Consider the following 242,792-nt stretch of genomic DNA (forward strand, 5'->3'; position numbering starts at 1 on the left):
GCATTGCATTGCACTGTATTGAATGGGACAGCATTGGATTGCCTTGGTCTGGATTCTATGCCATTGGATTCCATTGGATTCCATTGGATTGCATTGCATTGGATTCCATAGGACCGCGTTGGACCGGATTGGATTCCATGGGTCTCCATTGCACTGGGTCCTGTTCCGTAGGACCGCGTTGGACCGGATTGGATTCCCTGGCTCTCCATTGCACTGGGTCCTGTTCCGTAGGACCGCGTTGGACCGGATTGGATTCCCTGGGTCTCCATTGCACTGGGTCCTGTTCCGTAGGACCGCGTTGGACCGGATTGGATTCCCTGGGTCTCCATTGCACTGGGTCCTGTTCAGTAGGACCGCGTTGGACCGGATTGGATTCCCTGGGTCTCCATTGCACTGGGTCCTGTTCCGTAGGACCGCGTTGGACCGGATTGGATTCCCTGGGTCTCCATTGCACTGGGTCCTGTTCCGTAGGACCGCGTTGGACCGGATTGGATTCCCTGGGTCTCCATTGCACTGGGTCCTGTTCCGTAGGACCGCGTTGGACCGGATTGGATTCCATGGCTTTCCCTTGGATCTCACTGCACAGCTAGCGCGCATGCGCATCCAGATAAACAGACCCCACCCCCTCGGGCTATAGCCCCGCCCCGTCGGCTCCAAGCCCCGCCCCTGTATCGAGACCCTCCCTCACTCAGGGCCCGCCCCCTCGCGCCTGGCCCCGCCCCCTGTGCCCATAAAGGGGCGCGGGCGGAGCGCGCCGCGCCCTGAGGGGGGCGAGCCAAGATGGCGGCGGCGGCAGTGCGGGCCGGGCGGGCGGCGGGTGCGGGCGGCGGCGGCCGCGGGGGAGCCGTGACGGCCTGAGCGGCTGCGCCCCGGCGCTTCTCCCGGCGACATGGAGGCGGCGGCGGCAGGCGAGGACGGCGAGGAGCCCCCGCGGGAGGCCCGAGTCCTGGGCTCTGAGCTGGTGGAGACATACACGGTGCGGAGCGGGGAGACCGTGCGGGACGTGCGGGCAGCGGGGATGGGGGCAGCGGGCCCGCCGCCTCGGCGGTGCCGGGGGAGCGGGTGAGGCCGGGCTCGGTGCCGGGCTGCCTCCGGCAGCTGTGCCCGGCCGGAGCTGTGCCCACGCTGAGGACGGAGCGAGACATTTGGCACAAGTTTCCGAGGGGCTTCGGGGAAAGGAGCCGCGTGGGAGCGGGGCTCCGCCGGGAAAAGCGGCCCCGAGCTCCGCGTAGCCTTGGTCCTTTGGGAGAGGCGGAGGCTCCGTGTCATGTTCTTGCCCGTATACATCTATGTGTATGTGCGTGTGTTTATGGAAGATTGCTATCGAGTAAACATAGCTTTCAAAGCTGGACTAAACAAAGCAGAGAATCCTTCCTTCGCGTGGAAGTATCATAAAAAACCCGTCTGATCTTATTTCCAGAGGAAATCAGATGATTTAGGATAGACAGTTTTTCTTTTATCCCACCAAAAAAAAATTGCCAGCAGTGTTTTAATTGCGGGAAGGAATGAAGCTTTTGATATATAACTTGTTTTTCATCTGATCACATTCTACCAAGAGTTAATTGGTCTGTTTTTCAGGAAGAAGCTCATCCTAAAACAAACCTCAGTATAATTGCAGATAGAAAAATGCCTCGAGCATGCCACCCTTTAGTTATATAACTAAAAATGTTTTCTCCTTCTGTCTTATTTTAGTGTGATTTGAAAGACCTTTTTTCCAGCAGAATGCTCATGGATGACAGGCTTCCTGCTGTGGGAAAGAAAAGGGAAAGGGGGGGCAATGGTTTAGAAAGACAGTATTTGGAAAGTTGTGTGATGGATAGAAGTAATACTTCATGCTCCTGCCTCTGTAAAGGTATCCAGGGAAAACTGAGCAACAGGAGAATGGTTTCTGAGTGTTAATAGGACAGAGCTTTACACAGGTGTGGCACATGAAGAGCCTAACTCCTTCCCAGGTGATGACTATTGGAACACGATTGTGGGAATGACTTTCAAGTGGTGAGTTGCCATATTTACAGGCAAAACATGTGGAGCCTTTAGTGAAGGAGTTTGAAGCAAGCTTGAAATGAATTTTTGAGAAGTGCCTGAGCTCATTCTGTTAGTTGCATGGTGTGTATTCTCAGAAATGGTATCACTGCTTTGAGGTGTTGCTGGGGGTGTGTTCGGATGTGGTTCAGCCCTCAGTCAGCTGAGAGGCACAGTGAGACCTGTGGCTTGGGGACTAGAAACTTGCATGCCAGGTGTGAACCCAGACTCGGCAGTGCTGGTGCTGGTGTTGAGAATTTCGATCAGTATTATGCAATACCAGTGAATGAGAACATCAAGTGCATTCAGTTGACAAAATGCCGGTGTCATCTGCCCCCTTATCCCTCTGGAAGTTATGGTGCAGGAGGTGAAAGGAGCTTCTTTGCTGCTTCAGCCTGCAAACAAGTGCTGTGGTAGGGCCACCCTTGGGTAGCACCATTAATGTTCTAGATTGAGCTGGAGCTCAGGTGTGTAACTGCAGGTGGTGTTCATCTGATCAGCTGATAACTGAGGATAACGTTTTAAGCTGCTGCAGCTAAACCCAAAGAAGTTTATTTTTTGAAGACCAGATTTCTTTCTTTAGTGGTTATGGAAATACCATGCTACTTTAATGCCATTTTTCTTGTGAGCTTTAAAAGTACAGTGTATGAAAGACAGGATTTACCAGTATTTGGTCCTACTTTGATTCTCTTGCTGCATTTTTGAAGTCACATTGGCACTAAGCTTGCCTGTGTAAACCTCCTGAAGCTGTTAGCCCTCCAATGCTGCTTGTCAATTTTTATGAGATAGGCCCAAGCCATTAGAAATGTGGGAATAGATCTTTAAATGAAAGCAGAAATTTTACAAAATTCATCACAGGCTGAAAAGTTTTTTAAAAAAATACCATGTATTTAGTGTTCATAATTAGTTGAGTGACACTTAAGGACATGGCAAAGACCTGCACCAGGACAGAGATTGTTAAATGGTGTAAAAGTCAGCTAAATTTGAGAAAGGAAATACAAGTGTAGCAACCTGCATCTTCATCTATTACCATGTGGGCAGGTGGCAGTGATCCTATCTACATCCTTGTTTTTAAAAGATTTGTTTTTCTTGTGGCATATGAACTTCCTATTGCACTCTGTATTTCAGAGCTCAGTCCCTCAGAAAGGGGCTGTCATGACATCCATTTGACAGTTGTGCTATCAGATCCTGTAGAGTATATCAGGGAGGCCCACAGTTCTGTGTAGTGTTGAAGGCACTTTCAAAAACATGATTCTTGTTGGAGTGTTTAGTATGAAAGGCAAGGTATGGGTAAATCCAGCAGGAAAAAATTGCTGTGCTGGTTGATGTGTTTTCTGTTGGGTTAGTAAGGTGTCAGCGTTTCTACAGGGTGTTTCTCCTGGGTGTGCTGGTCCAGCTGATGCTGACTGAAGACTGGTTTTATGTAGAAGGCCTCAAGGCTGTCAGTGCTTCATTTGTTTCCTGCTGTGCATTTGTTTAGCCTAAAATTGCCTTCCTGCTTTTCCTGGTTTTTGCAGCTGTTTTTAACATAAATACTAACTTTGATATTTAAGGAAATACTGTTGCTTCCTTGAATGGGTGTAAACTGACTACTTGATGAGGCAGGAGGAGGAGATGTGGCTGCATCACTGCTCTGGAATTTGGAACCTACTGGCTGTAGTCACACCTGTGTCCCAGGCTTCCTGTGGAGAGCTCTGTCATTTAAGTGTTGAGTTGTTATTTGGTTTTTTACAGTACTGAAGCATGTGCAGTGGGATGAAACACAATGTAGAAATGCCAGTTCTCCATGTAAAGCAAGGTAGGCAGGTTTTTGTACTGTGTATAGGAAGCGAACAAAAAGGAGTCTGGAATCACTGTTGTTTATTTAATATCTGGTTTAAAAATGTTCAGTAGGTCTTTCACCCCTCAGTATTTAGGAAGATGAAGGGATGCTGTTTGGTGATGTGGGCTCTTAACTGCAAAGAACTTGTAGTGGCTTGCTAGAAAATAAAAATATATAACACTGCAAATATGCCAAACACTTTACAAAGTAGAACGTAACCAAAAGAACTGATCTATAGAAAGATGGACAAAACTTTTTATACAGAAGAGTTTGTTAGAGACAGGTGGAGGAGGAAATCCTGTGAATGTGAAGGGTTTTGTGTTTTAGCTCAATAGAAGTGCACTTTGTGGCATAAGGATGGGTGGGGATTTCACATTGTGTATTTATTTATGTCTGCAAGAAAGTGCAGAGTGAGGATGTCATCGTCTATCCGTGTATTCCTTTAGCACTTGGTGTGACAGGCAGCCCTTGGAGAACCTTAACTTCAGCTGTCAGCCTTGTCATATTAGTGCACTCAAAATTTGTTGGTGATGAACTTAAGCTCCTAAAACAGTAAAATATCTAAGGGGATTTTTTTATTTAAAATTATTTATTTCTACATTAAGACAGGTCTTAATATGCACATCAGCATATTGCATTTATATAGTTATTCTTCAAGATAATTGCAGCTTGTGGATTGATGTGAAATCAGTTGCTGTCTCTGCATACTGATGCTGTTTGGGGGGTGAATATGTACTGCCTGCTCTGACTGCCTTCTAAATGAGAAATGCTACAGCTTTTTAAAGACTTAAGGAATTGTATCAGTGCATGCAAACACTCACTTTAACAGGTACTTTCCCAACTAAACTGTCCATTTCACTAAGTGCTGTGTTTCTAGAAGTGGTCAGTACTTGCCATTTCAGCAAAAGGATATTAAACCTTTGTTACAAATTTACTCTGTGTTTTATACAGGGAGGAGGGGTTTCCTTGCTCACCTGGTGAGTTGTCAGTTGGGACATGTGAAGTTCCAGTGTCTAATCTTAGGTTTCATGCCTTGTGTACTCATTGTAAATTGCATTTAGATGTGCTGCTTGCTCTGCCATAGTTTAGCACAGTCAGCTTTTCAAAAGAATTGATATTTTTATTATGGCTTATAAATGTAGTACTTCTTTACTTCTAAGTTTTGTTTCTTTGAGTCTCTTCTTGCTTTATTCAGGGTTATGACGTGCTTTTGAATGCTGGTGTTATTTCGGTTCTGGTTTGTCACCAGCACAGTGATTAATCCTGATCTGCTGTTTCCCAACACAACATGACAGGAAAACAGGCACAGGCCTTAATTGAGTCCATAATTCTGTGTGGGCATTCTTCTGTGCTTTCAGTGCTCATCCCAGCACTGATGTGTCACTCACTGCCTGCACTAGTCAGACATCTTGGTTTAGTTCTCTGTAGGGCTTGGGTTTTGTTCAGTGAGCTGGTGTCAGATGCTTACAAAAATAAAACTGGCATGAACTGTAGTTCATCTTCTAAATGCAGGTGGTATTCTATTTAATGTTTGACATTGTGCTGCTCTGTACTTGCAGTAAGTGAAAACTGGTCTTTTATGTAACAGATTGAAACTGTTGATGCTTTTTGTTTTCTCAAGTGGGTTTAGCAACTAGATGTGTATCATCCTCATAGCAGCTATGAGTCAGCTCTGGGTGATCTGTGGTAGTAAGCAAGTTCTCAACTGTATTAAATGGTTTCAAGATTTGATTACAAGTTGGTGTTTTCCCCAAAGAGTATAGTTGGACTGGATAATATAGTTTATTTAATTTGTTGTATTCAAGTAGCTGTGGAACTGGTTTTGCAGAGCCTTGTTTGTTTTCTGCTTGTGTTTTAGCTTGTACCTTTAAAATGTCTTTGGGATGGCTTGTTTCTGGCATATCTAAAGGTAGGCTGAGTTTCCTGCAAAACTATTGAGTCCAGAAAGTAACCTAGAATGAAAATCTTTGTTTGGTACATGCATAGCTAAAAATACTTATTTTTGTATTAGGAGATGTTGGGTTGCTTTAGATAATTGTAGTGATTCTTTGGGCACAGTAACTCTTCAGGAAGATGTCTTGTGTGCTTTACACCAAAAGGAATAAAATAGCATCCACCCAGCCAAAGGATTTGTTCAGTTTTCTCAAGGGTTAAGCTCCAGATTTCTGCTTAACTGAAGTGACAGCAGGATGCTTGCCAAGTTCCTCTGCCCATTGTGGAACTTGGTAGAAGGAAGAAGGGATGCTGCTGTCTCAGGCTTGTGGGTAGCTATAAGTACCAACTTCAGTTAGCAGAAACTTTCAGAAAAAGAAGTAGCTTAGAGCCCTTGGTCATTAACCTTTGGGCTGCAAAAAAAAAAACCATTGCTTTACACTGAGGCATGTGCATGTTCTTGTTGTGGAGCACCCTTGTGAGATCAGGCATCCCCCATCAGCAAAGCCACCTCAGAGCTGGGATTAGCATTTCCTTAGCTCTGGTTCTTGCAGAATACAGACCCACCTCAGAGTGCTCCATCAATCAGCAGGCCTCACAGTCAGCTTCTCTTTAAATGTTTTGCAGTGTCCTTACTTGAATTTCATCCTTTCAGGTGTACATTATTCAGGTCAGTGTTGGCAATCATCAGTGGACAGTCAAACATCGTTACAGTGATTTCCATGACCTGCATGAAAAGGTAAGAATGTTAAAACTGTGACCTTGGTATCTTAAAAAACTTTGTACAGTCTTGTAGTTCTGTTTTACAGAATGGTTTACATAATTTCTTTCTTCAATAAAGAGAGAGAATAGCTGCCAGATGCCATCTGAACTGCAGACTAAGTCCTTTTTGTAAGAACATTGCTACTTGCCCCTGTTACACTCCCCTCTTGAACTGGGGGAGGTTGACGGGGACAGCTTCAGCCTTGGGTGGAAGCTGTGTCAGAGAGGGGAGTTCAGGCTGGAGTCACTGAACTTGCTAAGAAGGATGTTTATGATCAGCTGGTTTGGTGACCAAAGTCTCATCTCAGTGGATGATAAATAGGTCCTTAAAGTAGCATGGGATAGTTACCAACCAGTGCTGATAAAAAACAAAAATGAGGAAAAGTCTACTTTATTCAAGAGTGTTCTGCTTTCTCAGAAATGCACTGATTATTTTGTTGTTTTATCACATTTGTTGCATTCTGCCCTGGTACTGAGAGTGATTCTTTGAGCAGACACTGTTACTACTCTGATCGTTCCATGACAAAATGTTCTTTCTGAAAATACCTAATACTTTGTAGGCAGTAGCTGAATTTACTGAAGTAATTTTATTTTTGGATCTTCCCAAGATGAGGCAACATGCGCTTAATGTGTTCCATTGCATCTTTTGTGCAAGTTCAGACAGTGTGCCAGGTATTAGCTCTGGTCTTTGTCTTTCAGCTTGTTTCAGAGAAGAAAATAGATAAAAACCTGTTACCTCCAAAGAAGATCATTGGAAAAAATTCCAAAAGCCTTGTGGAGAAAAGACAAAAGGAACTGGAGATCTACCTGCAAACTCTGCTGCTCAAGTTCCCTGTTACTGCGCCAAAAGTTTTGTCACACTTCCTACACTTTCATTTATATGTAAGTTATGTTTTTAGTGTCTGAATAGAGGCCTGAGTCTCTTTCCCTAGTTCTCTGACTTGGGGAGAATTCTGTGGAATCTTCATGAGTGTGTCAAAATGGTTCTTTTTCAACCTTTTGCACAATATAACAAAGCATATTTTTAAAATTTTTGACACCACTTTTTATTGCGGTAGACCCTGTGCTGGGAAGTAGTGTGGGCAGGGACTCTAAGAAGAGAAAATAAATGCTGGCAGGAGAGTTGGAAGCTGTGAACAAATGTGAGGCTGAATCGGTTAGGCTGAAGTCAAAAGTGCTGGCTCTCAAATGAGCATTGCATAATGGATCCACACCCCCCTACTTAGTGGCTAATGGTTGGAGCTGTGGTTCACACTGAAACAGCTTGCAGTAGCCCAAATGAAGAAAAATGATGCTTCTCTGTGGAAGCACAATGATGGAGTGGCCTTTGGAGAAATAGCTCCAGCAGACAGAATGTTACGGTAAAGGATACTTGAAGCAAGAAGCAATTACTTGATTTCATGTTCAGATTGCAATTTGTTCATCTCTTGTGTATAGTTAGGTTTTTTTTGCAATATGGCATCATGTTGTAAGGGGGAGAAGGAGTTTCATCAAGAGGAAATGCACTGAATAGAACTGAATAGAAAGAAGGAGCAGTAACTGCTTTGGGGTAGGATGTTTTGAGAAGGCCCTTCAGGGTTCCATAGAAAAGCTTCAGAAATTAGTCACAAGTGATCCATTAGGTGTTAATTAAGTTTTAGCAATAAAAGTTTTAGCCTGGTTTAGTTATGTTACATGAATATAATTATCCTGGTGAGACTTCAGAGTTTCTTAGATAAAAACAGTAGAAGGTTTATTCCATGGTGTTGCTATTGCCTTGCAGACTTGAGAGAGAAGCACAGATTTGTAACTGGCAAGCCCTCTGTAATGGATTTGAGGTTTTAAATTTATTCAAAATGTCAGACAGTGTAGGGAGAATTCTGTTCAAATAGACCAAAATTCCAGTGATCGCCAGCAAATTGCATAATTTTTCTGTTCTGTGCTCTGTCTTGTTTAAAGTTTCAGCATTGTAACTTCCACATGCATGGTTTTTATGCAAGCAAAAGTTCTTCCTAGCCCCTGACCTCAGAAGGACTATTTTTTTCCTCTTGTAATGTAATCTTTTTTTGCTTTTCCAAAGAGCTAGCAGTATTTGGATATGACTGCTTCCCTGTTTCTAAACTGCTCTTGGATATTAAGAGCAAAGATGTTGCTTAATCTGCAGTTCTTTGCTTTAGGGGGATCTGACTTAGTTGTGAACTCTATTGTTTTTTGCTTGGAACTTTAGAATACTTTTAAATATTTACCAAAAAAAGTGTTATTCATTCAGGAGAAAAGCTAAATATTTACCACAGTAATTCCACTAGAAAAAAATTACCTTTCTGCAGAACTTTGATCTTTTAAAATATCTTCATTATCAGACAACCCATGTACATACTGGAGCCATTATAATCCCTGATATTGCCTCATTAATTTCTGTAGGAAGGCTACAATATTTTTGTCTATTCTTTTTGCAGTATTTCCAGTAAGGATTATTTTATTTCATTTCCCAGGTTAGTAGAACTAAATGGAGTAGAAATACCAGCCATCGATACATTAAACTCACTTTGAAGCCTTTAGTTGTTCTTGGGTACAGCCTAGCAAAGAGAAACAGTTGCATGTGACAGCAATGTAGAACTTTTTTGTTACTTTGACATTGAAAAGGATTTCTTAAGTGATATGGGGATGCTTATTTTGTTGCCTGGTCTTTGTCATCTTAGAAGATTGGGTTTGTTAACTTACATATAGAAGGTTTTGCAGGAAAAGCATTGAGTACCCACAAACTGCTGTTCAGGGACACCTGCAAACAATGGACTTCTGTGGGTGTGATGCATTTAAGTAGTTACAGCTATGACAGAAGTCTCTTGTAGATCTGACAGAGGAATAGAGTTCCTTTTTTTTTGCCCACTAGTCACTGAACAGTCTAAGTCATAATCTTGTTCCAATTATAAATATAGAAAAAAGATTTTTGGCTCTGTGTCCCAGATGACAAAAGAGATACAGAATAGAGTTTTCAATTTAGTCTGTGCTTGCCAGATGAGCGTAACTGGCTTATTCAAATGCGAATCAGAATTGTTTAATTTTGTTTGGAATACAGCTTTGAGCTTGTTGTTCTCAAAACTATGGCGTGGAAGCTTTGTTCCTCCTCAGTGAATGGGGTTTCAGTTGCACTAAGAATGTGATGTTCTAAAACCCTTGCCTCATCAAATGAACTGAGCTGTCTGCTGCAGATGTCCTGTTAGATGTATTCCCTTGTTATGAATCATGAGGTATTTGTCAGCAAAGTAAACTCATGAAATATTAATGTGGCAATGATCCATAATATCTGTTTATACTTTGCAGCTACCTTAAAATGAGATGTTTGTCTAGGGGAAGCTTCACCCTCACAAACAGTTTTATTTTGTTCTTTTTGTGGGCCTTTGAAAGGAAGCTGTTGGAAGTACTCAGAACTATTTCTGGAATTACACAGAGCATTTACTTTTTGTGGAGAGAGGTGTGCCCAGGTGGGAAATACTTGTGCTGATCTTTGTGCACCTGCAGATTTAGAAAGTACAAATCCCTGCACTGAGAGTTTTCAGCCTTTCCTGCTGGAGCCATCAGTGCCAGGAATGGAGGTTGAGCACCTGGGAGGGTTTGGGAGGGGGAAGAGGGATGATCAGAAGAGGAGAGGTTTGCATTACTTTGCAGCAAACATAGTGGAGTTGAAGTCCAAAAGACTACTTATTTTTTATATCTCTTTTTCAGTAGATCTGTTAATCTAAAGCATTCTCTGTGTTAGTGATATTCTGAGGAAATGTTGAGTGCTTGAGGCATTAGAATAGTCTTAATATTCAAATTTGAAGAACACTACACTTGTAATATTTTTTCAAAACGGAGCTGTCTTCCAAGTTGGGCTAATGATGGCTAGTAATAACTTGCTCAAGTTGCTGCTGCCCTTTTATTATGGTGTGCAAAATGGAATTGTTTAAATGTACTTCACTGTTTTTCATCTTGGAAGTGAAAATCACATGAAATAAAACAATGTCAAGTAATTTTTATGAAGCATTTTCAAGTTACAAACTAATCTATAAAAAAGTCACCCCTGATTTCAGTTAAAAAGAAAAAACAACAATCCTCTACCACAGAAAAAAAAAGGATACTTCACTAAAGGTCCAAATTAAAAAATTGGAGCCATAAGTATGCAAATAACACTTATTGCAATGGTTTATTGTTTGCAGGAGATCAATGGGATCACTGCTGCACTGGCTGAAGAGCTCTTTCACAAAGGTAAGGAACTTACAGTATTTATCCAGGAATTTTTTCCTCTATATTCATGCATTCACATATCTTGCATATTTTACCTCCAGACTGAGAGATCTGATCTTCCATATCCAACTGATACTTTTTCTCCCCCTTCTTTCTTTTTGCCTTTTTTTGCTGCTTGCACTTTAATTCAAGCTGCATTTTGTGAGGAGCTGCAACAGTCTTAGAACTACTGTTGGAAACAAGAAATTGGTGAATCTGTGTTTTGAAAAGGGCCTCCTAGTCTGTGTCCTTAAGAGATAGGATGTGGCAGTGGTGATCAGAAGCTTTTGCTAAGCTCTCTGTCTCAGCGTGTTTTAGTGTAACCCGTAAGGAAGTTTGGTCTGTGTCAGTGAGTCCTGACAGTCTGTATTAAATGCAAGAGATCACTTAACATATCTAAATATTATTCTTCCAGAATTCAGGAAACAGGAGACCTTCTGGTCAGTTAATTCTGGTGTGCTTTTCTGAGGCTGGCAGATAAAAATTAAATGCTCTTACTGTAACTACAACAGCTCCAGCTGCTCCATTAACAGCAGGAGGCATGTGAAAGGATTAATCCCTGCTATTTTTGTTTTGAAGGACATGCAAGATGCTACTTTATAATTACAGTTGGCTGAGGTATGGTAAGCATGATAGGTGAAGCATGTTTCAGCAATGCCATTTTAGACTTTCTGGCAAAAAGTTACCTTTAGGTGAAGCCACCTCAGAGAGTCCATTCAGTGAATTTTGGAATATCTTAAGGAAGCTTGTGAAGAAATCTTTGCTGGCTTACTAGTGCCTGCAGTCTCACTGATACGAGAATTGTTGATGTGTCACTGACTGCTCTGTATTAGTGTAACCTTCCAGTAATGTATGTGCAGCTGGACTCTTGGACTTGCTCCCACTGAAGCTGAAGGGAATTTTACTCCTCAGAGCATTTCTGAGAACTCTGCTTATCAAAAAAGTTGATGCTTTCTTGTCCATTAAGTCAAACTGGTGTCCCTAAAAGGAAGATATTGATTCCATGTGTGTGTTCCAGCTGCTGTAGCCTACATCGAGCTTATGGTGTCTTCAGAGAGGCTTTTATATGCTGCTTCCTGCTGTTCCTACTGTTAAATTGGATTGTAAAATTATAATTAGATAAGGCATTTTCTGTTCTGGCTGTTTGCTTTGGTACTAGCATGCAGAAAATCCCCATACTTTCCAAAAAACACGTTTAGTACAATTCTGCATTTAGGTAGCAAAAGATCTGAGATCTGTATTTTAGATAGGTGCTGTGTTTTCTTAATAGAAAAAACCTAACTGCTATAAACTTAGAGATATCTCAGAGTTTCATAACTCTTACATTATGTAAAGGAACTTTGATTCCAGTCCTGTTAAGACTGAGGGAAGTTTGCCATTAGTTGCATTAGGAGCTTTGGGCCTGTATCATGAGTGCCCACTTGAACACCTGAATTATTTTGGTGTTAAAAAAATTATTTTGCTACCTCAATTTTCATCTTAGAGTATAAATGACAAACATGTATTACTACAGTTTCCTTGTACCATTTATTCCTGTGTAAACCCCAGCATTGTGTTTGATCCTAAGCTACTGTGTTTTTCAGGAGAGCAGCTCTTAATGGCTGGAGAAGTTTTCACCATCAGGCCCTTGCAGTTGTACGCTGTCACTCAGCAGCTGCTGCAGGGCAAACCTACCTGTGCTAATGGAGATGCCAAAACAGACCTAGGGCATATTCTGGATTTCACTTGTAGACTCAAGTATCTAAAGGTGAGGTCAATGTTAAATAGGTGTTTATGCTGCCAACCTTCAATCCATGCTGTCCTCCAGCCAAGGTGTTTGCTGTGTAATGTGGTCTTTTCAGCAGTGCCCTCTATATAGATGCAGCCACAGAATCTTGCTGTGTGCCAGTAGGGATGCGTAAAGAAATAAATATTGACCTCTTCAACCTTGCTTTCTTTGCAGGCACTATGGGTAGGCCACTGTATATGAATACATGTGCATATGTGCATCTATATAAATCTTGCACCTTTCTCACTGTCTGACTGTATCTGAAAGTTAAAAATAAATCCCTAAAAAGCACCTCAGTTTCATAGATGGCTCTGAATTTTTAGCTAAAATGCCATTTCAGAATAAATGTAAAATGGCCTCAGAACAGATGGTTTTTGTCAGGAGACAATTTGACTTTTTTCCTACCAAATAAGTGAATCAGACTTTCCCTGAGTAATTTTTTAACACTGCTTGCTATGACTGAATAATTCATTTTAGCCCCTTTATTGCATGAGAAGCTGTCTTTTAACTGTGTTCAAAGCTGAAATCAAATGGTGGATCAGGAAAGCAAAACCACAGCTGCGCTGGTGTTCCTGGGGCTCCTCAGTTGCCTTTGTCATCCTCTGTCTGTATAGAATCTTATAAACGGAGGATTTTCTGGCTGCAGAAGAGCTTATTGTGTAGAAAAATCAGCATCTGCAGAATTGCTAGCCCTTCTTGAATGCTTGTGAGTAGGCACATTCAGAACTTGTAAGCTACATAAAACCAGAGAAAACCCTTAGAGTTATCTCTCAAAATTCTATTCACAGCAAACATAAATAAAACCACCTGTTTTTTATGCTGCTGACCTGCTCTGAGGACAGAATCCTATGACCATATGGAAATACTACATTAATTTTTATTGATATATCAGTTTTCTTCAAACCCATCTTGTCAGTGCCTTGAACTTCATCCCTTGTAGTGGAATTAAAGACAGTGCTGACTTGGAGGGTTCACAGGTTTCAAAGAAGTTGTTTTCAGTGAATGTAACTCTGATTTTCAGCTGAGAGTGAAGCCTTGGTCAGCTTTACCTATGATATTGCTTTTTGCATGCCCCATGTGCTACAGAATGCAAGCACAAGGTGGCACTTCAAGTTCAGTGCACTTACTGGAGCAACTAGCATTTGTTTTCCTGAAGAGTTAACCTGCAAGTGTCATGAATCATTTCATATTTGAAAAATTGTTTGGAACTTTGGCTGTCTTTCCAAGCCACTGCCCTTGGACCAATGCCTGTGTGAGACTGGAATGTGAACAAGTTGGATTGTGTACACTAACTCAGTTCTTTAATGTCTTAAATGCCAGGTCACTGGAACAGGGGGACCTTTTGGAACCAGTAACATTCAGGAGCATCTCTTGCCTTTTGATCTGTCTATTTTCAAATCACTTCATCAAATAGAGGTAGGGCTGAGATACTACTCATAAATGCATAGGTGCTCTGTAAATGCCAGGGCTGTTGCTCATATCTCAGAATTGGTGATTCTCTGCTTTGATTTGCTGCTGGAATTGGGGAATGCAGAGTTTAGGAGGACTGTTTCATTTGTGAAACAGTGTTTTTTCACAAGTTTTGGAAATAAGGACACAACGTTTAAATTAGAAGACTAATTGCACTGTGTGTGTTTCCAAAAAAAAACCAGTTTCCAGTATTCACACAAAACCTATACCTGAGTGCCTTTCCACTGCTGTAAAGAGCTAACAAGTTGTTATGGTAGGATCCCCTATTACAAAGTGCTTTTTAATTGGAAAAAACAAAAGTACGTCAAGTATTTGTGAAAATGTCCTGACATTAAATTTGTTTGGGAAAGTGCACTTTTGGGTGTAGTGCTGCTTGCTTGATAATTTGCAGATTTTTTTCATTGCTGTGCTTGCAAGATAAATACCAGGGTTTCTAGCAGTTTTCAATGGGTATTTTTTTGAAATACCTTCTTTACCACTTCAGGTCTTTGCAGAGAGAGAGAGAGAATGTCCAATTTTGTCATGCAGTCTGTGCACTTTTGGTGGATGCTGTACTTTTTCTAGTACATGAATGCTATTGTCTCATTGATATGAGACAGTTTTTGATTGAGAACTGAAGTGTATTTCTGAAGTCCGTGATTTATTGTCATTCTCATATGGGAAAGAAACTACAATGGGCTGTAGAGTGAGAGAGTCTAACACAGCAGAGAGGATATTGCAGAATTGTATCAATTTACCCCTTTTCTGTGAGCATGAATGTGAGGAAAAAAGATTTTAGATCTTAAAGAGTTTTGAAACTGTATGTTCATTAAAGGTTTTGGATTGACTGACACTAGATGAGCACGTTCATCTCGAAGTAAGCACTGTCCAAAAGGTAACAGTGGTAATCTGAGAAGAATTTTTTCAAGAATTACAGATTTTTCAATCTCTGTCAGTTCACTGTGGTTTCCCTGATAAACCAGCAAATGTGCCAGCTTTCATGGTTGCACAATGTACAGGACTGTTTTCAGAGAAGGACCTGGACAGATGCTGTAGCAGATTTTCAGTAATGTTGTTTCAAACCGAGCTACGGAAAAAGAGACTTTGTAATCTTGAACTTAGTCTGTGTAATTAGCTGACTACAGGTTATTAGATTAGTACCCTCGCTTTCTAGGCATTTCTTTTTTCTTATGATAAAAAGGACATCTGATACCCAAATGAATATGTCTGCAGGTAGAGTCATAGCTTGAAATAGATCTCTTCTTGTAACAGTAAAAGTGCTATGACCTGTTAAATCACCTGGGTAGTTTCACCTTGAATATGTGGGGCAGGTGGAAAGTCAGTGGAGAAGCTTTGGTTGAATATAAGTTTGAATTTCACTTTTCTGTAGTTGCATCTCTAATTTCTTACTTTAGCTTTGCCAAGTGTCAGTGTTTCTGACCTGATAATCTCAGGAGATTTTAAGGAAGTGCTGTAACTACTTTGCAGATTGCTGTAGAATTAGCTGTTGAAGCTTTCAGTGACCTCTTTTGTATCTCATTTGTCTGTCCTAGTACTTCTGACTTTGTAATGTGAATTTTTTAAATAGATCAGTCATTGTGGGGGAAAGCTTATCAAAGGGCTGACTTCATCAAAACATGCTCTGGCCACACTGAGTGTTCGATTTTCAGCAACATCAATGAAGGTAAGAGCAAGTTCCTACTTCTGGTGAGTGTTCAAAGCATGTGCAAAACCAACATGCACAATGGGGAAATATCCATTTGGAGTTCATGGAGTTTTCTGTACTGCCTATTGCAGGTTCTGCTTTTAAAACCATGGAACTCTAAGGGTTTTCTAACCTTACAGAATCTCAAGTTTCAGTGAAGGAAGTGTTTGGATGTGTCCCTTCACAGGAACACTTTTGATGCTTGCTTATATGGGATTGTTGGCATAGTTTCCAAAACCATTAGCTTTCCCTGAAGATGTAAACCAAATGTTGGTGTCCCTCTCTTAAACAGGAAATCCTGGTGCCTGAGGCTTCTGAGTTTGATCATTGGGAGCCAGAGGACGCACTGGATTCAAATTGTCCAGTGACAGCAATTATCCCAACTTGGAGAACTTTAACAACTTTGGATATGAGTCACAACAGCATCTCCGAAATTGATGACTCAGTGGTAAGAAGTATTTTTAATTTTTGGAAAAAAGTATTACTTATCTGCGTCACATTATACACAGAAAGGATTTTGGATTTGCTCTATTGCTTTTTCTGGAGAATTTTCAGTTGCACTTTATGTTGGTTATCTACCCAAGTTAATGCTTAGGAGATTTATTCTATAAGAACTTCATTTCCTTTGCTAAAGGAGAATAGATTTATCATCTTGTGTTCTGTAGTCATTTCCATGAATTCTTACTTTTTGAAATATGCTTTTACTGTTTGCCTTGGCTGTAGGAGCCAACTAGAATTTATTTTTAAATTTTTTTTTTAAAAGAAAAAACACCTCATGGCTCAGCTTTGGAGTAGTTATCAAGGCTGAAGCTTCCTACATATTTAAAAACCTACGACTTGCTGGCAGCTTTCTTGACATCAAAACAATATGAAAAGCATGAAAACAAAATTTGGAGTATTTTGCCAGTACTTTAAATTTTGTTTTGTAAATCAGATATTAAGAAAAAAATTAACATTCATCACAAGAGCATGGTAAAATATGAACGTTGCTTTTTGCTTGAGCTACTCTTGTGAAGCAGGTAATAGTTATATGTGTAGCTCAACCAGACATCATAGACTTGGAGCATAATTACCTTGTTCATGATTTTTTGTGATGTAGATTTAAGATGCTTCAAGTCTGTGTGTAGGTCTTAACTGGCCTGTCAAGGCAAATCCATTCTGAGATTACAACCAAAATAAAGCAGATGCAAAACACTGATGTCAGAATTCAGCATCAAGTTTGAGGTTTGAGACCTTACTGAAAAGTAAAAGGATTTCTGAGTTAAAATGCATTTTCTACAAGTTTGTGTGACCTTGTAATTCTTGGCTGGTGTAATCAGTAATTGACTTATTCTGCGTTTTGGTACTACTGTCTTTATCCAGATTTGTGTGTAGCACAAATCCCCTGGTTTATCTGTTTGATAAGACCAAAGCAGCATTACTGAGTTTGATCTATAGTTAGTGGGGATAAACTAGGAGAAATTATTTGTCTTCAGTAAGAAACCAGGTTTCAGATTAAAACTGAACGGTGCCCCTCAGAGTAACCTGGTTTTTTTAAGAGCAAGAGTCAGCTCTTTTATGCCCCCAGTGACACCAAATGTTTTCTTAATGCCAGAAGCTGGGAAGAGAGACTGCATTGGATAACACCCTTCCATTGCTTTTGTTGGTCAGAAGATACTGAAGGAAGCGTGGCCTGACTTAAAACTAAAGTACATTTAACACATGTACTTTTTTTCCCCTTCCAGAAATTAATTCCAAAGATTGAGTTCCTGGATTTGAGTCACAATGGGGTGTCTCTGGTGGAAAATTTACAGGTAAGTGATGCATTTGAAGATGAATTTTTTACCCAGTTGCCTGGGACCTTAAAACACAGATTTTCATGCTTCGAATTTTGTTACTCATCTTCATGAAGAGTAGCTTCAGCCCAAATAGCTGCTTCTTTGTAACATAAAGTACTCTTTTAGTGATGCATTTCTTAATTGCTCCTGGATATTTTAACTTCTTTGCCAATATTGACATATACATTTAGTTCTTAACTAATTCATTCACTGCCAGCTGTATGTGTGGGTTGGTAAGAATGCTGTGGAGGAAATTCCATTTCTACAGTCTTTAACCTTTGTAATGAACAGTTTCAGGTCATGTCTTTCATGCTGTGTAGTGTCCAGCATGAAAACAGTGTTGCACAATAAAATGAGCCAGCCATAAGATAGCAGCTTAGTTCAGTTTTAATTGGTGTTTGACATGAATTTCCTGTGCTGTTGTAGCATCTGTACAACCTTGTTCACCTGGACTTATCCTACAACAAACTTACATCACTAGAAGGTGTTCACACAAAACTGGGAAACATCAAAACTCTGAATTTAGCAGGAAATCAGCTGGAAAGGCTGTGTGGTCTTAACAAACTGTACTCATTAGTCAACTTGGATCTGAGCAACAACAAAATAGAACAGGTAACTGTTGACTTTTGGTGTCAAAATGTGTGTTCAATCAGAAGCCATTTCTCATAGTGGATCAAACCACAAATAAATAAAAGCGGCTGTAGTGATTTTTCCTGGTTCTTGTACCTATGTAATCTATGGAAGCAATGCTGAGTCTGTGTGCTCATTTTCATTTTGCCAGTCTGTATTCATGCTTTTATTCTGACACTTTCAGATTGATGAAGTAAAAAATATTGGCAACCTGCCATGCTTAGAGAAGGTGATGTTATCCAGCAACCCGCTGAGCATCATCCCTGACTACCGGACCAAAGTCCTCGCTCAGTTTGGAGACAGGGCCTCAGAGGTGAGCCCCAGTGCTGCTCTTCTACCTCTGTTCAGCCTGGTGAGGAAAGTGCTGCAAATGCTCTGAAAACCTGAGGAGTTTTCAGTGTGCTTTGGAGAAGGTGTTTAGAGAGTGTAACCTTATTAGTGTTTCTCAGCTGTGCTCCCGGACCTAAATGAGCTTTTACCCTGCCCTCATTGGGTAACAGTCTGTTAATATTGAAACAATGTTGTGCTGGAATGGGGTTACACTTACCAAATGTTGCCGAGTTTACATTAAAGTGATGTTAGCTCAAGGTCTAATGTGGTGATTGTTTCTGTGTATTGGTTACAAAGATGCACATGGTTTGCACTGAGCTATGGTAATTTTTGATTATTCCATTAATAAAAATTGGAGAATGCCTCGTTTTCAATACTTTAAATATTTTAACTTTTTTTTTTTTTTTTAGGTTTGTTTGGATAACATTGTTACTACAGAAAAGGAACTAGACACAGTGGAAGTGCTAAAAGCTATTCAAAAAGCAAAGGAGGTGAAATACAAACTCAGCAACTCTGATAAAAAGGTGAGTCTGGTGCTGTGAGAGAAGTAGAATGTGCAGCTTAGAAAAGCTTACAAAATTACTTCTACAAGTTAGATGTAAGCAGAATGCACTAAATTCTCCTTAGCATTAACATATTTATGCTTTTTGTTTTAATGTGGTACGAACTTTTAATGTTGTCTCTTTTTCCTATTTAGTTTTCAATGCATTTTTGGTAGTTATCTGACCTTCTATTTGTGGGCTGGCGAGAGAGAGGAAGTGGGAGGAAAAGATAAAATTACTTAATGGTGTACACAGTGAATTCACAGTTGACTTTAACAGCCATATTTTGTAACTTACACAAGTATTGCAGAGCTGTGATTTTACTGCCTGTGTTAGAGAGTACTGAAATTACTTCCCCAAACTTTTTTCCTGTGGGTATTCAGCAGTGGGAGAGAATCAGAAATCTGAATCTTCCTTGCCTTCCCTCATACCTGGTTGTGTGTTGTGTAGTTGGTTAGTCTTGGTTTGAAAATCAACATAGGGACAGAAGAGATTCTGTCCCTACAATGTAGAAATCCTGTTTTCATTCTTTTGACTTGTGACACTGCCAATTCTGTCAATACAGTGATTAGTCAGTGATCAGAATTACTTATCTAAAAGAATTCTTAGTGGAATTCCTCCTAGTGTGAAAATTGAGATTTAGAGGAGGTGACTACCCCCACCACCCCCCACCAAAAAAAAAAAAAAAAGAAAAAGAAAAAAGCTGGCTTAACTTTTCTTTTACTAAAATTGAGAAAGCTTGTGTGGACTTATTTTAGTTCAGGATCTCATGTGTCCTGTGTATTTAGTTTTTTTTCTTTAATTGCTGCGTACTTTCTTTATTAGATCAGTGAGGACTCCAGGCTCACTGCTGCCAGCTCCAAATCAAACTGTTCTTCTCTTACTGTTCGTCCTTCCTCTCCCTCTCTGCCTCGTCCTGTCAGCTCCAGCCAAGGTAATCATGTATGTATCGTGCTGCTGGGCTGAGCCTCTTGGTTCTGCTTTTCTAAGCTGCATTGATATACATGAATATTATGTGCATGGATTTAGGGCTTTAAAGACAAGCACAAAGACATGGTAGAATTGGCTTTGAAAGTTGTATGGAATGTGACTCAGCAAAACCTACTGTAGTTCCCAGTAGTGGTGAAATACCTGGAGTGAGAGTTTGGGTACAGGACTTTTTACTGCATCATACTGCAGAGGACTAGATGCCATTTCCAGGTTTATAGTCATGCCTTAATGGAAAACTCTGGCATAGAGAGAAATATTTTAAAATTCCTTCACTACCCATTCTTGGTCTGCAAAATGTGAGCTCAGGCAGCATATGTTCCATTAGTGCTTTTTGCAAGAGCTGTATTTCTGTCACACCAGGGGGAAGATAGAGAAAGGAGATGAGTAGAAGACACCTGTGGGATTAGTGTTCTGGCTGAGCTGGTGATTTCAGCACATCTGTTGTGCTCTATAGTACCTGCTGACCTCACCTCGATTTTTTACTCTGTGTTTCAAATGAATGTGCCTGCTGCCTTAGGAACTTAGAAGAATGACTTAACTTTCCTCTTTAGCCCATAGGACTGACTTATCTGAATATTCACTTGTGACTGAAAAAAAGAAATAAAAATACTTTCTGGTTTTGAGTTTTGTCTGATTGAAAAGTGCGGTAGAATGTGCATAGTGAGAGAATACTTCGTACCCATCTAAGAGAGCAGGGATTATCTTCTCAATTTCTTGGGGTGGCATAGCTTCCTCTTACCATTAATCAGTGGATTGGTGGATAAGGGAGAGAAGCATCCCTGAGGAGCTTGATCTTTGGAAAAAGTCCATGTGACTTCTGCAGAATCAGCAGAGGTTTCTTAGTTCATTCTAGAAAAATGAAACTGTTCTGACAGCATTTGATTAAGGGGCAGACACCTTGATACAAATTTAGTTGCTATTTATGTATTTTGCCTTTGTAGCCCTTCTAGATCCTTTTTCATCTGCAGAAAGAATGCTAGTTTTTCCAAAATCAAGTAAATGCTTGTTTTAAAATATTAAGCATGTCACAAGCTATCTCAGTCCTGTAACTATGTAACAACCTGCAGTTTTATACAGGACTTGATGTAAAAATATATGTCAGCAACCCCTGGGACTGTTTAAATTATTTATCAATACTTTTTTTTCTACTACAGTAAAGGTTTAGGAGCAAACAAATCTTGGGAGAAAAGAAAGTATAGATCTGTCTAAAGGACTTAAGAGTTTTATAGAATGGTATAAAAGTCAAGGTTTATTTACTGTAGTCCTTTTCCATAAGATTCCTTCTGTAGAATTTTGGGTAAGGCTTTTATGAATAATGGGAAAATGAGGCCTGTGCAGGCTGTTTCTCAGCTTCAACAATAAAAATTTATTATTTGCTACATATCTAACTATGATGGGTTGTTTTCAAAATACCAGTTTTGAGAAATGTATTTTAAAGAAAATGGAAATATACGAAGCAATTAGTTTTACTGTTAGACCTTAAGTCATGAATAATGGAATTAATTTCCTGATATGCTGTTTCTATGAATTGTTTTCTCTGCATTTTCTAGACACCATCTGTTTCCGTAACATATTATTCATACTTAATGTCATTGGGAAATGGCTTATGGAAGAAGATAAAATATTTATATAGGAAACAGAAAATCAAAAATAATGCTGTCATGTTCGGTTTTCCTGTCAATTTGATTTTCCTTCTTGCTAACACAGTATTTTGTTCTAGTAATAAATACCTTTTGTGTTTCCTCTGACCATGAGATGTCTTGGTGTAATCTGCTGACCTTTACCATAAATCCAGAAAGATACATACACGTTTTTTATGCTCAAGCCAGAAACATGTCCACACTGTAATTTTTTTTTTTATTATTTTCATATTTAAATACTTGAGCTGGCTGGCTCAGTGGCAATACTAAAAATTGATTTGCTCTGTTGTGTCAGTTCAATGCTGTGAATATCAAACTGGCAAAAAGTCAAACGTCCCTGAGAATGTTGCCTTGTATTCATTCATGATAAGTTTTTACTGATGATTCAGCTTTGAACCCTTGAAAAAGGCTCCAAATAAGGTGAGATAATATCTTAAGTGGCATTTGAGAGATCAGAGCTTCTAAGTCTGGTTGAAGGTTGTACACAGATATTACAGGTATTGTTCAATAGAAGCTTGTAGAAATTTGGGAGTGTGCTACAAACTTCATGAAGAGTGCTCTACCAGCCTAGCAGCTGACTACTTCTGTTAAAACTCAACTGTGTCAAGATTTCTTACAGCAGAATTTGACATTCAAATTGATTGTTAGTTTGAGAAAGAAGCTGTAGCAGTCTTTTTTTAATTAAACTAAAACTCTACTTGCTTTTTTTCTCCTGGCTATTGTGTGAAGATATCCTTTAGTTTTAATGATTTATGATTAGATCTTGATTATACAGTTTTAATTCCACTTGATTGGCAGATGCTAGTAGACATTTACTTTTGTTTTACTTACAAAGATCTGTTTATATTTGTTCTAGAAATAATTTGTGAAGAAACAGTCCTAGCCAGTAGTTTTTTGCAATCCAGTGATTCGACTCCTACAGACCATACAGTTCCCCAGAGATGCTTTGAAATACCAGACTCCAGATGTAAAATTCAGGTAATTGCTACACTTCTGTTTATATTATAGTATTTTAATAAGCTTTGGCAAACTTATTTCTGATGTTAAACTTAGATTATCATAGTAGTCCATAGCAAAGGGATTTTTTCTTCTCAGAGTTGTTTTAGTGGAAAAGGAGGCAGCCCCAAATTTGATTCAAGGGTGTTTGGTCCAGCTTATAAATTAAATGCAGAATCCAAGTTTACCAGAGTTGCAGAGAACTGTTGCCACTATGGCTTTGAGATGTTTACCCAGTTCTAGTATAGCATCATTTAATAGCCATTTAGATGCTGAGCATAAGAATTGTGTCTTATCATATTACAGTATCAGTTTTTGAAAGGCGATTCACTTGCTGGTAGAGCAGAAGAACCTTCTCCCTGTCAATAGGCAATGGCCTTAATTTGTATTCTTCAATCTCCTCCTGTCTGATAACTTCTGGTTTGTGATTTCATTTGTGGTATTGGAAGCACTCTTCATATGCATGGCTTCAAGGAATAAGACAGGAAGCCTTGGTGTCTCTTCCTCTGCTACCAGTGTAGTTGGTCTTTGTCAGGTTCCCTTAGTGTTTGGCTTCATGTTACACTAATTCAGTAAAAGTTTGTAGAGTGCTGAAATGCCTGGGTCACAGGTTGGATCTGTTCTCAGGTCAGCAGCAGAGTTCATTCTTCTTCTGCCTTAGCTGAATGCCCAACCTAAAGCAAACAGTATTTTTGGGTCCTCAAAGGATGGCTGTTAAGCTCCCTGTGAAAACAGCAGGACTTGGCCAATTTTAAAAAGCACGAGCCAGCATTAACTTTGCTTCTCATGTGTGCTGAACTCTTAAGTCTTTTACAGCTTCCTGATGTTACTTTCTTCCCCTTAGGCACCTGCCTCTTTATTGGCTTCATGCAAAGAGTATGGTGGTGGTCATCATGTGTGGTAAGATACATAAATAAGTTCTGGTTTAAATCCTTGTTAGATTTTGGGTGATAACAGTGGATACTGTTTTCTTAAACACAGCCTTTACAGCAAAACAATCTCTTCCATTGTATTCTGCCTCTGGTTTTTTGAACCAAAATATGGTGTGATTTTAACCTTTGAACCCTGGTATGCAGCTGGTGGTTTCAAAATCAGCAATGGCTGTATTGTCTAGTCCTTTAGCTTGTGAGGTTGTGCTTACTGGGGATGGGAAAGGAAAGAGGAGTTAAACATTTTAGTTTTTACTTTCTATAGAATTACACACTACCAGCTTTTAAAATCAATGGCTGTGCAGAACAAAAATGTTCTACAAAATGACACTGATTTAATTGTATTAACAAGAGCAAATATCAAAGTTCTGAGAAGCAGCACCGTGAACTGTAGGTAGCCATAACTGTTTTTAAATTCAAGTTTGTACTTACTGTGGCTTCTTCTCTCTTTTGAAGTTTGGAGAGAGAACACTGTGCAGTGCCTGACCCATGCAACACCATCATCTTGCCTTTTAATTGTATGTCCTACACTGCCACCAACCAAGACTTTATCCAGCACCTTTCTGCATCAATAGTGCAGGCTGTGCAGAAATCTGCCCCCTCCCTCACAGAGAATAAAGGAAGCCCTGTGGGTAATTCCACAACCACAGACAAAGCAGATGGATATTTTGAAATGGGACTTCATGAAGGAGATCAGACTTTTGAATTCAGCACTACTTCAGATGCTCAATCATCTGACAACATACCAATGGAGAGTGTTGACATAGTCAAAATTCTCTGGAGCTTTTCAATTCACATTCATAAAGGACTCAGACAGTTTGCTTCCTGTTTGGTTTTGACCGATGAGATGCTAGCTGTGTTTGAGATTCCTCATCAGGAATTGAGAGGAAATTGCCAGCACATCCCTTCTGCCTTGAAATTAACGCTGTGTTTTCCCTACACTGATCTGATAGAATTTGGCTTTCTCCTGCCAGAAATCTGTTTAACTCTGAAGCTGAAAAACAGTGACCACTGTTTGTTTATTGTCTCAGACTCCCAGAATCTTCAAGACTTTTATTCCTGTTTACAAACCTGTTGCTCTCAACACTACACATCAGTGTTACCAAGCTCCACATGGTACTGTAGAAAAGCAAATCTCCAAGAATTTCTCTGTCAGCTTATGGAATTGAATTGCATTTCAGCTGAAGATGTTGAAATAAAAGGTTGTTTCCCAACATATCTTGTTTATGGGAATAACACCAATGTTCAGAAAGTCTTGCATCAACCAGAGTCAGCTGGCAATAACAAGGAATGGTCAAAGAATGTTTTGTGTTCTGCACTTTATTCTTCAGTATATAAATCTTCTGACCAGAGTCCCTGTGTGGTCCATCCGTGTTGGATATTTCTAACACCCCAGCATTTGTACATAGTAAAGGTGGATTTCAGTTTACTGCCAGGTAAATGGGTAGGCACAGAAGAGTTGGGAAGTGTATTTAAGCTGAATAGAATTCCACTGGCATCACTCGTGCTGCATCCAGCTCATGGTGCCACACAGCAGAAGGGTTCATTTTTGGATGGACACGTGCTGGAGTTGCTTGTTGGATACAGATTGGTTACAGCAGTGTTTGTTCTACCTCATGAGAAATTCCACTTTCTAAGAATCTACAGCCTTCTAAGGACACTGCTCCAGGATGTTAAGACTATTGTTATTTTCAAAGCTTCAAGCAAATCAGATGCTGTAAGAAATCATGCTGTGGAGGCAAACAGACACAGTCAGGCAGCCAGGTAATGATTCCTGTGAAAGGTCTCTTGCACAGTGCTTGATGTGGTCTGAGCCCTGTGTTTGCTGCTGTCATTGTGGTTGGGTTTGGACTGTAGTAGTATTGATGAAATACTTCTGCATTGTGCTAGTCTGGTGTAAGTGTGAATGGTTATCCTGGACTGTACCAGTCCACCTTTTTTTTCTGTTTTGTTGCTGCAATGTAAAATGTAATTTCTGATGGAAGGAAACTTCTTATTTCATGTGCCTGCAGGCTGAGGTCATGGCAGGTTGACAGCTGTGGTCAAGATATAAATAATTTAAATTATTAAAAATGGAAGTTACCTGGTTTGAATTTTTTAATGAAATACAAATATTGTTGTAGGGAAAAAGCTGTGTAGATCTTTGCATTTTGATTATTTGTGTTCTGGATCTTTTCTAGTTTTTGCAAGCCTCATCTGACATTGTCATCCTTATACCCATCTGAGCTTCTTATGCAGAAGATAACAGAAGACAACCAGATTCCTGTTCACCTGCATGTTTCTGTGTCTCTGCAGTATGTGGCTGGGCTGAAGGGAACAGCCCTGGTTGAATTTTTCCATAGCAACATTGCAGAGGTATCATGTCTACACCAAATGTACAAAAACATGCTTTGTGTCCTTTCTGTACTACACAGTATCTATAAACACTTTCCTGATCAAATTTAGCCACAAGAATTAGGCTCTGGGAAACCTGAAAGCATTTTGATCAAGAATCTGTGTGTTACTCCATTTTGGGTTCTCTGCTACAGCAATTGGGATCCTGCAAGGCATATTTTGCCTTCAGGATCTGTGGTGCTGAACAGGAGAGTACACTAGTTATATCTTGAAGATGTGATTGCTCCAAGAATGTTCCTCAATTTTCTTTAAAGTGGCAAAAGGAAAGAAAATAACAGGAATGAAATTATTTTGGGATGGTTCTTAGCTACGTCAATAAATAAGTGTTCTGACTTACTTTTGTCATATTGTGCATGACTGCAACACATGTTCATGGCTGCAGGTACTCCAGAAACATGAACAGATAAACCTGTTTTCTGAAAAGCATTTAAGTGTATCTGGAAAACATCAGATTGAAAAGTAAAAATATTACCCAAAATTTATGATGTGGCTTTTTGAGTGATAAATCTGAGTACAAATTGAAAAGCTTGAGAAAAAGATACATTTTGCTTATTCCCTTACCTCTCTTCCAAATGTTTTAAGTAAGCACAGTTACAAGCTGTGCTTCTCTTTTTATATCAGGAGAAGCTGATAAAAAAAGCAGGTGACTCATTTAAAGGTTCACAGTAAGCCCATCAAGTTAGAAGCTGGGAAGATGCTGAGTTGGAACAGCAGCTGCAGTGGCAAGCTGTGCTCCTGTCCTCTCTCCAGGGTCTTTGAATCCAACCCTCAGAAGCACCTAAAGGCTCAGCAGACTTGAGGTTTGGGAGGCCACTGCTCAGCTCGTGATTAAAGTTTTGCCTACATTGTCTGCCCTAAAAAGTCTTTCTTATAAATGAGATGTTTTTCTGTATTTTTTTTCTAATTTTGATCAGAAAACAAGGAATAATTTGCTTATAACAGAAAAATAATTTTCTTCTCTAAACACAAGATATTTTCAGTGGCTGCCATTGTGGCCTCATTCAGCAGCTTTGAGGTGAACCACCTGTCTTTGACTAGAGCATGTTCAGGTGCTTAAGATTTTGAAGTTGTTTCTCTGGGGTCTAAAGTTGCCTCTAAGGTGATGAAACTGTCTGAAATATCAAAATTTATGTGCTTATGAAATAAAATTAACATCTTAGGTGGAAAATGAAGAGTTGAGACACCTCATGTGGTCTTCAGTTCTGTTTTACAAGACTCCCAGTGTGGAAGTGATGGCTTGTGTGCTTCTCTCAACAAAAGCTATTTACTTTCTGTTGGATGATTCTTTCATTCATGCAGATGAGCACCAGTCAGGTAAAATAGTTACTTTGATCCTTTAATCATGTTACCAACTTAATCCCTCTCTCTGTGTTTCTCCTCAGTCTAAGTACTAATGTTGGTCAATATTCTTAATTAGACCTCCTAGTTGAAGGGGTCAATATTTGCATAAGGCTTTTATGTTCAAAAAACCAGGGTCTTGAGTCATGTCTGCTTCTCAGACAGACCCTTTTAGATGCCATGGGATCCATAGTTTTCTCTGATGTTATTTCATAGTCCCACTCATAATGAAAATGGAAAGTGAAGGGTAATGAACCTCATGGTGGGCATTCAGTTAAAGCGTGTGCTGATTTAAATCTGGTGTGTGACAAATGTTTGTAAAAATGCTCCTAATAAAATTTGCTTGTATTTTGCTCAAGAAATTTTTAGCCACTGTACCCAGTTTTTTCTTAATTTATTTCTTCAATATAGAAATTATGCTTATGGACAGAACAATCTTTTTCTTTCAACCTTTTTATCATGTATACTTCTTTAACAGATTTTTGGAACAAAGAAAACTCAGACTGTGAAAACAGTTCTTTCCATCTCTCTTGCTGCTTTGTGCTAAAACTTAATGACCTGCAGTCAGTCAATGTTGGCCTGTTTGACCAATACTTCCGAATTACTGGTGAGTACATCTTGTGCTTTAAGCTTTTCCAATTCTGTTTTGTTCCAGTCTTTTTTAGATGGATCTGTGTCTGTATTAGTGAGATAGAAGAGAGGTTTTCTGTGGCTTCTTTTTCTTGAATCCCTAGAGCAATATTTGAATCATAAGTATACATTGTCTTTTAAATGAAGAGAAATGATGTATTTTTTGAGGGATTTCTAAGGATTCCATTGTTGTTTTCAAGAATTAGAAAGAATTCTGAATAATGATGCATGTTTTCAGGAGAAATAATCCTTAAAAAAAATCTTTTCTGATGGCAGTTGCATGTTGGTTCAAGAAATGGTAATGCCACAGTGAGTGAATTATGTTCTGTATTCTCCTCAGGGCACTCTGCAGATCACATTGTCACCTGCCTGACAAGAGACAGTTACAACACTCACACCTTCATACAGCAGCTTATGGCAGTCCTGTCACTGCTTGCACGCACTCCTTCACCTGAACCAGTAGATAAGGACTTCTACTCTGAATTTGGGAGTAAAAACACAGGTGAGTGGTCTTTTCTACATTTCATGACTTATTTAGGCATCATACTTAAGGCTTCACCTAAACTGTACTGATTAAAAACTCTTTTGAGGGACATTTATGAGCAGTCATTTCCTATTTGATGCTTCAACTAAACTCCCTGACTTTAATTATCTTAGATGTGCCTTATGTGAGTAGGATTGTTAAATGTATGTAAGGGTCTTGCACAAGTGAAGTTAGTGATGGCTTCTTGTGTTCACCCTGGACTTACATGGTTAGAAATTTGTAGAAAAGTATATTGGTAATGCAAGAAGAACTCTGGCAGAGACCTGCAATCCAAATAAAATTATTCCAATATTGTTTATAAGCAAAAGCAAGTATCAGTAGATACAAAACTTAAATTCTTCCAGCTGCAGACAGCTGTCAAGGGTTGTTGTTTATCCTAGTACATGAAGGAAGTGTTGTATAGCACTAAATAGAGATATAACAATGTATGTTTCTTGCAGGAAAAATGGAGAATTATGAACTGATTCACTCTAGCAGAGTAAAATTTATTTATCCAAATGAAGAGGAAATTGGGGACCTTGCTTTTCTAGTGGCAGAGAAGATGGATGGTTTGACCAATCTTCCATCCCTCAACATCCTTCTGTATGTGTTGGCATTTCAAGTAAATCACTTTGAAGGATCTGCTCAGAACACTAGTTCACTTCAACCTAAAACACTGATATTGACCAGCTCTGATTTGTTCCTCTTTGATGAAGATTATATCAGTTACCCACTACCTGAATTTGCTAAGGAGCCGCCAAAGAGAGACAAGTATCAGCTTGCAGATGGAAGACGAATCCGGGATTTAGATAGAGTACTCATGGGGTATCAGACATATCCACAGGCCCTTACCTTTGTGTTTGATGATGTTCAGAATCAGGACCTGATGCAGAATTTAACACTGGATCACTTTGGAGAAACTGATAGTGTCCCAAAAGGAAATTTCAAACAGGAGGGCAGCAGGAGCAGAGAGATCCAGTGGTACATTTTTATCCCAAGTGCAGAAAGCAGGGAGAAATTAATTTCATTGCTTGCAAGACAGTGGGAGATCCTGTGTGGTAGGGAATTGCCTTTGGAACTCACTGGGTAGTTACTGCACAGCCAAGTGACTTCAGTGTGTATTACAAGGTAAAGCACAGTGGGTAAGTAGATAGCACCTGTCAAGTTCTCTTTGTTTTGATGAGGAGCTGACCTGGACTCCTTTGCTCCCTGGTGCAGTGAACGTGGAGTAGAAATACATAGAAATATTCTGAAGTGTTAACTGGGGACTGACCTTCTTGTACAGGCTATTTTTATGCAATAGTATATAGTGAAAAAAAACCACATCCTGGGAAACTGTATGGAACATTTAAGGAGTCAACACTAGATATTCTGTCGTCTGGGGCTGTTAAGGTTTCCACTATTTTTCTGTATATATCAGTCTTGCTGTTCTATACAAATTCTCATGTGTAAATAAGGGTAAATGCTTGTGTATGTTCAAGTGCAATGTTCTTTGTACAAGAAGTATTTTGGGTATGCTGCTAATGCTTATTATTTAATGATCTTACAGTTTTACATCTGTTTTTCTTTGAGGCCAAGTGTAATTATTTGCTGCCAATCATTAACTTAACAGTAAACTTTGAGCCACAAGCAGGTAACAAATTTTCATATGAAACTATTTTCACAGGCATTTATTTTCCTTATCCAAGGATAAAAGAATTGCTTGGTGAAGATCCCCTCAGTATTGTCTTGAAAGTGGAAATACCCAGTATGGGTATATCAGCATTTTGTCAGCAAATAATGGATTTGTATCTCTGAACACAAAGTCTTTCTTTTGCCTATCTTGTCAATACAAATAAAGTGTAATTTGACAGTTTTCTTTTGGCCTTGTCTTTATTCAAGTTTATATCTTGTGTTTCCAGGATACCATTTGGCAGTTCAGCAGCACACATTCTGTTCCTAGAGTGCATTGTAAAGTATGAAATGTGCAGCAAGATGAAAGAAGAAAATAGTTCATTCTACTACCATAAGATTGTTAGTCCAGAAATACATCTGAATCATGGAAACTGAGGATCTGCAGCCTCTAAACACAATTTGAGGATTTATTTCAAGTACTTTTGCTTATCTATTAGATATGAGGGATTTTCTTTCTAAGCTGTCGTGTTTAACTTGACGGTTACTGTGCCCAACAAGTTTTAGCATGCCCCATGACAGTAAAATCCCTACTTGCTATTATGAAGACAGATATTGACACTGAAAAAGAAGGTTCTATATCCAATGGGATTAAGAAGGGAAGAAGAGTTTTGATACTTATGTGGCAGCTGATGCTGCTTAAAACTGGTGCCCCTTAAACCCATAGAGAAATCTGGGTTGGAAGAGACCTTGGGACATCCAGCAGTCAAGCTTTAAACAGGGCAATCTTCAAACAGGTTGCTCAGGGCCTGGTCCAAACAAGTTATGAGTTTTCTCCAAGAATGGCGAGTCCATGGTGCTGTTAGGAATTTGGTGGTTTCACTGAGTATTTTTCCATGCTGTTGCAGAGCTTTTCCTATGCTTTTTGGATTTCAGAAGCCAGGAATGTTGCAGTCAGTGCAAGGATGACAAATGACAAAGGCAGCCAAAGTCAAATTGTATTGCAGGATGCAGTGGAGTTCCCAAAGCAAGCAGAGATGAGGAGCATAACTGGGGTGCAGCTCTGCTCTCAGTTTGACAGAGGAAGCCTAACTCCTTAAGCTTAGACTGAACTGAGCAGTTAAGGTAGGTACTGCAGGCTCTTGGAGAAAACTTAATTTTCCTGTACTTTAGAGCTCTTCTATTCTCTGAAATCTCAATGTTGCTGATCTTCATTTAATCTTAACTGGGTAGGAAAAGCTAATTTCTAAATTAAACATCCTAGGAATAAAGTAATTAAAAGAAATCTTAGGTCTTCACTAGTTCTTGCTGATGGAGCTCTGTTAATCACTTATTAATAATTGTCCAAGGTAACACTTGAGGAGCCTGTGGCAGCTTTAAACAGTCTGATTTTCAAAAGCATTTGAGAACTTACCAGATGAATGGGTAATTTGTAAGAGAATTTATAAGTGACTACAAAGAGAATCTGTAAGAAGTCCTCTGGAACTGCCTGGGGTTTGAGCCAGCATGGACAGATCTGTCTCTCATATGAGGATTATACTTGTCATTGCTTCTGGATAAGTCAGCCCTGCTTCTTCTTGTAAATAAGGGCTGTTCTGGGAGGTGCCCTGTGCTTGAGACAGACATGAGTTCTGTTTTAAGCATCTTCTGTAAAATCCAACTGTTTAAAGGTATTTTAATACAGTAGTGGGTATCAGAGAATCTTAGAGTAAGCAGGGATAAACTCCTGCTTGTTACATACTTTGAGCAGATAAGGCCTCTTTTTTGTATTTTATCACAGAAAAAACATCTCTGGTTAAACTTAAAATTCTTTTTAGTTCACACCTGTTTAAAACATAGAATCTGTCCCTTTGGATCAGATTATTAATCCAGGAAATAGCTGCAATTCCTCCTTGATATCATGGTAAGCATTGATCACATTTCAAGATTAATTAAATGTTCAGTACATACTGCAGTGTATTTTGATTCTTCCATTAACTATCTTACCTGTGGTGCTATCAGAATTTTTTATTTTCAGGGCATTTTTCAATAAATCATCTTTTATTCTCTGCTAAGTAGAGCATGGGCTATATTAAGCTTTTTCCTCTGATACATCACCTCTTTTTCCATTTTTACCTGGAAAAATATTAGAAATGACAGCTCAACCACACCCCAAACAAGAAATCTGCCTCTCTCCTGCTACCAGATATCTGATTCCTTGCTGCTTTCATAGAATCACAGAATGGTTTCTGTTGCAATGGACTTTCAAGATCATCTCATTCCAACCCCCCTTCCATGGGCAGGGATGCCACCCACTTGATCTATTTTCCATGGGCCCCATCCAGCCTGGCCTTGGACACTTCCAGGGATGGAGCATCCACAGCATCTCTGGGCCACCTGTGCCATGGCCTCTGAGTAAAGAATTTTTTCCTTACATCTAATCTAAATATCTTTTTTTTTTAATTAAAAAACATTCCCCATGGTTGTATCACTGTCTGCCATGGTAAAAAGTCCCTCAGTAAAGAAACCCTTTAAATACTGATATGGACCCTGGACCTGCTTTTTTCCAGCCTGAACAGCTGAAACTCTCCCAGCCAGTTTCCAGAGGAGAGATGCTCTGTGTTAGAACCTGCTGGAGTCAGTGCTTCGTGGGTGTACATTTCTGTTCATTTAAGTGCAATATTAACCTGAAAATTTTCATAAACTGTCATTTTTCAGTGCCAGCTTGTTGTCTTTATTGTCAAATTTTAAAGTAGCCTTTTGTTCTTAAATACAGGAATTTAAGTGAGGTTTTCTTGAAAATGTACAGTCATTTATCTTGAAACTAAACTGATTGCTTCAGTTCATAAAGATTTCCCAGAACTTTGCACATTTAGTTTCTACAGAAAGCTCTGCAGAATGAAGTCACTGTCAACAGCTGAGGTCACGTAGGAAGTCTTGATTTCTGCCTTTCTTTTTGCAAGAGCACTACAAAGCCCTGCAGGCATATTCCTCTTGAGTAACCCTTTGTCCTCAAATTCTTTCCAGCTTCCAACCCTTGTTCAACATTAAGACAATGTCTGAGTAGCTGAAGTTATGACCAGAAACACACAGAGACAGGTGGAGGGACCTTTGTCAGGAAAGTATCTCCTGAACTCTCAAACGTCTGTGTTCTGGCTTTGCAGCTGATGTCAATTTTTGCTACCCTAGGACGACCCAGACAATTATTTTTTTTCAGTGTCATCTGCCAAGGATCTGCCCAAAGGTTTTAAAACTTCCCTTGTATTACAATTAAAAATTTGTAAATGAGCCTCATTAGGAAGGCAAGTGAATGAGGTGCTGACCTGGGCTACACTGTTTTTTCTGCAAGAAGAAATGACAGTGTGACCTGCATCCTGTCTGTCCTGTGTCCATTCCTGTGCTGCTTTACAGAGCTCTGCTCTGCCTGGCTGTGGATGTACTGCACAGTCAGGTATTTCCATCAGCCCCTCTGGCTCACCTTCTTATTCTTATCAGCCCTGATAATGAGGTGGGGTCTTTTAATTGGTGTAACACAGAGTGCTGCTGCATCTTGCATTCTGATCAGAAAGTTTCCTTCTGCAGTACTAATCTTCAAGAATACCAAATCTTAGGCAGAAAGCAGCCACGTGAGGAAAAATAGGAAGTTGTGGCTCAGAGCAGACTACAAGCTTCTGTTGCTTGATGTCCACCTGATAATTAAGGGCATTTAGTAACTTGGAAAGCTAAAATTTGATGTGAAAAAGGGAGGATGGGAAATTCATTAGATCCAGAAAGCAGTAAAAAAAGACTGGCCAACACTGGAAAAATCTACCTGAATAAGTGCATGAAGAGCAGTAGCCAGAGTAGATGAGGTGGGCACCAAACCCTTGTGCTTCAGTTTTCAGGGTCTCTGAGAGGGGATGACAAGAACCCCTAGCATGTCTGAAGTTGCTGAAAATGCAGAGCTAGCAGGATTCTGACTCCCATCTTCATCTGTTCTCAGGCAGACATTCAGTGCTATCCTTGGCAAACTGTTGGGTCAAGCACATTGTAGGCCCTTTCTATCCCACAGAGACAACAGGACCTGAAGAATCAGCAGCACTTCATGGGAGAGCTCAGTGCCTCTGCTATCGTGCTCCTGTCAGCAGGTACTGAGTTTCAATAGTTCAGCTCTTGAAACTAACAGTTCTACCCAGAATTCTAATTAATATTGGATATCAGTGGGGAATTTAGAGTCTGACTTTCCAAGTACAACCCCAGAGTGCTGCTTAATAAATGGGAAAGGTACAAAACTAAAACCAAGAGATGGGAAAATGTTGCTGGTTTTCACTGCAGCAGAGCGTGTAAAGGAACTCAGAGTCAAGAGAAAGTGATAGTCCAGACTTAAAGCACTTATCTACTGACATTGGGACTGCTGCCCATAGAGGTTTTGGAGTAAGAGGCTGTGAGCAACCAGGACAATTTCTTTCTGAATTGTGCCACAACATTGTGCTCAGGCAGTCCTTGGAATTAGACTACTGTGTCTGTGTGAGAAAGAGAAGGATAAACAGACTCCTCTGTGCAATCCTTGCAGGTTTTTTTTCTTTTATGAGCAAACCTTAAAATTCCTGTTCCTTCCAACTTGCCAAGAGGAAAGGAAAATTAGGATTGTGTCCTTGCATCTTCACCAGGACCCTGAGGGTATGTTGGGTAAGTTATGGCTGGCCCCCTTCCTACACACAAGCACTATTGGCTTGGCCTGTTTAATCCTTTTCAGACTCACAGCCTTCTTACACCCCTACAATTCAGAGCAAAGGGACTTCATGTCCTTTCCCAGCTTTGCCAGAACTGCAGAACAGGAGTCCTTTTCTCTCTGTGGATGTAACCAAATGGTCAGTTTCCACAGAGGCTGTGTGGCAAGGTGGACTGGATGGCAAATCATTTGCCTTGGCTCTGTAGTTTCTAAACAAAAGATTTCAATAGCAGGAAATTGCCCAATCTAGTCAGAGCTGCACACACTTCACAGAGCAGAGCTGGTGACCCAGCATTTTAAAACACAGTGTGTGGCACAGGCAGGAAGGGAGTCTGGGAGGGTTTGTAGCCTTATCCTTTGCCTCTATCCAGATGGGGATTTAGTTTCTTTTCCTGTGAAACAGGTTGAGTAATTTTTGCCAGCAAATTCTCCACTTTAAATGTTAATATGTACACAATAAAAATTCAAGGTCTTACAAAAGTTGCTTTAGATGAGCCAGCTTGTCATAGATGCATAAATAAAAAGAGAGGGAATTTTTCTCTGAGAGAGAAAAATCCTGACCGTTCCTGCTGCCAACAGTCTGCTGATGATGGGGGAGACTGAGCCCACCAGGTAAATTTTAAGTGTTTTGTAGCAGTAATCTTGAAGAAGTCAGGGCCAGAATTTGAAGATGTTTCTGAGACCCACATCTGTGACTTCTGCTAAACCAGCCACCTTCTGTTATGTGGGCAAGAGACACTTGACAGATAAGTCAATCTCTATGCTTTCCAAAATAAATAAATGTTCATGTGTGAAACCTCACAGATAAACACACTGGCAGACAGTTGACAACTCCTACTATATGTTTTAAAATTGGATTTGCACAATCCTATTTCAATCAAACAGTGACTATGATGTGAACAAAATCCTCCTACCCTGCCTGCACAGGACCGTTTGTGTATTCTGCCAGAATCAAATCAGATCTTTACAAGTTTTGCCTACATTTTCTCTTTTGATCTCTGGCAGATATCAGGATCTTACTTTACAAGATTTTGGGGTTTGAAATACTTTGTAGAGATGCCTCTGTGCATGAGCAGGTCTAATTGAAATGAGTGAGGGAACTGGGGTTTCTATTTGTTGACAGTTTTGAAGAGCATTAGACTAAACAGTGGAATCAAAAAATTGATCCAATGCATTTTGCTACTAATACAGTTTTTATAGATGTCATCCATGAGAAAATACATTTATCTGCCTAAGAGGAGTCCATTTATGAAAGAGAACAGAAGCTGTGAGTGGAGCAGTAATTTGGATTTGTTTGGCTCATTTTGCTTCCATTGCTGTTTCTCTGTTGGTGTTGCCATCTTTGATGAGACTGCCAGCTGGAACTGCTGCTGAGAGCACCTTGGCTTCTGTGCACTGAACATGGCTCTTGGCCACCTGTTAATTTAGAGGTGGTCAGTTCACCTTCTTACCAATTTCCAGAATCATGAAGATCCAAAGTTGTTGCAGATTTTGGTGTTCCAGCTCCAGCAGCAGTGGACAGCAAAGTTTCCATTCTCTCAGAGCAGCTCATAGGCAGTGGCTGAAACACTCACTGCTTAGGCTGCTTGGTCAGGAAAGCAGGGTCTAATGACAGATGACCTTTTGATTTTTCAGTTTATGCTCTGCTGCTGTACAATGGCACTACTCACTGTTTGCATTTTTAGCCTGTGTATTGCTGTTGTATTGCCAGTCTTTATTTGAGGTGAGGTCAGATAAGGAAGCTGGCTGTGAACCTTTTGATGTTGCTGTGAATCTGATTTATTTAATTCAGACAGGAATTTCACCAAGCATTTCTCTCCCTTCCTGGTTTTCCTGCAGTAGGTCAGATACAGTGATGATAAGCAGCAGTGGAAAGCCCTGGAATCAGTCTTTGTGTGTCTTTTCTTGCCCTGTACCATCTTCAGTGCTGAGTCATTTAGAAAACTGTCTGAAGACCCATTAAAGAAGCCAATGCACCTTCAAGTGCCCCAGGGTGAGCTATTTTCGCCTTAAAAATTTATCAGCTATGTGAGGATGCTGGCAACTTAATCCCTGTGTCATACAGCTAGCTCTTGGAAAACCCAACAATCTTCCCCATCCTCCTGGGGCTGCATGGAGCAGAGGAGCAGCCTCATTCTTGTGTTTCCATGGCCAGCTCAGGGCCATGACTGCAGGCCAAGAAGACACTGTACAATTTCCATTCTCTACAAGAGTGTCCCCACTGCCCGTTTGTGACTTTCCCATCCCACCAGAGCTGGCTGAGCCATGATGCCTCTGCCTCATTTTGAAGACCTTCAGGGTACCAAATGGTTTCCAGAGCAGTGTGAGCCCCCTGACCTTGACAGGGTGGCACCGGTTGGGCAGTGATGGTCCCAGGGCTGCAGTTGTCCTGTGGCAGGACAAGTGGGCTGAGCTGTGGGCTGGCACTTCTCACATGGGTTGCAGTGGATGGCTGTGTGCCTTATCTGCTTCCTGTTAGTGCAGGATATATAGCAGGGCTGGCTGTTCATCATGCTGCCTTTCCCTGTAGGATGAAGGCAGAAGTAAAGCACAGCTAACGGCACCAGTAAGTACAGCGGTTCCTCTACACCTCGTATGTTACAGCATGTGTGTCTTTGTGGGGATGCAGGGGCAAAAAAGTATTAATGTTCTCATTATTTATGTAAGCACAAGAGTGGCTCCCTGTCCTGGTTTCATTTAGCACCTCCATGTGCTATCAATGGCTTGAAAATATGAAGGTGCCTCATTGCTTAGTGAGATTTGTTGCTAACAGAAGCAGTCCTTAGACTGCTCAGGATATTGGGCTCTCTTGGCAGTGCAGGGAGACAAAGAACATGGAAAATCTGTCAATAATCAATTCTTTGTAAAATTCAAAAGGAGAATATAAATTGCAGACTGTACCTCAGGTTAGTGTGTATTTTTTTTAATCCTGTTTTGGGACTTTACTTTTCTGAGTGCTATGAAAGTGCTCCTTGGATTCATCAAGCTGTCAGCAGAGTGTTTGGAAATTATAAATTTTGCCATTGCTGCCATAGCATCAGCTTTTCTTGCTGAGAAAGTCAACTATTTAAAATAAAAATATCTAAGCCTGCCCAAAGTGCTTGATTGATTGATTGATTGATTGATTGATGCAATGTGCTCCATTCCTGCTCTGAAGCACAGCCTGTCACTTGCATTGTTTTGTTCTTGCAATACTTTGGGATAGGCAGTGCTCATCTCTACCTTCATTTTGAGGTGTTATGGACATATTCACACCAGTGGCAAAAGGAAATTAACTTACTCTTCATGAATTTATAGTATTTAAGTTTGTCCATTGGATTTGCCTTCTGTTAAGCATACAGTTAACCTCTTTTCATTCCAATTAGCTGAAAACTAAGGATTTCCTTCCTTCTGTTTTGAACTGATATGTAAAAGGAAATCCGTAGATGTTCCTGTTTTGAGTAAACCTTTTACTAAGGAGCTCTGCCTGTGCATTTAAAAAAAGAATGGAAAGAAAAAGGCTATGTTGATTCAGAACTAACGCTAGAAGTAGCAGATCCATTTCTGAAGGCTTTGCAGCCAAAAAGCACAGTGCAAAAATGCTCTCTCCCTGTTTACTTTTAACCTCTGGTTTGTCTTGGATCTGATTCTTAGTAGGCGGTGTTATCTTACAGAAATTGCAGCCTCTCTCGCCACCCCTTTTGTGTAAAGGGTCCTGCCTGTAAAAGCATGAAAATGCATCCTCCTGGATTGCTGTTTCTCTTCTTAGCAGCATGCTTCACTCCCACAGCTGACTGCCAGAGTCAGAAGGTAAGTCTGCGGGTCTTTGTTTAAATGTTCATTGAACAGTTCTTCATATTTGGATGGTAGCATGTTAGGAAATAGTCCTCTCCACAACTCATTTTTTTCATTTACATTTAGTTAGGTGCAGAATAAAATCAGTAAAAACTGTAGGGCTGTAAGGTATCTTCTGTAGTCCAAACTGAGGAACTAAATAATAAGGTTGAAGGGAGCTGTTTGAGTTTTAAATCAGATTAAATTCATGTCTATGTTTGGCATTGAACTTGAAAGAAGCACCATCAGAGGGAAACATTCAGCATCTGTGTCTTCTGCTAGTTTCAGTATGTAGGACAGGAACTTTGTATCCATCAGGACAGATCTATAAGTTTCCCAGGACAAATTTACTTTAAAAATTTTTTTACAGTCTCATCAATTTGTCCCTTTGCAACAGTTTGTTTCAAGTATATTTCCCAAAAGCTCCTCAGTAAGGATTGTTGAATACTTTCCATTTTATTTCAATCTTCTTTTGGTTCCTTCATCTCTGTTCTTGTGTTTAGCAGCAGTACCTAGGAGAATGTGTGATACCTTTGTAGATCTGTTCTCTATACTCCATGGTGAGGCAGCCCAGTTCCTGTGGGCTGGAATTCACACTAATTCACATTATACTGTCTCCTGCCATCCCTTTCCTTGTGTCCTGCTGTTGGGGGAGTGAGCTGGCCTGCTAAGCCTGGAGTTGTGGGGGGCATTTGGAAATTCCCTGGGGAAGGGAAACACCCTGTATAGGGTTGTCTTGTCTTGAAGGACACAGTAAGGCCTTTGTGGGGAGTGGACAGACCTGTGAGTCTTAAGGACTTGATTTAGAAAAAGCCAGAGGACTGGAACCATGCTTCAGTGTCAGACCTTTGGGTAGAAGCTTCTGTATAGACTCTTTTGTGAAAGGGCTATAAATGAATGCTAGGAAGGGTTGTGGGATCATTACAGTGACTTGAGCACAAACATGAAGTTTTTCTAGGGGTGGATTTCATCTGTCTGGAGATGTGGGTTCCAGGCAGATGGGTTTCAGATTGTGTTCAGAGGCATGGGCTTGTGTCTTCAGCTGCTGTAAGTGAAAATGTAGGTCTCTGTACTCTGTTGATCTCTGTAATCACTGAGGAGTCTGGCTTGGCATGAAACAGTTACATTATAAGGTAGTGAGTACCCACTTACAGTGAAGTTAAATGTTTTGAATCACCTCTGGAGCAGTTGATTTAATCCAGGAATAACTCCCTTTTAGAGTTTTTCCCTCTTTATGGAGAAAGCGAAGAACCATTTGCAAGGTTATAATGGGAGATAAGGAAAAATAAGGATCTAAATGAAGCTTTCTCTGGCAGTTTAGAAAACCCATTGGATCTGATTGGAATAAAAGTGCTATGATTCCACAGGAGGCTTTCCTTGGTTCACAGAGGCCATTGAGAGAGAAGAGAGTGGACTACCTGTTTTTCAGTGATGTTACCTCAGGGCTCAGCTTTAATGGCTCAAACATGACAGTGACTTCGTTAGTCTGATTTGGGTTTTTATACTTCTTGCTATGGGCTGGGGAAGATGCAGCACATGTGAGAACCACGGAAGTTTTTCTGCTGAGAGGAGGCCAGTCCCAGGCTGTGCTGGAGGAGGAATGGAGGAAGGTGGGAAAAGAGGAGAGTGGTCTCAGCATCCCCGTGTTTCCAGTGCTCTGCAGCAGAGATGCTGGGAAACCCAAGGCAACAGTAAATCTCATGTTTTGTGATCTCTGTTCATCCTCATGCTACAGTGTCTTCCTTGAACAAGTGTGAAGAGTTTGTGTGTCCAGGAGCTGCTGCTCTGTTCAGCTTAAATGTTATTGAGAACTGCTTGGGGAGGTACATGACTATAATGACTCAAGCATGTGTCTACAGCTCTGTTTTATAAAGGACAAATGCACTGGAAACTTGGTGATTCATTAGATAATGGCTATTTCCAGAACTGGCTCCCAGGATTGTTGGAGCTGAACACTGACGTCCAAATATGTTTTTCTTTCTTCCTTGAGATTTTTGCCATGCAGAAGAATTTGTGTTATGGTTTGGGAGGAAAAGATAAAGAGTGAAAATGAGGGGAATGAAACTAGCCCTTACAAAATACTTCCCAGCTTATTCTCTTGAGGTGGAATACAAGAAATGAGCACTTGAAAAGTCAGGGACATCTGTTCAGAGAGGAGGGAAGGAAACATTGCAGCATCCAGAAGCTTTTATGTGTCTCAGCTGAATGCAGAGAGCAGTGGTTGCTCTTGCACAAGCATCTTTAAAAACTTTTCATTTTGGAGATATTTGAGAGCATCTGTCCTCCTTTCCTGTTCCTTTGTACACAAACTGTGACCCAGTCCAGGCTCACAACATCACCTGATCAGAACAGTGACTGTCACCAGGCAGCCCTGCTGCATCACAGGCACAGATATTCCCTCTTGCTTCTTCCTTTCCAGTTGCTTTGTGCTTAGAAACAGCAGTCAAAGATGAGCCCAAGGGAGCAGTGCATCATTGTTTTCCATGAGACTGTGTCCCAGGAGCCACTTCTGACTCCAACTTCTGTCTGTCTTTCATCCTTTCCAGAATTTGAGTATCCAAATTGTTGCATTTATGTCCCTTGATTCCCTCTTCTGCTTTCCTAAGAAGCAAAAGTCTCCAGAAAATGACTGCTTCATCAGTTCTGTCACTCAAATTAGAAGGGAAATATTTTTTTTAATACTTTTCCACTCAGCTGTTTTCTTCCTCTTTCTTCCTGCCTGTTGCTGCTGACACAAGCATTTTTCCTTATAAAAAGGGGAAGGTCTTACTGGAAAGCTGCCTAAAGCTTATCAAGTGTCCCAGTAGGATAGGGGGGATTCCACAGTAAGTGTCTTGTCTTAGAGGTCTGCAAGGAATTAAACATGCCAACAGGGAGGAATGGCAGACATCCATCCACCTCTCCCACTCTTCATTTCCATTGAGAAGTGGAGCCACATTGATGAAGGAAAGAGAAGGGAAATAGAATAATGTATGAATAATGGTGTCTTCCTCCACCACCATGACATTTAATGGCCCGACAGTGTCTGATGCCTGAAAATACAGATGAAATAGAAGGTTGGAGAATTTCAATTTAGTGGCTTGTGCTCTACTGCCTATTGGTCTTTTTGATACAGTTAGAGTGGCTCAGATACGTGGTAGAGGTTTGTGGCATAATTATAACTCACAGGAAGGAGTCCACATTTGTATTTCTTGCTCAGGCATCTTCCCATTCCATTTTCTGAGGCTGTGTCTCAGGGAAGGCTAACCGTGGGATTTAGTGGAACCAAAAGGCAGGAGCTGTCTGTTCTGTGAGACCCATGTGCCTGGCTTCAACTGGCTCCTTTCAAAAGCCCAGCTTTCATCTGGAGTCCCCATTTAAGATCCAGTCAGATGGCTGACCCCATCAATGGCACTGCTGATCTTTAGAGGCAGAGTACTCTAGAGTCAGCACCTTGTTTGTTCATCCATATTGTTTGTCTTCTCTGTTTTGCTCCATGAAAAACGGGAAATCTCCTGTCTGCTCTGTGTGAATGGAAGCATAAGGAACAGCAAAGCTGATCTCTGTTCTGCTGGATAATATCAGTAAAGCTGGTGCTCACAGGAGAGATGGAGTTGGATCTCAGATTGGTTTTGAGCTCTTCATACTGCAAGGGAGTTCTTGACATAAGAGGTTCCTAGGGACTCTGCTGCCAGGGGAACTGGAGATTGCTGTATGGTAGGAAAGCCTCAGAAGCACAACTAGAAGTTAATATCCATGGGAAGGGCAACCACAGAAATAATTCCCTTCATTGGGCAGCATTCTGGCATGTATGGCTGCAGAAGGTGGATCCATAAACATGAGAAAAAGCTCAATGATTCCAGTCAGAGGGAAGGAGTCGGGAAATATTCCAGGAACATGTCTCTGTGGACTTGAGACTTGAGGGTTATCTCTCAGGAGGTTTTCCTGACAGGATCTGCTGCCTATCATCTGGGAGGGCCTTCCTGAGCTCTTGATAACTGATGGGAAGCCACAGGCTTCCTCCCTTGCCTTGAGGCAAATGTATGTATTTGGGCTTAAGTTCAGAGGAAGCAAAGCTGAGATTGCTGATGGGAATCCAAAACAAGGAGTTCTGGGGACAGGAGGGCTGCTGCATTAGCAGCATTGTTCAGGATTTGCTTTAAAATTCCAGATCAAGGCCTCCTCCCAAAATTTGATCTAATGTTTTTATTTTTAGAAAATACAGAACCTGTAGAGGCACAGTTGAGATGAGCTCTGGGCTTTTTCCAGTCAGTGACCTTCTGGGGCATACACAGCTCATGCCTGCTAGCTTTTCTCTGTCATCAGCAGTGACAAATACTGTCTTGTTTCAAAATTACCAATGAGGTTTCCATGCAGTTGCTTGCTTCCAGAAGTTTAGAAATTCAAGGAAATGCTTTTGGAGCAAAATCACAAGGTTTGATGACAGACTGGCATGTGATGATGATCATTCACTCTTGAGGCTGTACTTTGCCATCTGTGTTTCACTTGGAAAAGCAAGGTTGTGCAGGGGTGCAGGAAAGCCCTGTGAGGAAAACCAAACCCCTAAAGTCATTCTGGTTGGGTGGAAGGACATACACACATGAGAAATATTTCTGTGAGCAGCTCCTGGCTCTGGGAAATAGACTGAACTAACACAGTCAGCTCTGCAGACCCATGGAACAGCAATGAACTGGATTTTATCAGTGGCATGGAAAAGATAAATGCTGTGTTGCCTTTTAATTCAGTGTCTTCTGGCAAGGGTTATTAACTTAGGGCTTGTCCTCACATACCACTACCACATATTTGTAAAAGATCAGCTGAAATTAGCAGTGCAGAGTTGTGGTTATTTTAAAAATGGTTAGACATTTTGCTGTGGGTCATAGGGGAAGGATAGGATAGCTGTGATCTGCCCTGTTGCTTCTAGCTGATCCAGTGGATCAGTGATCCAGTGGATCCAAGCATGCAGCACCATGGCAGGGGGCTTTAGTCCATGGGAGAGTGGGGCACCTCCCAGCAGCTGCACTGGCCACTGCCCTCCCCAGTGATATCTAACAAATGGTGCAACTTGATAGAGATATCACAAGATTTGCAAGTGCCTAGGATAACAATTTAATCTGGGACTATTTCTGTTCTGTTTTTTCTTTTTAAGTTAAAATCCATGCGATGCAATGTCAAGACGATGTTCACCTTGAATACAGCATGTACTTCTTGTGCTGCAGTGCCTAAAATGTTGTGTCCAAGAGGCTGGTTAAAGACCACCCAAAGATCAGGGGTGAGGGACTGCAGGTAAGGCCTGTTTCCTAACTGTGTTATGCTTTTGGTGCAGCCCTTCTATGCAGGGAGTAGTGTGCTCTTCAGGAGAACACACATGTGGGCTTGAGCTGTAAAGGTCCACGGAGTTCTGTTTTCAGATGAGTTTATGGCCCCTATTATTGTTGCTTTTGTCTCCTTGCAAATCCCACAGAGTTTTTGCTGGGCAGGTTCTATATACACAGAACAAATTAAATTACAATAACCTCTTAACTTGCCCTAAATAACCTGAGTTTGTTAATCCTGCCGTAGCAATTTAACAGAGGTCTGTCTAGCATAAAAACCTGTTTCAGACCCAAAATTCCTTAGTGGCTTATTAGGAAAAAAATATAATGATAGTTCCCCTTGTATACCCTCCCAGCTTCCAGCAATAATCCTCTGAACTTTTAACCTTCCTAGTTCACTTTATGACAATTGCTTGTTCATGTGTTCCTTGCTCATACTCTGTTGAGCTTGGCAGGTAGGAAAAAGATGAAGGAAAACTGAATTTACTAGGAGGCTTTTGTAAAATGAAACACTATAGATTATTGTTTGTGTATGTATTCAGCAGTGAATGTTAACTGTTAATATATAGCCCCATTGTCTGCTCTTTCTCCAATTCCCTCAAAGTACTTTAAAAATAGTGATGGCAGTTTTGCAGTTTATAGCAGTTTTTGCACACACAGGAGTCAGATGGAAGGCAAAGCAGCAATGCTATTGAGACAATTTCCAAGTTCCTTTTGGGAAGGATGTGGTGCCAAAAATAAAATGAAGTGTAAGAATAATGTGAGTCTATGCAGCTTTTCTGAGTGTTATCTACTCTTGTGGTGGCTGTTGGACAGACCCAAGAATAGTTTTGTACTGTGTACGTGCCGAACAAGAGGCACTGCCACCAAGGACTCACCCTGTGTGTAGAGGGGAGGGATGATGGGTTGAAAAGAAGATGCTTCCTTGAGGGATTTAAGGCATTTGTCCAAGATTTAATAGGGAATCTGCGAATAATATGCTATTAAATCCAAATTTATAGCATCTTGATCTGGAGTCTTTAGTAAAAGACAGAAAGGAATGATTCCTAAAAGGAGATTTTGTTTTTTCAAACTTATTTTAGATGTGAAGTTGAATGCTGAGTCACCCTGGAAATCCTACCTTTTTTTCTGTGCTGTTTAAGCCTTCAGCACCCAAGGTTTCCATCCTGATGCAAGATCATGTCTCATGCCCAGTCTCTGACAGGTTTCTTCTAACTAGTCTTTGAGGCTCAAATCAATGGGCCTCTTTAGAGAAGACATAACTGGAGTGAAACCTCTTGTCTCTGTGCGTGGAACAGGGGATGAGGGCCCTTCCTTCCCTTCAGAGCTCAGGGCACTGCAGTGTGATTGCCTAGAAACCCTCCAGCAGGCCTGTGCTGGGTTTGTGGTACAATCATAATCTTGGATTATTCTTTTTAAGATACTCTGTCAAGTTAGGAGAAAATACCCTTTCCCTGCCAGGGTGCCATCACATGTGTAAGAAGGAAATTGAGGAGAAAAAGTGCTGTCCAGGATTCTGGGGTACAGAGTGCTATGGTAAGTTTTGGGGTTTTTTACAACAACCTCCAGCTGTTGAACCAGGTCAAACCTGTTTTAATAGGAGACATTAAATATATATTGTGGTGAATAATTTTCATTATTCCTTGAACACTCACAAGGTCTCTATTATCTGTCTGGGAGCATATCTGTCTGTTCAGCACATAATCTCTTTGCTCCAGATGAGTTGAATCCCCAGGATTTAACACATAACATAACCTCCTGTGGTGGAACTTCCTTTTGTCTCTTCTATAAAAATAAACTTTTGGAAAGGGATGTTTTTGTTCCTCTTTACAAAAGTTTCCAAAGGAAGAGGAAGATCTTTCTGATATCCCTCTTGTCTGCACTGCGTGTGCCACGTGTGCTGCTCTATAGTCTGGAGTTAGCCAGCTGCTCAGCCACAGAAAATACTAAGCAATTCCAACCCAAGGTGAAAATAACCAGCCCAGAACTCCCACTCAGATTTATGCCAAGTAATGAGAATTTGTTTTGTCTTGTCTCAAAAATCCAAAAGCAAGGCCTACTAAGCTGAACATTTCTCACACGTTAGGCTGACGGAATATGGAAAGATCCCCTCCAGTTATACAGAAAATGGGAGACTGTTTGAGTGCTTGAGCCTGTTCTCGTACTAGCTTTGAATAAGCAACTAGCTTCATCAGAGAAATCACAGATTTCAGAATTATCAGAAATAGTCCTCAGAATTTGGAGGTACCCCACTCTAAAGATGTGGGGACCCTGTTTTTCTGGGCACGCTTCCAGCTCCCCATGAAGTCAAGGAGAGATGAAAATGCTCAGTGTCTTTGCAAAGCAGGCTCCTGTCTGTTCCTAGTTCCAGAATTGCCCTCACCTCTCAGTGCTGCTGGCAGCAGTGGCCCAACCTCAAAAAATGCCTTTCAGTGCCTTTGCTGAAATTCAGTTATGGCTTGTTGGGACTTTTCCTTAGACCTTTCACCTCTGGGCCAGTGTTAGGCACGCTGGATAATTTGCTGGTGAATTGGCCTTTGTTTTGTACAGCTGGAACAGCTGGGGCAGGAGGAGATGGAAAGGTGCTGGTTGTTCAATTTAATTTCATCTCTCCTTTCTCTTACCTGCTAGAGTGTCCAGGTGGCTCTGAAAATCCCTGCAACGGCCATGGGACATGTTTGGATGGTATACAGCAAAATGGGACCTGCATCTGCAAGGTGAGTGCATGATTTACTCTGAGGGTGATGTGCTTTGTCAGAGGGAGTTGTTTGTGTGGTGTCTGTGCAGGTGCTCTGGGTGGAGGCTGCCCTTCTGCCTGGAAGGCCATTTGCAGCTCCTTTCATCCCAGCATCAGTGTCTGTGGTTTTCCTGCAGCATTGCTGTTGTCAGCAATAGCACTAAAACACTGCTGGTGATGGTGCAGAGTTGGGTGAAATAAGGAAAGAATTGCATTAATTTAACCCCTGATCAGTTAAAATAATCGTGTCTGTCTGTGGCTGCAAGAAGCCCTGAGACACTTTGCTATTAATGAGCTATACCCAGGTAGGCAGAGGCTCCCTCTCTCAGGAAAAACAGGAGAAATGAGAAAGAGAATTTAGGACAGATATTTTTTTTCTTTTTTCTTTACTACTCCAGACTTAGTACAGCCAAACTATAGAGAATTGAATTGAATTGAATTGAATTGAATTGAATTGAATTGAATTGAATTGAATTGAATTGAATTGAATTGAATTGAGTGGTGCTTCTAAAATGCATAGGGTAATGAATCAGTGTTAGACTTGAAATTTTCCCTCATGAACTGTTATATTTTTACAGCATCCTTAATTAACAGCTCAAATTCTACCTCTTTTCTCATCTTTGAGGATAGTTGATTTTGGATTTAACTCAAAGACACCTTATATCAACTAAAATGTATGCTGAAGGTCCCTGAGCCCTGTAAAATCAATGTAAAAAATCCCACTGGTATTAATGAATTCCAGATTCCTTTTTCAGAGAGCTATCAGGAGCCAGCTGGAATGTTCCTTCTGTCTCTAATTAGGACATTGTTTCCTCAGTGCCCAGCAGAGTTTCCTGGCATTTGCATGCTCTCTGTGTGTCAGCTTACACTGGGATCCCCTTTGCCACAGGGGCTGGTTAGTGCTGGAGCAATGAACAGATCAGTTTTCTTCACTGTGTTGCTTCAGATGTCACAGAAAATCAGAAATGGGGAGAGACTTTAAACTATAATGATGTGTGAAACAACAGAGTGATATAGAAAAATAATATTTGGCACATTTTGGGGCCCTTCTAGGAGCAATACAGTGGGTATGGCTGCCAGAACTGCCGGGATGAAAATCATTTTGGCCCAGACTGTCAGTCAGGTAAGAAGAAGTCATTCAAGTGAAATTTCCACAAAAATAACTGAAAACAAGGAAGGAGGAGGAAGAGGTTGAGTGAAGAAGGTGCTGGAGAGGGGGAAAGTGGCAGAGAGATGGCAGTGTTCAATAGCAGTTGTCTGGGCATTTTGTCTTTGTGGCCTTTGGCACTGTCCCATTAAATAAATTATTCTGAGCTTCTCACTCCAGCAGTCCATTTTTCCTATTGTAAATCTCTCTCCCCTCCCACCCCCTCTTACCCAGGCTATCCCACTTTCCTCTCTCTTTCTAGCCAGGCCATTACCTACACCCCTGAAACAACTCACACTCACTTCCCAACTGTTTTTCAGACTTCTATAACAGCTCCACTTGTCTCCCAGCTTCTTCCTTGCTGCCCTATGTAAAAAAAAATGATTACACACTGTGCTGCCTCTCATGTATGGCATTTTTGGGAAGTGAATTATAGGCAGTGCAGCCTCACTCTTACAGGAGCCCTTTTTGTCTAGCTCCTGCTTCCACACAGGTGAGATAGGTGTGATCTTGGTGGTTGTGCTCATGTGTTAAAACACACACCTGAAAAACTGGTCTAGGTCTTGCATTCAGGGCTACTCTTACCTTGTCTTCTTGAGCCCAGGACAAGCAATTTACCCTCTCAAAGCTCTGACTGGCATCCTATTTTAAAAGGAGCTAGTGGATTATTGGTGGGAAATCAGGATGCCAAGTGCCAGGGCAGCTGGCCAGTGTGTTCCTGGAGCCCTGTGCATTGCCTGGCTGAAGCTTTGTCTGGACTTCCCTTGCAGAGTGTGACTGTGTGCACGGGGAATGCAACAGCGGCGTCGCTGGGAATGGGAGCTGCACATGCTATGGAGGCTACACAGGCCCCAGGTGTGACCAAGGTAAACACACTGGTAGCTGCAGAGAGGTTGGGAGAGCAGTCCTATGATATGGGCTTGGAGGGAGGCACTGAATAGGTTGGGAATGTAGAGGAAAGATGATTTGAGCATTGGAGATCGAGATAGAGGGAAGAGCTGGGGTCTACCCCCCACTTTGTGATAGGGGTTAAGATGTACCACCTCTATATGCCTCTCTTCTTTCTCTGGACACCAGCTAGATCTCTTCTCTCAGCCTTGGGGGACCTGACTACCTAGGCTGCCAGGAACTTAGAGCTGCCTGCACTGCTCATATCCTCTGGCTTCTGAGCCAGTTTGGGGTCCTCGGAAACCACATTTGCCTTTATTTCCAGAAATCCTGTAAGGTGAATTATATCTTCTACCAGTGCCCTACATGCTCAAAGGGAAACTCTCTTTGCTGTGTGACTGCAGAGCTCCCCCTTTGCAAAGGTGTGACGTGCGAGGCCAACAGCGAGTGTGTGGTGAGGGATGGGACAGCCCTGTGTGACTGCAAGCTGGGCTACAGAAAACAGGGCAGCACTTGCCAAGGTGAGAAACTTCTCTGTGACCCTAAATGGTCCTGTTTGGAAGAAATCCTATCACACTGGTATCTACAGAGGAGTTGGATTACTGTGAACGCAATGCCTACTTCACTGCAGAGGTTTAAAACCCTTTTTTTTCAGGAATGCCCATAAGATAAAGGACTAAGCTTTTGGCTGTCCTTTCATTTGGTCATAAAAGCAAGAAGTGAATTAAAGTTGCAAGTTCCATCCAGCACTCACTTATAATTATGCACTAAATAATGACAGCAGGATATTGGTGAGTCTGAACCACTTAAATAATGTGTGGAGTCCAAGGAGTTCTTCACTGATTTAAAATTTAAGTTTTTGAATTGGTTTCCTTAAAAGAATACTGATAAGATGCATGTGATGAGCTAACTATGGATAGATGTTTTCAGTGGCTCTTTACAGGTTTTGCTGACCAAACTGCAGTTTCATGTATCCTCAGATATGATGCAAATTCAGAATCAATCCAAGCATCTTCTGTCACTCACACTTCTGTTACTGAAATAACATGGAAAATGTGTCATCCAAATTCCTCAGAATAAAGCCCCCAAATGTCTGCTGTCTGGAATGATTTCATTTCCCTGTGAAATTTTAGAAGTTTAACAGTACAAATTCCTTATGCTCCATTCTTTCCATTCCTTAGAGTGTGCTGTGCTGCATTAAGTGCTGTTTTGAAAGCAGAAGTTTGGTTCTGCTCACCTCTAATCTCTTTAATTGCAGCTGAGGATCCTTGTAGTCCTTCTCCATGCTCCCCCTTTGCTGTATGTAAAGTTCTTGGATCACGTACATATGAATGTACCTGCAAAGAAGGATTTCAAGGAGATGGAAAGATTTGCCAGCCCATCAACCCTTGTGTTGACAGCAATGGAGGCTGCCCAGAAAACTCTACAATTTGTGTTTACAGACGTCCAGGAGAGGTAAGGCAGTAACAGCCAAAACTGGCCAGGGGAGAAGATCTGCACATGAACTGATGAATGTGTTCATCCAATCTGCTCTCCTCACCTCAGATTATGCAAAGGGAAACCAGACAGCTCTTTTGTAGGATAACACACACAGTAAAAGATGGTGAATGCAGCTCTATGATCACTGTGTTTCCTTCCTCTAGGCAACTTGTGTTTGCAAGTCTGGGATGAGTAGGAGAACTCCTTCATCCGAGTGTTCAGCGTATCCCAGCGACTGCCGGCAGTACCTTTGCGACGTGACTGCCACGTGTGAAATTAACTCTCAGGGGACTCCTAGGTAAGCCAGTTTGAAAACTGCAAATGAAGAAGCTTATTCTGCAGCTAGAATGGAAACTTGGTTTGGATGAGCTGAATTTTGAAGAAGCAGAAGGTGATCTCAGAGTACGGGCCAGAGTTGCCCTTTGAGAAGAACCTGTATGTAACAAACCAATTGAAAGTAGTTTTACATCAGTCATTGTAAATTACTGCATGTGGATCACAAAATGCTTTAAATCTGGGGTGGCAGAGTCTTCTTTGATGTGAGCTGGAGGTGTAGCTCCCCAGGCTAGTGGTGGTAGAAGTTAATAATCAATCATTAAAAGGGGCATGTGTGGCTTGTTTGCTCACATTTGCACATATTTGTTTCTGAGGAATAAGACTTTGTCTCTTCTCCCAGTCAAGTCTGTAAGCAATAAATAAATTTGAGTTGCAGAGTGACAGAGAAGGGCTAAGTTGAGTGAAGAAACACCAGACCTCACGTAGTCCTTTGGAGCAAAACACCTACAAGTTTGTACCCCTTAGACGAGAAATATGGCTGGATAGAGGACAATTTTTGCATAATGGCTTCTCCAACACCAGAGAAAGATTCCCTGAGAATTTTATGTGTTTTCAAGAAAAGGTAGAGCTTCTCTGAGACACTGAAGAGGGAAAGAGCAATCCCATCTCCTTGATCCTTCTCCAATGCTGTTAAAACTATTAGCATCCACTGGCTCATTGTATGCTCTAGGCCAAGACTGAAACACAGTGGCTTCCTTTTCTGAAGATCTGCTAGCACAGTGCAGGACACAGTGTTCAATGCAGCCCCTGCCTTACAGATCTGTTCCCCAGCAGCTGGCACTGAGCCCTCTGAGGCTGGAGTGGAATCAAATTCCTCCCCTGTGTCACATGTCTTTGCATGGCTGAAACAGAAAGAGCAGAGCTGATACTTGGACAAAGCCCAAACGGGAAAAAACATCTTTGGTAGTCTCTGAGTGATGACTACAAACCCGTGTGAACCAGGACAGAGATTTTCACATGTAGATAAGCTTTTCTGGAAAAGTCATTAACCTGTCTGGGCCCCTCTGTGAGTTCCAGATTAACTGTAGCTACCTGGTGTGCTTGGGCTGGCTTCTCACTGCAGCCAAGAGGTCACATAGGAGCTGTTTGATAGATTGTCACTTATCCTGTGGGTTTTATGCAGCACCTCAGATTTTCAGATGCTGAAATTACTACAACTGACTAAATATCTAATTAGAAAGTTGTCAATAATTATATTGTGGCAATCTGTACTCTGAACTTTAGAGCAGACAATCCTTATGTTGTTTGTATCTGAGAAAGATACATCTCCATTCTCTTTGGGTAGATACAAATTGGTTTTCCTGGCAGAAATGTGCATCTTTTTTCCTGTCACTCAGTTCAGGCAGAAGTTACTCAGCCCTCACCTGCATCCCTGGAAGAGCTCAAGGCCAGGTTGGGTGGGGCCCTGAGCAACCTGGTCTAGTGGAAGGTCCACTTCCTGGTCTAGTGGAAGGTGGAGGTTTGGAGGTTTGAACTAAGTGATCTTCAAGGTTCCTTCCAACCCAAACCATTCTATGATTCTAAGATCTTAGAGCTGGGATTGATCTTTCAAGTGTAGATACTGGCATGTTGTTCTACTTGGCAATTGTTGAATGTGTTGCAAACTGGTTTACAATGGTTTGTTATGTTTCATCCTTGCCTCATAGCTGTGTGTGTAAAGAAGGGGAGATTGGAGATGGGAGAAGCTGCTATAAAGATCTCTTGGGTGAGATAAATCAGCATAATTTGCGAGGAAGGTTTATAAGGAAGCTAAACGTCGCCAAGAAAATGTTTGGTAAATGCTTTTTAATTTTGCTTGGGGGATGGAGCAAGCTGGGGACAGGGTAGCAGTGCCAAACTCCCTCTGCTTCCTTGTAAGCGAATACTTGTTGCTTGCACCAGGCTGATACTGTGTAGATTGAACTGTGCTGTTAACAAGAGGAATATTTATTGCTGTGATTAAACCACCACTGCCTAACTACTTCACACTGCCCCTCTTTCTACAGCTTCTGGGTGCTCAACATTGCTGACTAAATATGGGCCCTTCACAGTCTTTGTACCATCCCTTCTTCCCATTCTTGATAGAATGGAATTCAACGTAAGTTTTCTTGGTTTCAGCAAATTTTTGTCTTAAGGTTCTTTCCTGCTTCAGTTCTGCAGCCTGTAAAAGCTGGTTGACAAGAGAGGAACTTTGGTGTGCACTGTTTACAGAAACATCTCTTGGGAATACGTTTCATTGTCTGGTTAAGTTGTAGCCTTATAGAGGATGTTACATTTCTCACATTATTTAAAAAAACTCTATTTCTTTCTTCAGTACTGACAGAGTTTGTTTGTTTTAAATGTTATAAGTGTAAAACTTTCTGGCCATTCTTCTTTCAAAGCTCAATCCTCTTATGTATGACTATAAAACTTTACGTGGCTTTTTACTACCCGAGGGTGTGATTTTCAAAAAGGGTCAAGTATTACATCAAAGTATTGGAATTTCAAACTATGGTCAAAAATACTAACTTCTGGATCCATAGAAAATTTATCAGGAGAGACCCCCAAGTTACCTAGTTGACCTGTTCCCCCAAGGATCAGTTTCACCTAAATCAGTATTGATAGAAGATTGTTCTAAAAAACAGCAATAATGATAAGCCCAGAGAAGAAAGGAAGAAACTAAATGTAATTTCAGTGGATTAGACTCCCTGCATGGTCCAGCATAGGCAAAGATTGCACTTGGGGAGCTTCAGCAAATTTTACGATCTGGAGCATGCAAGAATAATTTTTAGTTTGTCCAAGTCCAATAGGTTTCTGTGCAGGGGATTCTTCTAAAGTCACTTGCAGGTTAACCAGTCTCCCTCTTGGATGTGTACACAAACAGAAGAGTTTTCCAGAGTGCTACTCCAGTGAATCAAAACAAAGAGGAAAGTTCAGTCTTGTCTGCTAAGAATTTCTCTCTGTGTGTTAGTTGGGAGAAAGGTGCTGTTGTGGTAAATGAAGTTTTTGAAAGAACATGCCATTTTTCTTTTTTATATGGGCTTTCCTCCCCAAAGGACACAGCTGCTGAGCAGTTGTGCAGAATGCACATTGTTCCTGGTCTGCACTTGATAGAAGACATGATAAAAGCCAAGACTATGTGGACCTTGTCAGGACATCAGCTGACATTCACTAGCCTGGTAAGGAATCTCTTGAAGGCCTGGGGCACTGTTTTCACATAGGAGAGGCTGGAGCTTGACCGTGGTTTCATTGATGGGCTTTCTTCACCAGAAAACCTTTTTCTGTGATCAAAACAAGATGCTCCTTTGTGTAGTCTAAAGCAAAGTGATTTAAGACCAGACACCCCAAGCAACCACATCTCCTGTCTCACAGACAATCAAGAATCTGACGTGTGAATGGTCTTTCCAAATGCTCTCTACATGCACAGTGTTGTGGAGAAGAGACCTTTTCCCGATACTGTCAGCAACTATAATATCCATGTGGCTGACATGGAAGAGGCAACAAAGTCTCCCTTCAGACTGAATGTTTCCTTGGAGTTTGTGTGCTTGGACACAGCCACATACTGAATATTTCCTCTTCTGGTTTCTCTTTTCCTCTCTATTATATTTTCCTCAGTCCTCCTAGCAATGAAGTTTTCATTGTTGTGTTCTGACGTGGAAGGCTCTTTTTTTCCTTTTCCATTTGACTCACATTTTCCAGTATCCACTGCTCTCTCTCTCTCCATCCTGGACCTTTCCTGCATGCAAGCCCACAGGTGGCCAAGGGGGAGAGCCCTGTATTTCCTCTCTGAGGATCCAGCCTTGGCCTTGAGGTCTAGGTCGTAATACATCAAAAGGACAAAGCATTATTAGGAGCAGGGGAATCCGAACTGAGTGTGTCAATGCTCCTTTTAAAATTCTTTCCTGTTTGTTTACTTAGGAGCTTTTTGACCTGGGAAGTCTGCACTCCCCTTCCTTTGTTTCAGACTGAGTCCTTGGTGATGTGAACTGAAGTTTAGGGCAGGGAGGAGCAATTCAAAATGCACATGGTCAAATGAAGAGCACAGGAAAGCTGTGCTTCCCTGAACTTGAATCACAGCTGCAGCACCAAGGCTTGGATGCTTACTTTTTAGGTTAAGCTTGGCACACCCTCACACACTAGGCTGCAGGGCATGGATCCATATAAAGTGGAAGGACCAGACACTGCCTTGTAATTCAGTGAGCCTGACTGCTCTGGTTTGTTATGAAGACTCCTTGTAGGCACAATGAGTCAATAAAAGCTGCAGTCAAAGCTGCAGTTCCAGGATTGCCTCCAAATCAGCTATGTGATGGTCAGGGCATCCTTTTGTGATACAGAGCTGTGACCAAGCATTGCTCACACTCAGTTCTGGAGCAGGGTGTCCCAGATGAGGTCTTTTTGTTTTCTGTATTTTAAGACTTTAAAGTACACTCAGGATCAAAATATCACCCAAACTCAAGTAGGGTGGGGTGCTTGTCTTACACCCAGGCCATCCCTTACATTTACTTTTTCAATAGTGACTCTGGCTGTGCCTTCCCCTTGCTGACCCATAAGGACAGATTTACAGTTGTATCATGGTAACACAGATGTACCACAAGGAAATAATTAATTAATGAATTATTATTATTATTATCCAGACATACATCAAATCTTTCCGGTATCAAGACCTGCCAGGGGAGCTGTACAACATCTTGCAATCAAATCTCCCAGCAGCCAATGGCATCATACATATTGTCAACAGCCTCAGGAAAAAAACCAGCACTGACAACCTCAGAAACCCACAGGTACAGAAGCAGTCATATTTCTTCTCTTTTAGGGGGTAGCATAATGAACACTTTTTAAAAAGCTATTTTCATCATTAATCTTCCAAATCAGTGAGGCTTGTTTTAAAGGGAAAAGGCTATTTATTTTGTTTTCAGCTCTGATTAGGCCTGTTAGGTATTATTAAAATACCTTTAAAAGTAGCTAATAGTAGTGCATAAGCCAGATAAAAATCTCACAATGATGCTTTTACAGTGCTTGGATGAGAAGAGGACTCTACTTTCATGAATAAAATCATAGCAAATGAGCTCTTCTTCTGCTGTATCTTACAGAATATCTATCTTGCAGGAGTAGTATTGAAAAGCATTTCTCACATAAAAATCAAACTAAGATTTTCTTTAATTGGTCTGTAGTGCATTTTGAAATTATAATCAAAAAGTTGTCTGTGTGTTAAATGAGAACAAATAATCACTAGACTGTGCTCATCTCTTTGAGGATGATGGTCTCCTGTAGATCTTTACACACAAACCACAAGCTTGGCATTCCAGTATGTGCTCAGACCTGGCTTCAGTCCCAGCCATGTTTTTCCTCTTTGTATCTTCTTGCAGAAAACCATTGGTGAGATCCTTGCCTCAATGGAGATTTTCAGTAGATTTGAAACTATACTGGAGGTAAGCAATTTTGTGTCTGCCCAGGAAGCTGTGGTATTGCTGCTGTACAAAGCCTGCTGCTGATCTGGGGGGAATTTTGAACAGCATTTAAATGCATCTCAGTGGTTTGGCTTTCTTTCTGGATGTTTTATTCTATGCCATTTTTGGTTTTTATTTTCTTATTTTACCTAAGCAAATGTAATGGAAAAGATTGGAGTTTTCAAGTCTATAGGGGATCTGGCACAAGCAGCAAGGGTACATGCCTCTTTCCCATCTTCCCTTGTTCCTGCAGAGTTGTTCTCCAAAGCATGTTTAGTTCTTGACTGCAGTTGAGTCTCTGTGTGTCTAAATCATGCAGGGAACATCAGCCCGGGACTCTCTTGTTCATATTTGCTGCATTCCCACCAGTGGCTTCTTGTCCCAGCTATGGTTTTGGGGCACTTCTGTTATATCACACACTTGTCCCTGGTGTACAGTTGCCTCTTGCACATTTTGGTTTACAACAGCTCTGCCTTTAGTGAGCTGTTTAATATTTCCTCTCACTTCCTGCTGGACCCCCCTCATTAACCCATGTTAGATTCATGATGAAGTCTTCTGGTTTTTTTGCAGAACTGTGGCCTGCCTGCAATACTGGATGGACCAGGCCCCTTCACTGTGTTTGTTCCCAGCAATGATGGTGTGGATAGGCTGAGAGATGGAAGGCTCATTTATCTTTTCACAGAGGTGGGAACTCATAGTACTGTAAGACATCCTGAGCTGGCTGAGTTACACTGGGCTGTGCTGGAATGACTTTGTGCAATGGATCTGGCCATTGCCAAAAGTTGTTCTTCCTGGGGGTGGCTAAACCATGTCCTTGTTTCTGTAAGGCTGAGAGAAGTGGATGCTGATGGAACTTGCAGTGAGAAATACGGTCAGCCAGATTGCTTAAATCTGGTGTTTGACTTTCATTCCTCACCCCAGCTTTGGGCAGGGGAAAATGAAGGAACTTATTCACCAAATGAATTCACTGTTATAGGCATTGGCATTGTCAGTCTCTGATTAGAAGAAAATGTAGTTGCCTCCTCTTACTCCTGAGCATTGAAGGGGTATCTAATTCTCATGTTCTTTCCTTAGGGCATAAATAAGCTTCAGGAACTGGTGAAACATCACATCTACACTTCAGCAGCGGTAAGGCAGGCAGTTCTAACCCCAGACCTCCCTCAGACCAACACCTTAGCAGCTCTTTTGTCTGGCATAGAGGTCACAGTGTTGATGACTTCAGTTGCTGCTTCTTGGACTTCCCCTGGAGGAGCAGAAATGTAACTCAAGATCTGATGGGGCAAAATGTTTGCCCAGAAAGGAGTTGCCAAAAGGGACAGCTGTGCTTTCTTTCCATCATGGAACTCTGAGTTTTCTGGAGTGTTGGTGCTCCTTAGTTGGATGGCCTTTAGAATGAAAATATTGTCCAGCAGAGTTTGCTGCGGGACACAAAAATAACAATTATCCTGGTTCTCAGAATTCTCTACTCAAATCATTACATTTCTGAGTACAGAAGCTGCAGTTTACATATTTTTCTGCTTTTAAGCTTATTTTTTTCAATCAAAATATGTTCTCTATTATGCTTCTGGCTGAACTCTTATTGCTTATTGAATATGTCCTAGAAAAAACTATTATTAGTCTGACCCTACTTGCAACTGTATTAGTAAGAGACACTGTTAGTGACACTTGATTTCAGCTGTGCTGGACAGTTACCTAAACAAGGAATGAAAACCAAGGCAGCTGCCACCAGCACTGCTGTGTTTGTGGTTCTGCGAACAGTTCACACAAAGTCCTGGATTACCCTCTGACCCATTGCTTGTTTTTAAGGTATTTCATGAAATGTAAATGTTAAGTCCCCTTGAGAACTTTTTCAAGTGGCAGGAATCGTGGAAGGATTCTGTAAGCTACACTGAAATGACCCTGCTTTTTCACGGTACCACCACTCCCTTGTGTTTTATTTCAGATGACTGTAGAGCAACTGATAATGATGCCACACATCGTTACAATGGCTAACCAGATACTTACCATCAACATTAGTGCAGATGTAAGTGTGAATCAAAACCCTTTGGGGCACACCCTTCTGTGCCAGGAGAAAGTCTGCATGTGGTTCTGAACAATGTGGTTTCAGCCAATCTCTGCTTCCTCCTCTGCTTAAAAAGCTAGGCTTAAATAAGAGCATTGAATTAGTTTGCTTCTTATCCAATCTGTGACTCCACTAAGAGGCTTGACCATTTGTGTGGTTGCCCTTGATGCTGTGAACCATCTGTTTCCCACATTGGCTTTATGGAGTTGATCCTGTCTAATGGGCTAAAATTGTGTTTCTGCATCAGGGAAGAATTCTGATGGATGAATCAGGGATCCCCTTAAAAATGCGAAACATTGTGGCTTCAAATGGTATTATTCATACTTTGGATGGCATCTTCATCCCTCCTTCAATTGTTCCCATTTTGCCTCACAGATGCAATGAAGAGCAACATAAGATTGTGATGGTAAGTCAGCTTCTCCCATTCTCATGCTCAAGCACAGCTGGTGCTTGCTGTGCACCCCACACTCACCTGGAGGGCCAAAAGCAGGCTGTGTAAACTGCATTTGGGAAAGGTGGTCTGTCTGAGAGTTCCCCTGCTGCGAACTTTGGCAGCACTGTCAACATTTCTTCTGCTTGCACTTGGCACTGCTTTCCTGCTAATCAGCAAATATTCCTTGTAGGTTATTGTTCTTTCCGTGCACCCATCCTACCTTTGATTCTAAAGTACATTTGCCTTTTCATTTATATGATCTTCTTCCCCTAGCGGTGCTAACTCGGCTGACAGTGCTTTGTTCCCACCTCTGTCAGAAGTGGTCTCCTGTAGCCTGGACAGGAAGCAGGCATTCAGTAGCAGGACCTATAAATGCTGTGCAGTATTCTCACATGAACTGTTTCATACACCTTATTTGAGATTCTTGCTCCCCAGTTGATCACTGGTAGGTTACTGAGGAAAGAAGATGAGGCTCTGAATAGCAAGAGGTTTGGAGAAACACAGTGAGTCCCAAGGGGCCAGAGTGTCCACATAACTTGCTGATTCAGTGAGTTTTAGTGCTTGGATGCCCAAAGTGCTTTCCAGCCTAGCAGCATGTCTAGTGGCAGAGAAACTCAGAGAGTGCAGACACCCCAGCTTCAGGGAGGTGCAAACATCTCCTTGAGACACATGAGAGATTTCATTTAAGTGATAAATGTGGCTCATTTCAGAGCGTGGAGACTAATAGCAGTTAAATATTTCAGATACATGTTGTGAGGTTTTGGATATATGTACTGGGAACAGTAGCTCTGTAGCATTCTTGGCATGGGGAAGGCGTTCCTTTGAGAAGATTATATTTTTGCCTCTTCTTTTCTTAACAGGGCTCTTGTGTGGAATGTGAGGCCTTCAACAACAGCATTTGCCCACCTGGCAGCAAGGAAATGGTAAATATTTGTAGTTATTTCTGTAATTTCTTTGCATAATGACAAACAGGCACACTGACAGTTTCTAACTCAAGCCACTTTCAAATAAATAGGGAGCAGAAAAGGCAGCCAGTAGAGAGGCTTGTTAGAGGGTATGTATCCAAGCCTTGTGGTCCCAGGCTGTTGCCCACTAACTGCTCTGTGCAGTCTCTTATTCTGGAGTCTGCTTGCTGAATCAATGTGGAGCACAGTGAGAAATTCTGGTCTAAATGAAATTGTAGACATGCAGCTTTTAGCACTTCTGTTCTGCCTCAGGCAGAGCTTTCCTGCCCACATGCAGGGTTTGCCAGCTCCTCCAGGGTCTCAGAAGCAAACCTGATTCCACAAATACCACCCAGTTCTGCCTCTGCCTATATCACAGCCAGAGAATCACAACAATCTTTCTGCTTTGCAGAGGGTGAGAAACGGTTTGTTACTGGCCTGTGCTCCCTGTTGATTCAGAGATGAGCAGAGCTAGCTGAAGGTGGAGGAAGGACAAGTGCTGCTGTTTGAGTAATCCCATGCTGAGGTTAGCAGAACACCAAGTTCCAGGAAATTGCAATGTGAAGGCCAGACCCAAGATGTTGTTTGTGAAAGCCAGAGAGGTGCTCACTACCCTTAAACTCTTGGGTGTCCTCTGAGAGGTCTGACTTTCAGAAAAACTTGCTAATGCTCTCTCAGCATGGATGTCTGAAGTAGAGATCTGCAAAATCACCAGTTGCTCATTTTCCTGCCTGACTGAGGCTGGCAAAATCAGAATCACCTGGGGCCCAGTTCTACCTGTGTCCAGCTCTTAGACAGGTCACTGAGCATTCTTCCAATGTTATTTGCAACCCTTTCTCTTATGTCTTCTTCTCTTCATCTCACCTTTGTCTTTTTCCTTCCCTCTCTCACTCTCTAATTCTCTCCTTATACTCCTTCTATTTCTTACTCTCCATCCCTCCTCCCCTCTCCCCTCTCCCATCTCTTTCCTCTCCTCTTTCTTGCCCTCTATTTCTCCTCCCTGCCACCCTTATCTCCTCCTTGTCTCCTCTCCCTCCCTTCCTTCCCCTGTGCTTGCTCTCTCCCTTATCACAGATACTATTATTAGAACTAAAGGGCAGCACCTTGGCTCAGGCTTGGGGACTCTTGGGAGCAGGAGGAGGCCACTGTGTGCCTTGGTCCATCCTGGGCCTGCCACAACTGTGTGCTGTTCACCTTGGCTCCTCGGTGAACTTCCCCAGCTCAGAGATAGGCACAGTTGCTCTCTGCAGCAAAAAGAGCCAAGGGGAAGGTTACAGTGCTAATGGCTTGTTTTGTTTGTGCAGGAACCAACGCTCTCCCCAAAGGAATGTGTTTACATCCATGATCCACAAGGCCTGAACGTCCTGAAGAAGGGGTGTGCCAGGTACTGCAATCAAACCATCACGGTGAGTGTGATGGAGGGACACATTCCCTCTGGGAGAGCTCAGCTCTGCCCTTCCTCATTCACCAGGAATTATGCTCTTCCTCATTCACCAGGAACAGCTCTGACTCTGAGTCCAGGGGGCTGCATGGGAGCAAAAGGAAAGCTGTCCCCATCACATAAACAAGCTACCTGCTTTTCCTTTGTCCAGGAAAACACAGGGTACCAATCTACTGCAGATGTTAGAAGGCAGCTCAGTCAAACCTGAGTGCAATAAATAAATAAAATAAGACATTCCTGTTGTGACCTGCCAAGCTGTAGGAAGCCACGATTGTGCAGTGTTAACTGGAGTGTCCCAGCTTTAGCATTTCTCCCAAAGGAAGCTGGGCACAGGGAGAGTGCTGTGAGCTGTGAAGTGATTGCATCCTGTTTATGAACCACTGTCAGGTGGTTTGGGAAAGTCTCTCTAGTGAATTTATGGACCTCATGTTTGTCTGCAGCTCCTGAGCTTTCACAGTGCCAACTGTATGTAATGATTTGTGGGCGTTTCATTAAATACTGCTGATTGTTTGTATTATCATTGTTCTTCCTTTGGTCAGTCATGACAAGGCCTGCAATCCAGGACTGCTACATCCCTCCACAGGAATGCAGTTCTGGGCAAGGATAAAGTAAAAGTGACTGGACCAGCACTATTAAAGAATTAAAAGTTCATAAAAAACATGCATCCTGTGTGTCAAAGTCACAGAGCAAGCAGAAAATAATGGTTTGTTCTAAGAAGAATTGGCTGTGAGCAAGAAGAGGGTCATTGTTGAAAAATAATTTAGGTTCAGGAGCTCCTAAGAAACACAGATGCTAAATACAACATTCTGTTTCCCTCCATGGCAGAGACAAGAACCAGAATTTGAGAATTATGAGCACAGGAGTACTCCAGGAATTTCTCATTCAGTCATGTCATTCCTTACCAATTTTGCTTTTTTTTTCAGAAACCTGGATGCTGCAAAGGGTTCTTTGGTCCAGACTGCATGCCATGCCCAGGGGGATTTTCCAGTCCATGCTATGGCCGGGGAAATGTAAGTGTGGAGGAACCTTCTGTATTGCAATGAGCAGGTGCACCAGTGTGGTTGGAGAATGTAGTTTGAGATAAGTACAATTCAGAGTCTGTGCTCCAGGGATAAACCCACAGAGGTGGTAGAGAAGATCCAGGGAGAATGGCACATATTTAGTGAGAATTTGGTCATGGCTGTTGGGCACAGCTCTGGCTGTGTGGGATCTTGTATTACTACCACCACTCTTCAAAGTCCTGTTTGTTACTGTGAATATCAAGGGATCTTTGATGGATATCATGCCTTGGCATTTCTCTGAGTTTCAATCACTTTGGTTTTTTTTTCTTTTCCTTCCAGTGCAGCGATGGCATTCAAGGGAATGGCAACTGTCACTGCTTTGAAGGTTTCAAAGGCACAGCCTGCCACATCTGTGCAAACCCAAACAAGCATGGCGAGAACTGTGATGAAGGTTAGTAACTCTGATGGAGAGACTAAAGGAAAATTTAGAACAAAGATAATGGTGCAAATTCATGTATATTGGATTCCATTCTGGCAAGACCAGCATCATGAAAGAAGTGACAAAAATGTCATCATGTGTATCCTTTCAAACAACAGTGGAAAAATATGTTTGATATGACAGTGGTGATGTTTTGGAAACATCAACCTAATTTAGATCTCTCCTGTTAGGAAACAAGACAATTGACAATGACCTTGAGCTTGATAGCCTAAATCTGAGTCTGTTCTTACAGCCTGTAGAAAACATGGACCCAGGCAGTCACAGGATCTGTTCCCTGGCCAGGCTTGATTTGTGATGGATGTCTCTCAGCAGACATCCCCTCTGTCAAAAACAATAATGGAATGATTATTTGGTGCCACCAGAGGTTGTGAAGGAAAGTTGGAAATCTACAACTGTGATGGATCCTGGACTTTTTGTACTTACTGATCCTACTGCATGTCCTTGACAGATTGTGGCTGTGTCCATGGTGTCTGTGACAACAGGCCTGGCAGTGGGGGGATATGTCAGTCCTGGTCCTGCAAGGAAGGCTACACTGGGAAATTCTGTGACAAGACATCCAAGAATTGTGGCCCCAGTGGGCTGTCCCAGTACTGCCACCAGCACGCTGTCTGCAGCCTCAATGACACAGCAAGGTCAGTCTCTGTGGCACGTTCAGGGGCACAGTTGCCTCTGTACAGGCACATGGCTGCCACCCCTGTGGCTGTGTGTGTCTTTGTACTTGGTGCACAGGATGGTTTCAGTAACTCAGCCAGCCTGCTAGTAATAAATCTTGCTTGCTTGAGGGACTGCTCTACCTGTGTCCCTTTTGTGCTTATACTTTTAAGGTGCATCTGCATGGACGGATACGAAGGGGATGGGTTTTCCTGCCAGCCCATTGACCTGTGCAGTCAGCCAGAACGGGGAGGTTGCTCACAGAACGTAAGTGGGGTCAGATTGTGAAGAGTGGAGAGGCAGCTCCTCTCAATCACAAGAGGGATCCAGGACTCCTGGCACTGTTACAGATTTTGTGTGATAATGTTTCCTGTCTGTCAGATGAGGTAGAGTAACAAGTGCCTTGGCACAGTCACTGTAAAGATGTCGATAATTTGGGTTGGTGCCAAAATGTGACACTCAAGGACAGTTTGGCTGGTTCACACCAGACATTTTATCAGCCACATAGTTTAGCTGTACAGATAATTTTTGGTTTGCAATGATATTCCCCTCAAGCTCTTCTAACATGTGTTACTCCCTCTGTAGCTTAACTGTGAGATCCAACACATATTCCCAGTAACCATCAACACTATATTTGTATCCATGGTTAAAGACTGTGGTGCTTCATGTTTGAAATTACTGCCAAATAATTAGACCTCATCATAAATTGGACCCGTCAGTCAGAGGAAGACATTGGGCCATATACAAGAGAATAGGATGGCACTGGGTACAAAGTAGGTCTTTTCCTGAGAGAGATCTGCCATCTATCATTGATTCCATCCCAGACATCCAAGCAGGAGATTGTGGTCCTCTTCAGGGAATACTTATTGTGTAATGGAAGAGCTTTACACAATGATAATGAATGCCCTGCGAGTTCTGAGCCACCTTAGACATAAGTGTCTATCTCTCTGAAAACACAAAATGTCTCCAGAATCACTTTTTATGAAATTTTCTATGACTTTTCTGGAGAAGATGCTTCCACCCCCTGTCCCCAGTGCTGGAATCAGAGTCAGTCAGTCAGAAATTCTCCACAGTGTGAGGAAGATTTGTTGCTGTATTTTCATTGCACTCTCTCCTTTTTGCTGGGTGTAATTCCTTCTCTGTCCCTTCTCCTGAAGGCCCTGTGCACCAGTACAGGCCCTGGCACTGCCACGTGCCAGTGCAACGTGGGCTGGACTGGGGATGGCAAGGCCTGTGTGCCCATAGACAACTGCATGCTGGAGAGCAGAGGGAGCTGCCACCTCAACGCTGACTGCGTGTACATCGGGCCTGGACAGGTATGAGCAAAGCTAAGCAGCCTGGTGGTAGAACTAACACTCCCTCAGCTGCTCTCAGGTGGCCTTGGATTGCCAGAGATAAAAATTGGGCTGGCCAGCAGCCAAGCTTGCTTGTCCACTGCCAGAAACACCAGCTGCAGCTTGCATGTGAAGTGCACTGGTGTGTTCAGGACTGCTGCTTGACTCTAGGACTTGTGCAGCAAAGGGACAGGACTGCACTCTGTAATACAGCTTGACCTAAGGCATCAGTTGCTGCATCCCCCTGTCCCCTGACCACAGCACTGAAGAGCATGTGCAGCTGTTCAGACAGTCTGTGGAGGGAGCTGGGCCAAGAGCAATGCATGTTGAGCTAGGAGGAAGGTGCACATGAGAGGAGACTTCTCGGGGTACTGCTTCTCCCCACTGAGCATGGGGAGCATTGCACAATGTGCTGAAAAAAGGTACAAAAGCTGTAGCACATTTTAGTGAGGTGAAATGTGGAAGTGCTCTCCTAGATACCTTGAAAGCAGGAAGCTTTGAAATTAGCTCCTCTTTCTGCTATTCACAAAATCTGTGTCATTCCCTAAAAACCTGGAAATAAACAGAGGAACCCATCATCTGCAAGTGACCCCCACAGCCAAGCAATGCAGGGGATCAATGTGCTTGAGTAACCAGGCAGCTTGTGTGCTGTGATAGAGGATGATGCTCTGCTAAGGAAAAAGCTCCACATTTCCAGGTCTTGATTGACCAGGAAGAATACTTGGGAAAATAAATTAAGGATAAATTCTGCTGCCTTAGACATTTTTTGGATAGTAAATGGGGATGCTCTGGTAAGTCTATAAAACTGAAATGTCTTTTTTGCAGAGCAAGTGTGTCTGCAAGAGGGGTTATGCTGGCGATGGCCACAGCTGTGATGCCATCAACCCATGCCTCATGGACAATGGTGGCTGCCATGACCTGGTGAGTAGTTAAAGAGCTCTCCTCAGGCTGGCATGGCAGGGCAGGCTCACCTGCTCACTGACAGGTTTTGCAGCAGCCATGGCATTGAGAGAATTGCAAAGGTTTATGTTATGTCATGTCATCTTACTGGCCTGCACTGATGTGCTCCAAAGATGATTTTTGTGGGTTCACACAACCAAAGCTGAGCTGCACGAGGGGAGCACTCAGTGCCACCATAAAGGCAGCAAGGGGAAGGTGTTTGTGTGTGCTACTCTAGCCCAGCCTGGAAGGCCAGAATTCAGTTCTGAGACAGGTGTAATACTACATAACCTGTGTTTGCTCTCTAATTTCTTCTTCCTTTCCTTGTATTTGCAGGCTACGTGCGTACCCCTTGGTGGAGGAGAGAGATCCTGTGTTTGCTCTGAAGGCTACGTTGGGGATGGCATGACGTGCTATGGGGACATTCTAAAAGTTAGTGAAGAGCAAATGTCTGAGGCCTTTTTGAGACTGGAGAGAAGTGGCTCTGCTCTCTCTTTACTTTTCCCTGTTACCTGAGTTGACTCCTACCAACATCAGCGTGAAGCCCATGTGTATTCCAAGGCCACAGGGACAGAAGAGATGCCAGGACTAATTACTGCCAGTGAAAGCATAAGCTGCTTCATCCCTGTGCAGGGAGCACCTGTCCTGTGCAATAAGTCATCTTTCCTTCGTTGTTAGGAAAGTTTTTCAGGTCAGAGCTGTCAGGCCCATTTTCTGTCATTAGAAATATTAAAGGCCATGGTGGATTCAATCTTTTGTCCCTGATACACATGAACTCATTGCAGATGAGTTGAAAAGAGTTTGTTTATTTGGAAATATATATATTTACTGGCTGAAGTTTGCTTTTAGAAGTGCCCATCTCTCCTCACAATACATGGTGCCTGTAATGGCTGTGAAGTGAGAAGAATGTCAAAGTCATTGTTGCCAGATTTGATATTGCAAAGGGCTCCTTTCCCCCACCCCGAGTCCCCCAGCCCTGTACCTTGTGCTCAGCAGAGGTAACTCTTCTGTTGTTTTTATTTGAAAGGAGCTGGCCAGGAATTCCCACTTTGTAGGTTTCTACAACTGGGTTAAGGTAAGAGAAACAATGGGACACCCATATGGGTAAGTTCTGTAGAAGTGAAGTCTGTGAATGAGTCTGTTAGAGGACAAGCAACTCCATTTACCTTTTTCTTTGAAGAAAACAAAGCAAAGGAAATGAGAAATGGTTACAGAGCAGGCATGTAGAAAAGCTGTGGAGTTTGTGGTAGAATAGGGTCATGAGTGTGTCTTGGGGACTTTGTTTCTCTCACAAGAGGAAGCTGGGGCTGTGTTACACCTAATTTTCATGGTTGTGTCATCTGTAATTCCTGGCCATCAAAAAACAGCACAGAAGGGAAAGAAGGTGTAGCATTATAAGACTGTCTTTCAGAAGAGCATCCTTTGGGACATTAGCCTGTATATTTGCTCCTTTTCTCATAGCTGCTTCCCTCTCTCTAGAGTGGGAATAAGAGAGATCCTCCACAGACTGCACTAAGTCTGTGGAAACACACTATGAAGGACAGCCTCTAATTTGAGCTTTAGCTCACCCCTCCTGCTGCATACAAAATTGCTTTTGCCAGCAGTTATCTTGGGCCCTCCCCCAGGACTGATGTTGGGGATTCAAAAAGGATTTATGGATATGATTGAATGTGTTTGAAAGAAAACTGAATTGGGAAGGTGGAGCTTAAAGCAGCAGGTTTTCCCTTGGCAATAAGGTGTCAGCTGTTTTGGCCAAACCACCTGTGGCATTCATTGCTTGCCATGCCCAGGAGAGGCAGGAGATCTGCTGTGCTGCTGAGCACCTGCCCTGTTCCTTCACATCCCTTTCACATGGCTGCAAGAGCAGGATGGCTGTTGGGTGTATTTTGCACTATAGTTGTGGCAGTGGCATGTCTTATTTGTTCATTTTTGTGCTTTGGACAACAGAAATCTCTCTTCAGCATCCCAGCAGGAGCCAACGTCACTGTCCTGGTGCCATCAGAGGCAGCTATCAAGAACTTGAGCAATGCTGACAAAGATTTCTGGTTGAGCCCTTACACGCTGCCGTTTTTAGTCAGGTACAAGGAGCCTCCTGCCTTTCCTTTGCTGGGCCAAACAACAGTAACAGACCCATAAAATGGATTTTTTCTTGTGCATGACCAATGAGGAGATATCTTGAGATAAATATAGAAGCAAATTTAAATATCTAGCAGGCAAAAAATTAAGTAGGCATTTAAAACATAACAGACCACAGACCAAGGGAAGTGGGTTTATTTTTCATGTATTTGCAGAGAGATTTTCCCAGTCAGACAGCATCAGAACAATTCTCTCCATTGTTCCCTCCACATGCTAAATTACTTCCTGTGAGAGATGTGAATGTGGGGTGGTATGGTCTTATCTCCCTGTCATTACCAACACTTCCCTAATCTTTTCTTTATCTGATTTTGTTCTCCACAGAGCCCACTTCCTTGAAGGTGTCTTCACTGCTGAAAAGCTCAAAAAATACGATGGGCCAGAATTACCCACTCTCAACCCACAGACCAGATGGCAGATAAACACCACAAGTGGTGTAAGGCTTTCTTACATAAGGCACATGTACCAAGCTCAAATTTAACTGCTGAGGGGCTGCTCTATCCAGTGGGGAGCCTGGGTGGGACACTGGTGCCCTCAAATGCAGGCGTCTTTCAAAAACTGTACCCAGATTAACCATGTGCAGCCTTGAATGAACACCGTATTTGTTTTGAACTTGCTTGGCACTTCCTGATCCTTTTGCTTCTCCCTCTGGTTCTTGTGCAGGTATTGACCATCCAGAATGCAAGTGTAGTTGTCAGTGACATCCCTGCCAGCAATGGCATCATCCACATCCTCAGTAAGGTATGTCAGTACATGTGGCACTGGGAAATGCTGCAGTTGTAGCAGCAGGGTTGTGTCGCAGCCTCTGGGCCAAGGAGGAACACATGTCTGGGTGGCTAGGAAGGCAAAATATATGAGGTTATCAAAAGGTCCTGCCAGATGTTTCCTGTGCAGCAGTGTTCAGTGTTTAAAACATTTGTCTCCAGGACCAGTGGGTGGAGAGCTCCCTTTCTCTTGGCTGATAGAAAAGTTCAGGCTATTGCAGGACTGTGTTGAATGAGGCTTTTTAATTGCCTTTCTTGCAAGCAGGGCAGGAGTCCAGTGAGATTCCCCTCAGCCCCTTGCTCAGCCTCGCTCTTTTGCAGGTTTTGTTGCCACCCCCAGGAGATATCCCACCAAGCCCTCCTGGTCTGCAGGAGCAGCTCAGCACAGTGGCCTCCTTCAGCACATTCCAGGAGTTGCTAGAGGTAAGCAGTCGAGGTGAGCACAGCTGTCACTGTCACAACAGTCTTTGGAGCAAATGCCACCTCATCCTCTACTGGGGGACCTAAATTTGGGCTGCCTGGAAAGAAAGAGAGATCATGTGTGTCCTACATGAGGGATCTTCTAGGAAAGCTTTTGAGCAGCCAGAGAGTTACATAACTGCAGTTAGATCTCTAGATCACTGGTATGTGTTACAGTGGAAGATGACCTGTCTACTGCAGATGCTGTGATACAAAGCAGAGAAAATCAGAAGAAAGGAAAGGCTTTTTCATAGCTGGGAAGCTGCTCTTATGTTAGCTAGGACAAGGAGCAAGCAATCAGATGTGTATAGCTGAGTAGAAGTTGTTTATCCCATTTTCAAGCTTTTCCTCTTGTCTTTGTAATTGATCTCACCATGGTTTGGGTTTTAGTGAGTATAAGGGTAATTGCTAATGTTACTGTTTGGGCATTTTTTAGGAGTACCAGCTTATTGGGAAAGTTGAGTCCTCTGAACAATACACAATTTTTGTTCCTGGAAATAATTCCATTGAGGAGTACTGCCGTGCTGCCAATGTGACCCAGCTGGTAAGCTCACTGCTTGCTTACAGTTTGAATATGTGTTGTGGTGGGTGCAGGGGCATGTACGCTGCCAAACGGTAAACAAACTCAGGGGATTTCAGCATGCAGAAGAATATCTGATGCTAAAAGCTGGGAGAAATGTGGCAGAGAAATTAGAGGCTTTACAGGGGTGTTGCAGTGGGATCTGAAAAGAATATTTGGACCCCGAGGGCAGAGTAAATTAGTATGTGGATAGACAGCACAACATCTTCCACTTCCTGGCTGGCTGTGGCAATTTTCAGACTTCTGAAAGGTTCCAAAAAACATTAATGGGTTCATCAAGTATCAGAATCATGAAGTGTGATCAGTCATCTGTGACAGAGAGTTACTAGGCTCAGTGGGCTTAATTAGCCATTACAGGTGCTTAGGAACATTTCTTATGCCATACCTCTGACTGAATTGTCTAGGAAGTCAAAAGACTCCAAGCACTTGTATTTTTGTGGATTTAGGACAATGAAACAGTGCAGTACCACATTGTACTGGGAGAGAAGCTCTTGCCTGCAGACTTGAGAAGTGGAGTTCATAAGAACAGCATGTTAGGGCTCTCCTACTGGCTGATGTTTTACCAAAACAGCACTCAGGTAAGGGAGGCAGACTGTTCTGCCATCTGAGGCTCTGGATTGACCTATCACTTCCTAAGGCTGGTGACTCAATACTCCTGTTTCTCTTTTGCACACCCTCACAAGTTTACTGCTGGACTGTCTTGGAGCTGCCAAGCAATCCATGCAGAACGAGTGGAAGGTTATTGTCTCAGCTGTTATCTCCTGTTTTGCAGAAGTTTGTCAATAATATTCCTTTGGATGGAAAGTCCTTTGAGACGAGGAATGGCATCCTGATCGGGGTGTCCCAGGTGCTCCAGGTCCAGAAGAATCGCTGCACTGCCAATACCACCACCATACTGAAGGTAATGGTGGTGTCCAAGGAGCTGACACCATTTCAGGGTTCCTCCAGGTGCTGAGCCAAACTGATGGGTAACAGACAACCTTCCTTGGCTGTCCTCATGGATGAGATAGCTTGTGGTGTAACCACAGATGAGCCTCGTGAAATGGGATACTGTGCAGATTTGGCACCTCCTACCTGGAGATTCTGTATATCTAATGCAGCTCTTGTGCAGATCATGTTCAGTTCCCTTGCTGAGCCTCCCTCACAGTGCCAGCCATGGGGCTGGCCAGTGCAAGGACTTCCAGATATTCAGCTGTGGAAGGAAAATCCAGCCCAATTTTTGCATGCCATGACCACAAGCTCCCTTAGAAAATGCTCCCTGGTTTGCCTGGGAGTCATGGCCAAAAGTCCAGCTTGCATGTACCTTGTGGCTCATGGCAATTAAGCCACTAAACCTGAAGATTGCAGTGTCAGACTGCCTGCTACAGATCAGGAAAAAAAGTATTTGCAGCCTTGTGTGAAGGAACCCCAGGGCTACAAAAATCCCTGAGACTCAGGAAAGGTGTGGCATATGATCTCTTCTTTTGGTGTTTTGAGCCACAAAGATAAAAACCTCTTTGTCCCAGCCAGCAGCCTGTAGAGCAGCATTTGTAATTCAAGATTAGTGTCTGTGATCTGGGTAGAGGGCACACTTGTGACTTGTCCTGTTCTCTGTGCCCTAGTCAAGGTGTGGCAAGTGTGACAAGGGGATCAAGTGTCCTTCTGGATCAGTTCTTATGGTGAGTCTTGGATTCATGTGACAGCTCACAGACTGGTTGCAGATAGTGCTTTGAGATCCTTTGATTGCTCTATAGGTGTCATCTTGATACCTGAAAAAATGTGCCCTTGAGTCCTCTGTGGCTCATCCATTGCCAAGGTTTGCAAGAACAAGCAGAAACCAAGGGAGGGTTATACAGGAAAAACATGGATATGAATCATGAAGCTCCACCCAGAGCTGGTACCAGGTTTTGCCTGAATTTCAGGAGCCCTTTAGTTTTCCCACTTAACAGAGAAGAAGAGGAGAGGCTTTTTTTTTTTTTTTTTTTTTTTTTTTTTTTTTTTTTTTTTTTTTTTTTTTTTTTATATCTTTGTCTCTTTTGGCACTATTATCAAGGAAAGACAATTTAAGAGTGCCTGTAGCAATTCCCCTGCCTGGACCATTAATTTGTTCATGCAGCTGCAGGCTGTGCCTGCAGCTTGTTTGTGAGTGAGTGACAAACATATCCAGAGAGGAAAATAACTAAGCATTTCATTTCCATGCTGGTTGTGAATTGCCTAGCAGCTACATCTGGCTTCTTAGGCCTCGCTGCTTTACCCTATGCCAAAAAATTCCCAATTCTTTTTTTCTCAGTATTCAGACTAATATGTACCATGGGCTTGGCAGGTAAAAAATAGACTCTGTGTGGTGACCTCACTTCCAGAGATGCTTCATTGGTCTCAGCTCTGGATAGTTCAGATTTTTAAGGCTATTCCTGTCAGATACAAATCAGGAACACTGCCATATGCACAAAAATGTACATTATTTGTCTAAATATTGTAGTATCTCCTATCTGTGTCTATGTTGATTATATCCTCAGGAGCCCCTTGGAAGCAGGAATCTCGCTAGCTGTAGATTGCGCTCGGCAGGTGTGGGAATAATGGGCTGCCATTTCACCTGTGCAAAAGTTTCTCTGGTGAGAAAAACACTTACCTCTGATTCATTTTGGCAAAAACAAGATAGATGGGTGTCAGAAGCACAGCCATGGAAGTGCAGGCTGTGCTGAAATCCTGGCTGTGTTTGTGCCGTTGCATAGCTGGGGTTGTCTGGGAATCGCTCTCCATCCTGGAGGTGGAGGGCACTGGAACAACAAAAGATTTGCAGAAATGTCTGCACCGTGATGGATTGGGATCTGCTGCTTCGGTATTGTTAGTCTGGGTTTTGTCCTGCAGAGGAAGAGAAGGAGTTGAATGTTTGCAGTCTGGTTTCCTAAGGAAATGAGGCATGAGTGATGGTATTCTGCTTGTGCCTGTGCCTTCCCGAATAACTGATGACTCATTGGAGCCAAAGCAAAGGGAGGAGCACAAGGTCTCACACCTCATGTTGTGTGTTATGGCCCCTACCAGTTTTGTGAAAATGGGTTGCTGGAAGAAAACATTTAAAGAGAAAATAGTAAAAGAAAGGCTTGTGTGAATTTGACATCTTATAGATGTTGCAGTATCACTTGGAAAACTTTAGAGGGAATGGGAAATTGAAAAGGGAGAGGAGGAGTTAGACTTACTGTACTCACATAGAGAGTTTAGTCAGTACTTAAACCTCATTTGGCACTTTTGCATTGCTTCAATAGATGGTGTGTCTCATCATCTGTAATGTCTAACTTTGTCCTGTCATGATTTTCTTCCCTCCATGGGTAGATGCAGAAAGTGAGAGCAGTTAAATCAGGCTTTGGAATCAAATCACCTCCTGTCAGAGCCTCTCTTTGCCCAGCAGAGACACACTGGGGCCATAGGCAGGAGACAGGTTGGAGGGGCACAGGATATTTCAGTTACTCACCAAAGGGCCTGTGTTTCTCAAAGGTGGTGCAGACCTTTACATGAAGTCTGGGCAACAGAACACCCCATTTCAGGGTGTTCTCTCCATCCTACCTGTTCCTTCCATGTGCTGTCAGAAATTATGGCTGTCAGACAGAGAGGGGAATCAAGCAGCTCCCATGATCAAGCTGTACCTCGTCTGTGTGCACAGGATGGCTCACCCCAGCTTGTTCTTGTTGGTTTTCCAGAGGTCCGTCTGCTGCCCAGGCTACTACGGCCACATGTGTGAGATGTGCCCCGGGAAGCCGGGCCGGTGGTGCTCTGGGAACGGGGAATGCCAGGATGGCCTCCAGGGCAGCGGGGAGTGCCGGTGCCTGGAGGGTTTTCACGGCACTGCCTGTGAGATGTGTGAAGTGGGACGATACGGAGCCGACTGCAAATCAGGTGACACCGATGGCTATGGCAGCTTGCCTCTACCAAACTGCTTGCAGAAAGATGGCCACATCTCAGCTTCAGGAGGGGTGGTGGGAGAGCAGAAAGGTGCCAAGACTCTGACACACACACATGGCTGCCAGGTCTCAGGGAGAGAGACAGCAGGAGTGAGCACTTGTGGCCAGCCAGAGGAGTGGCCCCATTTAGCATCCTCAAACCAAGCATGTGTTGTGCTGTGCTACTCTTCCTGCTGCCACCCAAACTACAGCAAGCACAGGCAGGTGATCTCTTCCTGGGCTTTTTGGCCTGGCAGTGAGGGATCAAGAGCCTGTGACATTTTCTTTTGCTACTCCTGGGACATTTTCTTGATGGCAAGTTGATGTGTTGGATTAGTAACAGGGCAGACAATGAAATGGCAGCAAGACTCTGCTGGTGAGCCCTGGCTGGTTTGACAGTGTTTGTATTTCCCCTGCAGAATGTGCCTGTGACAATGGCATTTGTAACGACGGACTGCGAGGGGACGGGAGCTGCGAGTGCTTCCCAGGGTGGACGGGCCCCACCTGCCAAGAACGTACGTGAGTGTGAAGGGGCCTCTGGTGTAACGGCGGCAGAGAAATCCTATCGAGTTGTCAGAGCAGCTGTGTCTGCTCTGACCACAGAGTCACATGTACTCTCCATTCCCCCAAAGCCTTTTCAGACTCTGCTTTCTCATTCCTGCAAACAAGCTGCATTTGCTGTGATTTCCCCAGCTGTTTATTTTGGTAAACCAAGAAAAGCCTATCCCTACTTCTACCTCCACTGAGGTTAGAGGCACCTCAAAACCAGCCCCTTGCTCTGGGAGAGAAATGAGAAATGGGAGCTTCCAGCCACATTGGGTTGGTCATGACTCCTGTTGCTTTCCTAAGAAGGTGGCAGAGCTTGATTTGAATTTTCAAAAGGCCCCAGTGTGTTTGCTGAGCTGCTTTTTCTGCTCACAGATGCAGTCACTCAGGTGAGCTCAGGCCGTGGTCTGCAGTTTTCAATAAATCTGTCATTGTGTGTCAAAATAACATGTTGAAGATGGATTTGGGATTTTAACTAGCATTTGGGTGAGGAGAAACCTGAGCTTCTAAATACATTGGGATTTTAAAGGTTTGCACATAAAGGTTGATTTTATTGTGAATTTAGAAATAGAAATCAAGCAGAGCTGTCCTATCTAGTGTAAATGTCAAGCATGAAAGCAGTTCATCTTTTGCTTCAAAAGGGCCAAAACCAAATGGCTCTGTGTTCTGGATTAACAAGGTTTCAGGCCTTGTTTTGTTCTAACCAGTGCAGAGGTCACAGAGACAAAATCAAATTGAATCATTAGCTCAGACAGAGAACATCAAATTCACTCCCTTGCGAAGTGCCAAAACATAAATCCCATGAGATTTTCCTGCTGCTACATAGGGCAAGAGAGTTAGCATCACTCCTGGCAGGCTTCTTTTCTCTAGATGACAGAAATGGCCCCAGCTGAAAATTCCAAGTTATATTTGTGTTTTCTCTTGCAGGAATCAAGATTGACTTATGCAATAACACTTGCCATCAAATGGCCAAGTAAGTGCAGAAGAGAGGCTGAGTCATCCATGTGTGTTTGTGTGAGTTTTACCCAGAGGTGATTCTGGCTTAGGGCTTGGCAGAGGGCTGGCAGAAGGTGCCTATTCATCAAAGATGCATAATTGTCAGTTCCTTCCTGGGAACTGCCTTTGGACCTGAGCCACCTGTAGTCTCCCCAAGGATTTTGTTTGTCCAGGCATACATCCATTCTAAGTTCCTTTAGCATGTGTGGATGGCAGAAAGCAGAGATTCCAAGGCACTCCAAGGCTGGCCTTATTCATGGAGCAAATCAACCAGCCATTTACAAACTCTTCCCCTGCCAAGGAACGAGACAGGGCTGGAATTATTCCCTCATGTTCCCTTCTCCATCCATTATCCAGACTCCTCTTTTAGGCAGGGACCCTGCCATCCCCCTTGCACCTTGCAGAAGCTCGTGGGTGTGGTGAGGGTGCACTATGGGAGGCCTGGGCCCTGGCCAGTGTGACTGGAGTGTTTGAAGCTGTAAAGGAATACCTGGAATGTGCCTCCTGTGGTCATTGTGGTCTCTTGCATATGCCAGATTTGAACAGTGCTTCCCACCAGCCGAGCAAATCGGGAGGTTTTGTCAGTGATTGTTTATGCCTGTCTTGTTTCAGCTGCCTCAACAGTTCCACAGATTCCCAACCAACCTGCTTCTGCTCTGCTGGATACACAGGGAATGGCACCCACTGTACAGGTGTGTCCAGCAAAGACAAGGTGAAATAAATGGCAGGAAGCTGCCAGAGGAAAGATCACTCAAATCCTTTTCCTCTCAGCCATCCACCATGAACTCTGCCATGCTTTGGTAGAGATGTTTTCCAGTCCAGAGCTTTACACAGGATGCTCCTGGTGTTGCTAAAGTCTGCAAGAGAGGGATAAAAAGGCAGGAAAGTGTAGGAGGGCAGCTCTTACTGCTGAATGCACATGAATGGATTGTACTCGTTCTAATATGACAGTATTGGTGGCAAAGCTATAACAATTTTGGCCATGAATCCTGGGAATGTGGGTGTTTCAATTCCCTACAACTTTGTGATTCTTCTGGTCATATCAAAATCAGGTAATAGTGCAGCAGTAGAGCCAAAATGAGGTGGAATTTCAGGATACTTCACCGGAGCTACATTACATACCTTGTTTATGTCAAAAGCAAACAGACCAGGAAAAAAACAAGTGATAAAATTGTAACAGTCAAAACATTTGTAGACATTCCAATTACTTTTCAATATTGCCCTTGTTGAAAAGTGAGTAAAAAATCTAAAAAAACTCCTTCAAACATGTAAGTTGTTCAGGTAAATATATTTTTTCTCATCTAACCATTGTCAGTGAGCAAATTCTGTGAGGGAAAGATTTCCAATTTGGAGGTTACTTAAGCTCAGCTTATTTACTTGGACTGACCTGTCTCAGGTCTGGATAAGGCCCCATGTCCTTAAAGAACCAAGAGTTTCACTGGGAAACAAAGAGATTTTAACAAGATGTTGTGATTTTGTTAAGATAGATGATCATTCTGGCACAGTTGATCATTCCTAGGTGTTCTGAACTGATTCTTCTCCTCTTGTTTTTGGTCACAGAAATAGATCCCTGCACTATGGACCATGGTGGCTGCTCCATGCATGCTGTGTGCACCAAAGTGTCCCCAGGAGAGAGAACCTGTGTTTGCAAGGAGGGCTATGCTGGGGACGGGACACTCTGCATGGGTGAGTGCTCAGGGTGGGTTTTGGGGGTAGCAGAGAAGCAGCATCAATACTAAGCGGAATTTCAGACTAAAATACCAGTGTTTTGGTCTCAGACAAAAAGACTCCTGAAAGGTTTCTTGCTCTTATGCATGTCATGGAGAGGCCCAGAGACAGAGGGTGAGGGCAGTCTCCCACAGTGGTGCTCTGGGTGAAGATGGAGATAGGGGGAGTCCAGTCCTCTCATATTCTTTAAAGTACACTCAGACAGGCTTGGAATTTTCTGTGGGCAGATTTGTCACAGCTTGGAGACCCACATGTGTCAGGAGTAACTTTGCAGTTGCACCCTCTTCCTTTGCTATGACAAGACACTTTTCCAGGAAAGTGCTCCCCAAGCTGGAAAAGTTCTCCCTGTTGCTTTCCCAAAACCTCTTTGGACCAGTTCCCAGCTGCCTTGAGCAGCCCTCAGCAATAACTTGGCCTTATTGTTTTGCTGCAGAAATTGATCTCTGTCTCGAAAGCAATGGGGGCTGCCATACCAATGCAGAGTGCATCAAAACAGGCCCAAAGAAGGTGAGTGTGGAGGGTGGATGTCACGGCAATGTTATCATGGAAGTTGTCATGGCTGTCACTAGAGACAGTCCTGTCCATTGCAGTGCCCTGCTTTGTGCTTACTCCCTTCCATGTAGAGAAGGTTCCTTGGAAGTGCATGAAAACATTTCTGTTTCCATGAGAGCAGATGGCTTTGCTGGCCAGAGGCTGACGGCAGTCTCGAGTTATATTTGTTGTGGACACAAGCTTGGTTATTCACAGAGGCAGCAATGGTTGCTACACCTTCTGTCCAGGGCAGCCCTTGTGTGTTTCCTTTATTGGGTCCAAGCTTGAGCCCAAGGCTCTGTTCTCATTCCAGGTCGCCTGCAACTGCCTGCCTGGTTACAGTGGGGATGGAGTGAGCCAGTGCAACCCCATCAACTTGTGTGAACAGGTATGTCAGCATTTGGCTGCTTCCAGAGGTGAAGGCCACAGCCTGGAAGTGTTCCCTTCTCCCAGGAGTTAGCAGCAGGAACAGCGTTAGCCTGGTTGGTTGGAGCTGAAGTCTTGCTTTTCCACATACTGAAGGATTTCCTTGTGTGTTTGGTCTCCATTGCCTCCTGCAGTCACTTGCAGTTGTGTCTGTCACCCAGCATTCCCTCAAGGTGGAAAGAGGGACATAGGGCTGAAGGCATGTGGGATTTTTCCTTTGTGTCCATTTTGTGAGGCCCAAAAGCCTCAGAGTGTTCTGTGCTCACAGGCATTGCTGCCATGTCAAACTGTCCCTCTGAATCAGGGGTTTTGTCATGGATCCTGTGCTCCAAAGAGAGGTGTAAAAGTCTTATTTCATGGGAGGATTTGGTGCTGGGAGGCCCTTGATAGTTTGGGTGAGGTTTATTCTAAGGTACTAAACAGAGGGGAGGGATGGTTTCTTTCACTGGGCTGGATGGAGTTTGCAGCTCCCACACACAAGCAGCAGTTCAGGTGGTTGGAGAAGCCCCTCCAAGCAGCCTTTTGCTTTCCCTGCCAGGACAATGGAGGCTGCAGCCCCTTTGGGCTCTGCAAGTACACGGGCCCTGGCACTCGGAACTGCTCCTGCTCCTGGCACAGCATTGGAGATGGCTTCACCTGCCGTGGCAAAGTGCATCAGGTGAGAGGCCTGTGCTGCACCTTCTGTGTCCCCTGCCCTGCAGCAAACCACCCCCTCCTGTCCAGAGGGTGAGCAGATCTTGGTGTCACATGTGTCATGTGGGAGAGGAGACAGGTGCTTTGAGCAAACTCTCCATAAATCATGGGTGTGTTTGGTGTGCCAGCTATGGGAGAGAATCATGGCAAAGTGACTTTGCTCCAAAGGAAAGGAACACTCTACTGCTGTCAGCAGCATTGGCCATACCTCCAGGGGACTGCTTGCTTCATGTCATAAACAAATGGGAGTGATCTTGTTTTTTTCCCAAAGCAACTCAGTCCCTGTGGCCATGCCAGGACTTGGGACCCTGCTGGAGGGCAGCAGTCTATGTCCACTTCTCTTGCCAGTACAATGGCTGTCCTTGGGCAAGCTGGTGACCTTTTCAGGCAGTGGCACAGTGCCCACAGTGGAGCCATGAGAAAAGAGGTGGACGTGTGTGCCTCTGCTCTTACTGAAAGTCAGTGTAGTGAGGAGAGGGCATTTGCCTTCTAGGGTATGTCTGCCCTATGCTGGACAGCATCCCAGAACTGGCAGTGGCAGCACAGTGAGATTTTGTGAACACTCAGGTGTCCCATGAGCACAGGGCAGTTACCTATGAGAGGTGCTGCAGGACCAGCCAGCTTTGATCTTCTGTCCACTCCATCCTGCAGCACTTGTGAATGGTGCTGGCAGAGCTCACTGCAGCATCCATGGCATCTGGGCCTGCAGAGCCCGTGAGGGAGGGAAGATTACTGTGGTGTGTCAGGAGAACTGATGTCTCTTTGGGGTGGGAGAGTGACCTGGAGTGGAAGGAGCAGGTCACTGTGCTGGTTGGTGAGGAACCAGTGGAAGGGACCCTGTTAACACCAGCTGATTCCCTTTGTTTAAGGAGCTCGGAAGGATTCCAGATGCATCCATGTTCTTTAGGATGATACAGGTTGGTGACAGCTTTGTCCTTGTCTCTGGTAGTAAATCCCACCTAGAGCTTCTGCAAAGGGTCTTGCTAACTGGAACAATGTTTTCTGCTTCCCTTCCCACAAATACTCTTCTGACACAGGCAGAAAGCATCAAAGAACTCAGTGGGGCAGGGCCTTTCACTGTCTTCATCCCACAGACAGATTTCATAGGAAACACCACAGTGGTAAGTGCCCTCCCATGCCAATCTCTGTCAGGTGTTTGACAGCTCCACTTGTGGCAATGTCCCCCCTGGGACTGTTCTGCCCAGTGAATCAAGGCTAAGGGGCTGCACCGTGGAGAGTTAAAGGCATCCCCTGTTCTCCATCAGTGTAAAAGCAGAAGTTTGGAGGCATCTCACTGAGGAGACCACCTGGACAGGGGTGGACATATCTCCTCTTGTAAGGAGATGATGTCTTGTGGGTCTCAGAGGCACTGTACCAGATCAGTGGTGTGTGGTGCCTTTGGTGCCCATGGGGCTGGTAAAAACAAGGCTCCCATGCATCTGTGACCGACCCCTTACTCCTTCTCAGGAATAAGAGAATGGCAGCTTTTTGGTGTCAGTGTAATGGGATATCTTAACCCCATCACTGACTAGTCAAGCTGGTTGAAATTTCCCAAAGCTCTCAAATGGTTTTGTGCCTTCAGTGTGTTTTGGGGGGGTCCATCTTCCCTCAGGGATGAGTCAGAGGGAATTTAGGCAATCCAGGTCTCCCTCATTAGGGCTGGGGGTCCTGCGTGCGAGGCAAAGTGCCCTGGTGTGACTTCACTCCTGTTTTCTGTCTGTAGTTTGAGGAGTGGAAGAGCAGAGGCCTCCTCCGAGACCTGCTTCGCTACCACATGGTGGGCTGCCAGAAGTTGCTCTCCAGTGACCTGGAAGGCCAGGTGTCCCTTACATCTTTATCTGGCCACAAAATGAAGATCACAGTGAACGAGGTACTTCCCTTTGCTGTCCCATTTGTCAGGATGTCATGTGAAGAAAGGGGTTGTGGCAGGTGACTTGCCCGGGGCCCACAGGAGGCGCAGACCTCAGCAGGTCCCCTCTCTCGCAGAATAGCATCACTCTCAACGAGGAAGCCAAAGTGGTCATGAGTGACATCGTGGGTGTGAACGGGGTCATTCACTTCATCGACAGGATCCTCATTCCCAGTGACCTGGTGGGCCATAACATCTCAAAGCTCTCACAGGTAAGGCTGGAGCCGTGCCCTGCTGTCGGGGCTGTGGTGAGCTCAGGGACAGGATCTCTCTCCCAGCAGTGCTGCCTCAGCCCAAAGCTGCCTGGGCTGCTCTTCCTCCCTGTCCCTGACTGCCTAGGGGTTGTCTGAGGCCACAGATTTGGCTTGTGAAGGTGACAGAATTTGTGGAATATCTGGAACATAAGGAGCCTTTTCCATCATGAGGGAACAACAGTTCTGGATGTAGGCAGGAGGATCTTGTCCCGTGCTAACCATTATACTCCTTTTCCAGCACAGTTGCAGCATGAGTTTGCCAATGTCTCTCTGTGACTCCTTAAGCAAGCATTAGAGACTTATAGAGCCTGCATTTTACAGAATATAACATATTTTCTGTGCAGCACAACAGAGTGCTGGAATTCATCCCAGCTCCTGCCATAGCAGTGTCTATCCAGGATGAATCAGAAAAGTGATGGCTGCTGAATGCCAGCCCTTTCCAGGCCAAACCATCAGCATGATGGTGACAGTGATAAACTTGTGTTTAGCTGTGTTTAGCTACTGTAGTTGTTGCCTGTCTGGTTTCTCCCCTGCCTTGTTGGTCCTGGATGGGGAACCCTTGGTGTCAGTTGTTTGCCTTCCTCCCTGTGCAGCAGAACGTCACGGACGTGGCCGAGGCCTTTGGGTACACCATTTACAGCAAGCTGCTGCAGGTGAGCCGCTGCCCCTGCTGCTCTGGGGAGGCGCTGCGTGCCTGGGCACGGTCACTGTGGGCTCGGGGCTCTCCCTCTGTGTCCCTGTGCTGTCGGGCAGGACGCGGAGCTGCTGCCGCTGCTCGGTAACCCCGTGCACAGACCCTTCACGCTGCTCTGGCCCACGGACGCCGCCTTCAGCGCCCTCCCGGAGAACCAGCAGAAGTTCCTGTACCGCAGGGAGCACCGCGACGTGCTGGCCTCCTACCTCAAAGCACACATCATCAGGGACACCAAGGTGAATGTGACAGCACACAGCCTTGGAGCTGCCAGGGCCACACGAGGTGCCACAGTCTGCTATGGCTGTGTCAGAGTGACCTTGCAAATATTGCGCTGCCATAGAACACACAGCGTATCCATTGTCTTGAGAACTCCCAAAGCTGTTTGAGCATTTGAGGCACCTATGGCATCATTCTGAACCTCTGGTGGCTGAGCTGAAACCTTCTGTCATCAGCTTCAGGGGAGCTGCAAGGTTCACAAACAGGCTCTTGTGTACAGGGGTATGAGCGAGGGGAGAGTCCAGCTGAGCAAAGCCAGGCCCTGCTTTTTCACGCTGGCCTCTCACTGTGCAGGAATCTGGGACTAACCCAGCACAGTTGTGCTGTGCCACCCACACCAGCTTCAGGGACTGCCACATCACACCCCTCTGAGGCTGGCCACTGACCCCTGCCCTCACCATGTCTTAACATGAACTGCCATATTTTGCCAGTCTCTCCTTCACATTCTTCATTTTCCCTCTTAGATTGTTGCTGGTAATGTGCCCCAGGTTGAAACCATACGAACCATGCACGGCTCCACCATCTCATTCAGCTGCAGCAAAGCCCATGTGGTGAGTGTTCGTGATTCCTGGCATGATGCCACAACCTTCAGAGAGCACGTGCTGCATGGACAGAGGCCATCCTTAGGAGAGGTGGCTGTGAAAAGTGTTAAATAGGAAGGGTGGTCAAGGACATGTGCACAGAGATTTTGGAGATCTTGGAGTGATTAAGAAGCCATGACAGCCAAAACCGAGCACTTTTGGGTGGTACAGCAGGGATGTAGGGTGTGCCAGAATCACAGGTTGCTTTCTTCCTCTGTTAGGGGGAGATTCTGGTGGGGAACGGCGATGCCACCATCATCCAGAGGCACATGGAGTTCAATGGGGGCATTGCTTATGGCATTGATCGATTGTTGGAGCCACCGGATCTGGGGTCTCGGTGTGACGAGTTCACCTTGATTGAGCTGCAGGTAAGCACCTGTGATGAGCTGAATGAGGCTCTGGGCCACCTGTGCAGCCCCATGCCTGGGAACAGGGATGTCTGGAGGGCTTGCTGCCCTTCCTTGGCAAAGCTCTGAGCAGCCAAGAGAGGCAGCAGCATGTATTGAGTTGTTGTGAGGTTTCTTTCTCCCCTCCACAGGGATCTACAGAGAGCTGTGGACTCTGTGGCTTTGAGCCACCCTGCCCTGCTGGCTCCGTTCAACGGGTAAAGCTCACAGCTTTGTCACCAGGGAGACCCATAGGGGACTGATGACAACACCCATGTGCCCCTCATATTTTAGCAGCAAAATGAAGGCTCACCTGTGTGTGGCAAGCCCTTGGCTCAGTCACATGGTCCATGCCTTGCCCCAAGTCATGCAGTAGCTGGGCTGAAAAATATGGGGTCCAGTGGTCTTTGCTGGGTCAGTCCTATGTGGGTGACAGTGGCACAGGGGTCCCTCCAACAGCACTGGGGGTGGCTCTGGGCACTTTATATCAAAAAAGCTCAGCCTGGGAGTGGCTCAGGGATCCCATGGTGAGCAGCCTTGGGAGGCAGTGGCTGTACCCCTTTCTCACTGCTGGCTTCTGGCATGTCCCTGAAGTTCCTCTGGGGCTCCATTTTCACCAGCCCCAGCACGTGTTAGGAAGCCTCTGTTGCTTGTCATAAAACTGAATGAGTGGCACGAGGAAAGTCAAGGTGAGTTATTAGTGACCAATGTGGCAATCTCTGTGTTTTGCCTGTTTCCTCACAGGGGGAAACCAGGCACTGCTACTATTATGGAAACCACCTGCTGAGGAACACCTTCCTGTTCCACCACAACTCCCTGCTGCGGCGGCCGTGGCCATCACACTCCTCCCCCTGGGACCCCTTCAGGAGACACTTCTCTTCCAGGGGGCCTCTCAGACGAGGCTGCAGGAGGAGCTGCGTGTCCAGCCAGTGGGTCCCGCAGTGCTGTGCCAACCACTATGGCCGGGACTGTCGAGGTAAGAGCCCCTGTCCCGCCCGGCCCTGGCCCCTGTGGCATTACATCCATGAGTGTGCTCCCCTGGAGAAGGGTGGGCAAAACCCCCGGCAAGGAGCCCCAGCCTGTGGAGGGTGCAGGGAGCAATGCCCTAAGATTATGACAAGAAGTTCCCTTTCCTTGGAGAATATCTTGTCTCTATGAAGAGCCCTGTGCACAGGGTTGCTGGGGGTAAGTGCCAGACAAGTCACTCACCTCTAGATGTTGTCAGTGCTCAACCATTCCCTGGCATCTGCCCTTTGTGCCATGGGCAGCTTTCACGTGCTTGGGTGAGTCTACTGTTAGTGTGGGGCAGGACAGCACAGACCCAGCACATCACAGCAGGGCTTCTTCCCAGGCTGGAAGCTCTGCCAAATCTGTCCTTCTTGCCCCCATTCCTAAATTTTCCTGTCATGGGATGTCCCCAGCACTCCGTGGCCAGACTACTGAGCTGTCTGTGGTCCGAGCACCCCGTGAGCAGCAGCTCAGGAGCACCTGCTGTGCAGGGTCTGCAGGTGGCAAAGGGACCCTGCAGCACAGAGTCCCTTTGTCACCAGAGCCTCACTAAGATGCCCCATTTGCAGCGTGCCCAGGAGGGCTGGAGGCGCCATGCAACAACCGTGGGACCTGCGATGACAAAATCGGCGGCTCAGGGATCTGCAACTGCAGCCAGGAGTTCATCGGGACGGGCTGCGAGCTGTGCGCGCCCGGCAGATACGGCCCGGAATGCCGAGGTACCGCGGCTGGGCGGGGGCTGCGGCACAGGGACCCGCAGGACAGGGGGGAGGTGCTGGCCTCACCCCTTTGCAGCCCACGGCTCATAAGGCCACAGCATCAAAGACCCCTCCTCATTTGTCGAGCACAGCTGAGAGCCCCAGTTTGGGAGAAAGTATTTCACTCTGCTGTGAGCTGGGGGATGCAGAAGCTGTGATGAACCCTGTACAGAAAGAGCATCACCTGGGACATGCTCAGCAGGGATCTGTGCCCATGTGAGACAAGAGCAAAGAAAGGGAAAAGAGAGTCCTCCATCCTCCCACTGCAAACTGGGCTTCACAGGGTCTCAAGGAATGTTTCAGAGTGAGAAACACATTCCAGAGGATCCCAGGGGAGAGGAGTGATGGGGTATTGTGGGTGCAGAGGCTTCTCTTTCTCTGTGAAAGGCATGTGTGACAGGGGGCCAGGACTGGCGGGAAGGGATGTGTCAGGCTCCTGTGCCCACCTTCACACCTCCCCACAATGCCACATTTCTGCCATGTGGCTGTCCCAGGGCCTTTCCACCAAGGCATAAATGCTGTGTTTGTCCATTCCTCACAGAGTGCAACTGTACTGAGAATGGTGTGTGCAACGGAGGCCTGCACGGCGACGGCTTCTGCTTCTGTGCCGAGGGCTGGACTGGGGAGCGCTGTGAAACCAGACTGGGTGAGGGGTCCTTCCCTGGGACCCACCTGCCCTTCCCTGGGACCCACTGCCACATGGCTGCTTTCCCAAGAGCTGGATAGTTCAAGCAGCTTTTCAGAAATACGCCCAAAAAGGAGCTCTCAGTTGTGAGGCTCATCCTGAGATGTGCCACATGCTCTTGAATTTCACAAGGGTTGGGGTGGTGAGGAAGGGGCAGAGGAGGAAAGCTCTAGTGGATCATGAACAAGTCCCTGAGCTCAGAGGTGCTCCACGCAGGGCTCGAGGCTGAGGTGAAGATCTGAGGTGTGTTTGATGGAGTAACAAACCTCTGTGTTTGGGCAAGGCACCTGCAAAGAGAACAGAGGGAGGGAGAGAGGTGGGAGTGTGGGACAGATGGGCTGGGGCAGAGGCTGGTGGTGGCAGCCGTGCCCGTGTCACAGCCCTGCAGTCACTGTGAGCCGGCTGTGTTCTGGTTTCAGTGGTGACACCCACCTGCTCTCCCCCGTGCCACGCCCAGGCCGCCTGCCGAGCCGGCAACCTCTGCGAGTGCGACCTGCACTACGAGGGGGACGGGAGAACCTGCTCAGGTACGGGCAGCCACGGGGGCTGGGCTGCAGGGGTGGCGACAGGGCGGGGAGCGGACAGGACGGCAGGACAGCAGGTGACCATCTGCCGATGGCCATGTTGGGGTGACAAGTGGCAGGACAGCCAGGCTGACCCCCAGGACACCTCGTGAGATTAGTTAACCCGGGACTTCCCTCCCGCAGTGATCGACATGTGCAGCCAGGACAACGGGGGCTGTGCCAGGCACGCACAGTGCTCCCAAACGGGCGTGAACGTGTCCTGCGCCTGTGCCCCCGGCTACCGAGGGGACGGCTACATCTGCGAGCCCATCGACCGCTGTGCCGACGGCAGGAATGGGGACTGCAGCGAGCACGCCCGCTGCATCAGCACCGGCCCGGTGAGCGCGACCCTTAAGGCCGGGGACATCCGCGTGCCCGGGAGAGCCGCCCAGCCCGGTGCCCTGGGACAGCCATGTGACAATGTCCCCGCTACTGCAGTCCCCTGCCCCTCCCCTCCAGTGCCCTCAGGTGCTGCGCTCATCCTGCGGGTGCTTACCACCAGGCAGGGGCTGTGCTGCTGTGACAGTTCTGGGGATGTTATGCTGAGGCCGTTTTCCCCCACTCCTCTGTCTAAGGAGCAAAAGCTGTGTCAGTTGTGTCATTCCTGGGCTGGTTTGGGGGCTCCTAGGTGGTCCTTCAGGAACAATGCTGGCCATTTTTGCAGAAGAACCAAAGCTGATCACCACAGGCCAGAAGATGGGACTGGGAGCATGGTGTAGTGCAAGAGTCACGTACCTCAAAGCTCAGCTCAAACAAACAGCACGTGCCAAAGACTCGGTGACATTGCCTGGGTGTGGGGGTAGGAGAGGCCCTGTGGCCTTCCACAGCTGTGTCACAGCCTCAGCAGGCTGTAGAGGCATTCTGAAGGCTCATCCCCATCTCCACAGAGATGCAAGGATCCCCAGCTGGCTTCTGTGTGTTTGCACTCTCACAATTGCCACCCTTCCCTTGTGCTGCAGAACGAGCGGCGCTGCGAGTGCAAGCAGGGCTACGTCGGTGATGGGATCCAGTGCCTGGAAGAGGTCGTGCCCCCCACGGACCGGTGCCTGGAAGACAATGGGCAGTGCCATCGGGAGGCCATCTGCACTGACCTGCACTTCCATGGTGAGTGTGCTCAACCCTGCAGGGCCTGGCATGATGTTCCATGGAGAAGCCATATTCCCTCCTCCTTCACCTTTGGCCTGGAGCTCCCCTCAGGAGAGGTGGAGGGTGGGATGGCCAAGAGGACAGGGACTCATCTCTGTAGCTTGGCATGGTTTTCACATTTTCCTTTTCCCTACATGTCATATGGGGAGGGTGAGCCATCCTTGTCTGCTCCATGTGACGTGGCCTCTGGTGGCAGTGGCTCCCATGTGGAAGGCGAGAAGCTCAGAGGAAGCCTCTCCCTCACTTGTGCCTTGTCCACATCCCATCCTCCTTGGCAGTGCTGCCCACGGTCACACAGGGACCCACGTGGCTGCCCAGGGAGCTGGTTCAGTGTGTCCTGTACTAATGCTCCTGGGCTCTGGTATTTTGCAGATAAGACCATGGGTGTGTTTCACCTGCAGTCACCCCGAAAAAAGTACGACTTCACCTACGAGCAGGCTCAGGCAGCCTGTGCTGCAGAAGGTGCTTCCCTGGCCACATTCCAGCAGCTGGCAGCAGCGCAGCAGGTCAGGGCAGGGATGGCTCTGTCCCCTGTGGGGCTGGGACAGGCCATGTATCTCCCAGGGCCCGGGCCAGCCCAGGGTGACATGTAGGTGGGTGACCTCTCAACCCCTCAGCCAGGCCCTGTTTGCTCCATCTACATCCATGAAACAGGAGGGCTGGTGGGTCTTTCCAGGCACACTGGGATGGGACTTGTGACTGTGCCCAGCACTTTGGGTGTTGGGGGTATGGTGGATGAGGCACAGTGGGAATGTGCATTGGGGCAGAAAACCTGGGACAGAGCTATTTTTAATCTAATAATTGATTTTCCTCTTCTAGATGGGATTCCATCTGTGCTTGGTGGGTTGGCTGGACAATGGCACAGCTGGATACCCCACAGCCTACCCCAACCCCAGCTGTGGGTCCAGCCGTGTGGGCATTGTGGACTATGGCTCCCGAAGCAACCTGAGCGAGACCTGGGATGCGTTCTGCTACCGGGAGAAGGGTGAGGGGTGCCAGCACTTTCCCTGGGCACAGTCCTGTTGGGCACAAGAGCTGTGTCAGGGCAGCAGGCAGGGAACTGCCCTGGAGCGTGAGGGCAGGTGGGCACACCCCCTCTCCCCATGGCCATGTCCAGAGGGAACGTGATGAGAGTATCCAGAAATCAAAAGGTGCTTGGTGCAGCCAGCACTGGTGAGTCCAGTCACAGCCTGGTGTTCCTTTGCAGATGTGACCTGCACCTGCCGTGATGGGTTCGTGGGAGATGGGTACTGGTGCAGTGGGAAACTGCCCGATGTGCTCGCAGAGCAGGACCGCTTCTCCACCTTCTATTCCGTAAGCAACGCTCTCCTGGCTCTGCAGGAGCAGCAAGGCAGAGGGAGGGATCAGCTGGAACAGGGAGGAGTTGGGGTTTGGTCTGCCTGCAAGGTAGAGGCTAGAGACACAGGGAGTTTCTTTCCAGGGCTGGGGGGGTTCCTGGGCAGGGGAAGGTGATGGCACTGTGCTGCCAGCAACATGCTGATGAGGAAGATCTCCCATCTCTTCCAGATGTTGCTCAATTTTGCCAATGACACAGAAGATGGACTGGATTTCTTCATGTATTTGTCTGATGTCTCTGCTCCCAAAACTCTCTTTGCCCCTCTGAATTCTGGCTTTGCAGACAATGAGGTAAGCAAGCAGGGATGAACTATCATAGCCCCAGAGGAGAGCAGGTGTCACCAAAGCTGGTGTGATGGTGTGAAATAGCCTGGCAAAGGAGGAGGAATGTGGGTCAGAGAGGACCAGTGGATTGGAGGTCTCCAGTCCAACCATTCCCTCAGGAGAGCCATTTAGGTCAGGATGCTCAGAGCCTTCTCCAGCTGAGCTTTGACAATCCTAAGGGTGGCAAATCCCCTCTGCTCTGCACAGTCATTCTCTGCCGTGTTATCTGTGAATGGAGCTGTCTGTGGCCATGGAGAGAGTTTGGGCTTGGGTGGGGGGCTGCACAGTAGCAGGGAAAGGGAGAGACCAGCTCATCCATTTCTCACCCCTGTGCACTGGTGCTTATTCAGACTCTGACAGGAGAAGAACTGAAGCTCCACGTGTCATCCAGCAACGTCATCCTCTTCAGCTTCAACCTCACAACAGGCACCATCATCCCATCTCAGTCAGGACACGACCTCCATATATCAGAGCTCCCAGCAAGCAACAGTACAAAGCACTCAGTAGGTTTAGCCTTGGCAGAGGGCAAAAAACACCACAAGTTTTCACCACATCTCTTTTGAGACAGGGAATGATGGGGAGCCTTTCTGGGCAGGTGACATCATCTGTGTCCTGTGCTGTAGGATGTCAAGGGGATCAATGACACGATGATTGTGGAGTGGGACATCGTAGCTTTTAATGGCATCATTCATGTGATAGCAGAGCCACTGAGGATCCCACCGCCCGTTGTTCACATTGGCCAGGTGAGTCTGGGGCATGAACAGGGCTGGAATCGGGCCCGGGACTGGGGATGAGGCGACAGAGTCATCCCGAGAACTGGCCTTGTCCTCTGCTCTCTGGCACGGCTCATTCTGGGAGGGCTGCCCACGGTCCCGCTGCGGGGCAGCAGCAGGGGCGGTGCCGTGGCTGTGCCAGGGCAGTGCCGAGAGGGGGCCGCTGTTTCGGCACAGGTGAACGGTGCGGCGCAGGGGCCGGGCTCCGTGGCCGCGGGGACGTTGTCAGCGCTGTGCTTCGCGCTGGCGCTGGTTGCCGGTGCCGGCGTCGCCTACTACTGCGTGAGGAGGCGGCGGCTGCAGGGGCAGTTCGGGTACTACCAGGTACGGGCGAGCTGGGGAGCGGGACGGGGGCCGAGGGCGGTGGACGGAGCCGGGGGGTCGGGCGGATCGGCCGGGGCAGGCGCGGGGTGCGCGGTCCCGGTGCGGGATGGGGGGGGGGGGGGGGGGTGCGGTGCCTGCGCGTGAGGGGCCGGCCCGCCAGGGGGAGCCCGCGGGCGACAACGGGCAGGCGGTGGGCGGGGCTCTGGCCCCGCGCCCGGATTCCCGGCCCGGTGCCGCAGCCCCGCCCACCGCCGCTCCCGCCGCAGGCCGATCTCCGCGGGGACGAGGAGCACGAGGAGGAGGAGGCGCGGCCCCGGCCGGAGCGCGCGGGCCCGCGCGCCGCCAGGCCCCGCCCGCAGCGGCCGCTCGTGGCCATCCCCAACCCGCTGTACGGCGGCCACGCCCCCGACTACGAACCGCTGCAGGTGAGCCACGCCCCGCCCCGCCCCCTCCGCCCCGCCCCGCCCCGCGCTCACGCCGCGCTCTCTCCGCCGCAGGACCCGCCCCTGGCGGACGCCGGCACCGACCCCCGCGGGTTCCCGCAGTGACCCCGCGCGGCCCCGACCGCACCGCGGGGAAATAAACAGCTCAGCGCCACCGGCTGTGCCCGCGCCTGCCTCGCCGCCCCGGCCTCCCACCGCCCGCCCCGCCGGTACCGGCCGCCCCCAGCAGGTGGGAGCTCCAGCCCCTCGTGCTCCCGCCCACGCTTGTTATGGCCCCGAACGAGGCGGTGCTCGCTCAAGCCTCCAGCAGCCAGAGCCCAGTTCAGCCGCTCCCAGGGACGTACGGCCCGCAGTGTTCACGTGCAGCATCCCCCGGGGCCCGCCGGGCCCCGCTCCGGTGCCCTCACGCTGCCCGGTGGTCAGGTACGAGTCTCGGCAGTCACCGCCCCAAACACCCTTCCCGGGTGCCGCCTGCCTGCACTAGCGCTGTGAGGGCACCGGCTGCTCCGTGCTGAACGCCTCAGCCTCGCTCTTCAGCCCGAGCTGCGTTGGCCGTGCCCCCAGGGCAGGCAGAGGAGCCCCGCTGAGCGCAGGGAGCGGGTTAGTCAGTTAGTTACACATGCTGCAGACGTTTATTGAGCTACACACTACACACAGCACAAAGACAAGTGCACATGCACCTACTACAGGTGTTTGATTAGAGCAGCCACATTAACAGACTGTCCAAGCCACTGAATTGAGCACAAGGCATTTTGAAAGTGTGCAATAGGCTAGCACATGGCACAAAGACAAGGCAGTGACACACAAGTGACAGACTGACAGGCCAGCCTGGCACAGCACAGGGGAGGAACAGGTAGGAGAAGATTGTGTGTGTGTGTGTGTGACTCACTGAGGGTTGCTGACACATGCAGCACCTTTCTCTGAGTCACAGGTCCTGGCACAGGGTCCTCCACACCACCCTGCTCCCTCTTCCTCGGCTGCCCAGCCCTTAGAGCCATCACCACAGCCCAGTGCTCGCACACTCCTGGTGCCCAGCTCCCTCCAAACCCACAGCCCTTATCCACTCTGCAGTCACTCATTCACTTCCTCTGTGCCTGCTCAGTGCCAGGCCCTCCTTTCTCTGTCCCCTTTCTCCTGTCACCTCAACACCGACTGCCCTTGAGCAAGCTGGCACTGTCACACTTGTTGCCATCTGCTAATGGTGCAGCAGTGAGGGGAGGAGAAGGAGGACCAAGGCAATCAGCATTGCCACCCCTTCATCCTATGGCCATCACTTCCCACACACCAACCATGAGGGCATGAGCTCCTGGCTCTTGGGGCCAACAACCAGTGGCCCAGAGTGGCACAAACTCCCAACACCTCCTTCCCATCTCACCTGCCCTCTACCCCTCCCCAACATCCTGGGACAATCTGAAGCCTGGACAGGACCAGCAAGGCCCTGAGCCAGGTGCAGAGCCCACTTTCTGCACCTCACATCCTAAATCAGCTCTCACCTTCCTGGGCCTCCTGACTGTCACCTTTTTCTCTTCCTGTAGACTCTGGCATCAGTATTAGCATCTCTCTGCTCTTCCTCCTGCTGAGGAGGCGCCACAGGGCTTTGTCTGGCCATGCTCCCCACAGCACTTCACACTCGCCCCCTCCCCAAACATCCTCACCTGCCTCTCTCTCCAGCCACCTTAGGCCACATCTCAGTGAACAGATGGAAGGTCACCACCTCTGCTGCCAGCCCTGCACCTTCCCTGAAGGGCTGAACAGGTCCCTCTGCAGCTCACAGCAGACCACACCACATCAATTGCTAAAGTATTGATGTCACATGGCACCTAACCCAAAAATACCAACAATGCACACCTTAAGCTTTCTCAAAAAGCAGCCATGTCCCCAGACAGTAACTTTGAGACCCTGTGACCTACTCCCACACCCACAGGCTTGCACATCCTGCCCAGTGACCTAGCAGAGTCCGCAGCTGCACAGACCAGTCTGGTGGGGAGCGGGATGGGGCTGAGGGCTGCTGGACAGGTACTGCTGCTGATGCTTTGTCATGTGATGCACTCACTGCTGGGCTTGAGTGGTTGCCCAGCTGGCAGCCCTGACCCTTCCTGTCCACCTGCAGAGTCACTCATGCTGCAGTCCCAGGCTATGGGGACAGCTATAGACCTGACACACCTAGTCACACCTCCCATGGCTTCTTGTCACCAAGCACTGGAGATGTGGAGCTCCGTACCTGAGCCACTAGTCTGGGCACAGAGCAGGGAGGGGCAGGGTCCCCCCACCAGCATTGGCCCCTCCATCTCACCTACTCCTAGAGAGGACTCCCTGCACAAGCACCCATCCTCTGTCTAGCCTGCAATGCACTTCAGGGAAAGGGATGGAGCCAGTGAAGGGAGGAAATAAACACACCACCTACACACATACGCAAGTGTCAAACGCCCTTTAGTGGTAGACAGAGGTGCTGCCGGCCGAGCGGCCGGCTCCGCTCCAGCCCCGGCCGTGCTGCTGCTGCCTGCAGTACCTGCCCTTCACCGGATGTGCACCATCTCCTCCAGGAAGGGGGTTTTCATGCAGCCCGTGCACAGCTGATCCATCCAGAGCGGAGCCTCGTGCTGCAGAGGGGTGCGCCGGGGGTAGAAGGTGAAATTCACGTCGTAGTTGAGCAGGCAGCTGATGGAAGCCATGTAGATATCAGAGAACCGCACCAGCCGGCGGGAGAAGTACGTGGGGTTGTGGAAGGTGCGGAAGATGCTTCCAAACTGCGGGTTGAACAGGTTCTTCGTCAGAGACCTGAGAAGACAGAGATGGTGTTCTGTAGCTAAAACTGTGGTCACAGATTCTTCCCACTCCCTTAGCCCTGGGCCACTCCCCTCCCTGGGCATTAGGGGATCACCCCAAGTACACCCTCCCGAGGCTGTGGTGCAAGTCCAGTCCCTGTGCAGTGAGACTGATGAATATTCAGTGCACTTTTACTCCACCCGTTATGGGCAGTGTCAGGAGCTGTGGGAGCTGCAGTAGCAGACAGCCCACCAACCCCTCCCAGCACTCCCCCTTTCCCACACTGCCTTCAAACCAGTCCAACCTCCCAGGCTGCAGGACTGCACTGCTGCATGGCCCCCACCCAGAGGCAAGTGACACCACCCAGAGGCAGGACCAGAGTCCAGCAGCTGCAGCAGCACTGTCCCCAAGGCAGGTTACAAAACAGGGCCTGGGAGCCCCTAAGAGACCTCACAAGTGAGGGGGGAAAAAGCTCACCTGATCTCCTGCCGTTCCTTCATCCACTCCAGCAAAACTTGCTTTGACTCTGCATCCTGATACATCTGCAAAGACAGCATCACATCCATCAGTCCTGCAGGCCATACCTCAGCTCCCTGCAATTTCCACTGTAACTCACAAACCCAGAGCCCACTGCACTAGGAGGAGGAGAAGATATTTTTGAGATGCAGGCAAGATGGTACATCCCCTGACCCCCATGCTAAACCCAAAATTCAGACTCAGAAGGCAGCATATACCCTGTCCTGCTCCGCCAGGAGCTGTTTACCTGCATTCTCTCCAGCAGCCCTGTCAAAGCCTGCTGCCAGGTCAGGGAGTGCATGTACTGCTCCGTGTTTATGATCCGGATCTCCGTCTCCAGTTCAGGAACGATGGCTCCAGTCCTCCAGCCGTGACGCAGCATGAGGTCCTGGAGGTCAGGGTGAAAAAACAACCAAGAATTCAACATAAAGACTGAAAGCCAAACACAGCCCTGGTTCCTAGAAGAGTGGGTTTGTTCCCATTTCGCATTCTCAGGGGACAGCCATCCATGGCCCATGCCAATAACAACCATCTCCTGGTCACTAGGATCAGTTGCATGGAGCACCTAAAAAGGTGGGATCAATACAAACTGCTCTCAAATTCACTTTACCCACAGAAAGTACTTCAGGAGCCTTTTCTCCAGTGCTTGCCTCTGTCTGACAGCAGTGGGGGAAGCCTGTGTGTCCTGTGGGGGGGGACACCCAGCACAGCCCTGAGCACTCAGAGCAGGCCCTGCCTTATCTCCAGCCACAGCAGCCATGTGGGATTGCTCCCACTTCACTGGAGAGCAGAGACATTCACTCACCGCAAGGTCACTGTACAGATGGTCACCAAAGTAGAGCACTTTGGATCCACGCCAGCCCGTCAGCCTCAGGAAATCAAAGAGGTTGCCCTGCAAGTGACAGGAGCACAGAGTGAAACATGGGTACAAGCCACCTTGCCACATGCAGGTGTGAGCACTCTCATGGGATGTCAACCTGCTCTCTGCCCCACCATCTACACCCAGAGGTTTCTATCCTTCCCTACCTCACTTCACTTTCTTCCCACGTGACAATCCCCATACATCCCTCAGCTTTTAAGGCTAGAGAAAAAGGCAAGAACTCTTCCAAAGAGTTTTTGCAAACAGGGAATTCAGGAGAAGTTCTGTGGTCTAAGGCACAGCAAGTCAAGAAGACAACACGTCTAAAAAGGCAACAAAAGGAGGCAGTTTAGAGGTTAAGAGGAATCTAAGTTAGAAAACCCTGAGGATGGGCAGACAGAACCCCAGAGGTTCTGGGTTTAGAAGTTGTTGGTCTCAGGTGATAATGATTTCACATCACAGGGGGCACCAGAGGGAAGGTGAGCACTGCCAGGCAAGGCTTTTGGAGTCAGGAGCTGTTCTACATCCCTGACCACCATCCCAACCCCAAAGGTTAACACCCACACGTCCACAGGAATTGTTTAACCAAGCCAAAGAGCCAGGAAGCCTGCACAGATTCACAGCTGAGTAAAACAAACCAAACCCCAAAGTGCCAGCTAAAGCACAGCACCAAGCAGCTTTCAAGGCTTTCCAAACATCCACACATGCACAGAAGACACTTCAGGGATTACCCTTCCATCTCCACACAAGTTTTCCACATGAGGCATGAAAACAAAACCCACTAGGAAAGGAAATGGCCCCATCAATGCCAGCAGACCAGCACAAGCAGTCAGTGCAAACCTGTGAGCCACTCAGCAGCAATCCCTCTGGCCAGACTCCAGAGGCAGGAGGGACCCAGCACCCCCAGCCATCAGCACCAGCCTGGCCAGAAAGCCCCCAGACACAAGGCAGCCCCCCAGCAGGCTGAATGCACAGCTAAGGCTGCCCTGGACCACGGTGCTGGGCCTTCTGTTCCTGGAGCTGAGCAGACTTCCCTTAACAGCACAGGAACAGGACTGGGCATCCTCTGCACTTCTTGGACACAACATTGCTGCTGCTCACATGAGGCCTGCCCAGGAAGCCACTGGCAGAGAAGGAAATGGAGCCTTGGAAGAAGAGTCCTCTTGCTGTGCTCCAATCACCTCAAACAGAAATGGACCTGACAGCCAGGAAATTTGTGCTTGGAGCTCCATGGAGCCACAGACCTGTTCTGAGACCTCCAGGTCCTGCCCTCCTTTCCCCCAATATCACAGATCTGGAGAGGGAAGGGAGTACAAACTTGGCACATACAGAAAACACCACATTTTGGAACAGAGGGACTAGAGGGCATCACTTCAACTTCCCAGTCCCTAGGGAAAAACACCAATCCCTGAGGTCCCATTCATGGGATACCCACAGGAAAAAACTACCATCCAGCCCTGCTTCAGGGGACAGGAACAGCTTAGAGGCCTCTGGCAACATCCCCAGCAAAGCAAGGCCCATGGCCAGTAACACTTGTCAGAAAGAAGCATATTGTGACACTCCAAGAAACCAAAAATCCTGGAGACAGGGTGGGCTACAACCAGGATACACACTCTGTCACATCCTAAGAACCACAGCTAGGCAACAACCTTAAGGCACTCAGATAAACATGACAGTGGGGAAGAACTGGAGAGGAGTTCTTCCAAAATCCTACCCAGCCCACCTTCTTCCCTCGTATTTTCCCTTTCTCATGCACCATTCACTTGGGTGAGCAACCTGTGGCCATAAGATGTAGGTGGGTCAAGGGCAGGATTTAATCCAGCAATGAACTCCAGGGGTGAGGTGTTCCTTTTCTCCTGAGGGAGCTGCTAAGCCACTGGGAATGAGCTCTACTTGCATGTTCCCAGCTCCAAGCTCTTGGCAGAGGATGGGACATCAGCCCAGCACTTTGGCAGACCCACCAGAGGTTTCCCAACAGCACTACTACTCAAGGACATGACCTACTCTGCTACAACGGGTCAGGTCCCAGCTAATTGACTGAAATCTCACTAACAGTTTCTTCCCATGGGATTGGACAGCTCAAATAACCAAGAACAAACCGTCCTAAAGCCAGAGGCAACTTGTCTCAGGGGACAGACCAGCTGTAAGGACAACACCCAGGGCAGCAAGTTCACCAGAGCTGCAGCTCATCTTTGGACATGCTGGTCCTTCCAGAAGGGGAGAGTCAGGAACCAGGCTTTGTACTCTTTGATGCTTTGTACCCTGTTTGACCACCCTTGTTTCTTTATTCTACACAAGTCCACCTTTTCCAGCCTTACGGAGAACAATTTGGAGTGGGGAGTGGAAGGTCTTTGCATGCACAACAGGTTTCAGAGAGCTGTGCCTTTTTAGCCTCAACTACTACACTTGGGAGCCCCCTCCAGGACAAGAGTTTCAGGACCAGGACAATCAGAAGAGCTGAGGGAAAAGTGCACAATTGGCCATGCTGGACAATGTCAGAGCAGAGCTCCCAGGGTGAAGGTTTCATTGTACATGGGGGTGGGGGACATTCACTGGTCCCTCCCACACATCCAGGGAATGCTTCCTTACCATCCCATCTCACACAAACAGGGCAGCAGCAGGGAAAACCCAGCCTGGCAGAGGTAACTCAGCACAAGTTCCCTTGGGCAGAAAAGCAAGTACCCCACAGCTTAAGTTACCCGGCCCTGCTCTGCCTTTTCCTACTTGTCTCTGTCCTTCCATCCCTAGTGCCAAGCCCATGCTGAAAGCATTCTGGGGGACAGGGTCCTACCAGGCCAGCGAGAGCTCATGGGGACAGAGGGCACCTCCCACTGCCCACAGCCAGCACAGCCCAGAGCATGTCTTCTTGCAAACACCCTCTACCTGCACAGACGCTCTTTTCAAGGACTTCCGTGTTCTACTTTCCAAACACCAACCATGAACAAGTGTCCTACAGCAGAACCCATCATTTCCCCTCACTCTGACCAAGCAGATTGTCCTGATTTTCCAGTGATTTCCAAAACTGCAGGCTTGTTTTAAGTCCCCACCATTTCAGACTCCTGCCTGCACCCATTCACTTTACCTCTTTATAGATCTTTCCCTTCTCCAGCTGGTTTATTTTGTCCCACTGCAGTGAGCCTTTATCATCCAGTTTTCGAAAAGGTCTGGGAAAAAACAAGGAGAGATGTTAACTTCTTTTGATTTTTGGTGATTGTTACCCAGCAACCAGAACATTTGAATCACAAAACTTGTTTACCTATGTAACAACTTAAAATAAAAGCTCTATATGAGTTCTAAGTGACCTTCTGTGCCTTCTGCACTATTTTCTCAGGAGAAGAGAAAGTATGAAAGGGAAATACCTTTCCAAAATGCTTCCATTGATTGTAACCATTTCACATCAAAATCCCTAACAATACTTCTTGCTTTCACATACAGAGAGGAAGAAAATAACCATAATGACTCCTTCTGAAATGCCAAGGCCAAGAAGGCTTTGCCATGAAATACTTTGTGTGCTCTTCCAACCTGGCTATGTCCCAGCCCAACAGAGACCATGGAATATCCTAATAGGATAAAGCAAGTCTGCAGAGAGAATGGAAAGCAATCCCCATGCTGAGTTCACCAGTGAACTGAGCTGTCTCCTGTTTTTCTTGAGGGCCTGCCATTATATTCTCCACTCCATGAGTGGATCTAAGGCACCAGGCAGCTGTAGGTTTTATTTCCAAGAGGGCCAGATCATCATAGCTCCAAGCTGTGCTTGTAAAGCACTTCACCTGCAGCCCATGAAAAAAACCTTCACCAGGCCAGCACAGCATATGCCAACAGTCTGGGTAGTGGGGGAGGAAAATACATACAAAGGAAAGAATAGACCAATCCCCTAACTAAGCAGACACAATACCCAAAGCAAAGAAGCCAAAGAGCAAAGTAAGGACAGCAGCCTGTCTATTGGCAGCTCCTAACTGACCACAAAACCCAGCTGCCACATAAAAAGGCTTCCAGAACTGCCAGCTCCCAAACATGTATCCAATACAAACAAGACCCCAAAAAACCTCAAAAAACAAACCACACAGATACTTGCTGTGGGCAAGAGGAAAAGGAAAGATTTTGTCACATTCTCAGGACAAGAAATGGTCATCTCTCATGCCAATTTTAGAAACACGTTTTCTGCTTGGCTCTACAGGTTCTACTTATTCCCAGACTGGTCAATTCTTGCCTCCTCAGAGAGTATCTGAGAGAACATTGGAAGGCTGAATAGCTCCTGGAGCTAGACTATGCTTAGCAAACCACTGCTTTCTGGCAGGCCAGAGGAGCAGTTCCCTGCAGGAGGGCCCAAGCCCAGGCAGGAGTGCCCTGCACACGTACTTCCGCCGGTCAGTGAAGAAGTTGGGCTTGTCCGCTTGCACAATGACCATGTCGAATAAGTCCCGCCAGTTCTTGCCAACCATGTGTTTCATTCCTTTGTCCCTAGGGGCAAAGGAACAGAAAAAATAATAGATCCAGTACTCTTTTTTCACCCAACACTGCACCTTTACAACAGTATGCCCTAAATTTACTCCTATTTCAGTAACAGAAGAAAACAGATTTGTGACCCCCCCCCAGGCTGCCTCATTGTATCAAGTATTGATGTTGTGCTTTGTTTCAAGCTGTCACACACTTTCTTCTGCACCGCTGGAAGCCCAGGGAAGTCTGTGATACAGCAAACACTGCTAGAGGCAATAGAAAGTGTCAGCTCTGTAATGTTGTGGCCAGCCACAGCCTTGTAATTTCTTCAAAAAGTGAGATCAATGCTGTGGGTGCAACATTCACCACAAACAGTTCCCAGAGAGTTCCATGACTACTGCCACAAAACCCTGTCCCATACAAATTCCAGGTGCTCAGAGGAGGGAGCACCCTGCACAGCTCTTGCTGTGCCATGGTGACCCACTGATGAGCAATAATGGTACTCACACAAAGCTAAAGGGACTGTTTGTGATGAGGAACAGTTTCTTCTTGTGGTTCACCAGGCGGTTTAGCACGGCATAGATTTCATCCCCATGCAGAATATACTGTTCTGTATCAGAATGAAACACACAACATCAATCAGAACACTTTGGCATAAGTCATGACCACATTTCTATAAACCAAGCCAAACCAAACCTAGCCCCTATACCACTAAAGATGCAAAAGGTCAGAGTTAGATCCACCTCAGGCAGACAATGAACCACCATGGTGACAAAGTAGCCTTCCTCATCCCCATCAGTCCTACCTAAAGAGAAAGACTGAGGAAGTGACAAGTAAATTTGGCACCAGAGCTCTATTTAACTCACCCATATCTTTTTCAATCCATTTGTACATCACTCCTTTCACATGAACATCTCTAATTGCATCCTAAAGAAAAGAGCAGGGGGGAAAATGTTTCAGTTTTACAACATGGCATTCCTGTTTCCCAGCATGCAAACCTACTGCCACCACTGAGGACCAAGGCAGTAATGATACATCCCCTCCTTGCTGAATGGACAAAAGCTCCATCACTGCAAAGCAGCAGAGCCTGCCCAGCAAGGCTCACCAAGTTGTCTAAAGAAGAACAGGGTGGCTGGCTCAGCTGATGCAGTATAAGAGGGAAAACCTCAAAACTTATCTGTGGAACCACAAGTTCCTTCCTGCTCTTGGAAACAAGCACATGTTACCCCACTGGTTCCAAGGCAATACTGTGCCACTCCAAAACAATTTACTGTCCCAGAATTGTACTGTCTCAGACACCAGGTGACTTTTCTTCCTCCTGTGCCTGTGGAAGCTCTGCCAAGTGTGACCCAAAGGACAGGAGTGTGGCCAGGGTGAACAGCAGCAGAGGAGAGCACCTGTGATCCCACAAGCCAAGGAGGGCCACAGCTCCTAGCCCTGGGTGACCAGTGTGCACAGGCAGAGCAGAAACTGCCACTAGGAGGGTGGCACAAAACACAGCTGGGAGGGAAGCAAGTTAAAACAGATGTTGTCAAGGGCATCCAAATATCCTCTATTTTCCAGGCCAGAAGCCAAGATACAGCACATTTTCAGACACACCCAACTGAGATTATGCACAAGTCTCCATCCAGCAAGATATGCCAGACCCACAAAACCATTTCCAAAGCAAAAATACAGTTTGCAGTGTTTACACACGCAAATGCTTGTTTGAACAGCACTGTTTTAATCCCTGACAATTTACACAGGTAAACAATTGTTGCCTTTCCTCAGGACCCTTAAATTCCTGTTACACTGTGTGTGCCCCTTCAGGAGCTGCCCTTTCAGACTGAGTCCCACACTCACCACTGACATCACTACAGTGACACTTGCCACACAGTCAACTGATCTTATGGCAGTGCTGAGGAAACCTCCTCATGACCCCCAAAAAAATTTCCTTCAGAGCTGGAGAGGACCACAATTTACATCTTAAAAGGGGATGATGAAGGTGGAGGCATAACCACTTCAAAATAGAGATTTAGGAGCTTCTTTCCACCATGTGGATTTGAAGGGCAAAAAGGCAGAGGTCACATCTCATTGCCTTATTGGAAGGAATCTGAACAGTGGGCAGGAGCTGTAGCAAGAAAACAGCTTTCTCTTAACCAGCACTGTCACTAAAAACAAGCTGAACTTTGGACTTGTGTCAAAACTACCTTTCCAGAGAATAAAAATTTCAGTATGCTCTTTCCCTAAACTCCTGCCCTCCAAAAAACAAAAGAAGAAGTAGGAAAAAAAAAAAGGAAAATTATAATGTTTCTGCAAGTAAAATCTTGGAGCCTTGGTAGGTGTCAAATAGAGCTCCAAAAATGCCTCCAAGGGAAAGCAGGGTAAACTGTACATTCTTAGTCTCAAATATGAAGTGACCAAACTGGTGTGACAGGATTACTTTAATTACATGCCAGCTTCAGCCTTTACCATACCCCAAAAGGGTCTGCCCTTTTGACTCAGTGCCTGTAGCACTTAACCTGCTCCCAAACACACAGGCTGCATCAGCAGTACCACCAAGAGTTACAGCAGGGTGTCAGGCTAAGCCAGTGCTGTCCTAACAGCTGGGCTGTGCAGGTCCTCTGCAGGCACAGAAGGATCTCTGTGCTCGTGTTCACAAAGCATTTATTTGCACTTGAACTTGGGTACTGCAAAGGGATAAGTTTTGCAAAAATGTTTGCTTATCCTCATTGTACAGGAAAAAAGCAAGAACTCTTCTGTTGACAGCGTGTGACGGTCCCTAGTTTCAATATAGATTTCAGGCATTGCCACAGATTTTCTGCCATAGGTCTCTTCTTTGCCTACTTCAGTTGTCCCTCAGGGATGACCAAATTCTCCACCAAAAGGACAAAGGCAGGATTGGCACTCCAGAGTCTGAGGGCTGGACCACACCAGTTGCCCTGCACTGGACATGTATCAGCTGTGGCAACCATCCCCCTGATCTCGAGATTTCCTTTAGGAACACATCCATTTGATCTCAAAAGAAGGTTCAGAAGATACAGCTGACTCCTGAGGCCTTTTGTCAAGAGTATCCCCTCTTCACATTTTCCCCACCTCAAGAGAAAAACCAACACCCAACACCCTTGAAACATGTTACGGTCCTGTGGGAAATGAGCTGGCGTGCTCCTATCAAGCACCAACAGAAGGCCAGGACACACAGCTGACAGGTGGATCCTTATCACAAGGCAGCAGCACAGACATGGAGCCCCATTCCCCCTTGGAGCCCCATTTCCCTCCCAGAACTGAACAGCCAGTGGGTGCACCTAAGATCCCCACAAGGTTCCCTTCTCCACATACACAAACACACATACACAAACCCTACTCCATGCAAAAAGGAGTGCAAGGAAAATTAGAGCAGCAATCTCAAGCACTTACTTCTTGTCTACAGCATTAACTGAGAAGTCAGACAGCCCCAACAATGCTGATAATCCCACACAGCCCTTTCAAGTGTCACTTAACACCTTGGAGTAAGTGACACATGAAAGCTACAGTCACCCAAAGGATCAGACTACTCTGCAGCTGCAAGGGGTACAGGATTCCCAGAGTAAACCAGGACAGGTGTTTTATAACAATCACTGTATAAACTGTTTAGTACACAGCTAGAGCAAGACTCTTTGAAAAATGAGATACTAAGGAAAACAATTTAAAAGTTTGCAGAACCAGAAAATATTTACACAAGCTTTGAGACATATTTCCCATGGAAGGACCTTCAGCCTAAGCAGCCTAGGCACTCCTACACAAGATACACCAAAAACACCATCTCTGTAGTACAGACAGAACCCAAACATGTTCTGAAAACACAGTTTTGAATATTCCCTGGTAATGCTTTGATCTAAAGGGACAACAGAGCTGTCATATCAGGCTGGTCACTGCAAACCCCTTGGGTTTGGATGCTGCAGAGCTCACTGCTCTGATGTGGTGTGAGCTGTGGGGCAGTTGACATTTCACTTACAGATATGTCTTTGTAGAGATGCACCTGGTCAAACTCAATGCCATGAGTGATGAAGTAATCAATGACTGAAGAGAGCAGTGTCATTTCAGGAAGAGAAAAAATGTCCATAAACTGCTTAAGTGATGGACCCTGGAAAGCAAAAAACAAAAGGGAGACATTAAACCAAAAATACTGGGGAAAAAAACAGTAAAGCCAACAAACTCATATCACCCAGCATCATCTGAAATATATTCCAGGCTAACAAAAAGAAAAACACTAGTGTGGTAAATCCCAGTCACTCAGCAAGCAGCCCTCTCTTCTCAACCAAAACACCAACCCTGAAGAAAGAGAGGTACCTCCTTCATATAAATCATTACACAAACCCAGCATCCTTAATACCACACAGTGAAGATGGAGGAAGCAGGGACTTGGTCCCAGATATTTTTATTTCAACCTCTGCTTCCCGGACTCTTGGCATTAATACAGATGCCAACAGACAATGCTCTGCTACAGCAGCAGACAAGGGCCTTCCTGAAGATGCCACATTGCTCATCTTAACCAGGCTGTGACACTGGACACAGGGCACCAAAGCTGCTCAGACCATATTCCAGTGAGATTTCACAAGGCAGTGTAAGAACCACTCCAACAAGCCATTGGTCAATGCCTGTCTGTCACTACAGAAAACCCAGAGGAAAAAGAACTCCAGCCCACCAGCAGTCAAATGGAAATGGACAATTACATCCTGACCAAGGAATAACTCCCCTTGCATTAGACAGAGCTGCAGCTCTCACACACATTTGCTATCGTTATTGCCTATCAATCACAAACCTATCAGCAGGCCAAGAGCCAACTTTGGCCCCAGAGAGGTTTTCCAGTAAAATAAACTTTGTTTATTCTGTAGGTACCACCTGCGCAGAGAACTGCAGTGAGTCTCCCTTGCAAGATGAAGCTGGGATCAATTTTTTCATTTTCCATTGATAAAGTTCCAGACCAGAATGGGGACAATCACTAAGGTCCTGTATAGGGAAAGTAATTTGGGAAGCACACAGACCTCCCCATGAACCTGGTCACCAGCAGTGCCCTGGCAATCCAGTTCCATCATGTCTGTGCATGAGCTTTGAGCAATCCAGGACTGATAGTCATGAAGTTGCAACACTGTAGGATAGCACTGGGCCACTTCAGAAAGCATTTATTAGAGCTGTGTGAGAGACAGAGATGAAAGCAGCATCCAGAAAACCACAGAAGGTGCAGATGGTGGAAGCTGATGGGGCCCCTGCTGCCTAATGACAAATGTGTGGCCCTGTCATGCCAGGATGTGCAACAAGAGAACATCTCCCACTTAGTCTGGCTGGGTAAGGGTGGCACGAGACCAGCCCTGTCTAAAGGCAATACCTGGGGCAATACAAATCGGGGTCAAAAGGGTAAAGCAATAACAAACAGCATTTTGCTTGAGGTGTATTACCAAAAAATGCTGCAATCAAAAGCTGTGTTGGTGTGCTGAGGGTTATACAATTCCCATCCACCCAGCACAGGACAGCTTCACCTACAGCAGAAGACAACACAAAGGGCCACATACCACACATGGTGGTGCTGCCTAGGATACTCACTGACTCCTTCCAACACTTCTGTCCATTTTGATGTCTGGTTGCTAAGGGAATATTTCTCCCATAGCAAAACCAAAAGTTTCTGTAAACAGCCTTCATCTTTTTTTCCTGTTCAGAGATTCTGGGAAAGAAGCAAGAGGGACAAAGACAGGCAGTTCCTACTGAAATAAGTAGGTATGGGATTTAGCAGAGTGCAGCAGAGTGATGACCTGTCCTACCTCTCAATACCTGAAGTACAGAGGAGACAGGTAAATGGTCAGTGTTAACAGCAAAGATTTACCTTGTCAACTCTGATTTCATTTTTGTGCCTTGTGTCATTTTTCTACAGGGCAAGTCCAATCTCTCCCAATTCCTTTTAATGGCCTTGACTTCCTTAGGCAGACATAGTGACAGGAGTTGTGGTAAAAATTGGGCTGTGCTTTCAGAATGTTACATGTGCTTTTTCTACAACACCCTTGAGATCTCCACCTTTATTACAGGCCATCACATGTAAAGCCACACCAGCTGCTGTGTTGAACCTTGGGAAAGATCTGTGCCCACCTACTGCAGGTGTTGGGATGCTGGCAGCTGTCCACACACTCCTGCTAACAGAGAACCAGGAAAACCCTTAAGGGAGAGTATTTACACACTTCAGTCATATCAGTCCCACTTCTCTTGTTGCCTGTTAGCAAACTTCCTGATGCTCATACAGCAACATCAGCATGCCAGACTGAGGAGAACAAACCAAAGATCCCTGCTAAAGGCTCACTCCTCACCAGTTCACTGCACCTGTTCACACCAGCAGTCATCTTAACTCTTCTTTCATCTTTCTCACTAATGTGGGAAAATATGCCCCACTCAGTGGCACAGGTGGAGCAGACATTGCTGAATGCAAATGCTATTAATTGTAAATACTTTTGTTCTCTTTGAGATCCACCTATTAATTCATGGAGTCTGTTACATTACTAGGAGAGGAGACTCACCTCTTCACAAAGACTAAGCTGATATCTCTACTTCTGTGCCAAATATTTCAATACCAACTACAGGAAAACAGAAAGCACCTGATACATAACAAAGCACAGAAAGGCACCTCAGCATAAGTACCTGGTCTTACAGAAAGCCACAACTTGAAGCAGGTTTCATGTTTACAATTATTTAAAAAGAAAGATGAAATCATCTCAAGTTTGGCAGGAGTGAGGAGAGTTGCACAGGAGGAGGCCAATCGAGGGCAGTTTACAGACAGATCAAATTCTAAACAAAAATGTCCTATATCAAAGCTGGAAACATCATTGAGCTATAAACAGAGTATATACTTATCCAGAAAGCAACCACTCAGATTAATCGTTCCCAAGAGAGAAAGAGAAAAATCAAGAAGTGACCTTGCTGGAGACTTCACAGAGCAGACCCACAGGGGTATAACCAGAGGACGTGTGCCCTTCTCCTTCCAGCTTCCCCTAAGGCACCAGAACCAAGACAAGAAACAAAGCAACTCTGGGAGAAGGGATGTGAACGGTCCCACTTGGTCACTGCACTACACGAGACACTCAAGGACAAAAAATCTCTCCTAACTTCCTCTAGGTTCAGGCAACCAAAGGATTTTTACAGCTCCTACAGACAGAAGGTCAGTATTTTACTACTCCCTACACACATGGACTACAACCCTATAAAAAATATCCCCTGAGCAGTTCTGAAGGAGTGTGGAATGAGATCCTTAACATGAAGGGAAAAAACCCTACCCAAAACCAAAGAGAGAAAGGCATTGCAAGCACCCTACTGCTGCTACACACAGAGACCTCCTCCCCAGCAGCTCACTGCAAACACGAGAACTGCAGGCTGCTGGGGTAGCTCGGGAGCTACATTTGGCCAAGGAACAAACTGGGAGCATCTCCCTATCAGTCTCCAAAGCCATTCAGCTCTAGGCCAATAGCCCTGGTATTTAAAAATGCTTTGCAGATGTCTTTCAGATGCTAAACTGCTAAATAACCTCTGGGGCATATTCCCACTAGAACAAAAACACACACTGCAGCTCACTGGGGACCAAGCCTTTCCAAGGGAGGCTGCAGTCATTTACATGTGCATACAATTCCCTCTGTTTTCCAAGCTGTTCAAAGAGCTGCTGCTGCTGCATTCCAGCAGCCAAGGGCTTACAATACCTTGCCATAGAAGTCACTCATCTGGTACAGGGGGATGTGCTGTGTACCACCGTAGAGTTCGATCACCTCTTCATCAGGCACGGGTTTGAGCCCTCTAGACACAAAACAATGCAGTTTGTCAATAATCACCAGTTTGTGCAGTGCTACAAACAGTAGAGAAAAACAGGACAGGGCAAACAGGCTCATTCCCAAAACTCAAAAATTCCTCCTGCTCAAAAGAGACAGGAAGAGAGCCCAACAGCTCTAAAGAGTCACATAAAATCTTTCCCAAGACATTCTTCAGATACCTTGTTTGCTCCTACAAGTTAATTGAGAGGCTTTATCCACATTCCAGCACAGTCCAGCCAGAGGCTTCTCTCTGTCTGCTGTCAATTTGCTGACAGGACTGCCCCACCAAATCAGCCCTGTGACCTGACTTGGGCAGCACTGGGTAGTTAACTTGGTTTGGAGATGTTGCTTCCATGAGATACATCATCTTTAATGAAAAGGTGTAGGAAAAAGGCTTTCTGAAAACAGGGTTTCTTTCTTAATCAGTTTTCCTAAACAGAACAAGATCTTTACTAAGACCATTCAACAGAGAAAGTTGTTTTTCTCAAAAACACCAAAAACAGGAGTATGGCTGATCTGTGTAGTTCATAACATCAGGTTATCTGACTGCTGCAGGTTTTGCCTCTTGCACAATTCTGATGACTCTTTGCTCAAGCAGTCGGCAACTTTCCCTTTCTCCTTTTCTACTCAGTTATGACACAGCATCTAAGAAGTTAAATGTGGCCTCAGTTGTGCTCAACAGCAAAGGAAAGTTTAAAAGGACACTCCAAAAAAGATAATTACAGAAGGACACTAGGGAAAAGAAAAACAAAAATGTGTTTTCACTAAAAATCTCTTTATGAAGCTGAAGTAAAATATGGAGCAGTACAAACCCCTGGTCCCCTCACCCCCACAAGCTGGCACTCAAAGAAGCCAATTCTCTCTAGTTATGAAACTCCCTTCTTAATATTCTTAGAGTGTTTACTGTAACTGAAGCTTAACAGCAAAAGGGCAGAGATCAAGGAAAAAAAAACACATTGGCTTCCACGCTCAGGAAATATAAGATAGGATTTACAGGAGATTTGCTATTGATACTTATAAATTACTACTTCTTACACACCAACCCCCAATCCTCTTTGGAGCAAAGTGTATTCTCAGTTTCCAGTCTCACAACTCTTGGGAGAAAAATTTGCTCTGCACTGTTTCAACCACTTATTCCAAAGCATACCCAGCTCTTTTTGGAGAACTAAAGGAAAAATAGGACAATCTGTGACTTAAAGTGAGCCCAGATTCTGATGCATTATTACTTTATTGGCATATCTCTGTTGCTTTAAGATGTAATTTGCACACCCAGATCACTCTCCAAGGCACAGCAGAGCACTGTTGGGACGCACTCCTGTCTGGAAAAGACAGGCCTATGTGTGAACCACATACAGAGGAGCCCTTTCCTATGGGCTCTGTTTGCTCTCAGGTGTTAACCCAGCCATGCTCTAGCTGCAGCTAAAACACCACGCAGTGTACGTGACCAGATGTGCTATTAACCATTACAAAAAGCTCCAGGTCTTCCCACCCACACCTGCCTTGAAATGCTTGAGAAAAAAATAACTCCCTGCAATTATATGCCAGGTAAGCATTTGAAGCAAGAGCAAACAGGATGAGCCAGACAAGACTGTGCTCTGCTCAGGAAAGAAGCAGAACAACATATGCCATGAACATATACTGAGATGTAGAAATCCACTTTTGCATATATAAGCATTTAGAAAATGATTTTCAGAACTGACAGACCTATATGCAGTCCCCAGCTGGACATAATGGAAAGCATCGATCTTCATGAGAAGACTCTGTGACAAGGGATAGATATTTACTATTAGAATTGGGTTATTGTTAAAATTTACACTGAAACCTTATTCAAGTTCAAAGTTCCACACAAATGACATTCAGAAAATAAAGTTCAGTATGAGTATCCCATGAGTATCTATGCACTTTAGACAGCACTTATTCTCCAACTACTTTTAGACACACTTACTCATACTGTGACTTTTTGTTGGCCTCTTTGGCAAAAGACCATCCTTCTATGAGCCAGTCTCTTACACCCCAGTTTGTAGACATGGATGCAGTTGAAAAACAGGGACAACAATATTTCTGTGTCTCAAGACAGTCTATTCTTATCTCCCTTCAAGAAAGCACACATTCCAAAGCAGTTTTGTGTGCACAGATCTATTTCTCCACACATTTACCTTAAGCAGAACTAAGTGGGCAAGTTTTAGTTCAGAGCACAGCAGCACCCAGTCATTTTCCTCACACAAGAGCTCTCCCCTCCCCAGCAGATATTGAAGGAAAGATGATCAGGAGCACACCTGAGCACACAGCTGGTAACAGAGCTTTCTTTGCATTTTTACTATCAGATTCCCCTAATCATGAGCCATCCTTCTCCATCCAACATTCTGAAGCTGTAACACAAGTCCTTGAGCATGGAAGGCAGCCTCACACTAAACCCACATCACTCTGCAGCTTGCACAAGGAACGCAGCATTGAACTTCTTCCATCAGGATACCATATCAGTGCATCTTGTTACACTGTGGGCAGACCTCCCAGTGATCTGTGAGGAGTGCAGGCAAATATGCTGGAAGTCATACTTAGACAGGAATAACCCAGATTTCTGTGCTTTTTACAAACTCTGATCCTGAAAAAAGAGAGTTCTCTACTTTCCATTCACTCAAAGGGTGCTTTGCTTGGCCAGGCCACTTGCCTGTGTTTCTCAGATATAGCAGCCAAAGATTTAAACAGAGAAAGAACCTTCAGTTTCCCACAGATCTACTTCTTGCTTTGTAAGGCCAGAGGCATGAGCGGTCTGCTGCCATATTGTCTCCACAATTAGGACAAAAGACAGAAAATCTCTATAGTTTTTTTCCTTCATTCTCTTTTTTCCCTCCTGCTGGAGGACAGCACACACATTCCAGCCTGCACTGCCTGCTTCTCTGAACTCACTCAAACTCAACATACCAAAAAGCTACTTCACTGAAACAACTTTCTCTGCTGTGCTCCCACCTCACTGCCTGGCTGCAGCAGCCAGCCTGACATCACTGGGCATCAGGCTTTCAGGGAATCTGGCCAAAGCACTGAAAAGGGTTAAATCTAATGCCTGCACTCTGCTTGCCTGGGTTCTTAAGAAGCATGCATCTCAAGTAGCTTGGATCTTATTCCAGGCAGTCCTATTATTCGGGGTAGGGGGTGGGGAAGGCTTCCTAAAGCATTCTTCTGACAAGTCATTTCTATTATTAGAGTGAGACATTATGCCTCTACTCCTGGCAAGTACTTGTAGATGCAGGATTGAGTTTTGTTGTTTAAATTTCCTGAAAGACAGAAATGATCACATAAACAAGCTCAGTTTTCTATTAATTAGCCGTGGAATGAATTGACTTTTAAATTGGCAAGGCTGTTTACCAGAGACCTTTGCTAGAATGTCCCATTCTGCTGGAGGCCAGGCTGGCACAATAGACATCTTTCCTTGGGGAAGAACCCAAGCAGTGAAAAGCCCAGCCAGACAGACTCACTGGTCATTTGGTGACAGATGTTATTGCAAGCAATGACAAAGTATTTCCACTAAAAACATAACAGTGGAAGACAAAGCCCAGGAGAGTGAACTTTGTACAGCTTACCTTTTGTACATCATAGTGAAGCCCGCGTATGGCAAAGCCTGGAATGTAGTCATACTTCCCAAGCCCTTCTGGATACTGGGAAGACAAACAGAGACATCATTAGAGCATAAGCACCAGATAATCAACAAAATCACTTCACCTGTTGAGCTCGTTTAGTCCTGCCTAATTTTGCCCCTTCAGCAAAGAAAGTGGATGAATGGAGTAAGACAAAGGAATCAGGATACCCAAAACTAGTTTTTCTCATGTAAGGGACAGTAGTGAAAAAGCATAAGATTCACTGAGGCAGTGAGGACACTTCTTGTAATCTTTGCATATATTTGGCAAAGATTGGTACTGCAGAGCCCCTCTAAACAGAAAGGCACGATGAGAAAAATGAGAAAAAATGCATAAGCAGTTGCCCATTGCAAACAGGGCGTATGTTCTGGGACATGCTCTAGGGCATCATCCCCATCGACCACCACATTCCAACTCCTGCACAGCTTCAGTGTTGGCCTATGATTTATGTTTAGCCACCATGTGCACCTCCTACCAGCAATCCTGTAGGCATTATTTCCATAGTTGAGTACAGCTGACCAGGGCTTTTTTACACTAAGGCTCCCACTCCACATTTATAAAACCTCAGGAATGTATATCATGTTAGATAATCTCAAAGGAAATTATTTCTGCAATCAAATGTTGTGAAATATTAAGTTTATCTCAATAAATCAAGTAATTGACATGTGTGCACAATGCCTGCACAAACATGTCTGGGGTGTTGCAAAGACAGCAGCAAGTTTAATTGAGCGGAAACTCTTAGCACCTCATTACCTTGAATTGTTCTATTAGGATGTCTCTGGCAGTGTTGAAAATCATGGAGTGTAGTAAATTAGAATACTGTGCTAATGTGTAATCGTAGTCAAAGCCATAGATCTCCACATCTCCCAGGCTGATCTCATTGTTAGCATAGATGGCGGCAGGGTTGAGGAGATTGCAGACTCCTGGTGGAAGGAGATCTAAAAGAAGGGAAAGGGGAGAGGTTAGAGAAACAGAGCATCACTGAAGTTTAGACTTTTTGTTCTGACAGCAGCTGGAAATGCCACACAGCAGCAGCAAAGAGAACAGAGCTGCTGTGGAAGACTGCTGCTGTTCACTCACTCAAATAATTGTCCCCGTGAAAAAACACACAGTGAAACCTCTCGCTGCACCTGGAGATAAAGCTCTCTAACCATCTGCACAGTCAGACCGACCTTTTGGGTCAGGAAGCTGCAAAACAATGCCCCCTGGTCTCTGGCCTACATGAAGCAAAGCAGACCCGAGGTTTTGAAGTGTCAAATTTCTATCTCAGAGCAGCTGCAGTTTCTGCAGGCTTCAATGTGAAAGGCAGCTGTAATAAATCACCCGAAAAACACACGCCCCTCACTTAGAACTCGCACAAGCAAACAGGCTCTTGGAAAAGTCTAGATTACTCCAAATCAGAAATTTTGAGGTTTGTCCTTTGGCATTTTTTGTTTCTCACAGAGGCAACCAGACTTCACAGAGAAATCCTCCAAGTACCATTAGGACTTTTAAAAGTTTTGTATTAATTGTCAGGAAAAACAAACAAACAAAAAAAAAAAAAACCTAAAAAACCAAAAACCACCTACATGTAAAAAATACCCCACACTAAGTTATGCTCCTGGAGCATGCAATGCTGATAGCAACAAGTGATCTGCTTTCCTCTGATAAACAGCTGTGGACACAGCTCAGTCCTTGTATGTGGTTTGTCACTGCAAAGCAGGGTTACTGTTCAGGATGCTTTAACACTTTGCTCCCCAGACCACTGAGAAAATGGGGTTAAGTGACAAAGCAGCTAAACTACCTGTATATAAATCCCTCCCAAGAGCCAGTTCAGAGAGGAGAGCTTTCCCTCCACTGCAATGGGAGAGGAAGGAACAGATCTTCCCACAGGCTTCCCGCTCCATGAGAACTGTCCCTTGCAATAAAGAGCAATAAAAATAGTTTCTTGTAGTAGGTTGCCTGGTGACAACCACACTGGGGGACAGAGGGGAAGGAGATATTTCCTCCCTCCTCAAAAATGGGTAATTTTCTATTTGAATGATAGAAGAAGAGCAGGCATTTTCCAGATCCTACTCAGCATCAGTGGGTAGGATTTTTTCTTTTCCTACCTTAACTTTTGGCATTTAGCAAGGACCCCTGTCCTGGTTCTTTACTGCTTCCTTACTATAAAAACAAGCTCCATCTGTGTCTAGGACAAAAAATACATTATTAGAAAGAGATACCAGCCCTTCCCAATAAGGCTTTGTCTGGAATTATAACAGAATTTAGGCAAAAGGCTGAAGTTCTTTTGTGAGCTCTAATTCAGAGAGGTCACCAAAGAAATAGATTCAAATATTTCTAAATGTTTCTTTCACAGGGGGAAAAAAAAATCACTGTTACAAAACATACCCATCCTTCTCTCCTAACTGACTTCCATTTGGCCTTCAAATACAATTCATGAGATCATGTGGCAAGGAATCACTAGAAACTAAAGCAGTGTATTAAGGCAGGAGAGCTGACTTACTGACTGCACACCAGGAACAAAAGCTCTCTGTCAGGGCTCTGCTGGCAGCAACGTTCATGGAAGAGGCTTAGGAGAGAGGATGCAATCCAAGTACTTTCCACTGAGATTTTAAAGTATGGGAAATGTAAATAGGATTCAGATGATCACAACTTTCATCCTTTCATCATAAATGCTCTTTGCACCATAAATAAACAGATTCCACTTCCTGTCCTCACCCTCAGTCAACTTGTGGAAAGACCTTTTTCTAAGCTTACACTGGGATTTGCTGGGTGTTATTTTTCTTCCTCACAAGGAAAATGATGACACAACCTTAATCACATCTCAGGGGAAATGTGCAGGGCTTTCCTCTTCTATTAAAGCACTTTTTTCTTTTTATGACAAATGCACCCAACTTGCTGCTACAGTGTCCCTACAGAGAGGTCAAGCTCTTCCAGTATTCCCCTTTTGCTAATATATTCAGGACAACACATTTTGATAGCCCGAGAGCATCACAAAATACCATTGCCTGAACCCCACCTCTCTTTTCACAGAAGAAAAGAGAATCTTCTAGATTCAACCACACATGCCAGCCACACAACTTTTGCAAAAATATCAGGAAAAATGAAGGGAGCAGTAGGATTTGTAACAAGGAGAGAGCAGTCTGAGCTTCACCAAGCAAGTTATATCTGTGATCAGAAGCATAAGCAGTTACTGTGCCACAGCATGATTTATGAAGTACATTTAGACCCAGTGAGTGAAGCAATGCTTCTCTCTGCCAGCCTCAAAGGTACAGAGCCTCTCTGCTGTCCTCTGACAGCCTCTTGCCCAGGTCATTTTTCCCCACCCACATTTTGTCATTCACTTACGCAGCATATTCTCTCTTACCTCCTAAGAGGGCTGAAAAAGGATGCACACACCAGCCAAAATGATTTATATCCACTGGCTCACACACAATGTGTTCCCTATGTTCACTTCCCCAAGCACCACTCATCTCCTTGTTGTGTTTCCTATTCCACATCATTCACAACTTGCAGCTTGTTCTGTCCACCCCATCATCCTACATCTTGAATTTACAGTAATTTCAAAGCCACTGTTCTTCTGGAAAGGAGGAAATCCCTGAGGTTCAGTCTAGAGATTCATGATACACGTTTGTCTCAGTGTAAATGTCTTTTTGCAGCACTCTCCTCAACAGAGCTGCAGGTCTCAATCTCCTCAAACTCATGCAGTCTCCATGCAGGTTCCAACTACAGCATGAAAAAGACACAACCTGGGAGCACACGCAAAATCAGTTTCAATACAAGAGTCCAAACATGCCTCAGGGTTACTGAGCCAGGTTTCAAGAAGCCTGGTTTAATTGTGTTTGTTTGGGGATTTGGTTTGCTTTTTTGTGGTGCTTTGTATGTTTTTCAAAGATATCCTCCTGGGTGGTTACCAGCCCTTAGTGCTTAATCAAGTCCTGGGCTGCAGGCTTGGGCGCTGCTGCTCTGCTGACGCTCTGCACGTAATCTGCCAGGGATCTTTGTCTCAGATTTCCTGGCAATTGTCAAATAAAAACAAACAGACACCCACCAGGAGCTCATGAAGATGCCATTTTTCAAGAACGATAGCTTTTGCTTTTCCTCTTCCAAGACACCATAACAAATTGCTGGACAGATATAAATTAAACAACCACACAAAACAAAATTAAGACCAGTTTTGGTTATTAAAAAAGAATAATAACCCCAACTACTCTTACTGTCTGGGTCCTAACTAGACGGGCAGACAATATTAATTAGTCACTGCCTACTCAGCACTTCACCCAGGAAGTCTGATGTGAGGAAGAAGCAGCATGAGCACATGGCAGGCCGGTGCAGGAAAGGTTGCTCTTGCACTGGATGCAGCCCCAGGAATCTGCCTGCTTGCACAATTTGCTCCTGTTTGCAGCTCCGACAGATTTTAGGGAAGTGCCTGCATGTCCTCGGCACATGATGAAATTCAGCAGCAAAGGCAGACCACAAGCAAGTGTGTTTGATCTCGTGCATCTCTTACACCTGGGTGTAAATGCAAAGTAAACACACAACACCTCCTTCGTTTTCCCACTGTGAGAATCTGGACAGCTGCTTAAATCAGAGTGTCTCCATGAGAGAACAGGCGTCTCTTCCCTGGCAATAATCCACATTGTTAGAAAGCAATAACCCTCAATCCCCAACAGGAGAGCAGAGATGGAAACAAAAGCAGGTAATTAACTGTGAGCAGACACTGGAGACACCATCTGGCCCCTTCTGATGTGAAAAACGCTCTGGGCAGGAGGTGCCAAGCACGTCTCCTGCTTTTCTGAGCTCGCGGGGTGCCAATAGCATCCTGCAGGAAATGCTCCTGCTCTCTCAGCCTCAGAGCCAGCATGTTAGGGAAGAATAATACACAAAAAAGGCAACTCACCCGCATGTCTCACACCCTTTGTACTCCCAGAAGTTCAACCCAGCAGACATCTGCACTAATTTCTTCATAAGACAAGCAGGGAAAAGAAGGGTACAGAGAAGCAGATGGCCATCATCCTCCAAATTCTTCATGAATCAAAAAGTTTCCCTTGTTCACACTAAGTTGCTTTCTAAAGATAAACTGCCAGCTTTCCTCCCTTCCAAGTTCCCCTTTATCCCCTTGAACTGTTGTTTTGTGCCATTTCCTGCAAAGCACTCCCACCAGCCAAAGGAGATCCTTCTACCAATAGGGTAGGAAGGGAAAAATATTGTCTAAAGACTATTTCATTTCAGAGGAACCATGTTAAAAGACCTTGGATTTATGCTATTATGCCTAAATATTTTGGAATTTCCTGCCAATGAAATCTACATTAACTAAAAGCAATATTAAAAATATAGTTTCATTCCAAAATTACATTTTTAAAATATACAAAGGCACTAGAGAAATGCTACAAGAGTTCTTCACAAGAAAAAATGGGTTATATCCAAGAAAGCAAAACTGAGAAGTTCACATAACTGGTCAGTCTTCCAGTTCTGGCTGTCCTCACATTTAACCATTCTCAAACTTGTCATGCAGAGGCAAGAAGTTTGCAGATATTGTAAAGTTCCCTAGGAAAGCTGAGTTAGCATAGCCACTGTTTACAGATTTGGAACACCTAGGAAAAAACAAACACTTGCTTATAGCCAAAGCATCACTGGCTTGGCTGCCCCCATGTTTCCTAGAGCGCAAGACTTCAAAGCTTTTACTGAGAGAGCTTATCAGCCTTCCTTGACATTTATCAGATCAAAAAACAGCAAGTCTTGCTCAACTCCATCCCTATGACTAATGTGAATGTACTCTTCCTTTTGGAAGAAGAAAAAAAAAAAAAAAAAGCACAGTAAGTGCCTCAAATTTTTAGCCTCAAATTTTTACAGGTAATGAAATTTGGTCATAGGAGTCAGTGTTGCAATAGGCAGGGGGGATAATGAAGAGAATGGTTTCTCTTGAGTAAACAGTGAGGGGAAGTTTTAGAGGCACTCTGCATGTAGCTACGTTGTGCTGTCATTTATATCACCCCACTCCAGCCTGGCACAAGCACAGATGTGGTTATACAGAGTTGAGAATTTGTGCCTCTCCTCCAGCCCCAAACCTGCACCACCACTGAGCTTTACTGCACAGAAACTCGTCCTGCACATCCTGCCCTGTCCAACTCAGTCAGCATTTATGGTGCAGAAATGCAACAGTGCTCCATGGATTTGGTGCTAAGCAAGGGCTGGTCTGAAAACACACAGTGAATTCTCCTGGCTGAGACCTCTCTCCAAACCAGTGGCAATAACTGACAGCACAGGACAAGGGACTGCACAAAGGTGTTGCTTCAGAGAGGGAAGGAGAAGGAGGCACCACAGGAGGCTGCCCAAACAACGCTGGGCAATACTGAGAAGCCAAGCACAGACATTCACCTTCACACCAGAGTTAGAAACCAAGCACAAAGGAACAGACTGATGCCACATTCTACACAACTGTTCAGTCATCAAAGCAACAATTAAAACCAACTTGGACCAACTCTGTCTCTTCCTGACAGAGATTTGAATAACAGCACAGTCTTGAAATTTTAGTTTGGGGAGATACTCTTTGAAAAAAACAAGGGCCTAATTCAACATATCTGATGGCTACCTGGAGGTTTGTGAAGAGTCTGGTCTGTAACACTTGGGCTACTTCACCTCACGTCATTTGGCATTTACTCCTCGTGATTACTGCTCCATCTCAATTAAAAACTGTATCTCTTGCATCACAACAGAGTTATGTGAACACAAATTCACAATCTCACGTAGCAAACCAAGCATTCTGCCAAGAGACCGTGACACAGCCTATTAGCACACATTGCATTTATGGTTTCAATCCCATTATGGAAAAGAAAATAATGCCTTTGAGGATAGCAAGGTTCAAGCAGCAATACAAGCATTGCAAATTGGAATTTCTTTCAAGCAGTGGGGCTAAAACCACAACTCAGTCTTGGAGGGTATTACCAAAGCCCCAGTCCTCTGTCAGCATCCTGTACTGCCTTCAACACTGCTGGGAAAGGAGCTCCCATCCTGGAATGCAGCAGGCTGAGCACCTAATGGCTCAGCAGCCAACTCCTTTACGTTTGTGCATCATGAAGGACTCGAGATTTGATGCCAAATCCAGTGGACTGGAAGCTGGGAGAGGAAGGAATAAAAGACCATGCCGATCTCAGAACAGGGAGAAAGTTCTTCCAGATGCCTAGGGCTGACTGCTGTCCTTATCCAAGCCCTTAAGTAAACAAAAGGTAACAGAGAATTCTGTAAGAGCAGGCACAAACTCACTTCCTAGCTCTCTACAGTGCTTACCTTCAGTATTCCAAGAATCAAGAAACCAACAGGAAAAAGTTCCCTGCCCTCATGTCATTAAAGCTATTTTTAGGAGAGTTTAGGAGAGTGGAGGTCTGCTGCTGCCAAAAAGACCACAATCCTGTCTTACACACAGAGACACTTGGTGAGCAGTCAGAGTTTTCTTGTCTCTTGGCAGGATTTCAAAGTACCCGACAGAGCCAGGTAACTTTTTGGTCAGAGAAGCAAAAACGCACTCATGAGCAAAAGGTGTGACACATGTGGAACACAAACCGAGCTCAGGACCAGGACCCATCCCAGGAGCTGCAGCATCAGCGCTCTCCAGGCTCCTTGTGCCAGTGGCGACTTGGACTCGTCACCCCCTCACTCAGCACCGCCACCTATTTGTCCTAATCTAAGCGCGATCCCGTGTGCCAGCCAACGGCAAACTGGAGAAAAAGGCAACAAGCCCTTCATTTAGACCATTTGCCCTGACAATGCCCACGATGGAAGGAGGCTAGTTATGAAAAGTTCCACATATCCTGCATGTCCTGCAACGCTGAGTCCAGACGGGGAATGTGCACAGAAGGAAGCCCAGGATGGGGAGAGGAAGATCAAGACCAGATTTCAGTGAAATAAAACCATCCAGAGAGCCGCGGGCGACGGAAGATGTGGATGGCATCGCCGGGGAGAAAGGCTCCTAACCCGGCATCTGCACAGCACGGGCACATCCCCAGGGCTGCGGGGCGGGGAAAGGCACCGAGATGCAAAGAGGAGAAAGGAGAGGGGAAAAAAAAGAGCGGAAAGGCCGGCCCGGGCAGGACGTGGCAGCCCCCTTACCGTAGACCAGCTTCTTCATCTCGTGGTACCTGGCCCACAGGTAGGTCTTGGTGTCGGCGCCCTCAGCCGGGACGGGCTGGCCGCCGACTCTGCCGGGGACCCCCGGGTGCTGCTCCCGGGGCTGCCCGTGTCCACCGTCCCCGGTGGCTTTGTGCCGGCAGCTCTGGCAGGACACAGCCACGGCGAGGAGCCGGGGGGCCGCGCCGCCGCCCCTCCGTAGCGCCGCCGAGCCCAGCGCCGCCATGGCCCCGCCGGACGCCGCAGCCTCGGGGCGCCGCGCACAGCCGGGGCCGCTCCGCTCCGCCGCTCCGCTCCGCTGCCCGGCCCGCGGCGGCACCGGCGGGCGGCCAATCCCCGCCAGAGGGGCCGGGCCGGGCTCGGTGGGCGGCGCTGGGGCGCTCACGGGCCCCTCACGCCGGGCCCCGCCCCCGCCCCCGCCCCGGCCAATCAGGCGAGGCGCTGCCATGTGGGGTCACGTGGCGCTCGGCGCGTCCTTCCGTCCGGCCGCGCGCGGGGCCCTCGCGCGGGAGGTGAGCGGCGCGGGGTCGCGCGCGGCGGGCGCGGCCCTGATTGGCTGCGCGTTCCCGCCTCAGGGCAGGGGCGGCGGGGCCGCCATGGCCGCCATGGCCGCGGGGGCTCGGCCGGGCTGGGGCCGCTCCTCGCCCGCCACCGGCTGCGTTCTCGGTGTGACTGCGGCACGTCCCGTGCCGCCTCTCACACGCCCCCTTCTGTTCTCTCCTCCACCCGGGAAGGGCGAAGGCTCCGGTGCCGCCCGGCCATGCTGGTCAGCGAGAGGCTGAAGCGCCTTTTGAGGCTGGTGCCCGGGGAGCGGCGCTTTGGCTTTTACAGGTTCCTGCCCTTCTTCTTTGTGCTCGGCGGAGCCATGGAGTGGTTCATGATCAACGTCCGCATCGGCAAAGAGACCTTCTGTGAGTGCGGGGTCGGCGGGGCCGGGCCCCGGCCCGCGCCTGGAGGCTCCGACTGCGGTCAGGCACTGCTCCTGCTCGGGCAGCATGGCGCGCTTCAGGCCCTGCCTCCCCAGCGGAAACAAACACAAATCCTGGCTTTAGAGAACTGAATAAAATTGAAAGAGGGTACATTTAGATTGGATATTAGGAAAAAAAATTGTTTCCTCTGAGGATTGCGAGGCCCTGTCAACCTTCTCTGGTTGCCCAGAGAAGCTGTGGCTGCCCCACCCCTGGAAGTGTCCAAGGCCAAGTTGGATGGGGCTTGGAGAAAACTGGTCTGGCAAAAGTGTCCCTGTCCATAGTGGGGGGATGGAATGGGGTGATCTCTAAGGTCCCTCTCACCTCAAACCATTCTGTGGTGATTGAAAAACACTTAGGAGGTTTGCTAGCATTGAAGCAGAGGTGTGGTGTCTGAAACATGACTTCTGCAATTTAAAAAATAAGTATGAAAACAGCTCAAGAGAACTTGGATAATGGTGTTTAGTTTCTGTAAGTCAAAGCATTTATTTCTAATATGACATTCCTCCCTTTAATAAACCCTGCTAGAAATTTTTGTGTAATTCACTGGAAGGATCTGCTCAACTGTGGCATTATGGAGCGGGGAGGCAGGAAGAATGACTGGGAAGACCATGGAGGTGGGAATGTTCCTGTGTTTTGTTTATATAAAAAAGACTAAAATACTGAAGTCAGGCTGGAAGCCCTCAGGCATTGACTTCATGCTTATAATCTAATTTCCCTTCAGCTAGTTAGGGCATTTGTAATTTTAATTACCCTTGTGGGAAAGTAGACAAGAAACAACTGTTTTGCAGTGGAAACTTAGTTTTCCTAGAAAAACATTTCATTGGGACTGATGGGAAGAACTTTAGCCTACATGGGAGAGAACCTGAGCTATTTTAAGTGGTAATAAGGATTTCTGTTGGCTTGAATTTCCAGTTGCCTGTCAGCCAGCATCTGCAAGAGAAGTTTGGATTGAAAAGTTTAAAAAGAGATGAAAGGATTCATGTATTTAACACCAACTTGCACTGGGGAAGCTCTAACATAAAACATCTTTTTCTGCAGATGATGTCTACCGTAGGAAACAATCTGAAAGACTGTACAAGGCAAGGATGGAGAAAGGGGAATTTTAGCTGAAACTCTTCAAGGGGGAGCTCCTGAGTGCTTCAACTGTACAAGTGCCAAAGCAGCAGCACTGCCACGTTGAAGGTGGGGGAAGATGTTGGCTCTGCAAGATAAACTGTGATCCACACGTTTGTGTAATACTCAGATGGTTTGGGCAGTTCTTTTCTTCCATATTTGTAATATTTTTATTTAAATGAAGTTAAAAATTCATTGTATTTGGGCCTCTGCCAATAATTTAATGTTTGTTTAGTGCTGTTAAATAAACTGAGTAAACAGTCTGGCTGTTGCTTTCGTTTGCTTGGTGAAACACCCTCCTCGTGAGGGTGTGACAAGACCAGGGGGAAAGAAATATTACAGGGTGCATCCATCTCAGCATGATGGAAACAGTAATTTTGAGTTAGTTTCTTTTGTACTTACAGGAACTGCTCTGGCAGTTGATTTGTTTTCTTTGCAATGTCACAATTTTAACTGGATAAAGAGAGCACAGATTTACTGCTCAGTGTTTGCTCAGCCCACAGTGTTTGGAGAGTGACCCGTGTGTTTGGGCTGTGCTGCCCACGACTGACAGGGACCAGAGCAATGTGCAGTGTCAGTCCTGGCACCCCTGAGTCCTGCGGTGGGAATCCTGTCCCCAAGGCAGGAAAACAGCTGGCTGCTGTGTTTGCTCCCTGCACAGGGACACCAGGAGCGTGGCAGGGGTCGGTGACTGAGGCACTGTAATCTTTGAGGATCCTATGTTGATACAATTGGTTAATTTCTGAGAGTAGGGGTGCAGGCTGAAAGTGCAACAAAGAAGCCAAGTCTTAATATCAGCCTAAAATCAAGCCCGAGGAAGTTCATGCACTTACAGAGGTTCCTGTGCTACCTCCTGCCAGCCTTTGTCAGTCTTCATCAACTCAGAGACAGGGGCAGCTCTGTAGAAGTCAAGGTTCTCCACTTGCAAACAAAGGGGAACCTTCGTGTTGTGCCTTCCAAGGGACTTGATCTGAAGGATTAATGCTACTTGTGTTTTCAAGGGATAAAAACTGATGTGACTGTGTCACTGCATATTCTGACTGAGCAGCAAGTGAATAACTTGAGGAAAGCCTCTATTTCAGAATAAGAACCCTTGAGTTTAGTTCCAAGGTAGAAACCAAAACTTGTGAACAAGTTACTTTTTGCAGTCACAGACCATTGCACTGAAGTCAACCCCGTCCGTAGCAGTAAAGAATAAAGCAGTAATTAAAAAGGCAGATTTTGAAAACTGCTGAGCTTTAGCTCCATCTGATTTTATTTCTTGAGCCTTTTGAAACTCCCTTGTGCTCTGTTGTCATAAAACAAGTAAGTTTTTCAATATATGGGTTTTTTTTTTCAAGCAAGAGCCCTGTGCCCTAGTTATTTCTCCAGACTCAGGAGCTTCTGTGAAAACTTCCTGTGCTTCCCTTAAGCACTCCTGTAATAGTAGCAGAGTGTTCCACAGACAACCCTGAGCCAAGCCCAGTTCTCACTTCAGACCTCTTGCTTGTGTTGCAGTGACTGTTTCCCATTGGCAGCTGAGAGCACCAAGCACATCTGGAAGATCTCTGGGATGTCTCCAGCCACATAAACAGAAAGGGAGGGAGGCTGCAGTCACTCACAAGAGGTCTGGTGTCAGGGGGCTCCATCTCACTGACGGCTGCAGGAATAAAATCCTCTGAGTTGGCATTGTACCATTTTAGGCAACAGATCTGTTATGACAGAATATGAAGCTTGATATTTAGAAATCTGAGCTGCAGTCTCCAATCCTCAGTGTGTTTGCTAGTGCTAACTCTTTGGCATTTTTGGATTTTGTCAGTCTCTCACTAATGCTGGAAATCAGAATAGCTGCAATTCCGCATTCCAAAATTCCAGCCCATTCCACAGCCAAACACTCTCAGGGATTTAGTATCAGTTTTAAACTACACCCCATCTTCAACAACCAAAGTCTTCATTTGGTTTTGCAGTTTTATTCCTGCTGACTCCTAACTCTGTGCTCTTTGCTTTCCCCAGTACTTTCTGACTCTCATATCCTGGTCTCCCTCCCATCCATCTGCTGTGGCAAAGGGAACAGGGAGGAAGCAAGAGCTCTCCTTTGGCTCAGCACTCAGGCAACACCGTGTGGCTGTTCCAGGCTGCTAGAGTGACCAGGGTCACAGCTTTCACTTCTAGCCCTGCCAAGCACCTGCCAGCTCCGGGGCTGAGCACATCCCTCCCTGCTGCAGGGAATTCAGCTGGGGTCCACCTGGAGTGCAGCTTGCACCCACCAACAGCATTTTCATGTGTTCTGCAATGGCCACAGCAACAGCTTCTGGGTGAGACTCAGCAAAGCACTCCTGCTGCAAGCTTTCCAAACTGTGGAAGTCAGGGCAAGATTAATACCACGAAAAATTCCACTCAGGCAGCAGCAGTAAAAAGTCACCTGCACAAGCAGTGCTGCTCACCATTCGAGCATTAGAGAGGGGACAACTCCACCACCAATCCAGAATGATTCTGTGGGAAAAAATGGATCTGTTGATCATTCCCCTGCAGCTGTGCACACAAGGATGCAGTCATCTGCTGAAAAACCTGTGGTGAGCTAGAGAAGAGCTGAAAGAAGTTATGGCCAAAGAAGGGTGTTTGTGCCCAGCCTGCACTCCTTCCTGGCACAGGGCTGCAGCAGTTTTGTCCAAGCTTTTCAAAAGCAGCAAAAGGAAGTAACAGCCATCTGATGTATTGGGGAGTTTTTCCTTCGTGCAAAACTCTTCCTGTCATCAGTGGATGTTGAGGAAGATGAAATAAGAAAGCCTTATAAATATGGTTGCCTGACAAAGGATTTAGAAAAATACAGAGACTGTGAGCCAGATTGAGAGGAGAACAAGCTTTGAGATGGCAGACCTTGGTTGCTAAGCAATTGGTGGACAGTGGTGTAGCTGGTAGAAGGTAACTCCCCTTTTTGACCCTCAGACAAATCAAAGGGTCAGATAAAGTGCTCTCATTCCTCAAAAACATAGAGTTTATCTCACACTTGTAACCCTCCCCTGAAGTGTGATGTATCTGTAATCCCATTGGTCCAAAGTCCTATTCAGCACCCACTCTCTTGTGCTCCCCTTCTCTCTTGGACCTCTCTCGCTATCTCATCCTGCCCCCTCTCCTTGGGGCCTGCTTCGAGCTGCGGCTGGCAGCTCCAAGCAGGGTCCCACGATAAAATGTATATCCTAACACCTGACTCCAGAGATCTCTCATCTCCATCCATCCCAACCGTCCAGGACCAGCCCTCGTCACAAGTGGAGGTATGCTTTCTCTTTGGACTTAATACACAGACCCAAACTGCACCTGCACTCTGCTCCTGGCCATCCCCAGCTCCTTCAAAGAATGGGGAAAAAAATCATCCCAGCTCTGGTGGGATAAATGCTGTTCCTGAGGAACTTCCAAAAATCAGTACTGGATGATGGTACTTTATACCATATACCTCATATAGATGAGGGTCAAATTAGACTTGCTGGCAAATGCAGTTGGCAAAATTAATATAAGGTTTTATTTCATTAATCAAAATTTCACATTTCACTGATGTTGGGGAAGATGAAATAGGAAAGCCTTATAAATATGATTGCCTGGCAAAAGATTTGGAAAATACAGAAACTATAAGCAAGACTGAAATGAGAACAAGCTTTGAGATACCAAACCTCAGTTGCTAAACAACTAGAAAACAATAGTATAGCCAGTTGAAGGCAATCCCTCTTTTGATTAAACAATGCCCTCTACCTACAGACAGAGCCAAGGGTCAAATGGAATGTTCTGTCTCACCCCTGAAAAACACAGAGCTGATCCCACACCTGTAACCCTCCCCCGAAGCATCAGGTATCTGGAATCCCATTGGCCCAAGTCTTATTCCGCGCCCACTCTGAAGCCCCCTGATAAGGTGTACCCGGGGGACCAGACGCTCTCTTGGAATCCTCTCCTGCCCCCGCTCTCTCTCTCTCCTTTATCTCTCCCTGCCCCCGCTCCTTGGGGTCTGCTCCGACCTGAGGCTGGCAGGACACCAGCGCTCGCTACAGACCGGTGCCCAACGTGTCTGAAGGACTGTTCAGCTTTTCCACCTGTGGGAGACTTCTCCACGGACGGTAACTAAATAACCAGTTGTAGCCGCGCAATCGGTGTCGTGAGCAGGACGTATCGTTGCTGGGCAGCGTGAAAGCCGGAGCTCTGTAATTTTGCCGAGGCAATCCTCGAGCACGGAGAGCCGTCACTGAGTTGCGAGCACCCGGAGCTCTCGGAGCAATTTGCCTGCCGTTCCGGAGCACAGGCCGCCGCTCTCTGAGGACCCTTGCCGTGGCATCCCTCGAGCACGGAGATGCTGCTGAACAGCGCCGACCGGAGCTCTCCGGAGGGACGCCGGCGTGCGCCCCGAGCGCTGCTCTGCACCGCCCGCACTGCAGCTCTGAGTGGAGACCCGCCTGGAGGCCCCGAGCACGGAAAGCCCTTGCCGAGCGACGCCTGAAACCGGAGCTCTGAGGGGAAGCTCAACGCAGCGTCCTGGTCGACTGGAGTGCCTGGCCAGACCCCCACGTCGGAGTTCTGAGTGAGGACCCTGCTTCTGCGACATCGAGGTGAGCTACGTTAGTGTAAGAATGGGACAATCCCACTCTGCCCATGACCGAGATCTCTATAAGCAACTAAAGCATTTATTAAGTTGCAGTAACAGTACATTACCTAAGCAAGAGCTAAAAAATCTTTTAGAATGGACTTTAGTTAACTTCCCGAATTCTGAACGTTCAGCCGTCTTCACCAGAGACTTTTGGGACACAGTTGGAAACAGACTCTTTAATAGTATCTCCCGCCGGGATATGTCTGCCGCTGAGCTGCTCCCGGCGTGCAGGGCGCTGGCGGAGCTGTTTGCTGCACAGAACACGCCCGCAGCAGTCTCTCTGCCGGGCCACGCTGCTGCTGAGAATCCGCTCCATCCCCCCGCGAGTCTGCAATGGGACGCGCCTCTTACGGCCGTGGCCGCCAATATAGCGGGCCTCCTGCAGAGTCAGGCGGCCACGCTCCTGCAACCACCGCAAGTCCCCCTCGCCGCCACCGACGTGGCGCTGGTGGTGCCCGGGGTCTCATCTGCATCCATCGCTGCCTCATCATCGCCATCCCTTGCCGATCCCGGATCTGCAGCGCCGACAACGACAGCCGTGCCCGCGTCCGCAGTGCCCCTTGTACACGCTGCCGCGGGAATACTGCCCACTTGTCCTGGTGTTCAAGCGCGTGCAGCAAGCCCCAACCCCGCGGCAGGACAAATGCCCGTGGCCGCTCTCCCTGCCGACACACCGGCAGGGCCCCGCGGTCCCGGCACAGCACCGCTCGCCCTGGGGGACGGAGCGGTCCCGCCGCTCAAACCGCCCCGCGCCGCCGCCGCGGCATCCGCACGGGTGGCCACAGCCTCTCTCGTCCCTGCCGCCGCTCCGGCTTGTACTCCCGACATTGCCGATGGGGCAGTGCCGTCCCTGCCCGCCGACCCAGCAGCCACCCCAGTCCAGCCTGCGAGCTCCCAGCAGCTGCGCGCCGCGGCACGGCTGCCGGCTGGCCCATCACCCCCCGTACCCGCCCCGCGACGGACTCCCGCCGCCTCCACGCCGGCCGCCCCGGCTATCTCCTCCGCTCCTGGCGCGGCTGCGGCCGCACTGGGAGCCGCGGCCACCCCCGGGCTCGCAGCGGCGCCTCGGCCTCCCGCCCCCGGGCCCCCCCAGGCATTCCACTTTGCTGCGGCACCGCCCCAGTCCGACCCGCCCCTATCGCAGCATGCCGCTCCAGGGCTCCGTGGCGCGGCGCTGCCGTCTCCTATGGTCACGGACGTCCTGGCGTTCCCTTCCACGGCCGCAGCCGCGGCCCCTGCTGCGGCTCCCGAGGCGGCCGCCCTCATGGCTTGCCCCGCGGACCCCGTGACGCACGCCCCGCATGCGCAGTTACTACTACTCCCAGACCGCCGGACCTATTCAGCCACAACACCGCCTGCGGGATCAGCCGCACGCAACTGCTACACCGCCGGGGCGCCGCCGCCGGCCCACACCGCTCCCGCCACTGCTCTGATACAGCCTCCCGGTTCCCACCCGCTGCATGCCGCACTCCACCCCCAGCCGACATCCCTGTGCCCTCCCACGCCATCACCGCCGCCCCCAGCTCCAGCCGCAGGACCCCAGCCGGCGCTGCCAGGACTTCCGCTTTTACCGAGTCTACAAGTGTATCCATCCGCGCCGCCAGCCCAGCTGGATCCTGTTACATACTCATCACAAATAGTCCCCCCTGCAGCGCGTCCCGCACAGCTTCCGGAACCCCCAGCGCTACAGCCACCAGCAGGTCCTGCGCGACCGCAGCCTCCAGCCGTCCTTCACCTGCCTCCACCGCCACCGAGCCTGTACGCGGCACCACAGCAGCATGATGCTGCGGCGCCTCACATGTATCCTTCCGCGTCTCTGCCGCACCTAGGCGCTCCAGCTACGGGCACAGCCTCACGGCTGCGGGAGCCTCCTGCAGCTCCCGCCTCCACACAAACAGCCACTCCTGTGCCTCCGCTCACAGGTGCCGTGCCTCCTCCTCCTGCTTCCCTGCCTCCGCCGCCGCATCCTGCACCCGCCCCAAGCAGGACCGGACCACAGCCGCACCCCCTCACGCACCCTTCCCCGCTCCTGACACCGAATGCGGCCACTTTGTATCGTGGTTCCTCCGCACACCCACAGCCGGGCACACCAGCCGTGCAACGAGGAGGGGGAGGGTGGAATGTGACAGCTACTTTAACAAATACAGGCCAGACAGAGAACTACTTCACCCCTGCAAATGCCAACCCTTTTAACCCAATACAAAGCAATTCTGAAAAAGATCTAAGCCTGTTCTCCAACAGCTCTAAAGTCCCTCCAGAGTTTGGCACAGATTTCTTAACCCAAAATAAGACACTAAACCCTGAAAATTCACCACCATTAATCCCAAATTTAGAAAATTCCCAGAAGTGTTTTGATAATCTCCAACTAACAGACTGGCATGAAGTCAGACGCGAAATTTGCAAAGAGGAAAGTCTAAATCCTTCAGCTATGCCCGTGATATTCAGCCAGTATTTGAAAAGAGGAAAGTCTTTGCAAAATTTGCAAAGAGGAAAGTCTACATCCTTTAGCTATGCCTGTGATATTCAGCAAGCTGGTGGTCCTAAAACATGGACAGCCATCCCATCTCATGATGTGAAAGAACTGCGAAAAGCAGTAAGGGACAGTGGTATCTGCTCTCCATATTTTAAGCAACTGCTGAAAAGTACCCTGCAAGGTCATACACTCATACCAAATGACTGTAAAAATCTTGCTAGTATAATTCTTACAGATTCACAATATATTCTATGGGAATTCAAATGGAAGAGACTGCTTACAGGGGTACTAAACACTTATAGACAATGTACTGATGCAGACCTTCGTGCCCTCACCCTGTCTAAGCTAATAGGTGACCCACCTGATGACCAGAATGAAAATCAAGTGAATTTACCCAAAATGGCATTAGATGACATTAAAAAGATGGCTCGCAGAGCCTTTTTGCAAATTCAGCCTGCAGGAAATTTTGAAAAAGCCTATAATCTAATTAGCCAAGAGTTGTCTGAACCATTCACCACATTTGTGGACCGGGTGATCCAAGCAGCAGAAAGACAATGCAGTGATGATATAGCCCGTCCAATAGTGATACGGGACATCATTGAAAATAATGCAAACGTGGAGTGCAAGAGAGTCATCAAAGCCCTGGGAAAAGAAAGACCTACAGTGCCTGAAATGATTGATGCCTGTAACAAAATTGGGGGTCCACAGCAGCTAGCAACAATTCAGGTAAATGAACTTGGAAAAATTCTAGAAAAAATTGAAAGGGTTCTTACAGCACAGGCAGCACAAGCAGAAGCACGAGACCAAAAACTTACAGAAATCCTAGCTGCCTTGCTTCTAAACTCCCAGCAACAAGACAACACTATGGCTGTTCTGCAAGCTGCTGTAACTTCAGGACCTTGCTACTTCTGTAAACAACCTGGCCATATCATGAGGAATTGCCCAGAGATCAAAAGGAGTGCACAAGCGCCAGATCGCTGCTCTGTCTGCAAGAAGGGAAAGCATCTTGCCTGGCAGTGTCGATCCAGACATGATGTGAGTGGAAGACCCAATCCAAAAAACTCCAAGGCGAGCGTGCAGTGCCATTGCGTGATGAAACAAATAGTGGCACCCCAAACTCCCGAAGTAAAATTTGTGAATACCCCAACTCAGGAGCACTTCGCTTTGTCGTCAGCAGAATCATCAGGAGAAAGCGATCTGCCAGAAACAGCTCAAGAAAATAATGGAGTTTTATCATTTGCACAAGCGCATGTCGCTTTTAGTCTTTTGTTTTAGTTTTTGTAATGAAGCTTTACCTGTAAGTCAGCCAAAGATGAATGTCTGAGTTGCTTTAGCCAAGTCTGCAGGCTCTGATACCATCTGTCTATCTGACACAAGCCCTGGCAAACCTTTTTCAACCTGTTTAGTTGGAGTACCTCTTCCAGAAGGTTTTGATAATGTTACTCTTGACAAATACTGGCCATATGACGATCATCATGTATCTCCAACTCCTAGCCAGAGACACCAAACTTATATTGATAATTCTAAAGTTGATAAATCTGACCTTCAAGAGCTAGAAATCCTAGGCTCGTTAACTATGCATACCTGTTACTTCTTTCATTTCCTAGGAGAAAATGGCCCTCATTTAAAGATTACCCCATACCACCCAGTTATATTGCTATAAACTTATTGGTATAATCAAACTAAGCTTCTCACATATGACAAACCCCACGCAGATCGTTTTAACAAACTTCCTATTCGATTTCCTGAAGGAATTTGGCTCATCTGTGGAGACAGTTTACCTGGCAAGGTATACCTTCAAAAACAGATGGTGGCCCTTGTGCCATGGGACAACTTACAATAATTGCTCCCAGTGTCAAAAAAGCAGTCAAAAAGAAAAGCAGGAGGATTAGATCCTCCTGGGGACATCAATATAAGAGCAACTGTGATAGCAATTTTCACCCTTGGAACTCAGGAAAATCAACTATTACAAGCATTTTTCTACCTCAGTTGAGTTATTTGATTGCATTAAAACAATTAAACAAGTTAGGGTGTTGGCTCAGTAAGGAAGTAAATGCCACCTCTACTATGATCAGTGATTTGCTAACAGATGAAGAAGCAGTGAAACATGCCACTTTACAAAATAGAGCTGCTATTGACTCTCTTTTACTAGCACATGGACATGGCTGTGAAGATTTTGAAGGACTGTGTTATATGAATTTATCCAATCATTCTGTTTCCATTCATAAACAACTACAAAACTTAAGGGATTTAGCTAACCAAATGACAACAGATGACCCATCTTGGCTAGACAGTTTGATAGAGCTTTGCACCTTGGCTAAAGGAACTCTGTAAAGTAGGTTTGATTATTCTAATAGTAATAATTGTAGTTTTAGTAGCAGTGCCCTGTATACTTCAGTGTGTGCAAAAAGTAATGAGTAAGACAGTATCTAATATCTTAGTTGTTCATCAGAATGGGGGAGATGTTGGGGAAGATGAAATAGGAAAGCCTTATACATGTGATTGCCTGGCAAAAGATTTGGAAAATACAGAAACTATAAGCGAGACTGAAATGAGAACAAGCTTTGAGATACCAAACCTCAGTTGCTAAACAACTAGAAAACAGTAGTATAGCCAGTTGAAGGCAATCCCTCTTTTGATTAAACAATGCCCTCTACCTACAGACAGAGCCAAGGGTCAAATGGAATGTTCTGTCTCACCCCTGAAAAACACAGAGCTGATCCCACACCTGTAACCCTCCCCCGAAGCATCAGGTATCTGGAATCCCATTGGCCCAAGTCTTATTCCGCGCCCACTCTGAAGCCCCCTGATAAGGTGTACCCGGGGGACCAGACGCTCTCCAGGAATCTTCTCCCTTCAGTTTTGTGCACTTGTAGCCAAGAGGGAGCTACACATACATTTATGGTTGACCTTTGGTATGTCAGACTGAGCAAATAAGATGTGGAGGATGATGAGAATTAGTTTTCTTTGGGCAACTGCAACAGAAGGGTAGAAGTGTTGTGAAGCTGGCAGGCTGTATGAAAGGGAGCATTTATCCCCCAGGCTGGAAACACGGCTGTGTGTTAATGAAATAATGCTGTGTTCTGACTGTCTAAATAGCTCTCTGTAAATTTTATGCCAGGCACCTTGAGAGGTTCCTATCACTTAATTTTCCTTGCAGTTTGTTCAGAAAATTTCTATCCTTGGTTCTAATTTAATTGTGTAAAAGATGCTTTTTCTATGTTACTCATCTAATTTCCTCTATTAAACAGCTGCATGGAAGACAGTCTTGAACCATGTTAGCTTCCATATGAAATTAAGGCTTGCTGTTTATTTTCAAACCAATTAATAAGGGGGCATCTGGGACTGACTAAATCTTATCACCTCCACTCAGCTTGTTCCCAATGCTTCAGATATTTTTCAAGGTTCACTGTTCACGCTTCGTGATGGCTCAATTTTCAACACCACTGTTCTTACCACCTACAGGCACATCTCAAAATACACAGGACAATAGAAAAAGGATACTTTATCCACACACAAGCACACATGTACCAAGGACTTGAGAACATCTGGATCAGCAACAGCCAGAATTACTTGAAATAAAATCCTAACAGAAGTCTTAATGGAACACTCAAACCTGGTTAATCCAAAACACTTTGCAAACTATTTTTATTCAAATTAAAAAGACTCAGGTAAACAAAGTGATGGTACATACATGTTATAAACCTGGTTAGCAGCTCAGCCTTCAGCAGTACAAGATCTAATGAAAAGCCAAGCATGGATAAACCAGGTACAAAAACATATGCTGAAAAAAAGTCACCAACATCAACGTCTTGAATTTTTACACAAACAGTAAATTTTCTCATGGAAGGGAAGGACTGAGGAAGAGAACAAATAATTATTAGTTGTCTCCAACTGGTTTATGAAAATACCTGTCCTAGTTTTATCTATTTTCCACTCTCACAGAAGCCAACCATTGCCCACACATCCTTTTATTTTAATATGAAAGTTTTGTTTACGCCAGTACAATGAACGGCAGTGAAAAACAGATGAGGGGCTCAAACACCCACAAAGAGAAAAAGACAGACAGACATGTCTTTTTTTTTTTTTTTAAACCAGAGTGAGAAAAGTTTCTTTTGCTGGTTTTGAATTCTAGACTGTAGCCATTATATCCTAAATTTCACTGCAATCGACTGAAATGCCTCCAGTATAGAGAGAAACGATTTTGAAATAAATAAGGCTTAAAATAATTGATCAGGGCCAGCCCAGTGGCTTAGTGGTAGTGCTCTGCACTGCCTTGAGGGAGGAGCCAGGTTTTGTTTGCACTTCCAATCTCTTGCTCCTGGGCCAGAAAGAGCAGTGAAAGGAGGGATTCAGCTGCTCGGCAGGAGAGAGCCAGTGCTGCACATCTGCTCATCACTGACCTTCAGATAAATTAAACATCTGAGTTATACAGGCTCCAAAGGGAGTCCCATCCAGTCCTCAAAAGAAAATAAATAAAACAATAATTTAATTAAAATTCATCCCAGGTTCTTTGGTGTAATTTTTGTTAATGCTGAGAAGTAGGAGAATCTGGTGGTGTATTAGTACAATCCATGATAGTTCCAAATGCTCAAAAACTAGGATTTTGCTGCCTGATTCACTTCAACATCCCATCTTTGTGGCTAAAACCTGCAAAACCTATGGTAACTTAAACACATTTTATAGGGGTGGTCTAAGACTATTCAATTTCTACTTCATTAAATAAAATTGGAAATTTACAAAGGCCAGTAAAGAACTTCTGTACCATGGGTGTGCTACTTGTAGAGTTCAAAACTGTAATTTCCCTCTATGTTGTTTTGCTCCATTTCCTTCACATCCATTGCACATGTGACCTAAACCATCTTTAAGTGCCTATTTGTAATTACCTTGGGTATTTTGTGCAATGACTGGAAGATTGCAATAGGAGAGGGAGAGGAATTGGCCAGTAAAATTAAATCACAGTTTATACTTGCAAGTGTCACTTCCCTCATGAGTATTAATTACATCAGCAAAACAAACCCCAAGATATCCAGTATTTGAAGGAAAATATTTAATTTAACCTTCTGCCAAATATACTGAAGTGAAAATGTTCTGTACTAACAGACTTTAGAACTCATTTCCACATGATGAATATCTCTAGCATAAATGAAGTGTATCAGTAAATCGGTTCATTTGGGCCGAGTTGCAGTGCTCACATTCCTGCTGACTTTTCCCAAATTCATAGACCTTTCCCAGTAACTTAAAGCAATCCAAAAGTATTAATTCTTTTTCCAAAACTAAATAAATGAAAGGATTTACCTTTAAACAGATAATTCTGTAGTCCAAAAGGTTGGTTAGTTATGAGGACAGGTAAGTTTTTAGCAGAAGGCAGCCACAACCTTGAAATTTGGCAAGAAGAGTCGATACCTACTTTACTTAAGATTAAAAAAAAAAAAAAAAAAAAAAACACCCACAAAAAAACCCCCAAAAACCAAAAGAACCCCAAACCCTTTGAAGGCTGCAATGCAAGTACTCTATTTCTCCAATGTACTGGGTATGCTGACCTTACACATACCATACCATACAGTAGTATTTTACTTTCAAGTTAATTTAAGCATCAAACTTCACTCAAATTTGCATTGCAAAACTTCCACTAAGGTTAATGAATACACTTAAAGAAAGCATACAAAACTGTCTTACAATGCCCAATTGTGTGAATTTCAAAAAACATCACATTACTTCACTAACAGAACAACTCCACTTTCCTCCCCTAACTTACCTTCCAAGACCTGGGCTGGTTCCAAGTTCTGCGAGCCTCTTCCAGCACAGACAATCTCCCAGGGAAGGAGCTTCCCTGTCCCACTGCTGGGTGTTGGGGACATTGCAGAACCCCCAGCACAGGCCATGGCAGATGAAACACTTCCCCTCTAAGGGCCTGCCAGCACAGGGACTGTCTTACTGATTTAGGATCACAATGGTCTTGGCTACACAGTTAATAACTGGACAGGACAACATGAGCAGTCGAGACACCCTTGTCCCATCCACACCAGCATTTCCAGGGTGGCTGTGGCCCACTCAGCTGCCTCAGTGTTGACTTGGAATGCCAATTTTCCTTAGTGCCAAAGCACATCTTACCTTTAGCTTCTTTTAAGAGATCCTCCCTGTTCACACCCGAGCAGTTCTGCCCGAAGTGGCCAGCACACACAAGCACAGGTACGCACATTCTTATAGGATGTAAACTATGACTAATTCACATTCCACTGTATCAATCTGTAAATACTTTGTTTTCCTTTTTTTTTTTTTTATATAAAAAACAATGGCATCAGATTCTCAGCAATAAAGTATAAGAAAGATGAATCCTTGACTACACTCAACCAATTATGAAATCGCCTTTCAAACAAAGGAAACATATGCAAAAAATCTGTGTATTTGATAAAGTCAACTTAATATAACAAAAAGTGAAATATGCTTATTAAAAGTGTCCTTATATAAAAATGGTCTTGCAATGTACAGTAAAATGCAATACAAATTATTGTTGGTTATCTCTTCCCACCCAGTAACTAAACCAGCTATTGTCCCACGGGCTCCTGGAGCAGAGCGTGCCGTGCCTACACGTTCTCCAGGTTGTAGGCCTGGCGGATGTTCAGGGTGTCGCGCAGCATCAGGTCCCGCAGGCGCCACAGCGCGTCGGCCATGGTGGTGTGAGCCCCCTTGCTCTTCAGCCAGTGCGAGGGCAGGCGGCTCTCCTGCTCCTTGGACAGGTGCACGTCTCGTCTCCGTGCTGCAAAATCCAACAAGTGCTCCAGTTACCCAATGGTTTATTCTAGAAAAAGGCAAATGTAAACCTACAATATAAGATATTCCACTTTTGCTCCTAGTATTTAAGCCCACAGCATTGATCCGTAGGTTTGTACAACACTGGTGGAATTTACCTGTGGATAACACATATATTCTCAGCCTGTCAATCTGTCTTTAGGAATTAATTACACGTGTGCGTTTTAATAAGCAAACAGCAGATGCATTTGGCATTCTCTATGAAAACAAAAATAACGGGTTACGAGGAACCCGAAGCCTTACCTGCAAGGGTCTGGTCCCACTTGCTGATGCTGTTTGACTCAGCACTGAGCCCCTCAATGTATTTCAGGTAGGCTTCAGAATGGAGGAGTCTCTGTGTCTTTGGTGGAGGGGAGACGAACATGGGGGTGCTGGGCTGCTGCATGACGGGCTGGCTGGCGGGGCTCTGCCCGGGGTACGGCGGGGGCGCCTGCTGCCCCGGCGGGCCCAGGATCCCCATCTGAAAGGCAAACCAGCCAGGGCTCACAGGGGGGACTGCAGGGAACACCCCAGCCTCGGGGCATCCTCATGCAATGGAGTTTCAACTGAGGTTATGTGCAAAAGCCTGAGGAAATTTCCCTGGAGGTGCATGCTTTGGCCAGGAGATGCACAGAGAAAGGAAGTGCAAACCAACCATTCATACTCAACAGATATTGTTCAGATTTCTGATTTATGTAAATATATTCTGGTTATCATCACCATATTTCTTCTAACTTTAATTACACCTTTTATCTCCTTTTTATTTCATGTTTTCTCCAATTTGATCTGAAATACTGCGGTCTGTGAAGTGCAAAATTTAACTGTAAAACATCTAATCCAAACTGATACGGATTTCCACAGAATCACTGTCAGGCAAAAATCTCAGGCAGGAAAATTCCCATCACAGAGAAGAATTCCCACCACTGTGATTAACCAGCAGCATTGAGAACTCTTGGGACATCCCCTGGTCTGGAATAACTCAGTGTAATGACGTCAACACTTTACCACTTAACTTCTGGTACTCATAGACTCACAGAATGGTTTGGGTTGAAAGAGGCCTTAAAGCTCATCCTATTCCAACCCCTGCCATGTGCAGAGACACCTTCCACTAGACCAGGTCACTCCAAGCCCCATCCAACCTGGCCTTGAACAACTCCAGGGGTGGGGCAGCCACAGCTTCTCTGGGCACCCTGTGTCAGTGCCTCTGAATAAATAACTTCTTCCCAGCATCTAACCTAAACATCTCCTCTTTTAGTTTAAAACTATTCCCCTGCCTCCTACCACAATCTGCCCATGCATAGCCACTCTCCCTCCTTTTCTTTACACCCTCAAGCCAAAATCACATTTCTCTTTATGATGCAGAAATTTGGTCAGTAAAACTGGGAATGTTCTGAACAGTTAATCTGCATGAATCACTGAGAAGAAACATCAGATCATCAACAGTTACCCAGACTCATAAATTCTGAACTGCCAATGAACATCTGCTTCATCAGTTTGTGAAATATGAATATTTTTTACCTACTCATCAAGGGCTGATAAAATGGGCAGTGTCCTCTCTGTGTCACAAAGCATGCAAAACCTAAATTATCAGCAGTTTCACACTATGCTGAAATGACTCAGTTTAGTAGAAAACTAAGACAAAACACTGCCTTGTTTATACTGAAGTTACCTCACTGGACCAACCTTCTGAGTGTAACAACAATTCAACCATCAAATACAGATGTACTCTCTGAGTGTGAGATATTAACTGATTCTAAACATATCAGAACATTTAATTTCTGTTCTCCCTGGGAAAGCCTATGTGCATCTCTACATGTCTGAATTGGGATGTTGCTCAAATGCTAATTCTGAGCCTTAGAGCCTGATAAATAATGCAAAAATTACTCACCTGCTGTCCAAAAGGACTTGCTCCTGGTGCTGGAGTGCCTACCATAGGGGACACATTTTGGCCTATAACACCTATATTTCAAAATATAAAATAATTAGTCTTACTTCAGAGCAGTGACAAATACCTCTTTGATCTTCAATAGCAAGAATTTATACTTTGATATTACTGCTCACAGTTATTTTAAGTAGATGTACAACATTCAAATATCCCCCTCACCCCCAATAAAAAAATTCACAAGTTTCTAAGTTTCTGAATGAAAAAAAAAGCCAACATGACAACTACCAAACACTGATATGTGGCCTGTTGAATTATTTTAGTTAGAGAAATGCAAAGTAAGTAAGTTTTGCTTTTCAGGTGTTTTTCATGTCACTTAGTGATTGCCTGACTGCATCTTTTCATTTATAATATACACCTTTGGCTTTGGCTTGACAGGATCTTCCTGAAGTCCTTTCCTTTTAAGAAAGGAAATGCTGATCTGTTTTAGCAACACTTAACATTTCCTTGTGTTCAGTTTTGTAAAATATGTTCACAGCAGGATGAAATTCAAGCCTTTGCACAAATCCTCTTAGATCTCACTAATACAAAATGCAACTTGCAGGTTAACAGCCTTAAATACAGAGCAATGAATACTTGAAATCAATGTCAAAAAAATAAAAGCTCTTTTTCTCAAGCATATTGGGACTTCTCCCTACTGCACAGAGTGCAGCACAACTGTGTCAGTCTTACATATAAAAATGTACAGATCTAAATGAGAGTCATGCAGTTCCTGACATCTGACATACAGATGCTTGAAAGTTATTTTTGCTGCTGCTTTCCTTTCTGTTTGTGCCACTTCTCGTGTTCATTCATTGGAAAAGCTGCAGAATAACTGTGCTCTTCCTGAGGATTTAATTTACATGAACTAAATGCATGATTTCTGCATCAGTGATCAAAGGATGTGCCACTGGGTTTCACTCACTAAAGTGTTTTTCAAATGCACTTTCCATTTGATCACAGCTCCCATTTTATATGCATCTGAACCAACAGTGTGTCAGAAGTTGGGAAAAACACTGGGAACACAAGCTGTGGAATTGTTTTTGGTCCACAGGGAAGGAAGGGCTCTGGAGGAGGGCACCCGCCCCTTCCCAGCATCAGAGCACAGCTTCACCCTCAGCCTGCTGTGCCCAGTTCAGCCCAGTTCACCACTTCACATGTGGTCCTGCACTCCCAGACATTGTTTCTTTGCTAATCCACATCCTGTCAGTTTTAAACACAAACATCCAGCCCACGGCAGTGGGAACAGCCCTTCAGAGGGATGCAGTGTCCTGGATTCACCTCCCACAGGCTTGGCTGATGTGTGCTAAGTGTCACTGCACAGCTGTTGTGCTGCTCCCTCTAGGTGCCAAGGCAGGGAATCCACAATCCAGCCCAGCTGCAGGGTAGTGCTGATGGATTTCAGGAACACCAGGCAAGCAAACAACAACTCCCCAACTCACATCATTTATGTACAGCTAAAATTTTTAACAGAGCTTCTGATAAACACAGTTGCAAGGGGGTAGGGGGAGGCAAATGAGACCATTCTGTCCACAGCTTGTTTACTGCTGAACAGAGGGATGGCACATCTTTTTCACAGGCACATGAGTTATCAGAGGTCAAACATGAATCAGCAGGAAACAGGATCAGAGGGCAGATGAATGTTTTTCCCCTTAATTGGGACATATTAATGGTATTAACGCTGGGAAAATATTTGATTCATTTAAGCCTCATTTTTCATCAGAAGTGTGGCAAAATACAGCAAATGCAGTAGAAATGCTCTCAAAAATCAACTCAAAATTTGGCCACAGAGAATACTGAATTCACCTTGTCCCTACATGTTTCCAGTCACTGTTTTATCAGCAAGCTTTAATCTGAACACTGTTTCACAGTAACACATCACTGCCCTGGTGGCCCAGGAGTCTTACATGACCAGGCTCATTTCAGTGCAGTCTGACATTAACACACTGAAAAAGACTTTGGTAAGGAATGAGAACAATAAATTTCATTTATAAGCCCACTTCATATAAGAAAAGGATGAGTGTAGACATGCTGTTCAAATGACATAAGGATATGAACAGGCTGATTTCACCTTTTCACACCTGATAAACTCAAGTACAATTACCAAGGCTTTTTTGGCTGGAACAAAACTCCTGCTGGAGCAGCACCAGTTTCTCCAGAACCCTTTCCCTCAGGGCTTACTGGACATGCTGCAGTGTCAGTGTTTTGCACACCCCTCATATTCAGCAGTGCTGCTGCTCACAAACCAAAGCCACAACCAGAACAAGCTGCAGAGAACTCCTGTAACAATGGGTCAAACCAAGTACATGACAATGAAATAAAGAGGGAATGAGGATGAGGCTCTTACCGGGTGCTGGGATGCCTGGGATGCCTGGCATACCTGGCGGGAGTTGGTGGGGTGGGGGCACCCCTGGGTGAAGTGGCTGCATGCTGCCCATGCTAACAATGCCATCAACTGGGCCCTGCAAAGGTGGCAGCACCGGTGGATAGCCACTTATCATGCCTTGAAGGACACAACAAATTTCAAACATGCATCAATAACATGCAATATGGTCTACAAATATGCACAGACATGCACTATCCACACACACACACAAAAAAAAGCACTTTTAGTACAGCAAGACAATACTACAATTAGTATCTTGCAAAAAACAAACAAAACAACAAAAACTAAAAATAAATATGAAACACTATACTTTTGATGAATTAGTATTTAGTGTATTTGTATGTTTCTCATGGGGCAATAAATGTTGAATACTCAGATATGTTAACACAAGGAATAAATTCAGCCATCATTAAATGTTACTAATGCAAGCAGTTTTAATATAGCTTAAAGCTCTGCCATCTGCACAGAGATTACAAACACAACACTGACTGGCCAGCCCCATGGACAGCCCTGCTCTGTGGGCTAGTTCAGAGGCCACAAAAATCAAACCCCAGACATTTTCCTGCAGTACACATGCAAAACTGATGCACAAAAGCCCTACAACATTCACATACTCGAAACTAATGGCAGTGATGGGTGATTTTTATTAAACCATCTCCAGAATGAACTAAGGCAGTAACACAAATTTTAAACTTGGGTTTGAAGTGCTGGGCTGCAGCAACTTACACTCATGGCATTAGACTGAAGTGAAAGGACTTAAAAGGAGCACCTGCAGTCCCTCACAGAATTTCACTGTCCATGTCTCCAAGGTGTCTTTAGAGGAAAATCAGTGACACTGCAAACACTGTATTGTGCTGCTGCTCAAAAATTTCCTTTTCTGCATGTAAGGGAAGAAAATTGAGAGCTTTCTCTGGCTTTAGTTCAGATTTTCTGCTATCCATGTAGTGAACCTACACAGTGTAACTGCTCTATTCTTGTTAGGCCCTGGAATGTTTAATTTAAATGGATGCATTGCCAGGTAAGCAAGGAAAGGGGTTGGAAAGACAATGAAAAGATGACAGAGGACAGAAGCAGGTCTAGAGAGATGAGGTAAGTGAGAAATGAAGATTTGCTGGGGCTTCTATAGTCTGCTTCAAGAAACCACCGAGTCTTTGCCACACTCTGTAATTCATAGAAAGAACTTTCAAAACAGAGATTTCTGGAATGAGACTGGCCAAAAACTCTCAGCAGTTCTGACTGAGAACAAAGCTGTAACAAGCTCAGGGTCTAAATAGGAGGAGCAGCTACAAAATAAAAGCTAAATCTGTCACTTCCTCAGGATGTTACAGAACTGAGAAGCCTCTAATCCCAAAAGCTTTACATGGAGGAAACAACAAGGAAATAAAGCACTATCTCCCTCGAGCCTTCATTTTCCACGGGGCACCTAGACTGACATGTGAAATATGCTGTAGGTACCTATTTCAAATATCTGGAACCTTATCTGTACCCTTTATTATAGGGAAATGCATATTTCTAATGGAGGAAAGAAAAGAAGAAACACAACAAAAGCCTCCTTGGCACAAAGAGCTTTCACAGTGTAGCTACTGCCTGGTACTTGCAGCGCACCCGAGCTGCTGACACATCTTCAGCTCAGTTAATGCACTTCTGAAACTTTAAAACAAACAAACAAGCAACTCTCCAAGGAATCAAACCCATACTTATCAATGATGGCAGCTTAGTTCCACATTTCCAATTAAAATACTCAACAACTGGCTAATAAAGGTGCCATCAAATCTCCATGAGAAATCAGTTCTTGTAGCTCATTCCAAGTAAGAGCAACCATTTTCTGTACCCCATGTATGAATTGCAAACTTTACTTCAAACTACCAAACATGGCCAAACTATTTCCAGCTCCCACAACTGTGATTTAGGATGTCTTTGAAATTACTTGTTCTCCTGTTTTTTATTGCAACCACATAAGATTAAGTAAACTTTTGCAATACCTAAATGTAGACGACACCAAAGTGCTGCACACTAAGAGAAATACATCTCAGAAGATTTCCTGGCCCCATGGCCCATAAAGAAGTTCTGTGATGGAGAAGCTCTCTTAACTAGAGAAAAGCAACCCAAGGATGGAGGAGGATGTGAAAGAGGTCCAAACAGAACAAGATACTTCCAAGTAGGACTTGTGAAAACCAAAAGATGAAAGACTGTTTTTTAAATGGGCTACAGAAGTAGAAGGAGCTTAAAAGGATCTCCTCCATCATCTATTTTAAGGAAGTATTTTCCAAAGCCAAAGTGAAGAGTCTTGAATGTTCATGTGCTTGAATAAGACAATGGCCTGAAATAGAGGCTTGCTGCCACAGGAAATAAGGTAGCATGTGTAGTTGGCAGAATGCACGTTTTTGGGGAAGTTTTAAGGAAATGTTAACAGCAAGTATTCCAGCCCATCAACACCTGCCTCCAGAAACTGGAAAAGTGACTCAGTGCCAAAAAACTCAAGAACCAAACTAAGAAAACACAACCACAAGAGGATGGTATTTCTACATATTCTAGATTGAAGTAAATTATTCACAAAAGAGATCAGCACTGGGAAACTTTTTTTTTCCTCTCCTTTTTCTGAATATATGCACAAATAAGTGTACACACACACACAAACATACATCAACTGCAAACAGTTCAGAGGGAAATTACCATGAACAGAGTGAAAAAAAGCCAAAAGAAAAATGCAACTCAGTGTAAATAAATGCTTTATAACCTGGAGATCGTGAACCAACTAAGGAATGTGCCTTCAGTTAAAACATCCATGCAGCCTATTTACTGAAAGGGAATTTAGAGACTGTGATGAAAAACACTTCAGGCTGTCAGCTTGAAATAAGGCCACAGCCTGTGAGATGAGAAAGAAAAAGAAAAATGACAAAAGAAGAAATGGAGTAATTGGAATGTCTTAAGGGAAAGTTAAAAAGACCCCAAAACTCAAACCCAGAACCCTCCAAAAACTCATTTTTCTCTACTCGGCCCTATTTTGACCTTGACTGAAGCAATTTAATTCTTATTTTAATTAGAAACTGGGGAAGGAAAACAACCTATCAGGTCACACCTAATTAATTTTCTCACCCATGTATGGCTGATTTCCATACAAGAATCTTCAGTGAACTACATTGTCTTCAGATCTGATCCTGAAAATACTTACTCCGAGCATACTCCCTATGAAATCAAGCCGGATTACAACTGGTAACGAGCTCAACACCCAGCAACAGGGACCTCGTGGAAGAGTTCTCCAAGCTCAGTTCTATTCTGAAAAATAACCTGATAAAACCAGCAATGTTGTCATTTTGTCTTTGTTTCTGCAATGGCTCTAGATCCTGGTCTGCTCTGCTTACCAGTGCCTAAGAGGCAAGTCTACAAAGCTTTTGCTTGGATTTAAAATCTCGGTTAGACTCTGCTGGCCTCTCACCTCCCTGGTAATTAAACCCCCAACAATTTCCCTCCTGCTTCACCACTGCCACAGATGCTGCATGCACTAGAAGACTATTTAGCTGCTGCCCCCTTGCCACAGCAGGGCTGAAGGTGAACTCTGCGAGGCAGAGTGAATAAACACGACTGCTCGCTACCAGAACAGGAGCACTGCACAGGAGGACCCTGCTTCCCTGCGTTTTCCACAGGCTACTCTCCACTGCAGCACGGAACACTGGACACCAGGCCACCGCTGCACTAGGCACGCTCATCATGAAGAAGGACTGAAGAGTTTGAGCTTTTGCTTCCAACGTGACCCAAGAGAGTGTTTGTTCAGAGTTATGAAGGGGGTTGATAAAGTGGATGAGGAAAAAATGGTCATAGCTCCTACGTTTTACCTGCAACGGGTGTCAACTGCTGATTGAGCATTCCCATTGGTGTTGGTGGCGGCACCACCCCCATAAGAGCCCCGACAGGAGTGCCTGCCCGGGGGGAGGAATTCTGCTGCTGTGCTGCTCGCTCTCTCTCCTGCTGCTCAGCAACTTTAGCTGCCCGCTCTGTAAAAGTATTTTAGATTTTCAGTTCTGTTTTGTAACCCAGACTTTCAAAATATTATCTGTTCATTAAAAAGGACTAGTCAGACACTGGCATAGTTTAGTCAAATATAAAGTAGAACAGATGAATCTTTTTTATACAGCATATGATTTGATTTCATGTGGCTGCAGCTAAGACTTTTAGAGAACCTTTCATGAAAAATATTCCACAAAGTTTTATCTCTTTCTAAAAAATATAAATAATTAAAATAAATAATAAAATAAAATTAAAAAAAAAATTAAAATAACAAATTTGATGATAATAACACCAGTGTTACCAACATGAAGCAGCAGTCCAGCACTAGGCTCGGTCCGCACTAGGACATGGCAGAACATTCCCTGTTTTGACACCACTGGCTCAGCCAAACCAGCTGCAGCCAAGGCCAGCAGCTCCTGGGTGGATCCTCTACCAGCTGCTGTGGGAACTGAAGCCCCATGTCTGCCAGGTGTGCCCTAAAGCATGCTGCAAAGAGCAGACAGCAGTGCCAGCTGGTGGCATGGTCATTTCTGGGCTCCCCATATATTTTACTACTGATGCAGCTGAAAAGTGGTGGCAAAATAGGGGAGCAATTGTAAAGTTTCCCTAGTGTAGATTGGTCCTTAGCTTTTGGAACATAACAAGCAGCAGTTTGATAAACCAAAAATATTTTTCTCTGCCTCCTTCTGTCATTTCCCCGTTTGGTCCCCTAGGAGTTATTTTTTTTTTTTTCTGAAGATGTCTAACTCACATTGTGCTGCTCACTGGAGGTCATGTGTGTCCTTTGTACGATGAATCTGGTCATTATCTCAATCAAGTCTCTCACTGTGACTGCAAGAACAAAAGATCTACTGCAGGGTAATCTGACCAGAGGACAATTCTATATTAAGGGAAGGGCAAAGGGTCATGGGAAGAAGAAAGAAAAAAAACAAAACCCAAGCAAACAAAAAAGGAGAAATATTGAATGCCCACTCCAGGTGGTTCAGGGGCATGCAAGTTCCTGCTTTGTTTACTCTGAATGTTGTATCTGACTGGCACAATTAGGAACAAGGAAGAATAAATGGATGCAGGATACACCTCCAGCAATTTTTAACAACAGTGAATACAGGGCTATGAGTTCTCTCTTGCAGCTGCTGAAAGATGGAAACTGCCACTAAACCAGCAAACAAGGTCCTCTGTCAAACGGAGGCTAAGAAGAAGTTCATCAAGGAGATTAAGTTATGCATCCTGCCAGTGTTACTTGCTTCCCCTAGGACATGGCTTTGAACATCTACCACACTTTTGACTCCTCTAGAACCTGTTTGTGCAGCTTCTAGCACTACTTCCATACACTCAAAGACCAGTTTCATTTCCAAAGGCATTTCCTTCCTTCTTCCCACTTCTGCAATTTCAGGCAGTGATGACGACGCAGAGAAACTCCTACATTTTTACAGGCAACTCAGATGCAGTTGAGCACAAAATACACAAGATATTTAAAGGCAGATCCTGAAGTAGAAAAATGAGAAAATCCTCTCCAGAGCACAGCAAGCACTTCGGGAAAAGATGAAGCAGTTGTTCTGACTCTCACCTACTTTTGGCCAGCTAAAAAACAAAAAATGGTCAGACAAAAGCAAAAGAGACACTCTGATGAATGAGAAATTACTGCTAAGTGTTCAGCTTTATCAGACTTCAGAGTGCTGAGGTTTGAAGAAGAACCTGATGTAGGACAGTACTCAAGTTTTACCTAGCCCCTTCCCATGCCCTGACTGCCACAGAAGTAACAAATGGAATAACACTGCCAAAGGGACCTGGAGGAGATAGCTGAAAGTTCAGCCTAAAGCATTCACCCTAATACTCAATAATAAACCCAAATCACATAGGCCAGGACTTGAGATCATTCAAACATTTCCAACACATCTCAAGAGACAGGGAAGAGACCTTCTGCATTGAACAGAGTTTTTCCTTACAACAAGCCTTTCCTTCAATCCCTCTTATTTTACTTTATTTAGCCACGCAGGCACTTCCAACACAGCCTCTTCTCTACTCAACTATTGCTGCACGTAAAAACCCTGCACGTAAACCAAACAAAACTTTTCGTGGGTTAAAATGGATCTAAAATTAAACTACTTCTCACCAGAAAATGGCAGCACCCTTTTTTTCACTGAGATGTCAAACCATGCCCACTCCCTGCTCCCTGCTTCACATCCATGCCAGGGAACACATGAATTCTGTCTCCTCACAGTGCAAGGAGTGGAGTTTCTCCCCTTTCACACATGCTAAGCAAACATAGTTTGGACACTTTGTTACCCCATCCCAACCCCTCAAAACCAAGTAAAAGTAAGTCTAGTTCAGGGCAGACACCAAGCCAGGGAAACTGCAGCTCAAACCCCAAAAGCTTTGGAAAATTTTAATTGAGAAGGAAGATAAAAATGGAAGCACACAGACAATCATTAACACGGTGGACAAACAGAGCCTTCCTGCAGAAGTGCAGGACTTTAAGCTGCTCTAAGCAAGGAAGCAGTGGCATGCCAGCCATCCTCCTGCTGAAGGATGAGGCTGTAAGGAGGCATCTGCCAATAAAAAGATCACACATGCACCTAGAAGGGTGTAAAAGGAAACAGAGCAAAGTAAGGCCCCAGCAGTCTCTCAAAGAAAGAGCGTTATCATTTCCCTTCTCAGCATTTGCAAAGCAAACTTGCACAGAGCAAAGGGTGCTGTGCTACCCTCCAGAGCTGCAAAGAGGTGCTACTGAAAATTCAGAAAGGACTGAGGTGGCTGAGAGTGGACAGTTACAGCATGCAAGCTTCCAGCCTCAAGATCAAAGCTGCCTTTAAGTTATGAGTATGCAGAAAACCTATCAAATCTCATTTTCAAAGTTAGAACTGAATTGGGCCACAACTTTCCCGGGTGTTGAAATGTTCCTATCCAAAGGAGCATTTTTTAAAAATAAAGTTGCATCAATACAGTAGTTAATAGTGTTGACATGCTTTTAACTAGAGAAGTAACTATGGATGTCAAACCCATGTATTTGGCTTGCGTAAGGGCTGGCTGTTAAAGATCAGCTATATTTTATTTTAGTCAAATAAAAGTTAAAACACAGTGACTATTTATCAGAAGGGAGGGAAAGAATGGAAGGAAAGGAGGGAGGGAAGAAAAGGAAGAAGGCAAAGAAAAGGAAAGGAGGGAAGGAATAGAGGAAAAGAAGGGAGGTAAGGGGAGAAAGATAGGTCTAAAGTATCTCATGATCATGAAATATTCCTAGTCTTACTTCAGGATACAAAATCTCTTGACAAAATGAGTTACAACAGTTGACTAATACTGTACTGAACAACAGGTCATATTTACAGTACAGTACACAGCCTCTTAGGACTCTAAGTACTGTTAATAATGAACTTATCCCCACTCCCCTGTAAGCCTTTCTTACCTGCTGCTACAGCTCTCAAGAGCTTCTTGTCCAAAATACCCCTCAGTCCTTCTTTAAGGAAACACTGAAAAAATATTTTTCCAACTGACTTCTAGCCCAGGAGCTCCATACCCCTTTACTTCTAATTTGTTCCCATTTTCTTGGACTTTGTTAATTTGGTTACATGTGGCAAAGACATTTAAATTATCAGTTGTGCTCCACATAACTGAAACATGCTCTTTGCTCCTCTTCAGTCATCTCTCAGTATGAACTTCTTTTTAAGGTACATCCAGAACACAAACATAAATATTTTCTTTTATTAAAACTGTCATCTGAACAACAGAAAGTGCTGAGAAAGAAAAAAGGCAGAAAAGAGTTCAGCATCTCAGTTTTTACTTACCTTCATATTCTGCTTTCTTGGTTGCTTCCAAGTTTCTCCATTCAGTTCCTACAAGTCTGCTGAGCTCTCCAAAGGAGTAGTCTGGGTGCTGAGCTTTAATCACAGCTCTCATCTCGCTGCTAAACAAGATGTACCCACTCATGTTGATCTTCCTTTTTGATCCCTCCTTCTTGGTGCTGCCCTTAACAGACTTGGGAGTGGACTGTGAGAAAAAGCAGTTATGACCACAAGTGTACAAAAGAGAAGGCCAGAAGAGAACAAAAGGAATTGTGTCATGTCACAGATTTCATCCACTGAGCTGTTCAGAGATGTTGCCAACAAGAGTTCAGTAAAATATTTTATTTGCCATCGCACATTTTTAGGAAAATGCTTCCCCACTTCCTCCTTGGCCTTTACAATCCCTACTCTCCCTCGTTCCACCTTCTAAGTGTTATTTTGCCTGCCAGACCATCCCTTCTCTCCAGTGTTCACTTCTCATTACTTAAGTAGCCTTTTCTCCCTGAAAAACCAAAGCCCAGCTTGCTGATCACTGTTTACCTGCACCACAGATTCACATCATGTTCTTACGTTGATGAGCAACAAAAATTCTGCTCTTTTCTTTTCCTGTTATGGATACCCGCAGTGAGAGCTCCTTGATGTTTTCAGCCACCAAAAAATTAACCTGTTCTGACATCTCTATACTGAGATACCACAGCTGGAGCCCCTTTTTGAAGGTCCTTCCACCTGTATTTGTCACAGGAGACCATCATTCATCCATACTCTCACCAATAAGACCCACAAATGTATCATCACATCAAAACCCTCTGAAGGCCTTTCTCACACCCCAAACATTACAAATCTGTCACATCTTTAAAAGTGCCATTGTTTCCAAGTACCTGGTGGAGGCAAAAAAGGAAACAAAAATACATTCAACTGTTTCCTTCCTCTCCTGAAATTCTGACTCCTCCTACTTGCTGCTTTGACCCCACATTCAACACTCTCCTCTCAGCTAAAAACAAAGTTTAACTAATACCAAGATGCTTAAAAAGTCTTGCTTATCAACTTAAGCAAGATGAACTGAGGCCCATTTAAATGTAATTCTAAACTTCACTGCACTAACTTGCAATCCACCCTTGAAGTTTTCATTATGAACCTAAAGACAGCTTGTCTGGAGGAAGTGAAGGGTCCACACAGGGTATGGGATGATAGGGCAGACACAATTCCATCCTGGCTTCCTGGGCAAGCCCACACTGGCAGATGGAGAGTTCTCAAACCAAGAAGAGGGAAATCTAGTTCTGTATTTGGCCTCTGATACATCTGCAAACAGAGGCTACAAGTTAACCTGTTCTAGCCTACATAGTTCTGCAACAGTTTTGGTAACAGTAATCTAATGAAAAAGCCTCCCCACCAGTTTGGAAGGGCAAACAGGACTTGGAGAAATCATAAGGATTCCAAATTTGGTTCTTGAAGTCTCTGTTCTTTTCCACCTCCCATCCACACATTTTTAAATGAACAGTCTTTTCCACTACAGCCAGAAACTGCATATTTACTTTCAGACTTGTTAAAAGAAGAAATCAACCAGGACCCCTTTTCATGCCTTCTCTCAGCCGTACTGCTGAAGCAAACAATGAAGCTGCACATCTTTTTTTTAAGTACTTTGATTTGATTCACAGCAAACTGCAGCAGGAAAGCATCACCCACCTATCTGCCAAGCCCCACAATACCACTGAGTCACCTGTCCTGTCTCCTCTTAGGTGTTATAAGAGCTTCTTTGTTGGCAGAAGAAAAAGTTTAAAAATTCTGGGGTTTAATAGTTGTTAGCTAAAATTCCACTTCTACTGGAATATTTTTCAAGAATTTTCAAGCTCCTTATAGAATTCAGCATGTGAAACAAGAGCAGTGAGCAATCTAGCAAGGGAAATTGCATTTGGTGGTTGCCCACATGGCAAAACATCAAAATCAAACCAAGCAAAAGCTTTTAACTTCAGCAACTCTTTCACAACATCCAAAGACATTTCTACCCTGGGGTCACACCTTTTCAATGTAATGCAGCAGAAATCCACACTGCTGGTCACAAAAGTGTCTGGAACTCCCTCCTGTTCCCAGCAGATCATTCCCATTGCCTCTTTAAGACTGGCATTAGCTTGGATGTGGGAGTATGGTGACACACATACAGGGTTTAATCCAGTTGCAAACAAACTTTTTTGGTTAGTTGTATTTCCAGCTAAAGCAGTTCCTCACTCAGCTTCCACACTCAGTAACACAAATTCCAGGCCTTGTGTAAGAAAATTTGCATTTGAATTTTATTTGAATTTTATATAAAGACCTGATAGCTCTGAACAAGTGTCACAGAAAACCTCATTATTAGAAATAACACTAATACATAAAAATGTACCCTGGGTTTTCCTCAGGGTCTCCTTTAAAAATATTTTAATATTTTGATCTTAATTTTGATCTCCTTTAAAAATATTTTAATGGAATGAAATGCTGTCACCTGGATATCATATCGGACATGCCAACATTGTTTTGTGTCATTTACTCCACACACTTATAAACTTCAGTATAAATCCTTTTTTTGTGTATGATAAAATGTTACTTTCTTCATTTGGATTGGGAAAAGAATGTGGAATATCAAAGTTTAAGGGTTCCTGAAGGGAAGTCCTTACCTGGGGTGGAGTATAAGGCATTATATCCAAATCACTGGCTAAGGGGGCTTGAAGCTGAGGCATAGAAGGTGTTTCAGTCATATCACCTTCCTCTTCTCCCATCTCTTCCATGTCCTCATCACCTCCTTCCAACTCAGCAAATTTTGCTTCCAGCTGCTGAATCTTCTTTTCCAGGAGAGGAGATGGCTCTTTCTGAGGAACTATGGGTTTTCTGGACGGTGGAGGAGGAAGACAAAAAGCACTGAGAACAGACTCATACCTTAGAGGAGAAAGAACTTGTTTTTGAAGAGAAAATCAACTTTTCTTAATTTCTGACTGAACAGTATAGAAATAAAGGTGACTTGAGATGTGCCTATGCTTCCTTTCAGAACCCAGAGCAGAACTAATTTTGTGTCTATGGCCAGTGCTCATTTCAGTCACTTGTCAGAAGTATTTTTTATGAGTTAGAAGAAGATTTCAATACAAGTACTTAATTGCCTTTATTGTAGAAAATAACACCACAGCTACCTTAGATTTCACATTTCACTTAAGTTAGAACTTAATAGTCTTATTTTATTAATATGAATGTTCACCAGAAGATTTTCCTTACTCATAATGAGGACTGAAGTATTTTCACAATATCCAAGAGAATGTACCAATTTGATAAAGTAATGACTTTTATTGAAGTCAGAGGAAGAAAAAGAAAACATCTATTGGTATTAAGACCATAAAAGGACTGATGCTATCTGCATTTCTTCCCAAGAGTGTGGTTATCTGAAATTACACCTCTGACTTCTGCAGATGCCCTGGGTCAGGCTGGGATGGGGTTAATTCCCTGCACAGCAGCTGAGAGGTGCCTTGCTTTGGATCTGTGAGACAATAGGGTGGGTAACACATCCTGCTGTAATTAGTGCTGAACAGCTCAGCATCAAGGCCTTTCCTTTCCCCACTGTGTGCCCCAGCAGGCTGGGGCTGGGCAGTGATTTGGGAGAAGAGACAGACAGGACAGCTAAGCCAAACCAGCCAAGGGGATATTCCATACTCTGACACCGTGCTCAGCAATAAAATATGGGGAGAAGGAGAGGACAGGGTGCATTCAGAGTCATGGCATTTGTCTTTCCCAGTAGCCATTACAGGTGCCAAGGCCCTGCTGTCCAGGAAACAGCTAAACATCTGCCTGCTGATGAAAAGTAGGGAATTCATTCCTTATCTTGCTCTGTTTGTGCATGTAGCTTTGCTCCACTTTTCCAACTATTTTTAACTTGAGCCAGGAGTTTTTCTTCCTTCTGCCCTTCAGAGCCTCTCCCCTATTCCACTGTGGGGCAGTGACCAAGAAGCTGGGTGGGGGCTTAGCTGCCAGTCCATTACAATCCAGAAGAGTGCTCAGGTGACCCCCTCATTCCCCTCACATTTTTACCTAAAATAGTATATTTCATCATCTACAACTTTCGCAGACAGTGAAAACCTCTTCAACCCCTTGAATTTCTTCATTTGTTTGTCACTTTCGTTGTAGCGGCTCTCACAAAGAAAAACATCGTTTTCGGAGATTTCTGTTGGTCTGCAGGAGAGGAAGTCTTTGAATGACAGAACGACACACTTTCCTGCAGAAATGAAAGAGCTGGGTAAGAAGGCAGCCACACTTGCAGATTTTTTTTTAGAAGTGTGTAATGTCCATTTTTTTGCCTGTAAGTGTGGAAGATTCCTGGCATTTGGCACAACTACAGAAAATATATCAATCAATAGTCCAATCAAATAATGCCACTCACAAGAAAACTACAGCAACTTAATGCAGCTTTTGGATTTCTTTTAAGAACTAGAGAACCCACAAAATCACAAGCCCCCATGATCACTGTCAGTTACTGTATTTATCACAGCATAATAACTCCAAAACAAAATACACAGACATCATCTTCTGCCACAAATCAAATTTCAACCTCCCACTCCTTCTTTCAACTTTGCAGGCAACATGTACTAGAGTTATTACATTAATATGCAAGAATAATGGAGTTTTCTGTTCTCTGGCTGCAAACAATGTTCACTTCCATATCATACATGTAATTCCCATATTGTAAAAAAGCTTCCTTATAGTGAATTCTCATCACAGGTCCCACAGGCAGGAATGCATATTAGAAACTCACTGAATGGTATCTCCTCCCTCCCACAATGAAAGAGACATACTTGGAATCAAGCCTGCACAGAGCTTTCAATCACTTCAGATTGTGCAGGAAAAGAAGATGTCCATCAGATTAAAGCTGTTAATAATTACCCAAAATGCAAGTCATGGGACAGGTCTCCTCCAAGTTACTCAAAAACACCTCCTTCTTGTAGAACATTTTAGTTGGCTCATGCTCAGTTTCTTCAGGATGTATAAAGATTGGACCAAAGAAATATGCGGCTCCGTCTCGCACCCACATCTTCTCAATTCTGCAAAGAAACCAACCCAGCAACATAAAGGAAAGGCCACTTCTCCCAGATGAGGCAGCAGGATGTTCAGGAAGATCATCAGTGGAAGATGAGTACAGAACAGCCAGTTCCAACTGTACAACTGGACCAGGTTTTTATTAGGCAGCTAAAATTCCACCTCCTTCGCTCAAGACCTTCTAACACTTCACTCACATTTCTTCCCATCCTCTTTTATACCTTTTAACAACCAGCCCCTCTTTTATCCAAGTTGTTTTTACAGCTGTAAACTGCAAACAAAGAAGCTGCCCCTACCTCCCTACTCGAGGCCGCACCAGCCCGTGTGATTTGATGAAGACGCAGTCCCCAACCTTCAGCCACATGTCATTGTAGCAGAGCTGTTCAAAGTAATGGCAACCAGGTTCCCCATTGGACATTTCTACTGGAACATCTTCTTTGTCCTGCAGGAGAAGAAGCATTTAGAAACTTGAGGAGGGAGGAAAACCAAGCACAGAAATAAAGAGATGTCAGGTACCAGTAAAAGGCTTCGCTCTATCTTTATGTTAACAATAATAGGTAAGCACTAAGCACAGATGTGTGTGCAAAGGTTTCCTGAATTAAAACTGCAAAGCCAAAGATATCCTCCATGTCTGTTACAAACTTTCCTATTTCCCAAAAGCTCTAATTCTGCCAGAATAGTAATTACACGTGGTTTTTTTTTTTTTTTTTTTTTTTTTTTTTTTTTTTTTTTTTTTTGTTCTAGTGTTTCAAAGTAAACTGGCCAAGCCAAACCTTGACAGCTTTGATGGTTTAAAGCCCAGTAATGTGCTTAGGAAGCAAGAACTGAATATATGGCCAAGGTAACAGACACAAAAATGTAATGATTCAACTCTCTTATACAATAATGTGAACACTCATTTCAATATTGCTTACAAATTCATACCATCTGCCCTATTTAATTTCTTACTTTTTAGTAAAAACTCAAATTGTGCCTCAATTCATCTTTCAGCCTGGGCTTCCAGAAAGCCAAGGAAACACAGTTTGTCACACCAAGGCATGGAAATAAAAGATCCTGTGAGTTTTCATTCTCTCAGTAGAATTAATTCCATCTTTTGCCATGATGTGAATAAATATACTAATACACACTAGGTTTCTGACAAAAGCTGACAATGGGTCTGCTGGGTACTGTGTTCTCAGGTTCTGTTAGAAAATGCAAAGTGGATTTTTCACATGTTTTTTTAGTGATTTATGGTATTTTATGAGTCTCTTATTTTTTCATGGCTCTAAATTTATTTCAGACAAAACTAATTAAGTTTAACTGATTTTAATGCACTTATCTAAATTTATTTGTTTTCTTACTCTAGGTACAATAAACGAACCATTTTATCCACTATGTTGGACAGAAATACTCTTAAGCAATTTGACAATAAACTACTTAGTTATCAACCACAAACAGGCCACAAACAATAGAACTTTATCTATTACTTACTGCTGCCTAGCTACCGACAGTTTTCCTGAAATGCTACACAACAAAGCATTTCAGCACTGCCATGAAGTAAAATTAGACTTTTAGTTCTACTGGTCCTTTAGGCTTAGGGCAGGTTTTACAGTAAAAGTGTAATTTTCTGAAGTGGTAAAAAACCCAAACCAATGCCATCACATGATCACAAGAAAGAGGTTTGTAACAAATATTTACACAGTTCATTATCTTCTCTTATGTATTTTTATATTTTGATTGTTTTAATTTACAAATGTCTGTAATACAATTTATAACAAAAATATTATACTCATTTATATTTTATTGTGTCTGGATGTGGTGAAACCCAAGCCTTGAGGGCTAATATTTTGTCATTCTCTATCTGTCAAATACAACCAACGTTCCCCTTGCATACCTTTTCAAGATGAAGGATACTTTCTCCCACCTTACTGTCCTCCAGTGTTTCACTGTGTTTCTCCTCATCTACTTTGTCTGTATTGGCAAACACAGAAGCAACTCTGACCACAGGCAGGGGCACATCTCGTGGGACAAATCTGACAGAGCTCACAGGCATAGTCCACAGTTTAATCTTTTTAAAGGACTTTGTCTTCGCAGAATAGCGCGACTCACACACGTAGACGTCCTCATCTCTGAAGTTTTCAGGGCACAATTTAAAATATTCCTGCAGATTGAAGGAAAAATACGAAATATTTCAGCAACATCCACACCCTACAGACACACAGTGAACTCCCTCTCATGACTTCAGTTTTTTCTATGCTTCTTTTCTATGCTTCTCAGCAAAAAAAAAGCCTTTTTGCTGAGTTCTCTTCTTCCAGTTTGACGTCCAAGTTTTACTAAGAATAACAACAAACAAGAAATCCCATTAGCTCCTTCCCTTCCTTTGGAGAAGAGCGAATTCAGTACAGGTTGGCACATGAGAAGAGTTAGGTTTTATTCATTTCCCAATGCAGTGCATTAACAAGTACAAGATCACCTTCACAAGATTTCTGACCTTTGACTTGGGAAAAGGACACATTCACCAAGCCAGGGGTGACCATAAACACAAATCAACCAGCACAGGGAAACTCCATCACCTGGGTGAACCCCACATCTCAGGAAGCAAAGGAAGATCCAAACAGCCCACAGAAGCAAGTCCTATTTTATTTAGGTATTAGTGGAATGTCTCTATGTTAGAGTGCCTACAGCTCTACAGGAAACAGCAGAAAGCATTACTTGTTTTATAAATTAGTCTGAACAGTCTCTCACCTTGACAAACATGACTACACATTTGCCTAAAATTTTGCTAACAGGAACTTTACTGTAATAATCACTTTTAAAAACTTCTTTCTCCAGGAATTTTCGTGTTGCAAGATGAAAAGTTTCATTTGGTCGATAAAACCAGCAGCCATAGAGCCATTTCTCTCCTTTAAAATAGAAAACAGCAACAAAAAAGAGAAGGGAGATAGAAAGAAAAAAATGTAAAATGACATTCTCTAGTACATGAGTCAAGTAAGAACAATTACAAATTGACTGATTAATCAAATAGCCATGTAGTCATTTATACTAGGAGCAATCTGCTTTTAAACAGGCCAATATTCAACTTTTCAGAAAAGGAAAACAACTTGTTTTAAAAAGCCTGCCAATTGTTATTTCTCCTGTAAAACCTAACTCAGCAAAATAAAGGAAAAATTCATTCTTATTTATAGATCTTGACTTTCAGGCCTTGAAATGGCTTTGAAGTCCACACAACAATCACCTGATTATTTAAATAATCACAGGTAACTGTTTTTAAGTTTTTTAATAACTATTTCTTTCATTTTATGCTGTGACATATTACATGATGACAAATTCAAATTGATAACAATGATTTATAAAGAAGTTACAAATATGTACTATTTTTATAAATCAAAGGAAACCTGTGCCCATCTTTGGTTCAGGTTTCTCAGCACAGAAAAAAAAAAGTGTTCTTCTGCACCTGAATTACAAGGAATTCATCCCACTCAGAATCCCATCCCTGCAAGGCTTACAATTTGAGGGTAGGCAGAAATGAACACCAAAAAAAGCCCATGGTGTCCCAAGAATTTTATGTTTGTAATATTCTTTGGAAAAAAACAACTCGGCAACAAAAAAATACTCACTGGTTCAAACAATTCTACAAATAAAATAAGTAACATCTACACAGGAAAAAAAAATCAAATTGGAAGCTTAAAATAATAATAAGTTTCACTGTGGTGTTTTCCTGCAGTAAGGACATCCTTACCAGCTGAGTCTTCCCACAGCCTCTCGATGCAGACGATGTGAGGCTGCAAGCTGGCCTCTGCAGGCTCCACGTACACATAATCCCCCACGTGGTACATGCTGTTCTTGAAGCTGCAGTCCTGGCTGTAGGTCCGATGCAAACTTGACAGCCCAGCAGACCCAGAGGAATCTTCACTCTTTTCAGCTTCTTATTTCAGAAAGGGAAAAATAGATGTTAGTAATGTCACATTTCTGTATTAGCCAAGGTTCTTGATGTCAGTGCCTCACTTTGAGCCTGGAATAATCAGGCTTTATTGCTGCTGACATCTCTGAGGGAAGATCCACGTTAGAAAGATAATTTGTGGACAAAATTGCCAACAGCTGTGCTCCTGTCTGTGCAAATGTTCAGCTGGAGAGCTTATTTATTCCTTTAAACATGGTGCACAATGGAGCACAGACAAACAACCAGGAACTGTGAAATAAAGGACCTTCAGGGTATGCTTCATACCCTAGAAAATAGTGCCAGCCCACTCCTCTGCACATCCACAGTAGCCAAAACACAAAAGGCTTATGAAACCTCTGTTCTTCAGCAGTGTTAAAAGCACGGTCATAGACCATGCAAACACCATCAGTATTTGTCAAAAAGAAAATGAATAAGAGATCAATGGGAATATTCACTGTTAAGTTTGTTATCAGCAGAAAGCTAAAGTAAAAAGTAAATTGTTTTCTTTTATAATATCCTTGAAATAATACTCATACCCCAATGTATTCTGATTAAAGGGTTCACATAAGGATAATATCTGCCTACATCTCTTTCTTAAAAGCTCTCTGGCCTGGATGATAAAGATCAAAATAAAATAAATCTCTCATAATTTGAAAATAAAAGACTGGGGGACAGGCAGATTATTGAGGTCCTTTCAGCAGGCAAAACTGCACTAACACATTATATGTGTGGGTACATTTTTCATTTGGTACATTCAAAATTAATGAAACAAGAATAGCTACCTCTCTTCTCCTCCTCCCTTTTGAGCTTATCCTCCTCTATTTCTTTGGGCAGCTTTTCCTTCTTTTCCTTTTCTACATCATTGTGAAGATGCTTGGTGGTGTAGCTGAGAGCAGGTGACAGCAGAATCTCTCCATTTTTACAGAGTTCATCTCGAATTTTAATGAAGAACTGCTGAAGTTCCACTGCATCCTCATAGATCTCCGAATCAGTCCTGTACAAAAACATGAGCAACAGGGTAAAAACAGTCTGTGAAGGGTCAAACAGGAGCCTAAACACACCCATCAACCACCACTCTTTTTAATTGAAAGTTTCACTCTGCCAATAGATTTCTTTGCTTCCTCAGAAGCAGCAGCAGAGACTGGCTTGAAGCCATGAAGCATTAAGTGATGCTTCACCTGTTAGTCCACTGTCAATCTGCATTATAGTTTACCCACAACATTATTTTGGCATATCACAGTCCTGAAACACCAGGAAAATCAAAGATAACTAGTTGTAACCAAGGCTACTTGTCACAGGACCTCTACAATCTGTTAACTTCTGAAAACTTGAGTAACAACAGTACTATTAACAAAACTCACTTATTTTAACTATCCATACTCCTCTTAGTAGCTGTTTTAATATAATTTTTTCCCTCCTCTCTTCACAGTGAAGCTCTCACCTGCACATTCCCAAAAAGGCTACTGAATTTAAGCAGAACACTACAAGAAGTTGCAAGTGCTCATAGGTTTTGCACCATAACTCACCCAAGAGTGACTGGTCCAAAAGAGTAATTCACTATTTGAACAGTTAGAGCACAGCTCTCTTCACTTTTTCAATTTGAAAGTTAGCAGGAACCTTTTTGTCATAAGGTGCTTCTTTGGAAGATTGGTGTCAAAATGATCTCTTAGCAGAAAACTAACTTCTTCCTTGTTCTCAAATCAAAGCAAATGTTCCACTGATGACCTGATAGAGCTTTTGAGATTTAGTTTTCCAAACACCCATATCAAGGAAAGTAAACACCTTAAAAAACCTCAGCCTTTGTCTAACATTAAATGCAAACCTCCTGATAAAGATACCTAAAAAATAAGGGTTTGCTCACCTGTTCATTCTCCGTGCCCTCTCCAGCACCTCGAACATGTTCTCCTGGAACAAGTCCAATCTTCTATATCGATTATTTTCAACATTTTTCCGGATAATATCAAAAGTCAGAGGAGGTTTATTTGGGAAGTTGGGATCAACAGCAGGAATCTCAGCTAAGGAGTCGCTGTAGCATCTGCCCTCATCATCCTGGTGGCTCATAACTGATACAAAGAGGTTATGGATAAGTTCCTGAATCAGCAAAGTGACATTGGGCACATGAGAATCCTCATCTCCTTCTATTTCTCTCCGAGTTTCAAGCAAAACTTTGTGGAGGACCAGGGCATCTTTATAAATCAAAGACTCCGGCTCATTGTACGTGCAAGCGTTATTGAACATCATGACAAAGTCCTCCACCATGGAGTCGATGTCCTGGTATTTATTTGCCATCATGTGGCTCCTGATCTTCTCCATGTCCACGGGCTTTTTGATGGTGACGTAGTAGTCGGGGAGCTCGGAGCGGGAGGGCAGCCGCAGGAAGATCGCGCTCAGGCGCCGCCCGCGCTTGTCCGTGTAGTTCTTCACGGCCTCGTACACCTCGTTCAGCTTCTGCTGCATTGGAGTCATGTACTTGGACTTCTTGGGAGAAATGCCACTTTTCCTACCTAACACGACAAAAACAAAAAAGGAGTTAAAATGACAAAGCTGAGAACTTGCACATTTCTTTGTCCATCTCTAGTTTCCACCAGAGAATTGTTCGTGGGAGAATCACTTCATGGTGTGAGCAGAAGCCTCACAACATGGAGCCTGCTCCAGGCTGCAGCTCCCTTTAGTTTTCCTAACTCTATGATTTTTTTTTAACGTTCTTTTTGGCAAAGACAGAATATGTTGCTCCATGCTCCACCTGGCAAAGGTCTCCCCAGGCTTCAGCATGGAAAACACCTTTTCCTGCCTAACAACATTAACAAAGTCCTCTAAACCCATTTTGGTTTTACAGCTCTCCATGAATTTGTCTCTGCAGCTGCTAAAAATCCTGTCATCACAGGGTTTTGCTATCACTAAAATTAAGTATTCAAAACATTATGTTTATGCCAAATTAGAAAGGATTATTATAAGTAAAATGTAAATTAAGGCCTCCCATGGGATTATCAGGTTGGCTTTTGACTAATTCAGGATCTCTGTTACTGCACTGCAGACTCTGCCTAACTCAATACCTGTACTTTACCTAGGAGCGGCACATTTAATTTGCAAGAGGACTGTGTGCAGTTATTTTCTTTAAGGTTTTTGTGCAATTTTATCCATCTCAGTTTGCTCAGTTCTGAACACATATTAAGAGAACATAAAATTTGAGAAGTAGCAAGGCTGTAAAGGCAACAGCTCGAGGAACTTCACTTCCAGGTTCTTCATGGCTTTCAATAATCTGTCAAACAGAGTTCGCTTATTTTAATCATTCTGTGGGAATCCCAGACATTTAACTAGTGAAATTAAGAGATTTGCTCAGTTTGAGAAGCCCCTTACTTGACTGAGCACATAATTCACCATCTAACATTTGGATTACACTGTATGACTAAATCTTAATCCTTCCACCCATTCCCAAGTCTTTTTTATTCACTTTAACTTACTTTTCTTAAAAAACACTACATGCAACAAGTTAATTCTATTGTATAATATAGACATGCCATTGCTATCAAGATTTTGAAAATACAATTCTACTTTCCTTGTCAGTGTTAACAACTGTGCAGAACTTGTCTATTCTAAAAGGAAGATCTGTTCACTTGTATTGTGGAGTATTGAAATGAGACAAGGCAGTGCACAAGGTTGTCTTACTTAGCTTTAGTTTAGGGGATGCAACATCATCATCTTCAGCCAAGGGTCCCAGCTCTTTCCTTTTTTCTTTAAGGATCTTTTCCAGCATATGGGCATCATTGTACACCTATTAATCAGTAAAGTAATCAAAATCCAACCAAAACAAGGTTCACTGTGTTCACTAGTTAAGAACTAGTTCCTAAGAAACACTTCAATGTTAGTTTGGAAAAGCTGAAAGCAAAATGGAGTATTTTATTTAAAGTGTACCTTTGATAAATAAGCCTTTCTTTTTAACTGACACAGGTAAGCAGAACTGATGACACCCTCTATATCAGGGAGCTACAAATGTTGAAAAAATTATTCAATTAAGATGCATCTCTATTCCAAAGACTACAAAATGGCAAGGGGCAGCTGTGTTATCAACTTCCTCATCAAACTCTTCTGCTGAGCAATGAAAGATCCCTTGAACCACTGAGATTCCATCAAAGCACAAAGGACTAGAACAGTCCTGGGTCTTCAAACTCAATCCTGGTGATGAAGTGCAGCTGCTGACCAAGTTCCTTATTAGAAACAGCTGGAGGTTTCCTACCACCACCCTGTTTCACATCATGCCTACTGCCTGAGAAACATCACAATATAGACACACCCAACAAAATACTTGTAAGTGAAAACCATATCCCTTTCAGACTCATTTTGCTAAGTCATGTCTTTTAGTCTGATCTCCTACACTCTCCACTTCCATGAAAACAAAACTGTTTTCCTTCTAAGACACCCTCTCTCAGAAGTCCTGAATATTTCTACTTTAGTCCAATAAACAATTGCAATAAATAATACATGTAACAGGGGAAGTGAAACCATCCTAACAGCAGTTTATGGCTGCTGAGCAGCAGAGAGAAGCGTGGCTGCTGACCCCAGGGAGTACCTGGGAGCCCTCCTCGTTGTAATGCCTGGCGTTGCGGAACATGAGCTTCATGTCCTCGATCATGGCCTCCTCCGCCGCGTACTTGTCATTGCGGATGTTGTGCTCTATCATCTTCAGGTCCATTGGCTCCAGGATAATTTTGTAGTAGTCTGGATAGTCCTTTTTGGATGGCTTCACCATGAAGAGATCACAGAGCCGCCTGCCCGTGCCGGGCTCTCGAGCTTCCAGAACTGCGTTGTACAAGATCTTCATCCGCTGCTTCCGGATGTTCTTTTTGCTGTCGGGTTAAGAAGAACACGAAGGAAAAGAATAAATGTCAGGGGCTCTTATCCCCACTTCCAAAACTAATATCAAAATTATCTTATCCTCTACCATGAAGAGACAACCAGAACCACCTAAACACACACAAGAAGTTCAACATTAAGACCAGAAATTGCAAATGACAACAGCATCACAATCACGAGCCTGACACAGAAACAGGAAATTACTCTTCCAGATGATTGTTCTCTCATTGACCCTGAGTTCAAGTGTTCTACAAAATAAACCAACTAACTTATTTTTCAAAGTGCAAAGGCCAAAAGGAGCTCTGAGCACTTTCCAGATGCAGAGAAAACAGAGCAGTCAGGATCAGGCATCTGAATCCAAGAGCTCAAGATCCAGAGTGAACAGGGTAAAAACCACCAGTCAGGACTTTCATGATTACTTCTGGTGAACACAGAATATCAAAGACATGAGCTATTCATCTCAGAGTAACTTTGTACATTCTTCAGTAGCAAGTAAGGACACCAAGGATGTAGTAGAAAGAATTGCTTAAATAACTGTCAATCCAAATGAAGTCCGAAGTCAATAAAGCTCACCAAGACTGCAAGCCCAGGTAGAAAATGGTATGGGCCATCCCCACAAATGTTACAGTCACCCTGTGTGTAGCTGTTATGGTTGTCTCAAGAAATCTGACAGCACAACCAAGATACAGCTTATCATAAAAAAGTACATGGCTCCCTGCACACATAGTACATGGCCTATAAGCAAATCAAATGAGGGAGAAGAAAATTTATGTCAATAATGTATAGTCTGAGCTCAGATACTGTGGCATTCAGCAACACACTCACTACAAAGCACTTGTAAACAGGCTTCCAATCTGCAATCTCCTCAAGACTTATTCAGGTAGCTATAACTTTGACTATTACATTATTTGCAAAGACAACAACCACCACAAAAACTACCTTCAACTGCAAAATGTGCAAAATATCCCAGTACAACTTATCAGAAACCAAACTGCAACACAGATTTCCCATGATGTGGATCATTACACATTTAAAATATACCTAATACAGCACAGTCTCATGCCTCAGATACCTCTTTACTCATTGGTGAGATCAGCAAAATAACTAAAGAAAACTAAAACCAAAGAAAACTTAAAATATATGTTCTACAGGCTAAACATTACCACTGTTGGCAAATGTTGGTTAGTTGTTCCCACTAGCAGGTGAGCAATGCTAGAACACAGACATGCTGCCAAATCCCCCATTTTAACATCTTTCCAGGTTTTTCTCACCATTTCAACAGATACAGGCAAAGCAAAGCCAAAGCAGAAACAGCAAAAGGCCTGCCAATACTCCAGATTTGTGTCATGCATCTGATACATAAAAGGGGACATTCAAACAACTTTTTTCTGGGTAACTGTTATTTTCCCAACAGGATGAATTTTGCATGGGTTATTGGTTTCCTTTCCCAGCAACATTTTGGAATTCCTCTCATTGCTTCACTTCTGTGATCATCAGCATTTATGATCTTTTCCTTGCTATCATTCAGCAAGTGAATGGGTAACAAGTATCAAACTGACAACATCAAAAGCATTTTCAGGTGCTCTTCAGGCATCATTCTGATCTCCCTTGCCTACCAACACAGGAAATCCCTTGTTCCCTTTCCTCTTTTATTGTTCTTAGATGACAGGGCCTGACAGATTTTTTCCTTTTAAGCATTTCAGTAGTGTCTGGCACAAGGTGATCAAAAGCAACATGGGGTTAAAAGGACACTGATGACAATTTGACTTGCTTGATTAGGCTACTACTTCTTCTTGAATTTGAAGATCATAAAACTAGTGATTTTTGCAATTTGTTCCTTCTTGATTACTTGGTTCTGTGGTCTGCCTTTCCTTTCCATTATATTTCTTCTTCCCAGCATCCCTAGACTGCACCATCTCCTAAATCCATGTTCATATTTTGTCTCTGAAGCTTTTTAATGAGTACACATTTTTGCACTTTTTTGATTATTCTTCAGTGACTCTTTGTTGATGCTCTACTCCATTCCCTTCCTCTCCCCACAACTGTTGTTCCTTTGACAAAACAAAAAATAAATATCCAGGAAGCCAATGTTCATAAGCAACACCAAAGAAAGAGGCTGAATTGCAATTTCACACTGGCTGCTGCTACCACTGCAATATTATCTGAGCTGGACTTTACTTCAAATGACACCATAAGGCAGACTAGAGAAACTACCTCCTGCTGGAGGGAACTGCATCACTGGTATTAATTACAAAACAGCTCTCACCATAAAGAATACCTTCCACAAGACATCATTATTTTCAACAGAAGAGTCTATTGCAAATCACTGGGAATTTGGTTTATGTTACAGGACCCTAAGTAATCAACCTTTTATAATCAGTTTATCTATTTGTCAGGCTAAAATAAAACAACTCTCCCCAAAAAATCCTGAAATCCATGGACAAAATCACCTAGTTCAGTGCAATTACAGTGCCCATTTTACTTACTGATGTTGACAACTGCCAACTAATAGACCAAAATAGGAAATTAATAGTCAGCAAGTAGTTTTGAATTAATTAGAATCAACACTTAATGATGTTTCAGAATTATCAATCCTTACACAAATGCTAAAAACCATGGTTTAATACTCTCTTTAACAAAAAGAGATGCAGCAATGTTATGGCCTGCAGGAACTACAGAAGCAGATACCTTTTCCTTTTTGAGCTTCCAGTATCAGATGTAGCAGAAGAAATCATGCTGTCCCCATCCTCAATGTCATCTCTCCTAGCAAGCTCCTTCTTCTTTGCCTGAAAAAAGAACAAAGCCCTGAAGCCAACCTCACTGCTGGACACTTACAGAACAGAATTAAAGAGCAGTATTGTTTTTTCTAACTGACAGAACAACTTTTGAGGAACCAAATTGAAATCAATGCCATTTCAGACTACAGCACTTAGCTGGAACACTCAATGAAATCTGAAACATTTTAGCCTTATTCAATTAAAGGCAAACTCCAAAAAACCCTACATCATCAATTTTCTCACAGTTTAATTAGGTTAGGAGTCATAGTAAGGAATAAATTGACTGAAAGAAATCACAGAAGGCAGCAGGTGTGCTGAGGAAAAATCACTTCATGATGCTCTCCATTCCCATACTTCCCTCTAAGCAAGGAAATACTTCTGCAAATACAGGTCTAGTTAAAAATTATTTTGGAAAAATATCCTTTAGGGAAATAAATTTACATGTGAAGTTATATCCCTCTGCTTGTTCTCCTCCACATACCTGCATAACCTGCTGCATTTTCAGCACCCTTTTATAGATGGCAGAATTGGGGACATTGTAGCGCTTGGCATTTTCAAACATCAAATTCAGATCAGCCTCCAACTGATCTAAAGTTTCATACTCATGGTTCTTCAGCTTGGTTCTGCAAAAGAGAAATACCAGTCAGCTATCCCTCTAGTTACACAGTGCAAAACAGTTCTTTAATATCCTCATTTCCATGGGATTTACTTTTTGATTCTCTAGTAACATCTTCCACTTGTAACTATATTAGGGAAATCTATCTCCTCAAAGAATGGTTTCAGCAATTTGGGAACTTGTGGAGGCTGAAGTCGTGTTTTTGGACTGGGCTGAGATGGTACAGGTGAGGCAGCAGCACTGCTGACACTGCTGCAGTGCCCCTGAGCCCTGACCTCAGGCCAGGCCAGCTCTGCACAGCCCCAAACGCTGCCTTCCCTCCATCAATTCCACTCATCTTCAGTGAGGGCCAAAAGTGCCCAGCACCTCTTCTCTTAAACACTCCAATCTGTGCCTTCCCTTAAAAAAACACCTGGCTGTTGATTGGTGATACCTGCAAACACACTTCACCTAAAAACAGTTACAAGAGGAGTAACAACAACAACAAAGACATTTTTCATATGCTAAACACAGGAATCAACATGAATTAATGCTTAACTTAATGTGGTTTCTTGCACAATGCTGGAAGTTCTAGTCACCTTTTTCAAACCTTCCAACACTTCATTACACACAGCAGAAAATACTAATCTGCAGCAACACAAGCCCCAAAGCCTGTCACAGCTTCCTCCCCCTCCTGCCTGGCACACTCCCTACTCACACACCACCTTTAAACCCAGCCTGGCTTCTGCAGCACCTGGCTGAATGTGTCCCTGCTTGATGGAGCATTCTCACTACCATGAAATAAATTTAATATAAAACCTTTCAGCCCCAAGCTTGCTCCTACAACTATTTGCTTATCCATTAACCAACAACCAAGGTGCAGCCATCTGATTTTAAACAAACAATTTACATTCACAGCTGTGCTCATCAAAGGCCTGAAGCAAAAGTAAAAACCCAGACTTAGTTTGGAAAGTGACAACTTCCAACCAGGGACGTGAGGAATGAAAAAAGTACAGGCACAGAAGTGATCCTGTTCTAGCCTGCAAAGAACCTCCTCTCCTACCATTCTCTGTACTGCTGTCAGCAAATAACAGGATGATTAATTAGGTAGGTTATTTACATAAGTACTTTGAACAGATTTAATTACACTCAAACTCAGCAGAACTCAAGCATCATGACTTCTCTGGATTTAGAGGATGAAGTGCAGCTTTACAATAAATTTTTAACAAGCCATCTCACCAATCTTGGGAAGAAAGGATTTTATAAACATCAGTTTATTTCACAAAGTGAGGCTGAAACTAACCAAACTCATAGCTCTACAGAAAGCCACTGCCAACATAACACAAATTATATACTAGAAACTAAGAGAAATTACTGTGAAAATTATTGACAGGGATTTACTGTACCTGAAAGCATGAGTAAAACTAGAAAGAATTTCCTTTTAAACTAAATGACCTTTGCAAAATGAAGAAAAAAAAGCTTAAAAGTAAGGCTACAGTTTCATAAGACCATTAAGCCCAAGACAACACTGGCATGACATTTAAGTTGGTTGAAACCAGAATATTAATTAAAAGAATACTGTAAGTTGGCAGTCAACTCCCTAAATGTCTACTGCAAACTCATCAGTCCTTCCAGGTGGAATATCTGCAAGGACTGAAGGTGAGACATACTCTTTCCATATAATCAAAAGATCCATTTATTAGACAAACAGCCTAAAAATTTCCTACTGAAAAACATTCAAACAGCAGGGTAAGATCAGTTATGCAACTTATTTTCTTTTATTCAGAAATTGTGAAGTGCTAGTCTTGCCTCTTGAGGGAAAAACAACCCACTAACAAAGAATGAGTGGGATCAAGAGATGCATTTAACAAATGTCCTATTGAAGATGACAGTCTTCTTCTGAAATATATTGGGAACCTTCTTTACTTGAACCTGTGATTTTATAAACATACAACATGCACTGGAAGTACTTGCTAAGGTAGGAAAACTGGTTACACAAACAGAAGATTTGAAAAATATACAATATTCACCAAATAATAAGTTATATTAAGTGACAAAAGGAATGAAAGAAATCCTAAACCTCAGGTAAAGTGAAAATTTACAGTGTATTCAAAATATTAGAGATGTCACTTTATCTTCCCAGTTGACTCATTCATGAATCAAGCAAACAACAACACCAAAGTGCTCCATAAACCCTTCAAACTTTAGCCCAGGCACCAGTCTCTAATACTTCAAAATTAGTTCCACTTTTGATTTGCCATATTGCTAAAACTGCTTAAGTTATATGGCAAAATATATGGCCATGACCTGGTGATGACATTTAGTATAAGCTCCACTCAAACCATTTATAACTAATCCAAAATCACCAAGAGCCACCACAAAATTCAAAAGAACCTCAACACATCACATAAATGCAAACATTTAAATTCTTGTGTCACAGAGCATTGTCCAAAAAGGATCACACTCATTAAGAAAAATTGATTTGAATTCTCCAAAAAGCAGCTATCACACAAAGCCAAGCGTGTTTTACACCAGATCCCCACACATTTTTAAACCTCAACTGCAGCCCCAGGAGCACAAGACACCAGGGTGTGTTGTGAAGGTACCAATTTCAGTGCCTGTTCTTCCACATGTGTTTCAGAGAGCTGATGCCAGGGAATTCCCTGGCACGCCTCCCTCCTCTGGGATAAAAAAGCCTGACCCACTTGCCTAGGGGGATCATACTTCCCAACACTGTAAAATTTAATAAGGAACAGTGTTCTTGTAAGCCTGCCAGGATGTAGCACTTGTGCACTTGCTAACTGAACACATTTTCCTGCACCTTTACCTGACTGTTCCTGTGGTTGTTTGTAATTAACAGAATGACTCTTCCCCAGCAATGTCAACTTTGCATTAGGCACTTTCACCACATGTCAAAGCCATAGCTTTGACAGCATCATGCCTTTCTTTTCAAACAGGATTTTCTTGTTCTCCAGCTCTGAGCTTTGCCCACTTTGAGGCAGAGAATTCTCCTCAATGTGCTCAACATCTGGTGGGAAGGAATGAAGGGGCAGCCAGGGTCACCTCAGCTGTGTCCACTGACTGGGAAAGAGGTGAGCAGAACAAATGGAAACACATAAAATTTCAGCTGGACACAAATGGTTTTTACTGTGTGGGTGGTCAAACACTGGCACTGGTTGCCCTGGGAGGATGTGGAGTCTCCATCTGTGGAGATCATCAAAACCTGACTGGACACAGTCTGGCCATGAGGCTCTGGGTGACCCTGCCACAGCCAGGGCTTGGCCAGGATGGTTCCCCTCCCAGCCTCAGCTGTTCTGTGATCTGTGAGCAGCAAGCCAGGAGGAAATCAGGAGACAACTAAAAGCCATCAGCATGATTACCTCCCACACCCAGGAACAGCTCAGGATCAGCACTCAGCTCAAATGACTGGGGTTCATAACACTCAAAGTGACTGAGAGGCTGGGACAGGTAAAATCTCATTAAACCAAAACACACTCACACACTGCCTCTGAAAATCACATATTATTTTAAAGACTTTTCCTGCACTTAGCACACACAACCCCCCACCAAATACATGACTAGCTGTAAAATTTGCAACAACCACACATTTCACAGCTCACTCTGGCAGGACAGCTGAGGCAGCCAGATGCCAGAGCCAAACAGACAAGAAACAGGAATGGCAGGCTTCACTCCACCTCCTTCAGCTTTTCACTGGGACACTGAACTTTTCCGTCCCCATCTGGGAACAGAAGATATTCTCTATTTATGTACATCTCAAAAGAATCCCCAAACCACCATGACAAGAAAAGAAGGGAAAAACCCCACAGAAAACCAAACACCCAAAACCCCACAATCTCCACCCCAATGAGTGGCAGTTTTGAATACCTAAAGACATATTAGCAGTATCAGCAAAGCCATGATGCTTCAGTTTTCCCTAAAGCCCATCAATTAAGTGTACATATGCATGACTTCAAGGTTTTCAGGTACAGTAAAAAGTGAAGATTACAAGGTAATTCAAGAGAGCTGAATTTCAGAATTTGCAGGATGTTAGATTCTACAAACATTGCACTTTAATTTGTGAGCCTCAAACACTATTTCTATAAGATTCCTTTTTTTATTTTCTAAGGCCCCAGACAACAAGTCAAGTTACTTTTTTCTACACTTCTTCATACACTGGTATGGAATTTTTGTGCTGCTCACACAGCCAGATGCAACCTGCCTACACTGTAAGGAAAGCAGAAATGCAGCTGCCTCTCTATGGCAAGTTATTTGTTCTGTAATTTATATCAAGGGTATTTTTAATGAAAAATCTCTCCCAAACAAATCTGTTTATATATAATTGGAGCCAGTACTTTTAGGTACATTTGGGCACAAACTGTCGATGATTCTTCTTAATTTCATCAAGTACATTTTGTGCTTTGTTCAAGGCAAGACACTTTCTTTGCCACTATTACAGCTGTACTAAGACATAAGACAAAATGCTTTAAAGCCACTGATGGAGATAACCAGTGTGGCAGCTTTATTCCCCAGCACATGCAAAACACCCTCTGACAAGATAAAAAGCCAAAAAGCAGCTTTGTTAGCTTCTGATTTAACAAAGACCCTGCTCATTCAACAATTACATCAAGTCTGACAGATTGTATTATGGCATAACTAAAATGTACAGACCTGTGCATCAGAGTGGATTACAAAGGGATGAGCAGTGGGAGGGTGCAGTGTCCCTCACTGAAGCTGAAGGACTGGTACTGCCAGGCTGTGGCTCGGGCAGGGCCTGGAGCCCCACTGGCCACTGGGCAGCACCATTAAAGCCTATTAATGCTCCCAGGACCCATCACACCCATCACACTGCCTTATCTTGAGCCACTAAAGAAAGACACTGCTCACTTCACTCAGGCCTTTAATTTGACAACTGCACTCTGGCAGTTCACAGACCTTTCATGGTTCATACATGTATAAATGCTGGCTTCAGTCCAGACCAGCTACATCATCATGAAAATAATTATTCTCCACAGTTACACAGTGACCTAGACAGGAGGATTGTAATTGTAACCATCTTCCTACAATTCACACTGAAGACTTTTAACTTAAAAAACATGGCAGTAAGAGGTAATCAAGCCATCATAGACAGGGAAAAAGCAAAATGGAGTTCTGCAAAAACTTTCATCTCTGCTGCACACCTAGCTGTCCGAATTATTCATATGGCAATTTTCAGGCACATTACAAATGAAATTCAATGAGAATTAAACCCAACAGCAGCCATGTATCACAGATGATCTAAAGACTGATGCAGACTGAGCTGAAACAAGCAGCAATCAGAGGTAGAGGAGAGATGGTGCAAACACTGCATTAGGTACCAACAACTTGACCATAAGAGGAGATTCTGGGAATAAAAGAAACCCTTGAAAAGTTTCACACCAGATGTAGTTTGCATTCTGTTCTCTTACCTGATCTGCTGCAATGAAATGGGTGTTTTAATTTGCTGATAATAATCAGGATACTTTTTCTTGGAGGGCAAGTGGAAAAAGGGTTCAGAGATGAGCTGGCCCTGGTTATTACGGCAACTTCTGACTGTGTCATAAAGCTGGTAAAGAGGATTAGAAGTGTCCATGAAGGAGGTAATGCTCTCAGCTTCAGACTCTCCCTCTTCATAACGAGCAGCAGCTGCACAGAGAGAGAAAAACAGGAAACTCAGCAGGACAACTCAGAGTGGGTTTTTTGGTGGATAAAGGTCTAGAGTAGAAGAAAAGGAAAGCCCTCTCTGGCAGTCAGATTCACACCTCGGAAAATGACACAACACACATCTAATGATTCTCAAGCTGACAAAAAAAAGCAGTTTATTGCAATCCTTTAGACAATATTAATCACAGCTCAATGCAAAATTGTGAAGCTTAGCAGAAAAAAATTGACACTAAAGCCTGATAATGCCCCTCTAATATATACAGCATATGAAGAAGAAATTAATGTTTTACAGTGATTATGTAATAAGCCTAAAAAATCATAGTCAGTATTTAAAAATTTCATACCAAACTTTTCTGGTTATCTTGTTTCAGGATTAGAATGAAAGAAAAAAAAGCTATGAAGAGCTAATGCTTACTGCAAACAAAATTAGGAGAAACATTAACAGAAACACAACAGGAAGGAGAAAACACTGGAACTGGAAACACAGGGTGGGAAGCAATAAAGGGCCAATCCTTCTACACTTCCAAGACACATAAACAGTGCGCTTTGTACCTTGCAGACAGACAAAACATAAAATCTACATGGCTTTGCACATGCTAGAATTAAATTATTCAGCCCTTTTCCCATCTGAGTCTGAAGGACAGCCTGGCAGATGACACACTGAGTCATTCAGCTACACAAAACACAGGTCTCTAACACCAGGTTTCCAGCTGGCATTTCCATTCCTGCTCACAGGAGGCTGCCACAGCTTCAAGCTCTCTATACACGTTCAGTAAGGACATACAGAAATGGTGACAAAGCCAGGGGACACTCAGACTGTAACAACACAGTGCTGTCATTGCTCCTCTGAGCCTGACACCAGATCTACATCATGTGTGGAACCTACCAGGGTCAGAGCAAAGCTAAAACACAACCAGCATCAGCAGAAGTGCAAGCATGCAATGAAGATGTGCATTTGCTGATTTGGGGAGACACTCAAAATTATCCTAATGATGCCAATCAGCATCACTTAATGACACCACAGGCAGCAAAGCAGGAGCTGGACAGGTAGAAACAAACCACTGGAGCTATCACTGAAATCAGGTAAAGCTTCAAAAATAGATTATGGGTTAGTTTACTCAAACAGTTTTGTCAGTTTATGCAAATTGTTCAGTTCTGAGTACTCCACTCAAAAGTAAGAAACAAACTGAAAAAGCAGAATAACTTATTTCTATGAAAGAGAAAACACAAAGGGACTAGTCAAGTATTTGCTGTTCTCTGCTGTGTGTGAGCCAGCAACAAAACAGTTCAATACCCTAAATAAGAAATGTACTTTCTTTGTGTTGAAAGTAGGCATTCCCTAAAAAAGGAATCTAAGTAAATTAGATATTAATTAGTTATTTAAAAATGTACTAAAATAAACATTTATGTATTATAGTTTTACTGTATTTTATATTTACATAACATACAGCTATAAATAATTACATTATATTTGTAAATATATTATATATTTACGTAATACACAGCTATAAATAACTATACAGCTACATTTTCATTATGATGTTCATGTTCTTTGTAAGTGATGTGTAAACATCAAATATTCTTACATATCTAGAAAATGGTACTGATCTCCTAATACGAAACCTGCTCTATTAGGAGCTAAAGAAGAATGTATTATTCAGACTAGAAGATAGAAAAATTCTTATTTTTGCAATAATAGTATTTTTGCTCTTATAGAGCAAACAATCTGATCCAAGACTGTACTTTCTTTAATGTGCAGTAGCACCAGGTCCCATATCCCCAGCAAGCACTGGAAGAGGAGAGGGACAGGCAGTTATTGTCCTTTTGTGCTGCTCTTACCACAACTACAGTTTGCAGATACCACAAAAAACCCCACTGTCTCCTTTGTGGTCCCAAAGCACCCAAACAACAATGAATGCTCCGTGTCCTACTGAGGATGGTTGCCAGTAAAACCAAAAGCAGCATCCAGTCTTAAACCATCTCTAAACGAGACGGTAAAAACAAAACACCCTGTTTACAGAATTAAATACATGCAAGCAATACTTAATGACCACCTATGCCTGCCTCCACAGACTTCTAATGAGGAGCAAGGGAGCTGCTGAAGCTGCTCACAACCTTGTACACTGGAGCTGGAAATGTTCTACAAGCTCCATCACACCAAAACAGCATCTACAGCTGTCAGGATAAACTCTCAGTTGCAAACTGATATTCATTGCTTAGGCAACAGCTACAACCAAAGCAGCTCATAAAGATTCAGCTCTCTGTTTCAAGCAGGAGAGAGTTCTATTAATGTTCACTCATGTAGCCCTGTTCTCGTTTATTTTAACAAGAGTTAGAGGAATGAAAAAAATGAGACAGAAGAACAATTAATAAAAATACCACTTGGTTTAAAGAAAAACCCTTGTCACCCAGAGACTGGCAGCATAGGGTTGTTCAAGCAGTCCACTGGAAGGACAGAAAATCTTAGGGGGTGACAAGTCTGCCAAAAAAACCCACATTGCCTCTTAGGTGAATGCAATAAAGATAGGAGAGCTTCAACAGCAGCAAGGCAAAAGCCTCACACACAGAGAGAGGTCTTTAAAAAAATTACAATTATGTCCATAGCAAAGGTGGCACCTAAAAGTGGTTCCATCAGTGCAAGAATTTAAATCACTAAAACATAAAAAGCTATATGCTTTTACAGCACTGCAACTTGGAAAAAATAACAGCTAACAAACAAGCAAACCCCAGCTAATAAATACTCCCCACACCTCCCAGACAACAGCTGCTCTGAAGCAATAACTGAACTCTGAGCTAACCAGGAATCAAAATGCTTTTGCTTACAGCAAGAGCTAAAATCCAAAATTTTCTACATACCCATCCACTACAAAACTGTGCAGAGTACAGTTCAATTACCAGGTTAGAAATAAATGCCCCAATAATACATATTGAACAGATGCATCTTTCAACATCAATGAAGAAATAATATAAACAAAAAAATTAAATAAAGAAACAATTCAAGCTCTACCAATCTCTTTTGCTGCATGGAGCACCCAATGTTTTCTCCAGTATCGCCTCTTCTGTTCCATTTTAGAAGGAATAAAACCAGGCAACAGCTCCCTAAAGCTTGGGTAAGTATACTTGGAAACACACAGAAAATTCAAAGTATTCCAGCAAGTTTGGCCTACCCTACCTCACTAGCTGTAAGATAAAAAGGAATTACACACCAAGTGCAAAATATTTTTGAAATAAATGGATCTGAGTTCATCAGGAGCTCTACAGATTTGGTCATTGTGAACATTTTACTGAAAGGAATTAGAGAAACTGCATTTCAGTTCCTACCAGCCAAAGCTGCATCCTCATCACTTTCTGATCCATATTGCAATGCCATGGTTATTGCTGATAAACGATCCCCTTGGGCTGATCTTTTGTTACTATGAAAGAGAAAAAGTAAAGGAATTTTAAAAATGGGAAAAAAAGAAGAGAAAATTATAATTAAAAAAAAAGGAAAGGGTTATCACATTAGCCATTAACAGTCACCCAGAGTGTGTGAGCAAACAAGTCATGACTCCATAAGCAGGAACACAGCTGTGACTAAAGAAGGCTGAAGCCTTTAACAGGAGAAATTCTTACCAAGCCATGAGTCTGCCTCTATTTTATGAGCTGGTCCATCCAACACAGTCAGAAAACTGAGCTCCAGCCTTCTGTCCTATATATACTTGAGTATTTGATTAATTGCAAGAGAAGGGGAATGGTAAAAAGTCTCTCCCAATTAATAACTTTGTTATTTGATCCTGCTTTATTGGGATTTGTCTACAGGAAGGAATTCAACACACTAAAAGCTGTATATTCTATCTCCTCCCATTCCCTCATCCCCACCTTTGGCATTTTCAGCACACACAGTGCCTGCACATGAAGCAGCCTCCTATGTTTCTTAGGTGGAGTAAACTGGCATCCACACTGGCTCAGCAGACCTTCTTCAGCACCCCTCTCTTTTGTCCCAAACCTGGGGCACAGTATTTCATACCACACTATATAAGCTATGACTGACATTCTCTGCCTTTTTACAAGATCAGCTCTTTAGGTACCTCCAGAAATGGGCTCCGCCTTGTCCTGCAGGAGCCAAGTGAAGACTGGGAAAAAGCAGATGGGCTGAGGGCATGCCTGGGCCCTACACTCTCCTATACATCCTTTCCTGCTTTTTGATATAAGCACACAGATATCATTTCCTTAGTGTGTGGGCCATCCCTCTAAAACATCCCTTGAGCTCCTTCAGTCCATGACTTTGGGTTCCATCTGTCCATGCAGTCTTCCAGGGCAGCAGTGCTGGTGCTGGGCTGTTGCCTGATGAAGCCATTTCTGGTTCTGTCCTTGCTGTGCTTTGCCTCTTTTCACCAGAAAAGCTTCATTCACCTGGGTCATTTTTATTGCAGTACCACTGACAGGGTGTGTGGACCCTGAGCACCTGGACCATGAGCACATGCATTTGCAGCACCTCTTCCCTGATGGCCTGAGGTGGCACAGGGCCTGGAGCTGTAATTCACCTTCCCACTGCCAGCACAGATCCATGTGAGCCACACATCCTGAGCCAGCCCTGGCTGCTGTGCTGTGCCCAGTGGCCCAGCCCTTGGGCCCATGAGCAGCACACACTGCTGCACTTTCACAGCCAGGTTCTCTGCCTGAGCAGCACATCCAGCCACAGCTGAGCAGCCCAGGTGGCTTTATCCCTGTGCTGCCAGTGCCAGCTGCCACAGCCAGCCCCACAGAGCACTGCCAGTATGAAGGACTGCACACACTTCCCAATCAGCAGTAACTACACTATCAGTGTCTTACCAGCATTAATCTCATCCTAATCCAAAGCCCAGCACCACAGCAGGTATGAGGAAGAGAATCAAACAAAATTCAGCATTTCCATATGATGAGGAGCCAGCTTTTCCTCCAAGGGCACAATCTACTTACCGATAATATTTGTTAGAAGAATTTCTCTCATCCCCAACACTGCCTTTACCCTGTGAGGAAGGACCTGTCAGCTTGGAAGCAGCCAAATTTGATGCAGTCCTTAAGGCAGGAGAGGCAAGCCAAGGAAAGGGGGGAGGAAAAAAAACAGGCCCACCTTAAACCCATGAAAAGACGCAGCAAGAAAAAAAAGCTTTTTACAGAATCACTTTGATAGATCAGCCAAAAGGTTCAGAGACAGATGTTTGGCAGCTAAAAGATAAGTAACACTGGGGTCCTTTCAGTGCTTCAGCATTTATGTGGATGTTGTTTATAAAGTCAGAGGAAAGTAACGTTTAGCTCAAGCATTGATAGCTGTACACACAGCTCAGCCTAAATAGCAGTGAAAGCAGCCAACAAAATGTTCCTTAGCATCCAGATAAAGCCAATCACACAGGTCCAGTCATGTTTTATCAGCACTTAAAGTCACCGTCAGGTTGGCTGACAGTGCATATTATCTAACAATTCAATTTTGTCGCTTTAAGGGAGGACAGTTAAATACACCCACAAAGAGCAGTTTAGTATGGCAAAGGAGACAATGTGCTCTGCAATAAAAACCAGGATTTTTGACACAGAGGCAACATAAAAAGCTTAGGTTAGTAGCATTATGATGATTTGAGTTTGAGCCATCAATGACAAAGAACAACAGATGCAAATTCAGAAGAAAAATATAGAAAATGCACTTGAAGTGAACTTATGAGGGAATTTTACCCAAATCAGTAATAGGTAAAGAACTCCCCTTTAGGACAATTAAACATTTAGGAATTTAAATAAAAATAATGATTCTGTGAAGCAGATTCTTGAGGAAAAAAAAAAAAAAAGAGAATGGTTTAACAGAAAAAGCAACCAGTGAAATACACAATAGCAGGTGAAAGGTTTGGTTTGCATGACACTTCTCTTATCCCAATTTTTTCTGCATTCAGCCCAGTATTATTGTAGCCTGCTTCAGGCATTATTTCTGCCCCCCCTCCCCAAGTTAGAGAAACAAAGAAGGGATCTGTCAATGATTCTGATAGATTACTTCAGGATTTGAAGTTCTGTTGAGAACACAATACACAAGAGAACATCTAGAATAAGGCAGCTGAGAAGTGGAAATGGGTTGGCAGTGCAAGAGAGGAATTCAGCTAACAAATATCAGTGTGATTTATCTGTCATCCCTTCTTATACAATCAGATTTTAAAGAAAAACCATTGAGCCTCAGAAATAAATATGACACACACCCTGACATGCTGAGCTTCATCAAAGGCCAATACAGTGAGAAAAATAAAACACAATCACAAATTAAAGAAAAAACCTCTATGCTTCTGTGTAATTCTAGTTACTGCACAGCAAACACATGTATGTGTCTGTAGAATCAAAGTCTTCTGGCACTACACATACTTTCACAAAGGAAAATTATTCACCTCTGTGTCAGGAATTACTCCTTAAAGAGTATTTCTGCTTTTTATTTTTATATGCTCCAACAATGATTCACCCAACCATGGGAAGGATGCTGATGCTGAACAAACCAACCACTTCTCAAAACACCAAGCAAGCAGTAAAAATCAACCAGGAAAATTCCACTTCTTGCACACAATAATCCTAGACAACACTTTTACTACTGACACCATATACACAGAAAAAATTAAACTACCTTTCAGTTAAGTAACAGTGACAATGACAGTGTTTCCAGTTGGACTGTACAAACCTTTGCAGGAAATGACAACAGTGGTTTCCCAGCACCAAATACCAGGAAACAGCTCCCACAGATAACGAGATTCCACCTTGTTAAGTTTCCCAATTCCTTGAGTGGCTTACAGGACATGTCTTAATTTTTGGGGGATAAATGACATAGCTCACATGGGCAAAATATATCTAAACCTACCTTTGAGTGTTGCTCATAAATAAAATGTTTACATTAGAAGAAATTTAATTGCATTTCAGTTTATAAACATTTATAATGATTCCATCACTCCTCTGTACACTATGGATTTTCACAGGAAGAAAATGCTGTTTAAGTAAAATCATCCCATGAAACAAATAGAGCTATCAACTCTTATCAAGTGTTTTATACCTGCATATTCAGGGACAAATCTCTGCTTCACTGAGTAATAAATCCAGGCAGGTTCCTGTGCCTCTTTTCACAGCTAAAATTGCTTTTCAAACAAGAGTGGACTTCCCTCTAAGTATCTTTTGCCCAAGGTTCTATTCCTATGTTTCTGCCCCTACCTAACTGTGAGCCCTTTGGTTTCAGTTCCTAACAAGGTTCAAGAATATCCAGCACTTTTCAATAAAACAAAGCATCTTGTTCCTCACTATTCATTTTCTGTTATTAACTTATAAACACGTGGTGGAAGTTGGCCATAACTTATTAAAGATCCACTGACACTATTTTTCATAATCAAGAACATCACAAAAATATTTCACCACATTAGTATTTCAATGAAAAAAGTATTCTTTCAGAAACTATTTTAACCATTGTACAACTTATAAAACAACACTAATCTAAGTTTTCAAGCCATTATTTCCCACTATACTCTCCACAGCACAATTAAGGGAATGTCAATAGAGGTTTTTATATGAGATTATAGAAAGAATTCTATTTGCAGTACCTGATTCGGAGACTTGATTTGGCCAACTCACTGTGCTCAATCTCAGCCTTTTTCATATTAAATATCTTTTTAATCGCATTTGCATCCTGTCAATTAAAAGATTTTTTTTTGTTTAATGTTGAAAGTGAATAATATTGTAATCAGATATATCCAGCTATCTAAAACAAAGATGAAGGTGTTTCTACATTTAGATATACAACAATTTTGTATGAGAAATGAAGCATAGAACAAAGTCTGCCTGAAATACTCCCACACAGTATTTTTACAGTGGCCTGAAAAAACTGAAGACCTGAGCAGCTTCAAGCTCATTTTTTGTCATTGTTGCACCCCAATTCTACTAAAAGCAATATAAAAAAGAAAAACCCACTAAAAGCTATTTTTAAAAAATGCAAACAGGGTCTTGAGAGCCTTATACTCAAGACTTATTTAAGGATCAACCAGCAGAGAAAGTAGTCAAGAAAATCTGAACTCAAATCACACTATGAACAACTGAAACTAACCTTGAATACTTGGGATCCAGGCTCATTGTAGGTTTTGGCATTCTTTGCCAGAAGATCTATGTCCTTGGCCATGGCATGAATGCTTTTATAAGTTCCATTCTATACAACAAGAAGCAGAATTGGTTAAAGTGGCAACCTTCAGACAGCATGAGAACTAGGCCAATAGTGAAAAGCAAAGGAATTCATATTCAATAAAGGGAATGTTCATAGAAAAACAACTTATTTGTAAAGGCAACAGATAAGTATCTGGAAAAAGTAATCAGACAAAGACAGTAACAATGTGTGCCAAGTCTTTATAAAGCTCATGAATGCCAAGACTGAAAAAACACTTAATAGATCACACTACTCTTATTTTGAAGAGTTCTGACAAAATGCTGTTTTAACTTTATTCTCTAGTTCAATCAGTCTATGTCCCACCCCTCCCTACTATACAAAATGCTAGAATTACAGAACAGTATTTCAAATTACTGGAGAACTAAGACGAAAAATGCACCAGTACAAAAGATCTATTCATAGCACTAGAACAGAAGTAGGTGATGATAATGCACAACCAAGCCTCAGTACTCCAATGTTTCACATGAGCAGCACTTGTCAAGGAACTGCTTTAAGCCATTAAACATCAAGGAACCCGAGATATTCCGGCTCAAAGCCAGCACTCCACAGCTCACAATGCTTGATCTTCCACACAGCTACTTCTGCAGCACTAAGCCAGCACAGAACATTGAATCACCACAGTGTGCAGGCTTTTAAATAGCAGAGGGAAAACACATTGCCCTTCCTGCCACCATAAATCCTGACTTCTAACACTTCTGGAATGCTTACTGTAAAGAAAGGCTGTACCCTGACACATTAATTTGTTCATACCTGTATCCTTTGGGCAATGGTTTTAAGATCTATGGGTTCCTTTATTATTGCATAATAATCTGGATATTGCTGGAAAACAGAAATAATTTATGTATTACTATAAACAGTCACAAAGATTTTGTTCAAACAGCTCACAGAATGAGCCATTAGATGAATTCAAGGTAAGAACAGTGTAAGCCTCAAATAAGGCAGATACAAGGAATTATAATTCATCAATAAACTCACATAAAGGACCAGTTCTGAATGAAAATCAAATCCATGGTGAAGGTTTTCAGAATATTTATTCTGCTGATTAAAACTTTCACCACAAAAACAGAACACCACTGTTCTGAAACAGAGCAGTACAGGCAGGTGGAGTTTGCCTCTGATGAGGGAGAAACAGAGGACTGCACCCTGAGCATGGCCATCACAGCCTGTAACATCAGTTACAGAAATGTCCAGGCTTCCAGCTTAGAACACAACCTACATTACTAAAATACTCACCACTTTAGAAGGAAGTTTCTGGAACAGTTCACTTATGAGTCGTCCTGAGGGGTTTGTGGCAACAGCTACAGCTTCAAGAAGCTGTTCCAGAATTTCCTTCAGGTAACCTGGAGATGACTAATGTAGGAAACAAAAATCACAGAAAGTTTTAACAGCAGCCAGAGTGGAGTGCTTCAAGTTGTGCTGAAATACAGCAACTTGCACTTCAAAGGCAGAAAAAATCAACTACAAAATACAGACGCAACTTTTGAAGACAATATTGTTTATGCAGGTAAAGGTACACTAAGAAACTCTAATTTCAGCTTTACACTGCAGAATGTCAGATACACATCACAAATGTGCATCCCAACATCACAAAAACCAGGCTAGCCCAAATTTCCTCTCATAACACTCCAGGAACAGCTGCACTGACTGAATGGGGCACTTGCTGATAACTGATGTCATTGGACATGAATCTTGCTTGCAACAAACCTCAATGTTGGCATGAATTCAAGCATACTTCATATTATTCCAACTAAACCAGAACCATGCTTTACCCATATCAGAAAACCTCACAGCTTTTTTTGCTAGGCAAAAGTGAAACACATAAAACAATGCTGTGAAGTGATTAATAAACTTGCATAAGAAATACCCTTTGGGGCCTAATTCAACAATGAAAATATTACTCAATGATTTTTCACTCTCTCAGAGTCAGCTGATATCCACAGTTACAGGCCCCCCCTTCTGCAGCTGTCATGCCCACACTTACTAATTCAGAATTTGCTTGATTGTCATGTCCTTCCTCATCATCATCGTCCTCCTCAGCATCACCTTTCTGAACAAATTCATTTTTTGTGCGCAAATACAGCTCCCATAGTTTGCAGGCAGCTTTGTATTCAGGAGAATCTGGCTGCAAAAACAAATCAAACATTCCAGTCAAATTCAGGGTACACTCATCTGGGAGAAATTTGTAACTTATCAGCTGAAAGTTATTAAATATGAGTAATAGAAAACTTGGGAAATTCCTGCTTCATTTGTTCTTTGACAGAGGAGTTAAGAATCACAATAAGCATTGGAAAATATAACCTGTATCACTCAAAAGCATCCAAGTCTTTCAGAAAACTCCACAATAAAATTAGCTGGGTTGAGGCTTGGACAAACCAGCTAGATGAATCTGGAGAAATCATTGGCTTTGTTGAAGTACACCACCAGCATTTAAAACAGACTAAATTTCAGTATGCTACAAATTTAAGTAAATTCTGCTGTCATTGCATGGCACTTGAAAATTAACTTCTGTAGAAGAATGCCAACAAATATTGGTATTGAAAGCACTGCAATGGTTTACACTCAGCATTAACTGGGCAATTCCAAAGAAGCTGACAACATCCTAACACCTGGGTACACCTCTAGATACATCTTTTAGAAGAGGCAAAAACATTAGGTAGAAAATTAACTTTCAAAAATACAGAGCTGGTAGTGGCAGACAAGCACGTGCCTATTACCACTACCCAGAACAAAGACAGCTTTTCCACCCATGTGTTTTTCCTTCCCTTTCCTCTGTCATTTAGGCTCTATTTCAAGTATTCCTGCTGATAATGTCACCTTATTACTGCTGATTGCACTCTTCTTACTTCACTCTCTCAACTGCTGACAGCTTGTAATACAAATGAGAAACCAACATGAGAACTGTTCTTAATCTTGCCTTATTAGGCTTAAATATTCTCAGCACATTAGACCAGATGTTGCTTATGAAGAGCAGATTTTTTAAGGGCATCCTGCTCCACAAATCTGCTTCTTTCTGTATTAATGCAAGATGCTCAGGAGTGAGAGACTTGACCAGAAACACAAAAAAACCCAAAGCCTGCTGTTCTGCTGGAGCACTGCCAATAAAACATCTGCTGGAATAAAGACCTTGACAATCAATCACTACCCCTGGTTTGTCCATGCCATGGACCTGCCTGGTAAATGTAAAAGGTGAAAAGAAGAAGAGGGTAAGTTTTTGTGTCACACCTCCAGCTCACAGCTCCATAATTCTCTGGAAATGCCAACATTCCTTCATCCTGGAATAATGGATACCTATTTTTAGTCTAATGCAAGATCACTATGACACAGTTAAATTTTGAGCCCACAATTCTATAGGCAAAGGCAGCACATGCTCTGTAAAACCCCGATCATTCTTTCCTGCCACCAGCCCATTAATGTTGGGGTTTTCACACTGAGTGCCTTGCAAAGCTCCAGGAGTGCAAAATGGATTTGGAAATCTTTGTACTTTTCCTCCTGTAAGGAGAATGTGCAAATGCATTAACCCATACATCTGATTGTTTTCAGGAATATTCTACACACACAAGTAAAACAAACACTGCCTTTCTGGATGTCACCTGGCTACCCCAGCTGGGTTATTCAGAAGGAACTCATTTGGATCATCTCCAAAGTCAAAGATATATGAAAGGCAAATTAGCAGGTTTACATTTGCTGTATCATCTCATCCACCACACACAATTTCACTGGTTTATGGTTTTAACATAGCCTTTCATTAAACAAGATTAATCCAATTTTTCCCCGCTTACTTATGAAAATTCCAATAAAACCCATTATGTCCACAATAAAACACACACTCAGTTTTAGGGGAATTGCCATGGGATTGTCTTGATGACATTACATTCACATCTATCATTACTGACCATGACAGTCAATGTGCCATTTTTTTTATTTTATTAAGTGAAAAATGGAAGAGAAAGATTCAACACTCCAATCATAAGCTTGCTGTTAGCATAAACTTTTCCTTCTGGGAGGGAAAAAAAAAAAAGAAATCTTTCTCCATTTCAAAGGGTTACACAGAGGGTGTTGTAAAATGAGAAGGTTTTGAAAGAGGAATACTTTTCTCAGTTTATATTTCCATTTTTGCTTTTGATCTCTTTTGGAAAACTACATGAAGATCATCCCCACATTATTTTATGATTTTCCACAGAAAAACTGCCATAGCAGGACAACTTAGAAAGATACAGTCAACATTATGGAGATATATGCAAATAACTGCAATATGTGCTGTCCTCTTACCAGTAATACTTCAGGCTAAACTGAAGAGGTTTTGGTCAAACCAAGGCAGAATTTGAATATCTCTATTCCTTTTACAATGGATTTGAACATTTACATGTTGTTTGCTCACCTTATAGTAAGCCTTTGCATTGTTAAAGAGAAGCTGGAAATCAGCAGTCAGCACATTCACATCATCATATTCCTCCATCTTCAGCTTTTGTTGGATTTTCATTAAATCAATTGGCTGAGAAACCACTTCATAATAATCTGGCTGATTCCTGTTGCAATAACAAAAAACAGGCATCGTATCCCAAGCAGTAAAACCAAACCACAGCACTAAAGCTTGTGCATGTTTATGACTGAATAAACCAAAGAGAGTTCCAATACATTTCTGTTACAGCTAAAAGATCTGGACAGTGCTCTATCAGTCAGCTCACTTCATGTATGTTCTGCTACTGGCCTCAATTTTCTAAGTTTAAGAGAAAATTCAGCCTCTTACTTAGCTACTGCATTTTCAAGGGTCACTTCTATTAACCTTCCCAAGCTGTGTCCTTATATTACATCCCACCACTTATATAGAATATCTTATAATCAATGGCATGGATGTTTTAGCAGGTGCCACAAGAAACATTTTAAATTAACTGAGTGTACCCTTTTTTTTCCCCTGAAAAAGAGCACCAATGTAAGCATGCCCCATTGAATAATTACATCAAACACCTGGATCAAACATTGATGTGAAACAATGACAAATGTAGCTCAGATTTTTCACAAATGATTGCTGAAGTATTTATCAATTTCCATTTCTCCCTGATCAAATCCCAGGTTCAAGGTTTAACTAGACCTGTGGCCTCACCTTCTCTTGGGTGCCCTGATGAAGAGCTCACAAAGGAGCCTGCCCTGCTCATCTTTGTAGTCTCTGATGGTGTTGTAGAGCTCATGGCAGACAGCAATCTGAAAAGCAAGAACAATGAAATAAGGAAAAGGGAGAGAATTTTAAGGAGTTAACAAACAAAAGCCTGCTTACAAAGGGAAGGACAAGCTGCTAATCCATAGCATGCCCTAAAGCAGAAGTGAGAAGCAACTGGAGCACCTCACACTTTAGCAGGATACCTGACAAGTGTGCCAGGTATTGTAGGATCTCCATTTATTTTTTGAACACAGGGAGCTTTATTTCAATGCTAATTCTAAGTAAAACACCCAAAATGTAAATTAATTCAGTGCAATTCTCTCTGAGTTACAGGCATCTACAATAACAACAGGGGTTCTTCTGCCCTGCAGTTAATTAACATTAGACTGCTCATGCAAAGGCATAGCAGAGGCATTGTACGCTTAGGCAATCACTGCCTGTGCCATTCCCCATTCATCCCTCTGCATTTGCTATGCAGACACAGCTCTCAACTTCTGCACATTATGATTTCAGCTCATTCTGCAACATCCCTTCATCTGCTAAAATCATCAGCAAAAAGAGAAAAGCAGCAAAAACAAAACAGCAAAGAAAAACATGAAAGTGGTGAGCCAGGAGCAAGCCAAAGACAAAGATGAATGAGGTCCTAAACAAAGCTCAGCCAAGGCAGGAACAGATTCAGCACAGTGTACATGTGCTACATATGGTCATTAATTTTACAGTCCAGCATATTCCAGACAGGGATACAGTATCCCCAAGAAAAAAGGTGCAATCAGTATGGAAGTACTAACAGGATCTACAGTTGGGAGATTGGAAAGTCTCCTCCTCTTCCTGCTTGGGCCTGGTACATTGGTGGAGTGATGGGCATCCTCGAAGTCGCCGCCGCTGACGCTGCTGGAAGGAGAGGTAGCTCTTCGCCTCTTGGAACCCATGGAATCCAACTTCTTCTATAATGAACAGAAATGTTCTTAAAGCCCTGACATTGCACCCAAACCCTCTGCTGAGAGCCACCCACAGAGCTAGCAAAGCTTCTGATGATACATTTGCCAAATGCTACAGGTCAGTTAAACCATTTCTGTAAACTTCAACTTTGTGGAAATTCCCGAGTAAAGGGAAATCAAAATGCTCTTACAGTTTTATAGTCACCAATGACAGCAAGGGCAGAACCCCCCAAACTCACACTGAATTAACAGCTCTTCGCAGTGCATCCCATGCACAACAAGTAAGCAAGAACCACTGTTTTCAACACAAAAGCTGTACAGAGACACATGCTCAGTTCTGGTGTAAAAACACTTAATTCCATGGCAAACTTAAAAACTATAAAAAACAGACCAACAAAAAAAACAAAAAAAAACAAAAAAAAAAAAACAAAAAAAAACAAAAAAAAAAAAAAAACAAACAAAAAAAACCAAACAAACAAAAAAAAAAAAAAAAACCAAAAAGAACCCAACCAAAACAAATTACAAATTAAAAGGGCCACAGAATACCTTGTGTTATATTCATGAGGAAAAAAAGGTCTGGATCACCATGGGACTTCCCACTCCCAATTTATGTGTGGGATGAATGGCTCAACCATGGAGAAGCAGAAAAAGCCCCCTCCTCTTTTGGCCATAGTTTTGCATTTACCAACACAAGCAGTGACAAATGAATAACCACCATCCAACAACTACGGCAATTTATGGAACAAGTTGTTGGCTCTTTCCCAACTTCCAGGGACAGCATCAGAAAAGTATCTTTATTTGTGGCTATCTCAAAGGTTGAGCACAGAACAGATGCATCTGTCCCAACCCATCCCCATTTTCCAACCAAATCCAGGGATTTCTTTTAGGAGGCACTCAGATGATTGACAAGGTATGGCAGCACGACATAACTGCGTTAAAGCATTTCTGTTAGAGATAACTTCAGGCACACACATGAGATGGAATAATTAACAGTTAAGAAAAAGAAAAGCAAAAGGCCAAGGCAGAGGGATGGAGACACAATCAATAATTTACCAGATTTACCAGAGTAGAACCAGCACCTCGAAAAGCCAATCTCCTCATAGTGTCTGATGGGCAAGCACAGATACTGCGAGAAGGGGACACTCTAAGAGTGGCAAACCAGTAATGGTGTTAGTACAGCCACAACTGGAAGACAAGAAAAAGGAAGGAGAGAGGGAAGAAAATTCAGAGTAGGTAGATAAAGAATAAAATCAAAGAATCAAGTGGATAATTACAGTGATAGAGAAAAAAAGCAAGAAACAGAAGGCAACTTTTTTTAGCCCAGCAGAAACTCTACAAAGTAATTTTGTACACAGAATGCTAGACACTTCTGTCATTGTCACAGTAAAAATACATTTCTCTAACGTTCCTGAATATGCATTTCAGATTTCACAGCCACTTGCTAGAGAATGATTCATCACGCAGAGCAGAAAGTAAACAGAAGTGATACCTGACCTGAGAGTACAAACCAGAAAGCTGTAAAAGTTACAGAATGCAAAGCAGTACAGTGCTTATAACAACATAATCTTAAGGTCAACAAACACTTAATAAACTCTAAGATGATGCACCTCCAACATTCTTCAGAGTAGATTTTTATACTCAGAATTAAGCAATAAATATGCAGCCATACACTAAAAAGAAGTTTCAATTTCTAAGCAGTCTCCAAGCCTGATTTTTTTTCACAGAAATTCCATGTGAAATATACAGAACCATTTAATAGCAAAATGTTTGCTTCTATGTAGTTCTTCCAACTCCTGCCTTCAATCAAACCCCAGAGAGGTTCAGCACTCTGAACATTCTCATAACATGGACATGCAGAGAAGCTCTGTGGTTTATCAGCAGGCAATTGATTTTGGGAACTGACAACAGCCTCAAGCCTTGGCACTGCCTCCAACTTCCATCTGAGGGCTACAGTCAAGTGGCTCCACCAGGCATGTGCTGGGAAACACAAGCCCTTGGGTTGTGGACGAAAGGCAGGAGGGACTACCAGAAACAATAATTCTGCTTCAACCAGGAACCCAAGAGTACACTCAGTCCAGTCCCATCCTAAATAAAGATTTGGGAAGCTCCCCAGCAGCTGCTGCCTGCAGACTGCACGTCAGCTGCTCTATGTGTACTGTCTGAGGCACAGTGCTGTGGCTCTCAGCCACACTCCGACACTGCTGTGATCGAGGTACCCTCCCCACTCATGCACAGCCTCCAAAACACGTTTTTCTCCTCTAATAACCCTGCAAAACACAGACCAGTCTGGACAACATCACAAACACTCAGTGGGAGACCTGCTGATGTAACACCCACTGAAGGTGAGGTTCCAAAACACAAGCTTCTGCCTAAACTGCCGTGCTCCTAAGCACAGAGAACTCAGCTGTGCACAGAAACACAGCTTTGCTGAAGAACCTTTCTCCCCGAGTTTCTTCTGCAATTGCACTGCTGGCTCACAAGTCTCAACAGTCACACCAAGAACCTTCACTGCTACCAATGAGCACCTCCAATGCAACAGCAGCTTGAGCATCTCCTCGGTAATTGTCCCCACCAGCCATAAAAATGTCACAAAATCACAGCAAGAAACGCTTTGGCCACTACTAATTCACAAACATACTGATATACACAACGAGGGGAAGGAAGGCTGTCCCTCCCAAAAGCTGTACAGAAGTGTTGTGATGCACTAGGGAATATCCTACACAGGAGGACCACAAGTGTCACCCACTCCAACCTCCCTACACCAACAGGTTTTACACACGTCGGACATAATACACTTAAAATAAAACGTTCTAGCACACTAGAGGTTCATTTTCTGCCTCCAGGCAGAGAAGAGCTAAAAGCCAATAGATACCACGGGTAGTACTTATTGCTATGAGGATCTCCCACGTTCCACCAGAAACACGAAACACGGTAAATTTAGCAAAGGGAACAGGGGAGGGAAACGCAGCCGGAATTTCCCCCGGTTACCGATCCCATTGAAAGCTGCTACGGGATGGGAAGAGGGGGCTGGCAGCAACCAGGCACGGTAAAAGGGCAAAGCGGGCAAAAAGCGAGGGGGAAAACACATCCATCGTTTCATACACCGGGACAAGGAGCAAAGCCGGCAAATCTGGAACCGCCCCGAGGCGCCGGAGCCCCTGCCCCGGAGGCGCGGTGTTATCCCCGGCAGGAAACAAAGAAAAGCCCTTTCCCGGCACCGGGCGGACAGGACTGTGCGCCGGGCCCGCCCCGCGCTGCCGCCACAGCGGGCAGGAGCCGCCGCCGTCCCCGGGCCCGCCCCGGCAGCGGCCGTTGTCACCCCGCGGGCCCGGCCCGGCGCCGGGACGGGAACACGGCGGGAACGGGGCGGGGAGGAAGGGCTGAGGCGCGCCCGGGGACCGGGACGGCGACACGGCCCGGGCTCGGGGCAGGTGACAGGGGCAGGCGGCGCTCGGCGCCCCGGGCCCGGCGCGGCGGGGCCGCCGCGCGCTCGGGCGGCGCCGCCACACAAAGGGAGGCAGCGGCCTCCAAGCTCCGGCCCGCGCCCCGCCCGCGCCGCTCACCCCGCCGGCTCCGCTCCGCCTCCCGCAGCCGCGGCCGCCCCGGGGTGGGTGCGCGGGGTCCGCCCGGCCCGGCCCGTCCCGTCCCGCCGGTACCGCCCGTCCCGACACCGCCGGTGCCGCCGCCGCCGCTGCCGCAAAGCGCGCCCGGCCGCCCAACGCGCCGAGCCCGCGCGACATCCCGGCGGGGCAGCGCCGGCGCGCTTTACGGCAGCGCCCGCCGGCGGGAGCACGTGGCGGCGCCATGAAGCGGCCGAGTGAGCGCCGGGAGCGGCGCCGGGACGGGCTCCGGGACGGGGCGGGCGCGGGAGGCGGCCCGGCACCGGGAGGGGGGTGGTGGCGGCCGCCCGTGGCCGAGCGAGCGGCAGCGATCGAGGAGGCGGGAATCGGGGACTGGGGCTCGGGGGAGCGGCGGCGGCGGGGGGAGCTCGGTGGCGGGATGTGCGTGTCGGTACACGGCGCTGACGGGCGCGGTGCGTTGCAGAGCTGCGGAAGGCGAGCAAGAGGCTGAGCTGCCACAAGCGCTACAAGATCCAGAAGAAGGTGAGGCCCGGCCCAGCGCGGCGTGGGGCGGTTTTGGGGCCGCTACGCCGGAGTTCGGGCCTTGGGCTGAGAACGGTTCTTGTGCCTGCCCTCAGATCAGAGAACACCACCGAAAAGTCCGGAAAGAGGCCAAGAAACGCGGACACAAAAAGCCCAAGAAAGACCCCGGAATTCCCAGTGCTGCGCCGTTTAAGGAAGAGCTTCTGCGGGAAGTGGAGCAAAGAAAGCAGAGGGTAAAATACAGCCTGGGGTAAAGAGAACAAGAACTGGCACCGTCCCTTTCTTTAAGGAAGCTCTGTGTGCATAAGTGTGCACTCAGAGCAGCAGTCATGGTAGATGGTCCCAGCAGACTCGTGCTTTGGAAAAACGATATATTTATTTCCAGCATGTTACAGCGTGCAGTGATTTGCTGTTTTGTTTCCTCGCTGGGATGGGAACATGCTGGAAGTGTCATTTGTAATGCAGGCAGAATTCCCTGTGCTGCTGGGATACACAAATGTCCCATCAGAGTGCTGGGAGTTAAATCATGGCATTATGTGATTACACAGAAAATCGGGATCTGCTGTCTGCAGTGGGGACTAAAGTGACATTTGCCAGCTGCAGTGGTGGCTGCAGAGCTGCTACACTGGGATCAAGCTAATGCATGGCTGCCTCTGGGAAGGATGCAAAAAAAGAGGTCCCAGAGTCATTTGGACAGCCAGGACTTCTAACTGAGCTGGCTCAGGAGCTTGGGTGAGGAATGGGGAGAAAGAACATTCTTCCTTACCACCTTCAAAGGTGTTTTATCTTGCCTGGGTTTTTGTTTGCAATCAGCTTGAAGAACTGAAACAAAAGCAGAAGCTCAACAGACAGAAAGAACATGAAAAGAAGAGGAAGCTGGAAGCTAAAAAGAATGCAGCCACAGTCAAGGAGAAAGCAGAGGGAAAGGTAGGGGTCCTGTATGATTTTGATTCCCTGAACCTGCAGAAGTCATCCTGAAACTGCACCTTCTTAGGCAGCAGTTTACATTTTCATGCTGAATATGCACACAAGTGTTAGACACTAATTCTCATTTAAATAATTTCCTTTTGTTTTTATTTGCTTTAGGAGTCCTCTGGCAAATCTAAAGGAAAGACTAAAAAACCGCTGAATAAAAATTCTAAGAAATCATTCTGCAGGGAGCTTATGAAGGTGAAATGCTTTAACTATTTTTATATCAAAAATATTTTATATAAAAATTATTTTTATGAAATGATATAGATATCATTTTATATCATTAGAGAGTCAGCAATAAGATCACTTGTTATTTTCCTTTTTCTGTATTACTGTTTAGAACACAGAGTTTGTCTGTGATAAACGAGAACACTGAAGTAAGGGATTTTACAACAGAAAATGTTAACAACTATTTTTTTTAGCCACAGCTATACCAGAATCGTCATCTGGTCTGTGATGTCTTGTTGGATTCTTGTCTTTTTTCTGACCCAGGTGCTTGAGGCCTCAGATGTGGTTCTGGAGGTTTTGGATGCCAGAGATCCAATGGGCTGCAGGTGTCCTCAGCTGGAGCAAGCTGTCACTTCCTCTGGAGGGAGCAAAAAGCTGCTCTTGGTTCTGAACAAAATTGGTAAGAAACACAGGTTTTCTCAAAGTGCTACTGGCACTGTGGTTCTGTGGTAGGTGAGCTATGAAGATTTTAAAGGAATCTGAGATTCCATTGAAGACATGAGATCCAACTCTGAGCTCCCTAAAAAGGCTGGAAATTACCAAGTACCAGCAGCTAATCAAAGAAAATAAAATACCAAGAGCAACAAGAAGAGCAAAGGGAACTTTGTGGTAGAGTAGCCTTTGCAAGGATTGTGGGATAATCCTTCACAGAACATAATTCTGTGCCATGCAAAGTCTTCTAGGCAGACCCCAGCATTAAAAACCTAATACAGAGGCCAGAAATGTAATTGTGATGTGTTCTGCTAAGGCAGAAAGAGAGACTCTGTGTGCCTTTGGGGAAGGTACCAGGTACTTCATCCTAGAGTTCTCAGCCAAATGGTATTTGTCATGATAAGATTAATTTAAGGAGTGAAAGAACTGCTCTTCTTTCCAGATTTAGTGCCAAAGGACAACATAGAGAAATGGTTGAATTATTTGAAGAAGGAGTTTCCAACTGTTGCTTTTAAGTCAGCAACAATGATGAAGGACAAGACTATGGTAAGAGTACTGCAGGCTGTCCCATGAAAAGTTCATGTGTTCGCAGTCACACATGTTGAAACATCTTTAAAATTCCTTTCTCCCTGGTTTGATTGCACTTCTGTGGTTGATGGATGTGCCTTTAGCACCATTCAGTGAGTGAAGCTCACTGAGCCTTGCAATACAGTGGGAGAATTCTTACCACTGAAATTACAGTAGATGAATAAATCTAAGTATCCATATTTTATCTTCCGTAATAGCTCCTGACCATGGGTTTTTTTTTGCCTTTGAATCCTGTAGCAGGAACAGGTCACAAAAAGACATGCACGTGTTGATTTCTCAGAAACCTCGCAGTATTTTGGAAGCAAATGCCTTTTGAAGCTTCTTCAAGGGTATGGCAAGACCCAGGACAGAGCCATTCAAGTTGGGGTAGTAGGTAAGTGTTTGGAGAAACAGGAGGAGTTTCCTTCTCCCATAAAGCTTTGGGATTCTGTATTACTGGACTGGGTAAAACTGCTAACACCTGGTTTGCTAATGAGCTTTCTAGCCATTGTTCTTTGATCTAAGACTCTCAGTGCTGTAGTGCTTCAGCTGCCAGGGATCCATGGTGCACTTCCATGGGTAGCACAGGGATCTGTGGGAGCACAAAGAAGGCAGGATATGTGCTCCACTGGCCCTGCCTTGCTCAGGCCTGACAAAAGTCCCATGGAATGCAGCACCACAAATCCTACAAGTGTGAGAAATGAGGATACATTCTTTGTCTTACTTTGTAGTGAAGACTTCAGATCCAACTCTGATCTCACACTGATGCTTACCTTAGCAAAGCTACCTGGAAGAAGCTGTTTTCTTATTTACCTTACAAGGATTTATGTGATTTTTCCTCAGGTTTCCCCAATGTGGGAAAGAGCAGCATAATCAACAGTCTCAAAGGAAAGCGTGCTTGTAATGTTGGCCTGACAAGAGGTGTTACCAAGTAAGCTCAGTCTGATAAAAGCTGTTCCTTTCCTTGTTTGTTGTGTTTCAGTTACCATGAGTTTGTGTTTCAGTCCATTAGGGGCAAAGCTCACCAGTGTGCAGTTTTAAATGCACATTAAAATTTGCAAGATGAAAGGTGTGAATATGTGTGATGGAAGCTCTCTCCAGGGGATACAGTGTATAAACTTGATGTTTTGTTTAAATTTCTATCCTACACAAAGCACATGATGACAAAACATTGAAACTGACTGTATGAAGTACATTCAATCCAACACTGAGCTTTGTGTCTTGCATCCCTCACCATTACCAGTCCTTCACTGATTTTCTGCTCACAGTGCATTTTTCTCTGAACAGGTCCATGCAAACTGTGCACCTTGATAAGCAGACAAAGATGCTGGACAGTCCAAGTATAATTGCAGATCCTTCTAACAGTCCCCTTGCTCTGGCCTTGAGAAGTATCATAGACCCTGAAGGATCAGACTCAGCAGATGTGCTTGAAGGAGTAAATGCCATAATAAATCACTGCAGTAAGCAGCAGGTGAGCTCCATCTTCCTTCTACATCTCTCACTGCATCAGACTTCTCTGTAGGTTTCTTAGGCCCAATAATGAAAGTTCATTTTGCTGTACCTAATTCTGATAGTTTTTGAACTGCTTTCCCTAACCATGCAAAGTGGCAATGCCAAGTGTGAGCCTTCATCCTTGCAAACAGAAGGTAGAAGAGCATGCCACAATCCTGACAGCCAGAGTAAACATCTCATCACCAGAGAATCAGAGAGTGAAAAATGATGATACTGCCTCTGTATTGCCTAGGTTACAGTGAAGACCTCAGATCCAACTCTGATTTCACTCTAGTTTCAAGCAAATTAACCTAAACCCAATTGCCTTGCAGTTCTTTGAGAAGAGTTTTCACAGACCAGCGTGCTGTCCTAGTGCAGCAGATGTCACATTTGAGACAGCCACAACACAGAGTACCATCATACAATAACAGAAAGCTTCAACCCACACAGAGTAACACCTTACCACTCCAGAAGGCTGCAAGCATCTGCCCCCCTTGTTCTTCAGCCCAGCCTTTTATCCCCTCATGTTCATGCAGTGCCCCTGTGTGCCCTCTGCTCCCTTTGGTGCTTGCTCAGTGCCCCTGGGCACTCCATGGCTCATTGCTGTCAGTGCTGCTCACAGCTGGACCCACTGGGGATGAGGCTGGGCCAGCCCCATCCCAATCACCACAAACTCTGTGCCTACACTGTCTCTGTACACCCACCAGTCTGGTTGAATGGCAGATGAGTTTGTTGATGAAGCAGGCATTTTGCTTTCTAATGTTTACTCCCACATGTGTGAGAAAAACAGCTTTTCTCTTACTCTGTCCTCACTGTTACCCAGCTTTATTTGCTCTTTGCTGCTAAAACTATGAGAAAGATGGGCATCTCTTTCTAAATGTGCCATTTTCTTTTACCCTAGGTAATGATGCACTATAATATCCCAGATTTCAGAGACCCTGAAGAGTTTTTATCTTTGCTGGCTCAGAAGAGGGGCATGCTGAAAAAGGGAGGCGTTCCTGATATAGAAAATATGGCTAAATTAGTGCTTTGTGACTGGACAGGGTATGTATGCTGTGAACTTTGCTCTGTGCTGCTCACCTTTTTCTCCCTGTTAATCCAGCACAGCAGAAGCACTGAGTTCAGCAAAGCACTTAAAAAGGAGAGGCTGCTTTTTTCCCCTTCCTTTCTCACATTTCACTTGGGTAAAAAGCATAATTTTCTGAAGTAGTGAAGGATACATGAGAAGAGTCAAAACCTGTTGCACATTACTCCATAGTTTCTGTAAAGGAAATCTGCTTTCCTCTCAAAACAAAGTCCATGTTGCTCTCTTCTAGACAGGAAAGGATATGGCAAACTTTTGTGAAAATTGAGGGTGGTTCCTATATTCTGAGGATAGGAATAACATAACTCAGATTCAGTAATTGAATGTGGCTATCTCCCTTGCTGAAGTGACTCAGCTGCTTTTACAGGCAGGTGATCTGTGGTGACAAAGTGCCATTGCATTTTCCTCTCAGGAGTGGGCTATCCCCTTAATACTGTTGACAACTTCAGAGTCAGATTTTAGTATCTATTGAACTGCTGTTAAACACTTACTAGTTTGAGAGCTTTGTGCTCTGGGTTTTATTTTTAAATACAGTGATTTAACTGTGTTATCTTTAGTTGTTTTTTAATGCTGGTTTTTATTTTCTCAGAGCCAGAATAAAGTACTACTCACAACCTCCAGGATTTCAGAAACCACCACCTTATCTTACAGAACAAAAAATAGCTGAAATGCAGGAAGGCTTTAATTTAAATAACCTAGAACAAGAAAACAGCAACACTGTTCAAGGTAGGACCGTTCCTGTAATGGACTACCATTAACCATAGTCATGGTTTGGCCAGGTTGGGAGGGGCCTTAAAGACCATCTTGTTCCACTCCCCCTGCTGTGGGCAGGGCCACCTTTCACTCAGACCAGGTTGGTCAAAGCCCCCTCCAGCTTGGCCTCAAACACTTCCAGGGATGGGGCAGCCACAGCTTCTCTGGGAAACCTGTGCCAAGCCCTCACCATCCTCACAGTAAAGAATGTTTTCCTGATATCTAATCTAAACCCACTTAGGTAAACTTACCTATACTCAAATCCAGGATTTCCAGCTCCTAGCAGTTTTCTGTAGATGCCTCAGGGGAAGCTTTTCTCAGGGAATTGTCCTTGCCTTGGTGGCAGAACCCTGTGTGGGAGCCCTGTGTGTGGCAGGGAGGGGACAGAACTGCAGTGTCCCCACTTGGGGGCTGGGCATTGCATCTGTGCTAAATGACAGGAACTGAACAGACACTTCTGTGTTTGCTGCAGCTTTAAAGCACCCCAGTCCAGCAAGCAGCATTGCTTTTCAGTCAGCTGGAATGACAAATGGGACAATAGAGGAAAATAAAGTGATAGAGGAAGGATCAGAGCGGGAAAACATGGAAACAAGCAAGGAAGAGGAAGAAGAGGAGGAGGAGGAATTCACAGAAAGTGATAATGATGAAGATGATGTGGAAGAAGAAGATGATGATGATATCAGAGAGGTAAATGAGGGTTTCACTATGGTTGGGCTTTTTTCCTGAATTAAGGAAACAACATTGTTCCAAGTCACTTGGCCTCAGCAGTGAGGCTATACAAGGGGCCATCCATACTTTCCCCAGGCTCTGTTAGGTTTTATTTGCATGGGAGACTTCATCAGTGATGTTAAAATAATGTCTGACCTCTGCCTTGCAGGAAAGCCAAGTTCAGGTCACCAGAAAAGCAAAGCCTGGAAAACGCCAGACAAATCCTGCAAATTCCAAAGAGCAGAGGGCAGGTGTGTATTCAGAACCCTGCCTTAAGGATGGGCTCTGGAAGCTCCAGGATTTGCACTGGTTTCACTAACACATGATTTTCTCTTCTCAGGAAATGAACGTTCCAGGTCACTGTCCTTCAGCTTAGATAAACCAGCAGATGAAGATGATGCCTATGATTTTAATACAGACTATGTGTAACAGATCAGGTGGGAAGGCAGTGTTTGGAGAGCTGCTACTGGCTTTCAGAGCAGTCAGGAAGACTGGGGTTGCAGCAGAAGCTGGAAGAGTGCTGTAGAACCAGAGCTGCTGCAAAGACTCAGTTGTTGCTGTGTCAAATAATGTACATAATAGTGCATCTCCCTTGATAGTTCCAGATTTTATACAGGTCTAGGAAACTGATTGTTATTCAGTTTTGTCATAAAGTTTATTTCCTATATTAAAGCCTATTAAAAAAATTCCTAATAGACTCACTTAGTCTGTTCATTTTGTCTTATAAAATACCTTTCAAGAAGATAAACCCTTTGTCTTTGAAAAAGTAATGATAAATGTTTCATTCTAGTCATGTTCAAACAATAAATCTAAGTTTTCCTAGAGGATTACAAAGATTTTACCCTTAGAGCATGATTTTAGACAGTGACTTTTCAGTACATTTTTGCAAAACTTACAGAATTTTCACATATAAAGGTTGGCTAGAAAATGCTCCTTATTTCAACTAGATATAAGGTACTTTACCCAAACACTGTTTTACGTTCTGAACCCTCACTGGGAATGGTAAATGAGATTTTATTAGTAATCCATCTCCACTGGGGAATAAGTGGATTGATTTTACAGTGCTCTTGAACAGCAGTGTTGTTTCCTGATGGCACCTGTTACACCTGGCAATAACTGGCCAATATTAAGCAAAACACTGCCCTGTGCAATAAGGATGTGTTGCTGTGCTCCCTGTAGCAGAAGTGGGATAGCAAGAGAATTGCCAAGAGGCCCTGCAGCTGCTCTGAGAATTAAGCGTTTACAATAAATGCCTGACACTAAGTATCTCCTGTGCATCTGTTTTCTGCCTATTAAGTGAAAAGTATGATTTCTGTGTTCTTTGATAATTGTGTTTTCCCTCAATGTGTGCTGAGGAATAGATTCTCATGGGCAGCTTAAAAAGATGTCAAATACATACACAAACAGGCAGTTCCTTTAAGCCTGCTAAAACAGGTTGCTCAGCTGAATTACATTGGTGTATGCTAATCCAAGTAAAATCTTTCAGAGTTGGTAAAGTGAATTTACTTCATTACTCCTAACTGTTTCAAGGACAAGAATGGTTCTTGTTCTAATAGTTCATCAAAACCCAGGAAAAGAAACAATAGGTAACCAGATCGGCGTATCCATGACAGAAACAGAACTACAGGCAGTGACTGCAGTGAGAGCAGCAGTTTGAAATCCTTTTAAAGCACAACTAAAACCATATTCACAGTCATGAAGGAGTCCTTTACCTCTGCTGCCCTGTGTTTCTCAGGCAGACTCAGCTGTCATTGGATGAACACAAAGCCTTTTGTCTGAACTTCCTCCACTGAGGGCTCTTCACAAGCCTGAGTGCAAACCTCTGTTAAATGGCGTAGTTGGCACAGTGGCTGCTGGGATATATCAGCTAATAATAATTATCACTCAACAATACAACTATAAAAAACCAATTTACCTGTAGCCCAGGTGATGGGCAGCTATGCAGAGGGCATAGGCATCTCATTTGATGAGTTCCCAGATGGGGAAAGGCACAGCAGGAAAAACTACAGCAGAGCGTAGCTCACTCAAGAGAACTATGAAGAACTCAACAATAACAAAATTAATCTGTAATTAATACACCCTGTTCCCCAAAATAAGTAGTTTGTACTATTTTAATTAGATTGCTTTCACAAAGACCAGATCAATTCACTTTGGCTTTAATCACTTGCTACTGTGTACAAAGGAAATACTTCCTATATCAAGACTAGAATTAGATTGCCATTTATCTGAGGCTGGAGTCAGCATGTTGCAATTAGCTTTATTTTTGAACAAAGTTTCATCCACCACTTTACAAAAAAAAATGGTTTAGTGTTCACTGGCAGTTAAAGCCATTTTGCATAGTGAAATAATACTCGAAGGATTAATCTTTCAAAAAGGATTCAATTTTGCAGAATTCTGTAAGAAAGACTTAAACAGAAATGGTTGGGAGGAGATTTCATGCAAGAAAGGGTTGTTGAGGGAATTATTTTACAGGATAACAAAACAAACAAAACAAAACCCAGGCAGCTCTTAATTACAGTACATTGCTGTGCAAGATTTGCTGGTGCAAGCACCAGCTGAATTTGAATCTCGTTCTTAGGAACTTTGTTTCTGTAATTGACAAAATGATCCCCTGTTAGAAGACTTGTAGTAAAGAGCAGGAGAACACAACTGAAGTGACGTAAACAAAAGTGCTCATTTGTGGAGATCTTCCCTTGTTTTCTGTAGTGCTGCTGGAGTAGCATCTTGTGTCACACAGGTGACATGAGCCTCCTTTGGACCTGTGCATTTCAGAACTGCACCTGAATAAGTGCATCATCTTGTGCTCCAGAAGGCAAGGTCAGCTCTGTAATTCAAGTTGGCTAAAAGAAAAATATTCTGCTTGGCTCCAGAAGTTTCCTGAGAAAACATCATCATTTATTCAAATGGACTCTACTTTGCTTCATAGGCCTCCGAGTGTCTGCGGATCAGGTTGAACTTGCCTGCAGGGTCAGGGACATACCACTTCTCCCAGACATCAGCATAGGAAGCTGTTCTTCCCCAGGGTTTGAAATGTCCATTCCAATGGAGCAGCTTGGCAGCTTCCACAAACTGAGGAGAGTACCTTTTCCCAGCACTAGACCCTTCAATTGAAAAAGAAGCATTAGTGTTTGAAATAAAGGCAGCTGAAACACCAATGTGCAAAACGTTCACTTCAAAACAAAAGATGTAACAAAGGAAATCTTATCATTTATGGAGAAAGGAGGTAATAGGGGAAGCAGAAATCAAGGCAAAGTGAAAAACGATCAGGTACAGCTAAATGTCACTTTGATCTCTCGATTTTCATACACTGCCTTAACTTCCAAGTTCTTTAAAACCCACTTAACACCCAGATGAATTCAGCAGTCTATCTATTGTTCATCAGAAACATAACCTGAAAAAGCTCTCCCAGCACTGGGGTTTCACCAGTAGAACAGACATGAATGTCTGCCTTTCTCGAAAGATTTGGAAGAAACACCTTGGATCACACCAGATACAATATATTTGTGGAAAATGAGAGGGATTTTGAGTCAGTCAGTTCAAGAACTAACCCCCAGCAGTTTGAGAAAAACTCAGGCCCACAAGCTCCATGACGGAATTGCAAAGCTGTTTTTCCTAAAGAACAAAGGACAGAATAGGGGAATAAAAGCTCACTTTGCTACATCATCGAGGTGTCCAGCTACAGGCCTCGAAAAACACCCTGGGGGAGCAGCATCACAAACGCTTCATACGTACCAAGATGTCGGACGTTCCACATGGGATCAATGCTGGAATGTTGCTTGTAAAACACAATTAGCAGGGGAGGTGTTGTGATGCTGCCAGCCAGAGTCTTACTGTAGAGTTCCTCTCTGAAGTTGAAAGGATGCTGATCAGTTGGTTTTTCACTTGCAGCAGAGATACACACACAGCCCTCCATTCAAGAGGGAAATGCCACCAGCAGAACCCAAGCCCTGAGCTGCTGGCACCCCTAGCCTGGGGTACTTACACCACATTAAGTGCCATCCACTTCTCCAGCTGTTTAGTGATGTTCTGTAATTTCCATTCAGTCAAATTGGCAACGAAAACTCCGGGATTGAAAGAGCAGGTGTTGGCTTTCATGGCAAGCTTTCGGATGGTTTCTTTTTTGTAATCTAAAAACCCAATGTAGTTATACTGGGGGGGAAAAAAGAGAGTAGAAATTAGCTTAAAATATATGGGGAAATTCCTAAAGAAAAATTCTGCACAACTCACAACAGACAGGCATAAGTTGAAGTTGTTATAGTAAATAACCCTTCCTTTAAAATAAGAGAAAGAAAGCTTAAGAGGTGTAACGTTTTAAAAATATGATTACATAGACTACGTATTTTAAGCAATGCTGCATGGTCTTAATAATACCATATTCCTAATATAGTACCAGTGTCAGATAAAGTATCTTTTATACATTCAGAAATGAAAAATTGTCCCTTTGATGTTCTCAGACCTCCTGCTTTTCCACAACGAGAACTGCTCTCATTGCAAAGCACAGCAAAAATTCCAGGTAATTTACTGTGCCTGAATAGAAACTGCAAGTCCCATTTGTAAAACTGGTTTGGGCAGGGACAGTCACATGTTTAGGTTTCAGAATTTGGAGCATTCCCAAATGCCTGAGATCTACAGTATTGTTATCAGTGAACAAGACTAAAACTAACCTGATTTCCTGCTCCACGGACAGCAACTTTACTACTGGTTGAGTCACAGTCATCTGAAAATGCAGCTGCATGTCCAGGTTTCAATGGAGTGTTGTAAAGTTCAACAATATCATCTGGAAAATGGAAGCAAGCACAGGAAAATCAAAATCAATCCTGACTAAGTGCCGAGTTAGGCTTTGTTCAGTCAATTGTTACAGCACATAAAGCTACTCAGTTTAACTCAATTCACTCATATTTACAAAATTTGTACAGAAATGTTGGGTTGTGTGAGAGATAAGATACTGACCTCAGCATAAGGCCAGTGGCAGCTAACAAAGGTCCCATACCTTGCACTATTACATCATCATCCACATAGATGACCTTCTCTGCATGAGGTACAAAGCTGGGCAAGTAGAATCTTGCAAAAGTTAACTGTGAGAACAGCAAAGCAAGAGAAGTGGAGAATTAAATGAAAAAAAGTCCCAATAAATGTGAAACTGACTGATTTTTCTGGCACTTATCTATGGCATTAATGTCCAAGACAACTTCTATAGAGGAAGTAAAATAGGCAGCAATATCCTACAGTTTAAAATAAATAGGTTCCATCAATTCCTGGTTTACCATGAATGTATGCATGGATAAACTAACTTTGAAACTGGTCTACATAAAAATTTCTTATTTCTCCACATAGATCTGCAGCATCTCTGAGGTGTTGGCATGCTTGACAGGCCAGCTGTGGTGTTTCACTGTGGCTAGCAGCAAAAACGGATCCTAGGCATGCAAATATAGATATTCAAGTCCATCACTCACTATCTAGATATCTAGTTTTACTGAAATTTAGGGATTTTATTATAAAAGATTGCTTCGATGCTAAAAGATTTGGTTTTGATCTCCAGCTGGGTTCAAAAGCCAACATCAAAATATATTGTTATTAACTTCTAATTGCAAAAAGTACTCAGCATCATCCTTACTGGTTTGAAGGTGTCTGCCTTTTGGGGATCCACTTGTACTTTGCCTTCTAAGACACGAGGGTCAAAATCCAGAATTCGGTACCTGATGTTTTTCAGAGGAGGGCTCCTCAGCCACATCCTGCAAGCAGGAGAAAGGCACAGATCTTGTTAGATGAGACAAAATCAAAGGAAAAGCAGGAGAACTAGCTAACAGTGACACAGATCTGGATGTGCCCGACAAACACATTTGGGATGTAATTGATGCTGACATCGGTGCTGTCCTGTGTGGCCACAGGGGCAAGTGCAGGGTCAGCAACTGCACACCTGGGACATGTGAAAGGTACGAGGTCACTTCTTGCTTTATCAGAAATACACAGTCTTGTTATCACAGGCCCTTCCCAAAACCATCAGTGTGGACACAAGGGGATTAGAATAACAGGATCAAAGAACAATCTATAAAAATGGAGAAACGTGATTGCCAGCATTTGAATTGCTTAGATGAAATGCAGAAGTACTTTTTACAACCCTTCCACCAACAAACTCCAACCTCATGGCTGGATATAAGCCCGTTGGAAAAGATGTTTCTTTTCCATCCCTGAAACCTGCCAGGAGGAATGGTGGGACTCCCACAGCAGCCCTGTCAAAAAGCTGCCCTAAGCAGCAGCAGCTGGGACTGGGAGTGAGGGGAGTGCAGCTCCAGGGAAAGGCAGCTTGCTCTCCTCTCAGAAATACAGAGTTCACCCTGTTGTGGGAATCCAATGAAAAGATCATTACCTCAAGTGATCCACAGTATCATTCAAAGTAACAATGTGGAAAACCACGTTGGCTCTGGTGTTCTGGTAAATGCTGTTCATGGCTGCAATTGCACCTCCGAGCCTCTCATCCGAGGCTGCAATGACCACAGAAATCTCCTTGTCATTCCTCTCATCTGCCAGCCTCTGGGGAGCTGCAGGAATGAAATCTATAGGCTGAAGTCCTAAGGGACTTGGATCTGTGGAGTAAAAAATAACATATTTGTTTTTATTATTATATATTATTATTACCACACTAAAATTCCCAACACTTCTGCTATACACTTGGATGTCTGAGCTGAGGTGTGGATTACAGTCAGTCACTATCAAACACTCAGGGCATCAGCTTTTGAGAATCTGAGATGCTAATGAATAGAATCACACCACATTTACAGAAAACTGCACACATTTATCCACACATATTCACACACAGCACAAAGTATTAAAAGGCTGAGCTACAGTAGTCTGCACTTGCCTTTGGTCCCCTCTGCCACACCTACAACCTTATTAACTTCCCCCTCCTATTCACCCAAACCACGTGGTCGGTTCTGTCTGGCCAGAGCAGGTGTTTTCCCACCAAATCTTAAAAATATATCTATTTTTTAAAATTAAAATAAAACCCAACATACCTGACAATTCCCGTCTCAAGAAGTCACTGAGGCTTAGGAAGTTATGATGAATAACTAGCAAAAATATGACAACAGCCACTATAAGAATGGAAATGTTCACTGAAAAATAAGAAGAAAAATCTTTATGAATATAACCAGAGAACAACTGAGAAACTCGGATACAAAAGATATTAAAAAACATCAGACAAGCATACACACATACCTTTCCTTAATGTCATTTTTCTATTCTTATTTTATTAGCATAAGGTTCCTGCAAACCTGAAAGAAAAAATACAGCAGTCACTGCCAGTGTATTCTTCCATGAGGCACAGCACATTATCACCAGGAGTGTCACAACAGTGTCAGCGTCCAAGGCAGTGAGTTTCCCTCTGTCAGTTTTATGACATACATAAAACATTATGTCACATTTTAAAAAGTGAGTACGGTCTCAGAAAGTACCTAACTACAATCACAGAATCACAGGATGGGTTGGGTTGGAAGGAACCTTCAAGATCACCTGGTTCCAACCCCTGCGACGGGCACAGACATCATCCCCAGCTTCTCTGGGCAACCTGTGCCAGGGCCACACCACCCTCACAGGGAAGAATTTCTCCTCAATACCTCATTTAAACCTGCCCTCTGTCAGTTTGAAGCCATGCCCCCTTGTCCTATCATCCATGCCCTTGTCCAAAGTCCCTCTCCAGCCCCTTTAGGCACTGGAAGGAATTCTAACAGGTCCATGTCCTTCTCATGTTAGGGACCTCCCCACTACAATGGCATATCTAAAAAAGCTCTCAGAGATAAAAAGGAGACACGCCACTTCACTGACAGAAAAAAAAAGGGCCAGGCTCCTTCTGCCAGTCAAAATTATCTGAAAGATCTGGAAAATTATGTATGTCTTCTTTACTGTTGGAACTATTTATTTAACTATCTGAACTGGGAAAAAAAAAAGTGAGTAAGAAGGCAGTACCATCATGTTATAGAAGGGGGTAGAAACACAACACCAAAGCGATTTCGGTAAGAAATTCAAACATGCTTCATTATTTAAGGGTCGAGGTGAAATCAGAACCAGAGCTGTGTATCCTGGAGTGCGAAGGAGCTGACAAGTGACACAGAGAAAGCTCTTTAACAACACGCAAAATCCCAGGAACGGCGAGAGACTTGCGAAATCCCTAAATTAAAACGCCTCAGACTGTGCTGCGGCTGCTACAAGCATCAGAACCACCTTCTTCCCGCTGCTGCATTTCCCCCCCAGGGCAGACACATCAGCGGAGCCCAGCAAATCCCAGCCCCGAGCCCTCCGAGCACCGCCGCACTGCTGGCACGGGGCGGGACACGGCGCTTTGCCTGGGAGCACAACGCCACGTCCCGCCGTGCAATTCCCAGCGCCGGGGCTGAGGCGCGCACGGACACGGCCGGCGGCTCAGCGACACGCGGCAGCCGGGCTGGGCACAGCGACAGATCGTCCCCTGCACAGGGGTGGTCACGGAGCACAACAAAACACGCACCGCGCCGCTCGGCCGGCTGCCTGCAGCGCACAGCGCGCTCCCCGGGCTGCTCTGCGGGCACGGCCCCGCTCCCGGGGCCGGCGGGCCCGTGCCCGGCTCTCCCGCACCGCCCCGGCCCCTCACGGACCGCCCGCCCGCGCCGCCACCGCGGCAGCGCACGGCCCGCGGGTGCCCGCCCGGGTGCCTGACCGCCGCCGGGCGCCGAACCCGCGCCGCGCCCACCCCGCCGCGATACCGGGGCCGCGGCGGCGCCCGGCGGCTCCGTGAGACGAGCCCGAGGCTCGGGCGGGAGGGCGGCCCGCGAGCTGCCCAGTCAGTGCGGGTTTCCGACAAGCGGCCCCGCGGCGCCTCGCACCTGCCGGGGAGGGCGCTTCCACCGGGGTCCTGCGGGGCGAAGCCGCCGTTGCCGAGGAGATGCGTCCCGGCGGGCGGGGGGGAGCGGGAGCGAAGCAGCCCCGGAGCGGCGGCGGCAGCGCGGAGGCGATGGCCGGGGCGGGAGGCGGCACCCCCGGCCGACGGAGCTCTGGGCGGGGCGGACGGGGCGTGTTTCCGGCCAGCTCAGCAGCCGCCTTCCGCTCCGCAGCGACGAGCGCCGGTAGCCGCGGAGAGGCCGCGCCGTCCCCCGCGAACAGCAGAGCCCCACCCGGGAGCGCGGAGACGGCTGCGAAGTGGAGCGGGAAGAAGCCGGAGAAGCGCCGCCGCCATGCTGAGCGTGTTCCGCTCCATCCCCACGCAGATGGTAGGGCCGCCCGGGCCTCGGCGCCGGGACACTGCGGGCGGCACGGCCGGGCGCGGGTTTCAGTGTCCCCTGCACGCACGGCCGGGCGCGGGTTTCAGTGTCCCCCGCACGCACGGCCGGGCGCGGGTTTCAGTGTCCCCCGCACGCACGGCCGGGCGCGGGTTTCAGTGTCCCCCGCACGCACGGCCGGGCGCGGGTTTCAGTGTCCCCTGCACGCACGGCCGGGCGCGGGTTTCAGTGTCCCCTGCACGCACGGCGGCACGGCCGGGCGCGGGTTTCAGTGTCCCCCGCACGCACGGCCGGGCGCGGGTTTCAGTGTCCCCCGCACGCACGGCCGGGCGCGGGTTTCAGTGTCCCCTGCACGCACGGCCGGGCGCGGGTTTCAGTGTCCCCTGCACGCACGGCGGCACGGCCGGGCGCGGGTTTCAGTGTCCCCTGCACGCACGGCCGGGCGCGGGTTTCAGTGTCCCCTGCACGCACGGCGGCACGGCCGGGCGCGGGTTTCAGTGTCCCCTGCGCGATCTTGGCACCCGTGCGCGAGGCACGGCTAGGGGGATGCACGATGAATCCGTGTAATTCCGGGTTTATGACCTGCGAGTTGGGACTGCCACGCTGTAAAAGGAAGCTGTCTGTGTAAGGGAAGCCCCTCTGTGCTTTCGTGCCTGTGCTCTGGAAGGACAGAAGGCAGCGTGTGGCTCCCAGAGAGCCACATTTTCTAAAGCCATGCAAACATAGATTCGTTGGGTTCGGAAGGAACTACTGGAGATCATCCTGTCCAACCCTCCAAGGCAGGGTGACCTGGAGCAGGAATGAATCCAGGTGGATTTGGAACGTCTCCAGAGAGGGAGACTCCACGACCTCTCTAGGCAGCCTGTCCCAGTGCTCTGCCATCCTCAACATAAAATTCTTCCTTCTGTTGAGGTAGAACTTGGTGTGTTTTAGTTTATGGCCATTGCTCCTCATCCTGGCACTGGGCACCACTGAAGAGAGTCTGGCACCATCCTGTTGGCACCCACCCTGGAGACATTTATCTGTCAGCCTTCTCCAGGACACAGGTGCCACACACACCGTGCCCTCTCGGGCACACGCTCTTCTGTGGTGATACAGCTTTTACTTAGTGATGTTAAAGTGACTACAATGATATTTTGAACTTGCATTACTTACCCCAATCAGACAGTGCTTGCTTCTGTTTCTAGGTGATATGGTCAAGCCTGCAGAGGAGGTGTTTTCAGCCACTCTAAGAAAAATAATTCAAATCTGGTTTGAAAGTCGAACAAAAACGCTCAGAACCCATGGTCAGGTAGACTGTAGGATCTAACCTGAAAGAGTTAAGTGGGCAGGTCTGTGTTTTGAATAACTGACTAAAAAGTGCCTCTTTCCACAGGACTACAAGGGCCAAAAATTAGCAGAACAGATTTTTCAAGGAATCATTCTTGTCTCTGCAGTAAGTATAGTAGACCTGTGGGTGAGAACATAAAGGACTATTTTATTTTCTGATCTTATAAATATTTTTCTTATTGTTTGGGGTCACTAAAAGCTTTAAACAAAGTCAGAGGGGCTGTCATGGATTAAAACTTTTCTACTTCCTGTCTTTTACTTTCATTGTTGGCCTGCACTTTTTGAAAATGTTTGAAAGATGTACATGCTTTTGAAAAAAAACTGTATTTTCCTACCTAAATCTACGCCCTGCATCTTAATCATGTCATGGGAAATGTTTTTCTTCATTTAAAGTTTGATTTTTTAAAATGTTTGTTTTTCCAGGTAATTGGATTCATCTATGGATACATCACTGAACAGTTTGGATGGACTGTCTACATAGTTATGGCTGGATTTGCTTTATCATGTTTGGTAAGAATGTTTTTTCCCCAAACAAAAAACTATATGCACTGTTTAATCTGGAATAATTGCTAAATTGAGGAGCTAATGTTTGCTATGCAACTTAGATTTATTTATACATATTTGTGCTTCCTTTGATCTGCATAAAGTGCTTTGCAGCCCATTAAGTACTTTTTTTGAAACGCTAGCAGAATTTTTGCAATTTAATACCATTTTTGAGTTCATTTTTCATTTCAATTAAAAGTTAGAGTTAAGTCCAGCTGACAGCATTAGTAACAGAAAGGACAGGGAGGCTTTCTGTGCAGTAGCTGCTTGTCATGACAATTTTGCAGCTGTCCCCTGCTGCCTGAGGAGACAGTGAGGCAGAATATGGAATTTCAGTTCCTTATCCATGCACGAGAGGTGATCTATTCCTATTGGGGCACTCCCAATCCCATTTTACACGTGGTTCTTACACCTCTCAAGTGTTCAGATACAACACAATTTGACCAATCACTACTCAAGACACACACACATTCCACTGTTTTGAAAAGCCCCTGCAATTCTCTGGCATCATCATCATCCACCTGCTCCTTACTTAAACATCCCTGAGTGACTTACCTGTGATGCCAGGCAAGGGGAGGGTCTCAGTGCAGTGTGGGAGGTGCTGGGAATGCCGGTGGCACCTCAGGAGTCCTTTTTTCTTCTGGGTGGGTGCTGTCCTCCTCCTTGCAACAACCTGGGCTGCTTTAGTCACATACTTAACCATGACTTTGCAATGTAAACTGTAAATGTATATGAAATGGTAAGAGTTTTTTAAGGACTAATAGATAATCAGTTAGGGATGAAGATTTTCCTAAGGAGCTGTACAGAACAGCTCCTTAGCACCTCAGAGTCTGTGTTCTGACTGCCCTCCTTTGCCCTCAGCTGACTCTCCCTCCATGGCCCATGTACCGCCGCAATCCCCTCAAGTGGCTGCCTGTCCAGGAGTCGGGCACGGAAGAGAAGAAGGCAGCAGACAGGAAGCCAAAGAGACATTCTAAAAGCTAAAAATTATGGTTCCAGGCTGTTACTTTGTTAAATTAATCCCCACTGAGAATTCCCACTTCTTGGTTTAGTGTTTGGGTTTTTTCCTAGTACTTTGTATATTACTGTGAGTACAGCCAAGCTCTGCAGGGAGCATGAAGGCTGGAAATTGGGTCTGGAGTTTCAGGGGAGTCACTGGGAACACAGGGATGGGGGGGATTAACTTGAGAACGTTACTGGAGGTCACATCTTGAGTATTTCACTTAAAAGGAACACAGTGAATCAAATGAATTCTAGTTAGGCTGTTGCCATAGCCTAAAAGATTAATAAACAGGTGAACTTCTGAAATGTTTCTAACTGCGCGTAAAACAAGTTGTCAGTAGTGTCAGGTTGTTACAAATACTGTGAAATGGTACATACCCCACAGTTCTGAAAATAGCTGTTCTAGGATAGGAGGGTACAGAGGGCCAGTTTTTGTTTACAATAAATTTCCCTGGGAAGAACAAGTAAGAACAGCTCTTGAAACATTGTAACTTGAGCATGTAGTGTGTGAGAGGCAGCAGGATCCCTAGGTATGGTGCTTTATTTTACTACTGTCATATAAGTAAGCTCCCTCAACAGCTGCTGGAGGTTACAGTATTTCACCTACAGGCAGGAAAACAGACAGGTTTATAATTTTATTTTACAAATTCAATTCCATTTGACTTTTTTATTATTTAAAAAACATGTGCTTTTCCGGTAGGTATAGTACACAACAATGCCTGGGGACTGTAGCAAGACACTCTGGATGCAAACAAAGAGAAATAAGTGTTCTGTCTTTTCCCTAAGAGATTCTGGTCTTGGGCACTTTCATTCCTAAAAGGAATTAGTATTTGTAAGGCAAAGGGATTTCTCCAGCTGGAACCATGGTAACCATGGCTGCATTCCTTTCAAACATTTTCAGACTTATTTTATCCAGACACCAAATGCTTTCCCCCACCTTGGTGACTGCCTCAGCAACAAAACACAAGAGCAAAGTCTCTCTTTACAAGCAGTATAGCTGCCCCCTTCAGCACTCGGAATTGGCAATTTACACAACCTGAGGACCTCGAGTTCCACAAAAATTAGTAATTGTCCCTTCATGGTAAATTTTCACAACTATTTGAGGTGATAGATTATAGTTTATCACATCAGAGCCTTGGCAGAGATTTTGTTACTGTATTTAGTATGAGACCATACCAAAAACCTTTTGGTATGACAAATTCAAACGAGAACATAATCTTTTTTGACACTCCTTAGTATACAAAACTTGGTATCGACCCCTATTTGCATCTATGGAAAGCAACTTCTTAAGAGAATAAAAACTAAACTAAACTAAAGAGAAACTCAGAAGTTTCTCTTCTGAGAAAGTGATAGCCTGGTTCACATTTTAACATGAAAAGTATTACTACGAACTCTTAACATTTTCTGCAAGTTCACCTCCTTATTCCAGCAAAGGAGATCAGTGGATGAACATACTTTGTAAGCTGGTCCAGTCTATTAAAGGAGCTAGAAAACAGTTCTTTCCTCCAAGGAAAATATTCTGGTCAGAGCTTCACATTTTCTTCGAGGAATTTCAGGTGCCGAGCCTTCGCACTGTAACTCACGTATTTGTCTCCCATGTGCTCCCGCAACTGCAGCTGTTTACAACACACACACAGCAAAACCCATAACATTTACTGGCATTGAAAAAAAGCAGAAGCTACCAAAATATTAACAGAAAAATACCAAAGCACTCAGCTGAAAGAAGCATGTGAAACTTGGCAATGTGGATGAGAGAGAAGAAAAATGAACACTGTTGTTGTCTAAAAGCAAGAGACTTTCAATACGTAAAATATAAGATCTTCACAGGATACAAATCAAATATTGCCTGGGTAAGTGTAACCAAGTTTTGAATCAAAGGAGCTGGAGATATTCCTTATTCAACTCTATTGGGAATTGATGTTAAATTATTTCTTATTTTGGACATAAGACGCATGAGGCAAGTAATGTGAAGGCAAACATTTGAGAGATAGAAGAAATTATTACTGGAGAAACAGCACAGAATAAAATTATTTGCATCCCTCACACCTTCCCGATGGTACAATACTAAAGCTCTGATGGTTTCTGAAAAAGTTGCATTTGAACATAGTCTACATCTAGAATCAAACTTAAGCATGAAAATTACAATATACTTAGGTCCTTGCCTGCCCATGACTACATAAAGACTTTCTGGAATCAAGGTTTACCCTAACTCAATAGGATAAAGAGCCTGCTAATTTATCTAGGTTTATAAAGAAATTAAACTATTTTATTATGGAAGACATTCACCTCTCTTTTCACTTCATCATCTTCTTCCATGATTCTGTACACCTTCTCAAGAAGTTTCACTCCCAATCCTTGCACCACATCAGATCTCAGGATTTCAACCATTCTCCTAATTTTGTAAGGGACCAATGACATGTCTATTAAAAATAAAATACAATGAAAAAATCAGTGCAGCAGTAATTACTTTCAGTACAGACAATTTTCATATTCTGCAGAAGAATATGGGACGACTCTAAGTATTAGCACAGAATCCCAGAGCAACAGACCTGAAGGAATCTCTTCCATTTTTAATTCCTCTGATTCATCAGGTGATTTTCCATGCAAAATCAAAGTATCTCGATACTTCCTATGAAGTTTAAACTCTGGGGCTGGGGTTGAGGTTACACAGCACTCAGAGTTCTCCTTGGAGTCCATTTTCAGTGTCCACGTCATCAGCTGCACCAAGTCGTTCATTTCATTCACACTGCTTTTCCTAGGAGAGAAGGAAGAAATAATTCAGTCACCATCCTAATGCAACTTCCACCCTGCATCTCAAGGCTTTCAATGAGTTTATTGAGGTCCTAGTAAGTATTCCATGTTAAATTCCTTGTTCTGGTGCAGTTTTATCAATAGTAACATCAGTACTATTTCATTTAACAAAGGCTCAGAGCCCAGCAAAAACCCCACAATCCTACTGGCTACTGCTTACTCTGGTAATGCAAGAAATTGCATCTTTTGAAAGCTGCTTACACTGACAAAAATCAGAGATAAATTCAGCCTCATTTACAGTGGAAAAGAAGCACATTGGCACCTTTTAACTTGTGCTTTTAATGCATCCTGACAGCAAATGTCCTTTGGTGCTGGAAGATTGGTTTCCTGGGAAGCTACAGTTCACAAAATCATCATACACAATCCCATGGCCCAGAAAGTTCAGCATGGAAAGTGTATAGTCACAGAGAGACAATAATTCAATGGGGCTGTTTTCCTCTATGCATCACACACTTCTTCAATCACTCACTATGCACAGATAAAGTGTGAAAGCCATTTTTTTTCCCATTCCAAGTCAAGGTCCAGTATAGCAGTGAAAATTTTTGCACAGTATTAAATAAAATCCTTACTTCTCCTTGGAATCACCATCAGACTTGTCTGTAGAGCTTGTGGAAGAGCTTAGCTCATCATCAGACAGGCAATTGGGTTCTCTCTTTCTCTAAGGGAAGAGGGAGTAAATAACAAAAATTCTAATAGTTGAAAGTAATTCAGCAATATGGCATATATTACTGTTCCTACATGGAAGAAATACTTTTGACAACGTTTACCTGAGAAATACTGGGATCTGATGAGGACTGAGGAACTTTAACACAATTTTCCACATGTGACTTTGCTTCAACTGCTGCACCATTTAATGACTGTCTCGCTGGAACCACTGGAAGGATAACATTTTGACAGTATTTACAACTAAGCTGTGTGTATGCTGAATTAGTTTCATGTTCACGCAAGAAAAAAATCTATCACCTAGCAGAAGGCAGGCAGGGAGGGAGGTTTTTGCTAATAGAAAACATTGGAGCTTCTGTTTGAAAGTGAATATTGTACATTTCAAAGACAAGTTGTCAACACGGAACACAATTGAAAGTAACTACAAAGCAGAAAAATACAGACATGTTAACAGAATTTTTTATTTAACACAGAACTAGCCCCTTAGTGCACCATTCTGAAGATGGCTGTGAAGGACAAGAAGTTATAACTTCTTCAGAAAAAACTTATTAGCCTGCTTATACATAAAGTGTTAACATATAAACATAAAAATTACCAGAGGGAAGCATCTCCCGAGACTGTTTGAGCCTCCTTCGTTCTCTTGCTGACAAGGGCCGCTCCTTCAAAGGAAGTTAATTTGATCTTAATTTCAATCACCATTATGGCTTTTGTTTTCTAATCACCTATCAAGCAAAAAATCCTTTTCAAGAGTTCAAGGAGAGGAAGCTATTATTTAATGCTTAATTATTTATTACAGAACTGTCTTCAATGAGACCAATCTGAACTCTAGAAAAGGGGCTTCTGACCTCCAAGGCTCTGCAAGGTTCATCCCCCACGGAGCAGGGCTTCCAGGAAGCTCCTACACGTTTCTTTACTCACTGTGCACACACTGCTCAAAAGGAATGAGACAAAAACCAGCAGACACAGTTTTCATCACTAACCTTTGGAATGGCTGCTTGGCTGGGTTTGGCACAATCTGCAGGCTCAGGGTGCTCTGCACGCCTCTGGGCTGTCTTTGGGGTCACATCAGAAGGAACAGGTAGAGGCCGAGGAGAAACTGCTCTGAACTTGACAGAGAAGTGAACAAGAATTCATATTTTTTTAAATTAAAAGTTTAAGTACTCAGCAATCTAGAAGACATTCTTGCATGGTAAAGCTGTATGACAGAGATTTTGAATCCTATTGTAACCTCTTCACATCTCCCAGCTCGATCCTTCCCTCTTCCCATCTCTGCTTGCATCTGTTTCCCTTCTTGCCATCTCTACATCTTATCCTCCTCCTCCCAAACTATTTTTCAGGCAATGCCTTTGCAACAACTGTCCCCACTCCCAAATAGCAAAACCCAAAGAGAAAACCAGGTTATCAGTGACCAATCACCCTTTTCTCTAGCCTTGTGCCTTTCCCCTAAGAAACCTCCCTGCTCAGTCTGGAAGAACTGACAGGAGCTCCATCCTGTGTGCATGCCAAGGTTTTCTTCCTACAGTTTGCACTCAGAAGCTCAGGGTAGTCATTACACATCTGTTCTAAAGCACTACTAAGCCACTACCCACCACAAGTAGCCTTATCCACAAAGGTACTGACTTGTAGTTACAAACAGTGAGAAGTCCTGATGGGATTTCCTAGGAAACACTGCAACCCATTAAAGGCACAGCCCACCTGGCACACCCACCTCATCCCTGTAAGGTACTGGGGATTTTCAAAGATTTACTCAGGCTGCTTCTAACAGTCACCTGCAGTGATCTGCACTGAAGTCATACAGACACACATGAAACAAGAACAGCATTAAAACACCCACCCTTTTTTAGAAAATAGGTCCCACGTTTAAAGAGGAAAAACACAGGAGTCTTAAAGGAGAGAGGAGAAGTATTTTTCAAGTATCTGCACCTTCTCTGAGCAGCCTTCAGCATGCTCTCTCTTCTGCTGCTGCTGCCGTGGGAGCAAGGGTTCACTGACATGGCTGTGAGGCTGCTTGTGGAAGGTCATGTTTCCCTGAACATCTCCTGAAGCTCCATGACTGACATCATCCTAATAAGTAAAAGCATTTTGAAAAAAATGCAGACCTGTAATTTCCAGATTTACACAAAAACACTTAAAAAAAAATCAAAACAGGTCCCTTTACTATTTGGACTGCAACCACCTTAACATAGCACAGGTACAACCACAATAAATTCTTATTTGAGAGATAAAATACTTGCTGTACCAGCATCTTTAGCTGCTAAACCTTCAAAGAAGGACACTTACTTGAATTACAACAGGAACAAAGGGTGCTAGCAGCTTTTCAGTAGAATCCAAGCTCTACAACAAATAATGATTTCTCATTAAAAATCTCATGGTAGACCAAAATGAAGTGAAAAGACAATTACCACCAATTAGCCCCCTGATCCAAATCAAGATTATTCAGGCCTATTTACAATATAGAACAAAAGTTACAAAACTATTCTTACTCTCTCTGTTCACAGCTGGGAATGCAAATTTGTTTCCCCATAAAAACAGAATTCCAATCATCTAGATAGATGCAATCCCAAAACTACTTTACGACACTGCCTTTGCAAATCTGAACCCAAGGCTCCTACCACTTAAGAATCTCAATAATTGCATCAGCAACATCCTACTTTGACAGAAAAACACATGCAGCAGCTCTCTAAATTGTAAGAGCTGGCTACTGATTAATAGATTTAAATCTATTTCAAATAAGCATAAATGCATTACCAGCTCAGTTTGCTTTTGGTCTTTTGATACAGGCTGCAGGAGTTTCAAAGTGTCATCCTCATCTTCTACAGAATCAACAGAAGATGGCTTTGATTCAACACTTTCAGCTTTAAAAGCCTGTTTTCCTCTTTGCTGTTGTCCATCTTCCTTAACTGATGGGTTATTAGATGTTATTTTAGAATGGCCTGGAACATGTAAATGCTTTGCTTTATTATTCTCTGGAATGCTCTCACTGCCACACTTGTCACTTCCATGCTTCATCCTTTCAGACAGGGAGACATCAATGTTCACTCCACTGACTGTAGCTATGGAGTCTCTCAAGCTGTTCACATCATTTTTGTTTGGTTTTCTTTCCAACTCAACAGCTGGTTTCTCTGAGGGATAAAATTTGGTGGCTTTATATTTGCTGATGCAAACTTCTTCATCCTAGGATTAAAAGAAGAACAAAAAAAAGTCATTATCTTTTGCATTTTACACACATATGAAAGAATTTTCTAAGCACTAAGGACAAATCAAGAACACACCAGAGCAAAAAGGTGTGAAGGAAACTGAAAGAAAATTATGATCAATAACAGATTAGGAGCCTCAAACAAGATAAAATCCACATTTTTAAAGAGATACAGATTTGCAAATGACCTGTTTCAGGTAGTGGTTTATACACATGAAGTACACCTACTTTACACCAGGACCATGAAAGCAAAGTTGTACTCACTTGGCTTTTCCCTAAGGGAGGAACAAGCACTAAGAGTTTTTAGGATGTGCTCCACCACATATATTCAGTATTTCAACATTGAAAACTCAAACCCAGAACAGAAGACTTATTACAGAAAACAAAAAACATGCACAAGAATAACCATTACAAAAGGTTTGTTGTAACTACTGGAAAGAATTTCAACAATAAAGAATTTTGGTTGTGACTATAATTAGTTTTTAAATATGTTTTTGATTGGAAAAAACTATTACCACTTGTCATGAAATATTTGAAAAATTATTTGACCCCAAATACTCCAAGAGTAACTCACATAAAACCAGGTGTTGTTTAGTTAACATGGCACAGATCTTGCAATTAGCTTCACTGATCCACAGATGTTTAATTACTTTCACTCTTATCTAAAAACATTTCCTTCCCTAATATGAATTTTACATGTTGCTGGGATTCAGATCTAATGTTCTTAGGGATGCTCAAGGCACTTGTTATAAAACTGAAGTTTTTATCTAGAAAAAGCAAGAGGGATTTGGGTTTTGTTAGCTTTTTTTTTAAGGTAAAAAACCCTCATATCTTACAACTTTGTATTTTCTGGCTTGCTCAGAGGAGTGGTTTTGTTGCGTAACATTCCTGCTGCGAGATTCATTCTTTGCTGAGACGACAGAACAAGGGTCTTTAGGTTTAGAATCCACTGTTTTCTTATGATTTCTAGCAGCTTTCCTGTAAAGAAAATGAAAGTTGCTCATTCAGTCACCATCGACAAGGTCCTAAAATATTTCTTTTGATTATACTAATTTAAAAAAAACCAACTCTACTAAAGAGCTTTCATACAAAGAGTATCAGACACCGGGATTTTTCAATAGACTGTGCACAAGAACCTCATTTTCAATTCTAGTAAAGGAGCTTAAAAACTCAATCCAGACTCTGCCAGCAATATACACTTGTTCTGCAGAGCACCAAGGTCAGTTCTATCTGGAAGCAGTAAAACAACTGACTAAACCTGACAAAGAAAAATAATTATATCAGTGTATATCAAAAGGAACTTGATTTTTCAACTCACAGATGATAAATGGCCTCAAGAACCATATGGAAAGGTGTATGTTTTCTATCAATTCTGTATTTTTAAGCACTACAGAGTTTTATTCTGCATTTGCAGAAAAAAAGTATTTTCCACTGTAATTCCCTCATATTTCTCAAATAATTCACAGAAACTGATGTTCATATGCTTTGTAGCTGCACATAACAAAACTTACTTTATCCTGCTACAAAACCCAGGAAAAGTTGTAAAAAAAGGACAACAATAACATGAATATTTTGCACAGTTTCACTCAAATGAAAATATCTTACGCCTTTGTGGCTTCCAAAAACAAAGAAATCTGTTGTTTGATATACGGCTGTCGCAGGATGCTTTTCACACTAGGTCTCTCCTCAGGTTTTTTACTGAGCATAGTTTGTATTATTTCTACCAACTGTGGGCTGTAATCCTTTGGCATGGGTGGCAGCTGTGAAAGGAAAGGGAAGTCTGATATTTAATATATTCATCAACAGGGGCTACTTCTAGAACATTTATGTGTGCTCATTATGGTCAGCTACATAAAAAATACATATAAAAAACAGACTCATTGTTCAAATGCTGAAAACTACCCAATTGCCTAATGTTAAACAAAATACTGAAATTCCAAGTGTGTGGCTAAGAACTGTTCCTAATTTTATTAATACAAACAGTGAAAGTTCTGTATATAGGCTTTAAAAATTATATTCAATAAATCCATATTCACTTCATTGTATGCCAAAGCAAGAAGACACTTAAATAAATAATCTTATGTAACAGGAAAATGGCATCACACAGTAGTTTAATTTTTATGCAAAACCAGAAGCAAATTAAGACAGCCATCTCAGAACTTTGAAAATTAACCAGTATATTCATTAAATGAAGAGGTAACAAGAAACTCTAGCCATATCTACAAAGGAGTAACTCCCTTAGTCTGGTATCACATCATCCACCACCACAAAACAACAGTCTTGCATATGATGGTGTACATTACATGCAAGTATTTTTAACTCCATTCAGTATTTCTGATTAGAAAATATAATCTCAATTTCAAGACAGAAAATCCAAGCACATACAAAATTTGAGGAGTTTTTACCTTCCCTTCAATAATTCGATAAGCCAAGGAGTTCATGTCCTTGGCATTGAAGGCATGTTTCAGTGTAGCCATCTCATAAACACAGCAGCCCAAGGCCCAAACATCAGACTGAAAAAAAGAGGCAGAGAAAATGTTTTGGAACTTATTAGTTGTACAAATTTTATCTTTGGACTTAGTTACCTGCTTTGAAACAGGCTTTTAATGACAGTAAGCTAATTAAGCCCAAATTCCATTGCAAACTTCTGGCTTCAGCCTCACTCTTCTATTTTTAATTTTGATCAAGTCAACTATTTCCTTAAAAATACTCAAATTTTTTTTTTCCAAAAGGAAGTGTAGAAATTAGCCATCTTTGGGGGAAGAGTTGCTTGTTTCCTTTTTTAGTACAATATCCATCCTAACTGTAAATGAGAAATCTTGAATTTTCATTGGAAGAAGTTTCCCCTCAGTTCTTGCTCATTACACACACTCATATTTATGGTGTTTTTAAAGCAAGAGCTGAACATGTTTGCTTTGTTCTGTTATATTTTAAATTCACAGTAACACTGCTTATTCCTCTCATTAAAATTTCCTTTTCCTTTTCTTTTTTAATGCTGCTGTTATTTCTAATACAATTTTGAGTGTAAAACTTCCTGTCTGGTATATAATAAATTCAGCAAGTGCATCTCTCTAACACAGGCTGATATTTCTGTTCCCATTCTCTATCTCTCCAGCTGTGAGAGGTACAGGCATCCTGCTGGCCACCTCGGCTGTGATAACTTAGCACGTGCTATGAATTCCTAAACACAGTTCCAGAACCAAACATCCCTACAAATCTCTCTCCTATTTTTTTTGTTTGGTCTTTGGGAAGATTAAGAAGATTTGGAAGCCATAAGAAACCAAAATCCACAGGTAAGATTGTAATAATCTGAGACAAATAAAATAAGGCTCCTAAGAAAAGAGAAATGACATTGTCATACTGTACCTTGTAGTTGTAGGGTTTGTTAGAAAAGAGTTCAGGGCTCATATAGTACGGGGTGCCTATGAGAGTGCTGGCCATGTCATACTGGTTTTCCAACACTCTGGCTATTCCCAGGTCTCCCACTTTGATTATATTGGTTCGTGTCAGGAAAATATTCTGAGTTTTAAGATCTCTGTGCAGAATGTGCTTTTCATGTAAATACTAGGGGGAAAAAATAATATAAATATGGTTAATTAACTCCTAATTGGTTCTTTTATGCTGAAAAGTAAAATCTCATTACACTAGTCAAAGAAAGAAAACACAAAAGTGGAGGAAACACAGCAATCCCTCTCAAGGTCAGGAGTGAGCTGCTAAGACAGCACTGGTGAAATAACATTAAAAGTGACTGATACAGGCAGGGGACAAAACCTGGCACTGCTTTAACCAAATGTCCCTGCGTGGCCCTTGTAAATCAGCAGAAAAGAGGAAATTAAAATGTAAAGTTAAGACCGTAACTCACTTTCTGCTGCTTTCATTTCTTGACAATCCTAGTCCAAAAACATTTCAGAGGAAATTATAATGTGAGCTTTGTGTAAACAGTGTAGAAAATTAGTCAAAATAAATTACAAGCAGTACCCATAATTACTGTATTTTTGACCACGACAGCCAACTTTAAGATACAATTTTCTGTCCAATTTCTTTTTCTTTAATGTTAACATCTATATCTGGTCTTTATTGCTGTAACAATTGCCTTTAAAGTTTGATAACCTCCAATTACAAATTTAAAAGAGTAGGATAAGGCTTAATAGAAATGATGCATTAATAGTTTAAATTTACCATTAAAAACAGCAATAAAAAGACTGAACACAAAATGCTTCTGAAAGAATATGCACATTTTTTTCCCCAAAAATTACATTTTGTAAATTTAATGTAAGCTTTCAAACCAGAGAAGCATTTCAGACAAGAGCTGCAAACACCCCAAAGGGTGTCTACTGTCTACTGTGCTACAAAGGTGTGGACTTAAAACATGTCAGCAATTTCTTACTTAAAATAGTTGATTTGACTGCAACGATCCATTTTTAATGTACTAATAACCACTGTAATTAGATGCTAACCGAGCCAAACAGGAATCCAAAGGCTGCAGCTTAGCTGGAATTTTTAAATCCATAAAAAGTCAAATTAAGTTTATATCTGAAGGTGATAAAATTACACTCCATTGTACCTGCAGTGCCATGGCAATCTGGACAAACCACTCCACCACCTGATTCTCAGGCAAGAGTTTTCCCTTCAGCTCCTTGAGCTTGTGGTAGAGGTCTCCTCCCTCACAGAAGCCCATCACAATGTAGAGGTGGCCATCGTCCCCCTGCCAGGACTCTCTGTAGGTGACAATGTTGGGGTGTCTCAGCTGGGACAGCAGCTGTGCCTCCTGCTCTGCTGCTCTCCTCTCACGGCTGGAAGCACTTCTAAGGTTTAACTTTTTGATGACATACTGTAAAAGACAAGGCAAGGTGTATGGAAAGAGATGAAAGTGACTCTGCAGAAGCTCTAGGGAATTCCCCAGACCTAAAGGAAATGTAGTATTTGAAATCTCTACTGATTAATCTACATGGAGGCTGCAGTTTGGATGAAAGTTATGCAGAATTTCTTCTCTTCTACCCTTACCCTATAAAAATGGAACATCCGCCCGAATACAACTCTGCTCAGGAATTTTGTGGTGTTTTGCTTTCTTTTGATTAATGTTCACATTTCTCTTTTTCTCCCCACTCTCATTTTAAATGTGTGTCTGTCATTCATCTTTTAAACCTGAAGTACCTGTATGTGCACCACAGTTACTCTCAAAAAGGCCACATCAATAGTAAACTTGAATATATATAAAGTGTGCAGTCATGTGCAAACAAATGACAAAAGTCATCTGAAGGAGACAAAAGGTCTTATGTTCATTCCTAAATTTCTTTTATTCTTTATTAAGACAGGTCAAGAATTTCTCAAAGTTACATACAAAAGTTGTTATCTACTTCCTTAATATGTACTACATTAAATGTAATTCTAAGGAATTTCAGGTTTCAGCAAAAACATTCATGAAGCTGAAGATGAGATGATAAAATCCACAGAACACTTTCATCACCCACAACACCAATATTTAGGTCTGACCTGGCCCTATCCTGATGAAAATTTTGTAGGACATCACTTTAGGGCACCAGCTTTCCACAAAACAATCATGTCATGGTTATGCTTGAACCTGCTCTTACTGGAGAGGTTGTAAATCAAAACTTTTGAAATATTTCTACTTGCTGAATTTTAGCATCCTTAGAGATGGTTCAGTGTCTGCTCTCCAGGCTGCACCTATTAATTAGCCCAGCACATTTAATTAGTGCTGAGGAGATGCCCCAATATACCAAGGGAACCAATTACCCAGGAAATCCACAGCACCTCATGACTTTGTATTTCAGAAGCCTTCTGGCTATAACTTGTGATGCTGCAAAGCTTCCAGGAGGAATAGCACAAAGCTAATTGTGTACAGCATCACCTAACTCCAAAATAAAAAAGAAATGCTGCAACTACTGTGGTCTATGTGACAAGTCAACTACAACTCTATCTTTGGGCATGGAAATAACTTATAAAAAATTGTTTATGGAAAGCTTATTTCAGCATCTTTTAGAAAATACACAGCAAAATGCAAAGAGCACATATATTAGCCTTACTTTAAACTTGGCGTCAATTATATTTAGTTTAATGAGCATGGTTTCCTGGCAAGATTCTTTACTGAAGTCTATTACAATGCTCTTCCACCTTATTTCATACCAAATTGTGTATGTATTCCAATTTGTTTTGTTTTGAACACTTTAAGCTACTTGACCTTCTCCACAAAAATCCGGCATTCAGTTAACAGCAAATATGCTTAAATAAGATACAATTTCTTTGACAGAATATGTGGCACTGTGCCAAAGCCACAACAAAAAATCCTGATCATCATGCTACAAAAGAAAGTTTGTAAAAGTTGGCAAAAGATAAAACGCAGTAAACCACTCCAAATATTTATCATGCAACTACAAACGGGAAGCAAGGCTCTTGCTAGTGTTAATGACCAGCAGCACCACAATGGAATCCAAGGACCTGTATCCGAGTGAAAGTGACCTCAATGCACTGTTTACTTTTGGGATGAGGTGAGCTTAGAAACTCTTTGAGGACAGTGGACTGTGCACGTGGTGATGGCCTGGAGGGAGCAGGTCCTGCCATCGCTGCGCCACGGGTCATAGGGATCCACCTCGATTCCAAGCAGGGAACAAGTGCCCTCATCCGGGAAGGACACAGCTTCTGATCCCTGCTGGGCACAAACCTCCTCCCGTCATCTCCCATTAAATCCCGCCCATAAGGCTCACACAGCAGGGTCCTGTGGCCCTGCTCTCTGAATGTTCTCCATCCCCACTTCTTTGCCCTCTCACATTCCCTATCAAACACCTCTGCTTTGGCCAGACTAGACAGATTATTTCAGTTTTCCAACAAAAATGCTTGTGCTTCTACTCTGACACAGCCAAAACCTTCCCGGGAAGAGTCTTCTCCACACCTTTAATAAAAGTTCTTATAGACAAAGGAAGATAACAGAAACACCCAGCTGGGATGGCTGCAGCCACACCCCAATACCTGGTGATGGTCACAGCCCCACTCTGACAACCGGTGATGGTCACAAAAACACCCTGACACCTGGTGATGGTCACAGCCCCACCCTGACAGCCGGTGATGGTCACAAAAACACCCTGACACCTGGTGATGGTCACAGCCCCACTCTGACAACCGGTGATGGTCACAAAAACACCCTGACACCTGGTGATGGTCACAGCCCCCCCCGACACCTGGTGATGGTCACACCTGCACTCTGACAGCCGGTGATGGTCACAAAAACACCCTGACACCTGGTGATGGTCACAAAAACACCCTGACACCCGGTGAGGGTCACAGCCCCACTCTGACAGCCGGTGATGGTCACAAAAACACCCTGACACCTGGTGATGGTCACAAAAACACCCTGACACCCGGTGAGGGTCACAGCCCCACTCTGACAGCCGGTGATGGTCACAAAAACACCCTGACACCTGGTGATGGTCACAAAAACACCCTGACACCAGGTGATGGTCACAGCCCCACCCTGACACCAGGCTGTAGTCACACCTGCACCCTGACACGATGCCACGTCCCTGGTCGTGCCCAGAGAGGGTCAGGGCCGCCAGCCAAAGCCGGGCCACAGCTGGGTGTGGGTCACAGCCGAACCAGACGCCGCGGCACCCCCTGCCCAGCCCAGCCTGGGCATTGCCCTCAGGCCGAGCCGCGCCCGCCGCCGTGCCCGTGCCCCGCGGCCCAGCCCCTCGCTACCTGCTTGCGGTCCTGGCGGTGCCGCGCCAGGCTCACCTCCCCGTAGCTGCCCTTGCCCACGGCCCGCAGGAAGCAGTAGGCAGCCAGGGGCATCCTCCCGCCGCCGGGCCCGGGCAGCGCCCGCTGCCATAGAGATGCCCGGGGCGGCCGCGGCCATGGAGAGCCCGGCGCGCAGCTTTCCGGCGCGAGCGCGGCGCCGCGGCGGCCATTTTGGAAGCGGGCGCGGTGGCCATGTTGAGAGCGGGCAGCGCGGCTGAAGGAACGGGCCCGCCCCGGCGCCGGCCTCGCCGCGGCCCCGGGACAGCGCTGTCCCCGCCCCGAGCCGCGTCAGCCGTGGCCCCGGCGTGCTGCTCCGGGACGGCCCTGTGCTGAGCCCGGCGGAGGGATGGCAATGGGGACGCGGCTGTGCTGCAACAACCCACCTGCCGTGAGCCTGGCAGGGCGCAGCAGCTCCACAGAGCCGTCCCGTCCCTTTGGATGGGGTAGAGAATTGGTTAAAAAATCTCCAGGCTGGGTAAAAAGGAGCTCCTGGAGCTCTCCCGTGGCTGAGCACCTGCAGTCACAACACTGACTGCAGAAAAAGCAGAAAATAAAATGTTTTGTTATCACTGAGCATGTAACCCCCAGTCCTCGAAGTCTTTCATTAACGAGTGAAATGAACCAGCTAAAAAGTTTAAGAGAGAATTGACACTGTCAGGGTAACAAATACAGAAAAACGCCCTGCAGCTGCGGGCCGGGTGCATGCTGAGCGTGCAAGATGCAAGACCTGGGAGCTCGGACCTGCTTTCAGCCATGAGGATGAATAGGAACCCATGTAATGGAAAGTTTCTAGACTAGACAGGACACATGTCAAATAACGATACCTAAATCGGGTACCTGAGGGATATGGAGGATTACAGGGGTATTTTTGAAATGGAGCTTAAATGGCTTTCACAGACTGCAAGCTCTGTTATGGCTGCAGTAAATCTGAGCCACGGAAAGCCTTTAAGGAAGTATCAGAAAGATGACAGTTTTCATTTGGGAAAAAAGTGGATATGGGGTGGAGATTAATCTCAGCTGCCAGTACAGAAATTGCTGTGAATTTCTGTTTGGAGCTATTACATAGAAGAGACATTGCTGAAATATTCTGTAAATTCTTTAACAGATTTTCTAACAGTATTCTGTAGATTATACTAATTCAAAATTCAGCACCTGACTTTTCCCAAACGCCTAATGCTTAATCCTACTTCTGTCATTGGGTTATTTATTAACACTGGGTAAACAAAGCTTTATATATTTATGCATATCATTCCAATTGGAACCTCACTTTTTTTCCAAAATGGAAAATAATCTATTGCTTTGTATTTTAGTATTAATTCCTGCCTTTGCATCCTCAGACTTTTTGCTAACACATGTCAGAAACATCAAGGTAAGTAATCAACCATGTCTGGGTTGTGGGTCTCCCACTTCTCAGAGATTAATTTCTTGCAGTTTATCAGCATTTATCAGTTCATACAATGCTGGCAACTGGAGCTCTGTGTTCTCTGGTACCCCTGGACACAGGATAAAAGCTGGAACTCAGAGTGGTTGATCTCTAATCAACCTCAGTTTTCAATTAGCTGTGAAGTTCTTCTCTCCCTTTTTTTAAAACATCCCTTTCCTCTGTTTTCCTTGTCATCACCATATAATGGTGACATGTTTTAGTAAAATATTTAAGTGTGTAAAGCAATCAGTGGTGCCAGAGAACTGACTTTTGCACCTGTTAAGGAATACAAGTGAAAAGATGGCTCTAAGAAGCAGAAAACAGAGCTGTAACATGGCATCGAGATAAATGCCCACTGCCCAAATGACATGGTAGGATTTTTCTCAAAAGATTTACATGTTAGCACAACATGAGATACATCTCTCAAAGGAGCCATTCTGATTTTGACTGGATCTCTGAGTAAGGCAGTGCTGCCTGATGTTTTGCCTAATTTTCTTATCTTGCAGGCCACTACTCCTCACCCCCATAAATTATTTCCCTCTCTCTCAGTGGCTGTGTGCTCTGAAAAGTCATGGAGGGCAAATCTCTTTAGGGAGCATTCTGAGTTACTGGGCAGAACAGGACAAAACAATTTACAGTTGATTGCTGTTGATTAGGTTATGATCTTTGCCAAGACTTTTTCTTTGAAAATCAGGATAGTCTAACTTTTAAGAGTCAATGTGAGATTCAATGCTGCAAATTGGAAATGCTAGGGATTCTTATTATTTAACCATGATGTAGCCCAGATATAATGTAGCTTTTTCCTTCTGATAACTGTAGTGTCTGGGGTTCTCTATGTGTCTAAAGCCTTTCTAAACAGAAAACTGCCAAAGCTCTGTGCAATGCTCCATCCACCCATACAGAGCACTATGGAAAAGCCAGTTGATTCTCCCAGCTTTGTTCTGTACTTCATGCAAATGTGATTTGATTGAAATGGAGGAGATTGCCCTGTAGGGTGAAGGTCTTAGTGCCCATCAAAGTCTTGGCCCCTTTGAGCAAGCAGTACCCAGTGCTGAATTGTGGCTGGAATTCTGGCTGTTTGGTGACCTTTAAGCTGTCAAAGTTGCTTTTAGAGCCACAGCCAGGTAGACACAGTTGACAGACCCAATTCTGCTGAAAATGGAACAAAAATCCGCATCAGAGTTCCCTGTGTGTGCTGGCACAGCCTGTTCTATGAGCTGCATTATGGCTTTTCTCTGTGGCGCCCAGCTGGCATCACTTGGGGTGATGAAATCTTCAGTGTTGCTGTAGATTCAGAGATCATTTTCATGCCTTGTTTGCCTATGTAGCATTTAGGGATATATGCAAATACCTTCTTCAGTGTTGGTCACTTCAAGATAACTGTACAATCTTTGCTGAGTCTTTTAGTCATGCTGTGGTTTATTTTCCCAAGCTGTACAATCAGGGCTTCTTTCAGCAACTACTGTAATGGAGTCCTCTTTTCCCTCTCTGTTTTCTTGGGAGTTCAAATTTCTCTTTTACTTCCCAATTTCTGTCGACTTTTTGCACCTCTAGTCTTTCCTGCTGCCAGAGCAAAACAGTATTAAACAAGTTTGTTGCTGTTGCACAACTGAAAAATAGTAAAATTCTAATAATTGGTGCAACTGGCAAATACGTAAAAATAATGCAGAAACATTTTATCAAGTAACAGTTACCCAGGCAGAGGATGTTAATTCTCATTTTAGTCTAGAATTGCATAATCATTTTGATTGGCACACTATTGCTTTTTGCCCACAAAGCTCAGAATGACCTTGATGTTAGCAATGGCCAAGTTACACTCAAGTGAATCATTAAAAAGGAAAAAACCCAGAACAAAATTACAGACTTAGAGTCGCGTAATTGCCTCCCAAACCTTGCAAACCAGGGTCAGCTAGAGCAGGTAGCTGGGTGATGTCCAGCTGGATTGAGTATCTCCATTGGAGATCAGCCCAAGTGCAATGTGAGGAGTGCCTTTCACAGAGAGATTTTTCTGTAGTTTCAATGGAAATTGCAGAGTACCCCTCAAAATATTTACAGAATCAAAATAGAAGAATCCCTTTAAAACTACCACTGACACATGATTCTGATAAAGAATGTGTACAACAGCAATTCTATAAAACTCAAATGCAAGTACAGTATCTTTCAGTTTGGAAGCAGTAGTCAGAATTGCAGCATTTGTAGCTATATACAAATATATTTTATAATTTACACAAATATATATATATATATATATTGTATTTTGTATAAACTGTGTGGTAATTCCACTGTAAGGAAAAGTTTGTACCAAACAAACTGACATTTCACAGAGTTCCAGCTTTTTGTTTCCCAGGGTGCATATCTGTTCGTGTATTGTAAGGGGAAATGACAAGCTGTAATGACAGTATGGATACAGAAAAAATATTTCCAGTATTGGAAAGGTCAGATTTGAGTTGGTGCACACTCCATACTGGCATATATGCTTGTGAAAAGGAGAGATGGACACACAGAAATCATCTGTATGGCAGTAACAGTTTGAAAGATGAACCTAAATGAATGCACACTGACATTTTTTGCCAGACTCTTACAGCAGAAGAGAAGCCTCTTCCCTCAAACCTTGCATTACCACAGATTTAATATAGTGTCTTGAAAAGAACCCCAAAATAAACAAAGAAGAACCCTCTGTGTTTCAGTTTCCAACTGGGAAAAGTACCAAAAGCCCTAAGTGTACTTGCCATGTGTGTCTGATTTGTTGTGTCCTTATCCCTGCCTTTGGTGGAGCAGGTAAACACGATTCCACAAAGTGTGACCCCCGAGGCTCTTGGAGCCAGACGAGATAAGGTGTTTGCAGCTGAGCTGATGGGAATTGAGTTACACAAGCTGTTATTTTAACTGCACTCAGGAAGTTTGTTTAATGCCTGTCCTCTCTTTCAGAACAGAGTATGAGATACTGTTGTACAGCTTCTGATATTTGCACCTGCTCTGGGAGCAAATATTGGAAAAAAAAATCCCCCCACGTTTTAACTGCTTATTTTCTTCCCCCTCCATGCAGCTTTTTGTAGTGACAGCCTCTCCTATCTAATCCTGCGGAATTACCTTCCTACCTGGTCATGTTAGGATGAGAGGCTGGTGGGCTGAAATGGGAAAAATTTAGGAGTCTGAAGAAAATGTAAGGCTGCATCTGCCTCCTAGTTTGGATTTGTGTGACAGGAAAAATCTGTGTAAACTGGGGTTTTTATGCTTTGATACAACCTTTTTATTTCTTCCAAAGAATAAGTTTGAAAAGAAAATATGTACTGCAGGACCCAGATGTAGGAATTCTCAAGAAAATGATGTTGCTATGAGGACAAGATAGTGTGGTTTTAATTGAGGTCACCATACAGCCAACCCTTACTCAAGGAAGACCTATTAAACAGATTTAATGTGTTCTTTAGTCTCAATGATATTTAATTATAAATGGCACTGAGCATTTGACCCTCTTTTCCTCTCATTCTCCCTCATATTTCAAGGGTCAATGTTTATTTTCAGCTGGAAGAAGACACTTTTTGTGTCACATGAGCAAAATATAAAGTGAGCAATATTTGAAGTTTAACTTACCTTTCAAAAACACAATATTTAAGGTACACTAACATCAAATGAAAACCAAAAGATTCACCAAAGCTGGGAATGCCATAAGCAAAATAACTCCAACCTGCCTCACATCCCTTACTTGTTCTTCCCTCAAATTTACTTCAGTTCATTAATGAAGACCTTTCTCAAGCCTTCCTTCTCCTGGACTTCTTTTGACTTGTAATAACTACACGGATGCTAAGAGATTTATTTCTGAATGCAGCTTTCCTACCTAAGTCATGATTTTCCCCTTTTTTTCTCTTTACAGAAGCGAAATGCTGATAATGACTTGGTGAGTAAGGTTTGGTTTTGTCTCAGCTACCAAGATTTTATAGTGACAAGAATATTCTTACTGTGTTCACAAAATGCTTCTGTGAGTCCAGTCTGAGCAAATGGACATTTCTGAGTGTGTGACAAGGGAAACAGCCCAGAGCTGCCTGTTTTAGGCAGTAGGACTAACTAGACAGATTCTTTGCAAGCTCTGATGAAAGCTCCTAGACAAGGAAAAAGAATGAACAAATTATTTTTAATCTCATTGTATTTAAATAAATACCTAAGTTGTTTTGAAGTCCCATCTGTATTTCTAACAGACTTCCATTCTATGTTGGTTTTGTTTTTATGTTGCAGTTATTGCTAAGGAAGGCAAGAGGCCTCATCTCTGGGGCTGATTCTGCTTGGCACCTGGATTCCCCTTCAGTAATGCTTAAATGCTTTGATTGTTTGGGGACCTTCTTAATCAATCAGCAGAGATCAGATCCATTATAAAACCTCCAAGGTTCTTTCCAGTACTGCTTTTGCTGCAAGTTGTGGAGTTCCTAATGGGAACATCTGTTGTTACTCATGCTTTCACTTAGTGTCCAGAAACCTTATACCTGAATATTCAAAGAAAATAAGTATTGCCTTGCCCATTTCCTTGTTTAAAAAAAGATTGAGCTCCATCTGGGAGGAAGCTGAGAATAACATAAAATGGAATTTGGAGGCATTTGTGCTATTTTAAAACAAGAGGATTACTTACATCCCTGCTCTAGGAGTCATCCACTCTGATAACTACAGTCATTAATACAGTGAGGCAGGAGTAAAGAGCTGTGCTCTTTGAATAACCATAAAAAGTCACTCTCTCAGTAGAGAAAAAACCTATTCCTATAATGGCAGTATTTTTGCTGTGGTGGTAGTATTTTGTTAAAGTCTATAGTTACAACTTGTGGAATAGCACCGTCATGTCAGTGAAATAGATATCCAAGGAAACACAGCAGTGCCCCAGTTCTTATATTAGGTCTTTCTTTTTGCTTTGGAGTAATCAATGTCCTGCTGTGGTTTCTTTTAAAAAATATAATCACAAGTGATTAACACACACATGAGTGCAACAGCTAGTGCTCTTTTTGTCTTTTTTCATTTCTCTATCTACAGGTTGTCAATGGGATGGAAATCTATAGCATGAAAATTGATAGTAAAGTAACTTCCCGCTTTGCACACAATGTCATCACCAGTCGAGCTGTCAATCGTGGGAATGTGCCCAAAGAAGTCTTCTTTGATGTTGAACTCCCTAAGACAGCATTCATTACCAACTTCAGCATGTGTGTAATCTTTACAATATTGTTAAAGAAGACTAAAAATCTCTGCTAATTCAGATGGGAGAAATGGAACCCAAATGTTCATTTTTACTTTGCCATTTGAATAGATTTCTAAATACCTCCTGGATAATTTTCTGGTACTATTAACTTAACATGCAAGATATGTGGAGAAAGGCAAACACTGGTACATCTGTAGAAAAGATGACTAATTTTCAATTATTTCTATTCATCATCATGAATAGAAGGAACCTTAGGGAATGGGGGACCTTTCCTGCAGATTCATCCACCTTTTCAGAAATGCCTCTTACTTACTCTGGTATTATCAAACCAGGAAAGTTCCATTACTTAATTTCCCTGATGGCATTATAGCTTAATTTATCTCTTCATTTAAAAATCATATTTGAATGAAAGGCAGAAAGCAGAATTATTCCATTACATTTGTACCTTTAGTTGCAATCATGTGCAGTTCTCCACCACGATGAGGTTTGATTCAGTTAAGCACATCCATCTCTGCTAATCACACTGTGGCTGCTTTATCTCCAGTGAAGAGGAGCAGTAGCTTTAGGACACAACCACTCCTAATGCATTGTAGAACTTTTTTGGTAGAATGAGGTGATGAGAAATGGCTGCTTAGTCCTCTAAGGAGTTCAAGGATGAAATGCTCCTCTGTAGATGATGACATCTGGACAGGTGAGTCACATCCAGAGAGTTGGTTTGCCATTAGATGAGATGGTGAAGCTGCTGAAGTGTAGGAATATGGCAGGTGTAAGTTGTGTTGCTGTAGCCCAGTTTTGATCTAATTCAAAGTAAAATTCTTTTATGATACTGAGCACAGAGCTCTTCATTCCAGCTGAATTCTCTAAGGAGCCTGGCTTCAGTGAAAGGGCCCAAATCTTGGCAATAGCAGGTCTCTGAAAGTGAAAGCAAACAAATCAATAAAGGGAGAATTCCTGCAGTAACCCTCAACTGAACTAGGACTTTTTCATCTGCAGGACAATTGATGGTGTCACCTATCCTGGAACTATAAAGGAAAAAGAAGCTGCAAAAAAGCAATATGAGAAGGCTGTTTCAAGAGGACAGACTGCTGGTCTTGTCAAGTAAGGATCATGTCTTGCTGCTTCCACACCATCACTCCATAGCAGACTGTGAGATTGGAAATGCTGTGTTCTGGCACTTTGCTGACATTAAGGCACAAAAGAACAGTGATTAAGTTATCGTTATTGTAGCACAAATTGTAGAAAGGAAATACAGCCTCTGACTGCACAGGCACTGTCTGCAACTATGGAAAGGCTGTTCCTGCAACTTTCACTGGCTTTGTGGGACCTATTCCTGGGATTAAGCTCAGTGAGAAACTTGAATGAATTCTTCAGGTTGAGCACAATTTTGAGTATTGATTGATGATTTTTAGCAGTATATCAAAATTCCCATCTTTGTTTTACTTCTTTTTGAAAATCATATGCCACCAACAATAAATACTGTGAAAGAGGATAAAGATCTTTTTCCTACCCATTTAAATACAGAGCTTCAGGAAGAAAAACAGAAAAATTCACTGTCTCAGTCAACATTAAAGCAGCCAGTACAGTCACTTTTGAACTCACATACGAAGAACTGCTGAAGCGACAATTTGGAAAATATGAAATGTTCATCAAAGTAAAACCAAAGCAGCTTGTCAAAGATTTTGAGGTAAATGGCAAACTGATCAAATTTGACTGTAATTTAAGAGATGATGGAATTCTGCATATCTGTTGAAAGTGGAGTACCATGGTCATTCTCATTGGTTCACAGGTGAGCTAAAGGCCATGATAACATTTCTCATGAGTTCCATGGGGAGCACTCATCAGTATGCTTTAATGCAGGCTTTTACTTGTAAACCTGACAAAATTGCTCATCTACTGAGCATTCCAAAAGAAATCTTGTATGAAAACCTGGAAAAGCTATTATAATGCCTTGGAGTAATTGTATATACCCTTATAGATAAACTCCAGCTTTCTCACACCACTGTGAAACAACACCATCTTTAAATCACAGTGATGCATATGTCACATTCTGCAATACTGCAGCTTTCTGTGCCTATCTGCCTCGATGGGATACCACTATCTAGCTTTCCAACAGGTCATATTTCTATTAAAGTTTACTTATTTCTAGCTTGTTTTTAACTTCTGTGTTAACTTCTGAAAAGGCCTCTTTGGCTGAAGATCTGTTCACACAAGTGTAGATTTGGACTGCCATTATGAATCACAAAAATAAATGTCTTTATTTTTATGAAAATCTCTCTTTCACATATGTAGTTGCTGATCCTGCTGTAAATGGCTGAGTTGATGTACTGTGGTTTAATCAATGACAATACATTTTCAATTAATATTTCAGATTGAAGTAGATATCTTTGAGCCCCAGGGTATTGCTGAGCTGGAAGCAGAAGGAACATTCATCACCAATGAGCTACAAAATACCATTAAAAAAACTTTTTCAGGAAAAAAGGTACATTGATTACTGCATTCCATGATTTACTTATTATGGTTATAATTCTGAAATAATATTTTCAGTGCTAGCAATGGCAGCAAGAGAAAACCTGGATATTAGCAAGATTATCTCTTACAGAAAAACTGAATTACTAACAAGTAGTTTTCCCTTGTATGGGGGTGGTAGAATTCCTAAAACATACAACAGCTTTATCAAAGGTGTTGTTCAGAGTGAAGAGCTGACCCAAGGCAGATGGGGAAGTAAGCATATGGTGAAAGCTGCGGATAGCAGCCTTCATGTTTCAGTTACCACCAATAAATTTCTAAGTATATATGGATATGTACAATCTAGTAGCTAACCCAATAAAACAGTTTATTCTTATGTCTGTGAAAATAAATATACCGGCTTTTAAAAAATGCAGATGTGTTCTGTAGAAGATTTTCAGCTATTAAGGTTCAGACCTAAGGAAGGCTTTTTTTTTTCCAGGGCCATATCTCTTTCAAGCCAACCCTCGATCAGCAGCGAACGTGTGCAAATTGCTCAGAGTCTGTCTTGGATGGGGATTTTACTGTAAGATATGATGTGAAGAGAACAACTCCAGATAATTTGCAGGTAAGTCTAACAACTTGAAATTCTGAACTGTTGAACAGTTTAACTTGCACAGTAAAGGTCAGGGAGCAGCGAGGGCCAGCTGTTTCCTAAGGGACAGGCAGCTGAGTGGGAGCAGGAGTCAGTCTTCAGGGTGGGATCCAAAACAGTGGAGTCCATGGACAGGAATGGGTATAGCTGTGACACAGCTGGAGACTGACACTGTAGCTGTTCTGACACTGTAGCTCAGCCAGGGACTAAAGGCCCAGTCTTGCACTTAAATGACACTCCTGGGCCCATAGACAGAGGTGAGACTGATCAGGGCCATTAAAACCTTTTTGGCCACTCAGAGGCTAGACATTAAATGAGTAATATCTCCTTTATCTGTTTTACCTTTATAATGTACCAAACTTTTTGGTGGTGGTGTGTTTTTTTTTTTTTTAACATTTTCTTTTTCAGATTGTCAATGGCTATTTTGTACACTTCTTTGCACCAACAAATCTTCCGAAGTTGTCCAAGAATATTATTTTTGTATTGGATACTAGTGGCTCAATGTCTGGAAGAGAAATTGAACAAGTGAGTTATTACATTACTGTAGAGTTTCAGAGAAAGAGCTGGAACAAAGTGCTGGGAGGGAGACGGTGCTGGAAGGGACATGATGCCTTACAGTGCACATGTGCTGCTCAAGCTGTTACAAAGTGGCTCGATGGTGTGACCTCTCTAATGCCCAGTACCAGATGCACTAGTTTGCAGTGTTGCTATAGAACAAAAATCTGTACATTTAACCTATATCTACTTATAAATATCATTAGTTCAAAACTCTAAATATCAACATTTCCAGAGTGCTGTCATGTGTGCTTGACAGTTCCAAAATAAGTCGTGCATACAGATTATGTGCATTTTCTCTGTTCACTCTGTATCTGGGAATCAGCAGCTCTTTTCAGAGTTATGACTGAGCTAATGTTCAGAATTTTCAGGCTTTGGTGCTGCATCAAAATATCCAGGCATGCTTGTTTATGAGCTTCTCCACTAACCTAGCTACCCATTTGCCATGCCAGCTTATCTCAGTGTAAGCAACCAACCATGACGGGAAGCCTGATTTTCATCTCAGCTACAAAGATTTACCAGATGTGATTGCAGCTGACTTCCCTAGGGTTACTCTGAAATTGAAACAGGGACTGGCAAGAACAGAACAAGCTCAGAATTTTTGCAATATATACTGTGTAGGAGTAAAAAATAGCCCAATGCTGAGAGATTAATGATGTAAAATCTGTAAGCACATATTCTGTTAAATTTTGAATCATATATTTAAATATCTTTGCCTTACAGACAAAAGAAGCACTGCTAAAAATCCTAGATGACATTAAAGAAGATGACTTCTTCAATTTCATATTATTTGATAGTGAAATATCTACCTGGAAAGAAACATTAATCAAGGCCACTCCTGAGAATTTGGATGAAGCAAGGAAGTTTGTTCAGCACATTTCTGCTCAAGGCTGTAAGTACTTGATTGGCCTTGCCAGTAGGTCACCGTGTGAGTTAATTTATTGATTGATTCTGTGAACGCAATGCTACAGTTTGTTGGGGTTTCAGATCGCTGATGAGGCACTCCTGAAGTTCAATTTTACTCAGAAAATGACATCTATTTCTCTTTCTGTTTCCAAAGTCCAGGTACTTTGCTATCTAGACATCCCCCTGCTTGTAAATCCAAATCTTTCATTTTTTTACTGTAATGAAATCTCTTCAGACCCCAGTGAAAAATGGACGTTTATTTTGACGGCCTTTGCTGAACCCGAATTTCTATGTCTACCTCATAGTGACAAATTTACATGGTGGCTTGATGAGAGGAATTGATATTCTGAATGCTGCTCATGAAGAAAACCTTGTGCCCAAGAGAAGCGCTTCAATAATTATAATGTTAACAGATGGCCAGCCAAATGTAGGTAAGTTTGTGTTGGATGGAATAATAAAGATAGTTCATTAACTAACAAAAAATGCTAGTTAAAAATGGCCTTCCTCTTTGACTTGTGGATATTTTCATTATTTGAACGCTACTATACCAGCATCATAGTACTAAATTAAGCTTTTGGTAATGTCTCCTAAGAAATCCGAACATGCCAAGTCGCGTTTGATTTTGTGATCATTTTATCTATTTTGAAAACAACTCAAACATTTCCTGGTTTGATGCAGGTATATCAAATACTCATGAGATTGAGAAAGCAGTGAAGAAGGCCATTGATGGCAGATACACCTTATACAATCTTGGCTTTGGCAGTGGTGTCGACTACGGCTTCTTGGAGAGGATGGCACTGGAGAATAAAGGATTAGCCCGTCGGATTTACCCTGACTCTGATGCAGCTTTGCAGCTTCAGGTGAAGTAATTACCATGTACATGTGATCACAGATACATCAGGTCAGATAACTGTTCATGTTCTTCTTTTCAAATAAGCAAAATCCCAGTGTGTAATCTGATACTGAGATGCTCTAGAGTCTGCTGTGATCAGAGTATTCTATGATTAGTTTGAGTTGGAAGGGACCTTTAGTTGCATTAATTTTCCCCTTTCCTTATATAAGCAGGAAGTGCAGGGACAGTAAAAGGGACATACTGTGGGCTATGGCATGGAGTTTAAAACTTGGCATAGGGTGACACAAGTCACAGTTCTGAAGGACACTGGTGGAATTGCTGCAGTCATTGTATCTTCTGCACCTCACAGATCATATGGTTAATGTCATGTCAAGGGACAAGAAGAGTAACAAATCATAAAGCTCTAGATGTCCTTTCTGAAGAAACTCACTGCAAGGAGGTGTATCTTACCACACTCCTGAGGCATTTTAGAGTTGTATAAGGCATGGAAACTGGTACAGGCCATACAGGGTTGTCTTTTTTCACTTCTCACATTCCAGTAGCAGCCATTCAAAGAATTAGATATTAAATTTCATTGCAATCTCTGATAAAATCAAATACCCGGTCTCCTTTAATTATGTTGTCATGTCGGTCTCTGCAGAGAAGAGGTGTAGAAAATTATCAAATAACGGGAGGCTTGGTATCCCTCTTGATTTATATTGATGGAACTCATCATCCACAGCAAATTGTTCTCAAATATTCTTCCTTTCTCTTAGCAAGACTGAAGAGTTTGTATGTCCTTTCTCATTTCCATTATTTGTAGATTTCTAGGCCTTGCACTCTGAGATTTAACTAAATATCAAAATATTTCTTATAAAATATGCTTTTAGCTTTCATTGCTGAAATAGCAGGATGTTTCTGGTTACAGATCTACCCATGAATTAAAGAAACAATGATAGTTACAGGTTTTCTTTTTTTCTTTCGATCCTACAGGGGTTTTATGATGAGGTGTCAAATCCAATGCTCATAGATGTGGAGTTAAACTACCCAGAAAATGAAATATCAGACCTAACTACTAACAGCTTTAAGCATTTCTATGATGGGTCTGAGATTGTGGTGGCTGGGCGCTTTCTGGACAGCAACCAAAACCATTTGTCTGTAGATGTAAGAGGTGAAGGTGTAAGTATGAATTTCTTGGACTTATGTAAGCTACACAAAATCTCTGAATGCTTCTTTTGCCTCCATTGTGATGAACAAAAATGCCATGTGAATGTGGAATACTGGGTTATGTTCTATAGTGTATATCTCTAAAATTCCCAGAAACAATGGGACAAAATTCCTCTTACAACACTGGCATTTTTCTGGTGTAGAACCAGACATGTTTTCAATTTCATAAGATTTTCATGTATGAAGGTATTAATTTTTGGGAAGTTCTGTCAGTCCCTGGCTACTTGTGATACAGAGAACATTCTTACTCCCAACAGGCTCACAATGCCCTGTCGTACACTACAGAGCAAGGTGCTGAGCAAACAGCTCAGGCTTTCCAAGAACAACAGTACATATTTGGAGAGTACATTGAAAGGCTCTGGGCTTATCTTACCATTGAACAGCTCTTGGAAAAACGGTAATTATACCTGGAATAATACCTTAGCTCTGAACCCCTTACACTCTCTGACTTCTGCAGTTTCTAGGCTGTAAAGCTGATATTCACATCCCACTGAGGTGCCAGTGGGAAAGCATAAAAATCAATGAGGGAAATCCATCAACCTATTCTCTTCCCTAGCCTCAGTATTCATGTTTCAGGTTGCAGATGAAACAATTTTAAATTATTGCAAGTATAAAGCACAGTTTTGCCTTTCTCTTGGACAGCCAGTAGAGTGAGAAGTGCTCTTAGACTGTAAGTTATATCTTATTGATAAATTACCTGCAGAGAAATTACTTTACTTTAAAATATGTAATCTGAAGTGAGTGATTCAGCAATCACTGATGCTGGGAGTCTCTTCCTGTATTCAGCATTACAGCCACAGGAGAAGAAAAGGAGAACCTTACAGCTCAAGCCCTGGCTCTCTCACTGCTGTACAAGTTTGTAACACCACTGACATCCATGGTGGTAACAAAACCAGAAGAAAATGACAATGAAGAGGGGATTGCTGATAAACCCACTGAAGGTATAGACATCACAATTGTACTGTATTTGAGAAGCTAAGAGTTTCTTTGATGTTACCCTAAAGAAAGGCTTAATGTGGGCACAGTTTTAAATATGTATCTGCAAAATTTACTTTACAAGCCTGGCATGTCTGTGGTTTATGAAAAATTACTTCTCATTGTAAAGCTCATTTCCATCAAAATATCCTTCATTACTAAATCATATGGGCAAACTACTATAAATTTAAAATAAATGTATTTTAAACTAAATAGAAAAACTATTACAGAAAAAGACCCTGAAAACCAAGAAGCATTTCTAATCTAATAATCCAGCTATATTCAGATGACTTACCATCACTATTTTTCTACATACTTCAGCCTAGGGATAGATGTAGTAACCTGTTTCCACATGAAAGGGGAAAATTTGCATGAGCTCTTCCTCAGGCAGGATATATCTGGTTGTAAAAGATTGAGATTACCTATGTAAAACACCATAGTCATATACATATTGCAGAAAGAGAAGCAATTATATTGAAAGCACACAATTTGTTTTCAACTCCTCTGATACTTTAGCTAATTATGAACTCCTTGCTCAGTGAAAGATTCTTCTTTCCTTCAGTTCAGCCTTCTGTTTAACCCCTGTGTAACACATACTCTGTTCCTCCTTGCTCTTTGGCCAAGCAAGGCAGTGCTCTCTGCCCCCCAGCCATCCTAACTTCATCTCCATGTATTGTTTGAGCCACCCTCATCCCACAGGGCTTTATTTTCTCTCCAATTTTTGTTTAGAGCCCCTGAAAGTTCCATGGAGGCTCTGTGTGGGCTCTCTGCTGCCTTCTAGATGAAAAACTTTCTAATCTCCTGATTTTGGCATAGGAACTAAAGGCATTTTAGCATAACAGTGATACTGGAGATTGGTGAGGTTTTTTCAGCTGCACTAAGTCCTGAAACTAGTGAATTGCTAAATACCCTTCAACTTTGAATTATTCTTCAGGCATTCTGCTGATAAATTTTTGCATTATTTTTCATGACTCTCATAATGGAATACTGACATAAAACCCCTTCATGATTAATTTAACACTCAAGTCACTACACAGCATAATGACTTTAAGCTGGTCTCCATAAGATGGAAATCTCCAAACATCTGACAGAAGTGGCATCCACTCAGTCATCTTCACTTCTTTGTGAAGAATACCTTTCCAGGTATTTGTAGTACAAAAGCTCTTTTCTGAACCTCTTTCCAAGGAAGTCCTCTCTGTATATAGAGGTAGTATAGAGCAGTAATAGGAGAAAATACTCAAAGCACTGCCCCATGTAAGAAAAGAAAACAATTTTACTCACCCTGAAGTCTCAATTCACAAATCAATGTACTGAATCATCCAGTCAGTATTAATAGAATCATCCAAATGCCTGGAAAACCACAAAATAGTAAAACCAGTAAGGAACATTCTGCAATATAGGTATGGCAGAGCAATAAAACAATTCCAAATACAGCTCTTGTCCCATACATAATAAATTGCAGTTCTGCTGCCCCGTATAACAGCTTTTTACTTTCAGTATGTTTCTGTTTGACCTACAAATACTGAGTTGTATCACTGGGAAGAAATGGCATTACAAAATACTGAAGATAGCTGGTTGAGTTATCAAACAGTTTTAATTTTTTTACAATGTTTTATTAGGGTCAGAATACTTCCTGTTTAATTGTATAACTGAAACTGTAAATCTCTCTTTTTCTTCCTTTTACTTCATACCTGCTCATGGTAACAGCTGAAGGTATGTACATTTCTTCTTAAATTTACTTACTATTTTTAATAGCCATGGATTTTCTACATTACTTATTTGATCTAGGATGCAATATTTTCATAAAGTTCATGGGGAATTAATCAAGATCATATTATGAATAGATATACCACTTTTCAGATGGGTAAGTTTGTGAATAGTGGTTTCAGTTCAGTTCCTGTCTCTGATGATTGCAGCATCCCACCACCACAGAATTCAGGCCCAGTACAAGTCAGCTGCTCTCCAGGGCTGCCACTGGGGCCTTCCAGGTGGCAATCTCGTACAAAGATATCATCATTCATGCCATGATTGCCACTTCTAAAGCACAGAGACACCCTGACAGAATTTCAGATGTACAAAGAGCAGAAGAGTAGAAAAATGTGGAACCAGGCAGGCAATTCTTCCTTCCCATAAGTGCAGTTTAGAAGAAGGTGGCACAGAGGGACCAGAGACCTGCAGGCTGTCCCAGTCTCAGAGAGAGCAAGCCCCGTGCCCTTGGAGAAATTACATTTGTGCCGGAAAGCAGGGTATGCTTTCAGCCCCTTCAATACTGTTGCTTTGTAGCACTGTTAAAGAAACTGTTTTGACTAAATTTTTACTTTGTAATATTTAGAGATGGATACATTATTACAAGATTTTTGAGTTGGTTTTGGAAGGAAGAAGGAATGAGGTGGGTGAGATTGGTTTTCGTTCTTTGTAGCCTCTAAAATAACACTTTGTTTCATTCAAGCAGGGATGTTCACGGGTCCTTTGGTGGGTAAGTAATTTAATTTACTTTTCTGAACAGAGCAGGATCTGTCAACTGAAAGTACCAGAGGCAGAGATGCCTTTTCTGGCAGTACTACTGGACTTTAACAAATACTACCAAATTCTGCTCACTGCTGAAAAGACACTTAAAGGTTGAACAATATGAGGTGACAAAGTTTCAGCTAAATAGTTTATAAGGAGAAAATACCTGTTCATCAAACCACCATGTTTTCCTGAAAGCTGTTTCCCAAGAACAGAGGATGGACGTCACTCTGCATTTCCTTTGGAATTATATAAAGCAAAGGACTGTGATGTCAGCATCTCTGGCTAAATTAACGTGTTCAGTCACTTCTGCAAAAAGCATCTGTTTTATTCAAGAGACAGCAACTGATCCACCAAATTGCTGGCTGGGCAATTCTGGAAATGGGAGAGTTAGAGTGATGCTTTTGCTCTGGATATTAGTACCAGTCTCTGTCTAGTTTATTCAAGTCCTCACTGAAAAGACTTAAATACATTCTGGAAAAAAAAAGTAAAACAAACAAACAAAACCACCCCAAATGTCAAAAAGTCAGAAGTTTTCAATGGATGATGTCACATTTCCTTGCTGATAGTTTAATCCTCAAGTCTGAAATATTTGTATCCTACAGATATGTTGCTTAGGCTATATGGAAACCATTAGAGCAATTTAGACTATAATTGAAATCTGTGTCTATCCTGAAGCTTTTTTTTTTTTTATTCAAAAGCAGCACACAAACTGTCATTCCATAGATTACATGCTTTACAAACTAGGATGCAATTACTGATTTACCTAGCATATTAACTCCCTGACATCTTACATAGCCCATGCAATTTCCCATTTTGGTGTGAGTTTTTCTAACAACTTTCTTTCCTTCTGCAGCTTCACCACTCTATCACACATATGCATCAGCACCCACATGGTATACTAGTGGTGAGTAGTTGGAGTAGTGTCTGTCTAGGAGAACAGAAGAGGGTATTAAAGGCTAAATTACACAACTCTTATGAATATTTTTAATATTTCCCTACCATAAAAGTAGCCATTTTTTTAATTTTTAAGGGGTGAGTATTTTAATTTACTTTTTAAACATCTTTCAATGTCTTCTAAAGATCAAGTAATTGAAATTATATGTGGTCATTTTCTCAGTCCTCCTTTCCATCAGTAATTTTTGTGTTGATAACTGCCTGTTTTCTATTAAATAATTTATATTTAGTTATTACATTTAAATATTAAGCAACATTAAGTGATCATGTGGAGCTTTGACCCTGTGTATCACTATACAGACAACCACTGATTTGCCTTTACAGTTGATGGAGATCCACACTTCATTATATCAGTGCCACAAAAAAAAGATGCCATTTGTTTCAATATCAATGAAAACCCTGGCATTATCTTAAATTTAATAAATGACCCAGTTACAGGTGAGTTTTAGACTTTTTTTTTTTTTAAATATGGGATACTTCTAATAAAATGTGTTTAAAGACTATTTCTCTCTTTATAATGCATAGGCTTTTTTTCCCCAGCAAAGTTAGCATCAAGTCCTGTAGCTATGATAGGTTACCTTTACCCTGACTGTTTTCACTTCTTGTAGCAAAATGAACTTTTAAACTTACTTTAAAGACAACTGGGAGGGTTGAGAGTAGTAATTTGGGACAGTGAGTTGTAGTAGAAGCAATAAAATAATCCTTAGGTTGCCAGTTTGTGGAATGTCTGCTAAAGAAAGACTGGTGTCACTCAGACTCTGTACCCATCACAAACTTTCTGTGCTTTGGGAAAAACTGAACTTTTCTCAACAAAATGATTGTTAGCTCTGTGGAAATTCACTGAACAACCCCCAAAACTTTATTTTGCTTTGGTACAAACATTCACAAGTAATTCTGATCTATTTTTCAACTAATATTTAATTTCTTAAATTGTTGTTAAATTTTCAAGACACTCCTTGACATCAGTTGATCAGTCTATAAAACAACACTTTTTTCATTTCTGTATTAGGCATCACAGTGAATGGAGAACTTATTGGTGATAAGAGACCAAATAGTGATGCAAAGATCCAAAACTCATATTTTGGAAAACTTGGTATTGCAAATAAACACCTGGATGTAAAGCTGACAGTAACTCCTGAGATGATCACAATTCAGAATGGTGATGAAAAAACAGGTTTTACCTGGCTGGACTCAGTCACCTTGCAACAAGCAGGGTAAGACTTACAGAAAGGGTATCAGGCTCTTGTATTACTTTCTACTCTTCTTAAAATATTTTTACATGTTGATCAATAATATACTTCTAAGATTTGTGTGTGAATATACAAAAGCAATTGATTCAAGCATTGCTAGATTCTGATCTTTACTTTGTTGTGTAATTGCTGAATTGTTCACAAATTCCTCTGCTTGAAATAAGTAAATGAAGACTTTTTCCTGATCTTCTATTGCTGTGACTAAGGTAAAACTAGATTTGGTATTGTGCTTTGTACAGCAGTGTCTTGCAAATACTTAAGGAGTAACTTCAGACATAGTGTGTAATCTTTCAAAGGCAAAATAGTGTTCCAAAAGCAAATCTCCATTTTAAAAATTGAACTTGTGGCAGTTACAGAATTGGTATATTTTTTTTCTTGTCAGCAGGTATATTTCTCATGGGATCTATTACAGAATCATTTATACCTCTGCAAAAGGTTTATAGAAGGAACAGGCAACATTTTCTCTTCCTCCTCCTTTACATTTCACTGTGTAGAATAAAATTCCTGCCTTCTCAAGGCCTGGCAGTGCAGCAGAAAGAGCAAACTCTCATTCATACATGATTTTTTTATTGTGATAAACACATGGATGATATCACTGGCACAATCAGAAGCAAATCTTCTCTATCCTAGCACTAAAATAGGCAGTTTGGGAGTTGACTTCTCTGAAAAGCTAAAGGAAAAAGTGTCGTGTAGCATTTAGCCAAAGAACTGATGGTTTAATAATAGAATTTGTATCACTGAGCATCCACGTTCTGTATCTATGCATCACCAACCTATATGTAACTAATTACACTGTTGAAGGAGAGGTTTTGCTAAAAATATCTTGCTGAAAAGTTTAAAGGCCAGGTAGCCTTTTCCAGTGTCATTTAATATGATTCTGAGAATGTCTGTGAATACACAGAGAGACTCCATGGAGCAAATCAGACAGCAAACCCTCTCAAAAAACACTGAGCAGTTTATAAAGCTACATTTGTTTTTTCTTCTCACATTTCTTTCTATCGCTGTTAACTCTGGTAAACACAATGTTCTAAGTCATGTTTTTCTTTTTCAGTTTAACTTTGATCATTAACAGGAAAAAAAATCTGGTGCTCTCAATGGGCAGTGGTGCCTCATTTGTTGTTGTTTTGCACCAAGTGTGGAAGAAACATCCTCTCCATCAAGATTTCCTGGGACTGTATACATTGAAAAGTCATAAACTGTCTGAACAGACCCATGGATTATTAGGTATGACTTTGTTTCCCTGCTGGTCTTTCCTTATGAGGCTACATAATTTATAGATGGAATACTGTACTTGTGCTGAGAATAATCACACCCAGAAATTTCAGAGATCAACACATGGATTATTTGAGTTTTAAAAACCTGAAGACTTGGAAAATGTGTAATAAATTCAACAGAATAGACAACACACCAAGTGAGGATATCTTGAAAGATATCTAGAAAAGGCTGTAATTGTTCTGTGCAGTCAGAAGCTAGAACTTACATCCAGTTGATGTGGATATAGTTCTGGCTTATAAACAGAAAATACCAATAATACCTCAGGCATATGTTCAGCCTTACCTGAAACTTGGTGTTTGCTTATCCAATCCAAACTTTGAAGGGACATAGAAACCAGCACAGGAATGTAGAAATTCTGGGATTTCTGTTTGCATTGCTTCTGTTTTAATGCCTGAAATGATAATTTTAGCTTCTCTTTTTAGGACAGTTTTTCCGGCCCATTGACTTCACCATACTTGAAATTCATCCTGGTTCTGATCCCAAGAAACCAGATGCCACAATGATTGTTAAAAACAATGAACTGACAGTAACAAGGTACAAAATAATGAAGTCCTTAGCAAAGACTTAGGCAAGATTCCTTGTCCAGGTGCAGTTCCTACCTGAGTCCTCCCATGGCTGTGTTTTCCCTTTCAGGGGCTGGCAGAAGGATTACAGAAGAGATCCTGTACACGGGGTTGATATTCCTTGCTGGTTTGTCCATGACAATGGAGCTGGGCTGATAGATGGTGTTCACACAGATTATATTGTTTCCAGTCTCTTCTAAGCAACTTCCTCCAAATGCACAGGCAGACAATATTTGTCTGAAAGAACAGTATTTGCAATATATAAGATCTCTTCAAAGCATATAAGCATATATATTTAGCAAGGGCAATGTATGATAGATTCTCATAGAGAGTTTTACTGTGTATTTGATCCAACCTGAAGTGCAAGATCCCTCATCCTCTGAAGTATCCTCCTTATCGGGTTTAAAATTCTGACTTAAAATGTTGCTTTGTAAAACATAACTCTACCCAATTTTTAATCAATAATTGAGTGTCAGGAGTGATTAAATAAACGTATCAGTACTCAGTGCCTGGTTCTATTATTCTGACAGCTTAATGTTCTCATGCCATTTTCACAAAGCCCTGGGTGCCAAATGCATTTTGAAATTGAGCACGAGAGGATATCTGACAGCCCAGCCCAGATTTTGGGATAATCCTGTGCTACTTGGAATCATGTGCAGTGCTGAGGGCTGCTGCCAGCACAGGAGGTGACTGTTGGCATCCAGGACTTCTGTATTTTAGCATTTTCATTTGAACCTAACTTTTGAATGTCTGAATCTTTATAAACTAATGAAACACCAAGGTTGCAAGCAGCAGTCACATTTGAGTAATGATAGCTCTTTTGGACTGTATCTTTCTTGAGGAAGACCCTTCCTTCTGTTCCCATAAAATAATTTATGAACACATTCAGGGCAAGTGCCCCATTTATTTATGTATTCATTTTTTTACTGCAAGAAATTGCAAGCTCTTACTTCTAAAGCAAAAAACCCACCCAACCAAAAATATGTTCTCTCACTCCCATATTTCTTATTCACTTTAAGATTTCTTTTAATCAAATCAGCTACAAAATGGCAGTTGTGGTCTCACATGACAAAGCAGAAAATTCCCCAACAGTAGCAGGACAAAGAAAGTCATTGTGTGGAAAACTAGAATGCAGAACACAGAGAAAAGAGGAGTGTAGTGGGAGAAACAGATGATAGAAGATGTGATATGTTAAATTGAAAGAATAAAGGTAGAGGTGAAAAAAATGCAACAGAAAAATCAAAGAGAAAAAAAAATAGAGGAAAGATATACTTACTGGTGAATTTATGGGAGATACAGGCCTTTTGGAGGAGCAAAATACTTTACTGAAAGCAGCAGTTTTGTAGAAGAAAAATATAGGTGAGGGTAGAGGGTGTCAGAGTGACTGCAGATCTTTGCCTGCTAAATCCAGACAAAAATGGTGAAAGAAAACAGTAATTTCTACAGAAGGTAATAAGTGACTGGAAAACAAGGAAGGCAGGGAGAGCAAAAGGAAGGAGTAAGAGAAGACCAGATCATCGAAACCAGTAAGTTTAAGTTTGGTTCTAAATTTTTATTGTAATGGAATTAGTTAGATGGAATAGAATGAAATAAAGAAATTATCCATTTTGGATCCCGGGACAGGAGTTGTGGCATTGTCCATGGGGGCTGGTCCTGTCCTCACTTGCTCCATTAGCACAATAAAGCAGAGCAGTGGACAGCAGACCTTGACCTACCTGGCTGGCAGAGTTTGGGCACAAGGCAATCCTGGGCCAGCTAGAACTTTCCTGTTTGATTTATTGGGATGAGGCAAATCTCTGGAGCTGGCAGGAGTCTTGCCTGTGACTGATTTGGGAGCCATGAGTTGCTCTCAGGTCTGCTTTTGCATGGCTCCTGCTCAATAAGCACTCAGAGATTCCTGCAAGGCAGAAGGTAACAGCAAATGTAGCTAAAGGTAACAGAGGGCAGAGAGAAGCAGCAGACAGATGCTTACAGTTAGATAAAACATTTACTCCTCCTGCTGATGGCTACAGTGCTGGTTAAAAGAGAAGTGTGGGGCCATATCCTGTGAGATATACATAGACCTGTTACGTATACACTATTTTGTATTGGAATTAGAAATTACAAAAGGCCAAATATTCATTACTGCATCTGCCTTCAGCTTCTGAACAAGGGAAGAGAACATAGGAAATCAGAAACCCTCCAGAACTCACTTTGGGGCTTGGAAAGAACAGGAGGAGAGTGACTAAAGAACAAATTAAGAGACAATTCAAGTGAAGAGTGGAATGGCACCTACTTACAGAATGGAAAGCACATGTGCAGAAGGCAAGCAGCACTACATGGATTTGGGAGCTGCAGCAGCCAGGCACACCAGCGACTTCGGGCTGCTGCAGAAAGCACAGAAATCTCTGTCAGCACAACTTGTCTATTCAAAGTCAGATAAAATCTTTGAACAATGTGAGGAGTTTCTATTGTACC

The 242,792-nt window shown here is 43.5% G+C and overlaps 10 protein-coding genes, 2 long non-coding RNA genes and 4 other non-coding genes across 33 annotated transcripts; 10 read left to right on the forward strand and 6 right to left on the reverse strand.

Annotated features, from left to right (window-relative positions):
• Positions 1 to 833: 833 nt before the first annotated feature.
• Positions 834 to 30,316, forward strand: NISCH (nischarin). 4 transcript variants are annotated; one of them, XM_053953818.1, is made up of 21 exons: positions 846 to 976; positions 6,432 to 6,515; positions 7,238 to 7,420; positions 10,714 to 10,762; positions 12,364 to 12,527; positions 13,869 to 13,964; positions 15,586 to 15,681; positions 15,995 to 16,150; positions 17,427 to 17,495; positions 17,946 to 18,131; positions 18,334 to 18,462; positions 18,890 to 19,003; positions 19,847 to 19,955; positions 22,508 to 22,629; positions 23,492 to 23,547; positions 24,033 to 25,340; positions 25,757 to 25,931; positions 27,131 to 27,284; positions 27,787 to 27,915; positions 28,279 to 28,440; positions 28,923 to 30,316. In XM_053953818.1, exons 1-21 carry the CDS (start codon positions 890 to 892, stop codon positions 29,549 to 29,551), a joined length of 4,257 nt encoding a protein of 1,418 aa, XP_053809793.1. In that variant the 5' UTR covers positions 846 to 889; the 3' UTR covers positions 29,552 to 30,316. The 4 variants fall into 4 exon arrangements, with proteins under 4 accessions (XP_053809794.1, XP_053809795.1, XP_053809796.1 ...); XM_053953819.1 differs by lacking the exons at positions 23,492 to 23,547; positions 24,033 to 25,340; positions 25,757 to 25,931; ... (2 more) ...; positions 28,279 to 28,440; positions 28,923 to 30,316 and having other exon boundaries at positions 834 to 976; positions 19,847 to 19,963; positions 22,508 to 22,597; XM_053953820.1 differs by lacking the exons at positions 22,508 to 22,629; positions 23,492 to 23,547; positions 24,033 to 25,340; ... (3 more) ...; positions 28,279 to 28,440; positions 28,923 to 30,316 and adding an exon at positions 20,372 to 20,634 and having other exon boundaries at positions 834 to 976.
• A 6,978-nt stretch (positions 30,317 to 37,294) lies between these two features.
• Positions 37,295 to 89,569, forward strand: STAB1 (stabilin 1). Its single transcript, XM_053953807.1, has 70 exons — positions 37,295 to 37,328; positions 38,416 to 38,551; positions 43,704 to 43,840; positions 45,290 to 45,405; positions 46,501 to 46,586; positions 47,660 to 47,729; positions 48,524 to 48,619; positions 49,046 to 49,162; positions 49,900 to 50,096; positions 50,285 to 50,418; positions 52,103 to 52,230; positions 52,442 to 52,533; positions 53,471 to 53,593; positions 55,049 to 55,195; positions 55,781 to 55,843; positions 56,432 to 56,545; positions 56,936 to 56,989; positions 57,804 to 57,884; positions 58,171 to 58,329; positions 59,217 to 59,279; positions 60,605 to 60,706; positions 61,665 to 61,751; positions 62,082 to 62,193; positions 62,690 to 62,873; positions 63,066 to 63,159; positions 64,050 to 64,208; positions 65,052 to 65,147; positions 65,502 to 65,597; positions 66,193 to 66,240; positions 67,113 to 67,243; positions 67,623 to 67,734; positions 67,962 to 68,039; positions 68,384 to 68,485; positions 68,958 to 69,065; positions 69,548 to 69,679; positions 69,874 to 70,002; positions 70,703 to 70,759; positions 71,597 to 71,692; positions 72,776 to 72,971; positions 73,435 to 73,530; positions 74,489 to 74,534; positions 75,170 to 75,249; positions 76,118 to 76,243; positions 76,719 to 76,792; positions 77,130 to 77,204; positions 77,781 to 77,900; positions 78,805 to 78,852; positions 78,973 to 79,056; positions 79,659 to 79,805; positions 79,922 to 80,056; positions 80,692 to 80,751; positions 80,852 to 81,028; positions 81,533 to 81,619; positions 81,871 to 82,017; positions 82,188 to 82,253; positions 82,780 to 83,011; positions 83,613 to 83,762; positions 84,343 to 84,447; positions 84,906 to 85,013; positions 85,194 to 85,387; positions 86,009 to 86,153; positions 86,568 to 86,701; positions 87,015 to 87,180; positions 87,403 to 87,509; positions 87,723 to 87,842; positions 88,226 to 88,378; positions 88,499 to 88,618; positions 88,826 to 88,972; positions 89,239 to 89,397; positions 89,470 to 89,569. The coding sequence occupies exons 2-70, from the start codon at positions 38,471 to 38,473 to the stop codon at positions 89,518 to 89,520; spliced, it is 7,836 nt and encodes a 2,611-aa protein (XP_053809782.1). The 5' UTR covers positions 37,295 to 37,328; positions 38,416 to 38,470; the 3' UTR covers positions 89,521 to 89,569.
• On the reverse strand, positions 84,567 to 86,001 carry LOC128794157 (uncharacterized). Its single transcript, XR_008433008.1, has 2 exons — positions 85,546 to 86,001; positions 84,567 to 84,773 (listed from the first exon to the last, which is right to left on the reverse strand). It is a non-coding gene; the product is annotated as an uncharacterized LOC128794157 (long non-coding RNA).
• Positions 89,570 to 91,828: 2,259 nt separating the features above from the next.
• Positions 91,829 to 117,806, reverse strand: NT5DC2 (5'-nucleotidase domain containing 2). Of its 2 annotated transcripts, XM_053953824.1 has the most exons (14): positions 117,510 to 117,805; positions 110,175 to 110,359; positions 109,368 to 109,442; positions 107,494 to 107,549; positions 105,682 to 105,775; positions 101,967 to 102,095; positions 98,860 to 98,920; positions 98,501 to 98,603; positions 97,916 to 98,017; positions 96,639 to 96,720; positions 93,503 to 93,589; positions 92,945 to 93,085; positions 92,659 to 92,723; positions 91,829 to 92,193 (listed from the first exon to the last, which is right to left on the reverse strand). In XM_053953824.1, exons 1-14 carry the CDS (start codon positions 117,751 to 117,753, stop codon positions 91,932 to 91,934), a joined length of 1,686 nt encoding a protein of 561 aa, XP_053809799.1. In that variant the 5' UTR covers positions 117,754 to 117,805; the 3' UTR covers positions 91,829 to 91,931. The 2 variants fall into 2 exon arrangements, with proteins under 2 accessions (XP_053809799.1, XP_053809801.1); XM_053953826.1 differs by lacking the exons at positions 105,682 to 105,775; positions 107,494 to 107,549 and having other exon boundaries at positions 117,510 to 117,806.
• A 157-nt stretch (positions 117,807 to 117,963) lies between these two features.
• Positions 117,964 to 119,874, forward strand: LOC128794153 (small integral membrane protein 4). 2 transcript variants are annotated; one of them, XM_053953833.1, is made up of 3 exons: positions 117,964 to 118,039; positions 118,262 to 118,438; positions 119,537 to 119,874. In XM_053953833.1, exons 2-3 carry the CDS (start codon positions 118,288 to 118,290, stop codon positions 119,602 to 119,604), a joined length of 219 nt encoding a protein of 72 aa, XP_053809808.1. In that variant the 5' UTR covers positions 117,964 to 118,039; positions 118,262 to 118,287; the 3' UTR covers positions 119,605 to 119,874. The 2 variants fall into 2 exon arrangements, with proteins under 2 accessions (XP_053809808.1, XP_053809807.1); XM_053953832.1 differs by lacking the exon at positions 117,964 to 118,039 and having other exon boundaries at positions 118,090 to 118,438.
• Positions 119,875 to 123,084: 3,210 nt separating this feature from the next.
• On the reverse strand, positions 123,085 to 128,857 carry LOC128794156 (uncharacterized). Its single transcript, XR_008433007.1, has 2 exons — positions 128,778 to 128,857; positions 123,085 to 123,166 (listed from the first exon to the last, which is right to left on the reverse strand). It is a non-coding gene; the product is annotated as an uncharacterized LOC128794156 (long non-coding RNA).
• Positions 128,858 to 130,310: 1,453 nt separating this feature from the next.
• PBRM1 (polybromo 1) lies at positions 130,311 to 186,359 on the reverse strand. Of its 10 annotated transcripts, XM_053953816.1 has the most exons (31): positions 183,775 to 183,879; positions 182,563 to 182,718; positions 181,721 to 181,818; positions 180,998 to 181,145; positions 178,601 to 178,741; positions 177,853 to 177,969; positions 177,370 to 177,438; positions 176,506 to 176,604; positions 176,006 to 176,091; positions 173,379 to 173,477; positions 171,762 to 171,853; positions 168,206 to 168,422; positions 162,648 to 162,789; positions 162,078 to 162,175; positions 159,106 to 159,382; positions 158,205 to 158,310; positions 156,400 to 157,042; positions 155,321 to 155,532; positions 154,338 to 154,523; positions 153,344 to 153,501; positions 152,493 to 152,759; positions 150,916 to 151,061; positions 150,467 to 150,624; positions 149,618 to 149,801; positions 148,222 to 148,432; positions 145,577 to 145,778; positions 141,623 to 141,781; positions 137,751 to 137,906; positions 135,371 to 135,441; positions 133,747 to 133,963; positions 130,311 to 133,450 (listed from the first exon to the last, which is right to left on the reverse strand). In XM_053953816.1, the coding sequence occupies exons 1-31, from the start codon at positions 183,811 to 183,813 to the stop codon at positions 133,278 to 133,280; spliced, it is 5,127 nt and encodes a 1,708-aa protein (XP_053809791.1). In that variant the 5' UTR covers positions 183,814 to 183,879; the 3' UTR covers positions 130,311 to 133,277. The 10 variants fall into 10 exon arrangements, with proteins under 10 accessions (XP_053809791.1, XP_053809790.1, XP_053809785.1 ...); XM_053953815.1 differs by lacking the exons at positions 141,623 to 141,781; positions 183,775 to 183,879 and adding an exon at positions 186,276 to 186,359; XM_053953810.1 differs by lacking the exons at positions 141,623 to 141,781; positions 183,775 to 183,879 and adding an exon at positions 186,276 to 186,334 and having other exon boundaries at positions 182,563 to 182,715.
• A 130-nt stretch (positions 186,360 to 186,489) lies between these two features.
• Positions 186,490 to 194,318, forward strand: GNL3 (G protein nucleolar 3). Its single transcript, XM_053953823.1, has 15 exons — positions 186,490 to 186,529; positions 186,757 to 186,815; positions 186,911 to 187,048; positions 187,629 to 187,742; positions 187,902 to 187,985; positions 188,280 to 188,415; positions 188,890 to 188,993; positions 189,273 to 189,408; positions 189,858 to 189,945; positions 190,302 to 190,485; positions 191,407 to 191,549; positions 192,179 to 192,315; positions 192,815 to 193,029; positions 193,220 to 193,301; positions 193,391 to 194,318. The coding sequence occupies exons 1-15, from the start codon at positions 186,517 to 186,519 to the stop codon at positions 193,477 to 193,479; spliced, it is 1,722 nt and encodes a 573-aa protein (XP_053809798.1). The 5' UTR covers positions 186,490 to 186,516; the 3' UTR covers positions 193,480 to 194,318.
• Positions 188,471 to 188,543, forward strand: LOC128794401 (small nucleolar RNA SNORD19). Its single transcript, XR_008433080.1, has one exon. It is a non-coding gene; the product is annotated as a small nucleolar RNA SNORD19 (small nucleolar RNA).
• On the forward strand, positions 189,710 to 189,782 carry LOC128794402 (small nucleolar RNA SNORD19). Its single transcript, XR_008433081.1, has one exon. It is a non-coding gene; the product is annotated as a small nucleolar RNA SNORD19 (small nucleolar RNA).
• On the forward strand, positions 190,160 to 190,235 carry LOC128794404 (small nucleolar RNA SNORD69). Its single transcript, XR_008433083.1, has one exon. It is a non-coding gene; the product is annotated as a small nucleolar RNA SNORD69 (small nucleolar RNA).
• LOC128794403 (small nucleolar RNA SNORD19) lies at positions 190,726 to 190,802 on the forward strand. Its single transcript, XR_008433082.1, has one exon. It is a non-coding gene; the product is annotated as a small nucleolar RNA SNORD19 (small nucleolar RNA).
• Positions 194,319 to 195,293: 975 nt separating the features above from the next.
• Positions 195,294 to 201,999, reverse strand: GLT8D1 (glycosyltransferase 8 domain containing 1). 3 transcript variants are annotated; one of them, XM_053953829.1, is made up of 11 exons: positions 201,906 to 201,999; positions 201,013 to 201,141; positions 200,266 to 200,321; positions 200,064 to 200,162; positions 199,418 to 199,634; positions 198,665 to 198,782; positions 198,041 to 198,125; positions 197,715 to 197,827; positions 197,033 to 197,199; positions 196,783 to 196,895; positions 195,294 to 196,151 (listed from the first exon to the last, which is right to left on the reverse strand). In XM_053953829.1, the coding sequence occupies exons 3-11, from the start codon at positions 200,279 to 200,281 to the stop codon at positions 195,961 to 195,963; spliced, it is 1,119 nt and encodes a 372-aa protein (XP_053809804.1). In that variant the 5' UTR covers positions 200,282 to 200,321; positions 201,013 to 201,141; positions 201,906 to 201,999; the 3' UTR covers positions 195,294 to 195,960. The 3 variants fall into 3 exon arrangements, with proteins under 3 accessions (XP_053809804.1, XP_053809802.1, XP_053809803.1); XM_053953827.1 differs by lacking the exon at positions 201,013 to 201,141; XM_053953828.1 differs by lacking the exons at positions 201,013 to 201,141; positions 201,906 to 201,999 and adding an exon at positions 201,551 to 201,667.
• SPCS1 (signal peptidase complex subunit 1) lies at positions 201,914 to 207,623 on the forward strand. Of its 2 annotated transcripts, XM_053953836.1 has the most exons (5): positions 202,002 to 202,289; positions 203,486 to 203,589; positions 203,674 to 203,733; positions 204,051 to 204,137; positions 205,032 to 207,623. In XM_053953836.1, the coding sequence occupies exons 1-5, from the start codon at positions 202,034 to 202,036 to the stop codon at positions 205,152 to 205,154; spliced, it is 630 nt and encodes a 209-aa protein (XP_053809811.1). In that variant the 5' UTR covers positions 202,002 to 202,033; the 3' UTR covers positions 205,155 to 207,623. The 2 variants fall into 2 exon arrangements, with proteins under 2 accessions (XP_053809810.1, XP_053809811.1); XM_053953835.1 differs by lacking the exon at positions 203,486 to 203,589 and having other exon boundaries at positions 201,914 to 202,289.
• On the reverse strand, positions 205,789 to 220,139 carry NEK4 (NIMA related kinase 4). Its single transcript, XM_053953822.1, has 16 exons — positions 219,553 to 220,139; positions 216,407 to 216,673; positions 215,209 to 215,406; positions 214,248 to 214,355; positions 213,448 to 213,602; positions 212,679 to 212,820; positions 211,395 to 211,820; positions 210,927 to 210,980; positions 210,570 to 210,710; positions 209,627 to 209,752; positions 209,242 to 209,305; positions 208,751 to 208,857; positions 208,553 to 208,641; positions 207,722 to 207,927; positions 207,459 to 207,592; positions 205,789 to 206,788 (listed from the first exon to the last, which is right to left on the reverse strand). The coding sequence occupies exons 1-16, from the start codon at positions 219,643 to 219,645 to the stop codon at positions 206,696 to 206,698; spliced, it is 2,403 nt and encodes an 800-aa protein (XP_053809797.1). The 5' UTR covers positions 219,646 to 220,139; the 3' UTR covers positions 205,789 to 206,695.
• A 716-nt stretch (positions 220,140 to 220,855) lies between these two features.
• LOC128794155 (inter-alpha-trypsin inhibitor heavy chain H3-like) lies at positions 220,856 to 240,841 on the forward strand. The gene is made up of 22 exons (XM_053953837.1): positions 220,856 to 220,960; positions 224,886 to 224,909; positions 226,025 to 226,191; positions 227,181 to 227,285; positions 227,709 to 227,871; positions 228,556 to 228,666; positions 229,135 to 229,260; positions 229,696 to 229,812; positions 230,566 to 230,734; positions 231,054 to 231,179; positions 231,427 to 231,608; positions 232,574 to 232,759; positions 233,065 to 233,204; positions 233,594 to 233,748; positions 235,490 to 235,495; positions 236,232 to 236,258; positions 237,147 to 237,197; positions 237,572 to 237,685; positions 238,257 to 238,461; positions 239,549 to 239,721; positions 240,195 to 240,306; positions 240,406 to 240,841. Exons 1-22 carry the CDS (start codon positions 220,871 to 220,873, stop codon positions 240,533 to 240,535), a joined length of 2,679 nt encoding a protein of 892 aa, XP_053809812.1. The 5' UTR covers positions 220,856 to 220,870; the 3' UTR covers positions 240,536 to 240,841.
• The last annotated feature ends 1,951 nt before the right edge of the window (positions 240,842 to 242,792 follow it).

The sequence above is a fragment of the Vidua chalybeata genome, chromosome 12, assembly GCF_026979565.1.
Source record: "Vidua chalybeata isolate OUT-0048 chromosome 12, bVidCha1 merged haplotype, whole genome shotgun sequence".
In the NCBI taxonomy this organism is placed as follows: Eukaryota; Metazoa; Chordata; class Aves; order Passeriformes; family Viduidae; genus Vidua; species Vidua chalybeata.

Bases quoted from the DNA above. Each gene is read 5' to 3' on its own strand.
- NISCH (XM_053953818.1), top strand. From the start codon at position 890: ATGGAGGCGGCGGCGGCAGGCGAGGACGGCGAGGAGCCCCCGCGGGAG. The intron at 977-6,431 runs GTGCGGAGCGGG...TCATCCTTTCAG, and splicing joins AGCTGGTGGAGACATACACG to GTGTACATTATTCAGGTCAG. The intron at 23,548-24,032 runs GTAAGATACATA...TCTCTTTTGAAG, and splicing joins GGTGGTGGTCATCATGTGTG to TTTGGAGAGAGAACACTGTG.
- STAB1 (XM_053953807.1), top strand. From the start codon at position 38,471: ATGAAAATGCATCCTCCTGGATTGCTGTTTCTCTTCTTAGCAGCATGC. The intron at 76,793-77,129 runs GTGAGTGTGGAG...TTCTCATTCCAG, and splicing joins TCAAAACAGGCCCAAAGAAG to GTCGCCTGCAACTGCCTGCC. The intron at 86,702-87,014 runs GTCAGGGCAGGG...TTCCTCTTCTAG, and splicing joins AGCTGGCAGCAGCGCAGCAG to ATGGGATTCCATCTGTGCTT.
- NT5DC2 (XM_053953824.1), bottom strand. From the start codon at position 117,753: ATGGCGGCGCTGGGCTCGGCGGCGCTACGGAGGGGCGGCGGCGCGGCC. The intron at 110,360-117,509 runs GTAAGGGGGCTG...CCCTTCTTTTAG, and splicing joins GATGAAGAAGCTGGTCTACG to ATCTCCTTCCACCAGGAGTC. The intron at 105,776-107,493 runs GTCTGTCAGTTC...TTTTGTGTCTAG, and splicing joins CAGCTGGGGACTGCATATAG to AGGGCTCAAACCCGTGCCTG.
- LOC128794153 (XM_053953833.1), top strand. From the start codon at position 118,288: ATGCTGGTCAGCGAGAGGCTGAAGCGCCTTTTGAGGCTGGTGCCCGGG. The intron at 118,439-119,536 runs GTGAGTGCGGGG...CTTTTTCTGCAG, and splicing joins CATCGGCAAAGAGACCTTCT to ATGATGTCTACCGTAGGAAA.
- PBRM1 (XM_053953816.1), bottom strand. From the start codon at position 183,813: ATGAGGAGATTGGCTTTTCGAGGTGCTGGTTCTACTCTG. The intron at 178,742-180,997 runs GTGAGCAAACAA...TTGTTTTTGCAG, and splicing joins ATGCAAAGGCTTACTATAAG to CCAGATTCTCCTGAATACAA. The intron at 133,451-133,746 runs GTAAGGCTTCGG...TGGATTTTGCAG, and splicing joins GTGGGACCAGACCCTTGCAG to CACGGAGACGAGACGTGCAC.
- GNL3 (XM_053953823.1), top strand. The intron at 189,946-190,301 runs GTAAGCTCAGTC...TTCTCTGAACAG, and splicing joins CTGACAAGAGGTGTTACCAA to GTCCATGCAAACTGTGCACC. The intron at 192,316-192,814 runs GTAGGACCGTTC...TGTTTGCTGCAG, and splicing joins AAACAGCAACACTGTTCAAG to CTTTAAAGCACCCCAGTCCA.
- GLT8D1 (XM_053953827.1), bottom strand. The intron at 198,783-199,417 runs GTAATGATCTTT...TCCTGCTTGCAG, and splicing joins GATACTGTGGATCACTTGAG to GATGTGGCTGAGGAGCCCTC. The intron at 197,200-197,714 runs GTTAGTTTTAGT...TTTCCCCCCCAG, and splicing joins TCCGTGGAGCAGGAAATCAG to TATAACTACATTGGGTTTTT.
- SPCS1 (XM_053953836.1), top strand. From the start codon at position 202,034: ATGGCCGGGGCGGGAGGCGGCACCCCCGGCCGACGGAGCTCTGGGCGG. The intron at 202,290-203,485 runs GTAGGGCCGCCC...TTCTGTTTCTAG, and splicing joins GCTCCATCCCCACGCAGATG to GTGATATGGTCAAGCCTGCA. The intron at 204,138-205,031 runs GTAAGAATGTTT...CTTTGCCCTCAG, and splicing joins GATTTGCTTTATCATGTTTG to CTGACTCTCCCTCCATGGCC.
- NEK4 (XM_053953822.1), bottom strand. From the start codon at position 219,645: ATGCCCCTGGCTGCCTACTGCTTCCTGCGGGCCGTGGGCAAGGGCAGC. The intron at 210,981-211,394 runs GTAATGCATTTA...TATTTGTTGTAG, and splicing joins ACCAAAAGCAAACTGAGCTG to AGCTTGGATTCTACTGAAAA. The intron at 208,858-209,241 runs GTAATTTTTATG...TTATCCTTCCAG, and splicing joins TCGGGAGATGCTTCCCTCTG to TGGTTCCAGCGAGACAGTCA.
- LOC128794155 (XM_053953837.1), top strand. From the start codon at position 220,871: ATGGAAAATAATCTATTGCTTTGTATTTTAGTATTAATTCCTGCCTTT. The intron at 229,261-229,695 runs GTAAGTCTAACA...TTTCTTTTTCAG, and splicing joins CAACTCCAGATAATTTGCAG to ATTGTCAATGGCTATTTTGT. The intron at 231,609-232,573 runs GTGAAGTAATTA...TCGATCCTACAG, and splicing joins ATGCAGCTTTGCAGCTTCAG to GGGTTTTATGATGAGGTGTC.